General features: G+C 41.8%; 7 protein-coding genes across 19 annotated transcripts; 3 read left to right on the top strand and 4 right to left on the bottom strand.

The window, feature by feature from the left end:
* The first annotated feature begins 10,239 nt into the window (after nt 1-10,239).
* COX17 (cytochrome c oxidase copper chaperone COX17) lies at nt 10,240-18,547 on the top strand. 2 transcript variants are annotated; one of them, XM_082711600.1, is made up of 4 exons: nt 10,240-10,511; nt 12,663-12,751; nt 14,647-14,688; nt 18,414-18,547. In XM_082711600.1, exons 1-2 carry the CDS (start codon nt 10,405-10,407, stop codon nt 12,745-12,747), a joined length of 192 nt encoding a protein of 63 aa, XP_082567726.1. In that variant the 5' UTR covers nt 10,240-10,404; the 3' UTR covers nt 12,748-12,751; nt 14,647-14,688; nt 18,414-18,547. The 2 variants fall into 2 exon arrangements, with proteins under 2 accessions (XP_082567726.1, XP_082567725.1); XM_082711599.1 differs by lacking the exon at nt 14,647-14,688.
* Nucleotides 18,548-34,311: 15,764 nt separating this feature from the next.
* Nucleotides 34,312-49,038, top strand: POPDC2 (popeye domain cAMP effector 2). Of its 2 annotated transcripts, none has more exons than XM_082711446.1 (4): nt 34,312-35,191; nt 39,837-39,945; nt 44,039-44,429; nt 48,547-49,038. In XM_082711446.1, the coding sequence occupies exons 1-4, from the start codon at nt 34,701-34,703 to the stop codon at nt 48,630-48,632; spliced, it is 1,077 nt and encodes a 358-aa protein (XP_082567572.1). In that variant the 5' UTR covers nt 34,312-34,700; the 3' UTR covers nt 48,633-49,038. The 2 variants fall into 2 exon arrangements, with proteins under 2 accessions (XP_082567572.1, XP_082567571.1); XM_082711445.1 differs by having other exon boundaries at nt 44,039-44,570.
* Nucleotides 49,039-65,285: 16,247 nt separating this feature from the next.
* On the bottom strand, nt 65,286-91,687 carry PLA1A (phospholipase A1 member A). 4 transcript variants are annotated; one of them, XR_014305686.1, is made up of 12 exons: nt 91,217-91,665; nt 83,876-84,077; nt 81,712-81,889; nt 81,102-81,210; nt 79,997-80,098; nt 77,571-77,660; nt 75,253-75,420; nt 73,747-73,836; nt 71,800-71,912; nt 70,180-70,284; nt 66,563-66,727; nt 65,286-65,699 (listed from the first exon to the last, which is right to left on the bottom strand). XR_014305686.1 is itself a non-coding variant. In XM_082711420.1 (11 exons), exons 1-11 carry the CDS (start codon nt 91,287-91,289, stop codon nt 65,615-65,617), a joined length of 1,371 nt encoding a protein of 456 aa, XP_082567546.1. In that variant the 5' UTR covers nt 91,290-91,687; the 3' UTR covers nt 65,286-65,614. The 4 variants fall into 4 exon arrangements, 2 of the variants coding, with proteins under 2 accessions (XP_082567546.1, XP_082567547.1); XR_014305687.1 differs by lacking the exon at nt 70,180-70,284; XM_082711420.1 differs by lacking the exon at nt 70,180-70,284 and having other exon boundaries at nt 71,804-71,912; nt 91,217-91,687.
* Nucleotides 91,688-100,995: 9,308 nt separating this feature from the next.
* On the bottom strand, nt 100,996-109,157 carry ADPRH (ADP-ribosylarginine hydrolase). Of its 4 annotated transcripts, none has more exons than XM_082711472.1 (5): nt 108,689-109,157; nt 107,782-107,872; nt 105,921-106,246; nt 104,595-104,955; nt 100,996-102,838 (listed from the first exon to the last, which is right to left on the bottom strand). In XM_082711472.1, exons 3-5 carry the CDS (start codon nt 106,231-106,233, stop codon nt 102,424-102,426), a joined length of 1,089 nt encoding a protein of 362 aa, XP_082567598.1. In that variant the 5' UTR covers nt 106,234-106,246; nt 107,782-107,872; nt 108,689-109,157; the 3' UTR covers nt 100,996-102,423. The 4 variants fall into 4 exon arrangements, with proteins under 4 accessions (XP_082567598.1, XP_082567600.1, XP_082567601.1 ...); XM_082711474.1 differs by having other exon boundaries at nt 107,778-107,872; nt 108,689-109,102; XM_082711475.1 differs by having other exon boundaries at nt 107,786-107,872; nt 108,689-109,063.
* An 8,134-nt stretch (nt 109,158-117,291) lies between these two features.
* Nucleotides 117,292-144,973, top strand: CD80 (CD80 molecule). 3 transcript variants are annotated; one of them, XM_082711558.1, is made up of 9 exons: nt 117,456-117,540; nt 120,956-120,982; nt 122,155-122,258; nt 122,354-122,464; nt 129,714-130,031; nt 134,504-134,785; nt 139,528-139,635; nt 141,089-141,204; nt 143,466-144,973. In XM_082711558.1, the coding sequence occupies exons 4-8, from the start codon at nt 122,365-122,367 to the stop codon at nt 141,187-141,189; spliced, it is 909 nt and encodes a 302-aa protein (XP_082567684.1). In that variant the 5' UTR covers nt 117,456-117,540; nt 120,956-120,982; nt 122,155-122,258; nt 122,354-122,364; the 3' UTR covers nt 141,190-141,204; nt 143,466-144,973. The 3 variants fall into 3 exon arrangements, with proteins under 3 accessions (XP_082567683.1, XP_082567682.1, XP_082567684.1); XM_082711557.1 differs by lacking the exon at nt 120,956-120,982 and having other exon boundaries at nt 117,292-117,540; XM_082711556.1 differs by lacking the exon at nt 120,956-120,982 and having other exon boundaries at nt 117,455-117,540; nt 122,155-122,464.
* Nucleotides 144,974-146,595: 1,622 nt separating this feature from the next.
* Nucleotides 146,596-168,087, bottom strand: TIMMDC1 (translocase of inner mitochondrial membrane domain containing 1). Its single transcript, XM_082711595.1, has 8 exons — nt 167,979-168,087; nt 167,653-167,860; nt 165,127-165,292; nt 162,264-162,352; nt 161,488-161,555; nt 153,064-153,142; nt 149,545-149,655; nt 146,596-146,749 (listed from the first exon to the last, which is right to left on the bottom strand). The coding sequence occupies exons 2-8, from the start codon at nt 167,844-167,846 to the stop codon at nt 146,599-146,601; spliced, it is 858 nt and encodes a 285-aa protein (XP_082567721.1). The 5' UTR covers nt 167,847-167,860; nt 167,979-168,087; the 3' UTR covers nt 146,596-146,598.
* Nucleotides 168,088-171,049: 2,962 nt separating this feature from the next.
* POGLUT1 (protein O-glucosyltransferase 1) lies at nt 171,050-201,616 on the bottom strand. Of its 3 annotated transcripts, none has more exons than XM_082729213.1 (11): nt 201,445-201,616; nt 200,602-200,692; nt 199,074-199,217; nt 189,922-190,057; nt 187,226-187,347; nt 181,375-181,434; nt 179,461-179,560; nt 177,460-177,518; nt 176,233-176,400; nt 174,041-174,097; nt 171,050-173,579 (listed from the first exon to the last, which is right to left on the bottom strand). In XM_082729213.1, the coding sequence occupies exons 1-11, from the start codon at nt 201,527-201,529 to the stop codon at nt 173,423-173,425; spliced, it is 1,179 nt and encodes a 392-aa protein (XP_082585339.1). In that variant the 5' UTR covers nt 201,530-201,616; the 3' UTR covers nt 171,050-173,422. The 3 variants fall into 3 exon arrangements, with proteins under 3 accessions (XP_082585339.1, XP_082585341.1, XP_082585340.1); XM_082729214.1 differs by lacking the exon at nt 171,050-173,579 and adding an exon at nt 173,803-173,922 and having other exon boundaries at nt 201,445-201,596; XM_082729215.1 differs by lacking the exon at nt 176,233-176,400 and having other exon boundaries at nt 201,445-201,597.
* Between the last annotated feature and the right edge of the window lie 1,060 nt (nt 201,617-202,676).

The raw sequence follows: 202,676 nt of genomic DNA, 5'->3' as shown, positions 1-202,676 counted from the left end.
TATCTGGGATTCTTCTATTTAAAAAAAAAAAAAACTTTCTAGGGCACTTGGGTGACTCAGTAGGTCTTCCTGCCTTCAGCTCAGATCATTATCTTGGAGTCCAGGATGGAGCCCCACATGGGGAGTCTGCTTCTCCCTCTGTCCCTTACCACCCTGCTTATTCTCTCTCTTGCCATCTCTCTCTCAAATAAGAATCTTTTAAAAAAAAATTTTTTTTCACCAACTCATTGGTTTTCCTGAAATAGAGGGATCCTAGAAGAAACACTACATAAATGCTGTGGTTTTTCCCTTTAATTGTAAAATTTCAGAAAAATGAGTTGGTGCTTTAACAACCTCCAATATTAACCAGTAAGGTTTTGTTTGGTTGGTATCACTAGGAATGCATACATTTTACATATCTGATGTGGTTTAATCCATAATTTATGATACTCAAATTCTGTTAGGCTAGTGGCACACCTTAGAGTTGACTGCTTTGTCCTTTTGATGTGATCCATTGACACACTGAATAAGCCTACAGGCCTACTATCCCTCTTTCCACACATACTCCTGGTTTTGTTTACTCCTAAATTTCTTGGGGATTTTACAAAACAGCCATAAGCTTTGTCACTCCCAAGCCCTTGCTCAAGCTGATTCCTTTGCCTAATATGCCTTTTCTTATTTATGCACCCCAACTAATTTAGGTATCCTTGAAGACTCAGTGCTAACTTCATGTAGTTTTCTCAAATCCCCACAAAAGAGTGAGGCTTCATTCTTTCTTCCAAAACTACATTAGTGCCAATAGCATGGACCACCTTGAATTAGTAATTATTGCAACTCTGCTCTGCACAACTGTGAGTTCATTGTGGATGCAGGCCTTCACATGATTATTTTTTATCTCTGAAGTTCCTGATAAATGAAAACTTAATAAAATGATTCGTAAATGAAAAATCCATCCATTTATTAAACAAATTTACTATCTACTATAAAATAGGTGTTGAAGATTCTGAGATAATTTGTACAGCTTACTGAATTATGGAGAAAACAGACACAGAAACAAAATACAATGTTTAATGGTATAATAATATTTTTTCTGTCTGTGGGCATAGCTACATTTCCCATTTTCTGTCCCTTCTTCCCAGAACGTTCCTCATCCCTGTCGCTGACTCCTCATCATTTGAGTTCTCAGCTAAAATATCCCCCCCTTAGAAAGACTTCTCCTCACTGAATCACATAAATGATCTTCAGTAGCCAACAACCAGCCTCTTCCATAAATACACTGGGAGACATTAACCAATAGAATACATCAAATGTGATGATATATATGTGACTATGTGATTGTCTTATGTAGACAGTACAATCCATTTTACTGGAGTTGCTTACTCTCTCCCTTGCTTGAAGGAAGCAAGTGGCCATGTTGGGGAATCTCACATAACAAGGAATGGAGCCTCTTGAAGCTGAGGGCAACCTCCAACCCACAGCAAGAAACCAAAACCTTCAATCCTGCCACTCCAGAAACTGAACTCTGCCAAAAACCTGAGTGAGATTAAAAGCATATCCTTCCTCATTAGAACCTTAGATAAGATCACAGTCTCACCCAGTATCTTCACTGCAGTCTGAGACCCTGGAGGAGCTACTTAAGCCATGCCTAGATTCCTAACTATAAAAACCAAGATAGGGACACCTGGGTGGCTCAGTTGTTTGAGCCGCTGCCTTCGGCTCAGGTCATGATCCCAAGGTCCTGGGATCAAGTCCTGCATCGGGCTCCTTGCTCGGCAGGGAGCCTGCTTCTCTCGCTGCCTCTGCCTGCCTCTCTGCCTGCTTGTGTGTACTCTCTCTATCTCTGGCAAATAAATAAAATCTTTAAAAAAAAAAAATTTTAAATTTTAAAAAATTAAAAAAAAATTAAAACCAAGATAATACACATCTATTACCACTAGGTTTTTGGTAATGCTACACAGCAAGAAATAATGTGCAGTCTTTATGAAATTACATGGTATTTTGCAGTTTACTTGTAACTTTGATATTGTAGAGGAACGCTAGTTAATAAAAAAAAATCATTAAAGTTATACTTTGCCATATTGGAAGACAGTTGGCAATGTTTCTGCTTATCTTTTAAGGGGGATACTCTCTGCCCTTGTTCCTTTGGGTAGGAAAAACCTTGGACAATACAGATAGTGTGCACTTCTAGAGCAAAGGGCAGGTTTGCTTAGAGCCTTAGAAGTCAGTCTCCTCGGCAACTCCATGGTTAAGCATCTGGCATTGGCTCAGGTCATGATCCCAGAGTCACAGGATTGAGCCCCACATCGGGCTCCCTGCTTAGTGAGGAGTCTGCTTTTCCCTCTGCCCCTCACCCTACTCATGCTCTCACTCTCTTGCACTCTCTCAAATAAATGAAAACCTTTAGAAAGAAAAAAACAGTCTCCCTTTGAGCAAAGGGCAGACGTTCTTACCACCCATTAGTAAAGATTTGGGTTTCCTAAGCTCACTGTTTTTTTCCTGTAATGTAACCCAGTGTGTATGCAGATGTCATTTGGCCTTCTTCACATCACCGTGTGGGAATTAGAGCTCAGTGAACTGACACAAAAATGCTGATACACCGCTGCTACAGCTGTAAGTAATAAATTACCCTTTACCTCTGACCTAGTAGTTTGCTGGCTTCTACTAGCATTCATGGGACTGTAGTAGGCAAATAGGGTATAGTTTTAAACCCTTCAGAGTTCTTAAAAAGCTATAGAGCATGATAAATAGCCCATATTTGCCTATGGAAATTGGAAGGCTTTTTTTCCCCACAGGCAGAAATGTAAATACTATATAAAATTACCTCTGAACTTATTAACTAGAGAAGTGAGAATTCAAGCCTTGTAATTCTTCTCTCTCAGCATATGGTGTCACTCCTCTACCAACATCTACTTCCTACCCTTGCTTGGTAAAGGCGCCACAAGTGGAATTAGTTAGGCCTGAAAAATAGCTAAGCACTTTCGTCATGGTTGGATTTTAGAAAGCATTTCCTTAGTTGTTGCTTGTTACATTACCAGGGCTGTCATCCACAGAATGACAGCTTGGTGGCATTCATAGGTTATGCTTCCATTCAGAACCACACAATAACATATTCACTCTACTATAAAGAAGTCCATTATAGTCACCGTTTCAGCCTTAGCTGCCTATTAATAAAGCAATGACAACAGCAATAACAAAGAGCTCCACGGGCTTAAAATAGTAAAATATTGCTGGTTAGAATCAGAATTGGAAGCAAGAACTTGAAATGAAAGATGCTAATCAAACCAACCTCAGAGTTGCTCTGTAAAACAGATAGTTCATCTAATCCTTCATTATTTAGTCTCCACATGCCACCTTCTCTCAATTTAATCTCCAGTTACAACTCTAAAACTGTCATGTTTTTCTTGGGAGAAGTGGGTTTTTGAGAGTTTTCTTGGGGGAGAATGGGAAACACTAAATGTCATTGTTCTTTACTCCTACTTTTCCTTTAAGACTAAGGCCATCCTGTTGCTGGGTGAATGGGAGAGACCCTGGTTCCTGAGCCAATGACCCAGCCAGAACTGAAGGAGTTACACAAGGTTCTTGGTCTTGTCACGAGAAGGAATTCAAGGACAGACAGGCAGCACAGTGGATGAGTAACAGAAGCAGGAGAGTTTATTAAAGTAAAAAGTACCCTGTGGCGATATGAGAGCAAGAATGATAGCAAGAGCAATGCGTGGCATTGGGGGTTTCGGTTTCTATCTTTTAGTGACTGTTATTAACCAAGGGGCAAAATATTTATTACTTGGGATGGGAAGTGTTTCACAGTTTTTCTTCCTAATTTGGCCAGGGGTTCCCTGTCACGGCCTCCGCCATCTTGGACTTGTTGGTTAGATCTGGCTTCTTGTGGAGTATTGCCAGGAGGGGCCTCTGACTTTCCCAGTAGCTAACCATGACTTCCTCCGTGCTGGCCTCCTGGGATCCTGTTAGAACCTAATTAACCACCTACTCTAACAATCCCAAAAGCCTAAAGACACTTAGACTGAGTAAGAAAAAGTAAAAAGTGGTGTTTGTATTAAAACCAATCATTAACCTTAAAGCTTACCTCTTTATAACTTAAAAGGCAGAAGAAAAAGCAACCTACATGTGTAGGGTAATGGTACCATTCTGAAACGAGAGGTAAGTGGCTGGATATAAATAAATATTTCACTTTGGAAAGGATTATCTTTTGGTCTTTTTTTTTTTTTCAAGGGCAGGAGAATATTTCATCGTGAAGAACCAGTTGTTGGGAGGCTTTTAAGCACCAGTGCTCAACTGATGAGTCACGAACTCTACCTCTGAAACTAATAATACACTATATGTTAATTAATTGAATTTAAATAAAATAAAAATTTTTTTAAAAGAATCACAGGGCACCTGGGTGGCTCAGTGGGTTAAGGCTTCTGCCTTCGGCTCAGGTCATGATCCCAGGGTCCCCGGATCAAGCCCCAAGTCGGGCTCTCTGCTCAGCAGGAAGCCTGCCTCCCCATCTCTCTCTGCCTGCCTCTCTGTCTACTTGTGATCTCTGTCGTTCAAATAAATAAATAAAATCTTAAAAAAAAAAAAAGTCACAATGGTCAGGGAGGAAACTAAGATTTTTTTTTTAAAGATTTCATTTATTTGAGAGAGATAAAGATCACAAGTAGGCAGAGAGGCAGGCAGAGAGAGGGGGAAGCAGGCTTGCTGCTGAGCAGAGAGCCCAATGTCGGACTGGGCTCGATCTCATGACCCTGAGATCGTGACCCGAGCCGAAGGCAGAGGCTTAACCCACTGAACCACCCAGGCGCCCCAGAAACTAAGATCTTGCTAATATTTGGAAAACAGCCTGTTGTTACCCAGCTTCTTTGGGGCTATTACCCAACTTCTTTGCCTGAGGCCTGCCAATACTAGCTAACCCAGAGGAAGTCACAGAGTGTTGTCACTGTAGTATCCTTTCTTCACTGAAGCAAGGAAGGACAGTGGGCAAGAAAAATCTTTTCTCAATTGCAGAAACTGAGTATGTTCGTCTATAATCTACATCTACAATTTATCTCAATTTTCTTAACTCCCTAAATTCTCTTAGATACTTGTCTTTTATTCCTTGTTGATTTCCTAGACACTAAAGTTCAGTAACAAATTAAATGGAAATCAATGATTAATCTAAAAATAAGAAATATTCACCTTGCATTTAGACATATTAAGTGGGATAGTAGATAGAGCATAGACCTTAGAGGGAAAAGATGTTGAGCCTCAGGCCTACCATTTACAAGTATGTGACCTTGAACAAATCATGTCCATCTCTCAATATTCTCATCTATAATGTAAATAATAAGCTCAACTGCTATGAAGACCAAATGATGGTTCACAAACTCTTCATGTATGGAAGACATCACAGCTGAAGATGATGCTGCCATTTCAACCGCTTATACATTCTAACTGAGCCTATCTTACAAATCTGGTTTCTCTATTAAGAATTATCAGTGCCAATATGAGAGTTATTGGACAGTACTAGAGGGAAACATCAGTTCAAACAACACTTTTTTGTTTTTCTCCTTATTTAAAATAGATCTATGGGGGAAAAATACTTCAAGAGTCTTTGTAGCAACAGGGCAAAATAAAGCTTTCTTGGGAATAATTTGTCTGAATAAAACTTTATGTATGCTGTGTTTACCATCTGCTAATTACTGTTGGGGCACCAAAATGAGAACGACAAGATCATAGCACATCAACTACAAATTCACAATATGTATTTATAACAAAATAATTATTTTTGCTTAAAAGCAAGGATATGGCTAGAGCTCTTAGAATAAAACTTACCTTGTTTCACACCACCTACAAGGGTAGTGAAAGAGGACATCAAAATCATTAAATTCAATTACTACCCCATGAAGCAGCGTTTTCCAAATTGCATTTAGTGGGGTGCTACTAAGATAGTTTTCCTTGTTTTTCAAGTGTGGATAATTGACTTCTTAATCCTGCTCTGTTCATGACCCATTGTCATCATCGGTCCCTGTAAGATCACTTTATTGGCATTTATCCCCATTCTCTTCCCCACTTAACTTTTCTTCATAAACAACGATTCTGCTTAAAGCAAGTCTTTTTATACATATGCCGTCTTATGTGTGTTTTTGGGTTTTGTGCCCCTCTTCTTTAAATTTATGTAAATGGTATTGGGGTACATACCTATTCTCTTACTTTCAATACCCACACTCTTTAAAAAATTTGTCCATGTTACTTTATGTTGTCAATTTCTTCTAGTATGTGCCCAGGACACTACATTTCCCTATCCACCCCCACAGTGATGAATGCCCACATTGCCTCCAATCCTCTGCCCCATAAACAAGCTGTCACAATTATCCCAATATATGTTCCCTATGGACTTGCTGGGAAAGTCTTTGGAATACAGAGCCAGAAACAGAATTGCTGAGTCACAGAATATATACCTACTCTTAAATTAACTGGATACTGCCCAACTGCCCCCCAAAATGGCAGGACCATTCCACATCACCAACAGTAACCTGGAAGGATTCCTTACAGGTACTTGACATTGTTCAGCTTTCTTTTGTCAGTCTAATGGGTCTAAAGTGATTCTTCACTGTTTTGTTTTCCTTATCTATGATTTATACTCGTAGTTCTTTTTATAAGTGTTGGCTTCAGGTTTTTCTTCTATATATTCTACATATCCTCTTGCAGTAAGTAGGCAAACAAAAAAGTTGCTTGAACATTTCTGCTCCTATATACTGTCTGTTCATATCCCTTTTCCATATCTCTACTGAGGTTGTTATTGTTACTTTCTATATGTTTCTTAATTATTCTAGACTTCAATCCCTTGTTGGATTTAGATATTTCAAGTATCTTTGACCAATTCATCATTTATCTGTTAATTTTATATTCTATAGTCTCTATTGAAAGATAAATTGAGGCATAATAAAAATTTAAGAGCTTGTTTGAACAAAAATTGGTACAAATTGGACAGAAGAAATGGTTAGGAACACTTGCTCTACTGACAAGAGCTCAGAGAGAGTCTTCTACAGAGAAAAGGCAGAAGAAAAGCCAATTATTGACTGGCTACAGCTTAAATTTTAGTTGGCTGTTTGTGAGTGGTTGTCCTTAGCATTTTGATTTTGTAACCTTGAGGTATTTATAGGCTCAATTTTTGGTTTGCTTAATGTAGGCCACTGCAGCATTAGTGCCACAGCAGTCTAATGGCTTCTTTAATTAATCTCTGCTATGGAAAACATCAAGCTGTTGTTTTGATGTGATTATCTTTTTTTTTTTTTAAACTTATGATGAGAGGAAAAACTCTCTAAAGGCCTAATATACAAGGGAAGCCATTTTAGATTTCTTTCTAAGTTAGCATGACTGCACATCAACTTTGTTCAAAACAACAGCCTGATTTACAGCCTGCTACACATTTATTGTACATGTGCTTGTGTAGCCTAAGAAAAGGTAGCCAAAAGGAAAACCCTCTTGTCCTTGAGATATCAATAACACTCCTGTTCCTTACATTCCTTTACAATAAAACTCATAATTCCTGCCTATACACTAACCTATAATCTATTGAGCTTTTACAAGATATAAAAAAGTATACAACTCCATAGAAACTATTTATTCTCGAGAGTACTTTCTTCCCTGTGAAGAGTGTGCTTCCTGCGCAGCTGTTTTAACTTGGGCTCAGATAAAACTCTTTACTTTTAGAAATTCTAAATGGTTTGTTCAATTTGTGTTGACACTTAGAATCTGTGCTTTTGCAATGTTGTCAAATAGGTTGTACCCCACGCTTCAGTATAAAGATAACCTCCAACCAACTTTACATTAATGTATTTTGGGATCTTAAGTAACAGACATACTATTAAGGTTGGATGATTGTTTTTAAGATTCTATTTTTATTTCGCATATATTATTTGCTTCAGGGGTACAGGTCTGTGAATCATCAGTCTTATCCATTTCACAGCACTCACCATAGCGCATACCCTCCCCACTGTCCATATACCCCCCCACTCCCCAGCAACCCTCAGTTCGTTTCATGAGATTAGGAGTCTCTTATGGTTTATCTCCCTCCTGATCCCATCTTGTTTCATTTTTTCCTTCTCTACTCCACCAAGACCTCTCACCCTGCCTCTCAAATTCCTCCTATCAGAGAGATCATATAATTTTCTTTTTCTGATTGACTTATTTCCCTCAGCATAACACCCTCTAGTTCCATCCACATCACTGCAAATGGCAAGATCTCTTTTCTTTTGATGACTGCATAGTATTCCATTGTAGATATACACCACACCTTCTTTCTCCATTCATCTGTTGATGGACATCGAGGTTCTTTCCATAGTTTGGCTATTGTGGACATTGCTGCTATAAACATTCCAGTGCACGTACCCCTTCAGATCACTGTATTTGTACCTTTAACATAAATACCCAGTAGTGCAATTGCTGAGTCATAGAGTAGCTCTATTTTCAACTTTTTGTGGAATCTCCATACTGTTTTCCAGAGTGACTACTCCAGCTTTCATTCTCACCAACAGTGTAGGAGGGTTCCCCTATCTCCGCATCCTCGCCAACATCTGTCATTTCCTAACTTGTTAATTTTAGCCATTCCGACTGGTGTGAGGTGGTATCTCATTGTGGTTTTGATTTGCATTTTCCTGATGTTGAGTGATGTTGAGCACTTTTTCATGTGTCTGCTGGCTATAAAGATTTTATTTTTAAGTAATCTCTACACCCAATGTGGGGTTTGAATTCGTGACCCTGAGATCAAGAGTGGAATGCTCCACTGAAGGCGCCAGCCAGGCATCCTAAAACTGGGATGATTAATAAAAAAAGAAAAATATATATATATGCTCCTCTATTTTCACTACTTTCTATTAATTTCTTAGTTTGACCTTTCACATGTACACCTTTAATGCATCCAAGGCCCCACCTTTTCATGTGGTGTTTAATTTTCTTCCATTTTCTTTTCCCCATTGATTTGTGCAGCCATGTTTATTGTACATTACCTTTCCAACTGATATTGATGTTGGAAGTCCAAGAAGCACTGTTTAAATAGCAAGATATTAAACAAGAGTAGTGAACACCTAGTTGAAAGAACTGATAATGTTAGATAAGGGTTATTTTAGGAGAACATAAGGACTACACATTGTATTTTTAAACATACCAATCCATAATGAAGTAAAAATCATGCCCATTAGAAGTTTTTAGATGATAAAATAGGGATGGTTTTGGTAATCTGGAAAATATACATTGAGAAATTACTTACTTCTAGGGTGCCTGGGTGGCTCAGCCTGTTAAGCGACTGCTGTCAGCTCAGGTCATGATCCTGGAGTCCCAGGATCCAGTCCCACATCAGGTTCCCTGCTCAGCAGGGAGTCTGATTCTCCCTCTGACCCTCCTCCTTCTCATACGCTCTTTCTCTCTCAAATAAATAAGATCTTTTTTAAAAAGAGAGAGAAACTACTTCTATATAGCGCCAGTTCACATTCAATCAATGGATTCCCGGATCTAAATCTCTAAAATACAGCAACAAACCTTGGTTAGGTGATACTGAAAGTTTGAGTACCCAAAATATCAATCACTAGGCAGCTATTTGAACAATGCCTTGAAGCCCCGCTTTAAAAAATAAGTTCACTCCCTTTCTCCAACAACTCTCTGCAGAGGAAAAAACAAAAAACAGAGTAGGCGCCAGTTCGCATATATCTAATCGAATTCGAGAATCAAGGAAAAGCCCTTTTTCAAATGTTTTAACTGATATATTCGCCCTATGAGTGAACAATTCATACTGAAATCAACTCAGAAAGGCAGCTATAAACACCAGTCCGTTAATAATTTAACGTGTATGGGGTACCGTATGAGTATTAGAATTTTCTTCCCCACACTTGTGGATTGCATTGTCCAAATGTCTTTGCTGAACGCTTTTAACTAAATCCGAAAACGACGGAGGTGGAGGTGGGGACGGGGAGAGAGAGGAGGGCAGATTATACAACAGCAGGGGAGGAGAGGACAGATAACACAACAGCAGGAAACCTGCGGAACTAATACGTTACTTGGGGGAGGGGGACTGGCTGTCGTCAGTGGTTTCTCTTGTTGAGCGTGGACAAGTCATTTCACCTTCCTCGGTTTCGATTTTCCACTGTTGGGCGGAGAGGTTTTGAAGTATGAGTTAATTTACTCCGCTCTTCCTGTTCGAGTCTTCCCACATTGATTGACAAACCCTGCGCTTTCACTCCGCCTCTCTACGCCTGCGCGGAAGAGGCGCCTCGCTTTAATACCTTCATTTAGCCTCTCCTGCGTAGGCGCCAGTTTCCCTCCCTGTCTGAGAGAGGCGGGACTTCCTGTCCCTTATAGACCAACTGCCGGAAGTGACTGCAGGCGAATCGGCGTTAGCCAAGCCTGGGAGAGTGTAGTTGGCGGTGCTGACTGCTGCTTTAGGCTTCAAAGATGCCAGGTCTGGCGGCCGCAAGCCCTGCCCCGTCTGACTCACAGGAGAAAAAGCCGCTGAAGCCCTGCTGCGCCTGCCCGGAGACCAAGAAGGCCCGCGATGCTTGGTCAGTGCGCCCCCGGGGAGGGGGCGGCGGGCAGGTCCCGCGCGCCGCCTTCCGGTGCCTTAATGCCCTGCCTGGCCCTGGGCTCGTAGTTTCGCTGTTCTGCGCTCTTGAGAGTTAAGAGGGCCCTGTAGGGTATGGATCAGCTGTCTCCATTGAGCCCATAGCCCAGACCGGAAACATGGATGAAAGGTTAAGAGAGAGGTCACACTGAACCAGGCTCGCTTCACTTAGTGATCCTTTACTGCAAGGGGTTTTTGAGTTGTGTTGTGTCAAGCACTACCTTAGGTCTACTAAAGACATAGAACTATAGATGCTACTTGATTTAAAGGAGCTTAAAATTAATGGAGACGTATTATTAAGCCCATTTCGCACAATTTGCTCTAAGTCACATAGCGGTGGACCAGGATTCAAACCTTGACTCTGGATCCCAGGCTCTTAATCATGACAGCATACTATCTTTAGATTCAATAAGCACTTATCAGATTGTAGTCTTTCAATTCACCTTTCACAGTATTATTTGCGAAGTACTGAGTATTAATAAAAAGCACTAAGCTCCTACAATTATTAACCCCACTATGCCACTTTTTATTATTTTTATAGGAGGACAAAAAGGGGTTGGGTCTACTAAAGACATAGAACTATAGATGCTACTTGATTTAAAGGAGCTTAAAATTAATGGAGACGTATACTAAGATTGCTATTACCACGTGGCATGGGCCGTGATAGAAAATTTTGGCAAGATCAAAGAGTAAAAGTGTTCTGGTAAAGTTTTGGCACAGTAGGACACGGTACATTTCTTAAAGTACTGAAGAGTTCCCCCTACCTACCCCGCTCTTTGGGTAAATGAATTAAAGATCAGACTATGACGTTGATGACAGTGTTCAGAATAGTACATCTAAAGTACTATCAATGCACAAAAGGTTTTGTTTGTACTAATTTTATACAGCCTGTGTTGTGGAGCAAGTCTCATTTGGCGGATGCTCAGAAAATGTGAATGTACACCTCTCCCTCCAACCCCTTTTTGTCCTCCTATAAAAATAATAAAAAGTGGCATAGTGGGGTTAATAATTGTAGGAGCTTAGTGCTTTTTATTAATACTCAGTACTTCGCAAATAATACTGTGAAAGGTGAATTGAAAGACTACAATCTGATAAGTGCTTATTGAATCTAAAGATAGTATGCTGTCATGATTAAGAGCCTGGGATCCAGAGTCAAGGTTTGAATCCTGGTCCACCGCTATGTGACTTAGAGCAAATTGTGCGAAATGGGCTTAATAAAAATATCCACCTCTATCTAGGATTACTGTAAGGGTTAATGATTCAAGCCACACAAGTGCCTTGCTAGCTATTACCTTCATAGGGAGCTCTACCCCAAGTATTTATTCATTTGCAGGCAGCCCTTGAGCTGTTTGAAGGATGTATAGGATTTGGATCTCTAAAGGAGAACTTAACCTTCAAATTGTTTTTGTGTTAATAGCTTCAGACCACTATGCCCATATACCTGTAGTTAGTATTTTTTTTTTATAATTGCACTTGGCTTAGCTTGATCTTTGCTAAAATTACATTTTCAGGCCCTAGAAATAAAGCTGTGTGGTCCTAGGTTTTACTTTGTGAATTTTACAAATAAAAAGTTCTTTGATCATCATGAAGGAGGCTCATCAGGATGCTGTTGGCTGCCAGATCTTGCTGTTTGAATGTTTTGGGGTGTATTGTGATAAGAAGATTTATTTAGGTCTATTTGAATGTAGGGAAGAATAAAAAATTTAATTCCTCTGTACTAGGCAAAAAAGTAAGTTCTTCTCTCTGTCCTTTGTTTAAAGTAGATATTGTACTCAGATGGTTTATTTCATTAGAGAACTGTGTTATTCCTTGGATATGAACGAGAGGCAATATTAAGCATAATTATTTCTTCTAATTAGATTCTCCCTAAAAACTAGTTATCTGTGAAACATCTTTATGGGCATGGAAGTATCACAAGAGCCAATAAAAACAAAGCCATTTGGTGTAGTAGCTTTTTTAATTTTTTTAACCCCAGCTACATTCCATCAGACCCATGTTCTGCCTCACTCCCCATCACTATCATGCATGCTTACTTACTACTAACGTGTTTAATGCCTGCTTTGTTAGATAACAAGTACAATTTGTTTTATAGCATCATTGAGAAAGGAGAAGAACACTGTGGACACCTAATCGAGGCCCACAAGGAATGCATGAGAGCCCTGGGATTTAAGATATGAGATGGTGAGCAAGATTCTTTCTGATTGGGAAGATAATACATAGACTTATTGCTTCAGATTTGTGCTTTATAGATTTAGCAGTAATTTGGGCAACATTCTGTTCAAAAGGCAGTTCACCTGGCTAATCTAAGATGCTTAAGTATCACTTAAAAATAATTTTCAGGGGGCGCCTGGGTGGCTCAGTGGGTTAAGCCGCTGCCTTCGGCTCAGGTCATGATCTCAGGGTCCTGGGATCGAGTCCCGCATCGGGCTCTCTGCTCAGCAGGGAGCCTGCTTCCTCCTCTCTCTCTCTCTGCCTGCCTCTCTGCCTACTTGTGATCTCTCTCTGTCAAATAAATAAATAAAATCTTAAAAAAAAAAAAAATAAAAAATAATTTTCAGTTTCTAATATAGGGAGTAAATGATGTTAATAAATTGAGAGGTATTCAGTGGATCTTTCACAAAAGAGTTTGATAAAAGCCTTTAGAGTCAGAAGGAGGGGCGCCTGGTGGCTCAGTGGGTTAAGCCTCTGCCTTTGACTCGGTTCATGATCTCAGGGTCCTGGAATCGAGCCCCATATTGGGCTATCTGCTCAGCGGAGGGCTTGCTTCCCCTTCTCTCTCTGCCTGCTTCTCTACCTACTTGTGATCTCTCTCTCTCTGTCAAAAAGAAAAAAAAAATTTTTAGAGTCAGAAGGAATAATAGTGTAGGAAGTCCAAAATAATCAGTTGTCTGACTTAAAGGAACTAAAAGGAAAATATTCTTTATTTCTTATTTCTGATGTTGTGGGTCTTTAGTAGGGTCTTTTAAGTAGGGAATAAGTAGTTCATAGAAGCATTGCTTTCTGCAAAAGAGAAAGGAACTATGACTACTTTTTTGTACCAGGCTTCCAATAATACTACAACCTCAGACCTTTTTTTTTTTCTTTTGGGATATTTATTTATTTATTTATTTATTCATTCATTCATTCATTCATTTGTCACACAGAAAGGAAGAGAGAGAGCATACAGGTAGGCAGAGGGAGAGGTTGAAGCAGTTTCCCCTCTGAGCAGAGAGCCTGATGCAGGGCTCAAACCCAGGACCTTGGGGTATGACCTGAGCCAAAGGCAGAAGCTTAACAGACTGAGCCACCCAGGTGCCCCAGACCTTTTTTTTTTTTTTTTTTTTAAGAACTCTGAATCCAAATTTTAATGCTAAAAGGGACCTTAAATTAACAACAATAAAAAAAAAAAAAAAAAAAAAAAATTAACAACAATACCATAAATAAATGATCTTTTGTTTGGAAGCTCTTTCTTCAGATAGCACCTTAGGTCTATCTGAAGGTCTGTGTTCAAAAGTCTCCTTATGAGGCACCTGGGTGGCTCAGTCTGTTAAGTGTCTGCCTTCAGCTCAGGTCATGATCCTGGAGTCCTGGGATTGAGCCCTGTATTGGGCTCCCTGCTTAGTGGGGAGTCTGCTTCTCCTTCTCTCTCTGCCCCTCCCCCTTCTTGTGCTTTCTCTCTCTCTCTTTCTCTTTCTCTATAAATCAGTAAAATCTTTAAAGAAAAAAAGCCTCTGTCTTAGACAGTCTTTGCCTCAACACTCCATCTGAAATAGCATTCCTGCCCATCACTATCCCAGCACTGTCCTATAGAACTTCCTGTGATAATGAAAATGTTCTGTACCTTCACTCTCCACTATGCTATATGTGGAGCCATATGTGGCTCTTGAGCCCTTGAAATGTGACTAGTAAAACTGAAGAACTGAATATTTAGTTTAATTTTAATTTAAATAACCATATTCAGCTAGTGGCTACCCTATTCTTAACATCACTGCTTGCATATTAGATATTTACTTATTATCTGCTTTTCTTTACTTCAAGTAGAATTTAAACTCTGAGAAAGAATTAATTTTTTGCTTTACTCTCTGTCCTATCCCTAGGACCTGTAACCATGGCTGGCACGTAGTAGGTTCACAATAGAGGTTTGTTAAATAAATAAATAAATAAATAAATAAGGAACTAAGGCCTCCCAAAGTGAGTTCTCCTTCCTTTGCTTTTTGCCTACCCCTCCCACCCTCCAATGTCCACATCACACCACCGCTTTTAACTTAATAATAGCTGAGAGATAAAGCCAAAGTCACATACCAATGTAACAGTAATAGAAAGCCTGGTTTCTTTCCCTTTCACCTCGCTTCTGCCTCTTTAGAATTTCACATATGGCTAGTCTTCCTCATGGAGCTATAAAAAAGGATGGACAAGGAATCTGTTCCAAGCTGATAAGTATCACTATGTAGTGGAGAACAGTCTAGGATGAAAGTCTTGAGGCTTTAATTTTGGTTCTCCTTACGTCTAGTTTAGCATGTATTTTACTTCAGCTACATTTAACATTCATCAAGACACTAATCCTCCCTGGGTTTCATTTTCTTAATTTATAAAAAGAGAACCATAATACATTTTGTGATTTTATATATGGTATGGTGGATTTTATATATGGTATACAATATCCTGTGTGTACATGACATACTTAAATGGCTTTTAGATTTCTTTAAATCCCATGGTGAATCATTTTGTAAAATAAGTAAGTTGGGGATATGTGTCAGGAGGTGTTCTTTAAAAGTATACCTTTTGATTATTTTTAAAGACCTAGAATATTAACATTTATACACGGTTTCCTTGTTCATAATCTAACACTCTTCCTAGGGTGTTGTATAAACTGCTGGTTAGTGCCAAGCCTGTCTTGATAAAAAAGATGATTTTTAAAAAATGCTTATTTTAGGAGCAACAGAAACTTCTCTTGGACTTCACATGGACCATAGAGGTGCTACAACTGATATGATAATTATAAATTCACAAGGACTCAAAGATATCCTAGTTTTCTTTATATTATTGGGACAGAGAGTGAGAGTGATTCTTATGTACTTCGTTTGTGTGTAGAAGAAAATGGAGAAACTTTGGACTTACAAGACCTGATGTTTAACTGTGTGGTCTTGGGCAAGTTTGTCACTTTCTGGACCTTAGTTTATATAACAGAGTCATTGTGATGATTAAATGACAGGTGTATGAGTAGGATTTGTCAACTACTTAAGAGAAACCAGAATGGGATAGTCTATGTCTTCAGAATTGTGGATAGCAATAACATTCAGTTGAGGTCTGTTGAATATATGACCTGATTACATATTTTTGGATCCCGGTTATGAGAGAAACAATCTGAATCCACATAGGGCCTTTCTTAGAATTCAGATGTCATGTTTTCATTTACAGCATGATAGTGCTTTTGGAAAAGGAATAGGTGTTTGGATCTCCTTTGGTCCCAGGTGTCCTGTCTCTCTAACCCCCATTGGGAAATGGATGAACAGTGAAGTCAAAAAAACTTGTTCAGGTGACAAATGGATAGCTGGTGGAATTAAAACTGGAGTTTAGGTCTTTTATGTTCTCTAAAACACAGATGCTTTACACTTTATTCCTTGCATTTAATGAGATCTGTTGCCAACATACTTTAGGACGCACATAGTCTTGATCTTCAATCCTGAAACTTTATTGTTGGGGTGCTTGGGTGGCTCAGTCAGTTTGATGGCTGTCTTCAGCTCAGGTCATGATCCCGGGGTCTAGGATCAAGCCCCACAATGGGCTCCCTGCTCAGCAGGGAGCCTGCCTCTCCCTCTCCCGCTGCCCCTCCTCCAGCCTGTGCATGTGTGCATGCTCTGTCTCTCTTTCTCTCTCTCTCACTCTGTTTCTCAAATAAATAAAAATTTTAAAAACTTAAAAGAGGGAAAGACCTATTGTTAAAATGCGTAGGGGTGGGTGTGTGTGGGGGGGGGGTGTGTTTATGAATAACCAGTTCATTGGCTGTAAAATCCAATACGACTGTCTACATTGTTATAAGATAAACCTAACTAAATGGATATGCCTTAGACTGTTAGATCACATTTTTCTGAGGATAGCTGTAAAGGAAAAACACTTTTGCAAACCTAGATCTTCCCAGTAATGATCGCAAAGTTACTTAATTCAGAAATTTTCTGTAGATTTAAAAAAAAAAAAAAAAAAGAAATTTTCTGTAGATTTTAATGTTAGATCATAAATAAGATAGGTCTTATTGTACCTTTAATTTAGTACATTGGGACTTAATATATTATGTAGGCTACATTCAGCCAGAGGTGTACTTTGTAATCACCTGAGGACTGTTTTCCAAAATTCACATGCTGTAGGCCTTGATCTCTTCCTGTTGACTCAGAAACTCCTGTGTACCCTTTAACTCATGTATATCCTTTAAGAACCGTTGGGTTAAGCTGAAGAAGTAGCAGAGATACTGCTAAATATAAATTACCTAAAAATTTAATAATAGCAAAGGAAGAGACTTGAAAACTCCTAGGGAAAAATATGATGGTAGTGACTCTAGACACTTTCTTCTGTCTTATGACTATTTTTTTTTTTTTTTTAACTGCAAGAGAAACTAGAGAAACCAAGAACCTGCTTAAAAATGTAAAGAGGAAATGGCAGCTAGTATCTTTCTGACTTTAGGAGTCAGAAGGAACCTTGAGAACTTAGTCTAGGGGCTAAAATTGTTGAAAGAAAATGAAAGGACAAGGACTGAGCAGTGAGGATACTCTATTTACTGTTTAATAGAACTTAATAGTTGGTTAAAGTATGCTGATTTCACATACACCCACCTAATTATCTATGAAAATATGATCCCAAGAAAATCCAGAAAAAGTGTCATTTCTTGCTATTCAAACTTTTATTCATTCAATAGATCTTTATTGTTAAATACTAGAAAATTCTGGCATGAGAAAGACAGGGTCTATTCTGTCAAGAACTTTACTTCCACATATATAACCAAGAGTTTTATAACCAGAGGCTTTCAGGAGTAGCCCCTCCTGATACATAGTTAGCGGCAGGCGGCAGAAAAAGTAACAGTGGTATGGATTGCTGTCTCTTACAGTGTGGGTGGCTTCATTTCTGCTTACGTTCCTGCTCAATCCTTTCCTTAAGTGTATTCTTCCTTTGAGCCTTTTAGAAAAGAGAGTTCAGATGTTTGTATTGTTAGTGAGGTTTATCTTTTCTTAAACCGCATGCAGGGATTAATAGCTAGATGAAGAAGCACTTGCATTGGGCCTGAAGATTTGGCTAGCCCAAATGACTTACCATTTTAAGCATTGTTCTCTGTCTTCTGGGTTAGGGACTGGGGGTGGGAGTAGATCTCGGTCTCGAGAGAAGCCTGGTACTGATTCACTTAAACCAGCAACCCTATCCTCTACTACTTTCCTTTTTTGATTTCTAAATGGATTTCATTTTTTCCCCTGGGGTCAAAATGAGTAACTTTACACAGGAAGTGTCTTGGATACAGAGCTGACCTTCTGCCTTCCACTTTGTGGATCTTTGCCAGACATACTTGAATCAGCAAGGAGGGCTTTGCAAATATCTTCTCTTGAATATCTGTAAAAATGAACTGCCCTAGCCTTTTGGGGAAGATATTTTTTAATAAATAAATATATGTAGTTTTTTAACAAAGACTTCTGAAGATTAAAAAATGTACTGGATCGAACAGTTTTGGTTTTTGATTTTTTAGTTAGACAAAACTAGAGTTTAAAACTATAGGTTTTTATTCTAAACCACAGTTTAGAATTAATAGTACTTGAGTGAGATTCATTTCCAGTGGTCTGGCATGATGTTTGAAATCTAATTTTCTAATATAAAATTTTTTTTGTAGGTTTACTCTGTGAATGAATAATTCCTGAAGAATGAAGAAGATTCAGTAGTTGTGAGAATTCTTTGAGGACCTTTGATAAATGGAAAAAGTATTTATAATTTATTAAAAAAAAAGGAAATATCTCTGGTCAGAAATCTTAAGGTGTGTTTCTTTTTGTGTTCCTCACATCCTTACATGGCATTTATTTATTTTTCTTTAAGGATATAGTATTAAAAAAAACTTAAAATATTAATTTCTTCTGTTGTGTCTTTCTGGGAACTCTAGATAAGAAGAAAGCAGGTACTGATCTCACTCAGTGAAATCTCCAAAATGAAGTGCATAGAAGTAAGGAAATAGCCGAGTTGAGAATGGGTATGGTAGCCATGTCATCTCATTCAGTGTTTTTGGTTTTTATTTTTAACTTACTTAAAGGCAAGAACTAGACAAGCGTTCAGTCTTAATATTTTATATCATTATTCTTACTCTTCACTAGTTCTCTCTTTGGGGTAAGTTATTTGTTTAGATTTTGGACTACATTTAGGTGCCTTGGCTTGGAAGATCTTAACTGTATGGCATAATTAATCTGTAGATGTCTAGTTGCATTTTAAGATAAACTAGGATCCTTAGTTTAATGCCTCTGGCCAGATAATTGTCTCTTATTGATTAGAAGCTGGCCCAGACCAGAGGCTGGACAAGGACAGATAGTCACCAATGAAATAGCTTAGTGCTCTGCTACAGAGTGATATCTGGGGTAGAACATAGAACCCCACGGTCCTGTTAGCTGCTTATGGGCTAATGAAACAAGGTTATATTCTGCCTGAAGTAAATTGAGTTTCAAATCTCAGCAAAAAATACTGAAGAACATAAGAGAATATGTGGTGTCCATACGTCATTCTGTGATGGGAAAATTGCCTCTTTTATAAAATAAAGGAGCTGAATTAAGTTTTTCCTTTGGATTCCTTCTAGTTAATTAACAGCGTGGCTTTGAAATATGACAGACTTAGGTTCAACAGATCACAAGCTCTTTCAGTCTGTTTTTCTCATCTGAAAGAAAAAAAGCAAGGATAGAAGTAATACTTAACTGTACAGGGTTGTGACTCCTACTTAAAATGGTTTATATACTATGGATTTGGCATAGTATCTAGCATTTAATGTTGATTAACATTCTCTAATTCTTTGATTTTATACTCATATTTCCCCTGAATATTTGTTTGGATATAATACGTTCAGGAGGTATTTTATAGCTTTCAGAGTATTCTTCTAGGTGAAGAATAGAATTTGGGACTCCTGAGACAGATAAAAATCAACTTCCCACCAAAACACCCAGTCCTTGGCAGATAGTCATCCAGATTCTGCTTGAATATGCCATGAACTACACAAAAGGGGGGCAAAAATTTATAAACTTACCACCCAGTGTTAATTTTTGCTGTGTGCTGTTCCAAACTTTTCTTATGTATTTATACATGTTTTAAAAATAATAAATGAGGTCATTTTTCTATGCTATATATTTTTAATAAAATCATATTACTTTTCTCCCTTGATGTATTTTACCAGCTGTGATTATAATCCTCATATGTATAACTCCATTCTGAGCTTACTATAATTTAACCAGTTCCCTATTGCTTGTACCATCATTCATTCAACAAAGTGCTTTGTAGAATGCTTGCTCTATGTCAGATACCATTTGTGGAATTGAGTATCGGTCTTAAACAGGACATATACCTGACCTCTAAATTATTTCTGATTTTTTTGATGGTTGGTTTTATGGAAACATATAAGGAAGAAATCACCTGAAATCCTACCAGTGTACAATAGGACGACTTTTTGGTGACTTTGCCATTCATCCCTTTCTGCATGTATATACTTTATTATTTGGGGGGGGGGGCACTTCATAATAAAACTGCACTGGAAGTTTCCATAGGAATTTCTTTACAGATCCCTTACTAATCACTTAGCTAAGGATGGGCCAGAGGCTATGCATGTTTTCAAGGCTTTGGATGAGTATTGCCAGACTGATCTCTAGAGGGGGGCTACCCATTGCACCTTTGTATCTGGGGGTGTCTATTTCCCTAAGCTCTTAGCAAGGTTAGTTTTTTCAGGCTTTGCCAGTTTGATATGTTCACATATGTAAAGGAACCAAAGTGCCCTTAACATCTGCCATAATTAAAAATATATCTCATAAGACCCTCTGCCCATCCTTCCCTAGTGTTTAAGCCTTCCCAAAAATTATGCATAACATTTTAATACTAGTAATAGTAAGAAATGTTACCACAGTAATCTGAAAAATGAAAAAGTTCACTTCCTAATAGGTGACCACCACATTCTGACATACATCTTTGCTAAGCCCTTGATATACACAGTAATTCCCAAACAATACAGACACAGTCACACCATTCTTTCTAATCATTTCTTTTTGTCTAATCTTAAAACATTTGACTGAAAGGTGGATAAGAATAGGACCATGAGGATGCCTGGGTGGCTCAGTTGGTTAAGTATCTGCCTTTGGCCCAGGTCCTGATCTCAGGGTCCTGGAAGCAAGTGCCGCATTGGTCTCCCTACTCGGTGAGGAGTTTGCTTCTCCCCCTTACTCTGCCCCTTCCCCCTGCTCACACCCTCTTTTTCTCTCTCTCAAATAAATAAAATCTTTAAAAAAAAAATACAAGACCAGGACCCTAAGTAAGGCCTACTTTAGGATAACTGTATGTTTCATTGGTCTGATGTGAGGCTGCTAGAAGAACCATAATCCCCATTTTACAGGTGAGAGGTATTCACTTTAAGGAAATCACTGTGGTCAGGGCGCCTGGGTGGCTCAGTTGGTTGGACGACTGCCTTCAGCTCAGGTCATGATCCTGGAGTCCCGGGATCGAGTTCCACATCAGGCTCCCAGCTCCATGGGGAGTCTGCTTCTCCCTCTGACCTTCTCCTCGTTCACGCTCTCTCTCACTGTCTCTCTATCAAATAAATAAATAAAATCTTTAAAAAAAAAAAAAAAAAAAAGGAAATCACTGTGGTCAAATAGCTGGTGACCTGGAATGTGAGTTTTGGTCAGTAGAGTTCAAGCTGAATGTTCTTTCCTGTACCGGATACCTAATATAAACATCACATATTCATAGTTATTCATACAGTTCGTACCTAGTAAAGGCCTGTTATATGCAAGTAACTGCCCTAGGTGTTGAATATTTATGTGTAGATCAGACATACATCTTGCACTCAAGGAGATAAGAGGCTATTTGACTCAACATCTACTCGGGACATAATATATGCCTAATTATGTGCTAAGTAGTGAACAAAGATGTAAGATATGGTCTTACTCTAAGCTTCTCAGCTTATAATCTAGTACCTATATGTATATAAACTGTGAACATACAAAGTTGAATACTCAGTATTATGATGAATATTCCAAGACACTTTCCTAAAACGAGTGCATGTGTGACTACCCAGGGTTTCCTTTAGCTATCAAAAACTGCTAGCTGGTAGTTCCATCTCTGTCGATTATGGTGATTTTGAAAGCAAGTAATAGAAAATCCTCACCAAGAGAAACTCATATGTCTGGAAATCCAGAGTTAGGGGAACCTCTAGATGCAATGATGTCATAGGTTCAATGATATTATCCAAGAATCCAAGTTGTTTTCATCTCAGAGCTCTTTCTTCTGGGACTGATGATACCATGTACTTCCTTGTTCAAGTCCAGCAGAAGAGAGAAAGCATTCCCAAGACATGAAATCCCTTTTTTTAAAAGTCTGATTGAGACAAATTAGGTTATATTTGCTGTATAGTTGCTGACCAGTAATAGTTGCTGAACAGAGCGCCTTATGCAGATTGGCTTAAATAGGACCCCTCCCCCCAACCCTTGGATCCATTTGTAATTATAGTTATCAGCACAAAACTGGAATTCTGTAACAAGGAGGAAGGGATAAATAGACTGAGTAGGCAATCAATTTTCCACCTTGTTCACTTAACAACTAAGTCATCCTAAATGGCCAAATTGAGTTTTTTTTTTTTTTAAGATTTTATTTATTTACTTGAGAGAGAGACAGTGAGAGAGAGCATGAATGAGGAGAAGGTCAGAGAGAGAAGCAGACTCCCCATGGAGCTGGGAGCCCGATGCGGGACTCGATCCCGGGACTCCAGGATCATGACCTGAGCCGAAGGCAGTCGTCCAACCAACTGAGCCACCCAGGCGTCCCCCAAATTGAGTTTTAAAGGAGCATCTTATAGTTTACTCAAACTTTTGAGAGAAACATATTAGTAAAGCACAATAAATTGGCTGATGTTAAGTTTTCATAGAATAAAACAATTAGCAGATGTTCAGAGAACTGTTTCCTGAAGAGTAGGCCTTCTGGAGATCCCAAGGGAGATCTGAGTCCAGAAGCATTCACCTGCAAGTACCAGAATGCCTAATTACAGTGCTTAAGCAAGAAATGTAGTTCACGTCCTGTCGTGAAGTCTGAAGGTTGAGAGTTCCAGATCCAAGACAGTGGCTCAGTAAAACTTTGGAGAAGTGTGACTTACTCTATTTTTCAGTTCTTTATCCTCCTCCTCCTTAGGTATGTCACATCTCATGGTAGCTTCAAGCATTACATCACTGCACTACACTGGTCAAGCCAAGATAATAGCAGGCCTCGCACTGTCTGTCAGGAAGTTTTTTTCCCAGAAGCCCCACTTACATTTCCTCTTATATCCCGTTAGTCACATGCCCACTCGTAAGGCAGTTGCCACCGAGGGGAATAGGATATTGTGCTTGGCTTTGACCAGTCTTATTTTAGGCTCTGGCAACTGAGGGAAAATCTCACCTTCCTTAACATATTGTCCAAGCAAAATCACAGTTCCATAAACTAAGAAAAAATGGCGAATGGTTATAGGGCAGACAAACAGTAGTGTCTGCCTAAGGTCAACTTGGCAGTATGTGTCCAAAGCTCAGATCATGCCTCTGTTCTATTTTGATATTAGGAAAGGATTAATCTCAAGCTCAGTGTTTTTCAAACTCTATGTGGTTTACTTTTTTCCAATTAATAATCACTACTCAGAAGTTGGGGAAAATATAGTTTAAAAAACACATATACTCTACAAGCCCAGTCTTCATTGCATTAAAAGGCCGTAAGTCCCTTTGTCAAATTGCTATAAAAATGTCAATTCTCTCAGTTTCTGCCCTCATCTCATCATGGACCGGTAATAGCTCACAGACCAGCCGTTGTTCACAGAATCCCTTGGAGAGGCAGGTTAGCCAGCTGACTTCATAATCTGGCCCCGATCTGCCTTTCCTACCTCGTGTCCTGCTGTTCCTCCTGATTCACCGACAGTAGGCTGTCCTCTATTACCAGAATATGTCGTGTATTTTGTTTTACTTCTGGACTTGACTTCACATTCTGTTCTCCTTTCCTGGAATGCCCTCCTCCTAGTTGGGGAACACCTCATCATCTTTTTAGACTGGCTTAAATGTCACCTTCCCTGTGATGTTTTTTTCTGAATTTTTTCTCCCTGATCAGGACTTCCTTTGACCCCCAAATACATTTATTTAATTGGATTGCAATTATTTCTGGGTCCATCTCCCTCGATAGACCAATAGTTCCTTGAAAGTGACAGTTGTCATGCTCATCTGTATATCCCCTGTGCTTGCCACACATACTTTGCCCTAAATAAATGCTTATTGAATTGAATCAACTCAACAAATGGTGTGACGATGCGACTTCTGTTTGTTCCCTTTTATTCTCCCCCAATGTTTTTGGGCATCTGGCTGGCTCAGTTGGTAGAGCATGCAACTCTTGATCTCAGAGTCATGTTGGGTCTAGAGATTACTTTAAAATTAATTAATTTTTAAAAAAAAGAACATATCAGGGGCACCTGGGTGGCTCAGTGGGTTAAAGCCTCTGCCTTCAGCTCAGGTCATGGTCCCAGGGTCCAGGGATTGAGCCCCGCATCGGGCTCCCTGCTCAGCGGGGAGCCTGCTTCCTCCTCTCTCTCTCTTCCTGCCTCTCTGCCTACTTGTAATCTGTCAAATAAATAAAAATTTAAAAAAAAGAAGAACATACCATTTTTACACTTTTTTTTTTTTTTTTTTTTTTGCTGGCCTGTCAAATGTGGTTTTAAAAACAAGCTGCAACTTGGCTTTGTTGTATTCCCATCACAGGTCCCATCCTTCAGGCATCAATGTCATTGTCACTGCAGGCAGAATGTGAGTTTTATATACTGATGATGCCACACACACACACAGACACACACATATCCCAGCAGCAGGGTCAAATCCCCTGGAGCAATAAAGGAGCCTGTATATGGATACATATAAACTCCCAAAGGTACCTAGCAAGGTGGGACAACACAAAGAACACACGATTTAAATGACCTATGCTTTAGTTCACATACTAGCTCTGTGACCTTCCTTAACCTCTCTGAGTTTGTTTCTTCCAATGAAAACAAAAAGATCCCATGGGATGACATGAGGAAACAAAAACTGTTTGATAAATGTAATGTTAGCATGCTCAGATGAGCATGTATGTGGATTGACAAAGAAGGGAGGCTGGGAATAAGAGCGGGTCTGCCTGTCTCTTTAATGGGTCAGGGCGGGGCCATTGGTCAGGCTTGCTGAGAAAAATGACCTGCTTTGAAATTCTAGCCTCCATTGCTTCTTCTTTCCTGCTTCTGATTTCCTGGCTTACAGCTGGCAGGAATCACCACTCTGGCAGCTCTGGGTGCATGACTAAGGTGGAGGGATGAACAGCTGCTGCTTGCTAAAGTCAGTGGGTTGGTTGGGAGGCAGGCAGGTGACATAAAAGCAGCATATGGAAATCCCCAAACTCTACTGCTCAAATGACATCCAGATCATTGCCATGAGGAAGACTGTGGGCAGGGCCTTTCCTTCTCTAGTTGCTCTCTTTTCCTTAACCACTGATTTTCCCCCCTCAGCTTTAGAAAGAAGTGAATAAATTACACATCTGTTGGTTGATTTTAATTTTTAAAAAAAAGGGCACCTGGGTGGTTCAGTTGGTTAAGCATCTACCTTGGGCTCAGGTCGTGATCTCACTGTCCTGGGATTGAGCCCCGCCTAAGGATCCCTGCTCAACAGGGAGTCTGCTTCTCCCTCTCTGCACCCCATCCCTTACTCATTTACTTGTTCCTCCCCCCTCCTCTCTCTCAAATAAATAAACATAATCTTTAAAAAAAAACAAAAAGAGGGGCGCCTGGGTGGCTCAGTGGGTTAAGCCGCTGCCTTCAGCTCAGGTCATGATCTCAGGGTCCTGGGATCGAGTCCCGCCTCGGGCTCTCTGCTCAGCAGGGAGCCTGATTCCTCCTCTCTCTCTCTGCCTGCCTCTCTGCCTACTCGTGATCTCTGTCTGTCAAATAAATAAATAAAATCTTTAAAAAAAAGAAAAAAGAAAAGAAAGAAAGAAAGAAGAGGGACGCCTGGGTGGCTCAGTCAGTTAAGCCACTTCCTTCAGCTCAGGTCATGATTCCAGAGTCCTGGGATCGAGTCCTGCATCCAGCTCCTTGTTCAGCGGGGAGCCTGCTTCTCTCTCTACCTCTGCCTGTCACTCTGATGAGGGAGCAGGAGCTGGCTGAGGACAAAGCAAAAGCTGGCGCCTTGCACCCACCCCCCCCTTCATCCGCTCCCCTCCATATGTGTAGCATCCCTTAGGCAGCCCTGACTGCCAGGAACAATAAGCAAATAGTTAACTTGCAGAGCTCACAATCCTGCTAGACAGGAGTCTCCCTTGGCTTACAAATGTTCTAAATCTCACTAACAAAGACGATTGATAGCAGGATTGTGACACCCCACCAAAAAGTCTCCCAACTATCTTAATGTTAATGACTGGTCTAAAGACAACATTGATCCAGCAGCAAGGGCAAGGCCTCCGGCAGGCCCGGAACATCCTGGCACCTTGTAGGCCCTCTTTAACATATGAAAACTCCACTGAAACCTCCCTTCCCCTCACCTTCCCCCAACAGCAGGGTACATAACCTGCCATCCCTCACAACCCGGGGCAGCAGCTCTTCCTGCCCACGGGTCCTGTCCCCGTGCTTTAATAAACCACCATTTTGCACCAAAGATGTCTCAAGAATTCTTTCTTGGTCATCGGCTCCGGACCTCAGCCCACCAAACCTCACCTAGGTTCTAGAACTTCATCATATGGCGCCCGAACGTGGGGCTGTGAGTCTTTACATTTGGACTCTGAGCTTCGGTGCAAAATTGGTGAGTACTTTCTTTCCATTTACTCTGATTTCAGGGGCTTTTCAAGGAGTATGGTCTTATTGGAAGACTTGCATGTCAATTGCTCAGGCTGTAATCCTCTAGCCCGTGGCTACTCTATGGGGAGGAGAGCGTCTGCCTTTTGGCTGTAAGCTAGTACCCTGGCCGGAATGGCAATAAGACCCAGAAACTTGATGGCCTCACTCTATTCCTGTTCTTATAGAAAGTTGTCTCTCTTGGGCACGGGACAGCCAATTAAGTCACCAGGACGGCTGCCAATCTTAAGACTCCCGTGTGAGGTTTCCTCCTGAATGATCTAATGTGATCCCCTCCACATGCCCGGTCTAGCCACTTCTGGCCGCGAGACCTCCACTGGGAGCCGGCCGAAACCAGTACCCGATTGAATTAAAACGCAACCGGGGACCGTTTCCTAGGGAAGTTGGCTGTAAGGACCACATGTGCTGGAATGTCGCATAGACCATGATGGATTTCAATCTTTACTGTTTCTCGTCAGTGTCTTCTGCAAACCGCCTAAAGCTATGAAATTGGGTAATTTCCCCTTGCCAAACTTTTCTAGTACTTCCATGGGTTAATATGGCAAAACGGTATGCAGTCTTCAGGATAGACAATGGCTTGGCATGGCACAGTTTCCTAGTCCATTCACCAGGCACCCATCAGCAGCCTAGGATGCGATGGGGAAGTGGAGGGACGCCGGCACCCCTCCAGGGCCTTTAACGGCAGGAATGCCTTCCCAGGGAAGGCAAAACGGTGATCAATAGCGATATCTTGAGGGACGCCTCTGGTCGCTTTTGACACACAGGAACCTCTGACATATCCTGCGTGGGACGCTACCCAGGAGTCAGGGGGGATTTGGTAATGGACCTTCATTACTTTTCTGGAAGCATGGCCTCAGTAGGCTTCTTCAGTTCCCAAGGACTCTACCTTGGGGTGCCTTTTAACCCACTGGAAATAATTTGGGTTGCAAAACTTAGGAAAGGACTGAGCTCCTGTAACACTGCATGGCCTCAGTGGGATCTATCAGTTAGATCTCCTCTGCAGGAAACAGGGCAAATGGACCTAGGATACCTTCACTGCTCATACCTAGGCCTTTATTGCTCTGCACCAGGACCCTGGACTAAGGGGCTTTTGTGGAATGTGTTTGCCCAAATGAGTCAGCTAGTAAACTTTCTCCTGACATATTGGATGGTAATTACGTAAATAAGCCTTCTTCTAGTAAACCCAGGTTGCTGGGCCATCCCTAGCAAAGGGGACTCTGGCTTTATTTCTTTCTGTTTCTCCTAATAGATGTGGGGGCTTCTTCCTCACTCCCTTCCCGTGTTAATGGCTATAACTGGAGCCAACTGGGGTTGGTCTAACTCGAGACAGAGACTATAAGGAATATTCCCAAGCAGCTGCCGAAACTCTCTTTGTTTCGGGGAAGTTTCCCTGTGTTCTCTGGCCTGACTTGGACTGCCTAACCCCTCCCCCCTTGCTGGTGGGAAAGCATGGCGTCTGCTCCTCTGTTGGGGCTTATGAGCTCTGAAACCGGGAATCCCTTCTCTGCCTCCTGGCAGCACTTTGTTTCCTCTGTTTTCCCCTTCTGTTTCTGCACCAAAGTGCGTGCAGCCTGCATGACTAGCCTCTAGATCATGCACCACGGCTCCTTCTCTCTTCACTGTCAAGGAGCAAGAAGAACACCTCCCCACTCCAGATCTTCCCACGCATGTCTCAGGTAAACATTCAAAGTGGAGTGGGCCCAGGTGGAACGTAAATCAGTATTGAAACTAAGTTAAGTTTGTTGGTTTAATTAAGATAGATGCATCTTTGAAGTTAACAGCAGTAAATGTGAAGCTTTATTCTATCGAAGTTTACTGAAGGTCAAATAAGCTTGTGTTATTAAAATTTGTTAGCAAAGAAATGACTAAACTGATGGTTAATTGTCTGTCTCAAAGTTCTAATGGGTAATTGCTGAAGTAGCTTTCAAAGTCTTTGGTAACCTGAAAGTTTTAAAGTTTTGCTTGGATGACAAATGGAATTAAATTGTGGACATCTAGGTCTTAACCAAACAGGATAAAATGCTAAGTTGTTAATTTCTGGATGTAGGCTTGTGCTTTTTGACTTCTTACTGCAAAGAAACTAAGAGTATTTAAATCTGTTGGTAAACTTGTTTGCCACTTAACTGATTCATAAATTTGCCACCTGAAGAATTCTGTTGTAACAGTTCACAATTGGTTAATAACTAAAGGTGTTTCTAAGAATACAAAGTTCTGCTTAGTGTAACTAAGACTGATGGAAATAAAGGGAAACTCTGTATGTAGGAAAGTAGGAGATATGTAAGAAAGATTTAAGGAATGGGAATACATTTTGTTGAAGGTAAGGGAAGGTAATTTTGTCCTAAATGAGATGGTTGTTTGGAAGGGAATGGCTTGGGACAAAAACCTGAATGCAAAGGAAAGTTGTAGAAGGTTTGTGAAGGGAAATCTTCAGAAAAGGAATTTTAGCTATAGTCAAGAATGGATTAAGATTGAAATGAATGGGTTTTAAAGGTACATTGGTACAAGACTGAAATTCTCTGTTCAAAAGGACAATGTTTTCTTAGATCAATTGATCTGCTGTTAAGAAAATGTAAATGGTTTTCTCTTTGCCTGCCCAGAAAAACGAGTTTCTATGTTCAGTTTTATCAGGTGTTTAACATCCCTAATTATATTTAGGCATGTGCTTCAACACTTTTTGAGATTTTAGCAAATGTTGACAAGATTTAAATTGTAAATCTCTTTAACTCAGGCTTTTCCTTGGTATGTGAAGTTGCTCATGAAGTACTACTGAACCAATGATAAACCTTGGGTTACATTTGGAAAAATGCTATAACTATTCTAGAGATTCTACGCACTTCCTAAAGTTTTATTAACATTTTGAGAGATCATCGCTTGATACTGTAATTATGGAAATGTTATCTATCACAGAAATTGTAACCTGATTTCCTTGCAGCTAAATTGTATAAACTCTCCTCATCAACTCTAACCATATCCATTCTGAATTTTTGTCATTTATAATTGTTTTAATTCTCTTGTAAAATTATCTTCAAGGAGATTCCTGTAAAGGACTTTCAGGACAAATACAGATATTTGATATACTTGAAAATCCTAAAACTGAAATGGGTAAGAATTTCCAAAACTGACTAAAGCCGCATTCACCAGAATTAGTAACATGGGACTAAATGAACTAAAAGATTAAACATTGCTGGTTCTCTCTACTGTTTGCTCTTACAGACTAGGGATACTCCCTCCTAGTTATCTGTAACTTATAGAGATGTAAAAGTGCTCATTTGTAAAAGTGCTCAAAGCATTCACCTTTTCTCTCTATCTGAACCCTCTGAAACCAAAAGGTCTTAGTAAGTATTCTTTATTCCATGGCAATCAGTCATTTGCATAAGTTCAATAAGAATCTGTTCTCCTTGTAACAGGAAAGAATTGGAAACACGGGTTATTTTACCAAGGCTTTGACTGGGATGTCATATTTGAAAAGACTCAGATATGACCAGACAGCTTTAAGGAACTAAGGTTAACTTTATGAAACCTGGAGCCATAAAGCCCCTTGGGACTGTTGGCCTGATACCTTGCTTACAGAGTTCCCAGCAGCCTCACCAGGTGAGTAAAGAATGTCACTCCTTGGTAGGTGCAATCTCAGGAAGAGGAATTCACCCAAAGGTATTGCAGGCAAGCCTGATGGCAAGTACAGGGCTTGGCTTCTGGCCCGGAGAGGCTACTAAAAGTTCAACCTAGAGATTCCTTATACAAAGTCCCAGCAAAGCAGATTCTAAAAGATCTATTGATCACACTCACTGTTCTTGCTGAGCTTATGTAAATAATTAGGCCAAGTTTGTTAAAACTGGACTTGTTTCACAAGTGAATTAGTCCTGATTTGGCTATCTCTGGAAATGAGGGTTATTTTAGAGAGAAAAATTGTTTTAGTAACACCTTTATGGATGTTAAATTCTAGATTTGATTGTCTTTAAATGTTTGTTTACCTATGCTAAACAATTTGAGGTAAACTTCAGAAAAGTTGCACAATAGCTTCTTTAGTTGATCTTATTATTTTGTGGGGATATTAGCAGACCCCACGGCACATGATGAAACAACTGGAATAATGAAATTGTTTAAAAGCCACCATACCACACTCCATAGGATTAACTATGGACTTGTGGAGATAATGGATGACCCCACTTTCTTTATGAGTGGATTGGATGATGCATGGCGGACTCCCCTTATCTCTTGACAAGTTTTCTCACTTGCCAGTGATCCTCTGTAATCAGGATATTGTTAAGGCTGGACCACTCAAAGGTCTTATTGGTTTTATCCCTTAGTCATATTTATCTTAGAAGTCACCTCTGTTGAGGTGCAATTGCAAACAGATGCTTTAGCGAAACTTAGAACAGCCTTCCTCATAAAAAGAGCCTCAAAGCTCACTATGGGACAGTCCTTGACTGTAATGATGTCACATCAGGTCCAGATTTGTCTTAGAAGCCAAAGGCCACCAATGGATGATGTAGGCCAACTAATTAAATATTGGACTATACTTACAGATATGCCAGAAATAATACGTAAAATTTGTCAAACTTTAAACCTAGTTACCTGTATGCCTGAACCTGACCTGTACTCCTTTCTCTATAGAGCAAAAATGTTCAGAGGTTATTGATCTTGCTTACTCTATTTGTCCAGATTTAAGATGCCCCTGTTAAAAATGCAAATGACAGTTGGTTTTCTGATGACAGTAGTTTTCATAGAAAAAATAAGATAAGCTAGGTGTGCCATAGTGCTCACTAGCACTTTGCAATTGCCAAAGCCTAAGAACTAACATTTATACTGACTCCAAATGTGCTTTCCTGGTACTACATGCCCATGGAGCAATTTGGAAGGAAAGGGGATTGCTATCAAGCCATAACTCCCCAATCAAATATGGGCCTAAGTTCCAAAACCCTCCTTATTGCTATACTAAGGATGGCCTTAGATGTCCTGACAGCAGCACAGGGTGGCACATGTGCAATTATCAAGACAGAATGTTGTGTGTACATTCCAGACTATCACAAAAATGTCACAGGACTAATAAAAGACATGAATACCCAGATTAAGGCCCTACAAGATCCCTCTCTCTCAGTGAATGGTTAAGTTCCTGGTTTGAAGGAGGACTATGGCCAAATCTCCTTTTCGGGCTTCTCATTCTTATCGCCTTATTAACTTTAATATGTTGCTTTGTTCCATGTTTCTCTACTTGGTGCCGAGACTCCATTGCTGCAATGACTTCACCACGACAGATGATCCTTACCACGCGCAAAGACACTCCTTCACTGTCAGCGCTGGATTCGGCTGCCTCTGCAGCCCTATACATTCCTCCACTGATCAATATTGACCCCAGTAGGTAGGGACCAGCTCTACGCCCCTATTCAGCAGGAAGAAGTTACAGAAGATGAGACCTTCCACCTTCAACCACCTTAAAGATTTAAGGGTCAAAATTGTTCAGGGGGGAATGATGAGGGAGCAGGAGCTGGCTGAGGACAAAGCAAAAGCTGGCGCCTTGCACCCACCCCCCCCTTCATCCGCTCCCCTCCATATGTGTAGCATCCCTTAGGCAGCCCTGACTGCCAGGAACAATAAGCAAATAGTTAACTTGCAGAGCTCACAATCCTGCTAGACAGGAGTCTCCCTTGGCTTACAAATGTTCTAAATCTCACTAACAAAGACGATTGATAGCAGGATTGTGACACCCCACCAAAAAGTCTCCCAACTATCTTAATGTTAATGACTGGTCTAAAGACAACATTGATCCAGCAGCAAGGGCAAGGCCTCCGGCAGGCCCGGAACATCCTGGCACCTTGTAGGCCCTCTTTAACATATGAAAACTCCACTGAAACCTCCCTTCCCCTCACCTTCCCCCAACAGCAGGGTACATAACCTGCCATCCCTCACAACCCGGGGCAGCAGCTCTTCCTGCCCACGGGTCCTGTCCCCGTGCTTTAATAAACCACCATTTTGCACCAAAGATGTCTCAAGAATTCTTTCTTGGTCATCGGCTCCGGACCTCAGCCCACCAAACCTCACCTAGGTTCTAGAACTTCATCAACTCTGCCTGCTTGTGCTCTCTTTCTCTCTCTCGGGCAAATAAATAAATAAAATCTTTTTAAAAAAGAAAAGAAAAAATAAACTGGCTTCCTTCAACACGTCATGCATTTTCAAAACTCTGTGATTATGCCCCTGCCGTACTCACCACTAGAAATTCTCTTCTCCCTCTACCTACGTGGTTCATTCAATGCCTATGCCTCAAATCCAGCGTTAGCTCTTGTGTCTTCCCTCCTGTACACTACCCTTCCTTCTAGGTGGACACCTCTCCTTAAACTTAACTCAGTCATTGTGCTTTACACACTGAATTGCCATTGTTTTTTGAGGTATCTTTCCCTTGTTAGAGTGAAAGCTCTTAGGAATCTGATTCTCTAGGTGCTTGGCTCATAGTAAGCACCCAGTAAATATTTGTTGAGTTCAAACTTCTACTACTTGGCATATTTGCCCATTTCTAATTTCTGACTATTTTTAGTTAGGTTATCAGCAGAATAATAAAAGTCCCTATGGACTGACTACTTAAATAGTTCTAGATTGTTACTGAGTAACTCCACACACACCCCTCCCCTAATAGGAATACTGATAATAAATATTTAGCAGCATGGGAAAAAAAAAATCAAGGAGTCATTTGGAAGCCAGAGGGACATGTCTTAATGTTTGCACATTCCAGATTTATTTTCTGATGACCCAAAATAGACCCCAGGTTCATCCAGAAGTTCCTTGGACATCATCAGATATCCGGGGGGGTGGTGCGTGTGTGGGGTTGGGAGTCATAGATCTAGTCTATTTCCACTTGTGCAAACTACTTGGCACACAGTGGTGGGTCTGACTTGGGATCAAATCCTGGCTGGACCACTTACTGTCTATGGGAACTTGTTATCTCTATGAGCCTCAGTTTCTTTCAGATCTAGGAGGACAATACTTATTTGGAAGGGTTGTGTGGTGACTAAATATTACATGTGTAAAGTATCTAGAGGTCTGGCACTTGGTAGGTATTTAATAGGTGTCAGTTATTATAATTTGCAAATAATGGGTAAGGTGATGATCTGAGGAATGTATTACCATTGTATAAACTATTACTAGATCCAGACATGCAGGGGCAAGTCAGCTTAGAATTCAAAGATCTGCTTTGCATAGTCATTTTTGTTTAATGGCTGTCAAATAAATGCCTAGTGATGTTTATAATGTGACCTAATAAAGGCCTCCGAGGGTTTTTCCAGTTCTCTCTGTTAGGATTTTTTCTTATAATAGTCCCCTACTTTCCTGCTTTGATGTGTCAGCCTACCTCAGGAGAGCCCCTAGCCCTCCCCACAGGCACCCTGAACAGTATCCTGCCTGAGGCGTTTGGTAAATTCTGGGCTCACTTTTCCTTTGTTCTCCCCTGCCTGACTCCCTGCCTCCGAGGTCTTGTCCTCTGGGGAGATAAGTTAAGTGCTCTGCCAGCCTGCTTGTGTGCCTGGCCTGTTTTTTCTCACTGCCAGTACCTCTTGGATTCCAATTCCAAACATGGTATCCATCTGGGGTCACCCTTTCTTCCGGTGCCAAGAGAGACGCATTCCAAATGGAACACAAGTGTGCCTCCCGTGCTGGGCTCTCCTCATTCTGGTTGGGGACAACAGAGCAGGATGTGGCCACTTTATCCCTCACAGCTAAAGTTTTCAGCTCCTGAGTCCTAGCTTTGCCTCGGGACATGTTAGCTTTTCTGCTGAGAGCCAAATGTGAAGACTGTCCTAAGAAACCTGGAGCCGAGTCAGCTCGCCAGAGCTCTGCGGACAGGGCCAGAGCCTTGCTGAAGGAAAGAGAGAGGGGAAAACAAATTTAAAAATCCTCCATGAAGTGTACTATGCTCTGCCGTTTATTCCCAAAGCTCCTGGAAGCATTCCTCTCAGGAAAGGTGGGCTTGGTGGCAAGAAGCCGGACGTGAGAAGACTCCTGGGAGGACCGATTAATCCACTTTCTGAATTTCCTCTGTGGGGACAGTCTCCGAGCCCTGCAAGGCTTTGGGGCGCCCTGAAGATGAGTGCTAACAGCAGCACCATGAGCCAGCTAATCTGGCAGGGCCCCGCGTGCGCTGGCTGGAAGCGGGACCTGGAAGGGGCCGTCTACCATCTGGCCAACTGCTTCTTGCTCCTGGGCTTCATGGGGGGCAGCGGGGTGTATGGATGCTTCTACCTCTTCGGCTTCCTGGGCACGGGCTACGTGTGCTGCGTGATGTGGGGTTGGTTGGATGCTTGTGGCCTGGACCTCATCCTCTGGAGCTTCCTGCTGGCCACAGCCTGCCTGCTCCAGCTGGCATACCTGATACACCGGCTGCGCAGGCGCGCCCTCCCCGAGGAGTTCGACGTCCTCTACAAGACGCTGTATCTACCCCTGCAGGTGCCTCTGCAGGTGTACAAGGAGATTGTTCACTGCTGTGAGGAGCAGGTCTTGACGCTGGCCACTGAGCAGACTTACGCTGTGGAGGGCGAGACCCCCATCAACCGCCTGTCCCTGCTCCTCTCCGGCCGGTAAGCTCCTACGTCAGAGCTGGGCGTTTCCTCCCTCGGCCCATGCTTCTCGTTTCCTAGTGTGTCCCTTTCCATTCTGAGGCCCTTCCATTGACGGAAGGATGTGGCAAGTCAAACAAACAAAAACAGGTTTTTTTCTTCCCCAAGCGTGGGTTTGGTTCCTCTTTCTTAGCATTTTCCAAGAGGAAACAAGATCATGAGATAGCTTCTCAGTTGGCAGGAAGGACTGTGTATGCCCTTGGTGCTGGGAGGTGTGGGCTGAGCACCTCTTGAGCCTGGGTCTAAAATGGCCGCGCACATGCGCGCGCGCGCACACGCGTATTACACACACCGGTGGGTCATGCGTAAGCTGCCACAATGTCTGTGAGCTTTGAAAAAGTGGACCTTTTAATAAGGTTGATTTGTTCCTTCCAGATGTATTCAGTATTTCCTAAGTGCCAACTATGTGCAGGGAACAGTGAGGGCATCGAGGAAACGGCCCCAGTTATGTTGAGGCTATCCTATAAGAGTCTGTGGGGAAGCCATTTGGTGTACAAGCACATGGGGAGAGGGAATATTCCCTGTCCTCTTTTCCATTCCCAAGTGTTCTGTTGAGAGTCTTACAGACCAGTGATCAAGTACCAAAAAGACCACACAGTGAAGGAGAAGTGATGCCCACACGTGTCTCATTGAGGATCTGGATCTGGTGGAGATACCTGGCTGATTCCTTCAGGCTGGGTGACAACAGAAATGAGCGGAAATGGTCTTAGTCACCATTAGTGTATGCTCAGTCAGCCTACACATGAGTGTTGGCCCTTGGCTGACATCTTCTGAACAAATACCACAGGTTCCATGCTGTCCATTTGGGAGGTGGTTGTGGAATCTTTGAAATATCGCCCTAGTGGGACTTCTGTGTGGGGCTAAGCATCAAACAGTAAATGATGTAACCTGGTTCACTTGGGCTACCTCGGTGGAAAGCAAGCAAAGTATTTCAAAAGCTTTGTTTGTGGTTTCCTTCCCTGCTTTTTGGAGACAAGGAGAAGGAGATAGAAAAAATAAGGTAGTAATCTTATCAGAAGGCTTTAATTCCCAGGGTGGCCGGGGAAGAAACCAGATAAGACTGCCAACCACATACGGGGGGAAAAAAAGAGTTTTAGAATGATGATGATGGTACTACAACAACTACTGGTAGCAATAATGTGCATTGCTGTCCTACTGTGTAGAATCAACAGTTTTAGGTATACATGTGATTTTGTTTGGACTCAGAGTCTTGGGTTGAATGATCTATGAGATTTTTGTGAGGAGACATTTCATTTATGAATAAAGTGAAGTGTAAACTAATGGAATTATCTGTAAACAAATACATATGTAAATAGAAGTACATTATGACTATTGCCAAAATGTTTGCCGCCTACAGTTCCATGCTTAAAATAAAAACAATCTGGGATGCCCGGGTGGCTCAGTCGGTTAAGGCTCAGGTCATGAGGAACCCAGAGAGACTGTGGACTCTGAGGAACAAACTGAGGGTTTTGGAAAGGAGGGGGTGGGGGAATGGATGAGCCTGGTGGGGGTATTAAGGAGGGCACATATTGCATGGAGCACTGAGTGTGGTGTATAAACAGTAAATCTTGGAACACTGAAAATATAAAATTAAAAAAAAAAAAGTCCCAGGTCATGAGCCCAGGGTCTAGGAATTGAGTCCGCATCAGGCTCCTTGCTCAGTGGGGAGCCTGCTGCTCCCCCTGCTTCTCTGACAAATAAATAAAATTCTTTTTAAAAATAAAATATAGACTACTTAAGAAATATTCTTCTTGGGGCGCCTGGTGGCTCAGTGGGTTAAGCCTCTGCCTTTGGCTCAGGTCATGGTCTCAGGGTCCTGGGATCGAGCCCCGCATTGGCTGTCTGCTCAGCAGGGAGCCTGCTTCCCCCTCTTTCTTTCTGCCTGCCTCTCTGCCTACTTGTGATCTCTCTCTCTCTGTCAAATAAATAAAATCTTAAAAAAGAAAAGAAAAGAAATGTTCTTCTTCAGGAGATTCAGGATGTTATTTGTTACCTATACCTTGTCCGTTCAAAGGAGCTGAGACAGGTGGGAGAAAGGCCTGCAGCACCTGTATGATATACGATTATTATACGATATTTTAAATCCATTTTTAACATGATGAACTTGCCATGAATTTGTAGAAGACCTCTTCCCTGTGACGGGGAGAGGTGGGTTTGCCTCCTCAATGTTGCTTTTCCTAGTACACTTGGCATCAAAAACCAGAGTCAGAAATTAGACTTTTTTTTTTTTCCTTGCTTTTCAGGGTTTGGAGTAAGAGTTTTATTTGTTATATTTTAATGTCATCCTGTCTCAACTTTGCTAAGCTGGAGCTGGAAGAAGAGGTTTCCTGTCTGTGACCAGGCTCCAGTTTTAAGGGAGAATCATTGTACCTCAGGCTGGTTCCAGTTGAGGTACCCAACACCTCAGAGCTATGAACGAGAACTCTGTGCCAGGAAGTTGGGATTTATGGTGCAGACCTCCCCCATATCACATGTAGGCTCTCATCTGGAGCCCTTTGCTAAAACCTCAGATGCCCTTTCTGTTTTATTTTAATGTGTGCAACTAGTCCCTTTTAAGACTCAGAAAAACCAAGTGACTTCCCCAAAGTTTGTCACCTTGTTAAGCTAGGCTTACTGTTGGTGTGTTTCTGTTCTACAGAATTCTCTCGTGCACAGCCTCCTGGGCAGGCAGCTAACTGTCTAGGCTATTCAAGTGGGAGGAAATACCTGTCATCCAGGGGTTCAAGAAGGAAGGAGAGGCTTAGATGATAAAAGGCATGATACACCAATTTAAATGGCTTAAGGGAGCCCCTCAGGCACATTAGATATTATACTTTAAATGATGTTTGCTCAAGTGGTCAGATCCCTTGCCTGAGGAGCTGGTAAGAGGATCTTACGTATTCAGCAACAGCCTTGTTTTCTCCTAATGTCTGTCTGTCTTCCTGTATTCAGGAAGCTTTTCCTTGAGAAGTTGGTCCCCTTTTATGGTGACATGAGTGAGTTCACACAATTTGTTCAATTGTTCCTTTCTTCTCTTCTTTCTCCCTCCATTCTTACCTTCCTTTCTTTCTTTTCCCCTTCCAAAAATATTTATTAAAAGCACTAGGGACTAAGGGTCCAGTGTTAAAATATGAAAAATACTGCTCTTACTGTCTATCAAGAAAATCAATAATATTTGACATAGTGGTGAACCACAGCATGATATTTCCAAGGAGAAACATAAGTGCACTCAGAGCATGTACCTGATGGAGCTACTTTTCTGGGGGAGGTCAACAAAACTTCCTGGAAGAAAGAATGTTTAGGCTGAGACCTGAGGAGAAGGTGGAGGTTGGGAAGAGATCCAGCCAGAGGGGACAGACTATGTGGAGAACCTGAGGTAGGAGAGCCTGGCACTTCATTTTCTCTTGTATCTTTTTATGACTCAGGGAAGTTCTGCCTAGCTGTCTCTCTAGATTACCTGGTCTTGTAGGAACACCTGTGTCTCTGCCATGGGGTACTATGGGCTGACACCACATCCATGGCTTGGCGTGAGAACTACGTCCCCTTCTATCTTCCATCTTTAGGTTGTCAGACAAAAGGCGACAGCTTATTGGTGAAGGTCTTTGGTAATTTGTGTGCATGCGTGTGCACAGGCATTCATTAGGAGCAAGATTTGGAGCGCTAATGTCCCATTTGGCCAGAACTTAATCACGTGGCTATACCTAGCTGCAAGGGAGGTAGGGAAATGCGGTCTAGCCGAGCAAGCCCCGCTAAAACTCTGGCACTGCGGAGGAAAGGAAAGAGCAGATAGGGGAAAAGAGACTACCACACCACCACCTGTCCCCAACACCATCGACTTCCCAGCATCCTGTTCGTTTTTCAAAAGTCAGCTCAGATGTCATCTTTGAGAAGTCTACCACTTGAAGAGAACAAATCTCTCTCCCTCCTCTATTCTCCTGTTTCATAAAACCACACATGGACTTATAGGCAGTTATGGACACATATGTGATTTCCACTAAATTGTGAAATCCTTAAAGGCAAGGATTAGCTCATACCCATCTCTGCTTCTCCAGACCTCAGGACGCCAGGAGGTACTCAGGCATATGTATTTAGCCAGTAAAGCTCCAGTAAAAAATGGAACAATAGCTCCTTCCCCTTGGACAGAGTGTACCTCAGAAATCTCTTTGTCTGCCCCCCCTTTGTTTGACAGAGACACCTCCTTTCCTGGTATAACTCAACCTTAGGGAGAGCTTGAAGCTGAAACTCTGAGTTTTCTGGGGAAAAGAGGAAAAACCCATATAGGATCCTAATCATTTTCCATTTTTATTTTTTATTATTTTTTAAAGATTTTATTTGTTTATTTATTTATTTATTTATTTATTTAACAGAGAGACACACAGCGAGAGAGGGAACACAAGCAGGGGGAGTGGGAGAGGGAAAAGCGGGCTTCTCGCCAAGCAGGGACCCCAATGTGGGGCTCCACCGCAGGACCCTGGGATCAGGACCTGAGCCCAAGGCAGATAGATGTTTAATGACTGAGCCACCCAGATGCCTCCTATTTTCCATTTTTAAATACATAATTTGGACGGAGGAGGGTTTAGGTGGCCACTTCCCTTTCTCCACATGGTCTCTTCTCTCCCTTTGCCAGAGTTCGTGTGAGCCAGGATGGGCAGTTTCTTCACTACATCTTCCCTTACCAGTTCATGGACTCTCCAGAGTGGGAATCTCTGCAGCCCTCTGAGGAGGGTGTGTTCCAGGTAATGGGGAGCCAGTGCCGGGACCGCCCCACCCTCTCCCACTGTGACCCAGGAATATGCCCCCCTCCATCCTTCCCCACTCACCTCTGTTCTTTGAACCACTGCCAATGTGAAGCTAGGGGTGGGAGCGCTCTCCTTCTGTGGAAGGAGGGCCAGGGCTGCGGGTGGGGGTGTGGGGAGGTACTAATCCTCGAGAGGCCATGTCACTCCTATGCCCAAAATTCATGAAGACCACTGTGACCACAAAATAAAAACCCACACCCCTTAGAGAGTAACCTAAGACCTTTAGTGACATCTAGCCACGTCTCCAGCCCCTTCCTCCTTCACACTTTTTGCTCATACCAGACATATGGAACAGAACAACTAGCACTTCCCTAAATACATCCCCCTGTTTTTGCAAGGACCACGCTTGACCCCTCCTGTACCTTCTATCTGAAATGCATTCCCCCCTGTAAATGAGGTGATGGTATCTTAACTTCCTCTGAAGCTTGCCCAGATTGACCTCATGGGCTTCAAATCCCCACAGCTTCATGTTCCTGTCTCTGTGCCTTTCTATTCCTTCTACTTATGCTGACTGGGACACATTGCTCTCTGCTCTAACGATTTGGTTTCATTTCCTAACTCTTTGAGGTAGAAATCTGGGCTTCCTCTTCTCTCTGTTCCCAGGTTCCAAAGGACAGTACCCTGAACACAGTAGGTGTTCAATAAAGCTTTGCCAAACTGGTTTGGCAGAGGGCAGTTGGTGTCTCAGGGAACTCTATGAGGCAGTCACAGACATGCTCCAGGGTGGGGGCCTGGCTGCTTGGCCCCTGCTCTCTTCTCTGCCAGTCCTTCAAACCTCAGTTCCTTACTTTGAAACTCTCACTTATTGACTGGCTAGTATGTGTCAGGCAGTAAATATTACATTGCCTTACTGATTCTCACCACAACCCTCTGGGGTGGATATTATCATTTTCCCATTTAACAGATAAGGACGTTGAGGCTCCAAAACATCAAGCAGTTTGCCCAAGGTCTTCATTCAGAAAATGGCAAAGTGAAGTTGCCTTGCTCTGCTATTACTATTCTTTTTGAAAATGAGCGGGGCACCAAGAGAGTGAAGTACACACACACATACACACACACACACACACACACACACACACACACATACCCTATTACAGGGACTTCCCAGTCCAGATAGTTCACTACTACTGGGTTCCATGTGAATTTTACCACTTCTGTTGGGGACTCCCTCAAGCTAGTATATGAGCTAACCCCAGAATAGACACCTGCAAGGAAGGGCCACCTGGCTGGGCCTATTTCTGCCCCAGCCTGACTCCTGGCCCTGTGAGGACAGACCCTGAGAGGCAATCCCGATCCCACTGCTGGGCCACCAGCCATAGGCCTCCACTGATCCTGTTCCCCTTCCACCATGCACACCCCCACCCTCTCCAGCCAGCCAAGCAGCCTTCTGTGAGAACTCCTTCAGGCCCCTAAGAACCTCCGGGAAGGCAGAGTCAGGTCTTGAGCCAGCCAGACCAGCCTCTGTTCCTGACACCGACACCGAGGAACAGGTGGGGGATAAGCCGGGTGTCCTCCCCTAAGCACTGCTTGAAAGGAGAGACTATAACCCCAGATGGCCTCTCAGCCTGGAATGTAGCTACTGTCAGATTCCTCCCATTTATATTTTTAGTGCGCACCTCCTTTGGGAGCAATGAGATCCACACGTTCGCTATTGGCTCTGTAAAGTCCCATTTCCTCTTTGCAAATGTCAGGCGTTGTCCTGAGTTATAGTTCATGCTGTCCTTGCCTTTTGCAGTTACAGTCTTTGTGAACTAATAGGGCAATCCACAGTGACCGAACCATAATTCTTATTGTGTTTACCACTAATGAATCAATGTTCCATCACACCTCTCAGCAATCCAATTAAATAAGAATTTATGGGCTATTCAGCACTGGGACCCTCTCGTTAGTCACCAAGAACATAGCATAGAGGGTATCGCACAAAAATCATCGTTATTTCTCCAATTTACGTCGTGCCTTACTGGACCCAAACCCTCTTTCCATATGTTACTTCATTTAACCCATTTAACAAGACTCTGAAATGAGAATTAGACAAAAAAGCTGTCAAAACTTTATTAAAGACAAATGCATATATATATGGGAACCAGGCAATAAGCTGGGTCTTCTTCCTGAAGACCTGAAGACCTTTGAGGAAGGATTTTATACAGGACCTGTAAAAGTGACATTCAGTTGTTTTGCAGCATATAAGATTGGTGGTCTTTACCTGACTCATTCATTCACTTCAGTAATGTTTACTGAACAATTATTATACACAAGGCACTGCTAAAGTGCTTGGGATGTATCAGTGAACAGTACAGAGGAAGTTCCCTGCCTTCATGCAATTTTCATTCTAGTGGGGGAGATAAAAAATAAGCCATAGACTTAATGAATAATTATGTAATATGTAAAGATAATGAGGGCTAGTTAAAAAAAAAATAGAGTGGTATACAGGAGGTCTCATTGCAATTTTAAATAGGGTGATCATAGAAGTCTTTGTTGAGCAGGAGACATTTGAGCAAAGACCTGAGAGAGGTGATAGTGTGAGCTCTGAGAAACTGAGGGCATAACATATTAGACAGAGAGAAGAGCCAGTGCAAAGGCCCTGTGGTGGAAGGGACTAGCATGTGTGAGGTACAGAAAGGACACCTGGAACAGAGAGAGGACAGGGGGAGAATAGCCAGAGAGGAAGTCAAAGATGGGATGAGGAATCACATCATGCACGGCTGGTGCATAAGTCTAAATAGAGCCAAAAGGATTTCCTATAATGTGTTGGATGTAGTGTGTGAGAGAGAAAGAAAATCAAGGAGGACTCTAAGGTTTTTGGTCTGAGCAACTGGTAAGATGGAGCTGCTCCTCAGTGGGGAGCCTGCTTCTCCCTCTACCTCTGCTGACCCCCACTGGAGCTCTCTTCTCAAATAAATAAGTAAAATCTTTTTAAAATTTTAAGAAATTATTGTGGCCAATCCTATTATTAAAAATTGTGTGATTTGGGGCCGCCTAGGTGGCTCAGTTGGTTAAACATCTGACTTTGGCTCAGGTCATGATCCCAGGGTTGGATCAGGTCCCACATCTGGTTTCCTGGTCAGTGGGGAGCCTGCTTCCCCCTCTGCCTACTGCTCCCCAGATTGTGTTCTCTCTCTCTCTATCTCTGACAAATAAAGTCTTCTTAAAAAATTGTGTATTCTATACCCTGGTCCTTTACTATCCAGGCACATTTCTAGTTTAACCCTAGCTTTACCACCCATCATTGCTTTAACAAGGATTTATCAAGCACCTGCTCATATTGGGCACATTGCCTAGCCTGCAAGTGTAATTTAGCTTTGCGTCGTGTGCCCCTAGCAAGTGCTCAGAAATCCCTAGGTGGCTAAATAAATGGAGAGTGGGGTGCCCTCGACTTTCTGCTCCTCAGATCTCCTCTTCCTTCATGCCCTTCCTCTGACCTTAGCCATCAGATCTCTTTGATGAGTTGTTGTGGCCTAGTCAAGAGCAGCTTCCTGGGCCTGAATTCCAGGCGGGCATTCTGCCACGTGACGCGGCCTGGCCTGCCTAATCAGAAGCTCTTCTGTTAACTGAATTGCTTTCCAACCCATCCTTAATCCCTCTTGCAATATATTTATCCTGCTTTATTCTCAAAACAAACTGTCATCACCATGTCAGTCTATCTTCAGAGCAGTAAGAGGCCCCGTCTTTCTCACGAGATCCCAACAGACTCAGAATCTCCCTTCGCTGTTAACAGTATCAGCCGTGGGACCACAGAGTGTGAGAGCTGAGGAGACTGGGCCTAGAGGCTGAGGCTCCAAGGGGGTGAAGGCCCCTTGGTGAATGGATGAGTGAGTGGATGGCTGGACCCAGGGCTCCTGACAAAGCCCCCCTCCGCATCACAAGTAAAAGTCATTCTCCGGACCTCCTTCAGGCAAGGCCGTGGCGGGCGCTGCCACAATTTCTTTAACAAAAGTAAAGCTGTTTTTTGAGTAACTCTATGTTTCTCTGTGCTAAGCATGGACACATAGTCTAATTCAAATCTTCACTCTCTTCTCCCGACCCCCCTCAGGTCACTCTGACTGCCGAGACCCCATGTAGCTACATTTCCTGGCCCCGGAAAAGTCTCCACCTTCTTTTGACCAAAGAGAGATACATTTCCCAACTCTTCTCAGCCCTGCTGGGCTATGACATCTCAGAGAAGCTCTACGCTCTCAATGACAAGCTCTTTGCCAAGTTTGGGCTGCGCTTCGACATCCGTCTCCCCAGCCTCTACCATGTCCTGGGTCCCGCAGCTTCGGATACAGGGCCTGAGTCTGAGAAGGATGACGAGGAAGCTCGTGAACCAGCCTTGCGCACATCCACCCAGCAAACACCCCCTTGCTCTCCTCTTCCAACGGCCACCAGCCCTCCTGCACCTCCTTCCCGGGCCAGGTTGTCCCGACCCGACAGCGGCATCCTGGGTGAGGACTCCACCAGTCTGGTGCTGGAGGATTTTGAGGAGGTGTCGGGATCAGAATCGTTCATGGATTATAGGAGTGATGGGGAGTACATGAGGTGAGGGAGAACTAACACGGGCACGGCCACCCGGCTCAGGATCCTGTGTAAGTACTCAGAAGGCAGCTGGCACGCCTTCCTGCCAACAGTTGGCCTCCACTCGGCTTGTAAGGGCACAAAAAACTCGTTCACAGAGCCTGTCCTCTCAGAGGACTCCCAGCAAGTGGCACTAACCCAACCTTGCAGTAGCAGCTCACTCCAGGTGCATGCAAGGCATGAGGGGATTTTTTTTTTTTTTTACTCATTTTTTATTAAGTGTGATTGCATTTTGGAAAATGGGCTTGTTGACATTTTAAGCAATCAAATGATTGCAAAACTGTGAGTTTGTGCAGCGTTAAGGCCGTAGAGAGCAAGGGCTAAAGGGGATTTTATTCGTGGCATGTGTTTTAAATGGGGGTGGGGGAAGCTGACATGGTTCTAATTCCTATCAGTTCTTCCTAGTGTAGAGGCAGCTCTGAAAGCAATCACTGCTTGGATTGGCAGCTAGCTCTGAAAATCACAAATTTCAAAGAGGCTTGTGATAGAGGCTGATAACCCTGGGAGGAAAATGTCCCACCTTACTCTCGTCTTGCCCCGTGGAGAGACCTTGCTTATTCAGGCAGACGACTGGATGCTGCTCTGTTACTATGATCATACGGGTATACAGCAGCCTGGCCTTCCCCTAACCTGTGTGAGGTGGATGGGCACAAATGTGGGAGGGCCTAACAGGAAGGGCAGGATTTCCCTCATAGCTCAGGAGAATGCACAAGAAAGCCTATATAGAGTAGTTCTGGGAAATGGTTGCTCTCGCATTGCTGTGACATTTTCCTCTGGGACTCCACCTAGCCATGGCGGAGGCCTGGCTTTTCCTGAGGAAAATCCCACTCTTGCCAGTTGGGAAGACATTTCCAAGTGTGTGTGTGATGCAGGGGCCTACGAGACCCGTCATCTTTTGGGAAGCAATGACAAATTTTTAAAGAAACTAGCCCGGGGAGGAAGGTTTCTAAGGTACACAAGGTGAATGAGTGAATGTATAGTTTGTAAGAACAAGTTATGTAAATGGTGAAAGAGGCTGGGCAGGCAAATGGTAAAAGTTAAATGTCTTGTTTCATAGACATGAATTTGTCATCTCCTGTAGTGCTAATGTCCCTAGACCCACAGATTCCATGGATCTATGCAGGACCCGAGATCACTCATTGCCTTCCTCCATTTGCACTGATCACTGTCCTACTTGTCCACTGTGCAGATTTTTGCCACCCTTCTCGTCCACCCCCATCCATGCGTGTGAGTCCTGTCCTGTGGCTCCCTCTCCTTGTCCAGCACGCCTACGCACCTGTACACAGTCTTCACTCCCCGCAGCTCTTGGTGCTCTCGTGTTTCTCCTGGTTTCTTCTCTTTTCCTGTTTCTATTTGCTCTTCTTTCTTTCCTCTTTCTGACTTCTGCTTAGTCCTTGGTTGCCTCCATTTGCTGCTCAGAAGAAAAAAAGTCCTTTCTTCCCCTCCTCCCCTTCCTCCTCCTCTTCCTTCTTCTTCTTAGGTAATTTCTCCTCCCAGTATCTGTCCCTTACATTTTCCCCATTTTATCATTCATGTATTTCTCTATTACTTTCTTTTCCTCCCCCCCATTTTCCTGCCTTGTTCTTTCTCCAAAATTACCCTGCACCCCCATCTTTGTCTTTAATCCATACTCTTCCAAGATCAGTACGTCTCCCTCTGCTACAGATAAAACCATTTGAGTGAAGGTGTGAACATTCCCAGCTGTGGGTGGCTACACATTTCCCAGACATTAGAAAGCAGCATGATAAACAGAAAGAGCCAGACTAGGCACCTGCAGTCCTGCCTGGCTTCTGTGTCTGGGCCTGCTACTTTTTACAAACCACACCTCCCTTTCTGCATTTGAGTGTGTTGGACCAGCTGGACCCCAAGGTCTCAGTGGATTTACGTAAGAGGGCAATGGATGAGTTGTTCCTAGGAGGAAAATAGAAACAGGCAGCAGTATAAGGGACATAGGCCGCAGGGCTTCCAAGTGTCTTTCAGCAAGAACCCTCTGCCATATTTCACTACAGCTTCTCTTTTGACTTGGGACTGTCCTCCTTGCTGAATGCTGGGTCCTGCTTGATTAGAAGTCCCCTCCATGCTGCATGAAGAGCCTACCCCCTACAATGTGATAACAAGTGCAAATGTTCTAAGTGAAAGAAGGTCACCACTCAGTCTCCAAGCCCCTCTGCCCTTAAGACTCCCACACGAAATACCCTTTTGCCAATCCAGCTTTTTCTGAGAAAACTGCTCATATAACCACCTTTCTAAAGTATTGGTATTGGCAGTGTAAAGAGAGTCGGCTTTTTAATGTTTGTTTATTTAGGTAATAGAAAGGGGGGAAAACATTATTTATTTCCAAACTACAGAATTTTGAAAACCTGGTCAAGTTGTACAAATTTCAGATGACTTTCCATTCAGTCTGTGATCATGGGATCCTTTTCTGGAATTGTGTTGTGGGGTGCTTGGTTTGACTTAATTTGCCATTAGAACCCTTCTAGGGCTATTCCTTTACTGAGTAAGCAGAGTCCCTTGTGATAAGTAGCAATATACTACTGTGTCCTTTATAACACAGGGCACAACTCACCCTCTGTGCTGGGCCCTTACCAGCATTGTAAGCTCAGTGCTGTTCGTCCTGGCACAGCACTTACGTAAGAGGCAGGAAGCTGGCTGCATTGGGGCTCATTGAGAATGAAAGGGCTTCATCACATTGACACAGGGTTTGTCCCTCACACCAGGACTGGCTAAAAATAGTCTGGGCTTCCAATAGAGCTCTCTTTGGAAGACAGTGCATCTTTTAGTCTCATGGTGCCCAGAACTGAATGTTGCTTCTTTTAATGCCAAGCAGCACTGCACCATAAGGCACTCAAGCAGGGTCTTCCAGTCAGACCTCACCTTAACCCGGCCTTCACGACACACTTGGGTCCTGTGGACACTCTCCAGAATGTTCCATTAAGTGTCTTCCTTACAGGAGATGCTCAGTGAATGCAACTCTGGAGTGAGCAAAGAAGTCAGAGAGTTTGTGTCTGCTGGCACAAATTAATTGAATACTGTTTGAATTTTGGCCAATTTTGATTATGTTTTCAAGTTATTCTGAAAACTCTGTGATTTGAAAGTAGAAGCCATATGTTGCTGCCTTTCTCCCTATTATTTAAATTAAAAAGCAAGCAAATGATAAGCAGGCTAATTGTGGTCAGGGAAGGAGCACACAATCAACTGGCCAGACCCTCACCTCCTTTGTGAGGTTCGTTGGTTCAGAGGGAGACAGAATACTGTCACACTATACCCACTCTGTTGATTCTCTACTCATCACATGTAGCTTCTCTCTATGACGGCTGTAAGGTGCTGGTGTAGCTGTCAGTTTTGTTAAACAGCACTTTTCTCACAGAAACCACTGGAAAGACTCCTGGAGCGGACAACGTGCCCCTGACCGTGGCATGGCAGAAACTGCCCCGGGGCCTCGGGTTCTGGGTCTCTGAAGGTAGCACCCCTCCCCCCTGCCAAGGCCCCGTATTGTGTCGGCTCAGCAAGAGGCAGTGGCTCCCTGCCAGCCCCCTGACTCACAGCCTCCTGTCCCCCCTGCCCAATCCGTTGTTCTCCCACTTGTGTTGTACTAGCCTCATTCACCTACCCCTCCCTTTGTGAAAATAAAAGACACGGTCTCATTAAAGCCATCATTCTGCCATACAGATGTTTTGGAAACCCATTCGGTAGCACCAGATAAGAAGTAGAGCTCTACAGATTCTTCACAGGAAGCACCAGGAGTTGATCTCTTGGTTTCTGCCCCCATAAAACAAGAGGTTGGGCTAAATAACTTCAAAGCAGGTTCATCATCATACTCTAGAAGAAATGATTCAAGGCTACAACTGCCTCTAACATGTCAGGCCTTGGATACAGCTGAAACAGTGGGAATTAGCAGAAGAAGATAAAACGGGACAGAACAATGGGAAGTGAGGCAAGCTAGCTGGAGAGACAGTGCTGAAATCCTTCCTCTTTTTCTTTCCACAGCTTCTAGAACTCCTCTCCACAGTTACTCTCAAGCTATGTCCAGGGGACAGGCCCCCTTGGCTCCAACCCACACTCCTGAACTTTAAGGATCCATGGACTGTCTTTTTCTCTGGCCACACAAATCTTCACAGGAAGCTCACTGGAGTGCACACCCCGTCTTACCCACTGGAGGGCTCACGGGCCAGGTCCGGGCAGGCTCAGGAGACATCGGTGCTGCAGCGACAGGAGGGCCCCCAGCAACTTGTAGAAATTTGCCCTCACCAGCCTTCCTTCCAGGAGGAGGCACGCAGAAGTGCAAAACCACTGATTACATCCTTCACAAACTGCAGAATCTTGGGCAAGTTCCACAGGCTCTCTGAGCCTCCCCTGTAAAGTTGGGACTTAGAAAACTCATCTCACAAGGTTGTTGTGAGCATCAGATGAGATGACTTAGGTAATGCACCTCAGACATGGCGTGGCACCTCGGGAGCACTCAATAAATCACTCCATTTATTTTCCCTGATGTTTCTTTGAACTATCGGGAAGGGTCTCTGAAGCCAGCTAGACCAGAACTTTTCACGATTTGCTTATTCATTTGGTTGGGGGGTTTTTTACCATTAGATTTAATTTATGGAAGTAGAAATTAAAAACCTAGTTTTCCTTTAAGCTTTGAAGTTCAACTTAAAAATCTCTTGCTCTATTTAGGAGCCTAGCATTAAACAATAATTTTTTAGGGGGACTTCAACAAACTCAGTTAATTAAATTTCCTTAAACATTTTAAAGTGGGTTTATCAATTTAACACATTTTATTTTACTTTTTCCCTAAATACGTCAACACATATTTTGTTATCCATTGGCATATAACATTCATACTTGAAACAGTGACTTAAGATAGTTTATTTTGCTGATGTACGTGGGGCTCAACTGGGCCCTGCTGGGCTGTTGTCACTCAAGGTCTCTCATGCTGTCATGTTCAGATAGTGGCTCAGGCTAGTGTCACCTCCAAGACTTCTTCACTCGTGTTTGGGGCCCAGTCTGGGGACACACAAACAGCTGGGAGTCCTTGGGCATCTCCCTCTTTCTCTCTCCCAAGAGTTTGTTCATTGTGCTGCTGTTTGCAAAATTGCTGTTGCAATCATTTGTTGCATGAATAGACCTAGTGTATTTATCCATTCTACTGCTAATAGGCATTTGGGTTGTGAAATTACTCAAATGTTGGGTACATGTATGTTCAACCACAGTAAATACTGCCAATCAGTTCCCTAAGTGATTGTACCAATTAATATTTCCACCAGCATGTGAGAGTTCTAGATGTTTCACATCTGGCATGTGAGAGTTCTAGATGTTTCGCTTCTGGCTTGTGAGAGTTCTAGATGTTTCACATCTGGCATGTGACAGTTCTAGATGTTTTGCAGCTGGCATGTGAGAGTTCTAGATGTTTCGCTTCTGGCATGTGAGAGTTCTAGATGTTTCGCATCTGGCATGTGAGAGTTCTAGGTGTTTCACATCCTCCCAATTGTTGTCCTTGTCATTTTAAAAAATACTTTATCCATTGGGTGTAGGTAGCAGCATACTGTTGTTGTTTTCATTTAAGGGAAATTTTCATTTCTCTAAAGAGCAATAAGGTTGAGTACTTTTTCATGTTTTTATTAGCCATATAGATATCCTCTATTGTGAAGTGTCCATTCTTATTCTTGCCCATTTCTCTATTCATTTATATGCTTTTGCTTATCTACTTAAAAGAATTCTTTAAATATTCAAATTAAAAGTCCTTCACTGCTTATATATATTCAAATATATTCTCCCACTTTGTGAATCTTCTCTTTTTTCTATAAATCATGTCTTTTTAAAAGTTTTATTTATTTATTTATTTATTTATTTATTTGAGAGAGAGAGAACATGAGTGAACAGAAGGAGAAGAACAGAAGGAGAGTATCTCAAGCAGACTCCCCACTGAGTGTGGAGTTCAACTGGGGGCTCAATCCCACAACCCATGATGGGGCCATGACTTAAACTGAAATCACCTGCAGTCAGGCACTAAGTCACACAGTTGCCCCTGAACATATGTTCTTAGTTTCAGTATAGTTATTTATCCATTTTTTTTCTCTATCATTAGTCCTTTCTGTGTCATGCTTAAGCAATCTTCTCCTCCCCTGAAGATATTCTTCTGCTACCCTCTAGATGTTTTATTGTTCTGCATTTCACAGTTAGACCTACAGTCAACCTGGATTTGATTTTTGTGTATGGTATGGTATGAAATAAGGATTAAATTCTTTAGTTTCGGGACGCCTGGGTGGCTCAGTTGGTTGGACGACTGCCTTCGGCTCAGGTCATGATCCCGGAGTCCCGGAATCGAGTCCCGCATCGGGCTCTCACTCCATGGGGAGTCTGCTTCGCTCTCTGACCTTCTCCTCGCTCATGCACTCTCTATCTCTCTCTCAAATAAATAAATAAAATCTTTAAAAAAATTCTTTATTTCCAGTGGCTATCCAATAGACTGAGCACTATTTACTGAAAAACTTATCCCATCCCCCAAAGTGTCCAGTGTCCCCTTTGTCATAAATCAAATGTTTAAATAACTTACAAATTCTAATCATTAATCCAGAGTCTTCAGGATTTTCTATAGATTCAAATATATCATCTCTAAGTAATGATGGTTTTATTTCTTCCTTCCTAACCTATACCTTCCCTTTCTTCCTTTCTCCTCCTTCTTTTTCTTTTGATGCCTTGTGCTGGATAGGCCCTCCAGTACAGGGTTGAATGGAAGGGATAATGAAGACATCCTTCTCTCATACCTGACCTTAAGGAAAACATTTTCAGTATTTTATCAAGTATGATGCGTGTTATTAGGTTTTTACAATAGCCCTATCAGATTAATGAAGTTCTTTTTTTTTTTTTTTTAAAGATTTTATTTATTTAGTCAGAGAGAGAGAGCGAGAGTGAGCACAGGCAGACAGAGTGGCAGGCAGAGTCAGAGGGAGAAGCAGGCTCCCCGCGGAGCAAGGAGCCCAATATGGGACTCGATCCCAGGACGCCGGGATCATGACCTGAGCCGAAGGCAGCTGCTTAACCAACTGAGCCACCCAGGCGTCCCAGATTAATGAAATTCTATTCCTAATCTGCTTAGGGTTTTTTTTTTAAATCATGGATAAGTATAGAATTGCATTAAATGGTTTTCTACACTTATCGAGATTTTTCTCCCTACTCCTGTTAATGAATTCCATTAATAGTTATGTGATTTTTAAAATAACCTTGTATCCTGGAGCAAATCCAATTGTATTACATGATATTTTCATCTTTGCCTATTTCTGAACTTAGTTTGTAAGTTTTTTTTTTTTTTTTTTAGGAATTTTGCATCTATGCATTTTGTAGTATCGTTGTCAGGTTTGATATCAGTGTTATGCTGATTTTCTAAAAAGAATTAGGGAGTATTCTTTTTCTTCCTTCCTATTCTTTGGAAGAGATCTTCAAACCAAACAGCTTCATAACTCTTGAGTACCACCCACCCACATTACCTCCTACTCTGCCTTCTTTCCACTCAGTTGCTCAGATCCATAACCTTGGAGTCTTTCCCCCTGTCTTAGTTCTAGCTTCAAAATGGGTACATGTATGTTCACCACCTTCACTGCCACCACTAATTTCAAGCTACCATTTCTTTCATATCTAGATTAACTTCAATAGACTTAGAACTGGTCGCCCCTCCCATCTCTCCCCTTTCTCCTCCCTAGAATCTACTGTATACACAGCAAAGTGGCCATTTAAACATGAATATGATCTCACCACTCTCTTGCTCCAAATTTCAAATGGCTTCCAAGTATACTTAGAATAAAATCCAGACTTCTTACCATGTGATATTAGGATCAGTCTATTATGACTTAATAGCACAAAGGTTTATTTCTCTCTTAAAGTCTGCGTAGAGTCTGCATGACTCATGAGGGTAACCGTCATCGTGTTGCAACTTGGTGATTCAATCTACTTTTGACCTTCTGGCTTTGTCCCCTGCAAAAAGAAACAGTTTGACATTCCGGTGCTGGCTTTTTGATGCTGTGGCCCAGAAGGGAGACAAATCACTTCTGTCCAGAGTCCACTGACTAAAGATAGTCACACGGACTCATTTAATAATCAACTTTGTGCTTTGCTGATTAAAGAGACTGGCGAATGTGAGGAAGCAAAAGGCATGATTGGCGAGTCCTATTCTTCCGGCCGCTTACAAGCCAGAAAGCCCTACCTGCCTGTCCTTCAGCTATATTACATTCTGATCTCATTCTTACGTACACTGTTTCAGCCACACTGTGCTTTTGAGGGCCCGTCAGGCATATCTAGCTTCTTTCTATATTACGGTCTTTACAGGGGGGTTTTCTCTCTGAAATGCTTATCCCTCCCAACTTCTCCTGGCTGACTTTTTCTGGCCATTCCGTTATCAGCCGCTGTCACCATCCCAGCTAAAATACCCACTCACCTCACCGTCACCTTCTGTCCCCTTGTTCTGCTTGGACTTTCTTCAGAGTCTTATTTTCTCCTCCCTCTCCTTTTGGGATTCCAATTATGTGCTTGATAGAACTGTTAAGTGTGTTCCCCAGAGCTCTTATGATCTTTTCTCAGTTTTTCTCCCTGAAATTACACTGTGTATTTCTTTTCTTGTTTTGATGAAGTCCCAGAACCTAAGTCAGGTTCGGTGGGGTGAGGTTCGGAGCTGATGACTAAAGAAAGAATTCTTAAGACATCTTTGGTGCAAAATGGTGGTTTATTAAAGCACGGGGACAGGACCCGTGGGCAGGAAGAGCTGCTGCCGCCCCGGGTTGTGAGGAGTGGTTGGTTATATACACAGGAGTTGGGTAGGTGAGGACAAAGGGGTGTTCAGCAGGGCTATTGGGGCAAAGAATACTATCAGGATATTGAAGGCCTGGTTACTATCAAGTAAAGACAATTGGGAGTCTGGTGGAATGTTACATTCCTGCTATCAAGCATCCTTGTTAATGAAATTTAGGTTTAGAAGAAATTTAACTTTATTTACTTTTCCTTCTACCTCCGCCTCCTTCAGTTTTTTTTATGGAGGGGAGGGTGACATTAGGCTTGAGGAACTGAGTTCTGTGTCTTTGGAAATTGGGCTATTGATAAGGTAACTTCTTTGTTGTAATCTTAAGGACATTTGCAAACCAAGGGAGACTCCTGTCTTGCAGGATTGTGATCTCAGCAAGTTAACTATTTATCATTTTATGGCAGTCAGGGGTGCCTGAGGAATGCTACACATATGGAGGGGAGCGGATGAAGGGGGGGGGGTGCAAGGCGCCAGCCTTTGCTGTGTCCTCAGCCAGCCTCCTGCTCCCTCATCAGTTTGAGTTCTCTCTTCCCTCTATATTTCACAATGTAGTTCTCCCTTGTCCATTTTGAGAAATTTGATAGCTCTCTTGTCAGCCCTTGGGGGCTACTGTGGAGAATGAAAAAAGCAATAAACAAACAACAAAAAAGCTCCTGCATTGTAAACGGAGACTCAGTGTTACCTGGCCGCCCCTCAAGCTAGAGGATGAGGACCGCCCCACCAGGGCTATTGTTACGTACATGTGATGCATACCAGAGGCTTCACAGGTTGGGATATTCTTTTAATGTGTGCATTGTTTTTGGCTTTGTTTTAAAATATTTTATTTATTTGAGAGAGAGAGTGAGCATGCTCGAGAGGAAGAACAGAGGGAGAGACACAAGCAGGTTCTGTCCTGATTGTGAAGCCTACTGCGGGGCTCGATCCCAGGACCCCAAAACATGACCTAAGCTGAAATCAATAGTCACTTGCTTAACCCACCTGAGCCACCCAGGCACACCGTCTTTGTTTTTATTTATTTATTTATTTATTTTTTTAAAGATTTTATTTATTTATTTGACAGAGAGAGATCACAGTAGGAGAGAGGAAGGGAAGAGATCACAGAGAGAGAGGAAGGGAAGCAGGCCCCCTGCTGAGCAGAGCCCGATGTGGGACTCGATCCCAGGACCCTGAGATCATGACCTGAGCCGAAGGCAGTGGCTTAACCCACTGAGCCACCCGGGCGCCCCTGGTCTTTGTTTTTAAAAGGAATAGACCTTACCTGGTAGATAATAAAAACCTGCTTTTATTATCTAATGGTATATGGAATGGCAAAAGATACCTGGATTCCTATAAGATTCTTAGATAAATTTGCAGATTTTTAAAAATTAAACACAATACATCTTTATGTATTTGAAATATAGCATGACATGTTGGTACAAGGCATCTTATTTACTCAGTCTATGGAAAATTCTTGACATGATTTGTGAGCCTCCTACACTAACCCCACACTAGAGGTATATACACATGAAAAGAAAATTTGGGGGGTATAGCTTAATATTTTCATCAATAAAGTCTGACAGAGAGTCAGATTTGTTCTAAGAAGAAGATAGTAAATACCCTTTAATCTCATGAATACTTATTAAATATCCACTTGTTGTCAAATACTATGCTGGACACAACATACTTCGGTAGGTAAATCAATCATGGTGTCTGTCCTGAAGGAACTTGAGCTTTACAAAGGAGAGACATGAACCATAGGCACCATGTTCTCCCCCACCCCACAAGGCTTGACTCCTCCAAGGATTAATCTTTTCCCAGAAGACTCCTCAGTCCCTGTTTAAATAGGCTTCTTGTGGTCCATTAATAGTTTCAGATGTAGCTGGATCCCTGACGCATATACAAATAAGCACTATGTCAGTCCATTGTGGAAAACATTACATTAGCATTTAAAACCACTATATGACTTACAGAAGTTCAGCAGAAGATAACACTTCCTGTTTCTGGAATCAGGGGGTGTTCATGATGAAGCGGACTTTGAGCCGTGCCTTGAAAGAGTTAAACAAGGTAGAAGCAATCAAGGGGAAAGAAATAATTGAGTCAAAGACCCAAGGCTGGAAGGTATAAGGAAAGCACAGCTGGAGAAGAGAACCAATGGCTCTCAGTGACCAGGTGTGGAATCTGAGCTCTCATCAAAAGGCAGTAGGAAGTGAGCAGGAAAATGGTGCATCCCAGAGCAGTGCTGAGGGAGGTTGCATTGAGAGCATCCCATGGAGGCTGGCAGCATGTAGCTATTTCATATACATTCACGTTCTGAGAGACTTGAGAATATGAAGCCAGGAGAACAATGTTGGCCATTGAAATGGTCAGTGAGGTTGGAAGGTAACAAGGGCCAAAACATAGGATGGTGTCGGCAACAGAGAGGCAGACACCTGAGAGAAAGCCTGGGGAGAACTTCCTGGGAGAGGAGTCAAATTCATCTTAGAGGTTCTGCATCTTCTTCTCCATTTATTCTCGACACCCTAGGTTCCTACAGCCTCCCCTACAAATCTTCACTGAAAAATTTCTCAGGGGTTTCACTTCTAATTGGCATAGAAGTCATATATTAACACGTCTCCCACTCAGAAATTTCCCTGGAGATCACGGGATTTTATTTCACTTTTGGTTCACCTCTTTGACGTGATCCTTACCAAGGGTCGTTTTCCGCATAGCACATGATTGCCGATTATCGACTGCCAACTGACAGTTGCTCAACAGCCTGGAATTGCCCTCGGCCCAACCACCCCTCTGCTCTGAGTCCTATTCATCTGTCAAGACTAGTACAAATGTCTCCTCCCCTTCCACACTGTCCCTGCCATCTGCCGCACCTCTGTCAGCATTAACCTGTCCCTCCAGGACTCTCAGAGTCCGCTGGGACCACCTCCCTCAGCTCTCATCTTCCTCCAGACTTCCTCTCCTGGTGCTTGAGGGTTGGGCGGATTCTTACTCACTGCCCTGGTCCCAGCACCTTACACAGTGCCGTGTGCCTGGCATTTAGTTGGTAAGTGTTAGATCTTTGTGAAACTCAGCCGCTGAACATTTCAACAAGGGGTCAGATTAGGATTTTAGAAACTTCTAGTTCCACCTACCAGTGTTCTTTTCTTCTGCCCCCATTCAAGCTAGGACACTTTGTCTTTGACTCATGTGTGACTGAGGAAGGAGATCCTTTCTGTGTGGTTTCTCCAGGCCCGGCTGAGGAACTCAGGCCTGCTGCCGCGTGTCTCCTGCCCGTAGACTGCTTACTCCGCTTGCCTGCCCCTCCTCGAAGCGGGAACATTGCTCACCCACGTTGCTCACCACTAATTTCTCCAGTGTGGTTTCTTCTCTTTTCCCTGAACTGTGTTTCTTGTAACCTGATCCCTCGCTCTTCACCATATACCTTCTATTTCTCTTCTCCTTTTTCACCTTCTGGAAGTCTCAAATTATTTGAACAGCTGTCATTTCTTCATCACACATATAAACACATATTTTTAAACCGTCCTATTTATGCTGTGTTATTCTACCTGACCCAGTAAAACCCACTTTAATGCAACAGGGCCAGACACCTTGCCACTGCCAGCAAATCACATTAAAAAAACAAGAAAGAGATGGGGATGACATAAATAGACGTTGATTGACTTAGGATGCCCTATCAACATAGGGTAGGGCTAAGAAAACAAAGTTTTGGAGCTAGACGCTCCAGGTTCAAATTATAGCCCCCCACTTTCATTGTCTGGTTACCTAACTGCTCTGTACCCCAGCTTATTCATATGTAAACTGGCAATAAAGGAAGAATCTCTCTCATAGGTTGCAGTGAGAGTTTGATGAGACTTAAAACCATGCCTGGCATTAGTAAACATTCGATATGTTGTAGTTATTATTTAAGAGGATTGCCATCAGAAAAGTGCCCGGCACGTAGTAGGCTTACAATGAAGGTTTGCCACATGAGTGCATGAATGAATGAATAAATGAATGAATAGGGTACCTGGGTGGCTCAGTGGGTTAAAGCCTCTGCCTTCAGCTCAGGTCATGATCCCAGAGTCCTGGGATCGAGCCTCGCATCGGGCTCTCTGCTCCTCGGGGAGCCTGCTTCCTCCTCTCTCTCTGCCTGCCTCTCTGCCTACTTGTGATCTCTGTTTGTTAAATAAATAAATAAAATCTTTTTAAAAAAATGAATGAACATTCTGGTTTGGGGGATCATGTGTCTCCAGCTGTGCCCATTTCCTTGTACTCCCCAGAGAAGAAATACAGCGCAGGGCAGCTCCTGAAACGAACCCAGGGCTGAGAGTGAGAAGGAATGATTGTGAGGTTGGAGTCCAGACCAGGAGGGCTGAGTGAACTCCAGAAGTTGTACAGTTGTAAGGGCTGGTAACTGATAAAGAGAAGGGGTCTTTTCACTGGACTTGGCCTGATCCCAGGGCCATGAAGAAAGGTGCTCACATAGGGAGCTCTCCTTCCCTGGATATTCACCTAGATCTCTTTCTACCTCTCCACGCTCTGGTTCTGTCCAAAATAAGAATCTGTTTATACTGGCACAGGTCTGGATAGATGGGAAAGACTCAGAGCTTTGAGGTAGTAACAGGAATTTACTTCCAGGTAAACACTGCCTCTTGTTAACCTCCAAAAAGTTACTAAAGCTCACCTTTCACAGGGAATGAATAGTCGCTTCGAGTTATTAAAATCCAGCAGAAGGGCAGTGCGGGCTTGGAAGGCCAATATGAACGGGAGAGTGGCTGTGCTGCTTCTCTAGTGGCTGTTTGACCTCAGGTGATTCCCTCCATCTTTCTGGGCTACGATTTCCTCTGACACTCTGTGGCTTGTTGACTAATCTAGGGCCTTACCACATGTCTGAGAGAATACAGAGGAAAGGACAAATATCAGACACATTTTGAAGAAATTGAGAGACATGGTGTCTCAGTGTAAGTAAGGTATCGAGAGGGAGAAAGGAGGATGGTGACTTTTTTGAGCATTATAGCATTCTGAACCAAAGAGGACTCAGGCTTCAAGCCTGGATGTTGGATGATGGTGTTGTGGCTATTACCATTGAGTAGAAGAGGAACAACTTCAGGGGAGATGTTGAGTTGATTTTGGATGGGTTGAGTTTGAGCTGTTGTCAGGACACTGGATGGTCCCATAAAGCAAAGCGTTTTGGCTTCACAAATGAAGGGTGAATACTGAAGATAGGGAGGATTTTAGGGCCTGAGGAATGGAAGAACTCAAGCGTGGAGATGGTCACATCACCCTCAGGCTCCCCTCTGAGAGAAGGAAGCCAGCCTCTCTGGGGTAAAGATGGGGCTGTGATGGTCACCCCACAGCCTGAGAGTGCCCATGAGTGAGGTCAGAGGTATGTTTAAGGCTGGGCAGCAGTATATCTCTGTCTGTCTGAGAAGGTCACTTAGGACCACTGAACAAGGCAAGGAAGGGCTGGGTGAGACTTCACCAATTTGACGAGATTTATGTTGCAATATACTCCTTTTATAAGCCCAGAGCTTCCTCCTGTGGAGATTTTTTTAAGATTTTATTTTTTAGTAATCTTTACACGCAATGTGGGGCTCAAGCTTTTAAAGGTTAAAATGTAACACTACAAGCAAAGTGTGAAAACAAAATGAATAAGTGAAGGTGATCCTGATACTAATAAAAAGACACCAACCTCTTGTTAGAGTTAAGCCTCTCAGATCAGTTAAGCCTGATCTCTCTTTGCTTTCGTCTACATCATTAGGATGCCGTCTTTAATTCCATTCAAGAAGCTTTTATTGCATGCTTACAATGTGGAGGACCCACAGAGAGAGAAAACACAGCTCCTGCCTTTAAGGACCTTCCAATCTCTCTATAGAAGGCTGGCATGCATGCAGTAAACTGTTGACCACCGTTGCAAGGCAGCATAGCTACTGACTGAAATGACATATTGATGGCCAGCCTTCCTGCAAGAGATAAACCGGAAGTGCACCCCCAAACACCTGGTAGAGTCTGAGGGTGATGGTGGGGGCCACAGGCGCAAAGGCATGGAGCAGACATCGTCCACGGTATGTTTTAGGGGGATACTGGCTTCAGCACACTTGGGAACATGGCAGATAATTTCAGTTAGGCAGTGTGGGGCTGGACTGAGGAATTTCTATTTCAATAGGACATGTGGATGCAAGTGCTAGAAACTATCTTGAGCAGGCTAACCTGTATTATGTGGTGGTTAGAGCCCAGGTTCTGGACACATGTGTCTTGGTGTGAATGCTGATTCCATCCATTACTAGCTGCATGACCATGGGTGAGTTGCTTAACTTCCCTCTCCCTCCTGTCCTCATATGTAAAATGAGGTAACACATGGAATTGCTGGGAAAATTAATGAGGTAATTTGTATATAAGGATTAGACCACTACCTGGCACTTACTAAATGCTCAGGGAGTTTTAGTTTTTCACTTTCTCTTTCTCAACATTTTGTATTGGCTGAAATTTTTTCAGGTGAATTGAATTTTTAATCATAAAAAATAAGCTGCTATTTTTTAAAACTTCTTTATAGCTCCTGCCTCCCCGTGGTTTCACTGTTCAGAGACTATGGTATCTGAATGAAGGCCATTTTTAAAAGGTAACGAAATCTCTGGTCCCTCTAGTTCTGAAAGAAAGTGTCATTCCAGGTCCACAGGTGGGTAGGAGTCGGTCAACTTGGAATGAGTTGTACACCACAAGGGAACTCCAGAGGAGATATGTGGGGATTCGAGTAACTTATCTTAGAAGGACAAATACTTGAATAAGTAATTGCAAGAAAGCCTTCTCTTTGAACCTTTGTCAGAGTTTGTGAATTGGTTTGACATTTTTAGAAAGTAATCCAGCACTACTGACCTTTCGCTGTATCTGTTGACCTAGCAATTCTCACACAGGAATCTACCATATAGAAATGGAGGTACCAATATAGGAGAGAGATGTGCAAAAATATCTATTGTGGCATCATTTGTAGTTGAAATAACCCCAATACTCATCACAAAGAAAATGGTTGACCAACTTGCAGCAGATCCATACTGTGGATACACATCCAGTGAGTAAACTAGATCTATGTCTAATAGGAGGGATGGTCACAATATGTTATTGACAAAGAAAAATTGCAGAGCGATAGGTGTGCTATAATTTCATTTTTGTTAAAAAAAAAAAAGCTTCATGTGTATATATTTGCATCTGCATGGAGAAATGTGTAGAAGGATGTATATATGGCTAGTAACATGGATTACCTCAGGGCCATGGCATCCATATGTCTATAGTTTGACTTGTTAAAATGAGCATCTTTTGATTTTGTAGTTTCAAAAATATACATAATAACGTAGAGGAGGTGTTTTGTTTGGAAATTAATCTGAAGGCCAAGATTGAGAAGAGATCACTCAGCTGCTTTAAGTAAATCCTGGTACCCACACCCTGAATCACAGTCTTGCTGTAGAAAGACCTTGTAGGGTAACTGAGCTCTTTGTTTGGGGATCACCGAATAATCCCATAGAAAAGAAGTTAGAAGATAGTGGGTAAATACATTTGCTTCAATGACTAAAAAGAGGGAAAGCAGACATTCCTAGGAAGCTTGGCGTGTTATCAGCAAAGTCCAGGAATAAATCACTAAACGGCATCGCTTGCGTATACTTAGGAAATGAAGTAGCAATTAGTAGGAGAGCCTACATGGGCTCCTGGGAATTAAGTCATGCTAAAACTCAATTAATCATATAATTTCTCCTTTCTCTCTCCCTCAAATCAGGGGATCATTGTAGATATAAAGTACTGAAACTTTTCTCGTAATGTGTGAATAGTCAAGATAAACATGAGTTAGAAATATATGCGAAGGTCAGACCCAGGGTATTGATTCTTCTTAAGGAAGCTTCTAGAGGTAGGAGTTCACCCTTCACCTTCTCCTTTCAAGTTCTCATCTATAATTAAAAAACCGGGTCTATAAAAATGTCAAAGATAAATGTACACATATGTCTATCTATATGTAGATAAATATATAAAAATTACACAAAGCTCAGGGGCGGGAACTAAATGTTCTTAATGGTAAAATCAGAATATAAGAAATTCCAGACAGGGAATTTTTTTTTTTTTTCTTCTGGAAGGCATGGTCTTTTTCCTAAACCTCAGGGATGTGTGTTGTGATTTTTTTTCAGTGGGGCTTGCCACAAACTTCACACAGCAGATTTTCCTACCACTGATAATACCAGGGGATCCACCGAGTCATGTGACTCAAACAGGGGAGGCTGCTTGCCTTGCAGTCCTGACTGGTTGCAGAGCCCTTTCCTGTTTTATAGGTCTCAGATCCAGCCACTGCTCTCCTTACTCTGGATATGGGCCATCAAAGAATTCTGGATGCCTCCAGAACCCAGAGACAACTACCTGGCCTTGGGCCTCCATCTTCATTGTAGCTGGTGAAAGGTGTAATAGTTTGTCTTTCTCTTTGGAGGGGATGTCCAGCATGCCTCTGACCATGGGACCATATATTTTTTTAAAATTTTAATTCCCGTATAGTTAACATACAGTGTCTCAGTGTACAAAATTGGTTTCAGTGTACAATAGAGTGATTCAGCAATTCTGTGTATTTCTCGAGCTCATCAAGATCAGTGTAATTTTAATCCCCTTCACTTGTTTCACCCATCCCCCACCCCTCTTCCCTCTGGTAACAGTCTGTTTGTTCTCTATAGTTAAGAGTCTAGGGGAGGGAAAAAAAGAAATTCCTGATGGGTTGGAGAGACTACAACAATAATATGGAAAGGAATTAGGTTATATGAATAGTTCATTCAGGTTCAAAAAATCTACTCCACATGAAAGCAAGTCAGCTGGATACAATAGAATATAGACTCTTTAAAAATATAAAATAAGAATATAGACCATAAAAATATAGACTCTATAGTTTCCATCAAGTGACTCTTGGGCTGAATTACTGGTGGATTATAATGAGGAACATGTGAAAATGTACTCCTGGTGTATTCTGTGGGAGGAAGGGCTATGATATCGAGCCTAGTCCTGGAATTATGGCACAAACTGAACATATTCAGGGTAGGGTGACCAGAGAGAAGAAGAGTCTGGAAAGCATGTTTGTAGTACCACATAAGGGCACAAGCTGACTACTGAAGTGAATTACTTCTGTAATAGTCTCTGTCCTTGAAAAGATTTTCAAAGAGGTTGTGACCGACGTGGGTGTGGAGGTAAGACCCACACTCTTGCCTTGCTATCAAGCAGAATCCCCTGTTACCTCTCCCTTCATCCACACATGCCCCACCTACTTAAAGCCGGGTTTCCAGAAGTGTGGGCTGCTGGGCAAGGTGGTTTAAGGTAGCACATAGACCTGGCTTTAAATAACATTAAATCTCATGGTGAGATGGCTATTTCTGTTTTCGTTTTCTATCAGTTCGCTGATTACATACAGAAGAAAGTCTCTGGCCTTAGTCTGGTTTTGACATCTCTCTTGTATTTACCGATCTTCTCTTTATTTTTTATTTATTTATTTTTAAAAGATTTTATTTATTTACTTGACAGATAGGTAGAACACAAGTAGGCAGAGAGGCAGGCGGAGGGAGAGGGAGAAACAGGTTCTCCACTGAGCAGGGAACCTGATGTGGGGCTCAATCCCAGAACCTTGGGATCATGATCTGAGCTGAAGGTAGCCGCTTAACGGACTGAGCCACCCAGGCGCCCCTGATCTTCTCTTTTTAAAAAGAAAAAGACAGGCCTGGAGTGTAGAGCCTTCAGCAAGCCACAGTCTCTTGTTGAAATTTTAAACATTATGTTCTCATTGTATTAACTTGTGATAAGGGAAACTGGTTATTCATTTAAGGTGATGACCTAAAGTTTCCCATGGGCAGGAAAATCAAATGTGGGAGAGTCTAATGGCACTTTAACGTACGAAGCTATTAGCAAAGTAACACAAGGGTGTGTCCAAAAGCAAAACTGAAAGTATGAGGACAAGGAAAAACAGGTCAGGTCCGTGTAATCCCAATCAGCATCACGTAATGCAATTCTGATCATAGAAGCATAATTTGCACACACTTCAAATCGATAAGCTGTAGGAAAAGCCAAGGAAGCACTATGTGCTACGCAGTATCTCCCAAGATGGCAAATGAGCTGCAAGGAACAGGAAGTGCAGCCTTAACACAGCTCCAGGTGGGGTGGGCCTGTCTCCAGGGAGGTTCTTGCCTGGATCCCGGGTGGAGGAGGGTGGAAGTAAAAGGAAGAGGGATTTTAGATTTTGAAAAATAAAAATGAACTCTAAACCTGTATATTGGGGAAAGTTTCTTCAGACATGTTATTGGTCCTACTGACCATGGTGGACGGTGCAGAAAATAAAGCAGGTAGGTTAGTATTCACAGCGCATCCCCTATCTTCTCGCTGCATTTCTGTAGCCTGGAGAAAGGCCTGAGCTCTGTAGTCTGGTGAGGCAGTTGGCTCAAGGAAAGCATTTGCAGCCTGTGGGTTATGTCATTTTCCTGCCTTTACTATGGTGCATGAGTCAGCAAGTAGCAGTTTCTTTCAAAGCACATTTATTTAGGTTCTTTTTAAAGTCTTGAACAGATATTTGCATGCCTATGTTCACAGCCGCATTATTCACAATAGCCAAAACATGGAGTAACCCAAGTGTCCATGGAGGGATGAATCCATAAACTAAATGTGGACAGTACATACAATGGAATATTATTATTCACCCTTGAAAAGGAAGGCAATTCTGACACATGCTATAACATGGGTGAACCTTGAAAACATTATGCCAAGTGAAGTAAGCCAGATACAAAAGGGCAAATACTGTGTAATTGTATGAGGTATTCTAGAAGGGTAGAAATCACAAAGACAGAAAGTAGAATAGTGATTACTTGGGGCTGTGGGGAGAGGCAATGAGCAGCTGTTTAATGGGGATACAGTTTCAGCTAGGGAAGATGAAAAAGTTCGGGAGATGGAAAGTGGTTAATGGTTGTACAACAGTATGGATGTACTTAAGACTACTGAACTATACACTTAAAAATGATTAAAATGATGTTTTAAAGAGTTAAAGAAAACGATTAAGTCTAGAAGAATTCAGGGAGTACCTGGCTGTGGAGAGAGTGGTGAAGGGGTATACACTATTTCAGTTCCTCACCCCTAGCGCAGCCACTCTCCAGCCCTCCCTGTCCTGCTCTACCCCCTGGCTCACAACAGCATGCCTCTTACTTTCTGGCTTCTGGATGGTGTCATTCAATGGGGGGCACAAGCAGGTCCCCTCCCTGAAGGACTGCTGCCCCGTGACTGTGTCCCTTGGCTGAAGGTCAAGAGCCCCTCTCAGGGGTGCCTGGGTGGCTCAGTGGGTTAGGGCCTCTGCCTTCAGCTCAGGTCATGATCTCAGGGTCCTGGGATCGAGCCCCACATCGGGCTCCCTGCCCAGCGGGGACCCTGCTTCCTCCTCTCTCTCTGCCTGCCTCTCTGCCTACTTGTGATCTCTGTCTGTCAAATAAATAAATAAAATCTTTAAAAAAAAAAAAAGAGCCCCTCTCAGTCTCGGGATTCCGGTGCTTTTCTTGCACAGTAGCAGCTGCCAGGGCCCCTGGCCCCAGGGAGCCGCGCTATCCTTTGTGGTCCTTCCACTTCCTACCAACACCTTTGTCAACAGTCTTGTTATTAAATTCTCCGCAAATTACCCAATTTGAGCACATCATCTGTTTCTTGCTGGACTATGCTGATGCGAGGTAACTTATAACAAAGTTGGGGAAACACCGACCCAAAGAAAATCCACTTCTATTCTCAAAAGATCTCTCTGATCCCCAAAACCTTCCAGATACCCAGAGGAGGCAATGGTAAGGGATCTTCCAGATGGAAGATCCTCCCTGCCTTCCCTGCCCTCTCTTTTTCCAAGAATTTTTTTTCAATTGCTATTTTAGTACAGAGAATTCAGTATCCATTATTTTCTCCAATCCTATCGACAGTCATTTTTGTACATAACAGAATTCCATTCTAATAAAACAAATCATTCAGATATTCCATGGTAGTTTATTATTTTTTTAAAAAAGCATTTTTGAATGTTTTATTGAATTCTAGATACAGATGTTCAAGGATATGGGGCAACTGCAGTTAAATATGAATAGAAAAAGCTGAAATGGTATTTGTGTAAGGCTGTTCAAATTGCTAATAGAGACAAGTCTCCACTAGATGAGCTATCTGTCCCCTCTAAAGTGGTTAATATGGGGAAAAAACCAAAAAATTTTGCCTTCCTTATAGTAGTAATAGCCTAGAATAAGTTGAACATAGCTCCCCAACCTCCTCTGAAATCCAGGGGGATGTATCTCGACCAGGCTTATACTACACACATGTTATTTTCAGGTCAAAAGAAACAGTCACACTTGCTTGTAAGGTCACTGGCTCAGGTAAGCAGACAATCTTCTTGCTGTAAAAGAAGAGCAACAAGAAGGTATATACCCTCAGGGCAGGCTCGTGATTAGTCAGGAGAGGGGGCTAGGAGTCGTGCGCTCTTGTGAACCCATGTCAGGTGAAGGAAGTCTACGATCATCCATTATAGGAGTCTACTACTCCTGTCCTCCGTGTGCCCACAGGTGGTAAGAACAGTATCAATCCCTGCTAGAGGCACAGGAGGGGCCTCTCTCTCTGCCTGCCTCTCGGCCTTGTGATATCTGTCCGTCAAATAAATAAATAAAATAAAATAAATAAAATCTTAAAAAAAAAAGAAATCTTTGTTCCAATAAAATCATACATAGAAACTAAATAAGACATATACAAAATAGGTTCTATATTTATATATAAAGTTATCCAGCTATATATCAGATAAAATGAAGTTTCTTATATTGAAGTGGGAATGGGAAGTTGAAAGTGATAATTGTTGCACAACAGTATGGATGTACTTAATACTACTGAATTATAAACTTAAAAATAATGTAAATTATTTTTTTAAAGAGTTAAAGAAAACAATTAAGTCTGGGAGAATCCAGGGAGTATCTGGCTATGGAGAAAGTGGTGAAGGGGTGTGCACTATCCCTCTGTTCCTCACCCCCACCCCAGCTATTCTCCACCCTCTTTGGCTTTCTAACACCTCCAACCCAAGATGGCCTCATAGGAAATTCAAGAAAATGCTGGGTCTTTGTCATCTCTTCATTGAGGAAGCTAACCACTGTGATGAGATTGCACCTCAACAAATGTCACATCTAAGGTCAGTATTGGTCCTATGGGTGTGCCAGAGTGGGGTAGGGTGGGGTGGGGTAGGAAGGGATGGGTTGGGGTAGATTTGGGGCTTACTTGTCATTGACCGGCAAAGGAGCAGTGCAGAACTTCCCAACAATGGTAGTCCGGTCTTTTCTCCAAACTCGGTGGGAAGAATGAAACTTGAGTTTCACTTGGTTTATCTGGCACTGAGGGTTGGCATGAGCTATGACTCCTTTCCCCTGGAGTTCCTGTCTAGGTCTGCAAGGGAAAGGGAAATTAAGCTACCCAAGCACATTTGGCCTTTGCTTCCCCCTTGGCTCCTGCTAGTAGTGTTGTTCAGCTGTCATGCACAAAAGAACTCCTTGATGGTGGGGATCAAAATCCCTTGTATTGGGGCGCCTGGGTGGCTCAGTGGGTTAAAGCCTCTTCCTTCAGCTCAGGTCATTTTCTCAGGGTCCTAGGATCGAGCCCCACATCGGGCTCTCTGCTCAGCCAGGGAGCCTGCTTCCTCCTCTCTCCTCTCTCTCTGACTACCTCTCCGCCTACTTGTGAACTCTCAAATAAATAAATAAAATCTTAAAAAAAAAAATCCCTTGTATCATACTCATCAGCCCCCTGTGCATATACTCACAGCTTTAACATAGTTCAGAAAATAGTTGTTGATTTTTGAAAGCAAACAAGTGGACATGACAGCAAAATAGTAGCTCTTGGATTTTCATATCTGGAAAAAAAGTCTGTGTTCTTAGATTCCAAATTGGAGAAGATCTTCACTTTCAGATCTACCTACTAGAAGTACAGCCTTCTTTTAGGGCATTAAGCTCCATAAATTTTGTGTGAACTAGGCCGAGTTTGGATGTGTGGATGGGAACAAACAAACAAACAAAAAACGGATCTTGAAACCAGACAGAGCTGGCGTGGTACCCAGGATTTGTCTCCTGCCAACTGTGTGGCTTTGGAGTCACACGCCCTGTGTCTAATCTCCGGCTCCCCCACACTCTAGCCATGAGCCTGACCCACAGGGTTAGGTATGCCTCGACTGCAACCTAAGTGACCCAGAGTGAAAGCAAAATTCAGGTCTCTCTTGGCCCAAGATGGAAAGAATATGAAATGACCAATCAGAGAGGTGACAAAAACAAGATTCGGGTGTGGAGCAAGGAAGCCTGCTGGGATTCCACCAAACTGAGCAAAACCCTGGGGTGCAGAGAAGGCACTTGCCTCCTGTGTCGAGCCCACAGCCTCTCCAGGCTCAGAAGCAGTGGGGCCTGTAGAAAGATGAGGAGAGCAGGGGGCGTTGGGGATCATCGAACAGGCGTACATGGCTCAACCACATGGTTTCTCTTTCCTTTCTGGCTTCTTGGAGTGAGAAAATGTCTTCTTCGTGTCCTTTTTAACCCCAGGTTAGTCATATAATTTGTTTTTTTCTTTTGAGGAAGAATCTATATGACTTTAAAAGCTGTTCCTGGTTTGTTTTTGTTTTTGTTTTTTAATTTAAGAAGTGTTTTGGAATATGTCAGAGGGGGGACAAAATAAGATATTTCCTTTTAAGAAGCTGCATGGATTACAGCAGCTAGTTACAAACTAGCAGGGTATGAAGGATGCTGTGAGTGACCTTGAAGAGGAAAATTACCCAGAGCAGGTCCAGGCCCAGAAGGCCAGCAGATAGAAAGTTACTATCTCTGTGGGTAGAGCAAGAGATAGCCAGCCCTTTCTGCTTTTATAAACAGGCATCCTGCCACAGGCTCCCTGCACTGTTCCCATTTAAAGCAGCGCCCCCCCACCGCCCCCAGCCCTTGGAACCCGAACCCCTGCACTCCCCTATAAAAAGCTCTATAACCCTGCTTCCCCGGGGCCCAGAATCTCCAGAGTGAGCAGTCTGGGTCTGCCAGAGTAAAATAAACCCGAGTTCTCTTACTTCTCTGAGGGTCACTAGGTTTCTCTCAGGTCTGATTTTTATTTTTTCTGCAACCTAAGGACTTGATTTGGGTAAATTTTCTAATTAGAAGGAAATCCTGGGGGTTCACAAAGCTATAGAAAGTAGGGAAAGACCACACATAAACCCCCCTCCTTTTTTTCAATTTCTATTCTGCAAAAAGGAAAACAAAAACAAAAACCAAGGAATTAAAGATAGCCACGTTTTGAGTCTTCTACAAAAGAGTAAAACAAAAATAGCTTTGGGGAGAAGGAAGAAATAATCTGTGGACGTCCCTTCCAATCACTTGGGGGCTTTTTTTTTTTTTTTTAAAGATTTTTATTTATTTGTTAGAGAGAGATACAGAGCGCAAGCACAGGCAGACAGAGTGGTAGGCTAGAGGCAGAGGGAGAAGCAGGCTCCCTGCCGAGTAAGGAGCCCGATGTGGGACTCGATCCCAGGACGTTGGGATCATGACCTGAGCCGAAGGCAGCCGCTTAACCAACTGAGCCACCCAGGCGTCCCTTGGGGGGCTTTTTAAAAAGTGTAGCAATTGAGGGGCGCCTGGGTGGCTCAGGTCATGATCCCAGCGTCCGGGGATGGGGCTCTGCTCAGCAGGGAGCCTGCCTCCACTCCCGCCTACTTGTGATCTCTGTCAAATAAATAAATACATTCTTTTAAAAAAAATCCTTTAATTAAAAGTGTAGTGGTTGAGGCTACATCCAGAGACTCAGCAGTAATTGGCCTGGGGCGGGGCTTGGGTGGGAAGGGGTCAGTGGGGTTTATTGCTCTTCTGGTGGTTCTCACCAGAGGCCAGTTGTGTGTCATTGTGTTGACTCCTGCTAGCGTCATCTCATCTACCAAAGCACAGGAGAAGCAATGAAAACACCTGGTGGAAATAAAACGACCTCAGACTGATCTACTGAAAATTATTCAGCTATTATCTGCAAGACTTAGGTGGGCACATGAAGGTCTGTGTTGGGGTCCTGCCTGCCCACCCTCCCTCTCTCTCTGTGGCCTGTGTGAGCCGGAGCCCTGGCTGGTGGCAGGGTGTCTGGGAGTCCAGAAGAGTGCTCCTCTGGGCGGAAATTCGTATCTCCTGCTATCTCCTGCTAGTACAATTAATGTCTAACGCTGCAGCCTGAGGAATCTTTCCAGATTCCAATCTGATCCAGTCACTTTTCTGCTTCAAAGTCCCACTGGCTCCCAAACTGCTCTCGAGATAAAAACCAAAATCCCTAACCGGTCCTTCAAACCTCGCACGGTCTGGCCCTGAGCTGCGCCCCCGCCCCAGCCTTCTCTCCCAGTGCTTTCCCCCTGCTCTCCGCTCCTGCTCCTGGGCTGCATTCTCACCAACCCTCCATTGGGTAACTCCTGCGAATTACTACTCAAACGTCACCTTCTCAGCCTTGGTCTGTCTCTGTCTTATCTGTTCTCTCCTAACACCCACCACTGTGGACAATTGGACACATCCGTGCACATGCACTACTCATTCCTGTGTTTGCATGTTCGTGCTTCATCCCACCCCTCGCAACCCACACGTCTCAGGCTCCCGTGCCGGCAGGTCCCAGCGAGGTCTAACTTGCAGGAGGCACACTTAGTGGGGAGACCACTTCGGGCTGTGATTCCAGAGGGGCTGTATTTCCCGGTTCCCACCACGCAGCCCCCTGCCTCGGTGGATCCAGCTGGCACTCTACCAACACCATGACCACCACCACCACCACCAGGGCTCTGTTCCTACAACCCCATAGGCCATTGGCCCCTTCCCTGTTGCTGATCCCTGCACTGCCTCCCCACTAACCTTTTGGGTTTTCAGCTCTCCTTACACATTTGTAATTAATTCCCTGGGTTCAATTCCTTCTCTTGGACTCCGGGCTTGGGCTCTGGTTTCTGGACTGGACCCTGACTGAGACAGCAACCTCTCATTAGACTGGTTCCTGCTGGCTTATGATTAACTAACCAGTTGCTTTTTATTATTATTTTTATTTTATCTTATCTTATTTTTAGTAAAGAGATAGAAGTTTATTTAAAGTTTTGGTTTTTTTGTTTTGGGGTTTTTTGTTTGTTTGCTTGTTTGACAGAGAAAGACACAGTGAGAGAGGGAACACAAGCAAGGGGAATGGGAGAGGGAGAAGCAGGCTTCCTGCCTACTGAACAGGGAGCCTGATGCGGGGCTCAATCCCAGGGCCCTGGAATCATGACTTGAGCTGAAGGCAGATGTTTAAAGACTGAGCCACCCAGGCCCCACAAGCAATAGAAGTTTATTAAGTGAAGATACAGAAAAAGCTCTCAAGAGTGAGAGGGGTCCACAGGGTTGCCAACGAGGGCCTCTAGGGCTGGACTTTTATAGAAAGCTAGCCAGGAAACTTAAATCCTTTTAACATCTCTCTTGAAAACACCTTCAGTGGCTTGCTTACTTTTTAGGAGTGGTTATTCTTTGATGGTCACAGGTGATTATCATAAAGACACCTGCCCCACATGACCCACCCCTCAGGCCCAGGGCAGGATGGTGCCCCATGACCAGTTGCTTTTTTTTTTTTTTAAAGATTTTATTTATTTCTTTGACAGAGACAGATCAGAAGTAGTCAGAGAGGAAGGCAGAGAGAGGAGGAAGCAGGCTCCCCGCCGAGCAGAGAGCCCGATGCGGGACTCGATCCCAGGACCCCGAGATCATGACCCGAGCCGAAGGCAGAGGCTTAACCCACTGAGCCACCCAGGTGCCCTGACCAGTTGCTTTTTAAAGAGACAAGCACGTCTGCTGCTGGGTTCATCTCCCTTGCTGGCCTTGAGCCTCCCTACAGTTGAAGTTCTCTATCTTCACACCTCAAGATGACTCCTGTTAGCGTCAAGATAACATCTGCCAGCTGGTAGACCCAAATGTGCCCCCAAGGCAAGGAAATGCTCAGCCTTGTTAGCCACATGGCCTCAAGCCCTGCTCTCCTCCTACTCACTTGCTAACTGACCCTCTGCCTGCGATTCAGTTCTAGGAACTCACCCAGTACCACACCCACTTTCCAGGAGTATCTATTGTAGATAATATCTACAATTCTCAGGCTCTGGTCAGCTCTCCCTGGGCTAGTGGCTGAGGTCCTCCTACTTGCTGACATCACTGATACCCACTTCCTGGATTTACATGACTAATGTTTCCTATCAGGGACCCAACTCTCATGTTCTTACTAGCCCTGAAGACATCCCATTACTTCTCTCACCGGCCTCCTCTGGTATTATCTAAATACACCATCCTTGGATTCACTACTGATCCTGAACCTGGGACAGTTCCCAGCATGTGTCTGTGGGTGCATCTGGCGTAGGTACTGCCCTCACCCCACCTTTAGACTGATGGGCTTGGGCCATCCCCAGTAAGCACACAGGGCTGTCATGGGAGGGGTGTGTGTGTGTGTGAGTGAGCAGGGACACTTACGTACATGGTGATCTTGACCAAGGAAGTAATATTGCTGCTCAGGAAGGTGACAGAGATGAGGGTGTCCTTGTTCCTTGGCTCCTGCAAGTAAAACTCCACGAGGCTGTGATGCACTGGGAAACCAAAGCAGAGCAGATGCCCAGGCCAGAGGTCAGTGGTGCCCAATGCACACCAAGCCCCAGAGAGCAGCAGGGCAGGAATCTGAGATCTGCCTCTTAGCAGCAGATTACCTGCTGTCCCAGATCCTCATTGTAAACTGGGGGTCATAAAAATAGTTCTGGATGAGAATTAAATGAGATAATATCTACAAAGCCCTTACCCAGTGCCTGTGACTAGGAAGCATTCGATACATGTTAATTTTTGTTATTACTTGTAATGCTAGAACATCCCACTCCTCCCTGCTTGCTGACATTATCTTGGTGTTGTGATTTTGAAAGAACTGAAAAAGATGTCTCTTATACTAAATAAGATCTCATAAAATGTAGCACTCACCCTCCTCTCCCCTCCTCCCCAGAGTTTTAGGAAGCCCACTCATGTGTAGGAGATGACTGTCTCCCTCTCTGTGGCAGCCTGGGCGTCTCTGTGGCATCCCCACCCTCCCAGACAGCTTGGATCCTGGGGCTGTCAAAGCTTATGTCATTGACACCGACTGGCTCTCAGAAGCAGAGCAGAGGCCAGTGCGGAAGCGGGTGGTAGCATGGAAAGAGAATAGATTTGGGAACCAGAGGACCCGGAGTTGAATTCTGCCTTTTCCACCCCCCACTGTGTAGCCTTGGGCAGAGGCTTCACCTCTCAGAGCCTCTCCTTCCTCACACCTTACTCAGAGTTGTGTTGTTAGGAGAGTGGATATATGTGAGAAGTCCATCGTGGACTTTTGTAGCCCACCTGTTCCAGGAATTCTCTCTAGCATGATAAGCACCCCCATCTAGTATCCTCCGATTCTGACTGATAAAGGGAAAGGGATCATATTACTTATCAAGTTCCCCGTCACTGTGCTAGCAACTTCCTGTATGCTAGTTTATTTTATCCTCACAGCTGATTCTTTGAAGTAGGTATGTTACTGCTCTCATTTTCTACACACAAATGTAGAGGTTCATAAAGGTTAAGTCCTATCTCCTGATCACATGTCTGGCAAGCACAGAAGCTGAGATTCAAATGCAAGTTTGTGACCACAGTCTGAGCTTCAGGCTCCACATCACATGGCACCAGAAGTTCGGTACAGGGAAGGAATGGCCATAAAGATCCCTCCAGCAACCAGACAAAAGCTGACCCCCAAATCAGTTAGAATTAGCATGGCCATATAATTTATCATCCTAACCAGCATAGTTTTGTCCTGTACCTACAATAAACCAGACAAGATCCCAGATAACAGCCTAAAAAAGGAAGTATAGTCCTTCTACTTAAGATGCAAATAGCACAGGGAAAGATGATGCTCCAGCCTGGGCTGGATTTCATAGATTCTTAGACACACTTTCATCTCACATTGAACATCTTTTACCAGCATCTGCACTTCAGTGAACTGCCATGGTTAGAAGCAACAGGGAAGAACTGGAATAGCCACATGTATGGGAAGGAGGGCAGAGGACAAGGTTTAATATTCTTCAGAGACCCTGACCTGGGAGGGCTGCCAGGGTGGGAGATGCATAACGTGGACACCAAGGAGGGAGCAAAAAAGTATGCAGGAAGGAGGGGTCTGGGGGCCTTCCCAGATACCATACTGCAGAGAACCCACACTGGAGGGAGACAGGAGGAGCTAGGAGAATTATATAGACAGTAACATGTCCTTAAGTCTTCATCTGAAGCAGAGCAATGGGTTGGACCAGCTCTGAAAGTTCAGGATCTAAGACCAGTAGCTGCTGCCCCCCCACCCCTCCTAGACCTCTTTGCCCCAGTCTTTCACCCCCCACCTTGGCCACCACTGAGCTACATGTCTTTCCCCCAACTTACCACAGTACGGAGCCCGGGCAGTGGTCAGGAGGAAGACTTTCACTTCCTTGGGAAGAGGCTCTATCTTGACACCACTTTGTTCCACGAGCCCTGGAAGTAGAGAGGCAAAGACAAAGACAGCAGAGCCCTGAGGAGGCCATTGCACTGTCCCATGGCACCCAACCACGTTTGGATTCCTTCATGCACTCGTTCATTCTGCAAACAAGGCCACTGTATGCTCATTCTATGCCATGCCCTACGGCGAGTCCCAGGGTACCTGCAACCCAGTCCAGCCAAGGGTAAACACACAAACAGGAAGTACATTCTTCAAATCATCTGGCCCATTCAAGAGATATTTAACAGAAATTTAAAATTATGTCTCCAATTTCAAAATAATCTATAAGGCAATTGTTTTGACGGCATTTATGCCCTGTGCAGACAAAGCACAGGAAAGTGTTTGACCTGAAGAATAGTGGTTGACAAGTTAGGGAAGGGCATTCCAAGCAGAGAGTACAGTTTGGACAAAGACACACAGGGTGAAGAAAAGAAATATTCTTGGAAATTCAAGTAGTCAGTTCAATTAGTTCAAGTAGTTCATGTTTCCCTGGGGTGTTCACAGCCACGGAAAGTGTAGCAAGAGGTGATGCTGGCCAACAGTGTGAGGTGACTGTTTATATCAGCAGGCCCATCACATCTGGGGGAAACTGTGGCATATGCCCACTGAGTTGGAAGTAACGTTGATTTGCTTTATTGTGGGAAGCTACATCTCCTTTAACATTTTGTCAGGCTGGTATCCGTTTCATTGATAGAAGGAATGACAGGCTGCTGCAGCTCTGAGTGGCAGCCAGGGGTGAGAAGTGAGAAAATGAGGGAAGGGAAGGAGCCATTTGCACTGCCCAGAGTTCTTCCTGAAATCCTTCATCTTGGAAAACCCTAGGATATTCTCAGCAATGACCTGTGGAAGGTGAGTTGAAGCCAGATCCCTCCACCTTTTCCAAGCCCTTCTCCCCAGACTGGCCTGGATCCAGGAATGTGCCCAATCCGACCAGCAATGAGACAGCCCTCCCGCTGGCCCATGGCCACCACAGCCTCAAGCCTCTAAAGTGGGCCATGGGTGCCATTCTTGAGGGCTCCCCACAACACCTTGATTTAGAGTCCATCAGGTGTTGGAGAATGACTTGCCTAGCTAGAAAGACCTATGGCAAGCATGTGGTCTTGGAGTAGGGGCAGCAGCTCTGGGCTATACCAATGTTTCTAAAGTGTCCTGAGTCTGGACTTGCAGATGAGGGGCTGTGTGTAAAAGGTGTGTACAGAGCAAATATGGCATCAGGCAGCAATATACAGGGTGAGGAGTGGGATGTGGAAGGCCAAATGCCTTCTTCCAAGTGGGAATAGGCTGAACACCTTATTGGTGAATTTCCTTACTCTGGTTGGATAGACTTCTTGATCATAAGAAATCAGGACTTACAGAGGTGGCAACTAGCAAGACTTGAACTTTCCCGAAATTGTCAAAGTGGTGGCATTTACCAATTCTTGGACAGGAAAGTAGAAAAGGGTTAAAACAATCCAGACATTGTCCAGCAAGAAAGGCCTTGTAGTTGACACAGGGAAAGGCCACGAGTGGACAGGAATTCTCCAGGGCACTGATGTAGAGGTGCACAGCCCTCATGTGATCACAGATCAGGTAACTGTAACCTGTACAGGGGGAAAAAAAAATACAACCAAGTCTTTAGTTTAAGACAAATGAAAATCTCTCCATCCTGCTTACTGTAATTCTATTGAATTTTATATTCTAGCAGGCAATAAATACATGGTAACTCTTGAGCCACATTTTGAAATGTTAACAGACGTGGCTACTATATTCTCCCTCTTCTTTTGCATTTTCCTGAGATACGTAAACTTAATCGATCAAAAAAAAATTGCTTAAGGGTACCTGGGTGGCTCAGTGGGTTAAAGCCTCTGTCTTCGGCTCAGGTCATGATCCCGGGGTCCTGGGATCGAGCCCTGAATTGGGCTATCTGCTCAGCAGGGAGCCTGCCTCCCACTCTCTCTTTCCCTGCCTCTCTGCCTACTTGTGATCTCTGTCAAATAAATAAATAAAATCTTTATTTAAAAATTCCTTAATTTGAGATCCATCTTCCACGATCATGCAAACTCTCTTTTGGAAAATGGGAGCTTGCTGGGAATTGGTAATCCTGACCCACTTCTTACAATGAGTATCTGTTTGCATATTTTACCTCCTTCATCATCACCTACACAACCCAATTTTTTACAACTTCATGATACCCAGCCTAGCAATGAGACAATCAAGGGAGTCAGCCACAGTCCACGGTAACAAGCTCACCTTGTCAAATGACTGACACACTGAATGTACCAAATGTCCCAATTTAATAAAAACTTGGTTTTCTTGTTGTTGTTTACTGTATACAAATTTGAAGTAACTCACAATGGATGAGTTGGCGGGGCTAAGAGGTCTATAGTGAACCACAGCTCCAGGATTCTGGGTCTTCAGATTCTCCCTTTACCTTGGGACCCCCACTCTGGGACCAGCAACCAAGTCTGAGCTTGTATTAATTTGCCTTCCCCCATGGTTGGAACACTCTATGGGCAAGTTCCTTCTAGGTGCAACAGGGAGCTGAGGGACACAAACTAAACCCTTCTCAAACTGTGTTATGAAGAAAAATGAAAAGTGGCCACCTAAAATTCCACAGAAATATTCAAAGGTCATCAAAACTAAAAAGATCTTATCTGATTTAAAAAATGCTAGAAAATCTATAAATTGTGAAAAGAAATGTGTTTTTGGAATATCAATAAATTTGGTAAATTAGAATAGTGGTTATTCAATAAGATTATCAAGAGTCCTTAAAGTGTCGAAAATTTGGTAAAGCGGGAAAAGACTAAAAACATAGTAAACAGAAATCAGGATAAAATTCTCATAAAAAATGCTGATAGGTTGACTATAGTCATAAGAAGAATAAAAAAAGACTAAACAACCATTGATCCTTAACTTTTGACAAATTCAATGTTATTTAAAATTATGCTAAAAAGAATGTATTCAAAGAGAACATTCCAGAATACAACTGAACCCTGAACAACAAGGGGGTTGGGGCACCGTGCAGTTGAAAATCCATGTATAATTTTCACTCCACCAAAACTTATTTATTAATACCCTACTGTTGACAGGAAGCCTTACTGATAACATAAACACTTGGTTAACACATATTTTATATGTTACATGTATTCTATACTGTATCCTTACAGTAGAGTAAGCTGGAGAAAAGAAAATGTTAAAAATCACAAGGAAGAGAAAGTACATTTATAGTACTCTACTGTATTTATCAAAAAACCCATGTATCAGTGGACCTGTGCAGTTCAAACTCATGCTGTTCAAGCATCAATTGAATATTTAGAAAAGAAGAAATGTATATTCATTGAATGTACTCAAGATAATTATCTTGAAAACAGTTCTGGGGAACTGCAAATTTAATATTAGGGAAATGGTCAACAGTGGGTTGATCCTTCAGCTAGCCAGGTTTGGGCATGTCTTTCTACTTCTGCCACAATTAGGCTGTTGCCCCAGATGTAGTTAGTGTGGACCATGCCACAACAAGGTGCCCAGGAAGAATAGGGTTTATTGGTTTGAGTGATGATCTATCACTGCAGGACCTAAGAAGTGGGGAGGCCAGTGAAAGTATGGTGCAAGCTTTTCATTTCGGGCCCTCTTCCACCAGAATTCCCTGGGCTCCTAAAGACATGCATTCAGTAAGTGCAGGGAAAGGCATTATGGTGCATAGCAAAGGACACTAGGGCTCCACCCAAACCCCAATTCCATCTGGCTTTCTGACCTGCATGAATGAAGGTGGGACAGCCAGGCTGGTCTTGGCCTCCATTGACATAATAGTCCACGTGTCCAACAGGAATCCGGATACCCAGATCTGAAAGGAGGAAGAATCCCATTATTCTGGATTGCAGAGGCATATTTTCCAGGCCCCACAGGGGGGTCCTCTGGCAGCAGAGCCTGAACTCTGACTTTGGGAGCCCACCCACACTGTGTGCTCATTGGGTGCCTGCCTCATTCCCCAGTGCCAGGACAGGGCAGACCATGCCCTCTGTTTTCTACACTGAAAGGCAGCCAAGAAGAATAAAACCATGAAAAGATAATCATATTTGTCTAATAAATCAAGAAAAATAACTCTGATATTTTCTGATAACTCACCAAATGTTATAAGTTTAGTAAATATCCTTATCAAACAAGCACTTATTTTGTTTGGAGCAATAGTTCAGACAGACAGATATATATATTTGGGGCCACATTTCCACAGTCCCCCTCATATTTTTGTGCTGTCTTGATGGAGCAGAAACCTGGCTAATTTGAAAGATTGTGCCCTGGAGTTCCAATTTCATCAAAGTGGCCATATCTGACCCTCAGACTGGTTCCGAGCCATCTGCCAAAGACCCCAAGTTTCCTTTTCGTAACATCTTTCCCCTTCCCACATCACTACTGTAAGTGATTGGTTGTATGTTACTCGTTTAATGGCATCTATCCAGGGCTTAGCCAAGGACCTAGAAGTTGTCCTTTCCCTGATTCCCTACACTTAGCCCAACACCTGTCTGGTCAGCTCTACCTCCAAACTGTATTTCAAATCTTTCTACTTCTCAACATCTCTACTCCCCCAACCCCTGTGTAAGCCCCCACCATCTCCCACCCAGACCACTCCTGCAAACACCTTATAATGAACCTCCAGGCCCCCTTAATGTCCCCTGCAGCCAAGTCTCTGCCCAGCAGCCACAGTAATCTTTACAAGAAATCCTAATGCCTCCCTGTTCTCACCAGCTATAGAATAAATGTAAACTCCCCCCCACGGCCAGCCTGAGCAGGACCCCCTTCTCCTGCCTCACTCTCTGTTCTCTAACCATGTGGTTTTCTTTGCTGTCCCCACCTACATCCAGGCTTTGCTTTTCTCCACCTCAAATGTTTTCCCAAATCTTCCCAGGGCTGGTTCATTTTCACCTACAAAGTCTCACCTTGGATAGACTTTCTTCAATAACTTACCTAAAGGGACTCCCCCACCCAAATCACCCTCTGTTCCCCCTCCTCCACTGTCATAGTCACAGTGTGTAATTATGTCTGCTTACTTGTTTGTTCTACAGCCTATAGCAGGGACTCTACCTGTCTTTTTTTTTTTCTGCTATATCCCCAATACCAGCACCATGCCTGTCATATTGTGAGTACCTAATATTTATAGAAGGAAGTAATGAATGAATGCCTGCTCAATTAGTCTCTATTTCCACGTGGGTGGGACCTTCTTCAATGCCCTGTACACTGCCGTATTCTCAGTGCTGACTCATAGCTCAATAAAAATCAGTTAGACAAAATGGAATGCTTCCCCACCCCATCACATTAGAAGGAGGGAGCCCCCAACTTTGAAGAAGACTGAAAGGCCTTGCTCTGGTAAATGGGAACCTAATAAGTCACCTATTTAGCAAATTTAAAAACAGAAGGGTTAAACGTGACAATCAACCGGTTAACCCAACAGCTAGGCAGAGGCCTGTGGGCTTTGTTTTCCTATCTGTGAGATGATGAAGGTGGAAAAGAGGGTTAAATAATATGACTGCATGAGTTTCTTCCAGAACTCTGAATCTGTGAGTGCTAGGTGCTAGAAGAAGGCTTCTGACCCAAAGGAATGAGACACGGACACATCTCACTTGAACTGCACACTCTTCTGATGAGGGATAGGCATTATTTCTTCCTGCACCCACCATGCTGAGCACAAGGCCTGGCCACTTCTTGGGCATTTCATAAGGGGTAGAAATGAGGAAGAATGCCCACCCACCCCTTTCCCAGATGGTCAGAATAGCTTCATTTGGTCATAATGTATTTAGGGTTGTAGGTCTTTCCTGTGCCTGTCACTGTTGGCGGCAAGGATTCTATTCTTCACTGGTCTGAAGGCCTGGGCTCCTCACTAGGGAGGAGGAAGTCCTGACAGGCCTGAGTATCTGCCCCAGACATGGAATGCCCCAATCGCATGGGGCCAGTCACATTTACCCTGAAAAAGAAGCATGACTTTCCCAGATGCCTGCCAGGCAGCAATGCCCTCCCCCACCCAGCCTCATCACAAGGTTTAGTATTAATCAGAGGTCAAGATGACTCCTCCCTTCAATAAAAGCTCAGAAGGGAGGGAAACTGCCCCGAACCACACAGATACCGGCTACCTAGCCCCTGCTGGGCTCATTTCCTGCCCCTAGGAGGTCCACCCACCCCCACACTCACTGTCAGCATCCGTGTGGATGGCCTCCACGAAGAGGGCATCTCCAGGGTCCAGGCGCTCCTCCAGGCTGGCTTTGGTGTACTCCGGTCCAGCGGGGTCCAGGCCTGCTGGGACAGACTGATGTCAGGGGCCCTTTCCTCTCGGCTGCCGCAGCCCTCGTGGACCCACCACACACCTCTCCGGGCCCTTCCCAGTCAGTTCCTAGAGTCCTCTAGCAAGGACCCAAGGGTAAGAGGACAGCTCAGGACCTCTGCTCCCAGGAAACCCCACGTTGTCATCTACAACTCTCAATGACCTAGCTTCTCTGGCTCTGAAATGAGCTTCATAACATCAGTCATTTGGTAAGGGCTAATGTAAGTAATATTGATCCTCATGTACTCATCACAACAGCTAGAATCTTTGGAGCAGTTACTGGATGCCAGACCTTGTGCTAGTCCTCATAACAACACAGTGAAGTAAAAATTACTATCCCCGTGTCTTAGTTTGAATGCCTTTTTCTCTCTTTCCCAAAAAACAGACCCTGAGACAAGGACTTAAAGCCCAAGAAGCTTATTTGGGAGAAGATCAGTGAGAGTATAGTGAGGGAGTAGGAAAATTAGAGTATGAAAAAATGAATGTTTTTTCATTTGGGGCAATTGGGTCTTATCCCACTGGGACCCTTCTGAGAGACTTTGTAGAACATGACTCAGAATTGTCCCACTGAAGAGCCAGAAAGATCGGGGTATTTACCACACAGCTCTAGTCCCTTATTCATTGAGAGTAGCTTCTGAAGCATAAAGTCCCCAGTGCTTTTGCAAGTATTTAGCATAATTGTCTAAGGGTGATTTCCACAGTGGGCCAAGCAGATATGAGCTATTACAACTAATTGTACAGAGGTAGTAACTGAGGTTCAGAAGAAATGTGTGGCTTCTTACACTGACATTAGAGATCACACAATAACAACACAATACTGTTTCAGGCAAAAGGGCCACAATAAATAAATTTTAGTGAAAATAAATAATTCAATCATAAGAACAAAGATTTCCTCTGCTCACCTCAACAGAGGCATTTCCAGGGCATTCTCTCTCTATCTCTAAACTTGGGAGGATGGGCAGAGAATAATGTTACCTGTGATCCGTCCTAATTGGCCTTTGTAGAAATGTCCCACCATGCCCCCAACGTGGGCCCCCAGGCTAACTCCAATAATGTGGATTGAAGACTCTGGCACACCCAGCACCTAGAATAGGGCATTTACAGGAAACTGCATGTGAGTCACAGTAGCCTCTGGCCTCACGGGCTCACACTTTTCCCTGAAGCTTCAGAATCAGAGGACCCTGGGTATGACATACCTCCACACATGCTTTGGGAGAAGAAGGCAGAATTTTCATCCCATTCATGACTTGCCCTCTTCCTAGACACCCCACCTTAACGACTGCCTCGTTTTCTCTTTGGTGACTTAAGTGTGTGAGTAATGACCATGGCCACTTCCTCTTGAGGGACTCTATATCTAACGTCAGTGGCACATTCTACAGAGGAGAAGCAGAGGTTCAGAGTGGGGCAACAACTTGCCCAAAGTCAACACTGTACATGGTAAAGTGGAGATTAGAAGGAAAGACCCACAAGCTACTGGGTGGCTCTGCTTCTGCCCTAAGGCTCCTCTTCATGTGTTGATGCCTCTTTTCTGTCCTCTGTCTCCTCAGAAGCAGCCAAACTCACCCCCAAGCCCTTCGGCACTTACCAGGAGTTTTCTGAGGAAACGGGAGATCTCAAGTCCCAGCTTAACCACATTTTCCACGGCTGAGAAGTAGACACCTGTAGAACCATAAACCCAGTCCACAGCAATCACATTAGCATTTGCTGCCCGAAGAAGACTGCCAATGAATTTATCAATCCAGGAAGGCTTTGTACCTAAAGCCCTAGACAGAGGGCCAAGAAAGGATGGGAAAATTTTCTGTTAAGTCAATATCCATTGTCATGGAAATGATGACACTCTCTATTAACAGAATAAATGGAGGGGGGTGTGAAGGTCAAAACAATGAAGGGGGGTAAATGGGCAATAAATATTACACCACTTTGAGCATAGGAGAGCTTAATCCCAAAGTCACCAAGGCTTCAGCCTGTATATATGGAGACTTTGTGTAAATTATAAAAGGGCCTTTTGTTTCTGGTAGATGCAGCCTCATACCAGGGCCTGGAACTCAGGTGGGATTTCAGCCCCACCAGCCCCCAGTCAGGTATCTTTGTGCAGTGCGTACTACACACACCATGTACATTGACACTGCTTGTGTTACTAATGGAGGAGAAAAGATAGCTTTGTACCTTAGAGTTATGATTTGCCATCTTAATTATCATTCTATAATATAAGCACTCTCCTTGAGGGATGATTTTATTTACTTGCTCATTCAGTCATCCTTTCACTAATTCAGTGAGCCAGGCAGTATGTTAGGTGCTTTGTGAGAAATAAAGAAAACTAATGGAACGCCTGGGTGGCCCAGTAGGTTAAGCTTCTGCCTTCGGCTCAGGTCATGATCTCCAGGTCCTGGGATGGAGTTCCACATCAGGCTCCCTGCTCAGTGGGGAGTCTGCCTCTCCCTCTGCCTGCTCTGCCTGCTGCTCCCCCTGCGTGTGCTCTCTCTCTGACAAATAAATAAATAAAATCTAAAAAGAAAAAAAAAGAAAGAAAGAAAAACAAGATATATTTTCTATTCTTTTGGAACTTACAGTATAATAGGCTTTTCTAGGAAAAGGAGAATGGTAGAAAAAATTTCATAAAGCTGTCCCAAGAGATTGAGATGGGGAGAAGTTTTCTCAGTGGCCCACAGTAAGGGAACAGTAAGGGCACGCTCATGTGGGCAGAGGAGCCCAAACTGGGTGTGTGCCACAGAACGTGGCTTTGGGGGATCTAGGAACAGAAAGAGTAACAACCTGCTGAGCTCTCCAGCTCTGTTAGCTATCTCTGGGTTGGGATACACTAAGCCCTAGAGAGTGACTGAATATGAGATTTGCTGGAGGAAAGACTTTGGCACAAGAGAGAGGAAGAACGCCTATGGAGGGAAGTGGCTGGGTCCCCGGAGTCCAGTGACTTGAGAAGCAGAAAGAACCCAGAGACTCTGAAACGGTGATCCTTTGTGCAGTGCCTCGGTGTCCACCTCTTCATTGGACGCCCCCATCTCTAGTTGTTTGATATCACTATTATTTCACTGCATTCTCTCCTTTCCTCCCACCAAACTTCCTCTGTTTCTGGCCTTGTCACTGGGCTCTGGAGAGAAGATATTGGAAGGATGGATGGTGGTTAAATTGAGACTCAGTGTTACAACAAAATTTGGACTATAAGGCATCAAAGAAATTGAAGAAGAGAAGTGTCTAGCACCTGAGGAAGGTTAACCTCAGGAGATGATGGAAGTAGCACCCATGAGTGGAAGTTTTTAAATCGTGAAACTAGGGAAGAAATGAAGAAGAGGAAATAAACCCTTGGATAAAAACACCATGCTGTTACTCTGATTGCACAAAGCCTATGATCTCATTGGTTGAAATGAATCATAAAACCCATGCTTCAGGGAGAAAAGGATCACTGAGACCATCTGTACCACTTCCCTTTTATTCAGACGTGGAAACCAAGGCTCCATGTGCTGGGGCAACTTGTTCGGGATCATACATTATTTACTGTGTGAGAGCTGTAGACAAGACCGAGTGGAGGAGTAATGCACAAGACCCACAAGAATGCACAATACAATGTGTATTTACGTTGATATGAGACACCTTCAAAGATAGCAGGAGGTAAAAGATGAAACATGGGACTGTCAGTAAATCCATTTCTCCTCTTGCTCCCACTAACTTCCTATGGCATTATGGTCACTTTCTAGTTCCTAGCTGGAATGTTTCTATTGGCTGATTACTCCCACCTGAATCCATGGATGAGTAGTTTGGTTCTCAGAGTGACATTGAACCCAGAGTTTTGGATGTCACTACTTTCCTGCACTAGCTGCCCACAGCTGGGATCCAAAGGGGTGAAGAGGAGAAACTGGACTTTGAGATTGGTGCCTTGGAGAAGATTAGCATTCTGGAAGTCAGTGCACTTTGTCTGTGCGGTAGGAGGTGCATCTCCTAGAGGAAAAAAACAAAAGAAAAACAAGAAAGATCTAAGGTGAGGTCATCTGTTCTTAGAAGGAAAAAAAGTATTCTTGAGAGGAAGAAAGAAACAGGGACTTACAGGCATTTATTATAAATCAGGTAGTGCACTATTCTGACTAATTTATTAAACACATCACTTCTGTAACCAAAATCTGTGAATAGTTTTCATGTCTAAAGATAAAATGCCAGAAAATGACATGACTATTAACCAGAAAAGACTAAAGGCCATGGTGAAGTGGATATTGTTATGAAATAAATCAAGTTGCCCCTATAAATTGATATGTTAAAGTCCTAACACTGAGGACCTCAGAATGTGACGGGATTTGGAGATAGTCTTTAAAGAGGTTATTATGTTAAAAATAAAGTCTCAATCACTTAAGCCACAGGCTCCAGGAGCACTCTGCCTGTTCAGCTACTGCTTCCTCTGTTCTGGCCACGTGTCTTCCCAGCTTTTTCTCACACTATACAGTCCTAGACCCCCTGAGGGTGTTTGCACTGGCCATCCCTTTTGCCTGGAGTATCCTCCCACAGACATCCCCTCTCTTCTCCTTTGAGTCTTTGCCTGTCAAAGGTAACTACCTCATTTAAATTGCCACCTGCCTGTGCCTTTGACCCAAGTTCTGTCAATCCCCCTCATCCTGATCTATTGTCTCTTATAGCAATCATCCCCTTCTAACCTCCTATGGCATTCACTAGTTTATTATTAAGTGTATTGTTTATTGATTTTTCTACATTAGGATATACTTTCAAAGAAGGCAGGAATTTTTACCCATTTTGTTTACTCTACTGCCTAGAATAGTGTTTGCCACAGACAATAAACATGAAAACCTAGTTCTTTGAAAAGAATAATAAACTAGATGTACTTCTGATAAGGCAGAGTAAGAAAAAAAGAGGGAAGTCACAGGTAAACAATGTAGAGAATAAAAAGGGGATATAAATAGATTAGATTTTTTAAAACCATAAAAGAGCATGTTTATATCCACCCAAAAGTTCAAAACACATTTTCTTCCTAGAAAATGGACAATTTCCTAGAAAAGTATAGCTTACTGAAACTTACTCAAGAAAGAAAAAACAGAAAGTCAAATGTCAAACTGTAGCATTAAGGAATTGAAACAGTAGTTTTCAATCTCTTCATCAAAAAAACTCTACCATGCCAGACAGTTTTACAGAAAAATTCTACCAATCCTTCGATTCTCATCACTGTTCTAGAGAATAGAAAAGGGGAGAGAGAATCTAAATCCATTCTATGAAAAGAACGAAGATATCAAAACTGGACAAGGACAGAAGGAGAAAGGAAAATGGAAGCCCAATTTCACTATTAAACAGACACATAAAAACCTGAATTATCAGCAAATCTAAACATGCATAACAAGATAACAAGGAAAAAGGATAACAAGAACTAAACACGCATCATGGCCAAGTAGGGTTTAATCCAGGGAATGAGAAGATGGCTTAACGTTAGAAGATGTATTAATGTAATTCACATATGAAAAATTAAAGGAAAAAAAGTACTCATCTCAATAGATGTAAAAGAAAAAAGCACAACAAAATTTAATACCCAACATTTCTTAATGTAAGAAAAAGTGTTTACCAAGAACCTATAGCAATGACCATATTTATGAATGAAACATTAGAAGCATTCCATTTAGAACTGGAAACAAATGAGAATGTCTGCTATCAGCATTTCTGTGAAATATTGTACTGAAAGGTCTAGTTCTTGCCAGGGAAACAAGACAATAAAATGGGATCGAAGTTACAAAATTTGAAAAGGAAGCGAGCAAATCGCTAATATTTGCCGATGATAGAATAAAACTTTAGATCACTTGGGAATATGGAAGGTGACACAGTGAATCATGTTCAGCTATCCCCTCTCCCCAACCCACACTCCAACCAAAGACTAATCGTAGATGAATATCGAAAGAGAAGAGATGAAGACATAGTCAATCTCAAATAGAAAGATTATATCTCTGTGAACAAGAACCAGAACAGAATTGCAAGATGGTGCTGAGTTCCTAGTCTGGCAGACGGCAGTGGTTGTGAGAATTCGGCTCTGTGAGGTAAGTGGGGTCTAGAGTGCTCCGTGTCAGGTGTAGAAGGTCAGCACCAGGCGACCTGTGATGGGGTGAGGGGGAGAGGGCTCCCTGACTCTGTTAAGGAAGCTAAAAACAAACAAACAAAAAATCCCTATTGAAACGATTTCCCCAGTGTCTTGGGATCCAGCTCTGTGCTCAGCAGGGAGTCTACTTGTCCCTCTCTCTCTCCCTCTGCCCATCCTCTACCCCTGCTCTTGCATGCTCTCTTTCAAATGAATACATAAAATCTTAAAAGAAGATGAGAAGGGGAGGAGGTGATGGGGGGAGGCCAAACACAAGCTTCTCATTGAACACTGAAATGAAACTAATCTATTATGTTAGAAGACAAGATAATAGTTATCTTTGGGGTAGTAGTGATTAAGAGGGGTACATGGAAAGGGTTCTAAGAACCTTGTAATGTTTTATTTCTTGACCCAGATGTTGGTTACACTGGTGAATTCACTCTGAAAATTCCTTAATCTGTATACTAATAATCTGTGCACTTGTCTCTATATATGCTACACTTTAATAATGAGTTTACCTAAAAAACATCCTACAAACAAAATGCCTACCTATATACAGAAATCAAATGTTTACAAAGATAGTCAATAAAACCAATAAATGAATTATTAATTCATTCCAGGTAAAATAAAATTTTAAAAGCCTTTGACATTGACTTTAAAATAAGTATGCTGAGAATCTACAAGGATAAAAATAAAGACAGAGAAAAGAAATCATGAAATAAAAACATACATAAGTGATAAAATAAGTTATGTAGGAATAAACAAGTTCAAAAATTGGAAATGAAAAAGGTAACCATTGAAATAAAAAAGGAATCAATACTGGGGAGCCTGGGTGGCTCAGTGGGTTAAAGCCTCTGCCTTCGGCTCAGGTCATAATCCCAGGGTCCTGGAATCGAGTCCCACATCGGCTCTCTGCTCAGCAGGGAGTCTGCTTCCTCCTCTCTCTCTGCCTGCCTCTCTGCCTACGTGTGATCTCTGTCTGTCAAATAAATAAATAAAATCTTTAAAAAGAAAAAAGGAATCAATACTATAATGTTTAGTACAGAAGTAAAAAACTTTATAAAATTAATTAATTTAGAGAGAGAGCACGAGCAGGGTGAGGGACAGAGAGAGAGGGAGAGAGAGAATTTCAAGCCAATTCCACACCCAGTGCAGAGCCTGACCTGGGGCTCAATCTATAAGCATGAGAACTTGACCTGAGCCGAAATCAAGAGTTGGACACTTAACTGACTGAGCCACCCAGGCACCCCAGAAATAAAAACCTTTTAACATGAAAGTACAGTTAAAAAGTATAGACAATAGATGTAAAGGTTCCAATTTTTATCTAGTAGCTGTGCTCTAAAGGAAGAAAATAGGAGAGGCAGCAATATTTTCAAAAGATCATTGTTAAGAATTTTCCATAATTGAAAAAATATATGAGTTCTCCAACCTGGTGATTCACAGAACTGTCCCCCTGGGGATAAAAATGTATTATATGTTTATAAAAAATTAAAAATTAAAAAAAAATATATATATATATATATATGAGTTCTCCAATCAAAAATACACTTGGTGATAAGTGAGATAAAAAAGAAACACGGGTCCCTGGGTGGCTCAGTCAGTTAAGCATCCAACTCTTGATTTCTGCTCAGGTCATGATCTCAGGGTTGTGGGATTGAGTCACAAATTGAGCCCCATGTTGAGCCCCCCATGGGGCTCTGAGTTCAGCAAGGAGTCTGCTTCAGGATAGTGTCTCTCCCTCTGCCCCCCTTTCTCAAATAAATAAATAAACCTCTATAAATCAATCAATCACTCTATAGATATATTATAGTATAACACCAGGACATCATGGATAAAAAGATATTTTTAAAATATGTTTAACTATTTAAACATATGTTTAAACATTTAAACATATGTTGGGGCGCCTGGGTGGCTCATTCGTTAAGCATCTGCCTTTAGCTCAGGTCATGATCCCAGGGTCCTGGGATCAAGACCAGCTTCAGGTTCCCTGCTCAGAGGAAAGCCTTCTTCTCCCTCTCCCACTCCCCTTGCTTCTGTTCCCTCTCTCATTGTGTCTCGCTCTGTGTCAAATAAGTAAATAAAATCTTAAAAAATAAAAATAAAAATTTCCGAGTGCATTGGAAAACTTTGAAGAAATGGATAATTTTCTAGAAAAATATAATTTAGTAAAACTGACTCAAGAAGAAATTGTAAGCCCAAATTAAACTACTAGCGTCCAAACATTAAACCGGTAATCAAGAGTCTTCTCTGGCACTAAGATACACTAGAGCTAGATGGTTTTATCCAAGAACTCCACCGCTTTAAAGTACAAGTAATCATTATCTTACATAAGCTGTTAATAGAATAAAAACTTATTTCATGAGGCTATAATAATGCTAGAATCAACAGAACATGGGTAATACAAGAAAAGAAAATGATAAATAAATTTTTTATGGACATACATGCAAAATAATATATATAAATATATTTTTAAAATAAATTTTGGCAAAATAAAACAGCACTGTTTGAAAAAACACACCACCGTTAAAGGGTTTGTTCCTGGTGATCTTAGTCCGATTGGGCTAGCATGTGGGATTAAGAAGAAAATATAGAAATTGTCTTTATAGTAAAATTGCTTAAACAAGCCACCAGAAGCATGGAGGTTCCTCAAAATGTTGAAAATAGAACTGCGCTATGACCCAGCAATAGCACTACTGGGTATCTACCCTAAAGATACAAACGTAATGATCCAAAGGGGCACATGCACCCAAATGTTTATAGCAGCAATGTCCACAATAGCCAAACTATGGAAAGAACCTAGATGTCCATCAACAGATGAATGGATCAAGAAGATGTGGTATATATACACAATGGAATACTATGCAGCCATCAAAAGAAATGAAATCTTGCCATTTGCGACAACATGGATGGAACTAGAGCGTATCATGCTTAGCGAAATAAGTCAAGCGGAGAAAGACAACTATCATATGATCTCCCTGATATGAGGAAGTGGTGATGCAACATGGAGGCTTAAGTGGGTAGAAGAAGAATCAATGAAACAAGATGGGATTGGGAGGGAGACAAAGCATAAGTGACTCTTAATCTCACAAAACAAACTGAGGGTTGCTGGGGGGAGGGAGGTTGGGAGAAGGGGGTGGGATTATGGACATTGGGGAGGGTCTGGGCTTTGGTGAGTGCTGTGAAGTGCGTAAACCTGGTGATTCACAGACCTGTACCCCTGGGGATCAAAATATATGTTTATAAAAAATAAAAAATTATAATAAAAAATAACAAGCCACCAGAAGCACAAATCATAATAAGCACTAAGAATTAAGACAACAATGCAATAACAATTTTTTCTATAAAGTTGACAACATGAAAAATGTTTGATACTACAAAGTATTGGCAGACAGGCTGGGGAAACAGCCACGCTTACATACTAATAAATTGTTATAGCTTCTTTGCAGGGCAGTATTTCCCACATCTATCAATAATGCATAAGACAGAAATCCTTTCAGATATGGTGTATCATGTATAAATGGCCATGTAGAATAGCAAGATAGCTCTGGGTTCATATGGCAGAATTTCACACGAACACACAAATTTGATATACATATAAGAAGTCCATTTTATACATAGACACACAAATAAGTACTCAAGAGAAAGCACACATGATGCTGAGTGGCACCTTTTAAAAGTTCCCCATTAGGGACGCCTGGGTGGCTCAGTTGGTTGGGCAGCTGCCTTTGGCTCAGGTCATGATCCCAGCGTCCTGGGATCGAGTCCCACATCGGGCTCCCTGCTCTGCAGGGAGCCTGCTTCTCCCTCTGACTCTGCCTGCCACTCTGTCTGCCTGTGCTCGCTCTCTCTCTCTCTCTCTCTCTCTCTGACAAATAAATAAATAAAATCTTTAAAAAAAAAAAAAGTTCCCCATTAAGGCAGGGGTGAATGCATTCATGCACGCTGAACTTTGGAGCAGGGAGGGGTGCTGAGAGAGGCAAGGAGGTATTTCAAGAGAAGGAGGGATCACGGCAGGTCTCTTGGAAGATGTGAAGAGCATACATCAACAAAAAGGTATGAGCAGCTCCAGGCAGAAGGACTGATACATCCTAAAGCCAGGGACTGAAATTAAATGTCTGGTGAACACGAATGAATGGGGACCTGCAGGGTAGGTGGGTTGGGGGGAAGCTTTCCCAGCGGAAGGACCAGTGCTCAGAAGAGAGGGATCTTCACCAGCCAGAGAACCTCCAGGCCCCGGGAAGTGTTTACATTTGCTACATCAAGCGGCAGGCATGGTGGGTAGGGTTTTTACCTGGGGAAAGGTACAATGCCAAGTGGCACTTGAAGGAATTTTTTCTTAAAGGTCATCCTTTCTTCTGTGGTTAGCAGGGACTTGCTATCCTACCAGGAAGGACAACAAAACTAAATTTGAGCTGGATCAGTAAATTAGCAAGGACATCTACTGTTCTCAACGACAAAATTTCTATTAGTCTGAAAAATTAAAAAAATTTTTTTAAAGATTTATTTATGTATTTAACAGAGACAGGGAGAGAGAGCACAAGCAGAGGGAGCTGGGTAGGGAGAAGCAGGCTCTCCGCTGATCAGGGAGCCCTAGGCGGGGCTCAGTCCCAGGAGCCTGAGATCATGACCTGAGCCGAAAGCAGACGCTTAACCAACTGAGCCACCCAGGCACCCCATGGAAAATTCAGATTTTAAAATTAAATATATCTTGGTGCAGTGGATATTAATAGGGGGAATGTAAATCATATTTTGGAAATAATAAGGTCTTATTTTCTTAGAGTTAATCCTGACTTGTGCCAGGTGAAGAGGATTAATGCACTTCCAGAGAAAAGAGAGAGTGTCCTAGTTGCCCTCAGTCCCATTATGATTGTAGGGTTTTTTCCTCCCTCTTCTAAATTCATCTCAAAGGAGGGCTTTTAGGGGACCTTCCAAAGGTTAGCACTGCATAAACAGGTGGTTTAAGAAATAGAACCACTGACAAAGAAATGCCACCCAATTATCCGAGCCCCAGAATTACCTGCACTTCCAATGCTAAGCCACAAAAGGAGCCCCCATGAGCAGAAGAGTCTCTTCCTGAGGCCTGGGGGCATCGCTGAGCTGCAAGTCTCAGAGCTGGGGTGAAGCCGAGTTCCTACAAGCCAGCCTCTCAAAGTTTTGGACAGCAAACACCCACTTGGGTCTCACTAATCATTAACTGGCCTCTTGACCTGTAAAAGAAAAATGAACTCTCCTTATCTGTTTAAACTCCACAGTTTGTGGATTTCTTCTTCTCAACGAACATAAATACACTTTTCTTTTCTTTTTTTTTAAAGCAGGAGACGTTGAAACACATTGTCCTTCCTCTCTGAGCCAGACATCATCAGGAAATGATTTCCTGCACGTCTCCCACTTCCCATTGTAAAATGTTAGTAAAAACCAAGGCAGAAGTCTTTCATCTCTAGGTGGTGACAAAACCCTCATCGTACTGGAGTCATCTGTGGACATGTTTGACTCCCTAGGAAGACTCTGAGCAACTTGAGGGAAAAGACCTTCTCCTTTCATTCTCCTTTCAGTTTTTGTTTTCATTTTCTTGAGAGAGAGAGAGAGAAAGAACATGACTTGGGGGTGGGGGCAGTGGTTAGAGGCAGAGGGAGAGGGAGAAGCAGACTCCCCACTGAGCAGGGAGCCTGAAGCAGGGTCAGCCCCAGGACCCCAGAGCCATGACCCGAGTCACAGACACCCAGCCCATGGAGCCACCCAGGCGTCCTCCTTTCAGTTCTGAATCCCCACGGCCTAGAACAGAACTGAACTGCTGTGTTTAGTGTACATTTAACAGAAAGAGTAGAAGACTATGAAGCTTGCCTCTGAGAGTACTATCCTTTCGTAGACTCTTGGAGCTAGAAGTAAAGCCCGGCCTTTAAAAAGAGATGTTCACCTTCCTAAATTCGTGAATAAAGAAACCAAGCAGTAGAGAAAGAAAGGGACCTATAGAAACCCTATTGTTAGAAGTTGCTGAGGGATCCTGGAACCAGGGCGTTTCCAGTGTGCCACACGGCCTCTCTGCCCAAAAGAGTAGCAGAAACCACAGAGAGCTAGTCTAGGCAGGTCATGGGCAAGGGGAAGGCAAGGTACTTGCCCAACACTCCTGAGACTGTAGCATGCTGCTAAGAGGCAGGGAACCTGCCAACAGGGCAAAAAGAAACCTCGGACAATCGGGAAGGTGAGTACAGCTTTAGAGGGTAGAGAAATTAGGTACCTTGCCCAAGGCCATGCAGCCTTGGGATAAGCTAACCCCAGGAGCCATGCTCTGAACCACTGCACCAGACACAAACAGCCCCCAAAGAGGCATTGGTGCCATGCCTGTGTGGCTGTGCCAGGCCTGCCCAGGCTGAGGGTAAACGGTTTTGGAAGGACCAGTGCTGGCTTCTCCTCATGCACATGATCCCCCTGCTGGCACCAGAAAGGCAAGGAGCAACAAATAGGGCACAACCAAAGGCTATTCCGGTACCACAGACCACTCTGGGTGTGCTAGTCCAGTTCCCCGGGGAGGAGATGTCAAGATGGGACTAGATGTGAAAGAGATTTACTGGTGATGACACCTGTGAAGAATAAGGGGCGCTAAAAAAAAGTTAGAGACAGTGATGCAGGTCTGACACCTGTGAAAGGGAGGGGGAAGGAAAGAGGAAGACATGGAAAAGTCTTGCACTGCCTCATGGTTCGTGGAATGTTCTGGCAAGGGAAATGGGGAATCTTCAAGCTGAAGGTTCTCATTAACACAATCCTATGTCTTATAGGAATGAACCTGGATTAGCATCTCCATCCTGCTCCATCACTAGCTGGGGTCAGTCTCTGCACAAAGACGAGGGGAGATCCAGAAAGAGGGCACCTGGGACCGCCAGTCCATTAGGTACCCCGTGGCAGCAGACTGAGGGCTACAATTTCACAGCCACTCATACCACCTGTGGAGCTTACATGTCATGCCAGTTACCCCAGTTCTCCCAGTTATCCTTGTAGGCGGCATTAACGCAGCTGAGGTTTAGACAGCATCCTCCCTTTCCCCTTCATCATCTAGAACAGTGCTCTCTGGGTGGGGTTGGAGGGCTCCCGTGTGGGACCCCCTGACCAAGCATCATCCAGGGGACCTGAACTCAGAGCTCTAAGTGAGAATCTCTGGGGTTGGGCTCAGGATTCCAGCATGCTCCTCAGATGTTTGTACACATGCTAGAACCATGAGTTTTCTGTTAATTCTTATTACAGCCATCTCCATTTTACCAGGGAGGATACTAAAGCTCAAAGACCCCAGCAGCGTGGGGAGCACAGCTGGAAGAGACCAAGGAAGGGTGGGGGGCCTCCTGGAAAGTGAGGTGGCAGGTTTTAGAAGATGAGGTCAGGAGACACTGAGAAACACTAATTATATTCAGTGTATAAGGTCGGTCTCCCCCAAGGATAATGTCAGCCTCAGAACAAAATTCGGGTCTCATTTGCTCAATGAGGTATCCCTAGAGCCTAGCTCAGTGCCTGCAACACAGCCGGTGCTCAGGATTTGCCAAGGGAAGGCATGGTACTTCTGGTAGAGTGTGCCCATCTGGAGAGGGCAGCAGCGAGGGGCCTGATCTGAGACAACACTTAGACCTCCCATTGTCACATGCAGTCATGTGGCTTTCTTTGCTGAGGATTTAAGAACATAAGGAGGCAAGAAGAGACCAAGAAGGGGTGTTCAGCATCCAGTGCTCATTGCTGAGTTCCCTATTGTGTGTTCAGTGCTTAGAACAGTGTCTGACACACAATTGGTACTCACTAAATATTTATTTGCGGGGAGAAAAAAGAGAGAGAGAGAGAGAGAGAGATCGCCTGTGGCTCAGTTGGTTAAGCATCTGCCTGTGGCTCAGGTCATGATCTTGGGGCCTTGGGATTGCATCCTACATCAGGCTCTCTACTCAGTAGGGAATCTGCTTCACCCTCTCCTTCTCCCTCTGTACTCTCCATCTCTCTCTCAAATAACTAACTAACTAAGTAAATAAATAAAATCTCTAAGAAAAGAGAGAGAGAAGAAAAAGAAAAAGGAAAATCTGGGGGAAAGAAGGGGAGGCCTCTATGCTACCACCCTGGAGTCCGCTGGATTGCCTTCAGCCCTCCCTGTCTGCCTGTTCCCAGCTCTTCCCCCCTCCCTCGCCTGCTGTCAGGACCCCTAGCTGACAGCTCCATAAGTGAATACGGCTTTGTTTATTTGTGTGTGTGTGTGTGTGTATGTGTGTGCATGTGTGTCTTGGAATCACCATGGGGATGGGGGCGTGGGCACATAAACTAGTGTAATAACCAATATGAACTAATTCTGAGCAATAATTCTAGGCCTCACCAGCTAGGGACTACAAAGCAAGGACATGTTAATTTTTAAAGTGTGTTTAACTCTCCATGGGTTCACCAACTCAGAAACTCTCCAAGCCCATTCTTTTGGGATTTTATGGAAGCGTCTTCACATAGGCATGATCAATCATTAACTCCATTTTCAGCCCTTCTTCTTTCAAAAGAGTGGGGAACAGGGCTGAAAAATCCAAGCTTCCAATCATGGCTTGGTTTTTCTGGTGACCAGCCCTCACCCAGGAGCCATCCGTGAATCCACTCAGAGTGATCTCATCAGAACATATTACACTCTTATCACCCAAGAAATTACAAGTGTTTCAGAAGCCCTGTGTCAGGAACTGAGGCCAAAGACCAACTATTAGAACTAAAGATGCTCCTAGCGATCTTATATTGTAGGAAAGTACAGGGGTTTCAGAAGTTTTGGGACAGGAACCAAGGGCAGAGACCAAGATACCAATTTTCTATTATCTCACATCTAGTCTCATCCTCACTACAGCCTTCAAGGTAGCCATTATTGACTCTGAAGTACATTAGCCCTCAACGACCTCGGGCCCGGAGGGGTAACTATCATGCCCAGGAGCAGAGCCAGGTCTTTCTGCAAAACAGCACAGATTGTGATTTTTCTTAGGTTTACTTGCCATGTTCCTGCAAGAGGGAAAACATGCATGCCCTTGGAGGGTGCCTTCCTCCCAGTTTCCTGCATTCAGGGCTGGTGTAAAGTCAGGGACACCTGAAAGCACATCTCATCCCAAAATGTCACCATCACTAGTGCAGTCTCCAGTAGACATCATCCTGCTGGAGATTCATTTGTCTGCTGAAAGTCATGTTTCCCAATATCACTCATTCAGTGTCACCTCCTCTATTCTTGCCATGTCCCCCTACCACCTGTGCTTACATGTTTTTCAGGTTTTCATTTAAATAAGGTTTCACAAATGGACTTTAGTGGGACAATTTGCATTAAAGAGAAGACAGGACTAGCCCCTGAAGTGGTCTGACAAGCAGACTATGTGACCTCTGCCTGCTGGCATTAGCAATGGGAGATGGCTGCCCATATATACCATCCAAAATGATGGGGAACACTAGTTTGAAGCATGGCCCTCTATTCAAAGCACAAACCTCTATCCACAGCTCTGTAGCTCAAGAGAAACCATAGGGTTCTTTATTGGACACTGTCCCAATCTTCAGACAATCTCATTTTTTACTCGTGTTCTTTGGATGTTAGATTTGAAAGTCCATGGGCACGAAGCCCAGAGACCCTGAGAGCAGGCACTTGCCCAAGACCACTCTGCCTGTACAGATGATGAGAAAAACTAAAGGTGAAGTAGGAACCTTACATGGAACTGGTGTAACCAAGCACAGCATGGAGGAAGTCCTAATAGCGGCTCAGGCATTGGGTGGGGTGTCTTTGGTGTGAGAAGAGGAGGCTCTCTGAAGAAGGAAGTGATGTTGAGAGGAGAATGAAGATTCTGTTCATTTCACCGTCTGACCTGGACTCCATTGTGCCCCTCCCTACCCCTGCACCCACATCCACATTTGAAGTCCTGCCTTCACCTCATGGTTGTGGGAAGGTGAACAGAGGGCACAGACTTCTGCCATCACCATATAACTCTTGGGGTTTCATTTTTGCCTTGCCTAAGGAAACATTCTAACTACAGCTAACACTTGTAGTATGACAAGACTGAAGACACTGAAAGAGACTGAAAACCCCAGCTCCTTCTCACCTAAATGTGTGACCTTGGACAGATGGCGGCTTCTCAGAGCCCAATTTCTTCACCTGTTAATGGGTTGTGGTGAACTGCCTGACACAGGGTAGCTCTTTCTTCTCCTCTTTTTCCTTCTCCAAATGGAAAGAGTCTACCCTACACCCAGGTGTCATTTCTTTCAACCCCTAAACCCTAAGGATGAAAACTGATGGCAAGTCTCCCCCCTATGCCCTATATGGATGATCCCAGATTCCTAACCAGACCTCAGCAGCCATTCCTTGAGGAGCTGATTCAGTAGGCTGGTTGGATGTGAAATCATCAGGATTTCCATCCCTTCCTCCACTCTCTCAGTAGCTCTATGGCTGTCTAAAAAAGATGCATGTTTAGTCTGGAAAGGTAGAGAGGAGTAAATGGAGAATATGGTGGCTGAAGAAGCTTGGAGAAGTGGGGATAAGCCTGTAAGGACCTATTTAGAAACTGTCCCTGCTCCCCTTCCTCCAGGGGATTTACTTGGAGACAAGTCCCAGAAACCAGCTGGTAACAAAGCCCAGATACAAAGGTGGGTCAGGCCAGGTGGAGACATCGCATCAGTGGGGGGATGCATACTGTCTCCCTGGTTACCAAGGAGTATGGGCCCCGCCCTTTGGGCGCCAATCCCAATCAAGGTGTAATAGACTGGTTCAAATGTCTACTAGGGTAAATTGTAACTCAATTGGTCACCTAGCATCACTGTGGAGTTTCCTGTGTGTGTTACAATCTCACTGGTCACCTGTGTGTGGGCCGCATGGCCTTTGCCCTTAAAAGCTAGTCTGTGAAACAGAGAAGGGTCGCCCTCTCTTGTAAGAGGTGCGGCCCTGAACTTTCGGTTAGATTCTTAATGCTTGGCGCGAAATAAAACTTTGCTTGACCTTCGCTTTGTATCAGTCTCGCTCCTTTAATCACGGACCCATTATTGGGGCATAACAAGCCCAGTGCTAATTTTTCACATCTTAAAAAAATATCGCCAAGACTTCAAGATAACATCTAGCAATCTTCGATAACAAAGAAAGCAAATGAAGCACGGTCATATAGCAGGTTGAAAACATATCATTAATCCTGTAACATTCACACGATCTATTCTGTTTTAGTACACATGTATTAACTTAATAAGCAAGATAAATTCTTTTGTGCATCAGATCGTTTTTTAATTTACTTTAACATGCATATAAAGATACCAGGGTGGCTCAGTTGGTTAAGCGTCTCTCTTCAGCTCAGGTCATGATACTAGTGTTCTGGGATCCTGGGATTAAGTCCCACGGAACTCCTTGCACAGGGGGAAGTTTGTTTCTCCCTCTTCCTGCTGCTCCCCCTGCTTGGGCTCTCTCCCTCTCTCGGACAAATAGATAAAATCTTTTAAAAAAACCACACACACACACTCACACACATGCGTATAATTAAGTTTATTAGCTCTTTCATCTGTTCATTCTCATCCTTCCTCCTTCTACACACACACACACACACACACACACGCACACTAGCACTCACAGGAGCAAAGGTGGAGACCAGGAGTCAATGTAGGTGGATGGGCAGAGGTAGTGAGGGGAGTGTGCAATTGTTCTCTTCTGTTTGCACCTTTTTTCTCAGAGAGATAGCAAGCAAGGTTGCCAGTTGAGAGTAGTCTGAAGAGATTTTGAGGTTTGAGAAAAGAAGGAGGCTGAAAATCTGAACACTTTTTGAAGTTGTGCCTGTGAGGAAGAGAAAATCTGAACACTTTTTGAAGTTGTGCCTGTGAGGAAGAGAGAATCTCAAAGCCAAGATAGCAGGATCTCTAGGGTCTTTCTTTGTTTTCCCAGTTGTAGCTGAAGTTCCCCCCAGGGAAATAACAAATGCTTAGTCCCCACCCTCTTTTTTTTTTTTTTTTTAAAGATTTTATTTATTTATTTGACAGAGAGAAATCACAAGTAGATGGAGAGGCAGGCAGAGAGAGAGAGAGGGAAGCAGGCTCTCTGCTGAGCAGAGAGCCCGATGCGGGACTCGATCCCAGGACTCTGAGATCATGACCTGAGCCGAAGGCAGCGGCTTAACCCACTGAGCCACCCAGGCACCCTAGTCCCCACCCTCTTACCACTCTCCCCTCACCTCCTCCACTGCATTCTCAAGGGACTGGAAGACTTGAAAAGACAAATCCCTGTAGGGCTTAGGAGGTAGCACCCACCTCCCCCAGCTGAAAACTATAGTGATTCGAATGAAAAAAAAAAAAAAAAAGAGTGTCAGCACTTGGCGGGTTCCGTTACCTTCTTAAAAGGGGAGGAGAGGTAGTACTCTTTCTGATCCTCCACAACAAGCTTGTGAGGGAGGGCCTACCCACTGAGACTGAAGGTGACATCAAGGTCACACCAGCACCTCTCTGAGAAGGATGGGTGGAAATGTAAGACAGCAGCAGGTGTGAAGCCTGCACTCCCACTGCGGGATGTGAGCAGGAAGGACAAGTTTCCCCTGGGCTGAATGGACTCCCCAGAAGAGAGCGGCCTTGAGCCTTTCTTACCAGTGCTCCACTAGTGAGAAAGATCTCAAGACAATACTTGAGAGGAGTGAGGAGCCTAGAAGAGGGAGGGGAGGAATGTCCCCATTTGTCCTCTAAGTTCTTTGGGCCCAGGACTGACAGTGGGGTGGAGGGAAGAGGGCATGACCCCAAAGTTGTAGAACTGATAAAACTGGACTGGGATTCCATCCCACTTCTGGGTATAAATCCAAAGGAAATCAGAGGCACCTGGGTGGCTCAGGTCATGATCTGAGGGTGCTGGGATGGAGCCCCGTGCCAGTCTCCCTGCTCAGTGGGGAGTCTGCTTGTCCCTCTACCCCTTCCCCCACTTGTGCATGCTCTCTCAAATAAATGAAATCTTTAAAAAAATAAAAATCCAAAGGAAATGAGAACAGGGTCTCAAAGGGTCTGCACGTCTGTGTTCACTGCAGCACTATCCACAATAGCCAAGAAAGGGAAACAACCTAAGTGTCAACAGATGAATGGATAAAGGTGTGGTATTTACATAATACATAATACATACAATGAAATATCATCCAGCCCTGCGAAAGAAGGAAATCCAGCCATTTGCGACAACAGGGATGGACTTTAAGGCATTATGCTAAGTGAAAAAGACAGACAGAAAAAAAGACAAATGCTGCATGGTATCTCACTTACATGTGGAATCTCAAAAAAAAAAAAAAAAAAGGTCAAACTCAAAGAAACAAAGTAGGAAATTGGTTGTCAGGGGCTGGGAAGTTGGGGGAACAGGGAGACATTGGTAAAAGATGATGAATGAGGTCTGAGGATCTGAGGTATAACAGGGTGACAACAGTTGATAACACTATACTGTAGAATTGAAATTTGCTGAGTAGAACTTAAATATGCTCACCCCCCCACACCAAAGATAAATGTGTGCAGTGATGGATATGGTCATTAACTAGATGGGGGGAGTCTAGACACAATGTATATGTACATCAAATCACCACAATGTACTTTAAATACCTTATAATCTTATATCAATTATGCCTCGATAAAGCTGAAATTTTAAAAAAATATACTGTACTGGGATCAATTGGGTTGGGTTTTTAATATTCCCCACCCCCCATCAAAAGACCAAAAACTATGTGATCTGCAAAGGAACAGGAAAAGCAGCTTCAACACGGTATACTGAAGGCAGTAATGGAGGAAAAATAAAATTATTTCATGTTTTACTCACTAAATTCAGACAATTTACCAAACCGGGTACAGAAGTAAAACAGGTCATGCCTCAGATTTCACTTGTTAAAATTCTTCCCTGCTCTTTTCTATACTGTAGGATTGAATCATCCCAGGTCTGCTCTTTGGTTAGTGCTGAGAGAATTCTAGTGTTCCACCTTCAAAGTGCAGGCTCCCAATTACTGCGAAAAAGAAACCTGAGAGAGACAAAGGAGAAATGTTTCCTCTTTTCTTACATCTGCAGAAAAACACCCACTGTTCTGTGCTATAAGAGATCTTATCAAGTGGGAAATGAAAAGCAGTCGTGAGGGTCTCCAACCTAATCTGCTCAGGAACCTTGTGTAAAAAAGTACATACCGTGTATTTTCTAGGATTCTCAAACTGACATCAGAATATTTATATAAAGGAGTCTTTTAAGATGTGGGAATTTGGGCGCCTGGGTGGCTCAGTGGGTTAAGCCGCTGCCTTCGGCTCAGGTCATGATCTCAGGGTCCTGGGATTGAGTCCCGCATCGGGCTCTCTGCTCAGTGGGGAGCCTGCTTCCTCCCCTCTCTCTGCCTACTTGTGATCTCTCTCTGTCAAATAAATAAATGAAATCTTTTAAAAAAAAAAAAAAGATGTGGGAATTTAAGAAGTTATTACATTGCTCTGTGACCTGTAGACAAGCACCCTTGAAAGTCAACAATTCCAGTTGGTTTTGTTTTCATACTCGTAATATTTAAAACATGCTTGTTTTCTTAAATATTTAAATACATGAGAGCTTTTTGAGCCAGAAAATTAACTTTGGAATTCCCTTCTCCCTATATGTATATAAGACTTATAAATCCCATGCCTCTGCTGGAGTCCTGCTGCAAATAAGGAGCCGAGAGCTTTGTCTCACACAAGTCCGTGCATGGGCTTGGTTAAAGCATCAGACTCACTATTTCTCCCAGCACATCACACGACACTCCCAGAAACGTAAAGTAGTAGGTGTCTGAAACAGACGTGGAACATGTTGAAAGGCATGTTGAAAGCATTCACACCCACACAATTGGATGAACTTCCAAAGTAATGTTTACTGAATGTATCTTGTGAGCCAGGCAGGGAGGCCACAAAGAGAACAATTCCTCACAAGCAATCTGAGACTGTCCTCAGAAGACATGCAACGACCACACGACAGGATCAGTGTGGTGACAGGGCTAAAGACAGAGGGCTGTGGGCATAAGAGAAGAAAGTGGCCTAGTCCCTGAACAATCAGACCAGGTTTCACCTAGAAGGTTCTACCTGAGCTGGGGCTTGAGGGATGAGTAAGAATCTACCAGTTGAAAAAGGAGAGGGAAGAGCATCAAGAAATGAGGAGAGGGGGTGCACATTCACTGGACTGTGAGTAGAAGTTCAGCATGACTGATCTGTTATTTGTAAAAAGAACTCTGGAGGGCAAGAAGAAGGGAGTCAAGAATGGAGTTATGGCACCAGGCAAGTTAATTAACAACATTCACATCATATATACAAATTTAGAACCTCCCATGTTCGCAGGCACTGTGCTAGGTTGTGTCTGGAGGAGAATAAAGACAAGCAGATGGACAACGAAACCAGCAACACGTGAAGTGTCACAGCCAGTGACGTACAGAGCATGCCTAGGAGTGGCACCTCTCATACCTGAGTAGCCTGGACTGTGAAATCCAGCTGAGAGATGGATGGTGCAGAAAGGTAAAAGAGGTAGTACATGTGAAGGATACTGAGGTAGAACCACCTGGCAGAGATGCTGTTGGAACCCCACATTATCACCCTCACTGTTCCGATGCACTGTATGCTGCTGCAAGCACCTGAGTCTTTGCCTAAAGACAGCTGGGTGTGGCTTGCACAAGAGGCCGGCTGAAAAGTGCCAGGGAGTGAGCATCCCTAGGAGATGTCCTCAACCACTGTCAGATGGATAAACACCTTGGTTTGCTTGCTCCTCAGTTGCGACTCCTCTGAGCCATGGCTTACCCCGAAAACCCAGATGGACTAACTCCACTGCCCCCAGTGGTAACGTGCTCAGTAATGTATGTTGTACTGGCCTCCCTGCCCTCCTTGTCTCACTTCCCCATTCTCATATCACTTCCTGGAGTCACCTCCCCAGTAGATGACTTGTATTTAAATCCTTGTCTGAGAGTCCACCTTTGGGGAACTCAACCTGAAACAAACAGAAAAAACTTAAGTCAAAGTTTAGATGATGAACATGAAGACTCAAGTGTGAGGCTTGAAGACTTCTACCTTGGGGAGATGCAGACTCTGTCAATGGAAATAAGTATTCTTTAGGATGGAAAGAGGGACCGATTTGGAGGAGGATAGGGTGAGTTTGGAAAAATGAGCTTCAGGTGCTCAAGGGACATGTCATCTCAAAACTCCTGGAGTATAAGGTTAAAACTCTTGACCTGGGAAAAAGTGAAAAGAAACTGGACCACACAAGAGGGAAAAAACAAGAGATGACATCACATCTCACTAAAGGGCAATTACAGTGTCCTCCTTTGAGCCCAGAGCATACAAAGCCCTGGCTGTCTTCTCCAGCCGGTTTCTGTATTCCAGTTTCTCATAGTTGGAGGGGCTCACTCCTTTCAGACCATACATAACTCCCCACCAGCAGCCAGCAATAGCAGCAGTAGAATCGCTGTCTCCCCCGTGGAAAAAGGCTCGGTGGGCAAGCTCCTTCCAGGAGTCTCCCGCAGCCAAGATGGCATCGTAGGCAATCATGGGGGCGTCGTGGCCACTGCTGCCACCCCAGCCAGAGTAGCTCACGGAGGTATAGAACTGATCCCTCTCCTTGACATCAAAGGGCTTGGGGAAGACAGGGGCTGACTTGCCATCCAAAATCCCTCTAAGTTTTAGGTATTTTTCCCATTGGTCTTGAAAGTAGGACCTGCAGGAAGGAAAAATTCTACAGTCAATTGAAACAATAAATTTGAGAGGTACCAGATAGATGTGGGAACAGAGAATTCCAAGATGACTTCAACTTCTTGTGCTAATATCAAAATTGTATTAAAAACTCAAAATCTCTAAGTGCCATTTGTTCAATAAATTTTGGCCAAGGATTAATATAAACAAGGCACCACTACCTGCTGCTAAATAAAACAGGAAGTTAAAGGTGAGAAATGAAGCTCTATTTTTCCTGAATTGAGAATAGTATCAAATATCACTTTCCAAAGATGAAACTTACTTGCTTTTTTTTTTTTAAAGATTTTATTTATTTATTTGACAGACAGAGATCACAAGTAGGCAGAGGCAAGCAGAGAGAAAGAGAGAGGGAAGCAGACTCCTTGCTGAGCAGAGAGCCCGATGTGGGGCTCGATCCCAAGATTCTGGGATCACGACTGAGCCGAAGGCAGAGGCTTTAACCCACTGAGCCACCCAGGCACCACTTTTTTTTTTTAATAGACTCCATGCCCACTGTGGAGCCCAGTGTGTGGGTCCTGAATTCACCCTAAAATCAAGACTGAAACTGAGACCAACAATTGGAAGCTCAAACAACTGAGGCCTCCAGACACTCCTTCATTTATTATTATTTAATTTTATTTATTTGACAGAAAGATAGAGAAAGAGCAAGCGCACAAGCAGGTGAAGTGGCAGGAAGAGGGAGAAGCACTCCCCACTGAGCAGGGAGTCTGACATGGGGTTCGATCCCAGGACCCTCAGATCATGATCTGAGGTGAAAGCAGACATTTACCCGACTGAGCCACCCAGGCCCCTGCTTTGTTTTCTTAATAAAACTTGTATATATTTAAGGCATGCAAGATGATATAATAGATACACAGTACAAAGGTTACTCTAGTCAGCCTAATTAACACATCATCTCCTTATACACTATATCGTTTTATTTTTTCAAGATAGAACTTTGGAACATCACAACCACAGGTGATTTCAGTAGAAAGCTTCTGGACCTCTTTATTCCAAGAAAGGTGATGTGACGTCAACTCACCAAAAAGGGAAACTGTGGCTTTACCACTTATAACTAGCTAGTGAAAAAACCTATCTCGTGGGCACTGTAACCAAGGATTTCAAAACACTGTGTATCATGACAACACTGAAGAAATGGGTTCTAGGAAATAAGCAGGAAAGTTCATAGTAACATGAACTTAGCAGTATAGGATAACCACAAAACTGATAGAAGGCTGGAATACAGAACAGGATCCCTACAGAACAGGGAAGCCCTGCAGGTGTACTACCCATTGAGGTCTTCACTGGCTACATGGCGGCAACCATTTCTGCCACTGAACTTGAAACCCTTCAGCAGGTGGCAGGGGGAGGGGCAGTGCTGGATGCAGCAGTGCTGGATGCAGCAGATAACAAAAATGGATGGTGAACACCAGGATGGTTGCTTTGATCTATGAATTCTAAGCACCCATGTGCTTGCATGTGTACACTCAGATTTAGTCTTTTTTTTTTTTTTTAAGATTTTATTTATTTGTTTTAGATAGAGCACATGAGAAAGAGAGCATGGGGCGGGGGCAGAAGGAGAGGGAGAAGCAGGCTCCCCACTGAGCAAGGAGCCCGATGCGGGGCTCGGTCCCAGGACCCTGAGACCACGACCTGAACCAAAGGCAGACGCTTAACCAAATGAGCCACCCAGGTGCCCCCTGGATTCATTTTCCAGCAGGAGCATGCACATACCAACTTACCAGTGTTCAAGGTTCTTCTCCAAAAAGTAGCCTGATTGGATAATGTACTTTTTAGCTTCTGGTAGCACCTCCATCAGTTCTTTTCCCCATTGCCTGGGAGGCTTGCCATTCACAGCATAGGCTGTAAAAAGAGCAGAAACAAGGGCTCCCAGGTAGCCTGTAGGGTGGTGGTGGGTCATCCTGCCGCTCTCGATGCTCACCTGGATCAGCATGTCCAGCTGGCTGTGGTGAGGGAACCGGAGGCCGATGCACATGGCACGCATAGCTGCCCCGCAGCCACCCTCATGGCTGTTAAAGGGAATCCTCCAGCCATTGGCCTCATCCGGCTTCAGCAGCAAGGCATTCTTCACTGAAGCACCCCCTGGCAAGAGTCAGGGAGAGCAAGCCTCAGTGTAACGGAAGCAAAGGCCTCCATAGGAGGAAAGAACCAAGTTCGGTCCCTAAGTTTCTCTGATGGAAAGGTAAAGCCCCCCAAATATGATGAATGCCCCCTGACTCCAAACCCCAAGCCAACACTTTTCCTAACTTCCTATATAATCTCTAGCATGAGAAGACGGATGACATAAGAACCAGATTCATAGAGTCTTAGGATCTCTATCAGTTATTACTGAGACATCACAGTAACTCAAAAAGGTAGGCTTAACATACAAGATTATTCTTAAGTGACTAAGCTCAGGCTCAGAGCTTAAGAACCCTGCTCAAAAATCACTTCACCAGCTAGCTAGTGACTCCATCAAAACCATCAGACTCCGAACCCAAGCCCTTAGAGAACCCAACGAAAACCTGACCACGGGAGATCCTGAATGCCAGAAAGAGGCTGATAGACGGAATACCAGGCTGGGAAAAGGAGCAACCGGTTAGGAGCAACAACATGCTTTTGGGTGCCCTATGTATTTTGTAAGCCTCATTTTTTAATTTAATATGTATCTTTTTTTATCAGTCAATACTTATCTGCATAATTTTAAATAGCTGTGAATGCATCACCATAATTAAATAAATCAGAGAACGTTTAGATTGTTTCTATTTTTATCACAACTACAAAAAAATCCTTGATATTGAAATCTCAGTTAACAATTTTTTTTGAAGATTTTATTTATCACAAGTAGGCAGAGAGGCAGGCAGAGAGAGAGAAAGAAGCAGGCTCCCTGCTGAGCAGAGAGTCCGATGCAGGACTCGATCCCAGGACCCTGAGATCATGACCTGAGCCAAAGGCAGCGGCTTAACCCACTGAGCCACCCAGGCACCCTCAGTTAACATTTTTAATGAGCGCCTTGGGCCTGCTGTATTCTCCTCCACCTGCCCGTGACCTCCACTGGCTGCACTTACCTGGTGCGCGGCCATCCATGTCTTCCATGCAGTCTTGGTAATGCTTAGCAAGTAGGGAATACAGGTGAGCCAAATCCAAGACCTTGCCGGCTTCCACAAGAGCATCTGCTGTGGCCAGGTGCATCACCGTGTCATCGCTGACTCTCCACCTCTCCACATCTATGGCATCCAAACCACCAAGCTGGGCCAGCTGCCGGTGAATCTTTTCCCCATCCCGGAGAAACTCCCACTTCCCGTTGAAGTACCCCAAGGCATCTCCAGCTGCACTCAGCACCATGGCAGCCACATACCTCTCTATCAGTCCCTCACACATGGTGAGGCTGTCCCTGTAGGAATATTAAGATACATAGAAGATGAGGAAAAAGAAGAATCAAAAAAAAATAATGGCCCTATCTACATGTTATTGAGAACTCGCTACCTGTAGGCATTGTATTAAGTGCATCTCATTCAAGCCTAACAACTGCTCTATAAACAATTAGACCCATTTTAGAGGTGAGTACATTGAGGATCACCAAGAGAATGCAGTATGAGAAACGTGATGTGCCTTGTCTTAGGTCACAGAGGTAATAAGTAGTAGGGCTGGGATTACAGCTTAGGTCCATCTGACTTCACAGCCAATAATTTAATTTTTTAAAAATTAAAAAATAATTTTTTAAAATTTTTATTATGTTACATTAGTCATCATATAGTACATTGTTAGTTTTTGATGTAGTGTTCCATGATTCACTGTTTGCATATAAAACTCAGTGCTCCATGCAATACATATGCTCCTTAATACCCATCACTGGGCTAACACATCCCCCCACTGCCCTCCCCTCTAAAACCTTCAGTTTGCTTCTCGGAGTCCATAGTCTCTCATGGTTCATGTTCCCCTCTGATTCCCACCCCCCGCTTTGTTTTTTTGTTTTCCCTTCCTTTTCCTTATGTCCTCCATGCTATTCCTTATGTTCACAAATAAGTGAAACCACATGATAACTGACTCTCTCTGCTTGAGTTGCTGCTATGAACACTGGGGTGCACACGGCCCTTCTTTTCACTACATCTTTGGGAATCTTTGGGGTAAATACCCAGTTGTGCAATTGCTGGGTCACAGGGTTCCACAGCCAACGATTTTAACTATGACTCCATCTTTGCCTCTCTGTGAGTGGCAAGGCCCTTAAATTCTACAAGTCAAACCAACCTTGTCATTTTCTCTTTTTCACTGGGATTTGGCCTGGAAGTGTATTCCTTCTTTATTAAATAGTAGTATGTTCCATTGGCGTCGCAATGCAGTTTGTAAAGTACCTGCACTTTTTATCTCAGTAGTAGGCCAGGACGACAATATGCATTTTGCAGATAAGAAAACGGAGGCTCAGAGAGGGTAAATTTACACACCCAATGATGGAGGCACTGAGACCCAAATCTTCAGATTTCAGGCCACTCCTTCTCAGCACAGATCTACTTATGTTGGGCAACCTCTTTGCACCTTAGCCTCTACATCTCTAAAATGGTGACAAAATAGTAACAACCTCATTGGTTTGCTGTGAGAAGTAAATAAATTAATTTTTGTAAAGCTCTTACAGCAGTGGTTAACACATAGTAAGCACCATTTTCATTCATAGTCAACTAGGGAAAAAGATTTTTCTGTTATTGAACTAGAATCTTTCTCCCCACAACCTTCCTTTCAACAGCAGTATTTTAATTTTGTCTTTCTGCTTAATGATTTGGCTTCTAGAGTCTTGGGATCTCACCTAATATTCCCTGGAGGAATCTAACCCCTGGTGAGTGAGGTACCATATGTGCATTTCCAATATTCATCACACCCTATTGCCTGCATCATTCATGTTCAAAGCCCTCCACCATCTACCCCATACCTACCCACCTACTTCACTCGCAGGGACCAGGCACTTTTAAACGCCTGGCTGCAGGTGGACTGCACTTCTGTGGGCCAGGGAGGGCAGGGTGGCAAGCACCTGGAGAAGGGTAAATGGTGAAGACAGGCTGAGCTTACCAAACAGGACTTACTGACCTTGCTGAGTTTCTTGACTCATAAAGGATATTTGTAAAACGTAATTTCCATATTTTATTATTTACAAACAATGCCTAGGAACAGGTGTTCTGGGCTACTACACCTGGCTCTGCCAAGAATCAGGTGTATGGTTGTGGACAGCCATGCACTCAGGACCTTGATTTTCCCGTCTATAAATAGGAGAGTAGGGGCTCCCATCTTGGGCTCCTGAGGCCTTCGGAGACTTAGTTGGCTTTTAAGGACCAACTTTTAACCCCCTGTCTCCCTCCCCCAATGTCCCAGATTCTATTCTGCCATTCCTTCTGGCTCTACCCAAAAGTGTGCTTTTGGGAGTTGCAAGCAGGGGTGGGGGACGATGACCATCTATTTCCTTGGAAATTCTCTTTTAACATTTACACGTACTGCTCTCAGCCTTCCGCTTTCAGAACACCATTACTGCTTAAACTGCTCTTCTACCGTTCACACTCTTGGCCCCGAACTATATATTCGAATTCAAAAAACTTCAAAACTAAGCTCTGGGCAGAAGCTTCCCGACAGTCCTCCTCCCCACCACCCCCTCCTTAATTTTTCTTTTTTCGTGGTGGTGATGAGGCAACACGCCTGGGCAGGGGGCTGCGTGGGTGCGCGCCTGGTCACCACCCGGTAGACACGAGCGCGCGGAGCACGCGAGGCTGAACGCGCGGGTCTCTGGGGGAGGCGGAGGCGCGTGCGGGGGCCGGGCCGAGGAGAGTGGGCGGGAAGGAGGGCAGGCGGGACCCACGCCCGGCCCGCAGGGCGGCGGGTACAAGTACCTGATCGCCAGTTCGGGAGCGCTCGGGAGACGAGGGCGGGGCCGAGCCCCGGGGGTTCAGGGTGCGCGGAGAGGGCCCGATCCGCTATGTGGAGGCGCAGAATGACCTCGCCGCCCGTGGAGCGCACGGGGAAGGGGCGGGGCCGCGCAGCCGCGTTCGGGGGCCCAGGCTCGCCGGAAAGTGGACGGGTGGGGGGCTGAATGCCTTCCCGGCAGCGGCGTTCCGTTATGAGCCCCGCGGGGGGCCACGGGAAGAGTGTCACCAGATACCTGGTCTGGGCACGGCGCTGCGCAGCCTCTAGCGGAATGTCGCCCTTCAGAGAACCGGACTCGGACTGAGTGATGATGATTCACCTGTAGCCCTTTGCTGATGCCTGGGGACCTTTGGTCTGTCGAGCTTTTGTGGGTTATCGTGAGCCAGGGTGTGGCCAAATACTGCGGAAAGGGTCCTGAGTGCAAGGCCTTTGTCGGAACTTCCTCCCATAAAATGGGGAAATAATAGCACCTACTTCTAATGGTGGTTGTAAGGAATAAGTTAATTTTAACTCATCATTTATTTTGTAGCAGTTTGGAATTTTTGCATCCTGATAGTAAATAAAAGCAAACTAACAGTATTATTAGATGCCATACTTCTACTACCACTTTGGTGATTTTTCCGGTCCCTGGGCATTCCTCACTGATGTTTCTACAAGAACACTGCACTCAGAAGAATGAACAACCATGCTTCTGTCACGGTCCACAGAAATGTTCCCCCAATGATAATCGAGAAAAGTTTACTAGAGATGCTCAAAAATTGGTCCCAGGAAAGGGAAAACAAAACTGGAAACCTCATAACTGTTGGTTCAATAAAAAGAGAAATTTGGTTTGGCCCAAATAGAAATCCAGTCCTAGCAGAGTCCAGAAAACTCCCATTACTGACTACTACTGTACATGCATTGAATCACTGGTTCACTGATAAGATCATAACTCTTATGAACCCAGACTAGTGGGGAAATAATGACAGAACTGCAGAAAGTGCCTATTTTCTTGCCCCACCTGCCCAAAATACAACCTAGAGAAACACAAAATACAACCATCACTCCTGGACACTTTAAATTCCCCAATGGGCCATTCAAGGTTTAGCAAATGGATTTCATTCAGGTTTTCCCACCTCAGGGATAAATTATGTTTTAGTCATGGTTTGTATGTTTTTTCACTGGACTGAAGCTTTTCCCTGTATGCAGGCTACTGTGTCCTCTATGGCTAAAAATCCTATTATAAAATATTATACCTACTTGGTAACCCCCCTCAAACTTCATAGTGACTGGGAAACTCACCTCACTGGTCAAGTACTTGGCAACTCCTTTATGTGAGGAGGTTTCATAATGGCCCCTATACTCGGGGCAGGTCACTGTCTTGACAGCTGGAGGATGAAAAGGGCAATGTGCTCTTCCTGTATTTACTATTCTGTTTTCTCTTCATAACAAGTCAGAAGCCTGCCACTGGTCTACTCCACTAAACCCTCATGGCCATCTTAAACAGAAACTTCTAGGAAGCATACAGGACTCTGGGTTTGCTGAGGAAGAGATGATCAGGAATTTCTTCCTAATACTGGGAGAGTTAGTCAACCACAGCCAAAACAATAGCAGCCCAAAACTAATCACTTGACTTGCTGCCTAAAGTAGTTTTGGATGATTGAATAGCCCTCGGTTATTTACTTGCTGAACAAGTAGGTGTTTGAATAGGCAATACCACCTGTCCTGTATGGATAAATTCTTGTGGGGTATTAGACCCCCAACAGCACAAAATTAGGGAACAAGCACATTGGCTACAATAAATTTCATGTAATGTCCTTTGGCCTCTTTCTCTGGTTACCTCTAGATCTGGGCTCCTGGTTTAGAGCCATCACCCAAACTGGATTTGTCACATTACTTTTAATTTCATTTTGTATAATCATTTTTAAACTTTGTACCTATTGCCTGTCAAGTCTTTGTAGAAGCAGCATGCCAAATAGGGAGATGCTAACTCAGCACTTCGAGATGATCTCCAATGGTTATTTAAAACCCTGGTAATGCATAAACTTCAGAAGGGAAATGCCTGAGAGTTCTCCCTCCTACCCTTCCTTGTTACTCAGGTGTGACCTCGATGTTTTCCAGTCTGTGCACTTTGCCTCTGACATGGGTCATGACAACCAGGGAAGGTCCTTTCTGGCACCAAAGGACAAAACCACTAAATGCAGAAAAACTGACTCCTGATCAGTGCTGTTTTCAAGGAAACATCTTGAACAGAAAGGTGAAATGTGAAAATGAATAAAAGAAGACTTTGTTCACAACGGAGTCAGGCAGCCCTGAAGAAGGAAGCTCTCATGCATGTACCACGCATTGCAGTTTATTTTATATATGCTTAGAGGAAGAAGCTTACTTTACTACAACAGCAGGAGTGAAGATTTTCCCTTTGCCCCTCAACAACCCAGCCAGTGAGAAACTGCCACATCTCAACCACTGAGAAGTAGCCACAACCCTGATCTCTGGCTCTTCTTCCATAAGCTTTCATTCAAAACTACCCCACCCAGCTTTCTCCATTCCTCCATAAAAGCAGACCCCTCTCACTTGTTCTCTGGATCTTGATTTTACTGGTGTTTACAAGTCCCAAACTGCATTTCCTCTGCTATTCCTGAATACACTCATTTTGCTGCTAAAATAATTGGCTATTTTATTTTTAAGGCTAACCTACTGACACTTTTTTTTCCTCGGTCAAAAATTAGAAAATATTTCTGGGACATCAAGGACATGGTCATGCAAACCGAAAGAACAATTTGTCAGTTAGCTCCAAATACCTGCAAATAACCATTACAATCTCCCTACCCCCCTCACCATTCCCCACACTCACCAGCTTAAATAATAAAGACACTTACTATCTTATATAACAAAATGTCTAGACATGTCTAGATTAGCTTACAAAAAAAATATCTTAGAAATGAGAAATCCCCAGGGTTAATTCTTTGTTACTATCTAGGATCCTGTTCCTTCCATCTTTCTGCCCTGCTATTCTCATTGTGTTAGCTTTATCCCTGGGCTGACTTCTCTGACAGATACCAAATCCATTCACAATTACAGACAAGGCCTAATGGGAAAGGCTATGTCTATTCTTTCAAGGATGAAGAAACTGTTAAGAAAGCCTCTCTCTGCACCTCCTTTCCTAAATCAACCACTGGCAGGCAAGTTAGATTATGAGCTCCCCTTTGATCAGGGATAGAACATCTTCCCCAAGAGGTGGGTGGTCTTATACAAAAACCAAGATTTCGTTCATAAAGGAAAGAGTGAATGCTGTTCTGCCAAGAAGAACTAATATTTACCTGGCATTTTACTACTGCTAGGCATCAGTGTAGATGATGGAAATACAGAGGTATTGAAGATTTAGTTCTCTACCCCCAGTTTTACTGAAGAAGACGTACTACAAGTATTGTATTACTCACCAATCCAGTATTATCTGGCATTTTGAGGCTTTTCCTGAGAAACAAACTTGTGGGACTCAGACCTGACCTCTGAGATGTTTCAACTGTAAGGTGGAAATAACGATACTTTTCATAAAGAATTGTTAACAATGTCTTGGAGTGATTTTTATATATCTTACAGACATTAAATACCTACGGTGTACCAGCTATATGCCCAGGACCCTCTCTCGTGACATGGACCCAGCCATGTAACCTCATTTGATGCTGCTGCCTCATGAGAGTTTTAAAATGTTTTTTAATAAAATGTTTACCTTGTGGGGTGCCTGGCAGCTCAGTGGGCTAAAGCCTCTGCCTTTGGTTCAGGTCATGTTCCCAGGGTCCTGGGATCAAGCCCCACATCGGGCTCTCTGCTCAGCAGAGGGCCTGCTTCTCTTCCTTTCTCTCTGCCTACTCGTGATCTCTGTCTGTCAAATAAATAAATAAAATCTTTAAAAAATATATAAAATAAAATAAAATAAAATAAAATGTTTACTTTGTTTAATGATAAAAGTAATGCATACTTCCAGCAGAAATGTTGGGAAAGCTTCTAAAAATTTCTCCTAAAAAATAGTCACAAATATTCATGAAGATATATGTTCCTGAATGTCGTTTGCAGAATTGTTTCTTTTTTTTTTTTAAGATTTTATTTATTTATTTGACAGACAGAGATCACGAGTAGGCAGAGAGGCAGGCAGAGAGGAGGAAGCAGGCTCCCCGCAGAGCAGAGAGCCCCAGAACTGTTTCTAATAGTAGAAAGTTGAAAACAACCTCAGTATCTATTTACATGGGAATATGCATTTCCTTCTCCTGAATCATGGCATAATTATGGAACTTTTCAAAACCATGAGGTAGACATTAAAATCACTAGAGTTTGGATAAATAACCAAGCTTACATGGAAAGAGCTGAGAGATAATTTTGTTAGGTAAAAAAAAATCTAATTTTAGAATGAATAATATATACGCTCTTAGGTTAAAAAAGGGGGTTCTGTGTGTGTGTGTGTGTGTGTGTGTGTGTGTGTAAAATGACTGAAAGGGTACACATCAAGTTGCTAATGATTATGATTACCTCTCAAGGGGGTAATGGGAGAGTTTTCCAGAAGTATGGAAAAACTTTTAATCTTTCATAATCAGAATTCTTATTTATTATGTGTATAAAGAAATTTTAGAAAACAGAAAAAACAGAACCACTCAAATTTCATCACTCATGCTGTATACAGTCTTTATTTTATGCACATTTTTTTTAAATTGGGTCATTTTGTATACAACTTTATATTCTATTTCTAATACTATACTATATACAGTGATACATAATTGATTGCAAATGCTCAGATAAGATAATGCTTCTGGAATAAATTCCCTCATATTGATACAAAGAAAATGAGGCCCTGGTTCTGTTGTCCTCCAACCAAAGTAGGTCAAAGCTACTCCATTTGAAGGAAAACAGAAGAAGCATAGATAACTGAAAAACAGGGTATTAAACAAATCTTTGCCACTTCACAGTCCTGAATGTCTAATACCACATCTAATTAAAGCATGAGAACGTACAAAAGAGTGAGAAAGCAAGCTTATGCACCAGCTAACAGGAAATGGTTAATAGGCAGGGCCCCCTGAACTCTCTAACAGACACAAAATAACAGAAAGATTCAAAAGAAAACATACCACGGAAGAGAACTTCAATAAACATCTGTTAAAATGACTTACAGTGGGGGGAAAAATCAAGCTGAGGCTTTTTAAAAGAAAACAGAAAAAAGCTAGTATAGGAGAATTTGGAAGAGCCCGAGGCAGCTGGCTCACATATCCTGGATCATCAATTCAACTCAGGAGACTCAGTGAGCAAATTACCTTGGGCAAGGCAGTAATACCCAGATATTTGGTCAAACATTTTTTTAGATGTTTCTGTGAAGGTATTTTTTAGATGAGATGGATGCTGAAATCAGTAGATACTAAGGAAGCCCAGTGATCTTCCATGATATTAGCAGACCTGACCAATTCAGGTGAAGGCCTTAATAAGAAAAAAAGACTGACCACCATGAAAGAGGAATTCTGTCAGCAGATGGTCCTCAGACTTGATAAAGGAAGTTCTCAACTTTTTATATTTGTGGGCCCTGCTTCTGGGCTCCCAAGGAATCTATACTTCAACAATTACCAAGTCAAATCAATTCAGCAAGCCCTCAAAGCATGGGCTATATTTCTGCCCAGAGCACACATTGTATATCTGCTTCGTTAAAATCACCACAAAGGTGTCTCCTGAGCACAAAAGACAAGAAAAAGTAAGAGATTTCCCTCCTTCCCATAAGATTAACGTCATACAGCCCTGCATGTTTTAGAAACTTAAGGTCTGCAGCTTTCTGAATGTTCTTTGTCTAATAATCTGTAACTTTTTATGTAAAAATGTACATATCTGGGGAGCCTGGGTGGCTCAGTCAGTTAAGCATCTGCCTTCAGCTCAGGATGTGATCCCAGGGTCCTGGGGTTAAGCCCTGCATCGGGCTCCCTGCTCAGTGGGGAGTCTGCTTCTCCCTCTCCTCCTAGCTCCTGCTCTCTCTCACTATCTTTCTCTCAAATAAATAAATAAAATCTTTTTTTTAATTTTTTTTTAAGATCTTTATTTATTTATTTGATAGAGATCACAAGTAGGCAGAGAGACAGGCAGAGAGAGAGGAGGAAGCAGGCTCCCCGCGGAGCAGAGAGCCCAATGTGGGGCTCGATCCCATGACTCTGGGATCATGACCTGAGCCGAAAGCAGAGGCTTTAACCCACTGAGCCACCCAGGCGCCCCTAAATAAAATCTTTTTTAAAAAATGTACAAAACCCTATACCAAATGTTCCCTCTCTTCTTTGTGAAGACTGTATCCCAGGCAGCTGTCCTAACTTGGGCTCAAATAAAACCCTCTTCCTCTTCTTTTATAGAAATTCTAAAAGGGACATTCACTCTGCCTCCATGGACTTGAGCTGCAGCATCTGCTCCTCCCTGGGTCTCCATCCAGCCTGCTGGCCTACTTTGCAGATTTGAACTTGCCAAACTCCACCATTCAAGGGAGTCAGTTCCTTAGAATAAACCTCTGTCTCTCCACGTTTGTATATACTGGTTCTGTTTCTTCAGAGAATGCTCACTGATATAGCATACAAAATGTGCCAGGTACACTGCTAGGTGCCCCTTGCAGTTACAGAGATGAGGCAAAAATCACGGTCATAGAGGAGACTTGGTAGAGTTTGACGACATTAGGCCACGAGAACGTGACAAGAGGAAATGTTCAAGATACGAGATCAGCAGATATGAGAGAGACATTGCCAGCTTGGAGTGTTCAGAGAAAGCAGCCAGAGAAAATTACACCTGGGCTGATTTTTGAAGCGTAATTAAGATAAAGATAAACTAAAGTTGCCAGAAGCCCGAAAATAACCCAAACAGCACATAAGAGAAACCCAAAAAAAAAGGAAAACCAAAAATGAAAGTTTAGGTTGGCATTTTCTCCCCAAACGATGCACATTTGCTCGGCCCAGAAGAACTAGCTAAATATGCACCTGCAGGATGGTAAAAATGCCAACAAAATATTCATGGAACCCACAAGGGGAAATTGTGGAAGTAATAGGTAGAAATACGACATACCATGGCCAGGAATTAATTATTTGTGTGGATTTTTTCTAAATGAGCCCAGACCCTTATTGGTACATCACTACATTCAGGTTCACACTAAATGTAGAAAATGGATCCAGATATAAGCAGTAACACACAATAAGGAAAAGGATGTTAAATGGATAACTCGGGGAAAAGAGCAATGCAGAGCTGAGATTTTTTTTCACACAGACCGAGTGGTTTCGAGGAACTGGGTAATAATTCTCTATCGCCCTAAAGTGTTTCTGTTTTGAGCTTGTAATAGACATAAATTACACCCCCACCCCCGCACCCCTAAACTTCTGTGGATGACTGAACATGAGAAAGTAAGCTTAGAGAAAAGCAGGAGACAGCTCCGTTGTGTTTAGGGAAGAATTTTTTTTTCCAGACCAAACTAGAAAGAGCTCCTTTCAAAGAAGCTTGCTGTTTTATTGCTCGATCCTTTAAGAAAGGAAGAGATAAACAGTGTCCAGGAGACCTGAAGGTAGGGACCTGCCCTAGGATCCTTGCCAGTTCCTGTTCTAGGATTTAGGTGGGGAATTAAGGGTCACTACAGCCATTGGCTGCCACTCCTCCACCCAAACTGTCCACCAGAGCCGTTAACAAACTTAGAAAAATCACTCTTTTCAGTTTTCTATTTCATTTTCCTTGTCCCCTGAGAAACAGTAAGGAGCCAACTATATAGGCAGAAGCCGGAAATTATCTTAGTGCTTTCAAAATGGTACAGTGTAGTGATATAAAAGCGAACTTCAATGAATTAAAGGTCGTGGTAATTAAAGATTTAACAGTAGTGTGTTATTTACTGCTTAAACACACCAAGCTATTTATCCACCCCTAAAACAGGGTAATCGCCTTCCTTCACGTTCCTCCTCCTTCCTCCTTCTTCGTCTTCCTCCTCCCCCTCTCTTCCCTTCCTCCCCCTGCTCCTCTTTCCTCCTTGTGGGACATTTTTCTGAAAAGTGAAGTGATAGTCGCCGTTTGCTTCTTATTGACGATGTAATATAAACTGAAGGGGAAAACCAAAAGGTCAAAAACAAAGGTCATGGTCACCAGACTTCAAAAAGGGGGACAGGGGAGTCTTACTTGAAGTCTATTCATAAAATTAAAGAGACATTGCTTAGCTTGAATGGAAAGGGAAATTCATCTCTCAGCATGTCTTCCCAGAAACAGCACCGTTTAAAGCAGACCTTGCACAGACATTTAGCTGCTATTGAAATGCGAGAAGGAATCTATCTGAAGCCTCTGCGGAGAGCAAGTACCCACGAAGAAGGCAGAATTTGACAGAGTGAATTGCTTTCACAGTGCTCTCAGACTAAATCCCTCCAGCTTGGGACTGGTTTCTCAAGGCCACTGCAGGGGAGGTTGAGGGACTCTCTAGGCACCTGACACCAGAAATCTGCCCAAACCAATGGCCATTGTGAAGTCCTCGGTGTGTTCCCCACCCCAGGCTTCACCACCGGAGTGGTTACTTCGCATTTCCTGGAAGCTGTATTTCTCTTCATTGAGAGCCTGCAGGTAAGCAGTGAAGTCTGTTACCTCAGGACTGCAGGCTGGAGCTCCAGAGACCCATGGCAAAGCCTGGGAGGGGAACTTGGGGAGTCAGCTGGGCCGCTGAGCTTCCCTCCCCGTGGGAAATCCCAAGAGGACTGAGAGAAGCAGAGAGGCCGAGGCCATCTGGCAGGAAGTATGCCAAAGAAGGGTTCCAAATCTCCTGGTGGATGGATCTCCCAATCCAAGGTTAGGAAATAGTGACTTACAGAAATGAGCCGCTGCTCAGGGGGAGGCGTGGGCTGGGGGCGCATCTTCCCCTTCAGCGAATTGCTCTGCTCCTTTTCTATTCTCGCTTCTTCTGCTTAGGGTCCCTCCACCTTATTTTTCTTTCTCCCATTCTACTCATCTTTGCGTCCCCCATGGCACAGTTCTGGGCTCACAGTACAAACCCAATAAATTTGAGGTGAATTGGCTTGCCATGCCAAAGGAATGGTACATACATTAGAAGCAAAGAGAGAGGAAAGAGCAGATGAGGATTAGAAGAGTTAACGAGAGCTTCTTGAGGAACTGGCATTTCGTCTGGTCCTTTCAGGAAAGATGTTAGGACGGGCAAAGAGACAGGGAAAGGCATCTAGAAAGTTAAGGGACGCTCAAGGTTTCCAGGCAGGAGAACAGAGTGCCCAATGTAGGCAGGAGAGGGGCAGTGGGCAGTAGGGACAGTTTGGATAAGGGTTAACTCTGAATGTTCACTTCTCTTCTCCCTTGAAGAATTCTAATGATTTCCATTTCAGAGAACCAGAATGTAAAGAGGAAGAGGCGACCTCTCTTCACACTGATGACGTTTCTACCAGCCTGAGCAGACCATGACACCATTTGGGAACATCATGGTCTGAAAGCATAGATCGAACGGCCTATTCTGGGTGCAGGTTATAAGCCTGTTTGAATGAAGCAGGGAAAGGAGCCAGAGGAGACTTTCAGCTCCTCCACTGAGAAGCTGAAGGTCACTGCAACTGTAAGGTAGAAGTTGTTACATCCTTCCTCATCATTACTGAAAATGTGCAGCTGACCCTCAGAGCGAGACACAGATGAATGAAAATGCTCACCGAGCATTTTTTTTTTTTTTTTTTTTTTTTTTGTCCTCACAGAGAAGATGAAAACACCTGGCCCCCTGTCATAGAAAGTCTTGCCTGCCAGGCTTTATAGAGCTTGAATATTCCAAATCTAAGACAGACAGAGCCGCCACCCACTGAACCCTGCCACAAACTTGTCACTGGGGTGAGGCAAGGTGCCGGTGCTTTCCCTGCCTCTTACGCATATTCTCTTTGCTCTTTCTGGCTGCCTCGAGAGAAATGGTGCCTTTGCCAAAAGACAGGAAGTAGAAGAGGACACGTTTATTTAGTAAATGCTGCCGCCACTCCTGTCACCCCGCTGTACAGAACATCTGCGTCTAATGGCACATTTGTACCTCTACAGAAACGTGGACACAATTTGGGTGGGGGGCATGAGACCCTCTCTTGGGCTTAGATTATCTTGATTTAAGAAGGCAGCATTGTTTAAAAGTCCAGTATTTCCAATTGTTTCTTTCTTTGGCACCCTGAAGTTTTTTCACTTTCTAGAACATTCAAATCAGGTCAGAGCCTTTCTCTTCTAATATGGAGAAAAACAAGGTCCTTCTCACTGCAGGTAAGTTTTACAGAAGAGTCCATAAATAAACTGAAAATCTGGAAAGAGATTCTCTTGAAATTACCAGGGCCTGCATACCTTTTGAAAATCTGCAGGTGCCCTTGGGGGTTTATCTCAGTTTGAAGATGCACCATAGCCCAAACAGCCACTTCCTGTGGGTGGCCAGGAAGCCTAACATTGTGGACAGTATGCCAGGAGGGCCAGGGTGGGAGCAGACCTAGAAGATCACGTCAGAGAAGCCACCACTCATTCTGTGCATAAGATTTGTCTCAAATGCAGTCAGCAATTCTTTGAGGCCAGGGCATGAGTTGAGCCTGGAGACTATATTCTCCCCAGCAAAGTCCTGTAATCTGCCACACTGCAGCCCTTGTCAGAGCCTAAGCACAATGATGAAGTGGAAAAGCCTTTATTCTTTCCTTTTCTTCCTTCAGGATGATTGTCACCCCAGGGATATCCAGGGGCCTCAAATGTCATCCTTCCCTGTCAGCTTTTAATTTAAAGGGATCTCAGTGCCTTCCTTAATACTGAGAAATATTAGGCTAGATGGCAGCTTACACTGTGAATTTTTCCAGGAAAGGCTACTTTCTAATAGCCTAAAGTCAGTAGTTCAGACACTTCTCTACCATAGTCACAATGTTTGCCATATTCATGTAACATATCTACTGTCATTTCCTTTTTTCTCTGAATTGACTTACCTTTCTACTTTTACAAATTTAGATAGAAAACTATTGTGTCTGTACCATAAAAGCCTCCCTCCTGTCTTAGCCTAGAGTATCGAGAAAGCAAAACTGGAAACAAACATCTAGTTTATTGGGAATATAATCTGGCGGTGCAGAATGGGAGGATTGGGACAGGGAAGAAAGAAAAGCCAGTAAAGCATGCTTTGCCATGCTGGCCTCTGCTGCAGGCAGCTAGTACTCAGTCTCACTGGGGCCTTCTGGAAACCCTCATGGAATGTCTCTCAGAACTCCCCATGGAAGCTGTCATCTTCCAACCTCCTCTGGTCAAGAGTGGCTCCAGGTTGCACATGTTTAAGTACAGAACTTGCAAGGGGTATCCCATGCCAAAGGAGAAGAGATACCCCAGGGCCAGGAGCAGACTGTAAAAAGTGCAAGCCCATCCAAGGTGCTGGGAGGTTCTATCTGTGCAAAACCTGTTGGTCAGCTATGCCAGTATGAGTCAGCTGTTTACCCACAGAATACTCCAGAATTCTATATAGTCTGGTTGAAAACAGAGGGAGGCTAGGGGTGGGGAGGGGGGTGGCACTAAAATCTTCTTTACCCTACCCCCTCAGTTCTATCATTGTGCTCACCTGAGGTGTCTGGGATCCTGTCCAACATGGCTGCCAGAAGTCCCGCCTGTGAAGATAGTGGGGGTGGAGAGGTGGGAGTGCGGTTGAGGGTGGCCTAGTGAGCCCAGCACTCTCCAGAAAGTGACCATGACATACGAGGTAGACAGCCCACTCCTGCAGCAGCGTGACTATTGAGTAGAGAGAGGTAACTGGGTGCTAAAACAAAACTTGAGACTCAGAAACTAATGGCCCACAAAACTCACAGTCTATCTAATGCCAAAGCCAGTGCCCTCCCCCTCTCTGGTCTCCCACTCACTCCCAGCTGCCCACTAGAGTCTTCTCTCCCCTGAGACTGTTGGTTTTCGTGAGATTGTGAGGGAGGGACTGTGTGGTTTGTCCTGGCCACACCCTCAGAGGAGCTTGCTGACAAAAAGGGATAGCAGGGTAAGCTTCCTCAAATCATAAATAACAACCTACCCATCCCCGGCTTTGACTTACATGCTTCTGGTGAAAGAAAATTAGATTGATTTTCCAGTGAGTAAAGGAAGTTGGAAGGGGATTGCCACCTCTGGTATATCACCCAAAGAAAAGCTGAGCAACTTGCCATTATTTTGGAGACAGCAAGAAGAGAACATCTCAGAACTGGAACCTTATTATTTGATTTTTTTTTTTTTTTTTAAACACAAGAAAAAAAGAGGACTTGTTCTTCAGCCAGTAAGTATATTTACTTTTATCTTAATATGGGATAGCTCAGTAGGAATAGTTACCGACAACCTGTCTGCCTTTTAAATAAACATACCGTCACTCCTATCTCCAAGATGCATACTTGCTTCCAAAGGAGTCCGCCCATTGGGGTCCCATTCCCATGGGACGCTGAGGCTTCCCAGCATGGCTAGTGAGTCGTCAACAGAGTTATGGCTCATAAAACTCTGATGAAGAAGTGAATCCAAGTTAATCCTGACTAAAAGGAGTGTGGTTCCCAAAAAGGAGTACCAAACGTCTTCTTTTTTTTTTTTTTTTTTTTAACGATTTTATTTATTTATATGAGAGACAGAGATCACAAGTCGGCAGAGGCAGGCAGAGAGAAGGGGGGGAAGCAGGCTCCCTGCTGAGCAAAGAGCTTGTTGTGGGCCTTGATCACAGGACCCTGAGATCATGACCTGAGCAGAAGGCAGAGGCTTAATCCACTGAGCCACCCAAGCACCCCTAAATGTCTTCTGAGTAGCATTGGATTATGTCTGTGGTGGCAAGCTCTGAAGATCACATTGGAGCACCACATTCATTTTTTGTTCTAAATTTTGATAAATTTACTGAAAAAAAAATCCGTTTCTTCCCATGGTAATACATAATATAAATAAGTAATTTTTGTAGTATGTCTTTTCCTTTTTACTAACAGATTTTTCTGTTGATTCAGAACCTCTGCCAGTTTAAGACATGTTCTTTGTATAGGACACTTAAGAATGAAGATACTTTTTTATGTTAATGTATTGAGAAGGAAGTAGTTTCATAACTTAAGTCTTGCCTTGGACAAAATATGACCTCACTGGTGTTTTGCGTTTCTTGGTATGTTTTGAAAAGGATCTGAATTTTGGCCGCTGATACTGAGGGCCCTTACAATTCTCTGTGCTTCTACCAAAGTCTTATTGTTTCCATTAAGGAGAACCATTCCATGGGAGAGCTGTGGTTCATTTTGGAAACATGTACAAGGCAAGATCACCTCCTCGGAGTTCCCCCGACCTTTCTTTACCCTTGAGATTGTGTGGTTTAGATGTTGCTCAGATTAAAGTTCCCGACTCATTTCAGGCAGGCAATTAGGGAGTTTTATGACCCATACTTAGGCCAACCTTCCTTCCTGGGTGACTTCATTTTTTCTTTTTCCTTCTCAGGTTGTGAAAGTAAATCCACAGTCTTTTATATTCAGAAGTTTGGAGACCCAGGGACACCGTACACAGTGTTTCTGCAAGCAACACAGGAGAACTGTCTGAGTGAGGTAGCTGAATTGTGTGAGGCAGCTTCTGCCTGGTGCTTGCTGGGAGGTACCCAGGTCTCACTGGGTTTGAAATTGTTGTCGCTCTCTATCCTAAGCCGCAGAAGCCATGAATCACCCAGCAAAGCAAAGAATACCACTACTCGAGCACCCGTATCTCAAACTCTTCCAGCTCCTGATGCTAGCAAGTCTTTTTTACTTCTGTTCAGGTAAGGAACTCCTGGGAGCTTGACTGAGTTTGCTGCTTCAGGGTCTAGGAGGTAGAATTTTCTGTGCCGCCTCCTTCTGTCACCCTGCAAACTGACCTTCAAGGCTGGATTTGGGGAAGGTGGCTGTTGAGAAGATTGGGGCTCAGCCTGCTGAAGAATGGTTCTGACTTTGGTTTTAAAATCAAAACAAACGATTCTCTTTCTGCTGAAACAGCATACCATCTGGTGTCCCCAAAGTAAAGAGGAGGCTTTTGGGCTTCAGCACAGTCTGCCAGTTTGCAAAGACCCCAATGTCAAAGGCCCTTGTGTTAAGAGCTGCTCACTTAAAACATGTCTAAACATGCTGTCGTCAACCAGAATGTCTAAGTGGTGGGGCGGTGGGGTGGTTGGGGAGAGGAAGAGGGACAGGAGAGGAGTTTGGGCACATGGATTACACACCTGCTGTAGCAGTAGTTGTGCATTTTCTGTCCTGGGCTGGGAAACTTACTATTCTATGTGGTTGCTGAACCAAGAGAACCGTGATTTAAGTTTCAAAATTTATGCAACAGATACTATATACAGTTGACAATTCAATGACATTTCCAACAGTTACAATTTTCTTCTAGGAAGCTGGGGGAGCACTCTCTAATGAGTCTTCTGGGGGAGTCCAAAGAGTTTAAAAATGTTTAGGAGGAAATTTATACAGGCTTCCTAGAAATGTGGGGTGGGGGGGGGGCAGCGAGGGGCCGGGGAACCAATGAAAAAGAGAAAGAAAACACAAAATTAAAACCAGGGTTTTAGCAATTATACCAGGGAAATTAGAGGCAAGTGGAAAGAGATGATCTTCTAAAGAAAAGTATTTAGGAAAGCGCTTTGTCCTACAGCTACATTCAGATTTTACTGTTGTGGTACCAGGTCAACAAATACATTCCTGGGCATCTTATGTGCGGACACCTGTGATACACTCAAAAACTACATCTGGGATTCCTGCCCACTGAGAGATTTGAGTGTGTTAGCCGAAGAATGCACAACTCACCCCCAAACTAATGCAGAGCAGCGAAGTGCTTGGTCCTGATTCTAAGAGCCTGAGACCTGGGAAAGGTGGGACCAGGGTGTCTGGGGTGGCTGGGTGGGCTTTATGGCTCTATGGCCAAGGCCCAGAGACGGCCGGAGAATTCTGGGTGGGGCCACAGCGCAGACAATGGCACAAAAGTAAGGAAGAGTTGGGCGCAAGTGTTTTTTCTTCTGTGTACTCATCTCTTAATTCAACAAATATTGAACGTCTCCTCTGTGTAGGATACTTTTGTGGTCCTGGGGACAAGTTGTGAGCAAGATTGACATGACTTTTGCCTTCATGGACTTTACAGTCAGTAGGAAGAATGTGACAATCCATCAAAGAACCCCTCAAATGAGGGTAGGCATAGCAAACCTCTCTGCCAGAGGGGAGAATGGTGAGAGTGAGCGGGGTGAAGGCAGAAAAGCAGCATGTGAAAGAAGCAGAGGAGCAAGGAAGTGGAGATAGCGTGGTGGGACAGGCCCAGGCAGGTACCAGACTCCACCATAAGGCTAGAAGGTCATGGTCAGGAATCTGAATGTGATTTGGAGAGACTGGGAAGACACAGAAGGGTTTTAAGGAGGGACGTGGTCTATACCAATCACCCGGGGGACCTTGTCCAAAGCAGTTTCTAGCATAAGGGATTTTCAGGGCAGTGAAAAAACTCTGTATGATACTATAAGGGTAGACAGATGTCATTTTACCTTTGTGAAAACCCATTGAATGTATAGTGTCAAGAATGATGCCTAAAGGAAACAGCAGACTCTGGGTGGTAATGAGGGGTTAATGTAGGTTCCTTGGTCGTCACAAATGTACCCTCTGGCATAGGATGTGGATGGTAGGGGAGGCTGTGTGGCTGCAGGGGACGGAGTATATGGGACCGCTCTGTACTTTACATTCATTTTGCTGTGAACCGAAAATGCTCTAAAATAAAGTCTGTATATTTTTTGGAAAATACAGTTTCTGCTGAGGTGGGCCAGGGAGGGGCCCAAGAGTCTGTGTTTTGAACAAGGACTCAGGTGATGCTGATGCTGTTGGGCAACAGACCTTCGGTTTGGGTGGTAAATCTCTGAAATGATGTTTTAAAAAAAGAAGTGTTGCTAAAGCATTCAGATGGCTTGTAGGGCTGCCAGAGTGATGGTGTAAAACCTGTCAGGAGGCTGCGTCAGAGAGCTTTGATGAGGAGCCTGGAGTCAGGGGTGAGGGGATTGGAGTGTGTGTGTGATGTAGTTTTGGTGGGGGGGGTTGGGGGGGCGCCAGGGGCTTGGCTTCAGGGAAAGGGATTTGCCACACACCCTCCTCTTCTGGTCCAGCCGGGAAGCGGGACTACCACCCATCCCTGGCCTGCCATTGCTGCCCAGAACGGGGGATCACTTTGTCCTAAGAAGGGAGGGGCTGCCTGAACTCCTCTCTACTCCTGGTTGGGTCCATGGAGCAAAACACTAGACTCCTGGACTCCGGAAACTGGCAGTTATAAGGCAGAGGGTCTAACAGGGTAGCTCTCACAGGCGCTGAAAGGGGCAGCTTTCTCTCAGAGGTGGGGTGTTTTCAGGGAAGCACAGCTCCAAGAGGAGGGGAGAGGCCTTTGGTAGGAGTGGGCCAGGGACACAGGAAAGGTGTTGCCTCTAAGTCTATGGCATGAGGAAGACTGAGCCAGAGGGAAAAGAATGCCCTCAGAGTGCCACAGAGACTCTTTCCGTTGTCACATACTATCTGAACACTGCCAGTCAAGGGCTCCTATGAGCCATGGTTCTTGCTGGGACAACCCCGATATTCAAAGTCCCTGAGCTTTTTTTTTTTTTTTTTTTTAAAGATTTTATTTATTTATTTGACAGAGAGAGATCACAGTAGACAGAGAGGCAGGTAGAGAGAGAGAGAGGGAAGCAGGCTCCCTGCCGAGCAGAGAGCCGGATGGGGAAAGTCCCTGAGCTTTTTATAGATTTAAGTACCATTTGGAAACACAAAGGGCCAGATTTGTACAGAGCATACAGGCTGGGTCTCAAGAGAAAGTCAGGAGCGATGCAAAAATCAGGCGGCAGGTCTCAAATCTATCAGTGGCTGGAGAGCAGATACTTACCCTCCTTGTGTGCCCAGCACCAAGCCCAAGTCCAACACAAGCCCCAGGGGTGCTGGTTCACCTCACAAAGAGCACTTAGCGGTGTCCCAAGGGATCACTGCCTTTCGAAGGATATACACAGGCCATAGCAGTAAATGTCTAGATGGTGAGATTATAGATGACTTTTACCCTTTGCTGTATTTACCATTCTTTCTATAAATTTAATGTTTGTCTCCTTTAGAGTCAGGAAACATCTTTATTTATTTATTTTTAGTATTTTTAAAAATATTTTTATTTATTTATTTGAGAGAGAGTGAGAGCACATGCCCGTGCGAGAGTATGTACATGTGAGAGAGAGTACAAGTTGGGGGGGAGGCGCCGGAGGGCAGAGGGAGAAGCAGACTCCCCACTGAGCAGGGAGCCCAAAGCAGGGAGATCCCAGGACCCTGAGATCATGACCCGAGTCGAAGGCGGATGCTTAACTGACTGAGTCAACCAGGCGTCCCAAGAATACCTTTATTTAAAAAGCAGACTTAAGGGGCAACTGGGTAGCTCAGTCATTAAGCGTCTGCCTTCAGCTCAGGTCATGACTAAGGGGTCCTGGGATGGAGCCCTACATCTGGCTCCCTACTCAGCAGGAAGCTTGTTTCTCCCTCTCCCACTCCCCTTGCTTGTGTTCCCTGTCTCGCTGTATCTCTCTCTGTCAAATAAATACATAAAATTTAAAAAAAAAAATAAATAATACAAATAAAAAGCACACTTAAGTCCCAGTGAGATAACATACATCATAGCACATGGGGACTTAAGATTTTCTGCCCAGTTGCAGATGCCTGGTTCAGTCCAGATGTCAGCTAGTTACCACGGTGATTCTGGCCTGTCCTAGGTGTGATTCAACAAATCACGTTCTATGAATGACAGGAACAGCCCCATTTAGGAATCTGTATAATGTTTTATACTTAACTAAGCACTTTTACATCTGGGTATCATATAATCCCCATGATAATCACATGAAATTTTAGGTCAGAATATATTATGCCCATTTTGCAGAAATTCCCAAGGAACAATCATAACCTTGTTCAGGGTTATGATTCTAATGTGCAGTGAATGGAGGCCGATCTCATCACCTAATGTGTAGCCCTGCATTCAGCAAATATTTATTGAGCACCTACTATGGGCACGTCCCTGTCCTAAATTCTGCAGATATAGCAATGAACAAAACAGATAAAGCCCCCGCTCCAGTAGCCTCAAAAGTAATGGTTGCCAGGGACAAGCTTGAAGAGAAATAAATCAGGGCAAGGGACTAATGAGCAGCAGGATGGTTGGGGAGTCTGGGAGGAGGGTGCTGGTTAGAAAGAGTCGGAGAAAGGATCTCTGACAAAGGGGGACCAGAGCAGAAACCCGAGGGAAGCAAGGAACCAGGCATATGGATGTCTGGGGAAGCCGCCTGTACCTGGCCTGTGCCAGGGACTGCAGAGGCGTCCCATGTGCGTGACCTCACAGAATCCTCATGCCCACTTTACTAGGTTAAGTGTCACTCTGCCCATCTGTAAAACGGTAAAGCAAGGTCCAAAGTTCAACTAGGTTTCAGGCAGTAGTGTTCAGAATTCAGGGACCTGACTCTTCCCTCCAAAGCCACTGAGGCAGACAAAACACTTCAGAGACCTCTCAGTTGTCTGCATGCAGCAGGCCTGAGTATGGAAGCCAGGTCCCAGTGGAATTTCCAAATTGCTCAGAAGATTTTTGGTTCCTCTTTTCGGTCTGGTTCTTCTTCAGCATGAGTGTGTGGTGAGAGGATTTCACACAGGAACATTAAGGATCTCATTGATGGTCACTGACCTTTAGAGGGACACCCACACTTCTCCTCAGATGGCTGGACAAAAACTCCTTAAGAGTCATCATTGAAAGTAGCTCATTTTCGGTTCAGATTCCTCTTTTGCTAATGCCACCACATGTCAAACTTGGTTAGAAATCCTGGAGTCTTTTCGGATGGGAACAAATAGATCATAGGGAGAGATCCTATTTGGAATCCCGGGTGAATGAGCTGCTTTCTGTCATGGTATCTGTCTGGCCCGTAGCAAGACCAGAGTCCTGAGTCCCTGACATAATCCCTGGGTGCAATGGAAGGACCAGCGGGTAGAAGTTGGGAGCAGGAGTCGGGACAGGGAGGAAAGTCTTACAGAAGACTTGCTTTGTAATAGGGACTGTTCCGTGTATATCATTTAATGGAATTTAATTTTACAATGATCCTGGGTGGTTGGTATCATACCCTATTTACAGATGAGGAAATGAATTTATTAGCAGGTGGCTGAGCTGGGGCTAGAATCCAAGTCAATAGAAACCCATAGTTCATGCTTCTTTACACCTATCAGTCTGATTCTGCTCTATCTTTTTAAAGAGAACTCAGGTTATTTAGCTATTATATGCTCCCCTCAAGTATATCTTTTCATTTCTTCCCCCTTTTCCAGATCTGTTCCTTAAAGCTGGGGTTGGCAGTGTTCAGCACAATTGCCAAAAGGGGTCCCTTAGATCATTCTGAGTTCCTTCACCCTGCTATGAAGGTATCTGCCATCACAAAACTCACTTCCTCACATTGTGTGACCCATAGCCAGTCTGATGAAGGCCTGAAGAGTGGCTGTTGAGATAGAGAGGTCCTAGTGCTCGTGATCCTGCTGTCTGAGGACAGAGAGGGACTGGAGACTTGATCCCTAGAGAGCAACCCCTCCCCCCAGGGAAGGTTGTATGGCTCTGGGAGATACAGGGCATCATTGCGTTGGGTAAGGAAGCTGGTGGCGAGTTGTGAAAGAGCTTGCGCTTGGGGGCTTGGGGGATCTGCTTGTAAGTCAAGCCTAGCAAAGGAAGAATGACCAAAAAAATCGGAAAACACGGCCTGACAGGGAAATTTGGTGCCACTGATAAATGCTTAGGAGCTAACAAAAAGACAGAGCTTGATTACTGAAATGTTGGTAATCCTGGAATACACTGATGGGAAAGTGGGCAGAATGTTTTAAATGGGAACCGTCTTATAGGGCAACTGTTGCATGGATGGCAGAGAGCTGAAAGAGATCAGGACCAGATAGGGATAATTTAGGGTCACTGAAGAGAAATAGTCTGGAGGTATAAACTACACCTCGTCTGGTGGGGAAGTTAAGGAGCCAATTCAACCTGAGGTTATGAGGCCAATCCAGGCCTAGAAAGAAAAGGACTGTTTCTCAAAGCAAAAGAGCTCAATAGTCGGGTCCGGCTGGGGTGTGGGCAGTGTTAGCCTATTTATCCTGTAACTGGAGACTAAAGTTGGGGAAACCAGTGAACAAGGAGAGTGGGTGGCTTAAAAGGTCTGCACCAGAAAGTGTAGAGCTGGGACAGCTTCCTTTCCTGGGCTGTTTCATCCTCTATAAATAAAAACACAAAAATGAATGAACATGGAAGTCCCTTCAAGATCTCACATTCCAGTGATTTCCATATCCCCATCGGGCTGAGTACATTGTGTACCCATAGTTGACATTCATCTGCCCGGTCTCCTAAAGTCCTCCTTCTTGTGGGAGTAGTGGACCTTCTCTCTCACTGTCCACTGACAGATGAATTGAAAAGAAAATGTGGTATATATATACAATGGAATATCATTATCATTATCTTACTATTCCTTAAAAAGGAAGGAGATTCTGGCAGATGCTAAAACATAGATGAACCTTGAGGACACCATGCTAAGTGAAATAAGACCCTCACAAGAAGAAAACAGTGTATGATTCCAGTTATATGCAGTAACCAAAGTAGTCAGACTCACAGAAACAGAACATTAAGTGGTGGTTACCAAGGGCCTGGGGGCATAAAGAAAGGAGAGTGGCGTAATGCATACAGAGTTCAGATTTGCGAGATGAAAAGTTCTGGAGATCTGTTTCATAACAATGTGAATATACTTAATACTACCGAACTGTACACTTAAATATGGTTAAGATGGTATATTTTACATTTTTAAACCACAATTTAGAAAAGGGAGAAAAAAAGACTGGTAACCAAAAGTATCAAAATCAAACTGAACTCTCTGATCATACGCAGTCACTAGATACAACACCCTGAGTTTGTTTTTGCCGACTTGGAATTCCTGCTTCTGCAAGTGGCTGTATTTACTAGATAGAAAATCCTCTCTGTTTGCCTCTCCTTAGGCATCATCCAGGTGAACAAGACGGTGAAAGAAGTAGCAGTACTATCTTGTAATTACAACATTTCCACTGAAGAACTGACAGAAGTTCGAATCTATTGGCAAAAGGATGATGAAATGGTCGTGGCCATCATGTCTGGAAAAGAGCAAGTGTGGCCCAAGTATAAGAATCGCACCTTCACTGACTTCACCAAGAACCTCTCCATTGTGATCCTGGCTCTGCGTCTGTCAGACAATGGCAAATACACCTGCATCGTTCAAAAGCCCGAAAAAGGGTCTTACAAAGTGCAACACATGACTTCAGTGATGTTATTGGTCAGAGGTCAGTGGGATTTTTCTGATTTCCTATAACCCGGCAGACTCTTGATGCCCTTAAAGATACACTCCTATTAATTTAGTTGAACATTTTACAGAAGAGGGATGTATCTTCATTTAGGGTTAAGTAAGTCTGTAGTTTTACAATAAACCCTAATTGATTTCCAAGACATCCTGGAAGTATTGATTAGTGTGAGTTTCTGGCATTTTGACAGTCCAAATTCATGACAGTCATCCTGGGGCACTATAATGACCTAAAGTGCCTTCTGAATCATAAGGGGACACACTTAATTTGATGTAGCTGAACTGTTAGCTGCACTTGATACAGTAACATATTCTTGTGAAAGTATATTGAAAGGTATTAGAACAATGCAGACAGAGATACTTTTCAAGTAATATTCAAATGCCTATGGCTATTTTATGATTTATATTTATTATTGGATTTGAACCACTCATCTAATGGGTATTCCTACAAAGTTAGACATTAGAGGATTGGATGCATAATTTATGTAACGGGGAAGAAAATTAATTCATAAATCAAAACTCAACTTATACATCTAACCGTGAAGGCAAGCATTTCTTAGGTAGGAAGGAACCTTGCGTTAATCACAGGTGATGGTACCAGAGGATACTAATGTAGCCTGAGCCCCTTGCTGAGAAATGATGATAGCCCTTGCTTGACCTTTCCCCCATACTTGAAATTCAGCCACATTTCTTTTTCTTCCTGGACACTGGGGCCTTTCGTGGAAACTGAACCTATCACTTAATAAAAGTTAATCATTCACCTTGATAATAGATAATGTAAGTGGATCCTTGCTGAACTCTTTGCTACTCTTCCCTCCCTGTTCTCCAGCTATGTTGACTCATACACTTTAGCATCCAGACCACACCTAAAGCTTAGGACGTAAGCCAGTTGCATGGGATTACCTTGACCTTCCCTCTGTGTATTCCCTACTCACAGAGAGAGCCATGATTATATGGTGGTGTGATTTTAAGGGTTCTACCAAGCCCGCCATCTTATAAAGTGCTGACCTACACTGATCCCTAGAATTCCCACCATTTTTGCTTCTCCTGCTGGTTTCAGCATTGTTTCCCCTATAAGATCTCTATTAAAAATGAAAATGTGTTACCTGGGGACAGTGGCACCACGAACATATGAACCTGTAGTAGGTAATTACATTAGATATAGGCAGTCCTCAAAGAGAATGCCCAAATGGAAGTAGAGGCAGGATTATGTACATTTTGATAGAAAGATAAAGACTGGAAGAAGAGGCGAAGTTTCAGGAAGGACAAGCCCTAGTAGCAGACCATAGCAGGAGACCAGGGACAGCTCAAAAGGCAACAAGAGTGCTGGGGGCCTCAAAAGGGCTGGGAGGGGCAGGCCCAAAAGTCAGATGTGCAAAGACAAAAAGGGAAACTTTTCATTTGACTCATAATCAATTAATTCTGATTTTTCCATCTGCATCAGTTACAACAGTGTTTCTCTTACATTAAGGTCCCTATGAATCACTAAGATCTTGTTGAAATGCAGATTCAGGTTCAGTAGGGGTGGAATAAAGGATCTTTGATTCTGCGCTAACAGATCATGAGGTGATGTCCGTTCTTAGGGCTGCGAGGACCACAGTTTGAGAAACGAGACATTAAATAATTCCTTACTTGACAAGGATGACCAGCTGTCCCATTTTGCCTGGGACTGAGAGGTTTCCTCAAACACCTGAGACTTCCCCAGGTTAGGCACTGAAAAAGCTGGTCTCTACATTCGCCTAAGATTGCAAAATGATAGAATATCAGCATCACAGTATCTAAAAAGCCTCCATTAAACAGCATTTGGGGAACTAGATATGCTAGTTAACAGATTAAAAGGATAACAGATGTTTACGTTTCTAACACTGTGCACCTCTTCCTTTCCTAATAAGATATTTTTACTCTACCCATTCAGAATTATAACAATGTGGGTTAATGCATTAAAACGAGATACAAAAGAGTAATTCTTTGATGGTTCACAGTCTTGCAAGGCCATAGGTGCTGTTACTTGAGATGGATCCCCTCACTGAAGGGATGGGAGACAGCTGAGGCTGTGCAAAGGCTAGCCAGACCTTGCAAAGATGCTTTCTAATATACAGAATATTTTCAGTATTCTTGAAGTTAAGTATGTCTCAGAAAAGCAGAGCACAGAAATGAAGATGAATCATAATTTACGATATGGGTTACTCGGATTTGTCATTCCAGGTTATAATACATAACATTGATGTTGTAAGAAAAAAAGGGAATATTCTTTGTGGGGTTTTTTTTTGTTTTGTTTGTTTTGTTTTTTAAGATTTTATTTTGTGGGCTTCGAACTCACAACCCTGAGATCAAGAGATGCATGCTCTGCTGACTGAGCCAGCCAGGCACCCTACAAAGGGAATATTCTTGATGTCAGCTACTATTATAATGATTTGATCTCATAAGACAAATTGCAGGAGTAGGAAATGTCAACTAAAAATGGCTCAGGAAAATGTCAGACTTAATTTAGAGACAGGGTTGGTGCAAAAAAGATGACTTCACCTCCTACCAAACTCAAGTTTTTCCTTTTCCTGGCAGTTATAATCACTTGCCATAACTTCCCCTTTCTCTTATTAGTCATAGTGCTACTGGGTGGTTTGGGAAGTTTTCACAGGGCAACTTGATTTAAATGAGGGAGTTCATCTAAGCACAAATTTAAGACTCACAGAGGTCCATCTACTAACTGATTTGCTATGTGTCAGGCCTTGTGCTTCATGATTTATATCAATGATGTAATTTAATTCTTAGAACCCTGGAAGGCCGGTATGACTACCCCATCTTACAGATGAACAAACTAAAACTGAAAGTGGTGAAGTAATTGGCCCCAGGGCTTAAAGGCAAAACTGACTTTTAAACCAGCTGTTGGATCTTGGCCAGCCTGTGCCTTTAAGGAAATCTTTGTTAATTATGTATGTATGGTTCCCAAATGGTCTTTAAAAAAAAAACCAACTTTCGAGAAGCACAATCCTCATGAGTGGCTTCCGCTTTGCATCATACATCTTGTGTTAAAAGAAAGTCCAAGTGGTACAATTTGTTTACACTATGATGCTTTCTAAATAAACTCTTAAAAAAAAATGGCTACACTACGTTAGGCTATACTACGCCTCTCTGTGGAACTCCAAATTGTGAGAAGAAATCTAACTGTACGGGATGAAGTATGCGGGCCTTGGTCCCCCACACTCAGGCTGAGAACTACACATTTCTTTAGGCCTAAGAAAAAGGAAGAAAGTGGGTTAGAAAATCTTCTCATGTGCTCTCTGCAGTCATTTCACTCTGCTTTGCTTTGTATATACTTTAGTATCTTATTGGGGGTCAAATACACAAATGCAAGAGTGCCTCAAATATCTTGTAGGAATGAATGCTAGGAAGGCCCTGTGGCCTTGTGATGCATATCAAAATAGCAAGGGAGTCAGTGAAGTAGAGGGGTTGAGATTATAGGCTCAGTATTGTACAGTTTGGACAGAGGTTTATCTTATTAAAGGCTACTTTTGAAAATTTAGTAAGGGCATGTTAAAGAAAATTTGGAGTAGTGGTTATCGCAAGTGTGAGAAATGGGGAGACAACAAAGGTGAGAGCATACAAGTAGATTTATGTAAATTACAGACAAAGCACTGGCTCTCAAGTTGGATGGTGGGTTCACAGGTGTTTTTTATAGTATTAGTTTATAAGTAGATAAACAAGAGAGCCACTTTGTGTATCTCAAATATTGGGAAGGGAAGAAAAGAAAGGCAGGAATGGAAAGGAAAAGAAAAGCAGGCAAGGGAAGAGAAGAGAGGAAAGAAAGGGGTCTGGTATTGGAAAAACTAGAATTCACATCCCAGTTTTGCCACTTACTCATGATTTCTCAACTTCGATTTGATTATTTACAAAACAGAAATCATATTAGGTTAAACCAAATGATATTTCTGACATTTGATCTTTCTTGACATACACCTGCCTTGTAGGGTTATTGTAGAGATGAAATGAGGTAGTATCCAAAACCCAACAAGCATTAAGTGCTCAGTAAATGTTGTCTATTATTTTTCTCTTCGTATCTTACAAATGCAAAATACTATGTCAGTATTTATTCACATAGATCTATTTCTTTGTATAAGTGTCCTCTTACTTCCATCCAAAGTGATCAAGAATTGGGATATCTGGCTGGCTCAGTTGGAAGAGCATGTGGCTCCTGATCTCAGGGGCCGTGAGGTATAGAGATTACTTAAATAAATAAAAATCTTTAAAAAGAAGTAATGAAGAATTGATACACCCAATTCAAACCAAAGTTGATCTTTGGATCATACATAACTATTAATGATTTATGGGAAGTTACAAGTTATAGCTCATTTTATAATTCTTATTAAAGCTAAATAATTTATTTTTTTAAAAACCTCACATACCCCCCACTGCCCCAGTACAAAATGATGTGTACTTACATCTTTTTTCTTTCTTCAGCTGACTTCCCTGTCCCTACTATAACTGACCTTGGAACTCCATTGCGTAACATCAGAAGGATAATGTGTTCAACCTCTGGAGGTTTTCCAAAGCCTCAACTCTGCTGGTTGGAACATGAAGAAGAATTAAAAGCAATCAGCACAACAGTTTCCCAAGATCCTGAAACTGAGCTCTACACTATTAGCAGTGAACTCGATTTCAATATAACCAACAACCATAGCTTTGTGTGTCTTGTCAAGTATGGCGACTTAACAGTATCTCAGATCTTCAGCTGGCAAAAATGTACGTAACATTGTGCTGGGGATTTTCTAACTGTGTAAATTCTGAAAAAAAGGCAATTCAGCCAGATCCATTTTAGAGTTGTGTATATTGACTTTGATAGCATTTCTTGTATTTTTGGACCCACAAATGATAATGAAGTGATATTGTGACTTGTTAAGGTCACTGTACAAGGTGCAAGCATAGTGTTACTAGATTAATTTTATTTTCTTTAATAAACTTTCTAAAATTGAGACATTCAAATAAGTGCTCTCCATCAAGTACTCATCTTCGGAAGTTATTTTAACAATATTGTTGATATTAAGCACTAAAATTTGTCCTTCTTTGGACTTGTCCTTGGGGCTTTGGTACTTTCTGTTTGGGGGACACCTCCTTCCCATTGTCCCATGGCATCATATCATTGCCTTTCATGAGTGAATGTGCCTTTTAAGAACCACTGGTTCATTCACAACTAAGTCTGGTAAAGAAGGCCAATGACAAACTACTTGAGGATAATGCCTGGAAATACAGGTCATTTTTGCCCAGATACCATCACCTTCAAATACCTTACCCTTCCGCTAGTAAACTTACAGAATTTTCTGTTCCCAAGAGGTGAAGTCATTTGATAATGTAAAATGGAATAAATTGGGCTTATATAAATTTATGCATGTTAAACCCATAATAGATTATTATAGAACTCAGATACTTAAAATAAGTGTCTTACTTAAATGGCTGATTTTATGGAAGACCAGGAGGCCTCCCTCCCACCCCTGGCCCACTCTTAATGCATTTTGTGGCTGTACTGTAACATATAATACACTGAATTTGATATATAGTGGCACATGGATATATAGTATATAAATCTTCCTCTTATCTTTACTTGAGTAGAGGAGATATTTTACATGGTCTGGTAGCTCTTTCTAGTGAATGATTTTCTCATGTCTTTCCATCTTGAAGTGGACTTGTTCATTATTTTCTTCAGTAGGTAATGAGATAAAATTTCCTGAGGATAATTACTTCAAATACAAACAAAATTTTGATATGATTTTATTAATAGTCCAAATTCATTTCTTTCAGTCATCTTTTATGGATTCTAAAAATTTTATAGAAGTGAGGTTTGAATCATATAGCTTATTAATTCAGCATTACTTTTCACTTTATTAATGCATCATTATTTAATCAATTTTAGATTGCTGTGACTAAGGTAGGGATCAGTACACTGTTATAGCAGATTCAATCACCTTATTTTGGACATTATATTTGGAATATAAGTGTATATGATATTTTAGGACAGGAACTGACAAACATTTTCAGAAAAGGGCCAGATAGTAAATGTTTTAGTCTTTGTAAGTCAGATGATCATTGGCAACAACTCAGTTTTGCTGTTATAGCATGGAAGCTGCCATAAACAAGATATAAATGAAGGATATGTCTGTGTTCCAGCAAAATTTTATTTTAAAGAAGAGACAGTAGGCCAGGTTTGGCCTGTGTACTGTAGTTTGCTAACTTGGAAACAGAGCACTACACAGGGCTGGATCTCATATATCATGACCCTGTGATCATGACTTGAGCTGAAATCACGAGTTAGATGCTTAACGGACTGAGCCAATGAGGTACATCTGAACTGCAGACGTCACTTAGAGTCTAAAGCAAATGATGCATTTGTGGGTGGTCAAGGGCTGACTGCATAAACAAACAAAAATTAGGTGTACAGTTCATAAAAACGTTACAAGTCAATGAGAGCAAAGCTTTACATAAATATTTTTATGATTTATTTTATGTAAAAATATTTATGTAAAGCTTTATATAAATATATTAATGTAAAAATATTTACTCAGTTAAGCGTTTGACTCTTGATTTTAGTTCAGGTCATGAGCCCAGGGTCGAGAGATCAAGCCCCATGTTGGGCTCCATGCTGAGTGTGGAGCCTGCTTAAGATTCTCTCAGTCTCTCCCTCTGCCCCTCCCCCTACTCACGCTCTCTAAAATAAATTAATAAAGTCTTTTAAAAATATATTTATATAAAACTTTATGTAAATAGCCATACTAAAAAAATCCCCAAGTTTATTAATTAAACCGTTTGGACCCATGATTCTTTTAGTCTGGGCCTGCCAAATTGGTTAGCCCTTAATATACTGGAAGGCACATGTGCATGGAAGGAGGTAAATCAGGGAGTCTGACTCATGGTGCAGCTAACAAGCTGTATGTGCCCAATGTCCACACCTACCTCTGTAATTAGGATTCTAAGTCTGCTCTATGGTGAATTACTAGGTTCCTACTGGGCATCACCACAGAGCTAGTTTGCCACTGCTAGTTCCTCCTTCTTTTTCTCAAACGTACATCCTCTTTCTAGGCTGAATGAGGCTTGAAGATGGGTGAAGAGTGGCCTCTGAGAGGAAGCCAGGAGTGAGTCAGAACCTGTGTAGCTTTTAGATTCCCAGGATAATGGGAAAAGCCTCCCTGTCATTCTGGGCTGGGGGAAGAGATATGTCTGTGTTCTGGTAATCACTCATCTTCACGCAATTTGGAGTTTTAGAGGAAAAGAAAAAAAACAAAAGGAAAACCAACTTTCCCCAGTCTCTAACTGGTAGGTGCACTAAAGTCAAATGTGCATTTTAAAATGATCACTGTGGCAGAATGTGTAGGAATTATTAGAGCCTAGGGAACCAGAGGCAAAGGGATCAGTATGGAGATGACTAGGTGGGGAGAAGAGAAACCTGAACAAAGGCAGTTGCTGCATGAGGTTTTGGGAAAAGGAACCAACTGCAAAGGTATCCTGAATACAGAATGGAAAGTCCATGGGAGCCTACTGGGAAGTGAGTACAAAAAGAAGGCTTCACTCTTATTCGGTAACTATGGTGTTGCTATTCACTGAAATGGGAGAATATGGTTGGACATATGCTTCGGAAAGACTACAGTGAGTTCAGTTTAAATCAGGTAGAAATGGTGGCATCCAGCCATGTAGCTGGCAGCTGGAAATTCAAATCTGGAGTTCAGAAACACAGGAGGACTACAGGTATTGGTGAGGATGCAGAGAAAGGGGAACCCTCTTGCACTATTGGTGGGAATGCAAACTGGTATAGCCACTCAGGAGAACAGTATGGTGGGTCTTCAAAAAGCGAAAAATAGAACTACTAGCAATTACACTGCTAGGTATTTACCCAAAGGATACAAAAATACACATGCTAAGGAGTACATGCATCCTGAGGTTTATAGCAACATTATCAACAATAACAAAACTATGGAAACAGTCCAAATGGCCATCCACTGATTAAGTGAATAAACAATATATGGTGTACATATACGTATATATAGTAGAATACTACTCAGCTATCAAAAAGAATGAAATTGTGCCATTTGCAACAACATGGATGGAACTAGAATGCATTATGCTAAGTGAAATAAGTCAATCAGAGAAAGACAAATACCATATGATTTCACTCATATGTGGAATTTAAGGAACAAAATGGATGGACATATGGGGGGCAGAGAGAGAAAGGAAAACAAATCATGAGAGACTCAACTATAGAGAACGAACTGAGGGTTGATGGAGGGAAGAGGGTGGGGGATGGGCTAGATGGGTGCTGCATATTAAGGAGAGCATTTGTTATGATAAGCACTGGGTGTTATATGTAAATGATGAACCACTGAACTCTACTCCCAAAACCAATGTTGAACTGTATGTCAACTAATTAGAACTGAAAAATAAACAAAGAACCCAGTAGTTTCTTTGTGACAATGCCTGTGCAATATTTAAAGTAAATGAATCTATAATTTAAATTTGCATTTTAAATAAAATGTGTGTGCTGTAAGGAGAAAAGTGAGATCAAAAATATGATATACAGATTTAGAAATCAGGTGGTATTCTAAAACTTGGATGTGGATGAGACAAAGGGAAAAGGTGTGACAGATCTAGAGAGAGAAAAATAAGGTATATCTAGAACTCTCTGTCAACTAAGTCAACTAATTATTAGTAATACATAGAAATATCAGTTCTAAAAATGAGATATAGACAAACCATAAGAGACTCTTAATCTCACAAAACAAACTGAGGGTTGCTGGGGGGAGGGGGCTTGGGAGAGGGGGTGGGGTTATGGACATTGGGGAGGGTATGTGCTATGGTGAGTGCTGTGAAGTGTATAAACCTGGTGATTCACAGACCTATACCCCTGGGGCTAATAATACATTACATGTTTATTTTTAAAAAGTGAAAAAAATTAAAATGAGATATAAAGACAAGATCACTTTTTAATTTTTTAAAGATTTATTTCTCATTTTTATTTTATTTTTATTTTAGAGAGTATATGCATGAGCTAGGGGAGGGGCAGAGGGAGATGGAGAGAGAATTTTCAAGCAGACTCTCTGCCGAGCACAGAGGCCCATGTGGGGCCAATCCTAGGACCCCCACATCATGACCTGAGCCAAAACCAAGAGCCTGCTGCTTAACTGACTGAGCCACCCAGGTGCCCCAAGATAAGAATACTTTTAAAGTATCTCCCAAGAATCTTTTTTATGCCAACTTAATTCAGTAAATACAAAAGTTCAAAATTTCTTTTTCACATTTGATACTTGATAATCTGGATATTAGTTGCCCACAAATATGTGTCTGATTAAAGAGTTATGCAAGAAAAAAAAAAGAGTTGTGCTTAGTGGAGAGCTAAGCAGAGAAAGAAGTGAAAAATATTCTTTTTAGTTGTGTAGATATGAGGCATAGAATTCAGCAGCTGGAAACACATTAGAGTTCATACTATTCTTTTCCCTCCACAGTTGAGCCACCCCGTACTGATAATCCAGTCCAGCTCAGGGTCATCCTAATCTCAGTAGTAAGTGGGATTGCTGCGATCACTGCCGTTATAGGAAGCTGCCTAATCTACAGTAAGTACTATTATACTATCATTTTGACCTCAATTCCTGGAAGCCCAAACTCTAACAGTGTATGTCAGCAACTCTCTGAGGTTTTAGCCTAGATTATAGCCTCTTCTCATTTTATGGAAACCTTAGTGTCTTCTTTACTGGTCTCACCAGGTTTTATTCATTCACTGTACAGACATTTCTTGGACACCTACTATGTGTCCGGTTCTCTACTAGGCACTGGAGTTATAAATATGAGGAATCATTGCCCTCAAGACACATTCTAGTTTAGTCCATTTCTTTTTCCCCCAACTTTATATTTTCTTGTAGACACTGATGCTTGCTAACTAATTTGAAAACATTTCTGATGCAAAGTGATATTCTTAATCTTTGATTTTCAAGAGGAGGAAAGTCAGAATGACAAGATCTGGGGTTAAGAATCATTTTCTTTCTTTTTTTTTTTTTTTTAAAGATTTTATTTATTTATTTAACAGAGAGAAATCACAAGTAGGCAGAGAGGCAGGCAGAGAGAGAGAGAGAGAGAGAGGAGGAAGCAGGCTCCCTGCTGAGCAGAGAGCCCGATGCGGGACTCGATCCCAGGACCCTGAGATCATGACCTGAGCCGAAGGCAGCGGCTTAACCACTGAGCCACCCAGGCACCCAAGAATCATTTTCTTGAAGGAGAGTAAGATGCACTAATGACATTGAGAAATTAGATGACCACTAGTGATTTTTACCAATTCTCAATTCCTTTGAATACATTTTTTATTGAAAGATAAGGAGTGGTTGAGGAAAGAAGAGATAGCTAGGATGTTTTTCCCTATGAGTTTAAATGTTTGGCCTTATACATATGCTACACTCCATCTCTGTAATTAAACAAAGAGGAACTGCTAGGCCAGAGCTGAGGTCATAGTCACTATGAAAGAACACCAACCTTTCTTGGAGTAGAAATAATGTACATTTAGCAAAGAAAATTGGAAGACCAACATCTGCTGATTTTCCCAAACTTCAGCTCAAAAACTGCCAAAGTGCTGGGAAGTCACTAAGACTCTTTGCAACCAACAGCTCAACCCACAGGTAGGGTAAAGAGGTCTTGTGGGCTCAAGGATGTTTTTGATACAGACTGCCCAGCCTTGTCCCTCTAGTTTAGGACCTCTTATTCTTAACACTACTGACATTTGGGGTCAGATAATTCTTTGTTTTAAGGTTCATTCAGTGCATTGTAGTGTATTTTGCAGCCTCTGTAGGTGCTACTCACTGTATACCAATAGCACACCTGCCCCAGTTGTGACAATCAGAAATGTCTCTATTACATTTCAAATGTCCCAGTGCAGGGAGGTGGGGAGGTGGTGTTGGGTACTGGGTTAGAAATCTCCCTGATTTAAGAGCCACTGATCTAGTTCTTAGCCAGTGAAGTCTTCCTGATTTACGGGAAACTCACCTATCTAAATCTTTATTGTTTGTGCTTGTCTTCAAGGATGTGCTGCAAGGTGGAGATGGAAAAAGAGGAATGAGGAAGGCGTGGACATGGAAAAGATCTCACCGATCTACATAGGATCTGCCCAAACATCTGTATAAGCAGAACATCTGGAGGTAACTCCTCTAGTTCACCTATTCCAGGGTGGAATATATGAGATATATGGATCCCAAAGCACAGTGCTTTCTTCCTCAGTATCAGATTTAAACTCTACCTCACCTTCTCAAAACCCTAACTCAGGTTACTCTAAACAGATGGTTGGCATCTCTCCTTTCTCCTCACATATGACTTGCTTATTGTTACCCCTTTCTTAGCTGTGCCATTCTGCCATGTTGAACTGTTCCCCTCCCTTGTCAGTCAACCCAGTGTCTTTCATTATCTGTAAAGTACCTTAAGTTCACCTTGAAGTAATATTCCTGGCCCAGCTGCTTACTCTGATCATTCCTTTTCGCCTGTATTCCTCACTACTGATGGATCCAGATTAGGGTCAGTTACTGGTCACTCTGATCCTCTCAGTAACATCCTCATTGGTCTCTCTGCCTCTAACAGAGTCATCCTACTAACTCAGCAACACAGCCAAATCTTATGAAGAATCACTTCTTCATGTCATTTTCCCACTCAAAAACTCAGAAGAGACCCCTAATGCCTACAGGGAAAGTATCAAGCCGTTTAATTTCCCATATTTCAATTGATCTCTTCAGTGTAAACATTTTCAGTTCTTTGAACTGTTCTCCACATAGTAGTTTCCAGAAGCTTCATCTGAACACACTAGATGTCAACAAGTGGAGTTCAAGACTTTAGATATGGTCTAATTCTACATACAATGGTATAATTACTGTCTGGGATCTGGAATGTTCTTTCTGTTAAAAAAGCCTAACACAGCAGCAGCTTTTCTGAGTCACACTATTAACTTATATCAATTTTGTGTTATCCTAAACTTCCCAGGCCTTTTCATGTAAGAGAAATATTAGAATCCAAGAAACTGATACCAGGTTCAGGGTGGTTTATAGACTCCGTAAATAGTTCCTTTTTGATTTATGAAGTTAGGGTGAAAAAGCATAAGAAATGAGTCTGCAGTTACCTTTAAAAAATAAAAGGAGATGAAATATACCACCTGAGACTTAACTCTAATAGGTTGTTTTACAAAAGCATTATTTTATTATTTCATTTAGTCTTTATTTTTTTTTTAAGGTTTTATTTATTTGACACAGAGAGAGAGAGAATACAAGCAAGGCGAAGCAGTAAGCAGAGGGAGAAGGAGAAGCAAAATCCCCATGGAGTAGGGAGCCAGATGTGGGACTTGATCCACCCAAGACGAAGGCAGCCGCTTAACCGACTGAGCCACCCAGGCACCCCTATTTCATTTGGTCTTATAAAAATCTTTGTGAGCAAGATCTTTATCTCCATTTTATAGGAGGGAATCCCGAGGCTCCCTCCCAGAGGTTGTGATTTGCCTAAGGTCAGGTAGGCAAGGAGCAGGGCCAGGACTCAAACTGGGTATTAAGCTCAGGTTCCTTTCACAACATCATAGCAGGCTATGCACATTTCCCCACAGCAGTCTCTGTTTCCTGTTTTTTCCACCTTCTTCAGGATGTCCTTTCCAGGATGTCCACCTCGGTTCTGTGACTACCTAGAACTTCTCTGACTTTCCTTAACAGTTGGTTGCTGCTCAGTCGGCTGATATGCCATGTTGAAGCTGGGGTCTTGTCTCCTCAGGGGTCACCTTGTCCAGTTCAGGCAACTCTGCCTTTGAACTGCTAGAGCAATGCTCTCTTGCACATCACATTCCATCTGGGTTTATTTTCATATGCATGTCTTATATTCTTTTTTTTTATTTAAAGATTTTATTTATTTATCAGAGAGAGAGAGGGAGAGAGAGCGAGCACAGGCAGACAGAATGGCAGGCAGAGGCAGAGGGAGAAGCAGGCTCCCTGCTGAGCAAGGAGCCCGATGTGGGACTCGATCCCAGAACGCTGGGATCAGGACCTGAGCCGAAGGCAGCTGCTTAACCAACTGAGCCACCCAGGCGTCCCTGCATGTCTTATATTCTTTACTAAGTTGTAGGCTTATGGAGAACAAACATACCTGACATATATTTGCCTCATAGGCAGAATATTACCTTGATCACTAAATATGGTCGTTTGACGATCGCTGGTGCTTAAATAGATATTTCATGTAATAAAAATTGTCAGACTTGTCCTAAATTCTTCCATAATTTAGACTTCCCTTTATATTTTTTGGCCATCAAGATTAAAATCTACTAATGTCACCTCAACTTTGGAGCACCTTTGTGATAAAAAATATAAAATTTAAAATGCTTTCCTCCTTTGAGAATTCAGGTTTTGAAGTATTCGTTTATTTTTTTTTGTTTCCCCAGGTCCCATCTCCATCTTAGATTGGCCTCTTCTTTGAATTTCTTCAGATGGCCAGGATTATCCTAGGATTATTCTCTAGGAGCCTCTTCCTTTCGGTGGCCCTGCAAAAAGTGACCAGAGGAATATGGTGGGGACATAAGTAGCTCTGGTAACCTTGGTCAAAGAACTTAGAAACAAAGAATTGTTCAGGCCTGGAAGAGACATTCGAAAACACTTGTCTCATTAATGACAAGGACATCAAGGCCCAGGGGGTGACCTGGATAAAGGCCTGGGCCAGAATCCAGATTTCCTATCTCTGGTGCTCTTTTCCATTAGTCTGGCTCTGTGCTATTAACTGGTGTGTTTATATATACACACATCAGTCAAAATGCTTCTGGAAAAAGAATTTATCCAATGTCAGGTCAACTTTTTAGACTTGATCTGATACAACACTGGAGCATTTTGTGTTGTTATAAAAAGGAATCTGATGTTAATGTGTGAGTGGTGTGCTGGTACATATACCAGTGTGAGGATGATGGAAACATTACTGATGTTAACCAATATTTCATTTTTCATTGTGCTCTCCCACTTCTCCATCAGTTTCTAAAGAAAGTAGATTTATCCCAAACTAATATCCTCTGACATGTAAGATCAATGACTTATACACCTCAAAGCAATAGGTTGGAGAGAAATAGGTTGGTTTACAGAGTCACATCCCACTGGTTCATATTGGACTGATAATCTCCTTAAATGGCTTTATGCTAGTTTAACCTCATTTGTAAAATATGAGAAAGTTCTCATTTAAAATGAGATAGGTTTTTATTGTGTATTACTAACAGTAAGCTGTCTTTAGAAATCGATCAGGGTAATGAAAATAGCATTCCCTAGGCCTTCCTTATCCCTAAAGTGCTAACTGCTGTTCCTGTGTTACTTGCTCATGACTCCTCTTTCTCTGAACTTGTCTTCCACAACTCAGTGGACCAGAAGGTGGACCTGACTTAAGTGGGAGCAATCAGACATTCCCACTGGAAAATCTGACGTTGGATAGCAAATTGACCAAGTTTCTCACATGTGGCTGGGTCTAAAACATTTAATTTGGGTAGCTATAATGGGACCAGATTATGTTAGAGTCTTAAGTACACTTTTAAATGGTTACTCTCAGAACAAAATCACTGAGGGAAATAAATAATTTAAAGCAAAGACAAGAATTTAAAGCAAACAAAAAAAAAATAGGAATTGCTATATCTAGTTAAGATTAATAATCCTTAGACATGATCAAGGGGAGACCTCAAGAAGTAGTTACAAACGAGGACACACCTAAGAGACAGCTTATTTATACTTAAATTATATTACATTACTTATTACATTTGATAAATTATTAGTACTATTTTTTCAAGGAGTTGTACTTTTATTCTGATATTTTTATGATATGAATAAAACTATTTTTAAAACCAACCGTCTAGTTTTATAATATCTAGTTGGAGAATATAATCTATATGTGGATGTGAATAAAACAATAAACAGATTGACTAACTGCCAATTTGTCAGCAGTTTATGAATGAGATAATTAAGAAAAACATACTTTATGGAGTATGGCATTAACATGTAAATCATGTTAATAATATACTTGTGCAGAAGTTCTTCTATCCTTATAATTACTAATATTTGCTGTTCTCTCTCTCATCCCCTGTGCTCCAGGGCCTCGTGCTATGCTCCACATGCATCATTTCACTTAATACCCATTCTGAGGTAGATGAGATTTCATTTGACAGAGGGGAAAAACTGAGACCAAAGTAAAATGGCTATGCTATAGGTCACATGGCTGCAAAGCCACATGATTGGGATGCTAAGCCAGCGATCTGCCCCCAGAGCCTCTAATTTCAGCCCCTACATCACTCAGCTACATAAATCTGGTCCCTGAAAACAGTTATTTTCAGAACAGGAACTAAAAACAAAGAGATCTAACACCAAAAAAGCACTAGCAGTCTTCCCCCCACCCCTTAGTACACTTAACCCAGTTCATTTCCCCCCCCACCCCTTTCAGTAAAAGCTATAATCTGCAGGACTGCAGATTCCTTCTTAAGGAGCTAGCTCCTGAAGTATAAAGACTGTGTATCTATTCTAAGTAACTTCTGCATATTACAGCATAGACACTTTGTCAGCAACACTAAGAGAGGAAACGAAGTCAGGCTCCTTTTTAAAAATAATGCGTATCTATTTCTTGTTTGTTAAATTTATATTGTATTTCAAATGGCATAGGAATTCTCCTTTTATTTTATTTTATTTTAAAGATTTATTTATTTGAGAGAGGGCATGCATGAGGAGGGAGGGGCAGAGTGGGAAGGAGAGGGACAAGCAGACTCCACACTGACCATGAAGCCCCACACACGGCTCAATCCACAACCCTGAGATCATGACCTGAGTATAAATCGAGAATTGGATGCTCAACCAACAGCCACTCAGGCACCCTACTCACCTAGGCCTGTGATATTTCCAGGACTAAAAGGCACCAGGGTTTTATCACAGACCATGTGCCTCACCTGGTTTTTTCCTTTCTCTTCCTAGTGATTTCTAGAGTATTCTTCTAAAGGGCTGCAAGAATAAACATACAACCTACAGAATTCAAATCCAGTCTTGGGAAATTTTAAATTTACTGTTGTAAAATCCAGGGAAAAGAATTATGTATTGATTGATCACTATAGATACAAGGTCAAATATATAGATCAATCACGAAGGACGTAAGTGTGTATTTAAATGTAAAGGTAAGTAAAGTAAGCATACAACAGCTCAATTCTTGAGGCACCTGGATGGCTCAGTGGGTTAAAGCCTCTGCCTTCAGCTCGGGTCATGATCCCAGGGTCCTGGGATCGAGCCCCGCATTCAGGCTCTCTGCTCGATGGGGAGCCCGCTTCCCCGCTCTCTCTCTACCTGTCTCTCTGCCTACTTGTGATCTTTGTCTGTCAAATAAATAAATAAAATCTTAAAAAAAAAAAATAGCATAATTCTTGGTTAAAAAAAGGTAAGAGCAAGTCATTGCCACTAGAGAAGCCAACATTTACATCTGTTAGCAGGCTGACCAAGGAGAAGCCTAGCCATTGGCATTCAATGAACATAGATCCTTTCGATTCATCAATGAAAGTCAAGTCCAGAACATTTTCAGTCTTTGTCTTGTTTATTTGTTGACGAAGGGTTTCTAGGAAGATTTAGCAGTGCTTCAATTTTCTGGACGTCATCTTTGGATTGATTTTTCTGTAACCTACTTTCAATTTCTTCAGGGAGGAGCTCAGTAAATTGTAGTCTGGCTTTGCTGTAATAAAAGAATGAAAAGAATATATCATGTACTGCTTTGTTTTTTAGTTCTTAGATTTTTTTTTAAAGATAGTATTTATCCATTCTCCCTTGTGCCTTATGAGCAAACATTACTCTTTGTACATCAAAAACAACGACTTCCTATGCTCTCCTAATCTGTTCCACTCACAGGCTGACTACTATTATCACATCACCAAAATGGACACTGCTATGGCAGCAGCAGCTTTGATTCCTAAAATATTCCAGAGTTCCTGCAGGGATATCATGCAAGAACTAAAGCACCCCCAGCTCAAGTGTGAGCCTTGAAAACTGGCTGCCCTCTTGCCCTCAGGGCCAGAGGCAGGGCAAGGGGCGGGGGGAGCTGATGTGAGGCCCCCTGCCACTCCATCACCTCTCTGTTTCCAGATGTTAAAGGAACTGCACAAAGGCTGTAACAATTTCAATATGGAAAAGTCAGATGGGACAACACTATAGACATATATTTACAAAGAGTTAAAATCCAATTTCCAAATAATACATCAGTTCTTTTTCTAAATCTAGTATTAGCTTCTTCCTTTCTTTAAGTGACTATCAAGGTCATCCATGACTTTTTCCCCAACTCTTCATTACAAGGTTTGACCACTTCTTCTAGATCTCCATAGCTAGTTTTCTACATTTTCCACTCACTAAGGCAATTTTTTATATTCTCCCTCTGTTTGACCTTTCTGTAATTATTTTCAAGCTAAGAAGCAGGCATATAGTAAGTTCTTTAACTATGTATTGAATTAGGGTGCCTAAGTGGCTCAGTTGACCTGCCTTCAGCTCAGGTCATGATCCCAAGGTCCTGGGATTGAGTCCCACATCAGCCTTCCTGCTCAGTGGGGAGCCTGCTTCTCCCTCTCCCTGCTGCTCCCCCTACTTGTGTTCTCTCTCTCTGTGTCAAAAATCTTTTTTAAAAAACCTACATATTAAATTACCTCCTCAGTAATACCACATATATATCGTAGACATATAAATATCCTATAAGTTTTTGACCCTTTTTCCTTCTAAAGTATCTTTCATTACTATAATTCAATTCAATGTATTGTTTTTAGCCATTCTTGAGATTTTTTCCATCTCTAAATAACTGATCAACTTTTCTGGTTATTTTTCTGGTTTCCTTTTTTTTATTGGGATACAATTACTATCTGTTCATATTTTTCAAAACGTTAATACTTTTCCAACTTTCTGTATCAAATTCAAATACCAATATACTTTCCTTACTTTTCCAACTCCTTTCTCAAAGCTTCCTTTTCTTTAAAACAAAACAAACAACAACAAAAAAGTTTCTTACGACACCTAAAGACCTAGAAATAAACTAATGCTTTCATGCTTTTAATTCTCCACATCACATTTTATGCTGGCACTTAGAATTTTAAGTGCTTTATCCTACAACTTAGATAACTACATATCCCACCTACCCTCTTAATAATCTGGAGAAGAGGAGTGAATGAAACAAATATATATTGAGCATTGTGGTGTGATTCTGCCCTCAGAATGGCTGAGAAAACAAGAGGGCTTGAAGTTAAGTAAAATAGCCAAGGTCATAGAATTAATCAATAGCCTAGTTGGGATTTAAGGTGGGTTTTCAAGGTTTCAGTGCTGCTTAGGTTCTCGTATAGAACCTAAGTCCCTGAACAACTGATCTAGAGATATTAAGAATTTCCATGTGCATATGTGTGTTTAGCACAAATGGAAGCTTCAAGTAAAAATATGATTAAAAAAAAAAAAAAAAAAAAGACTTTATCTATTTAACTACCAAAACAGCAGCAGCTTTCATCAGTACACAGGAAGCCAAGCCACAAGAATCCTTCGTACCAGGAGTCCTAGGTAGCAGCCTGTTACGGTCATCTTACAAAAAATCAGCACAAAGTCTACTCTCAGTCTGATAACTGGACCCCAGGGAGTGACTAGATGGCACAGGTCAAAGTTTTCCTCCTCTTCAGTGGCATCCCGTCCACTAACAGCCACTTTCACTACCTAATTCATGTGCATCCACAGCAAGAAGTGGAATCTTTGAATGTAGACACCTAACATGCTCTGTATTGTTCACAGATGCACATGTAACGTGGGATATAACCTTTTAAATAATGCCAAGTGAAATTCACTCATTGCTGTCCATTTCCTTTAAGTAATTTCCCATGCAGTCAAGAATATAGAAAAAGAAAAAAAAATATGCAACCAAGTGAGGTTTGGAATATCTTAACTTAAAAATAAATATATCTAGGGCACCTGGGTGGCTCAGTGGGTTGAGCCTCTGCCTTCGGCTCAGGTCATGATCTCCGGGTCGTGGGATCGAGTCCCACATTGGGCTCTCTGCTTAGCGGGGAGCCTGCTTCCTCCTCTCTCTGTCTGCCTCTCTGCCTACTTTTGACCTCTCTCTCTCTGTCAAATAAATAAAATCTTTAAAATAAATAAATAAATAAATAAATAAATAAATAAATCTAAAGAATGTCCCTCATCAGATTAAAAATAAAATTAGTGTCTTTCAGTTTTCTATTCTTTCAATAAAAAGATTTAAAAATCAGTTAGTGTACAAGTTGAAGAAAATGAAACACTTCTTTGAGTTTTATTTATTTATTTTTCTAAGTAATCTCTACACCCAACATGGGACCTGAACTCACAACCCTGAGATTAAGAGTGCTTCTCTGACTGAGCCAGCCAGATGCCCCAGAAACTCATCTCTGTGTTGAGAGGCAGTTTAGAGGAGCTGGGTTGAGAGAGCATCAGGCTGGCTAAGAAAGTCAGATACCCTCATCTTCACATGCTCCTTACCTCTCTTCCAGCTTCAGCTCATGGAGTGCCTTACGATCCTTCTGTGTTCTCTCTTGGACAGTCTCACCATGGAACTTCTGAAATGCCATCAATAGACTTCCTACAGGAGTGCTGAGAGGGAAGTAGAGAAAGCTTTGGACAAAGGAGCCATTAGCCCACACACCATGGGAAGGTTTGCTAAGGCATGAGCAACACTGACTGAGCCACTTCTTCTCTGACAGGTATAGGAACTCTGACAAAGTGTCCTTGTCGAATGAAGAGAAAATTATTAAGGCAATTTCCTTCCTCCTCTTCTAAACGGTAGAGAAAAACAATCACTGCAACATCCTAAAATTAACTGGTATAAAAACAACAGATCTGTAAGTTGGCTTTGTGTTTTATCATAATGATAAACTGGGAAAATATATAGTTATGACAGTTCTAGTAAGGAGATTTATATCGAAGATTTCTCAGAAGTGAAATCAACACCAGGAATGGTACCGAACCTAGTAGGAGGCAGGAACTGTGGAGGGCATTTTGGTTGGAGGAAGGATACTACTAGCTTCTGGAGGTGGAACCCCCAAAACATTCTCAAATTCAGAAGTCTGGCACAACAGTCTCACCTATAATGTCAATAGTTACTATCAAGAAACTGATATAGATAACACTTATTACAATAACAGAAGAGGGTTTGGTTCTTGTATTCTTGAGGAGAAGGAGTTTTTGTCTCTGATATAACTTAAATTTCCACAGACTGCAATGTAAGTAAGCTCATTCAAAAAGGTATTTTTGCTAAATGCATATGTCCACTGACAAACAGATAAAGAAAATGTGGTCTATACAATGGAGCACTATGCAGGCTTTAAAAAGAAGATCCTGTCACATGCTACATGGATCAACCTTGCGGATGTTATGCTAAGTGAAATAAGCCAGTTATAAAAGGACAAATATTATATGATTCCATTAATATGAAGTATTTAAAGTAGTCAAAATCATAGAAACAAAGTAGAAAGGTGGTTGCCAAAGGCTGGGGGACAAGGGAAGGGGAGATTTAATGTTTAAAGGGTAAAGAGTTTTCAGTTTTGCAAGATGAAAAAGTTCTAGAGATCATTTGTACAAAGTGTGAATATACCTAACACCACTAAACTGTACACTTAAAATGGTTAAGATGATAAAATTTATGTTATGTGTTTTTAACGACAAAGAAAAAGAAATTATTTTGACTTCTAATTTCAACAATTTTTCCTTTCAAACTAAGCTGGTATATTAACAACATAACAAGGCGTGCCTCGCTGGCTCAGTCACTGGAGCATGTGACTCTTGATCTTGGGGTCGAGTTCGAGCCCCACATTGGGGGTTGAGTTTGTTAAAAAAGCAAACAAAAAAACACAATATAATAAACATGTCAGCAATGGATTATGACATGCTGAATTTTTAAAAAGAATTTTAAAAAAGAATGCATGAATCTACAGTGTTACTTCCTCCTAAAAAGGGGATAGGAAAAGGGAGGGCATAGGTGGAGGGAAAGGGAGTACTCTTCTATTCAAGTAAATGCCAACTAACAAAAACAAAGAAAAGACAGAACAAATCATTTTGCAACCCTCTGTGTAATAATTGATGACACCAACAGTTATAATAGATCATTAAAACCACAAGAAAAAAGATAGCTGGAGAACAGGCTATTCAATCTTATCCTACAGATTATTTGTTAATCACAATGGGAAAAAGATACCCTTAGAGTGGAGGAATTTAGTAGATACCAAATGTGGTAGGCAGAATTCTAAAATGGCCCCCCAAACTGTCCTGCCTTAATCCCTCAACTATAAATATATTATACCCATGATTATATTACAAGGGAAAATTTTACAGATATAATTAAGGTTAATTATCAGTTGAATCTGAGTCAATCAAAAAGTAAATTATCTGGATAAACCCTTTAAAAGCAGAGTTTTCCTTGGTGGCAGAGTAGAAGTCAGAGAGATTCAAAGCATGAGAAGGATTCAACATGCTGGTTGCTGGTTTGAACATGGAGGGGGTCACCATGAGAAGGAATGGGATGTCTCTAGAACAGTGGTACCTGGCAGACAACCAGCCAGGGAACAATGACTTCAGGCCTACAGCCACAAGGATCCTGTCCATAACCTGAATGGTTTAGGAACAGATTCTTCCCCAGAGCCTCCAATAAGAGCCTGACTGACCAACACTGATTTTTGTCCTTGTAAACCGTGAACAGAGAGAGCCCCTCTGAGCCCATCTGAGTCTGTAGGTCAGACTTCTGACCTACAGAACTGTGATGTGATAAACAGGTAGTGTTTCAAGTTGTTTCAAAGTTTGTGGTAATCTGTCACCCAGGAGTGGAAAACTACTGTACCAAGTCATTAAAATTAATTTCATTTATAATCACTGATACAATGTCTCTTGATATGATACATGGAAAAGGAAACAACTTCACCTATATTGTGTTCCTGATGAAAATATTTAACCTAAATCTAATCCTGAGGGGATAATCAAAAAAAACTGAGAAATTTTCTGGGGGGGAAAAAGGCAGTGGAACTGTTCTAGTTTAAAGGAATCAAGGGGTGCCTATATGGCACAGTCAGTTAAACCTTAGATTCTTGGTTTCAGCTCAGGTTGTGATCTCAGGGTCCTGTGCCTGAGCCCCATATCAGGCTCCGTGCTCGTGTGGAATCTGCTTCAGTTTCATTCTTCCTCTTCCTCTGCCCCTCCTGCTTGTATGCACTCTCTAAGAAATAAATCTTTTCTTTTTTAAATAAAGAAATCAAAACCATAAAAATGATATACAATTGTATCCTGGGTTTAAAAAAATTATTCAAATAATTAAAAATTTTTTTACTATGGACCCTATCTTAGATAGCTACATTGAGTCAATGCTAAATTATTTATTGTGATGATTATACTGTGATATTATCACTGGCAAATATTCATCATTTCATCCTGGGAGATACATGCTGATATACTCAGAGATGAGGAATTATGAGGTCTCCAAAGACTTAACCAAAAAGAAAAAAAGAGAAAGAAAAAGAACTGTATACACATTACACACATATACAGAGAGATATAAAAAGAATACAGCAAATGTTAACAACCGGTGAATGTAAGTGACGAAAATATGGGTGTTCAATGTACTAACTCATTCAACTTTTCTATAGGTTCAAAATGTTTCAAAGTAAAAAGCTGAAGAAGAAAATTTTTTAAATTTATTAAACTAAACAAACAAAACCCAAACAAAACTTTTTTTTTTTTTTTAAGAACATGCTTGCTAATTGTTTCTTATTCCTTTTTCCTGCTCCTTGCAAATACCATTGTTCAAATTACAAATAAGTTCAGGTGTCAGTGATATATAAACAGTTTTTACTCAGTGACAACTGAGTAAAATCAACCATGTAGAGTAGAATTTGAACTTAACAGTCAAAGCCACTGCCAACATAAGACTGAAGACCTAGAAATGAGTGAGATTTTAACAGGTAAGGCATTAATGAATGTTGTGTTAATTTAGAATGAAATTGTGTTAACACTTACCCCAGCAAGGCTCCAATTATGCCACCAGCCACCAGACCATGCAGGCCCAGGTTTATTCTAAAAAGACCTCCTGTGACAGCTATTTTAAAGCAAACAAACAGAAAAAACCCTGATATTAAATTTTCTCTAAACACTAGAATCTATCTTTTAAGTTTTCCTTCTATAAAAGTGACATAAACCCCTAAGTAAGTTTTCTGAACCCAACATGAATATACCACCATGATCTCTTCCACACTGCAGGTTCAAAGGAAAACATTCCTTTTATAAACCTACTTTCTCCATCTGTTCTAGGGTCCAATCTCCTCATTCTCTTCAATGTTTGCCCACCTCTTCTTAAGAATCTGTAATTTCTTCACTTCCACCTCTTCCATTTCTTCCTTCTTCAAGAAAAGCTTTCCCCAAATAAAAACCCCTGCAGTTTATACCTCCTCCCACCACCACAGCCTCACCCCTTTCTTCAGGGCTACACTCCTCAGGCAGGCCTACAGGCGGGCATTTAGCCTACAGTGCCACCTGGTGGTCAGTGTAGAGGTCCTCTTTCCTTCCCACGGGAATGCTCTATGATGTCATTCATTTTCCTCCCTCACTAGGTACAATACAACTAATGCCATCTCAGGTAGTAACATTGTTTTTTTAAAAAATCTGAGACCTATTTCTCTTATTTAAGAACTATTTATCATTTTTTAATTTTCTATGTTTTAAAATTAACAAGAATGAAAATTATCTTTAATTCTATTACCCAGAGGTAGTAATAAATTTGATCTTTTTTTTTTTCCCAAACGAAACATTTTTTAAAAATAATATACTTTTTAAAAAACCTGTTAGAACAGCCAAAATCTAGGACACTGACAAAACTAAATGGTGGCAAGGATGTGGAGCAAAAGAAACTCATTCACTGCTGGTTGTAACCCAAAAATGGTATAGCCACTTTTGAAGACAGTCTGACAGTTTCTTACCATACGGTTCAGCAATCATGCTCTCTGGTATTTAAACAAAGGAGCTGCAAATTTATGTTCACACCAAAATATATACACAGACATTTATATATAGCAGCTTTGCTCATAATCGACAATACTTGGTAGCAACCAAGATGGCCTTCAGCTGCATAGGTAATAGTAGGTAATGCATAAACTGGCATTCAGACAAAGCGCTAAAAAGAAATAAGCTATCAACTAATGAAAAGACACTGGAGGAAACTTGAATGTATATTATTAAGTGAAAGAAGTCAATCTGAAAAAGCTATACAGTGTTATATAACATTCTGGAAAATGCAAAACTGTAAGCAGTAAAAAAAATATCAGAGGTTATCAGAGGTTGGTAGGTGGGATGCACAGGTAGAGCAGAATTTTAGGGCAATGAAAATGGTCTTTATGATGATGGATATATGTCCTATTTGTCCAAACCCATAGGATGTACACCAAGAGTGAATCCTAAAGGAAATTATGGACTTCAGGTGATAATGATCCATCACTGTAGATCCTTCAATTGTAACTAATATCCCACTCTGGTGTGAAATGTTCATAGTTGGGGAGGCTACATGTAAGTGGGGGAGGGAGTATATGCAAAATCTTTGTATCTTCTGTCCAATTTTACTATGAACCTAAAACTGTATTAAAGGTGGGGAGGGAGTAATGAGCCATACACCAAAAATGGAGTTGGACTCTTTATTATACATAACTATGTTTTCTATGAATAAAGACAATTTACTTCGTTTTTCTCATTCTTGGTGCTTTTTGTTTCTTTTTCTTACCTGAATGCACTGGTTAAAGTCTTCAGTATAATGCTGAATAGGACTGTATTTTCCTCAAGTACCTAAATTACAAGTGTAATTTAATTTTTTAATCTGTGCTGTATTCCTAGTCTTAGGGGAAAATCATTCAGTCTTAAACATGACATTTGCTGCAGGTTTTTTCATAGATGACCTTCCCTTTTATTCCTAGTTTGTTGAGAGTTTTTAATTCTGAATGTTGGATTTTTGTCAAATGATTTTTCTAAGCTAACCTTAAATTCCTTGGATAAACTCACTTGGTCAAGATATAATCATCCTTATTTGTTGCTGGATTTGGTTTACTAGTATTTTGTTAAGGATTTTTGTGTGTATACTTTTTTTTTTTTTTTTTAAGTAAGCTCTATACCCAACCTACGGCTTGAACCCACAACCCTGAGATCAAGAGTCACACACTCTGCCAACTGAGCCAGCCAGGTACTCCTGCGTATATACTCTTGAATGATAGTGATCTGTTGTTTTCTTTGTTGTTTTCATCTGGCTTTGGTATAAGGATAATACTAGTCTAACAGAATGAGTTTGAAAGTGTTCTTTCTTCTTCTATCTTCTGGAAGAGTTTGTGAAGGAAATTTCCCAAATACCCGTTGAAGACATCTGGTCCTGGGCTTTTCTTTGTGAAAAAAATGTTAATAATTTAGTTTATTAACTTACTATGGGCTATCCAGATTTTCTATTTCTTCTTGAGTAAGTCTTGGTTCTATTTCTTCTTGAGTAAGTCTTTTGTTTTTTCTTCTTGGTCAGTCTTGCTAAAGGGTGTCTATTTTGTTATCTTTTCAAAAAAGCCAACTTTTGGTTCCACCCATTTTTTTCTTTTTCTTTCAATTTCAACAAATTTTGCTTTAATTCTAATTTCCTTCTGTCTGCCTACTTTGGGTTTATTTTGCTTCTCATTTTCTAGTTTTTAAAGGCAGAAGCTTAGATCGTTCATCTGAGATCTTCTTTTATAATGTAGATGTTTATAACTATAAATTTCCTACCAAATACTTATTTGGGTGCATCTTAGAAATTTTGACATGTGTTTTCATTTTCATTTAACTCAAAATATTTCTAATTTATCTTGTGATTCTTTGTGGTCTATGAGTTATTTATAAATATGTTGTTTAATTTCCAAATACTTGTGGATTCCCCCATCTTTTTTCAGTTTAATTCCACTGAAGTCAGAGAAAATATTTTGTATGATTTCAGTACTTTAAATTTATTAAGACTTGTTTTGAGGCCTTATATACAGTCTAGCCTGAAGATTATCCCATGCGCACTTGAAAGGAATGTGTATTCTGCTATTGTTGGGTAGACTGTTCTATAGATGTTGGTTCATACAGGTTGATAGTGTTGTTCAAATATTCTATATCCTTGCTGATATTTCCTCTAATTGTCCTATCCATTACAAAAAGTGGCATATTAAAGCCTCTAACAACTATTACTGAGTTGGCTATTTCTCCTCTCAATTTAGTGTTTGTTTCATGTATGTAAAAGCTCTGTTGCTAGATGCATTTATGTTTATAAATGTTGTATCTTCTTGATTAATTGGTTCTCTTAACATTATAAAATATCCTTCTCTTTGTTGCTAGCATTTTTATATTAAAGTCTATCTTGTCTGATACTGGAAGAGCCACTCAAGCTCTTTTCCCTACTGCTTGCATAGTTTATCTTTTTCCATCATTTTACTTTCAACTTACTTGTTTCCTTGAACTAAAATATGTCTCCTGTAGACAGCATACAGTTGATCTTTTTTTAATGGAGTCAGACAATTTCTGCCTATTGATTGCAGTGTTTAATCTACTCATATTTAATGTTATTACTGATATAGCTGGGTTTAGGCCTGCCATCTTACTATCTGTTTTCTATATATCTTATTTCTTTTTGATCTTGTTATTACTTTAAAAAGTTACTTTCTTATTACTTGCTTTATGGATTACCCTACGCTTCTTAATTTATCACAATCTACTTCAGATCAGTAACTGTTTTAGTCCAGTAACATGTACAAAGACTGTTCCAATACAGCTCCACTCCTCTTCCATTTTTGTGCTATTATTGTCACTTACATTATGTATATATGTTAAAACACAACAATACAATGTTATTATTTTACACAATCATATATACTTTAAAGAAGGGAAAACGTTAAGAAAGAAAAAAATAGGTTTATGACTTCTTTTCTATTAACCTACATATTAACCATTTCTAGTACTTTTCATTTCTTCCTGTCAAGTTACTACTTTGTAACATCTCCTGTTGGAAATATGTCCCAACATATTTCCATTCCTTCCCTCTCATTTGTGCTATTAATGTCATATTCAGTTTTAAACACGCTATATGTCTAATACTTCAATTTTATTACTTTATATATTATTATTTATGCATTATCTTTTATATCAGTTAAAAGAAAATATATATTTATATAACCTTTAATAATTACTTATACAATTATCTTGACCAATGCTCTTTAATGCTTCATGTAGATTGAGGTTACCATCTGGTATCCCTTCCTTTTAGCCTGAAGAATTTCTATAGAATTATGTAAGGCAGTTCTGCTAACAATAAATTTTCTTTCTTTGTTTATCTGCCAACCTCTTCATTTTTGCCTTCAATTTTGAAGAACGGTTTGCTAGATATAGAATTCTTGGTTGACAACTTACTCTTTTCAGGCCTTTGAATGCCATTCTACTGCCTTCTGGCTTCCATCATTCTGATGAGCAATCAGCTGTTAATCTTATTGGGGCATTCCTTGTATGAGTTGGTTTTTTCTTGTGGCTTTTAAGATTTTTCTCTTTCAATAGTACAATTATTACATGTCTAGGTGTGACTCTCTTCATGTTTATTTATCTTACAGTTTGTTGAGCCTCTTTGATGAATGGATTAATGTTTTTCAACAAATTTGGCAAGTTTGTAGTCTTATTTCTTAAAATACTTTTTTCTGCCCCTTTCTCTCTTTTCTCTCCATCTAGCATTCCTAGCAACCTGTTGGTATTTGATGGTGTCCTATAGATTGCTGAGGCTCAGTTCACTTCTCTTCATTTAAAAAAATTCTGTCCTTCACGGGCACCTGAGTGGCTCAGTCAGATAATCATCTGCCTTTGGCTCAGGTCATGATCTTAGGGTCCTGGGATCAAGTCCAGCGTTGGGCTCCCTGGTCAGCAGGGAGTCTGCTTCTCCCTCTCCCTCTGGCCCTACTCACCACTCATGTGCTTACTCTCTCTCAAATAAAACCTTTAAAAAAATTCTGTCCTTCACAAGAGACAATCTATATTGATATTATCTTCAGGTTCACCAATTCTTTTCTGCTACTTCAAATATAATGTTGAACTCCTCCTCTCCAGTGAACTTTTAATTTCTATTGTTATATTTATCAACTCCAGAATTTTTACTTGATTCTTTTTTATAATTTGTCTTTACTGACATACTCTATTTGATAAGTCACTGTCATCAAACTTTTATTTCTTTAAAAATGGTATGAAGCCTTTTGCCTGCTATGTTCAACAGATGGGTCCTGTCAGAGACAGTCCCAAAGACTGCTTTTTTTTAAATCCCATCTTTGCGTGTCTTCCAATTTTTTTGTTTTTGTTGAAAACTGCATATTTTAGGTAATAAATTACAGCATCTCTAGAGTTAGGACATCCTTTCAGGGGATGGCTATAATTCTTTGTTTATGTAACAACTTGCCTGGACCAATTCTATGGAGTCTTTTTTTCTGCAGACTATAGCCACTAATGCCTTTCTTAAATTATTATCTTTATGCCTGGCTTCCTAGGCATCATAGTGGCTTAAGCAGTCATCCAATGAGTCATCAGAGGTTATGCTTAAACATCTCAAGTGAGTAAGGTTTCCATCCCTTGCCAATGTATCTGTGGTTGAAGAATGCATTCAAAGTTTATAATCTTTTCTGGCTTTTTCTTTTGGTGTCCACAATTACAATGAGCTAAAGATAAGCAGCTTGCTAGAACCCTTACCAGTCTCTCCTGAATTTGCATAAATACTTACACATGTGTGCAACTTTCCAAGTGCTAGGACTAAGTGGGATATTAAAGACTTCTTGGGTTAAGATTCCATCTCCTCTGCCAGGCTATTCCTCACCTCAAATAGTAACAAAACCTCAGGTTAGATGTGTGACATTATCCTTCCCTGTTGCAATTATTTTCAGCAATACCCTTGGAATTTTCTGATCTCTGCTCCAAATAAACCCAGCCACCTTAAGCAGCAGAAGCTGATTCTCCAACCTATCCTTGTGAAATTTCTGCAGCATGGAGCTGTGGGTTAGGGGGCACAGACTCTCTATGTTCTTAATGAGACTCAGTATAAATTCTTGGATAAATGCTTACTGATCAGTTGGGTCCTTGTGGTCAACTTCAAGCATCTTTAAATGGTTGTTTTTGATAATTCTGTCCAATTCTATTATTGCTTTTTGTAGAGAGGATTTGCCAAGCTTCTCACTCAGCCATTCCAGATGTCAAATATACATTTATAAATGTCCAGATTGAATGCCAAATAATAATAATGAGAGGAGATATCCTTGACCTGATTCTGACTTCAGGGTTACTTTATGCTACACCATTAAGTTCAATGTTGGTTGCTGGTATGAGATAAAAACTTCTATTGTATTAAATGTGTTTTTCTATTCTTATTATTTTTACTAATTTTTAAAAAGATTTTATTTATTTATTCGTCAGAGAGAGAGCGAGTGAGCACAAGCAGGGGGAGCAGCGATAGAGGGAGTAGCAGGCTTCTTGCTTAGCAAGGAGCCTGATGCAGGACTATTTTTACTTATTTTTACACTCAATTTACATTCAAGAAACATCTTTCTACTGTACTCTGCATCAGAGAGTTGTGAAAAAGGCAAAGACTTTCTCTGATCAAGTAAGTCATCTAGCAGAGAAGCAAAACAACAGCTGTAACATGTTATAAGTGCTTCAATTAAAGTATTTACAGTAAATTATGGGAACACAGGGGAAAGACACCTAAAAAGAGCCAAAGACAAGAAAATAGGGGCTAGAAAGGACCTCTAGGGAAGCTGAAGATGACAGATGAGTGTCAAAGGTAGGTCCAATAAAAGCTGAACAAAATTGTCTGTGGGACTGGGAAGACAGGTTCAAGAAGATGGACCAATACATGTAAAGCAAGACTATGCTGGGTTTGGGAAATCAGGGTGGAGCAAGAGCAATATATGCGGGCCAGACGAAGAATCAACATTAAAATGATGGGAAACTATGGAAGAAACTCAAGCAAAGAAGTGTTACAATCATATTCATATTTCAAAAATGGCAACACTGGAAGTGGAGCACATGAAGACTAGAAACAGGGAAGACCAGACAGAAGCAGTGGGAAAAAAGAGGAGCTGAGGGTCCATATATATTAAAGGAATATAAATGATAGAACTAGAACTTTGGAAAGCAAGGGATAAAGGGCAGAAGCATATCATTGCTTAGCTTTGTTGCTGTTGTTGTGGTTTTTGTTTGTTTGTTTGTTTTTTAATTTAACAGGGTAGAAGATAGAGAACATAACAGAAGGGACAAGTATGGAAGCTGGAGGAGGAAAACAGTTTGCTCTGGATACAGGCATTTGAGTCTACACAGTACCCATGGAAAAATGGCTGCAAGTTAAAAAAGGGAAAGTTTGAGCTGCTTCCATGCTATTAATGCCTATTTCTAGTTTTGTATTTTAAAATGTTTCCACTCAACTGTTAAGCTCAAATTATGTGTATGTGTGTTTGCCTGTGTGTATATACATATATACAGAATACATGTATGTGTATGTATAAACACAAGGAGAGCATGCACCCCATAAAGAGCACAAGTGATAAAGCAAATGGGCTAAAATGTTAACAACAGTTGGGCCTCCATATATAAAGGCTATATGGTGTTCCTTGTATTACTTTTATTTTTAAAACTCTCTGTAAGCTTGAAATTAATTCTAAATTAAACATTTTTTAAATGTTATGTACACTATATGTATGTTTTTGTATGTGAGAGAATGTACACGAGTTAGTTAATGCTTGAGTGTATATGGCACTTTATTCGCATTTCTGGAAATAACATTTCAATATTTTTTTAACGTTCATTTTAAAGAGTTCATATTTACCAGAGGTATAGAGCTTTAAAATAAAATCCAAGCTCTTACATGAAAAATCTGATCCCTTTCTACTTCACTTAACCAATCTTATCTCAAAGCCACTCTTTCCCTCACTCACTATGTTCCGGTCGTATTATCCTGCTCTTGAGAAACCTTTCTTGCCTTAGTGCCTTCATCCTCAATGTTCCCTTTGCCTAGGCTAGTCTTTTTTATAGGGCTTACTTCTTTCCATTTTTCACACATCAGCTTCAATGTCACCTCCTCATAAAAACCTTCTCTGATCACCCTGACCATCCCACTGCTTCACCTATTTGCTACCTTTTATCACAGCAACCAATCTTCCCCAACCACATTAGATGGTAAACTCCATGAAAGCAAAGACTTTTTCTGTTTTGTTCACCAAGTACACCAGAGCCAAGCATAATACCCTTCAATATATTTTGCAAGAATGTTGAATGAGATGTGATAAGAAGCTAACCAAAGAATTCAGTAGCTCTTATTTATAAGTCCTTAAATATTTTCCAGACCATATTTGAGAAGACTGAAAAACACAAACAAGAACAAAAATGTCTTACCTCCTGCAATGACAAAATGGCTTAGGGCATTTTTATTTCGGTACACATTTAGACCAGTGTTGACTGTGCTGGGAAGAAGGGAGAAGGAAGAAAACATAAAATTTAAAGTATATTCCCCTTACTTACTTACTTTTTTTTTTTTTAAGATTTTATTTATTTATTTGACAGAAAGAGATCACAAGTAGGCAGAAAGGCAGGCAGGGGGTGGGGGGAAGCAGGCTCCTTGCTGAGCAGAGAGCCCGATGTGGGGCTCGATCCCAGGACCCCGAGATCATGACCTGAGCTGAAGGCAGAGGCTTAACCCACTGAGCCACCCAAGCACCCATCACCCTTACCTTCTTGACCACAATTTTCACTAAAAAAGTGCCCACTATGTCAATTCCTGGTCTTAGTCTAGGCCCTGTCAATATGTTCCAGAATACTAATATGCCTATGGATTTTCTAGGTGATCCGCCTTCTGGTCAGAAGAATGAGCCAAAGAACAGTCAAATTTCTGGAAAAAATACTCACTTAGAAACAGAAATGTAAAGAAGAGTTTTGCAGAATTTCTCTTACTTAGAAACTTTGTACCTATTTGGATAATAGTAGATTTCCACCCATGGATGCAAAACTACATTTGGCCTAATCTTTTACGCAGAAAGATAAAAGTTCTTGAGGTGAAGGGTATTATCAATCACTTTCACGTGGGTATTTAGTTTTTAAAAATCCCACTTGCTCAAAAGATGTGCTCCTAAAAGAATACCGAGAGCCTTTGTCATGATTCAGAGAGCACTTACTTGAATATAGTCACAAACACTGTAGTTCTCCAGCTCCAGCGCCAGCCATACCGGATGAAGCCTCGTGTGGCTGCACGATGTGCAGATTGCTAAAGGTAACGAAAAGGCTGTGAGGCTCCAGAACACCCTGGTACCTTCTTTATTCTGAAAATGGGGCAGAGGGATGTTGGCTATGGATTAGGCAGGGAAACCTAAACAGAGACATCCTATAATCTCTAGAAATATCATTGTTTAAGTGGTGAAGCTAGAGTGAAAGTCCCACACCATTCTATTCCATCAGGAAATGGAAAAGGCACTAAGAATTACCAGTGTCAAAAAAAAAAAAAAAAAAAAAAGAACTGCCAGTGTCAAGCAAGTAATCTAACAGTGAGGCATAAATTGACAATCTATATGGTAAATGCCATGGTAGATATAAAGCTAGTGGCAGACATGCTTTTTATATTCAGGAAATCTTGGGAAAAAGAAACCATAAAATTAAAAAGCACAACCAACTAAATGGTAAATTAAAGGGAAAGGACGATAGTAAAATAGATAGGCAGGAAAGGAACAGAGAAAGTAAAGAGAACAGATATTTACCGTATATCTTCTATGTAAAAGTTGAGTTAACGTATTACCTCATCTAATCTTTACAACATGTTTTTCAGGCAGGTGCTTCAGTTTTTCCACACACCATGGAGCAAGTCTGGTGTAATATTCTAAGGATATGGTCTAGACTTTGAGAGAATTCCCAAGTGGATCCTTAACTACTATATGATATTGGGCAAGTCAAAACTCTCTGGAGTATCAGGATGGATGGACTCATGGCTTTATGTTTTGTTTTCTGTTGTCTTGTTTTTTATTTTTTTTCAAGATTTATTCATTTATTTTAGAGAGAGAGCATGTGAGAAGGGGGAAGGGCAGAGGGAGAAGGAGAAAGAGAATCCCCAAGCAGACTCCCTGCCTAGCACAGAGGCCAACACAGGCCCCAATCCCACGACCCCGAGATCATGGCCTAAGCAAACACCAAGAGCCAGATGCTCAACTAACTGAGCTACCCAGGTGCCTCTGAACTCATGGCTTTTAATAGGTGGATAAATAAATAAATAAATATAAAAGTGTGTATGAATATGTGTATAGAAGTACAGATGAACACACACATTTCCCAATTTTGTCTACTTAGTGTCCAAAAGCCATGATAACTCTATAAGCAATGAGCGTACCCAGCATCAAATCTTAGTTTTTAAATACCATTTTTCCACTAAAAGAAACTAAATGCTTTGGTGATAACTAATTCTGGAGCTGGTGCTGGGAAAGCAAAAGGTGAGCCAGCAACATGCTGCTATGCTCAAAAGTAAACATATGTTCAAAGAATGATGGGAACAGATCAAAAAGACAAAGGAGCCAGTTTGAAGGTCTTTAACTGTCCAAATCTAGGTCAATTTGAGCTTCACGATAAATAATGGTAATAATGGATTATGAACCTATAGACTAAAGTAAGAATCCATGAGTCTACATTGATACAAATAAATCATAAAGAAACAAATACAGGAGGAGGGAAAGTTCTTCCTTAAAGCTGACTACTAAAAAATAAATATAGGAAAGATGGAATTAGAAAATAACCATATAACAACCACCACAGTACTAACTCTTCCAGGTAAGAGTAATCACTGAATGCTAAAACTAGAGCACAGAAATTGTGGAAAAATAGGATATTTACATAGTCTCAAAATATCTTATAAGTACCCATAAGAAACTTACTAATTACAAGGGGAAAAAAAAGTAATCTTACAGTGGATAAAACTGGCAAAGACCATCTCAACCAAGTGCCTAAAGTATGTATCAGTAAAGAAACAAAAGATACTATGTGCTCCTGATATAATGTACTAAGAAAAAACAACATCAATTCTAGGATGTTCTTGATAAAACTCACATCTGAAATCTAATCATGAGGAAAACGCTAAACAAATCCAAATTGAGAAACATCCTACTAAACATATAGCCCACAATCTTATGTCACAATCAAGAAAGTTAAAGAAACTGTTCTAGAGGCATGCCTAAAGAGGCATGAGAGGCAAATTCAACATCTGATCCAGGACTGAAAAAAAAAAATTATTTACTTTTCAAATAAATTATATTAGTGGGCTGACTACCAAAACTTACATAAAGTCTGTAAATAAGATAAAAGTACTGTATTAGTATTAATTTCCTAATCTGGATAATATATTGTAGTTATATAAGAGAAATGTCTTTGTTTTCAGGGAAATATATGCTGAAGTATTCATCATGACTATACCTTACTCTCCAGCAGTCACAAATAAATAACAGTATGCATTATACAGAGAATGATAGAGAATGATAAAGCGATAAAATGTTAACATTTGAAGAATTTGGGTGAATGTACTACTTTTGCAACTTGTCTAAGTCTGACATAAGTCCAAAAAAACCTCAAAACAACCCTCAGAGCTGTAACTTCCTCACTTATACAACAAAAACTAATATATACAACAGAACTGATATACAGATCTAACAAATGAATTAGCACTGCAGTTATAAATGCTAATTATTGTTTTAGTGTGAACTACTGTCCTTCATGGAGGCTCTGTGAATGGGGCTAATATGCTAGAGCTAACCTTGATGATTTAGCGAGGGATTAGAAATATATTTCAGGAAGTAAAGCCATGGTGGTAATCCCTCTGAAGATAGGAACCGTGGTCTGACAAGCCATGTGTATGCACTTTAGCATTAGGACTTCCACTGTTATTAAGTATAGACTTTGTTTCTCTACTCTGACATCGTAAACCCTCCCAACCCACCTACCTGAGTAAATTTAAAGTAAATCGCAAACTGCTGTGTCCTCAAATACTTTGAGAATAGCAGTACTTACCACAGCGTCAAACCGGTTATGATAAATTTCTGCTTGGCTCTGCTCAACATACCGCTGTTTAGCATGAATAAAAGCTGGTATTCCCCCATATGCCCAGCCAATGATGCCTGCTGAAAGTGCCGCCTTATAAATATTCTCAAGTTCCTTTGAAGTTCTCTGTTGTTCACTAGGAAGGACATCAGAAAGACAATGTTGTTTGAGATCAATTTATGGATACTGCTCTCCGAAAGTAGTTCAAGATTATCCCAATACTAACATCACATCTTTCATCATGGGCAGAATCTTCTGATAAATTAAATCTTCCGATGAATTAAATAGCATGGTTGTATTAGAAGTACCTCAAATCTCAGCCAATTTTAATCTATGCTGTTAGAAATTAGGCTATTAGTTGATTACTCTTGGAAAGACAGTGACTAGAAGGGGCACAAGGGGAGCTTCTGAAATGCTGCTAACAGTCTCTCAGTATTGGTATAAAGTTTGTGAAAATTCATTGATCAATATACTTATGTATATTTTTCTATGTGCATACTATATTCCAACAGGTTTGTTTGTTTTTTTTTCCCCTAAGGTCCTTTTATTAGAGGACTATTAAACTCAACCACATCTCTGGAAGCAGGAAGAATCTATAAGCTGGATCCAAAGATCAGTGTTTTCATTTTTGAAATCTTTAATAAGGATTTTATTTATTTATTGAGAGAAAGAGAGAAAGTGCATGAGCACAAGTGGAGAGAGGAGAAGGTGGGGGGAAGAATCTCAAGCAGATGCCTCATTGGGTGCAGAATCTGACCCAGGGTCTTGCTCCCACAAGCCTGAGATCATGACCTGAGCCAAAATCAAGAGTTGGACACTTAACTGACTGAGCTGCCCAGGTGCCTTGTCAGCAACAATTCTGACATCACAATCAATGAGTCTTTACAGTTCCTGTATCTACAAGAGAAATCTAATTTATTAGAAAACTATAATTCTTCTACTTATGTCAATAGGAAAAACTCCAGTAATTTGAACCCTGTATTTACCTTTTATAGTGAATAAGATAAAAAACATTTACCTCAAAACTGGTATATGGTAGAAGTCAGAAGAGAAAATATAAAAGAGCTTAAAACTTAACAAGCCAGATGTATATGCTTTGCCTCCTTTTTGTTCCCTGAAAAATTCCATGACCTGGGTGATATTTATCCCCATTTTGCTGATATGGATATAGAGGCTCTAAGTCCTATGGTTGGCCCAAACAGCTAATGAAAAGTTAAGAAACAGCATAGTGGTGGAAAGGACCTAAACTACAAATGGTAACATGGTTGTGGTTCTGGTTCTGTCACCCACTGTTAAGTAACCTGCAGCCAGATCACAATCTCCATAAACCTTATTTTGCTCATCTACAATGGAGGGGAGCGTGGAAATTACACTGCATTACCTTCAAATTTATTTCAGCTTCAGCATTCTGTGGTTTGTAAAGCTGGTCAAAAGAACCCTCTTCTATTATGCACTACATAGGATCTTCCACACCTATCTCAACTATTAGAAGGAAGAAGGAGAAAGGCTGCCTTGTTGTCTTTAAAATGAAGATGAGGGGTGTCTGGGTGGCTCAATGGGTTAAGCATATGCTTTTGGCTTGGGTTATGATGTCAGTATCCCCAGATGGTGGCCCATGCTGGGTTCCCTGTTCCTCCCGCTCCTTCAGCCCCTCCCCCTGGCTCATGCGCTCTTACTTGCTCTCTCAAACAAATAAAATCTTTTTTAAAAAAGATGATGAAATCTCAAGAAAGCAAGTAAATACGATTCTGTCAACAATCTCACAATCTCAGCAACATCATAAAACTTCAAAGTTAATTTAACCACTGGATAACACTGTAGTATGGTAATACACTCCATGAAAGGGCAAATTTTTCACCAGTAATTGATAAATGAATAAATGATGAAATGAATAAAGTATCCTGAGTTTTTCCACTACCGTTAATTCAATGTGAAGGGCTATCCTTTATTCTGAAATAACCTTATCTGTTAATTCAGCTAGTATCTTTTTTCATAAAATGAGAAATTAGTTGCTACTATTTTTTATATATTCCTTATTTGACAGAATAAAAATTTTACAGGTCTATTTGCATCTCTTCAACCTTCCTTTTTTGGAGAGGAGCACGGGTTATGGCCACAAAGTATCAGTTTGGGATAAAATGAAATAAGAAAGAGAATACTGGAGCCGAATCTTGCAGATGTGGATTCCAGGGTCAGTCTGGACACTAATTAGCTCGGTCCAATTCTTTTAATTTGTAAAGCCAGGGGATTACACTAAAACTATATTCCCTAAATATCCCTAAGAGCTGGAACATGGAATGAGTTTCACCCTTACAGTCTTAAATTTGTCCCCGTCAATCATCACAACTACCAAATGACAATGTCAGGATACAAGCCTGGGATACAAATATTACAACGCCAAATCTTATTTAAAAATAAGCCACATCCAGGGGTCCTTCATCCCAAGATGGGGCACCTCTTCGTAGTCCCCTCCCCACAGACCCTAGGCACTTTTACTCTTTGACAAACAGGTCCCGGAGGCGGTCCCATCCGGATTCCGAGTACTCGGGCTTTGGGACGTTAGAAGACAGCTTCTGATTCTCCGCGGGAGCCTCCGAATCGGCGGCCACAGCTCCCGCAGCAAAAACCCGAGGGAAAAAACTCAGCTGCCTGCAGGGGAAACTCTGTGGCGCTGGCCGCCGCACCTCCATGGCCTTCTCCGAACCTGCGGAGAGACACACGCTTGGGTTCTCAGGGCTGCAAGGCCTCCCGGAAACACGGTGGGAGGACAGTAAGGATAACCGCAGTAATAAGTCGGTGAGCACCCATACACTACGCCCCACCTAATCTGCTGCCAGCCTCGTCGCCACAGCTCTGGACATCCTCTTCCTCCGTGCGGGTGCTCACTTTGAAGGACCTTGGCTACACGAGACAGGAAGTCCCACCCTCACTGGGGCAAAAGCCAATGGGCGGGGAGACGGCGGAGCCCTAGTCAAAATACTTCCGGGTGGAGGCGGGACGAACCCCAGCGGTGTCAGCCCTACCCGCCCTCCACCCCGGAAGGGAATTGACGGCCAGTAGCCACCTTAAGCTCTGCGCGGGCCCGCTTCTCATCTGTTTTCTCTGGGTCTCTCTCGGTCTCCTGGGCCGCACAAACCGGGTCTAGGGCAGGCTCCAAGCGGCCAGATGTTGTCACAAGCTGAAGTAATCTAACTTGTTTAAAACTCCGGAAATTCCGCACGAATGAAAAAGAAAATGCAGTATTCAATTCTAGTGGAGTGGGAAAGGGAAAGACAATTTGCACAAATACAAGCCCAACCTGTCACCAACGTGCCGAGGCCTCCCGGCCGGGGAGGACACCACCCATAGTCTTCAATTCTGGTTTCTGGAAAGAACCGTGGCATTGAAGATGGGGCTTGGTGCCAGATACACCGAGATTTGCAGAACGCTTTTTTGAAGAATCAGCTTTGGGTGGTTCTTCCTAAGATGGAGTTTACTCCCTTTAGTTGATATGCCTACTGTTGCTCGAAAGGCAGGACAACTTATGGAATTTCTACCAGGTGTTTTTCTTTGATAATCCAGCAATAATATCAGTGCAGCTTCTGCTAACATATGCTTTGAGGTATAGTTTTTATTAAAATGCATGCATTTAAAATATTCCCAAACTGGTTTGTGTAACTTCATTTTACTGGCAACCAAACATAGTCTGTTATTTTTTGTCAGTCCCTACCCCTCCTTTAATCCTTTCTACAAATTCAAAACTGCTAAACTCTTTAGTAGAATACAGCAAATAGAATTTTGGAATTGGAAAAAAAAAAATTTGGAATTTGAGAAGACCCAGAGGAGTGACTGACTACAGGGATTACCTTAATTAATGACAGTCATCTGGGTAACAGGATTAGATTAACTCCCATCATTTCACTTACTGCATTGCACCACAACTTCCTATTTGCTGATGTGTCTTAGTAGACTAATTCTGAGTTCACAGACAAGGTATATTCACCTCTGTAGGTCCAGAACCTAGCATTGTGTCTGGCAGGTACGCTGGTGAATGAAGAATTTAGATCCCTTTACTCCTGGCTTTGACTCTAGGTTGCTACTTATCCCATATAGACACCGGTGGGTACCAGGATAAAGTCCCAAGGCCTGAAAGTCCAAAAGAATGGCTGTGAAGTCTACAGTCTACATGTAGAAAAAGTTGAATGCTTGTGATGATTCCAGAATAATTCTGGGATGAGGGAGGGCTTGGAATTGTGGAGCAAAGATGTTGGGCAGTTACTACTTAAGTCATTTGTATACAACTCAAATGTCCCCAGGACTCACTACCCCATAGATATAAATGATGTCATATTAACAGGTAAATTTCACTAACTCCAGAGCTGCCTTCTCTGCTTCTTTGGTTAACTTTGGGAGCCCTCATTTGTAAGGTTTTGCCATTTAGTAGTACCTCAAGAAGTCCCCAGACCTTTTGTAACTGCTCACTGTTGCTGCTATTCTATCTCAGTTCCTCAGTTCCACCTTCTGTCACACTCCTGCTTCTCCAAGTCCCCAGGTCTTACTTTTTCTTACCACTAGAGAAATACTTTCCTTACTCTGTGATCTGGCCTTTTTGAGGGGTCTCAGAACAACGCCGAGTCAAAACGTGTTATGAGGTTTGCTTGGATTATTGTTTAAAAACAGCTTTCTCCTTCTTGCACATGCCTTTGCCATCAGAGTAAAGGCATCAAGGAGGGATTTCACTGTAGTCACCACACTATCTGGAACCACCATTCTCCTATCCTCAGCCCTTGTTGCTGAGTTCTACTCATGGAACTCAATTAACTTCTTCCTCCATTGTGAACTTTCTCTCAGAAGTCGAAAGTTTCCCTTTCCCTGCTAGGTTCACCAGATACTGCCTTGCTATATATGTTACAGTTTCTTGTATTACATGTGACATAAACTGTTTTCATAAGTAGAAAAAATGAATTTTTAGAACTCTCAAGAACCACTTCACTTACTCATCCCACAAAGCATAACTCAAATTTTACCTCTATGAAGATTCCCATCTGCATTAGATGGAAATTTCTTCCTCCTCTGAACTCCAAATTCACATTGTCTGCAAGAGTAACTGGCCTTATGATTAAGGCATCATGTCACTTTAATCACCTTCTGCCTGTGATGCCTCTCATATTGTTTTTTACTTTATCATCTCAACTACAGAGTCCCTTGAGGTTAGGGAGCCTGTTGTAAACTTTTTTTTTTTTTTTAATCTCCCACTGTTTGTGCATAGTAGATGCTCAAAAAGTATTTGATAAATATTGAATGATTTGTCTTACTCACAGCACTTTATCTCTGGATGCAGTAGGATTATCTTAACTGATGGCATATTTAGATGAATGAGAAGATGGATTTTTGTGTACTTCTGTGTGTTCTTGTTTGTAGTCAGTGTAGGGGTCAAGGGTAGGGAATTACCTCTTTGGAGCCGAACCAAAGGAACCCATTAAACTTTTTTCTCTTGCGAAGCTCAGCCTGAGAGACAGAGTATGACAGTATCTGGAATTGCCCATAGTAGCACTCTAGAGCAGTCCAAAATTCTTATTGAGTTGTAGTTCCTGGGTTGCCCTACTTTCTATCCCTCTAGCTCTAGGAATTCTGTTTAGATTCTTTGAGATGCCCTCATATGCTTCTAATAAGTTCTTTTGCTTTAACTAGCTGGAAGTTTCTCTTCCTGGCAACTAGGAGAACCTGAATGCCACAATAAAGTAAGGTGAGACACTAATGATGTCATACAGAGGATACCCTCCAGATAAAGAAAGGAAAAGCATTACTTGTGTTACCCATGTATCCCACTTATTCAAATAAACTATTCTTTTTTCTAAGAAAAGTATGCCCTTTAGCACTCTGAGGAGGAAAGGTGATGTGGGACCCAGCCATGTTTTTTATTTTTTGTTTTTAAAGATTTTATTTATTCATTTATTTTGCAGGGGTGGGCAGTGCTTAGGGAGAAGGAGAGGCAGAGAATCTCAAGCAGACTCCACACTAAGTGTGGACTCAATCTCAGACCATAAGATCATGACCTGAGCGGAAACCAAGAGTCAGATGCTCAACTGAATGAGCCACTCAGGCACCCCAAGACCTAGCCAGCATTAACAACAGACAACAACAAGTTTCAAAAGCCATGGGGATAAAAATTATTTTCAAATTTTCAAAAACATACATACATTTTTCTTATTATTACACACCATCCTCACACCACCTACACTGAGGTAAACAGAGAAGTATAAAATCTGAATAACATTTCCTGAATTTAAATACAAAGATGCCCTTATTGACTGTTCAAAGAGCAGATAAGAATCTGCATTGCTCCAATTCTTACAGTCTTGTCTAGACCCCCTTAGGAGCCAATGGCTAGTCTACCTGTAAATAGGATCTAGTCAAGTCAACTGCCTTCATCCATCCATCCATCCACCCACCCATTCATTCTTCCAATAATTCTTTGTATCTACTGTGCGAGGCACTGTACTGGATAATAGAGACATCAAGATGAGTAAAACATGATTTCCTACCCATCAAGAAGCCCCCAGAACAGAAACAGAAATAGTCAAATAACTACAGTGCGATGTGATGTTATAAAACAGGCATAAGCAAAGTTTTATGATAGCCCCTAATTGCCCAGAGGAATGAAAGAAAAGATTCAGAGATGGGATGCTTGAACTGGGACTTGAAGCAAAATGGGAAATTCCCAGGGAAATGCAGTTTCAGCTCCTAATCCAAAGGACAGAAAATTGTTTTTAGTTTTATGACAGGAAAATTAAAACACAGAGAGAAAGAGAACATCTACTGGCCTCCTACTGACAAGGCAAAACTACAGTACAACTCAGAAATCCAGACTGCTTATCGCTAGACTTCTAGCATCTAAAGACATGGTCCCCATGAATTTTTAATACTTGGAAACAAAACATCCAACTTTAAATGTCTCCCTTATTTTATGCAATGCTCTTACCAAGGATAGTCATCTCCTCTAAGAAAGTCCTCAGACTTAAACTTTTGTGGAAGGAAGTTTAAAAAGCCAAATACATTTCTCACTAATGGAATAAAATCCCTGATTTTATATGACTGAACCTCACGTCTATTAATTTTGAAACCAACTAATACTGAACAGTTCTTAAGCAAAGGAAGAGTCGATTTCAATGTGGAAAAGTTGGCTTAAGGGACAAAGGTGGTTCTGAGTAACCAGACACTGTGGGTTTTCATCCAAAAAGTTTTCTTCATTTTTAATTAAGTTAGAAAGAGCATCCTGAGAGATTAAACTACTACCCAAATATGTCTTTCAAAAAGGGAGGAAAAGGGAAAGGAGGTACTGAAATACCTCTGACATAAGTTAAGTGCTCAAGTTGGATGGTCTCAACTCCCAATGTAACATTTCATAGGTGGAGACTCCTTGAGGTCCCTGCACACCTTTGAGGATATGGACTGCTGCCAATCTAAAGAGGAAAAAATATTAAGGGTGTGCAAGGAGTGAAGAAGAGCTGCTGTTCTATGCACAGCTTCATTAAAGAGGACTACTTCCTAAATTTATTAAGAGGCTTTTGTCTTTTTTTTTTTTTTTTAAATAGAGAAACATGTGTGTGAAGGCACAGAAGGGGAAAACTTGAAATCCAATTGCAATAATTACTCATACAATTGGCCCCTTTCTCTGTAGCATTATATAAACCTCCTGAGTACCAAAAAGCTTATGGTTTTACAAAAGAGAACTGCCCCATCATTGCATGGTACAACTACTGCTTCCTTAGACCTTTCAAGAAATGATCCCCAGGTGTTTTTCACAAACCCTATAAGACCTCCTACATTAAAATACAATGACAGAGATCAAACCTAGAATAACTGCAGAACTGCGGTGGTGATGGGTTGTACTAGTGCCAAATGATTAATTTTTCTGTTCCAAATAAGGTGACAAAGTATCATCCCACAGATGCAGTCAGTTTCACAGTGATGAACATACACGTATGGATATCTGTAGGCACAAGCTGGGATTGGTCTTAAGAAAATAAAAAGTAGAATTGGGTTCAAAACCCACGTCTCATGATTCCTCGTCCTTATTCAGCCAAAGCATTGAGCTGCTTCATGTCTGTATCATACACATTTTGGATCTTTCTTGAGAGTGGCTCTGGGTGCAGCATGATAAGGAAAACCAGTTATTTGGCTTGATAACAGTATTCAAGGTAGAGGTACCACACTCATGGGAAGCTTCTCAACACGGGCTCTCTGAGGGCTGCTGCCAGGAAGGACTGTGGTCCGATGATGACTACTAGAGTTCAGTTTTCAAAATTTTGGGAATAATCTGATCATAGCCTTTCCTTCTTGTTACATTGTAAGACAGGAATTTAGAGTATTCAGTCAATAGGCTCTCCCAGTAACAGGTGACATCTTCCATCTGCAAGTGATTCATAATAAACTGGCTTCCCCTAGAAATAAGATTAACAAGAACATTTAAAGCACAGCACTTGATAGTACTAATAGCTTATATGTGGCTGCTTACCTTGTGTCAAGCACTGTTCAGAATGCTTATGCTTTATGTGAATTAAATCTTGATTCTCAGAGCCAACCCTATAGATATCCTAGCCACACATATGCACTTAGCCATAAAACTTAATTTTTTTTCTTAAAAACAAACACATACAGAACGAATGCTCAGAAATTCTGTACTTGTTTAATTACCTCAAAGATTTCAGTCTACTTTGATAAAAGATGGGCTTGGGACATGTGAATGTGTGTCTTCCTTCTGGACAGCTTTAATTCTGATTATCTCTGTATAGTGAGGATGAAATCCAGATATTACCATGATAACAATATTCATACGCCTTTAGCTGGGGCAAAATGGGGATAATAAAGTAAAATAGAAAAAGGAAAAATGAGCAGAACTTACCTTTCAGCAATTTGTTGAGCCACATCATCATTTGCTTTTACAAAATGCAACAACTCCCTAAAATTGAAAGAATTATTAGACTCTGAAATATAGACCAAACTAAGAAAGAAAGACCATATATATACTGACACAAAAATAGACAAATAGGTCAATGGAATAGAATAGAGAACCCAAAAATGGACCCACAGCTCTATGGTCAACTAATCTTCAACAAAGGAAAGAACATCCAATGGAAAAAAGACAGTCTCTTCAACAAATGAACAGCTACATGCAGAAGAATGAAACTGGGTCACTTCCTTACACCATACACAAAAATAAATTCAAAATGGATGAAAGACCTAAATGTGAGACAGAACAGAGGCAGAGACCTCTTTGACCTCAGCTGTAACAACTTATTAAACAACTTATTAAACGTGTTGCTGGAGGCAAAGGAAACAAAAGCCAAAATGAATTACCGGGACCTCATCAAGATAAAAAGCTTCTGCACAACAAAGGATACCATCAACAAAGCTAAAGGCAGACTATGGAATGGGAGAAGATATTTGCAAATGACATACCTGATAAAGGATATATCTAAAGAATTTACCACACTCAATACCCAAAACCAAATAATCCAATTAAGAAATGGGCAGAAGACATAATTGACACTTTTCCAAAGAAGTCATCCAGATGGTAACAGACACATGCAAAGATGCTCACATCACTCATCCTCAGGGAAATACAAGTCAAAACCACAATGAGATACCACCTCACACCTGTCAGAATGGCTAAAATTAACAACACAAGAAACAACAGGTGTTGGCAAGGATGTGGAGAAAGGGGGACACTCTTGCACTGTTGGTGGGAATGTAAACTGCTCCAGCCACTCTGGAAAACAGTATGGAGTTTCCTCAAAAATTTAAAAACAGAACCACCTAATATCCTAGCAATTACCCTACTAGGTATTTACCCAAAGGATACAAAAATACAGATTTGAAGGGGTACATGCCCCCTAATGTTTAAAACAGTATTATCAACGCTAGACAAACTAATGTCCATTGACTGATGAATGGATAAAGAAATTGTGGTATATATACAAAATGGAATATTATTCAGCCATCAAAAAGAATGAAATCTCGCCATTTGTCATGATGTGGATAGAGCTATAGTGTATTATGCTAAGTGAAATAAATTAGCCAGAGAAAGACAAACATCATATGGTCTCACTCATATGTGGAGTTTAAGAAAGAAAAGAGATGAACATACGGGAAGGGGGGAAAGTAAAAACGGAGAGAGTGAAACAAACCATAAGTGACTCTTAACAACAGAAAACAAACTGAGGGTTGATGGAGAGAGGTGCAGGGGGGATAGGCTAGATGGGTGATGGGTATTAAAGAGGGCACTTGCTGTGATGAGCACTGTGTGTTGTATGTAAGTGATGAATCATTAAATTCTACTCTAGAAACCAATATTGCACTGTATGATAACTAACAAAATTTGAATAATTTGAAAAATAAAAACAATTCCTTAAATTTGAAAAGAAGAAAGAAAGAAAGACCATAGACTGAGATCTACAATTAATCTCTAGAGAGGTAGATAATGGATTATTTCTTCTTTGAAGCAAAAAAGAAATATTTAGATATTAGAGTCTCCTCAGGACCAATACAAGGACAACAAAAGCCCACACAGGCTAAAGGCAACCTGTTGTAGATCTGGGACATACTTGAGAAAATAGAGAAATGTTCAATGATACACATCAAAAATTAGCAGTGAAGAAAAATGTCCCTTTGGTCTCCTGCTCTCACCCCCAGAAAAGGGCACTGGGCTTACCTTTCTGGCCCCCTTCCATATCTCTTCTTAGTTCCTCACATGTGAGAAAATTTGCCTCTGATTCAGTGGGATCAGTTCTCACATTGTATCTGAAAGTCCCTTTGACAATATAACATCTAATATCCCTGCCTTTAATCTTGGAGAGATAAGAGCTTTTCTACTGCGTACCGTCTGAATGTTACATTTCATACTAGCATTAGAGAACTTTTTCAAATTAAATCTCGCTTATAGCCTAGCTGAATAGTGACACTATAAATGTAAACCAAGTGAGGAGAAAAAGCTTTCAAGGGAAAAAGTCATCAGTAGTAAATGTCTTAAATGGCGGGGTCTAGAGGCAGACTGTGGAAATCATTAGGCACTCTGCTAAGGGGAGGGCCACTCACTGGACATTAGAGAGATCTGTTTTGACGGGGATATAATGAACCCACGGCTTCAGTTGTGGATAGAAGAATTCAAGCCACTCATCACCCACATGGAAAACAAGTGAGCCACACAGGAAGAGGTGTTTGAACCGGAAACTTGCAGCTACACCGCGAAAATTAAACAGATACCTGGGAATGAAAGAGCAAGATATACTTGATCCTACATGTCTGTTACCACAAATATGATCTTTTTCTTAACCAACTGAGCCACCCAGGCGTCCCAATATGATCTTTTTCTTATTCCCTCCTCCCCTTCTCGCCTTTTATGACCCCTCTCCCCTCCCTTTCTAGTTCCAGTTTTCCAGAACACATCCACATGTCCCTGTGGGTTTCCTGGGGCTACTGGCTGTTCCAGGGAATGTCAGGGAGAGGGGGGAGAGGAGGATTCTTTCTCCAGACAGAGCTAGATAGGGCCACGAGCTGGGAGCTAGACAGAGACACTAGCCTCAGATGGAGACAGTACCCTACACTTTCCTACAAGCTTTCCTGGGCCTAATGTCTCTAACGAGTCATGGCTCCCCCAAACCTTGTTTTTCCCATATGGTATTCCACCAAAAGCCTCGATTGTTCCCTGTTCCCTCTTCTTCTGAAGTCTGGAGAAGACAATCAGGCATACATAACCAATCTTCAAAGAAATACCCTCTGGGAAAAAGCTACCTGAGAACACTTTCTTTTCAACATTTCTTATGCACCCCTGTCTCCAACTAGAGCTGCTTCTACCCTATACTTCCCACTCTGCAGTGTAATTAGCATTTACCTCTCTGAATCCCCCTTCTTCCTCCTGACCTGGCTTTACCTGTTCACCTAATCCTTAGTCCTGGCATTGAATTATAATATTCCAGTTACATATGCTTTATTCATTTTGAAATGTAAACCCTTCTTAGCCTGATAAATACTTCATCTGATTTCAGCTCTTGCTTGGATGTGGAGAGAGGGAATCCCACCACTTTACTTACTGGCAGCAAGGTCTATGGAGGCAGGGACCATTATTATCATTGTCTCTGTGGTTCCTACAGAACCCAGCAGAGAGCCTTGTGCACATGGCATGGTCTCAGTAAACAACAACCAAATGAATGAACAGGACTTTCATAAACCCCAGCTGGGCCTGAGTATTGAAGCTGTTCCCCAAAATGAAGCTATTCCAAATGCAACAGGGAAGCCAAGAGTCAGAAGTCCTGGAAGTCTTACTTGTATTTGCAGTGATCCACAAGATGGACATCCTTAGCAGCTGGCTTCCCCAAGGTATCCTTTAAGTAAAAAAGAAGTGATTAGTATTGAGAGTGGTAGTATTTATTGAAGACCACAGCGCAGCAAGCACTGTTGAGCATTCCATCAACATGACCTCATTTCAGTGTCCTGAATAAACACGTTCAGAGATATTATTATCTTATTTTATAGCTGAAGAAGCCTTGAAAAGTTGGGAGACTTGCTTGGGAGCACCAGGGCCTAAGGAGAAGAACAAGGGTTTTAACCCAGGGCCTGTCTGATTTTAGAGTTTAAGCTCCCGGGGTCATGTGGCTCCTTCTCTGAACTTAGAGGTCTTCACCTACAGCATGTTTGATGTTGTGTAAATTATACATAGAGGACGTTACAGGTGGTGGCTAGCAGGCTTGGAGGTGTAACCCACACACAGATTTCACTGGGGATGCAAAGTATTTAAAAATAAAAATTCAAACTATTGCCAACACTCACAGGTGGCAAGCTATTTCTTACAAAAATCCAGATTTCTAAGTTTCCTTATGAAAAAAAAAAAAAAAAAAAAAAGGAAGATCTGGTAAACTGGGTTCCTATTCACTTGGCAGCAATGACTGGACCTTTAGTGCTCTCTCCTGCTTACTCCTGTGGCCCCAGGGGCATTTGAGTTTGAGACCCCCATCTATATTCCAGCTATCCTGCCAGACGGTAAATGTCTTAATGAAAGAAATAAGTCTGGTTTGCTTTCTCAGGTTCCCACAGTAGAGGCTGTGCCGAATGGATACCTTTTTCATATTCTTGTTTTTCAACATAGGTTCTTAAACTTTGGTCCCGTTTGATTAACACTATCAAATAGTACATCTCAGATATGCTTAGTTGTCCCACAAGAAGTTTAAAACTGTTTTCTTATCATCCTCATGTGGTACATGGAAATTTCCAATGAGGACATTTAGGATTTAAAGTTCTTTCAACAAGGCAAGAAGTCATAGATTTAAAAGGACAAAGATAAACTCCAACCTGACTGTCTCCACCTTACAATTCACCTCCCTGAATCCCCCCACCTCCTCCTCCCAACCTGATTTTACCTGTTCACCTAATCCTTAGTCCTGGTATTGAATTATAATATTTCAATTACATATGCTTTATTAATTTTGAAATGTAAACCCTATTTTCAAACAAATGAAGATGCCTGAGACCTCTCTGATTGGATTTTACTGTCAGAGTTGAGAACCACTGGTTTAAACCAGGGGTTGGGGGCGCCTGGGTGGCTCAGTGGGTTAAGCCTCTGCCTTCGGCTCAGGTTATGATCCCAGGACCCTGGGATCTGAGCCCCACATCGGGCTCTCTGCTCAGCGGGGAGCCTGCTTCCCTCTCTCTCTCTCTCTGCATGCCTCTCCATCTACTTGTGATTTCTCTCTGTCAAATAAATAAATAAACCAGGGGTTGGCAAACACAGGCCAAATCTGGACCACTGCTTATTTTTGTATACAACCTCTAAACTAAGGATATTGTACATTTCAAGTGCTTGAAAAATATCCAAAGAATATTTATGACATGTAGAAATTACATGAAATTCAAATTTCTGTGCCATAAATAAAGTTTTATTGGAACACAGCCAGGCTCATTCATTTACATATTGTCTCTGACTACCTTCACCTGTGATGGCAGAGTTAAGAAACTACAACAAACCCATTCAATCCACAAAGCCTAAAATATTCACCATCTGGCCCTTTGCATAAAAAGTTGGTGTCCTCTGGTTTAAACCTTCAAAGTGGTAAAAAACAAAACAAAAACACTACTCATAATACGGCCCAGAAAAGCAACGTGAGTTTGAAAAAATAATAATTTACATATATACTAATACTGGTTTGTGGAACTTTCTCTACATTCATCTACCACTGAAAGGAAACCTAATCTGGAATTCTACCCAGGTGGCAATGTTCTTCGAATGAGAATGTTCACTGCTCTGGTTCTATTGAGATGACTGGTGATTACTTTCATAGATTTCCAGGCCTGGTTTTTGGTATATTCTGCGTCAACAAGCTTTGGATTTTTCCGAGATAGAAGAATGAGAGGATCTCGTTCTGGACTTGTCCTGTAAAAAGAGACATGTGACATAAAACAATGTGTCCCACACTGGAATACTCTTCCCAATCTCTGAAAGGTAAGCAATGCAATTACCATACACAGAGATGGATAACTTATTGGTTATTTTAACAGCAGAGGAGGGGGTTACTGGGCCCTATGGCATATAGTTGTTCCTGGCTATTCTCTACTTTACCCTTTAGGGACAGAGAATATTGGGCCCTTTTTTGCTTGCATCTAATCTTTAAGATGATGTTGTTCTGGTCACTACAGACATATCCCAGGGAATGAGTTTCCTTTTAGCAGGGTTCATGAAACCTCTATAATCATTAGTACGCACAGGTCTGTGACTAGCGTGATCACCCCTCCCCCAAATAGCTACATGACTTTTGTTGTCTGTGTTCCGTATGGTCCGACACAATATTTAAATTAAAAAGAAAACTGAAGGGCTTAAAAACCTGAAGATTATATGTAGAAAAAGTCCTAGCTATGGTGCAAGTTACAGATGGTCTTGACATTTGAGGGGTCCTAGAGTTCCTGTGGACCACTCTCTAGAAAAGTGTCCATATCCCCATATAATTTATAGGCAGTCCTAGAACTGTTCAAGCCCACATAAAGTCCCAAGTTAAGAAGCTGTGATCTCAAGATCTGAGAATCAGAGAAGTTGATAAGGACCAGTGAACAGTGGCTGCTGGGCCCATCTGCATTCTCAAGTTCACTACCCAAGTAAATAGAAGGTGTGATCTCCAAGAAAGACTGACCGGGAAATCAACAAATCCTTTCTCCCTGTTGTGTTCATGTATACAGGAGAGATTCATCATGTATCTGCATGCTAGGTACTGTTCTTGGCACTGGAGATGCAGGTCTGAGCAACATGGAGAGGGTGCTTGCCCAGCATTTCTCTCTCCCTCCTCCTCCCTTTCTTCCCTGCTTCTGTTTCCATTTCCACCAGTCTCAGTCGGTGCTTTCCACCACTATTTAGCAGCCCCATGGCCTCATGAGAAAGACAGGAGAACCGGTGATGGTTCCTGCTCTGCCATTACCTAGCAGAGTGACTAGCAGAGGGCCAGGTCAGAAACTCCCTATAGAAAATTATAATCTCTGAGGCAAGAGGACAACTCAGCTGTTCTCTTCAGCATGTACTTGATGCCCAACACACTCAGGGCACTCTGTTAATACCTGTTGAATGACTAGATAAATGAACTTTACTTCTTTCAATTTCAGTTCAATTAAGAGTGACTTAGGGGGCGCCTGGGTGGCTCAGTGGGTTAAGCTGCTGCCTTCGCTCGGGTCATGATCTCAGGGTCCTGGGATCGAGTCCCGCATCGGGCTCCCTGCTCAGCAGGGAGCCTGCTTCCTCCTCTCTCTCTGCCTGCCTCTCTGCCTACTTGTGATCTCTCTCTGTCAAATAAATAAATAAAAAATCTTTAAAAAAAAAAAAAAAGAGTGACTTAGGCAAGAGGCATTTGGGTGGCTCAGTCAGTTAAGCATTGATTTGGGCTCAAGTTAGGATCTCAGGTTGTGAGATCAAGTCCTGAGTCAGGCTCCTTGCTGGGCATGGAGACTTTAATATTCTCTTCCTCTCCCTCTGCCTACCCCCTCTCCCCAGCTGGAATGCATGTGTGCTCTCTCTTTTAAAAAAAAAAAAAAAAAAAAAAAGGTGATTTGGGCAAATAATCTGAGTTCTTCTCTCATCTAAAATTCTATGATTCTACATTTACTTTTTAGCTATCCTAGCTTTCTTCTTGAAATACAGTTCTTCACACCTTCAAAATTACTTGTATCTTACAAATATCTTTGTAAAATATCAGAAAATACAGTCACCTTGATCCTCGGAAATATGCTGTAGAATTTTTCTTTTTCCATGGCCACTGTGCTGCTGACCTAAAATTAGATTTCAATTAGTTTCTGTTTTTCTCTTAACTATATGAGGATGTGTTTTAACCATTTCTGAAGATTAGTTCAGAACTTTACATTTTCAATGAAGTCTGACCCAGGCTCTCAAAAGAAAAAGTCCTCAGTGACAGTTTATTACCCTTTGTTGTTACTTCACTCCTTTGGAGATGCTAGCCAATAATACCTACAATCCATACCTCCATTAATAAATTAACAACACTGAAAGAGAAGTTCCCAGGGCACCTGGGTAGCTCAGTCAGTTAAGAATCTGACTCTTGATTTCAGCTCAGGTCATGATCTCAGAGTCCAAAGACCAAGACTCACATCAGGCTCATACTCAGTGGGAAGTTGGCTTGAGATTCTCACTCTCCCTCTGCCTCACTCCCACTCAGGCACCTGCACATGCATTCTCTCTCTAAATAAACAAATTCTAAAAAAAAAAAAAAAAAAACAAAACTCCTAAGTTCTAAACAACATGTTTAGGGCCGTTAAATGCATTACAGTGAGGATTTCTTCTCTACTTTAACTAGAGTGCTGCTATTGATAAATTTAACAGGCAAAAAGAATTGCAGAAAATATCAGAAACTGAATTAAAGGCAAGAAAGCAAATCACTCCTGGACTTCAGTGTTTGGAGGCACATGCAGTATCACTAGAAATCTGCCTGTTGTTCCAAAGCATCCTGGTACTCTTGAGACTGTACAAAGTGCTCCATCGAAGTCCCTGAAACTCAGTCTCAGTACACATTACCGTGACCAGCTTTCCTGGCTGAAACTGCTAGCTCACGGATGCATCACTGTTAACTTCCTTCGTAGGGACCCTGCACAGAAGTTGCCCAGTGTCTTCCCTGAAAAAGGTGGGGAAGGGCTGAACTGGAGTTAATAAGGGATTGGTGGGCTATTTACCATAACAAAGAGACTCAGGATATAAACTTGTTAGGTAGAGATACTTTTAGATACATAAATGTCACATTATTCATTTTCTCTCAGCTGAGAGCATTGCTCATTTTCCTGGCCTATCTTATAGCTTTCTCTTGCTGGACCATCTTTACCCGGTTCTCCAAGCCAAGGCCAGAATGATCTATCCTGTGCTTCATATGCCCTCCCCCCACAACAGAAACACCATAATTCTGGGTTATTTTTGTTTTGTGAGATTTTTTTTTTTTTAGTGGAAAAAAAGGATATATCCTCATCATAGAAAATTCTAAAGGAAAAGCATAATGTAAAAGTGAAAAAAAAAATCATCTTGAACCTTCTCAATCCCACTTTTAGCAATTTAACGTTTTCACAAAGAATTTCATTCCTGGGGTGCCTGGGTGGCTCAGTCATTATGTCTGCCTTCAGCTCAGGTCACAATCCCAGGGTTTTGGGATTGAGCCCCGCATCAGGCTCCCTGCTCGGTGGGAAGCCAGCTTCTCCCTCTTTCACTCCCCCTACTTGTATTCCCTCTCTCACTGTCTCTTTTTCTGTCAAATAATTAAATAAAATCTTAAAAAAAAAAAAAATTTCCTTCCAATCATTTCTCTATATCAGCAGTTCTCAACTGGTGGTGATTTTGCCCCTTTCTCCCAGAAGACATTTGGCCACAACCACAGACATTTTTGATTGTCACTACTGGGGGACTGCTAGTGGCATTCGGTAGACCAAGGATGCTAAATACCCTGCACTGCACAGGGAAGCCCCCTGCAACAAAGAATGATCGAACCCCAATTTCTCAAACCAATATTGAGAAACCTTGCTCTACATAACAGAGATCCTATATATACATATATATGCTCATTCTCACAACCTCTTGAGGTGGGTTTTATTATCCATATTTTACAGTTGAGGTTCTTGAAAGGCTAAGTAGCCCAGAGTCACACAGCTCATAAGAGCCAGAGTTTGAACCCAGAGTCCCTTTACTTCATATTCATGTACAATATTCCATTTTACAACCATGTCATAATTCACTTCATTACTTATTCATGGGCTTTTAAGAAGTTTCCAACCTTCTGCTTTAAGAAACAACACTGTAGGGACACCTGGGTGGCTCAGTTGGTTAAGCAGCTGCCTTTGGCTCGGGTCATGATCCCGGCGTCCTGGGATAGAGTCCCACATCCGGCTCCTTGCTCGGCAGGGAGCCTGCTTCTCCCTCTGCCTCTGCCTGCCATTCTGTCTGCCTGTGCTTTCTCTCTCCCCCCTCTCTCTCTGATAAATAAATAAAATCTTTAAAAAAAAAAAAAAGAAAGAAAGAAACAACACTGTAGTGACAATCTTCGTGTACATATCTTTACATACTTGTCTAATTAACTCTTTGGGATAAATTCTAGAAGTGAAATGGCTGAGTCAAAGACATAAACATTTCATATTTTGATATATGTTGCCAAACTACCTAACAAAAAAGTATCAATTTACACTGAAATTTTGAGTATAAATGTCCTTAGTCCCTGGGAAAGCTGCATTTAATATACACAGACTTTGTGCCATTTCTGTTTTCTCTCTCCATCATTCTTTCTACCCACCTACCTACCCCTCAAAAGACCTATGTTGGGACTTTTTTCCCTAGGCTAGTGTTAAAAGTGGCACCCTCGTGCTGACTCAGATCTCTTTTATTACCACCCTGTGACAGTACAGACAGAAATCTTTAACTCTACAGAAACATGGAACTCTTCTACAGAGTAAAAAGTCAGTCAGTGGGGACAAACTCCCAAAAGGCTAGGAAAATAGAAAAATAGCAGGCAGGCATCAATGCAGATAAACTAGCAGATTATTAAAGTTTCACATTAAGAAATGAAATCACAGGGTGCCTGGGTGGCTCAGCGGGTTGAGCCTCTGTCTTCGGTGCGGGTCATGGTCTCAGGGTCCTGGGATCAAGCCCAGCATCGGGCTCTCTGCTCGGCAGAAAGCCTGCTTCCCCCTCTCTCTCTCTGCCTGCCTCTCTCTGCCTACCTGTGATCTCTCTCTGTCAAATAAATAAATAAAATCTTAAAAAAAGAAAAAAAAGAAATGAAATCACAGGGCTAGGGCTTCTGAATGGAAGGCTTTAAAAAATAAAATTGTAATTCTATGATCATACTTTTTAAAAAGATTTTATTTATTTGAGAGAGAGAGCGCATGGGAGAGGGGAGGGAAGGGCAGAGGAGAGGGAGAAGCAGACTCTCCACTGAGCAGGGGGCCTGATTCAGGGCTTGATTTGAGGACCCTGAGATCATGACCTGAGCTGAAGGCAGATGCTTAACCCACTGAGCCACCCAGACACTCCATAAATAAATTCAAATGAAGAAAAGAGGGGAAGATACCAAAAGCTTAGATTTTAAAACATAATCTATCTCTCTAAAAACTTCTTTATAGTTTACAAGGTAGGGGGAGGGCACAGCAACTACACAGTGGAGGAATTGCAACACCTTGACCAGGCGATCAAAATTAACATCTCCAAAGAGGCCTGGATGGACGCAAATCACTTAGGTAAGTCATCAGGCCGGGGTGCAGGAGCCAAATCTAATCGTGAGGAAACAGACAAAACCAAACTGAAGAACATTCTATAAAATGTATAGCCTGCATTCTTCAAAATGTGAATGTTATGAAGGAGAAAGACAGACTGAGGAGCTGTTCAAGATCACAGGAGACTAAATAGACGTGACCACTAAACGCAACACACGAGCCTGGATTGTATCCTGTACTGGAGGCAGAATGAGCCACACCAGATACTACTGGCATAACTAAATGTTGTGCCAATATTGTTTCCTGAATTTGATCATTGCAGCATTGTTATAAAAGAGAATATTCTCGCTCTTAGGAAATACACACTAACATATTAAGATGTACAGAGTCATAAGGTGCACAACATACCTGAAATAGTCCAGAAAAGAACAAATTGTACATGTATTACGTATGTAGCCTAAAAGTCTATCATAGAAAATAATGAGGTAAATTATTACCCACACAATGGAATATCATGCAACTGATAAAAATAATAAGGTTGTTTCATATGTACTAACATGGAAAGATTTCTAAGACACACTGACTAGTTGGCGGGAAAGTTGCCAACGTCAGACATACATGTTTACAACCATGTATAGGTTTCATATCAGAAAAAAGCTTGCTTTTAAAGAATTAAGAAACAAAGTAGAGAGCGCCTGTCTGGCTCAGTTGGAAAGATCAGCATTCAAACTCAGATGATCTGTTTCAAGAGCCGTGAGAGTCTGACTCTTGATTCTGGGTCAAGTCATATCTCAGGGTTGTGAGACTGAGCACCTTGTCAGGCTCCACACTCAGCACAAAGCTTGCTTAAGAGTCTCTCCCCCTCCTTCTGCCCCTCCCTCAAGCTCACGCTCTCTCACTCTCTCTTATTAAAAAAAAAAAAAAAGAAAAAAGTAGATGTATAGCAGGTCAAAAAAGAGCTACAAAAAGGAAGGATGTGAAGGGTATTTGCAACTACCTGAAAAAGAAAAAAGGATTAGACAATTAAGACCAAGAATAACTTAAAGAAAAACTGGTTAAAGGCCTTATTACTTTTCCCTTTCAAAATTTGTCATTCAAAACCAAAATCTACATAGGAAATGATGGCCTCAATGTCTGGAGAGCACGCGTAAGATTAACTGGTAGTGCAGACACCTGGACTTCAGGCCTAGATTGGTTCCTGACCTTAACAATCTACTCAATCTCTCTGGGTCTTCCTTCCCTCATCTCTGAAATAAAGAGTTGAAAAGGACAATTTCCAGTTCTAGTTCTATTAAGTATGAGACCATGGTATCTTAAAAAATAATTTTGGGAGCTCCTGGGTGGCTCGGTCGATTAAGCATCTGATTTTGGCTCAGGTCATGATCTCAGGTCCTGGGATCAAGGCCCCACAATGAGCTCCATGCTCAGAGGGGAGGCTGCTTGTCCCTTTCCCTCTCCCTTTGCCCTTCTCCCCAGCCCATGTGTGTGCATGAGTACACGCACTCTGTCAAATAAATAAATAAAATCTTTTTAAAAATTAATTTTCAAAATACACCTACTGAATAACAGACTCATTTTTTTTACCTGGTGGCTCTACTTGCCACTGAAGACTGCAGCCCTACCTGTTTCTCAGGACTCCAGCCTCACCTTTGACTCTCCAGCCACAGGTGACAGATATTTGTGGAAATAAAGTTGAATTAAATTTTTGCTTTCCCAATACTTGAGAAAGACCTATAATGACAGTATTTCTAAAAGTATGCTTATGAGATACTGATGTTGATTGAATCGTTAATGCAAAATGTAGCCAGGTAAGAAATACCTACAGTTTGGATGACCCAGACAATCTAAATTCTGAAATGACAGCAGATCGATTCAACAGGCCCAGGCATGTCTCAGTCATGAATCAGGAAGATCCAGCATAAACTTGTAAGTGAGATACCTGTGGGACATCTCCACCCCCAGGACTTAGCTCTAAATTATAAAGTGCATTTATGTTCCTCCAAGTAATTCTCTATTCTCCTCCACAACATGGTCATTCATTTTTTTCTAATTATGGAAGGAATTAACTAGTATTTGGAGAATCTTAAAATACAGAAAAATTTAAAGAAGAAAAGAAAGGGCTCCTATAATCCTTTCCACAAAGGCACTTCTGACTTTAGGGTAGGTTCTTCTGCTCTTTTCCTATGGATATGTAAGTATGTTATACACATATAAAATTGCTTATGCTAGAAGAAATTTTTTAGTTTTGTTTTGTTTTTACTTAAAAGTTAGTCATTTTAAAGTAAATAATTATGTATGCCCTACTGTTTATTTCAAGAAGACCCACAAAGAAGGACCAAAAAAACCTCTCTAAAGGACCTACCTTACCAGATCTTCCCTGAAGAGGTCCCACCGTCCAAGACCTGTAGGATAAATTGGCCAAACAGCGGGTCCCCCTTCCCAAAATGTCCAAGCAGGATACATGATATCATGGTACTCTGATGTCTTCAACAGAAACAGAAAGGGTTTCGAAATCAGTCTCAGACAGCGAAGAAGCAAACTACCGTCATGCTGCAGGATCTGGACAGAAGTCTTGATCTAGTATTAACAGTGCCACACATCTACTTTCCCTGGTCTGCCAAGTCTACACTCTAGATATTAAAAGGTAAAAATGACCATGGGTTAAAATTCATGGGCTCACTAATCCCAGAATTTGAAATCTCATTGAAAGTCAATTTTTCTAATTACCCAAAGTTCTGTTTTTCTAGAGGACATTATTATACTGTTAGGGTTTTTAGTTTAAGGGAAATGAAACACCTAACTCTGAATGATCATATAAATCTCTCATCTTTTAGCGGCTATTACACTTATAGTGTATACTGTATTACCAGTTCCTGATTATTTCCTAAGTGGGTCTTTTGAGAACAAGAATCACAGTGCGATGGTTAAGAGCATGGGCTCTTGAAACAGAACATCTGAGTTTGAATGCTGATCCTACCTCTTTCCAACTCCAGGCAAATTTTTCTATGCCTCAGTTTCCTTTTCTTTATGACAGGAGAAATAATAATACCAATAATGTTATCTATCTAATGGGCTTATTTTGAATATTAAATGAGTTAGTACATGTGAAAAGCTTAGACCAGTGTTTGGAACATGGTAAGTACTCGGTAAGTGTTAATTAGTATTACCTAATACTGTGGTACTGTGGAACTCACACTAGTTGGTCAATAAATTCTTGGTTATTTGTTGGTCAGGGCCAGAAGTGCTGATGGGCAGGATGGGGGAAAGGGATATCATCCCACATCTTTCAAAAAAGGTTTAAAACCATTTGTTCCCCTTTTTGTGGTTAATTCTATTAAACTTCTGGCCACTGATAGATCTCTATCTCTTCATTTTCTTCACTGGGATTACACATGCAATATGATGTTCACATATTCTCAAATACTTTTAAAAAATGATATGTGATTCATCAAGCAGCTAAGACGTAACAGCTGCTCAACAGAAGTGGAACAATTCCTAAAAGGTGAAAGACTAAATTCCCTCTCTAGAGACTAGGAGTCATTGGTTAAGAAAAAAGAGAGGAGGGGCCCCTGGGTGGCTCAGTGGGTTAAGCCTCTGCCTTTGGCTCAGGTCATGATCTCAGGGTCATGGGATCGAGCCCCGCATTGGACTCTCTGCTCAGTGGGGAGCCTGCTCTTCCTCCTTTCTCTCTCTACCTGCCTCTCTGCCTACTTGTGATCTCTGTCAAATAAATAAATAAAATCTTAAAAAAAAAAAAGAAAAAAAAAAAGAAAAGGGGCACCTGGGTGGCTCAGTGGGTTGAGCCTCTGCCTTCGACTCAGGTCATGATCTCAGGGTCCTGGGATCAAGCCCCACATTGGGCTCTCTGCTCGGCAGGGAGCCTGCTTCCTCCTCTCTCTATGCCTGGCTCTCTGCCTACCTGTGATCTCTCTCTCTCTCTGTCAAATAAATAAATAAAATATTAAAAAAAAAAAAAAAGAGAGGAGATGAAAAGAAAGTTAGTATACTGATGGTCATACTTTACCATCCACCAAAACAACAAATAAATGACAAAAATAAATTCCTTATTGACGTACATGAGGTCCTCTATCTGTTCTTCTGGAAGGGTTTTATGATAAACGAGACCAAGCACTTTTGAGAAATGAGGCTAAACCATGGGAAATGCAACACCAGTGTGGCCTCAGCTCACTTGCAACACAGGAAATAAACAAGTCTAGAGAGAAAGTAAACTGCGATAAAGAAAAAGTAAGGATAAAATGTCCCTCTTTGGAGAAACCAAATCAGAGATGGTGTTCCTTTTCTCAAAGTCCATAGGGTTTTCCTAAGCCCCCTCTTTCCCCATAGAATCTTCCATCCATTCTCTTTGAGGCTGCCCCCACCAAATGTGTTCATGCCTAGTCTCTAAAGAACCATCCCTGCCAATACATATTTGCAAGAACCAGAACACTGAGAAGATATTAACTGTCCCAAGTTCTTTAAGTCCATAGGTGTGAGCTAGTACACGTATTCCTCCATAACTAGACGGGAAGATGACCCTCTCACATACCCCTCTTGGATATCCAGGCCTATCCCTTCAACATAGTGCTTAGGCACAAACTGGGTGGAGTTATCTATCACCTTCAGTTTCACTGTTAGCCATGTTGAGCCCCTGGGATAGACTGACAGGACAGACAGGACTACATATATGGGAGCTCAATAAATATTTTTTGCATAAAGATGTTCCCTAACTCCAAGCCCATGAGGTCTCTTAAGTCACTTTCTCCCATGCTCTGTAGGATCTCTGAACCTTGCCCTCAATGTCCTATTGGTTCTTCAGGCCTCCATCATTCCCTACCCTTCATCCTTAGCCCTGTAGATACTTAAGCAATCTTACTCACATTACCCAACTACTCAGTTTTATTGCTCAGCTACTGTGAAGCTAAGGACACAGAACAATTCTTGGAACCCAGGTCTCGTCCTCACCACTACCCATCAGATTCTTGTCACAGGACAATCATCTCCTACTTATACTCTAGAGGACCACCCTCCCCCTCCCCATACGGCTCTACCTATACTTACCTTACTGAAGGAGAAGACTGGAATGGCAGGCTCCATCCATTTAGGAACCTGAGGATAATCTCGTACATTAATCACCATTTCCATGTCCGGAAGCCGCCCAATAACTTCCAAAATAAAGTGTTCAACACCACTACACCTGCCAACCAGAAATACCACAAATTTACCATACTAGTGCCTGCTATAGAAAAAAACGGGGTCCCATTCCCACCGTGAAAGCCAGTGTTCAGATCATTGGCCTACTGCAAAGTTTCCCAAAAGCAAAGCTTCTAAAAAGACTTTTTGGGCACCTGGGTGGCTCAGTGGTTTAAGCCGCTGCCTTCAGCTCAGGTCATGATCTCGGGGTCCTGGGATCGAGTCCCACATCGGGCTCTCTGCTCAGCAGGGAGCCTGCTTCCTCCTCTCTCTCTCTGCCTACTTGTGATCTCTCTCTCTGTCAAATAAATAAATAAAATCTTAAAAAAAAAAAAGACTTTTTCTACTCTTCTATATTATGCAAGTTCTTTCCTAGCTAACCTGCTCCAGCTTACAATACCTAATGAAATTTTCCAACTAGATCATAAGTTTGGAGGATGTATTATTGGTACTCCCACCACCTCTCCTCTATACATTCCAATTTTTTTTAACTTCGCTTTTCGTTTAATTAGTAAGCAAGATACAAATTTTGATAGGAGCTGGAAAAAGCTGGTTTTCTAATAGTGTCCCTTGGGCTTTGCATCTCACAAAGATTCTTTTTTATTTCCACCATAATTAAGTCTCATAATTTAGGAGGAAAGATAGGAAAACTTTTATTGCCTTCAACTTGAGTACAGAACACTATCAAAATCAGTTTTGCAAAAAAATAAAAATTAAAATTTAAAAAAATCAGTTTTGCAAGCCAGAAAAGGAGAGTTATGTACACAATATGCTTATACTATACTAGGGTCTATTAAGTGTTCAACAATAGTGTTTTGTCTAAAAAAGCAACATATATATCTTAATTAAAGATACTTTATTGCTAAAAAATGCTAACAATCATCTGAGCTTTCAGAGACTTGAAATACTGATCACAGATCATCATAACAAATATAATAATAAAATTTTAAATACTGAAAGAATCAGCAAAATGTGACACAGAGACATGAAGTGAACAAATGCTGTCAGAAAAATAGCACCAATAGATTTGTTTTATGCAGGGTTGCCACAAAACTTCAATTTGTTAAAAGAAAGAAAGAAACAAAGAAAGAAGTGCAATATCTGCAAAAATGTAATAAAAGTGAAACAATAGAACAAGGTATGCCTATATAGCTTTCTGGTTAGAAGCTCTGGGAATCCTCAGGGGATTTCTGGAAAGAGAGGATACACTAGCAGCTCAGGTCTTCTGCCCCATTGTTTGAAGTTCTGACTAGCACTATCTTGGGGGGAGCATTCCAAGGTTCAGCCAAAATTTTCCAGCAGCATAGAAATGACTGATTTAAAATACTGATTTATATATAGAGAGGTTACTGCAAAAAGTATCAGTGACTCAAAAACAAAGAAAAGATGCTCAACTGTTACGCCCAAGTTTTCACGTCTGAGAGACCACCAAAGAGCCAACACTGATGCAATCACACGACGGTTTATTTGACAAGTTTAAGCTTGGGCCCAAGTACACCTGACACAGCGGAGTAGGGACTTGGATCCTGAACCAGATTACAGTCAGAGTTTTTAAAGGCAGAGTAGGGGTAGACTTGGTGGGTGAGGACAAAGGGGATATTCAGAAGGGCTATCAGGGTAAAGAAGACTGTCAGGATATTGGAGGCCTGGTTATTATCAAGCCAAGGCCGTTTTTTCCTCTAATGAGGCACTGACATGAAGACAATTGGGAGTTTCCTGGTGGAATGTCACATTCCTCCTATCAAGCGTCCTTGTTAGAGAGATTTAGGTTAAGAAGAAATTTTACTTTATTTCCATTTCCTTCCACCTCAGCCTCCCTCAGTTTTATGGAAGGGTGGGGGACATTATGGCTTGAGGAACTGGAGTTATTTGCCTCTGGAAATTGGGCTATTGATATGATAGCTTCTTTGTTGTAAATCTCTAGGACATTTGTAAACCAAAGGAGACTCCTGTCTGGCAGGATTGTGATCTCTGCAAGTTAACTATTTGTTTTTCTTTTAGGGCAGCCAGGGATGGCTGAGGAATGTCACACATACTGCAGAGGGGAGGAGAGCAGGTGGAGAGGGAGTGCAAGGTGTCAGCTTTTGCTTTGTCAAGATGGCTGTACTTATGTCAGGGCTACGAGGTGGGTACAGCCTTGTTTTTCTTGGCCTCCACACAACCATATTAAAGAAATGCACCAAAGGCATCTGGGGGTCTCAGTGAGTTAAGCCTCTGCCTTCAGCTCAGGTCATGATCTCAGGGTCCTGGGATCCAGGCCCACATCAGGCTCTCTACTCAGTGGGGAGCCTGCTTCCCCCTCTCCCTCTGCCTACCTCTCTGCCTACTTCTGATTTCTCTCTCTGTCAAATAAATAAATAAAACCTTTAAAAAAAAAATGCACCAAGGCCAAACTTGTAAAAAGAGAGAAAGAAATGGTGATAGCCAGGGGGTGGGGGGATGAGGGGACAAGACAGAAGGTGTTTAAGGGTACAAATTTATATCAAGTAGTAAATAAGCCCTAGAGATCTCATGCATACACGTGATTACAAACAATAGCATTGTATTATAATCAAACTTGCTAAGAGACTAGACCTTAATTATTTCAACTACTAAAAAAGAAAGGATAATTAGGTAATATGATATAGAAGCATTAATTATTGCTACAATGGCAATCATATTATAATAAGTAAATATATCAAATTCACATGTTGTATACCTTGAATTTATACAGTATTATATGTTAAATATATTTCAATTAAAAACATTAAAAAAATTATTTCAATTAAAACCAAAGTATCGCTATGACAAAAAAAAAAGTGCTGAAGTTAGATGCTAGTCTTCCCTAATCCGATTGCAAAGATCAGAGTCCAATAATACACAGTATTGATAAGAGTATGAGGTGCATTCTGAGCATGTGATATAAGGGTCAGGTAAATGAAAAGGATGGGGGAAGGCACAACTTTGGGGTGGTGGCTGGCTCAGTCAGTAGAACATGTAACTGAACTTGGAGTTGTTGAGTTCAAGCCCCATGTTGGGTGCAGAGATTACTTAAAAGAAAAAAAAAAAAAGGAAAAAAAAATAGAAAAGAAAAGAAAAAAGAGGCACAACTCCTTTGGAGGACAGTTTGCTTCTATTTACCAAGATTTTAAAAACACATTAATTGGCTTACTTAATCCTACTTCTAGGAATTTAGCCTGTAGATATAACTACATGAATACTCAAAGGTATAAGTACAACACATTGTTTGTATCTGTTAAAATTCAAAGGGGAGTGGTGGAGAATAAAGTAAATGCCCACTGACAGAAGGCTGAATAAAGAAATCCATACAATGGATTATTTATTATGCAGTCACAAAAGAGTGAGGTGTGCCCTGTATACTCTTTTTTTAAAATTTTTATTTATTTTAATAAACATATTATGTATTTTTATCCCCAGGGGTACAGGTCTGTGATGTTCTGTATACTCTTTTTTTTTTTTTTTAAGATTTTATTTATTTGCCAGAGATAGAGTACACACAAGCAGGCAGAGAGGTAGGCAAGGCAACGAGAGAAGCAGGATCCCTGCCGAGCAAGGAGCCCGATGCGGAACTCGATCCCAGGACCCCGGGATCATGACCCGAGCCGAAGGCAGCGGCCTAACCAACTGAGCCACCCAGGCGTCTCTGCCCTATATACTCTTAAGGAACAATTTCAAATCTACTGTTCTATGGAAAAGAAAAGTAAGTTGCAGAACAGAAGATACAGCATTTTCTAATTTGTTGATGAGTCTAGACAATTGTATAGGCACAAACTATTTCTGGAAGGATATACAAGAAACTTATAATGGTGGCTATCTTTTCAAAGGAGGATTCAGGGACTATACATCTAGGAGTTAAAGGTAGTAGAGAAATTTCCTTTTCCTTGTATATATTTTGAGGTTATCTAAATATTTTACCATGTGCATGGAAAATTCCTTTGATAATAAATAAATAGAACTGGTTAAAAAGTGGAAAAATATATTATTGCTGTACATTTATATTTGAGAGCTAAAACATTTAACATTTTTTCATGTTTAGCTTTCAAAATATCACTCTTTCACATACTATATAATTCTATTTATAATTCCATTTATATAAAACTCCAGAAAATAATCTATGACTGAAAGCAAATCAGTAAATGCCAGAGGACGGGGTAAAAGGATGGCATGGCAGGGAGGGTTTGGGCAGAAGGACTGCAAAGAGGCACAGGGAACATTTGGGGAGTGACAGATATGTTCATTATCTTGATGTGTACATATATCAAAACTTAACAAATTGCCATTACAGCAAAAAGAATAAAATATCCAAAAAAAGGAATAAAATACCTAGTAATAAATTTAACCAATAAGGTAGACAACCTGTATTCTAAAAACTGTCAGACAATGATGGAAGAAATTTAAGATGATACAATTAAATGTAAAGATGTACCATACTCGTGGATTGGCAGAATTCATATTGATAAAATGTCCATGCTCCTGAAAGTAATCTATATATTCAATGCCTCTATCAAAATACCAATAGCATTTTTCACAGAACTAGCACAAATCATTCTAAAATTTGTATGGAACCACAAATGAGTCTGGATAGCCAGAGCAATCTTGAGGAAGAAGCATCAAGATCCCAGGTGTCAAATTATACTACAAAGCAATAATAATCAAAATGGTATGGCACTGGCACAAAAATGGATTACTAGAACAGAATAGACAGCCCAGAAATAAACCCACACTTGTATGGTCAATTAATCTATGACAGAGAAGGCAAGAATATAAAATGGAGAAAAAATAGCTTCTTCAATAAATGGTGTTGGGAAAACTGAACAGCTACATGCAAAAGAATGAAACTAGACCACTTTCCTACACTGTATCCAAAAACAAACTCAGAATGGATTAAAGACCTAAGTACAAGGCTTGAAACCATAAAACTCCTAAAAGAAAACAGGTAGTAAACTCTTGGATGTTAGTCTTAGCAATATCTTTTTAAATCTGTCTCTTCAGGCAAGGATAACAAAAGCAAAAATAAACAATTGGGACAACATCAAATTAAAAAGCTTTTGCACAGTGAAGAAACAACAAAACAAAAAGGCAACATACTAATAACTAATAACTATACTATAACATACTAATAACTATAATACATAATGGAGGAAGACATTTGCAAATGATACATCTAGTAAAGGGTAATTATAAAAAATACATAACTCCTATAACTCAACACCAAAAAACAAACAATCCAATGAAAAAATGGACAGAGGACAGGAATAAACATATTCCAAAGAAGATGTATTATGTACAGATGGCAAACAGACACAGGGAAATGTAGATCAGAACCATAACAAGGTATCATCACCTCACACCAGTCAGAATGGCTATAACAAAAAAGACAAGAAATAACAAATGTTGGCAAGGATGTGAAGAGAACCTTCAAGCACTGTTGGTGGGAATGCAAAGTGGTGTAGTCACTGTGCAAAACAGTATGGAGATTCCTCAAAAAAATTAAAAACAGAAATACCCTATGATTTGATATTTCTGCTTTTAGAGGGTATTTATCCAAAGAAAACAAAAATACTAATTTGAAAAGATATATATACCCCTATGTTTACTGCAGCATTATTTACAATAGTCTACATATGGAAGCAACCTGAGAGTCCATCAATAGATAAAAGATAAAATCTTTGTCCATCTTTTCAAATTAGTATATATATAATATATATAGTATATAATGTATAGTATATATTATATAAAGTACATATTTTATATATAATATATATGATATACATATCCTATATATAATGGAATATTAATCACTCATAAAAAAGAATGAGATCTTGTCACTTGTGACAACATGGATGAACCCAGAGGTTATTATGCTAAGTGAAATAAGTCAGACAGAGAAAGACAAATACCATATACCAAAAAGACTTAATAAATATATAAATAAATTCATATGATTTCATTTATATTTGGAACCTAGAAAACAAATCAATGAACAAAAAGCAGAAACAGACCCATAAGTACAGAGAACAAACGGATGATTGCCAAAGAGAAAGGGAGAGGGGATGGGGAAAATGGGCGAAGGAGACTGGGAGATACAGACTTCCAATTACAAAATAAATAAGTCATGAGGATAAAAAATACAGCATAGGGAATATAGTCAATGGTATTATAATAGTGTTGTATGGTTAAAGACAGTAACTATACTTGTGGTGAGCACAGCATGGCATACAGAGTTGTCCAGAAACATTATGTTGTACATCTGAAACTAAGGGAATGTTGAGTGTCACTATGCTTCAATAAAAAGTCATGGGGAATATACTCAATAATACTGTAATCACTTTGTATGGTGACTGACAGTAACCACATGTATCATGGTAAGCATTTTGTAATGCATAGACATATGGAGTCACTATCGTGTATACCTGAAACTAATATAATATTGTATATTAGCTATACTTCAATTAAGAATAAATTAAATTTGGGGGCTCCTGGGTGGCTCAGATGGTTAAGCATCTGCCTTCGGCTCAGGTCATGATCCCAGGGTCCTGCAGTCGAGTCCTACATCAGGGTCCCTGCTCAGTGCAGAGCCTGGTTCTCCCCTCTCCCTCTGCCATTCCCTCCACTTGTGCTCTCTGGCTCTCTCTCTCTGTCAAGTAAATAAATAACATCTTTAAAAAAAGGAATAAATTAATTTTTAAAAAAGATAATGAACATAAAGAAACTTATGAAGTTGTATGCGCAGTGCGTGTCAGCCATACCTCTCTAAAGTTATTATTTTAAAAATACCATTATTCTCCATCTTTGAAATGACAGATCTCCAGTCATTTAATTACATGGTGCCCTGGTTCCTCAGCAAAATCTCTCAGCTCATCCTTGAAGTGCTGAATTTACATTTTACTTTGTTCGGAATAAAATTTTTTATATGCCTTACAGGCTCCTCGGACTGAGTGAATTAAAAGTATCCAGACTTAGAAAGATACTATTTTTGGCTAGATGGGAATCTGAGATATTATTCAACTGTGTCCATTTCATTAAGGACACTAGTTCTGAATATTTCATTTTGTTTCTTTTTTGCTCAACTCTATTTCCTTAGTTCTGTAGGTAGTTGAGATAGGGAACTTTCCACGCATTAGAGATACAGAACATTTTATTGTCAATGAAATGTCCTGTGCTCCCTTAAGAACATTTCTACAAGCTCATGATTCTGACCAAAATGTTCTGAGGTCTGGAATGAGAGGTATGTGCCTTTCAGAAATTTTGTATGTAATTTCATCTGAAAGTTGTTCAGCTAATTACATTAGGTGAGCTTTTAAAGTCTAACAATGTCTATACTCCTATTTTTTTTCTCATTTGTAGAAATTAGAAATTCCTCTACACTCACAATCTATAAAGTCTCTATTATTGTCCCAAATAATGAAAGAAATGCCTGTCTAAAATACCTCAACAGGGGCACCTATGTGGCTCAGTTAGTTAAGTCTTTGCCTTTGGCTCAGGTCATGATCTCAGAGTTCTGGGATTGAGCCCTGCAACAGGACTCCCTCCTCAGCGGGACGTCTCCTTCTCCCTCTCCCTCTGTCCTCCCCTCATGTGCTCTCACTCACTCTCAAATAAAGAAATAAAATCTTCAAAAAAAAAAAAAACCTAAATAATTTTGCCCACTACCACCTTATTTACCCTAACACTTGATAACAAAAATGTAATTGTGATTACTTCAGGGTAGTAGGATATTAAGTGATCTTTATTTTCTTTTTTGTTGTTTTCACATATTTTTGACAATGAAAATGTAATAACGTGTAATAAAGTTGTTATTAAGAAAAATTCTTTATGGGGGCGCCTGGGTGGCTCAGTGGTTAAGCCGCTGCCTTCGGCTCAGGTCATGATCTCAGGGTCCTGGGATCGAGTCCCACATCGGGCTCTCTGCTCAGCAGGGAGCCTGCTTCCTCCTCTCTCTCTCTCTCTGCCTGCCTCTCTGCCTACTTGTGATTTCTCTCTGTCAAATAAATAAATAAAAAATCTTTAAAAAAAAAAAGAAAAATTCTTTATGTCCATATGGATGGATATTATTTGCACTACTGCTCATTTACCTTTTTTGGTTTTTAAGGTTTTATTTCTTTACCTGACAGAGAGAGAGAGAGAGAGAGAGAGAGCATGAGCAGGAGGAGGGGGAGAAGGAGAGGAAGAAGCAGACTTCTCGCTGAGGGGTGAGGCCCCACCGGGGCTCAATCCCAGGACCCTGGGATCATGACCTGAGCTGAAGGCAAATGGTTAACTGACTTAGCCACTCAGGTGTCCCTCACTTACTTTATTTTTAATGACAGAATAGAGATTGTTTAGAAAGAAGATCTTAGGTAGGGGAATACCATGACCTCTGAGTTTTGTACTTTGTAATTTTATAAAGATTTGAGTTTAAAAAAAAAAAAAGGCTTCCTATAAGGGAGATTTCTCATTTATTGTATAAATATATAATGCTACCTACACCCAACCTTCAGGCTCACTCCATGACCCTCCCTAATTGCCCCCAACCCTCAGCCCACTGATAAGTTACCTCAACTCTCACACCTGAATTCCTGGCTGGAATAGTCTGCATTATCTGCAGCCCCAGTTACTCTTGTCTTTCCATCACCTTTCTCCAAATACTCAGTATCAAGAACAATACTTGACCCATGCTAAACACTCAGTGCTTCTCCTCCTTGAGCCCAGCCTATACCTGCTGGATTTCATCAGCCCATTCCCTACAGCTTCTATATCTGGGGAAAGATGAGCAGGGCAGAGCCATAGCCAATACAATCAATGATGTGCCCAAGCCTCAGGGAGAGGAGACAGACTTTAATATAGGAGAAAGAGGGGGCAGGAGTTGGCAAGAAAAATCCCCAGGTAAGAAGAGCTTGTGACTATTTTCTGGTCCCTCTGAAATGTGAGGAGAGATTCACCTGTGGGCCCCTTTAACTAACTTCTCTATGAGAACATTATCAAGTAAGCCCATAAATAAGAAGATTGAAAGATATATCTATCTACCTCATAATTCTTACCTTGAAGGGAACATGCAGTCATTCTCTCGGTATAATCTGTTCTTAATTATCTGATAGTGGGTCCCTAGTTTCCTTCTGACTACTTCCGCCATCATCTTCCTGGAAATACCTCCTCGGAAGGGAGTCAGATCCTCTTCTATGACCCTGGAAAAGAATGTGAATCATCAAGTAAAGCAGGTCAAGAAAGTGGTACCATTCTACCTACTTTTTATTTGTGGGTGTAGATTTAGTATTAGAAAACAAAGTAGGGCGCCTGGGTGGCTCAGTGGGTTAAGCCGCTGCCTTCGGCTCAGGTCATGATCTCAGGGTCCTGGGATCGAGTCCCGCATCGGGCTCTCTGCTCAGCAGGGAGCCTGCTTCCCTCTCTCTCTCTCTCTGCCTGCCTCTCCATCTACTTGTGATTTCTCTCTGTCAAATAATAAATAAATAAAATCTTAAAAAAAAAAAAAGAAAACAAAGTAAACCAGGGAAAGAATAGAAGGCAGGAATAAGCAATGTTTCCCCCAGAAGCACACAGGTAATCTAAACCAAAACAACAAAGCCACAAAGAGGAAAAAGCAAGTCAACTTTTCTTCTTCCTCCTTCCATCTGGATTGCCCCTCCTCTGCTTGATCCACATTCCTCCTTCAATACTCACACAACACCCATGTCCTCCCAGTCACTGCAGTCCCCCTACCCTCCCCTTCTCTGATTCCCATAGAAGGTATGATCTTTGCCTTACAGTCTGACACTCTCTGATGTCCTTGGTCTCAGACTGACTCCCTTGTTTGTGTCTGTGTGACCCCCACTCACCACACATACTCTAACAGTTTGACAGCAGTAATCAGAAATTACACTATTTTGTATCCCTTTTTAAAGTTCGTTATATAGTTTTTCAATAAGTATCTTAAGCATTAGGTGAATTTTTTGAGGAGTCATAGAACAACACAATGAGGAAATAAAGGACCCTGTTATTTAGCTGACGAGGAATCTGAGACTCAGAGAAGTTAGGACTTGCCACAGGGATAATTAATGGGAGATCGGCAACGAGAACCCAAGGCTGCTAGTTTGGGTTTGATCACTTTGATTACTCAAAGATTACTTTGAGTAATCTTTCTTTCACATTACCTTCTCAGTCATAATTTGCATACTTAAAAATTACCAATAAGAAAGTATGATTAGGTTCATTTATAAACATGTTCATTCCCCTGACAATATTTACTGAACTCTTACTGAGGGCCAGCACCAGGGATGCAACATGATTAAGACATAGGCCTTGATCTCAAGAAGCTTTCAGTCCAGTGGGGAGCAGGGACAAGTATGTGTAGCTAACTCCAAGAAGTAAGTAGCCTTGCTGACACCATCTAGGCCTCTCCTATCCTAGTACATCTTTGTTCCTTAGAAATAGGAAACCCACTGCAGGAATCTTGTCTTTTATGAAGGCATGCTTGGCCCTCTGATCACTGTAACCCAGGTATCTAGGGGATTTTAGGGGACTTCTTGTGACAAGCACTAAACTCTCAAAGACATATAAAAGAAGTGAACTCACCCATGGTAGCAGCTGCAATTTTGACTTGAACATGGTTCATATTTCTCCAAAGACCTGTTAATTTGGTCAATATATACTTTCCATTTTGAACCTTCAAGAAGTGAAGTAAATGAGAGTTAACAAAATACCCTGAGCATTCTCATTTGCTGGCAGCAGGCATGCAGAACCAACAGATGGCCAAAACTTTAAGACACTCTTTCCCATTCCACTGGTAGAAACCAAACGCCAGGAAGAATTCATTCTGTAATTCTCCAGCACTCATGTCAAGTCTGCTCCTCTACTCGGGCTGTCCGGTGTCCAAGAAATTAGAAAATGTCCAAGTCTGGCACTCAGAAAGCTATGAATAAACTGGTGACACGTATTCTCACCTTTTACTAATCAAAGTGAACCCTATAAAGAGGATCAGTTAAAAGGCACCGATATTAATTCTCCCTTCATCTCTCTGGCAATCCACTAGGAACCACACACACACACACACACACACACACACACACACACACACACACAGGCACGCACACGAGTTATCCCCCAGTGTGTTTTAGGGAGGAGCAGCGCAACCAAGCGCAGGCGACACCCGCTGTGGGAGAACACAATTCCCTCTCTTCCCCACCATCCCAATCCCGAAAGACGGGTTACTCTGGGCAGTAACAGCAGCGCCAGACACCCAAACGCTCTCACTCTCCGCTCCAAGGCTCCCCCGTGCCCTCTGCCCAGCTTTGCGCTCCAGCGGCCAGAGCATCAGCTGGCCGCCGGCCTCACCGGGGAGCCAGAGGGGTGGGAGGGCGCCTCCGGACCGAACCAGACGGCGCCCCAGCAGCAGGCTCTGCCCTGCCGGGAGCCCACCTGACTCCTTCTGGCGGCCCGGCGCTGGGGGCAGTAATAGCAACAGCAGCCAAAGCCTGAGCTGCGGGCGCGCCCACCGCTCCATCACCCGCAACCCACTGCGGAGTCCCCGCGGCTGCGCGGGCGGAAACTCAGCCCCGCACAAAGATGGCCGTGGGCGCCGCACCACGTGGGCGGTGGGCCGCCCCGCACAGAGATGGCGGCGCGCCACTCCGCGCCCCGCCCCCCAGTCCCCAATCCCAGTTTCTCTGGGAGGGCGTTGCGGGGAGCCAGCCTAGTGCTCCGCTTGCAGCGCAGGGCTTGTCCAGCTGGTTTGTTTGGAGCTAGACAGCAGAGTTAGCTGCTTCAAGTCACCAAGGTTCAAAATTCATCTCTATCTCTCTCAGAAAATTGAAGCCCAGGAGAGAATGAATAAAAGACATCCCCTGGGAAAATATGTCTAATGATGACAATTCCTTATATTCTGCAGCAGTTTAAAACACCTTACACTCTGCAGCCAGAAAACTGAAGATCAGAGAGGATGTTTTTTGCCCACAGTTACTGGTACAATGTAGGCTAGAAGTTGTTTGCACAACATCAAATTGCTTCTTATTAAATAGTATAGATTTGTTGAGTACCTGAATATATAGAGCACTGTTAGAACCCAAGAGGTGGAAAATAATACAGCACAAATCTCTTTGTAATAGGATTTTTAACAATTGAGGTGAATTAGAAGGAAAAAAAAAATCTGTGGGTAACCTTATACTGGGCAGTATAGGTTTATATATACACATAGGTATATATAGTTATCATACAAGCATTTACTCATTGTCTAAAATGTGCAAGGTAGCACCTTAGGCTCTGTGGAAATATATGAGATCTGTGTCCTTGAGTTTAGAACTAGTGGAAAGATAAATATATTTCCCTAAAGATTATTTACAACATAAGGCAACATGTAACTGCTGTTGGTTTCAGGGGAGAGAGAGAAAGATCAAGATGAGACAGAAATTTGGAAAAGGGGTGGGAGGAGTCTAACAAAATGAAAATGAAATATTGCAGTTAAGGAATGTTGTACAGGAGACACTAAAAACTGGGAAACCATAATTTACAGAAAGTGAGAGTAGAGCATAAGTTGATGGTAGTGGAGGTTTAGGATGTACACTGGGGAATGGTGAAAGATAAAACAATGTTGATTAGTTAGGAACGGGTTATATTACTCATTTTTTGTTGAGTAGGCAAGAAGAGAAAATGAA

Source organism: Mustela nivalis (genome assembly GCF_964662115.1).
Source record: "Mustela nivalis genome assembly, chromosome: 1".
Lineage (NCBI taxonomy): Eukaryota > Metazoa > Chordata > Mammalia > Carnivora > Mustelidae > Mustela > Mustela nivalis.
This window is presented reverse-complemented; position numbering and strand designations above follow the sequence as displayed.

Bases quoted from the DNA above. Each gene is read 5' to 3' on its own strand.
- POPDC2 (XM_082711445.1), top strand. From the start codon at position 34,701: ATGAGTGCTAACAGCAGCACCATGAGCCAGCTAATCTGGCAGGGCCCC. The intron at 35,192-39,836 runs GTAAGCTCCTAC...TCCCTTTGCCAG, and splicing joins TCCCTGCTCCTCTCCGGCCG to AGTTCGTGTGAGCCAGGATG. The intron at 39,946-44,038 runs GTAATGGGGAGC...GACCCCCCTCAG, and splicing joins CTGAGGAGGGTGTGTTCCAG to GTCACTCTGACTGCCGAGAC.
- POGLUT1 (XM_082729213.1), bottom strand. From the start codon at position 201,529: ATGGAGCGGTGGGCGCGCCCGCAGCTCAGGCTTTGGCTGCTGTTGCTA. The intron at 187,348-189,921 runs GTAAGTATAGGT...TTTCTGTTGAAG, and splicing joins CAGTCTTCTCCTTCAGTAAG to ACATCAGAGTACCATGATAT. The intron at 181,435-187,225 runs GTAGGTCCTTTA...ATCTAATTTTAG, and splicing joins TTCAGGGAAGATCTGGTAAG to GTCAGCAGCACAGTGGCCAT.
- TIMMDC1 (XM_082711595.1), bottom strand. From the start codon at position 167,846: ATGGAGGTGCGGCGGCCAGCGCCACAGAGTTTCCCCTGCAGGCAGCTG. The intron at 162,353-165,126 runs GTAAGTACTGCT...CGTTACCTTTAG, and splicing joins ATAACCGGTTTGACGCTGTG to CAATCTGCACATCGTGCAGC. The intron at 146,750-149,544 runs GTAAGGAGCATG...CTTTTATTACAG, and splicing joins GAGCTGAAGCTGGAAGAGAG to CAAAGCCAGACTACAATTTA.
- CD80 (XM_082711557.1), top strand. From the start codon at position 122,365: ATGAATCACCCAGCAAAGCAAAGAATACCACTACTCGAGCACCCGTAT. The intron at 130,032-134,503 runs GTCAGTGGGATT...TTCTTTCTTCAG, and splicing joins AGTGATGTTATTGGTCAGAG to CTGACTTCCCTGTCCCTACT. The intron at 139,636-141,088 runs GTAAGTACTATT...CTTGTCTTCAAG, and splicing joins AGGAAGCTGCCTAATCTACA to GATGTGCTGCAAGGTGGAGA.
- ADPRH (XM_082711472.1), bottom strand. From the start codon at position 106,233: ATGTGTGAGGGACTGATAGAGAGGTATGTGGCTGCCATGGTGCTGAGT. The intron at 104,956-105,920 runs GTAAGTGCAGCC...GACTCTTGCCAG, and splicing joins CATGGATGGCCGCGCACCAG to GGGGTGCTTCAGTGAAGAAT. The intron at 102,839-104,594 runs GTAAGTTGGTAT...TCCTTCCTGCAG, and splicing joins GAGAAGAACCTTGAACACTG to GTCCTACTTTCAAGACCAAT.
- PLA1A (XM_082711420.1), bottom strand. From the start codon at position 91,289: ATGCCCCCAGGCCTCAGGAAGAGACTCTTCTGCTCATGGGGGCTCCTT. The intron at 73,837-75,252 runs GTAAATGCCACC...CTCTACTTCCAG, and splicing joins ACTTTCCTGTCCAAGAATTG to GGCTCGTGGAACAAAGTGGT. The intron at 65,700-66,562 runs GTAAGCCCCAAA...CTTCTTTTACAG, and splicing joins CCTTTGCCGGTCAATGACAA to CAAGAAGATTGTCTGCTTAC.
- COX17 (XM_082711599.1), top strand. From the start codon at position 10,405: ATGCCAGGTCTGGCGGCCGCAAGCCCTGCCCCGTCTGACTCACAGGAG. The intron at 10,512-12,662 runs GTCAGTGCGCCC...TTTGTTTTATAG, and splicing joins AAGAAGGCCCGCGATGCTTG to CATCATTGAGAAAGGAGAAG.